Source organism: Arvicanthis niloticus, chromosome 5, assembly GCF_011762505.2.
Source record: "Arvicanthis niloticus isolate mArvNil1 chromosome 5, mArvNil1.pat.X, whole genome shotgun sequence".
NCBI classification, from domain to species: Eukaryota; Metazoa; Chordata; class Mammalia; order Rodentia; family Muridae; genus Arvicanthis; species Arvicanthis niloticus.
The window spans coordinates 1,125,379-1,385,718 of record NC_047662.1 but is presented as its reverse complement, the minus strand read 5'-3'; the positions used below and the strand labels follow the sequence as shown (position 1 = coordinate 1,385,718).

General features: G+C 52.0%; 10 protein-coding genes, 2 long non-coding RNA genes and 1 pseudogene across 27 annotated transcripts in view; 6 read left to right on the top strand and 7 right to left on the bottom strand.

Moving 5' to 3' along the window:
* The window catches only part of Mmel1 (membrane metalloendopeptidase like 1), a 30,414-nt gene extending 26,840 nt beyond the window's left edge, over positions 1–3,574 (top strand). For all 3 annotated transcript variants that reach the window (XM_076933610.1, XM_034502981.3, XM_076933611.1), the window contains 8 exons: positions 120–223; positions 537–595; positions 933–1,052; positions 1,518–1,651; positions 1,762–1,827; positions 2,656–2,751; positions 3,013–3,089; positions 3,178–3,574. In XM_076933610.1, coding sequence (XP_076789725.1) covers positions 120–223; positions 537–595; positions 933–1,052; positions 1,518–1,651; positions 1,762–1,827; positions 2,656–2,751; positions 3,013–3,089; positions 3,178–3,277 — 756 coding nt within the window. In that variant the 3' untranslated portion in view covers positions 3,278–3,574. The remainder of the gene's footprint in view (positions 1–119; positions 224–536; positions 596–932; positions 1,053–1,517; positions 1,652–1,761; positions 1,828–2,655; positions 2,752–3,012; positions 3,090–3,177) is intronic.
* A 938-nt stretch (positions 3,575–4,512) lies between these two features.
* Positions 4,513–7,505, bottom strand: Prxl2b (peroxiredoxin like 2B). The gene is made up of 7 exons (XM_034503027.2): positions 7,364–7,505; positions 6,882–7,086; positions 6,537–6,588; positions 5,924–5,987; positions 5,415–5,490; positions 5,119–5,237; positions 4,513–4,682 (listed from the first exon to the last, which is right to left on the bottom strand). Exons 1-7 carry the CDS (start codon positions 7,424–7,426, stop codon positions 4,656–4,658), a joined length of 606 nt encoding a protein of 201 aa, XP_034358918.1. The 5' UTR covers positions 7,427–7,505; the 3' UTR covers positions 4,513–4,655.
* On the top strand, positions 5,373–21,394 carry LOC143442259 (uncharacterized). The gene is made up of 3 exons (XR_013110284.1): positions 5,373–5,515; positions 5,848–11,523; positions 18,054–21,394. It is a non-coding gene; the product is annotated as an uncharacterized LOC143442259 (long non-coding RNA).
* LOC143442260 (uncharacterized) lies at positions 7,785–11,885 on the bottom strand. Its single transcript, XR_013110285.1, has 3 exons — positions 11,726–11,885; positions 8,534–8,634; positions 7,785–7,928 (listed from the first exon to the last, which is right to left on the bottom strand). It is a non-coding gene; the product is annotated as an uncharacterized LOC143442260 (long non-coding RNA).
* A 7,241-nt stretch (positions 21,395–28,635) lies between the features above and the next one.
* Positions 28,636–36,833, bottom strand: Tnfrsf14 (TNF receptor superfamily member 14). Of its 4 annotated transcripts, none has more exons than XM_076933607.1 (8): positions 36,596–36,833; positions 36,070–36,207; positions 35,250–35,358; positions 34,686–34,811; positions 33,368–33,523; positions 32,504–32,594; positions 31,285–31,439; positions 28,636–30,355 (listed from the first exon to the last, which is right to left on the bottom strand). In XM_076933607.1, exons 2-8 carry the CDS (start codon positions 36,172–36,174, stop codon positions 30,144–30,146), a joined length of 954 nt encoding a protein of 317 aa, XP_076789722.1. In that variant the 5' UTR covers positions 36,175–36,207; positions 36,596–36,833; the 3' UTR covers positions 28,636–30,143. The 4 variants fall into 4 exon arrangements, with proteins under 4 accessions (XP_076789722.1, XP_076789724.1, XP_076789723.1 ...); XM_076933609.1 differs by lacking the exon at positions 36,596–36,833 and adding an exon at positions 30,514–30,545 and having other exon boundaries at positions 28,636–30,352; positions 36,070–36,556; XM_076933608.1 differs by lacking the exon at positions 36,596–36,833 and adding an exon at positions 36,393–36,556.
* A 29,642-nt stretch (positions 36,834–66,475) lies between these two features.
* On the top strand, positions 66,476–67,987 carry Hes5 (hes family bHLH transcription factor 5). Its single transcript, XM_034502255.2, has 3 exons — positions 66,476–66,669; positions 66,756–66,921; positions 67,012–67,987. The coding sequence occupies exons 1-3, from the start codon at positions 66,616–66,618 to the stop codon at positions 67,290–67,292; spliced, it is 501 nt and encodes a 166-aa protein (XP_034358146.1). The 5' UTR covers positions 66,476–66,615; the 3' UTR covers positions 67,293–67,987.
* Positions 67,988–69,642: 1,655 nt separating this feature from the next.
* Pank4 (pantothenate kinase 4 (inactive)) lies at positions 69,643–86,247 on the top strand. Of its 2 annotated transcripts, XM_034502254.2 has the most exons (19): positions 69,643–69,786; positions 74,257–74,339; positions 74,718–74,932; positions 75,165–75,348; positions 75,622–75,714; positions 76,159–76,312; positions 76,693–76,874; positions 77,479–77,560; positions 77,801–77,901; positions 79,996–80,151; positions 81,636–81,748; positions 81,961–82,048; positions 82,538–82,689; positions 83,491–83,546; positions 83,721–83,770; positions 84,236–84,340; positions 84,809–84,909; positions 85,048–85,116; positions 85,813–86,247. In XM_034502254.2, the coding sequence occupies exons 1-19, from the start codon at positions 69,663–69,665 to the stop codon at positions 86,024–86,026; spliced, it is 2,322 nt and encodes a 773-aa protein (XP_034358145.1). In that variant the 5' UTR covers positions 69,643–69,662; the 3' UTR covers positions 86,027–86,247. The 2 variants fall into 2 exon arrangements, with proteins under 2 accessions (XP_034358145.1, XP_076789721.1); XM_076933606.1 differs by lacking the exons at positions 69,643–69,786; positions 74,257–74,339; positions 74,718–74,932; ... (2 more) ...; positions 76,159–76,312; positions 76,693–76,874 and having other exon boundaries at positions 77,762–77,901.
* A 1,977-nt stretch (positions 86,248–88,224) lies between these two features.
* Positions 88,225–114,688, bottom strand: LOC117708368 (1-phosphatidylinositol 4,5-bisphosphate phosphodiesterase eta-2). 3 transcript variants are annotated; one of them, XM_034501963.2, is made up of 20 exons: positions 114,553–114,688; positions 110,213–110,383; positions 108,233–108,326; positions 107,871–108,074; positions 107,519–107,639; positions 106,078–106,249; positions 105,660–105,767; positions 103,254–103,412; positions 99,398–99,496; positions 99,004–99,086; positions 97,655–97,752; positions 97,385–97,567; positions 97,059–97,166; positions 95,857–95,981; positions 95,694–95,778; positions 95,387–95,533; positions 95,091–95,170; positions 91,328–92,129; positions 90,509–90,535; positions 89,915–90,060 (listed from the first exon to the last, which is right to left on the bottom strand). In XM_034501963.2, the coding sequence occupies exons 1-19, from the start codon at positions 114,559–114,561 to the stop codon at positions 90,525–90,527; spliced, it is 2,859 nt and encodes a 952-aa protein (XP_034357854.2). In that variant the 5' UTR covers positions 114,562–114,688; the 3' UTR covers positions 89,915–90,060; positions 90,509–90,524. The 3 variants fall into 3 exon arrangements, 2 of the variants coding, with proteins under 2 accessions (XP_034357853.2, XP_034357854.2); XM_034501962.2 differs by lacking the exon at positions 90,509–90,535 and having other exon boundaries at positions 88,225–90,060; positions 91,832–92,129; XR_004606835.2 differs by having other exon boundaries at positions 90,509–92,129.
* A 159-nt stretch (positions 114,689–114,847) lies between these two features.
* Positions 114,848–171,133, bottom strand: LOC143433752 (1-phosphatidylinositol 4,5-bisphosphate phosphodiesterase eta-2-like). Of its 5 annotated transcripts, XM_076933602.1 has the most exons (5): positions 171,059–171,133; positions 170,441–170,638; positions 160,686–160,952; positions 117,071–117,217; positions 114,848–115,112 (listed from the first exon to the last, which is right to left on the bottom strand). In XM_076933602.1, exons 3-5 carry the CDS (start codon positions 160,792–160,794, stop codon positions 114,859–114,861), a joined length of 510 nt encoding a protein of 169 aa, XP_076789717.1. In that variant the 5' UTR covers positions 160,795–160,952; positions 170,441–170,638; positions 171,059–171,133; the 3' UTR covers positions 114,848–114,858. The 5 variants fall into 5 exon arrangements, with proteins under 5 accessions (XP_076789717.1, XP_076789718.1, XP_076789720.1 ...); XM_076933603.1 differs by lacking the exons at positions 170,441–170,638; positions 171,059–171,133 and adding an exon at positions 162,644–162,778; XM_076933605.1 differs by lacking the exons at positions 160,686–160,952; positions 170,441–170,638; positions 171,059–171,133 and adding an exon at positions 149,951–150,104.
* Positions 171,134–173,898: 2,765 nt separating this feature from the next.
* On the bottom strand, positions 173,899–174,012 carry LOC117709776 (U6 spliceosomal RNA; annotated as a pseudogene).
* Positions 174,013–174,518: 506 nt separating this feature from the next.
* Positions 174,519–180,355, top strand: Pex10 (peroxisomal biogenesis factor 10). Its single transcript, XM_034502037.2, has 6 exons — positions 174,519–174,678; positions 175,229–175,309; positions 176,075–176,481; positions 176,974–177,149; positions 177,232–177,367; positions 178,273–180,355. The coding sequence occupies exons 1-6, from the start codon at positions 174,573–174,575 to the stop codon at positions 178,339–178,341; spliced, it is 975 nt and encodes a 324-aa protein (XP_034357928.1). The 5' UTR covers positions 174,519–174,572; the 3' UTR covers positions 178,342–180,355.
* A 213-nt stretch (positions 180,356–180,568) lies between these two features.
* Rer1 (retention in endoplasmic reticulum sorting receptor 1) lies at positions 180,569–192,605 on the bottom strand. Of its 3 annotated transcripts, none has more exons than XM_034502039.2 (8): positions 192,455–192,596; positions 189,384–189,492; positions 188,918–189,005; positions 187,276–187,380; positions 185,165–185,264; positions 183,439–183,517; positions 181,792–181,927; positions 180,963–181,226 (listed from the first exon to the last, which is right to left on the bottom strand). In XM_034502039.2, the coding sequence occupies exons 3-8, from the start codon at positions 188,996–188,998 to the stop codon at positions 181,137–181,139; spliced, it is 591 nt and encodes a 196-aa protein (XP_034357930.1). In that variant the 5' UTR covers positions 188,999–189,005; positions 189,384–189,492; positions 192,455–192,596; the 3' UTR covers positions 180,963–181,136. The 3 variants fall into 3 exon arrangements, with proteins under 3 accessions (XP_034357929.1, XP_034357930.1, XP_076789715.1); XM_076933600.1 differs by having other exon boundaries at positions 189,384–189,489; positions 192,455–192,593; XM_034502038.2 differs by lacking the exon at positions 189,384–189,492 and having other exon boundaries at positions 180,569–181,226; positions 192,455–192,605.
* A 197-nt stretch (positions 192,606–192,802) lies between these two features.
* Positions 192,803–252,574, top strand: Morn1 (MORN repeat containing 1). 2 transcript variants are annotated; one of them, XM_034504084.2, is made up of 14 exons: positions 192,803–192,934; positions 193,677–193,748; positions 195,711–195,809; positions 197,109–197,219; positions 198,303–198,393; positions 199,097–199,184; positions 207,546–207,642; positions 208,384–208,494; positions 217,162–217,285; positions 217,744–217,916; positions 234,885–235,018; positions 235,103–235,185; positions 248,828–248,871; positions 252,240–252,574. In XM_034504084.2, exons 1-14 carry the CDS (start codon positions 192,859–192,861, stop codon positions 252,386–252,388), a joined length of 1,452 nt encoding a protein of 483 aa, XP_034359975.1. In that variant the 5' UTR covers positions 192,803–192,858; the 3' UTR covers positions 252,389–252,574. The 2 variants fall into 2 exon arrangements, with proteins under 2 accessions (XP_034359975.1, XP_076789714.1); XM_076933599.1 differs by lacking the exon at positions 193,677–193,748.
* The last annotated feature ends 7,766 nt before the right edge of the window (positions 252,575–260,340 follow it).

Below are 260,340 nucleotides of genomic sequence, written 5' to 3'. Positions count from 1 at the left end.
GCCACTTGCCCTGCTGACCTATGTTTCTTGAGACCCTTCCCCAACCCTCAGTCCCTCCTCTAACACTCTCAGGGACTCAGCCTGAGTGCCAGCCACGTGAGACACTTTTCTTCTCATAGTTGACTTTCTCAGAGGACCTGTATTTTGAGAACGGGCTTCAGAACCTAAAAAATAATGCCCAGAGGAGCCTCAAGAAGCTTCGTGAAAAGGTGGACCAGAACCTGTGAGTAGAGTGGCTACGCGGGCTAGCCTGGTACGCAAGACTCAATCTACTGGCTAAGGGTGGCTACATGAATCTATCCTGATGCCAGCCAAAGAGGACACTAGACCTAAGTCCTCCTTCTCCCCAGCATCCTCTGCTTTGGGGGGCTCAGAGAGGAACCAGATTGGCTTGGGATTGGCTTAGGATGCCACAGTAGTAGCTGGCCACTCTGCCACAGACCTCTTCAGGGCAGGATCTGGTCAGCCAGGGCAGAGGGACCATAGGGAGCATCCTGGAAGATGTGGACTCCAAATGACCAGTGTATTTACCACAGCTGGATCATCGGGGCTGCAGTGGTCAATGCATTCTACTCTCCAAACAGAAACCAGATCGGTAAGCCCACCTTGCCTCTCCCGTTCAGCCCCTCACCCTTGCCCAGGAAACTCTGTCTACTCTCAGAAAGGGGAGTGGGGTCCAGGTGATGTCATGTTGCCCTATGGTCCACCTCAAGGGTTGTAGGTCTGGAGGGACACAGTGGAAATGTCAGGGAGCACTTTTCAGAAGGCAGCAGTAGGCAGGAAGAAGTCGGGCATAGATCCTCAAACCAGATTCCTGTTCTGGTATCTGAGTGTTCCCTTGTGTGTACATTGGGCGGGCATCCTAGCTTCAGGTGACAGGGCCCAGTGGAGGCATTCACTCCCAGCTCATTTTTTCCACCCTGCGGGGACAGTCTTTCCAGCAGGGATCCTCCAGCCACCCTTCTTCAGCAAGGACCAACCGCAGTCCTTGAATTTTGGGGGCATTGGGATGGTGATCGGGCACGAGATCACACACGGCTTTGATGATAACGGTAAAGGAACCCTACGACGGCAATGCCCCAACCCACTTAGCAGGTCGGGGGTCCTCCACCCAGTTTCTTAACGGATGAGTTGGTCAGAGGCCTCACCTAGTCTCCATCCCCGAAGGGGCTGCCCCGTTTGACTCCTAGGGCCTGACAACAACGATGTCTTAGCTGTTTCTCCAACATGGTTTAACCAGAGGGATCATAGGAGGATAGCCATGGGATCCTCCAATGGGTTTGGATTAGCTGAATCTGAGACTCCTGGTCCTAACTTCAGGGGCAAGGATGGCGTGGCGTGGAAGCTGTCCTGAGCAGCACCCCAACATGGCTCTATGTGCTTGGAACCCCTAAACCCTGGCTGCTGGACTAAGTTCATAACCAAGCACTGAGCTAGCTGGCCTTGCTAGAGGGTGCAGAGAGGCAGTGAAAACAGGGGCCTTGGGGACAGTGTGCATGTCCTCTGCTCCTGCACAGGTCGTAACTTTGACAAGAACGGCAACATGTTGGACTGGTGGAGTAACTTCTCAGCCCGGCACTTCCAGCAGCAATCGCAGTGCATGATCTACCAGTACGGCAACTTCTCTTGGGACCTAGCAAACAACCAGAATGTAAGCGTGTCACCAGCACTGTGGTGGCTCTGCAACCGTATCCAGCCCTGGCCCCACGGGACAAGAGGGGCCCCGGGCCAGCTGGCCTCCATCCAGTCTTTTTTATGCAGGTGAATGGATTCAGCACCCTCGGGGAGAACATTGCCGACAACGGTGGTGTGCGACAGGCATACAAGGTGGGCCCTAGGGGGCCCTTGGAGGAACTGGTATTAGTCCTAACAAGGCAGGGACATGCCTAACCTGGGGCGGTGTCCTAAAAACCCTCCATTTGAATTGGGGAAGAAGCTGTATCTGATGGTCATATACCTGGAGTCTTCCACATTTCCACATGTGGGCTGCTACAGGAACCATTTTTGTCTCCTAACGAGTATACACAGTAGAGATGACATGACCGTGGGCCTCAGCAGTCCACATCTACTCTACAGCCTCGGGATAGAAAGCCCTGGGGCTGAAGAGACGGCTCAGTGGTTAAGAACACTGACTGCTCTTCCAGAGGCCTTGAGTTCAATTCCCAGCAACCACATGGTGGCTCACAGCCATCTGTAATGGATCTGATGCCCTCTTCTGGTGTGTCTGAAGACAGAGACAGCATACTCACATAAAATAAATAAATAAATCTAGAAAGAAAGAGAGAAAGAGAGAAAGAGAGAAAGAGAGAAAGAGAGAAAGAGAGAAAGAGAGAAAGAGAGAAAGAGAGAAAGAAAGAAAGAAAGAAAGAGAGAAAGAAAGAAAGAAAGAAAGAAAGAAAGAAAGAAAGAAAGCAAACACTGGGTACCAGGATCCCATGTGGGTGGATTCCAAGGGCCAGCTCTCTGGCTGAGGGTCTCACAGAGCCCTGTTGGATAGGCCTTTAGAGGGCTGCAGAGGAAACTACTGGCTTATACACATTTTATTCTAAGCCCTGAAGGTAGGGATCCCACCCAGGGCAGGTCCTGGAACCAGATCATTCTGCATGTGGCTCTCTGGAAGCCTGGCTAGACCCAGCCCCACTTTGGTGTTTGCAGGCTTACCTACAATGGCTGGCTGAAGGCGGCAAAGATCAAAGACTGCCAGGACTGAACCTGACCTATGCCCAGCTTTTCTTCATCAACTATGCCCAGGTGACCCCCCAGTAGCGACCTAGTCTCTGGTCCCCACTCTCACAGCTTTGGAGGGTCCGCTATAGAGTACCTCCAAGGGTAGCATGGGCTTGCCACATCCCCGGCTGGGGAGAAGGCAGCAGAGGTGGAGGGAGGGAAGAGATCTGTTGGCCTCCTGTCCATACCCTATAAACAGCAGTTTAGGGAGGTAAGGACTTCCTGGTGCAAAAGGGTGCTGCTTCGGCCCTCAGACCAGTAACCAGACCACCCGTGAACCTCCAGGTGTGGTGTGGGTCCTACAGGCCAGAGTTTGCCATCCAGTCCATCAAGACAGACGTCCACAGTCCTCTCAAGTACAGGCAAGTGCGCAGTCCCCAAGCTAGCATGTTACCCCACCTCTGCCCTGGGCCCCTCCCCACATCTCAGACCTCCTTTTCTGGTCCACAGGGTGTTGGGCTCACTACAGAACCTGCCAGGCTTCTCTGAGGCATACCACTGTCCACGAGGCAGCCCCATGCATCCCATGAAACGATGTCGCATCTGGTAGCCAAGGCTGAGCTATGCCGCGGCCCACGCCCTGCCACCCAGAGGCTTCCTGAACGGTGTAGCGGGCATAGATATGCAGGTCTTTGCCTGAAGGCCACCGGAGCCACCTGCCAGCCCTCCACGCCCAGCCTAGAGTGCAGCCGCCCGCCGGCACCCGGGATGAGTGGTGTCCGGTCTTGCGCCCCTTCAGGCCAGTGAGGGTCAGCAGCCCAGTAGGAGCGGTCAGCTGTCTTCCACCCTCTCCATAATGTGTGGCTAAATGTCCTGGAGCTTCAGACTTGAGCTAAGTAAACGCTTCAAAGAAGACTTTGCTTTGTACATGTTGGAGTCAGGTGGCTGGGTGGGTGGAAAGCCTGGGTAAGCTGTGGCCAGGGGGAGAATTACAGTTGCTGGGAGAAAGGGTTCAAGACCAGCCTCTGAGAATCCTGGTGCTGGGAACCCTGAAGAGACCAGGATGTCCCTAGAGGCCACCCTCCAGGACCACACTTCAGTGCATTGGTCTTCCAGGGCTGGACTGGATCTACATTCTGGTGACTCATGTCAGTACCTGGCAGGGGCACCTGGAGACCTGGGGAGCAAGGGGTGGAATCTGGAAGCCAGAGATAGTCTAGATTGTAAAGGGGACATCACCGGCTGTTTACAGATGGTGGCTTGATACAAGGAGGACATCGAGGAGGACCCTGTAGTCACCCTGGCTTAGATTTAGAAAGTGCTAATCTGGCCATTACGGCCCACCTCAAGGGAAGATCCCTTGACAAGGGGAGGTCTGAAATGGTAGGGTGTCTGGAGCTCTGCTTGGACCTTAGGACCCTGGAGACAGGCATGCTCAGCCTGACCCAGGCTACTCCCAGGACACACCAGCCATTCAGATCAGGGAAGGGTTCCTCAGTCTTCATCTGCCATCTCTGAACCCAATTAGCCTCCTGCCTTCCACCATAGACATGGGCAGACGCCTGCCTACCCAGTCCCCACAATTGGGCTCCACTGGAGGCTGGGGCCAGAGTCCTACCAAACTCTTACCTCCATATCCTCAGCCTGACTCTATGTCCTCAAACAAAGTGGGCTACAGCGTTAGGTCACCTTGGAAGGAAATGACATGGATATCTCCAGGATCCCATAACCAAGGCCTGAAGTCTGTCCTCTAGGAAGATGACACTATGACACCCCTCCTGCCTATAGGGAGCAGCGATGCTGTCGAACGGCAGGGACGCACTGTGGAAGCATCGAGAGGCTCACTGCCCAGGGCCTGCACTTTAATGGCTCGTTGGTGTTCAAAGATGAACAAGGTCCAACATCCTGGCCAATGGCTCCACGAGGATTCTTTGTATTCCAAATACATTCAAGGTTGCCAATTCCTCCAAGTCCTCCGAGGACACGTGTCACCTCCCACACACCTCTTCATCACACTGTGGGGACAACAGGGGCCGTCAGCCTGATCACACTCCTCAAAGGCCAGTAGTGCCCACCACCCAGAAAGAGAAGGAAGCATGCTGGACATGGGAAGCAGCCTAACCCACGCATTACCCCCTTCCAATGGAGAATGGGGGGCAGGACATCAGGGCCACACTAAGGCCTGACAGACACATCTAGGACATAGCCTAGCCTTTCTCAACCCACAGTGTGGCCCTGCTTTGCCTACCCACTGGCCTCTCTGCTGCTCAGCCTCTATAAGCAGAATCACAGAGACACATCTACCTCCCAAGGCTGCCAACACAGAGAAAATGATGTAAATCCTTAGAGAGTATATAACTCATCTCCTGGCCATGCCAAGCACTGTCCCAGAGTGAGTTATATATATTTAAGGGTTGGTAACAAACAGTGTTCCCCAAGGCCTCTACTCACCTGGGGTGGCTTGCTGGAACAAACCTCTGCAGAGATACCCAAGGCCTGCAGGATGTTCTCCTGGGGAACATAGTCACCTGGGGACTTCTGGATGAAGTGCAGCAGTACCTTGTCACCACCTGTAACCACAGGCAGGGAGTCAGTTGCATGCATCTTGCATCTATGTGCCGGGAAGTGAGAATAATCCACTGACCAAGCCAAGCAGCCCATTCCCTCACCCAAGACCAGAGTGGGAGCGTGAAGACATAGACCCCCAAGATGGGCAAGATGGGGCTCTATGTCTTGCTCTGACCCACCCTTGCTGACCACCAACAGCCCTCCACTTTGCAGCAGGTCACCTGACAGGTTCCCCTGGATGCCAGCAGCCTTAGCCTGGAAAGACAGAAAAAGGACCCAGGTCAGTCTCTGTTGGAGTCAGGTGGGTGGGCGGGTGGAAGGCCTGGGTAAGTTGTGGCCAGGGGGAGAATTACAGTTGCTGGGAGAAAGGGTTCAAGACCAGCCTCTGAGAATCCTGGTGCTGGGAACCCTGAAGAGACCAGGATGTCCCTAGAGGCCACCCTCCAGGACCACACTTCAGTGCATTGGTCTTCCAGGGCTGGACTGGATCTACATTCTGGTGACTCATGTCAGTACCTGGCAGGGGCACCTGGAGACCTGGGGAGCAAGGGGTGGAATCTGGAAGCCAGAGATGGTCTAGATTGTAAAGGGGACATCACCGGCTGTTTACAGATGGTCGCTGGATAGAAGGAGGACATCAAGGAGGGAATGCCCCAGGGATTCCCACCAATGCTCTCAAACCACAAACCTTGGAGGCTACATCACGAACAGGTTTTCCCAGGGCGGCTGGCAGGATGCTTAAACTGTTGTACCTACAAAGACATACGGTGTCCAGACTCTGGTGGAGCACGAGTATCCACACCTGTTCCCAGTGTCCCGCCCCCACCCACGTATCTAACCCGAGGCTCAGTCAGATCAGCAACTAGTCTAATCGGAAGGATCTCCAGAAGCCCTGAGAGCCCCCAGGCTGAATACAGCTGGCCTGGAGACCCTGGAGAGGTGGTATGGAGTATGGGGAATGAGCTCCAAGCTGGGTATGCCCAGGGATCTCGCCTAGCCGGCACTGCCTATCATGATGGGCAGTCTGTGGCAACAGAGGACTGCAATGAGCCATGGCTAAGGCACTGGGCTCCATGGTCCCTCCTGCTTATGAGATAGCACATTGCTGAGAACAGGCCTGGCTTGGAACAACATCCATAGGAAATCCCAAAGAAGGGCTGGCTTAAGCACCAGAGTCAGTTTCCATGAGACAAACCAGACAGCAGAGCAGATGGTGGTAGCAAGAAGATGCATGAGAGAGCAGTAGCCACTCTGTCCTCCTGTCCCTGGCTGGACTCATGCTCCTTAACAATCACACTTACCTCTTGAAGCCCAGCTCCTTATAGATTTGCTTGCTCTCATCAAGGTAGAGTTCTAGAAAGAAAAGACACAGCTGTGTGCCCCAGGCTTCAAACATTCTACCCTCTGTCCCCTCTACTTATTGTATCCAGCTCCGCCTACCCAAGCCAGGAGGAGCAGGATTGAATGTCACCACTGCTTAATCGGGAAGGGCAAGAGTCACTGGGACTTTGCCACTAGGTCTGGGTGCCAGCCAGAGCACAGGCTGAAGGCAGGGCAGGGAAGAGCTTCAGATGCTGACACATGAATATGTTCTTGTTGGACCTGGAAAGGGAGAGCCCAGGCTCTGAGTCTGGGAAGAGTCGCACCTCCTGAGAAGTAACCACCATCCAGAAACTCCTGCAGGCCCAGAGCCTCAGGCCCCACGCCCACTAGGCGCACATCGTGTTGGTCCAGGATGCTCCGGAGGTTGCTGAGGTCCTGGGCGATCCAGCGGCACACCATGCAGCCGAAGCGTCGCAGACCGGCCACCACACAAGCTTTCTCCTGCCATAGGCTCCGCAGCTCCACGGCCTACAGATGGATCAGTGGGGGAACATGGGCTCACCAACCCTCTATGCCCGGCTGCCTCACATGTCCCGCAGCATGCTGCTCCATGCTTCGCAGCGACTGGTCCTCCTGATGGTCCCTCTGTGGGCCATCTGCTGCACCCACGCCCAGTACGCGAATTTATAGGGCCCCTCAGGACCTAGGACACCAGGACACCAGCAGTGTCCAGCCCGTGTGAGCTGCCAGGGCTCTGAGTCAGGTGCTAGGAGGCGTTCTCCGCCCTGCGCCAGCCAGGCCTCACCTCACCAGTCACTGCATGCTTCAAGACACACGCTCCTACGCGACCAAGGTCCACCGCATTCATGGCCTCCTCCGTCCCTTTCTGCTCCGGGATCCCTGCTCAGGCTCTTCAGCCAGCCTATGCCCCGCCCATAATCCCCGCTCCAGTCCTGGGTTGCACCACCTCCAGGGGTTCGGGTTGCAGGGCTACGCGTTTGTCCCGCCCCTGACTCCGCCACACACACCCTCCAAAAGGACAATCACTGCAGATCCCTCCGCCTCCGCCTCCGCCTCCGCCTCCGCCTCCGCCTCCGCCTCCGCCTCCGCCTCCGCCTCCGCCTCCGCCTCCGCCTCCGCCTCCGCCTCCGCCTCCGCCTCCGCGGTTGTTTATTTGCATATGCATAAGCCTATTGGCCAATGGCGCAGCAGAACTTACCGCAAGCGATGCACCTGTGCAGAATGCATTTGCGCGGCTCCAAGCGAACGTTTCTGTGGCTCTCTGCTAGTGTCTGGTGGTCGTTAGTAGTGTTGCAGGGTGGTAGAATTACAGCCAAGAAGTTGAAGCGGCGAATCGAATTCACGAGTCCCTAGTGTGAGACACAGAAGGGTAGCGGCACTTAGAGTAGTGAAAGGACCAGCCTTTCCAAGACTAGGTTCCCGCTTTGAAAATTCCCGTAGTGCTTCATTTTCGCGAAATTCTATTAACTTCCGTCATAAAGTATCATTTCCTGCCACGTTGAAGTCAGCTTTTAAACCACTGGCTCCCGAGTAAAACAACCCAAAGGTGATCAGCTCGCAGCGGTGTGTCCCTAGGAAGAGTAGAGGACTCAGGAATCCGCTTCTCCTGACCTTTTCTCACTAAGCTAGGGCCAAGTTCAAGCATCTGACGGATGGAGAGGCTGGGAGAGAGAGCCACCACAAGATACTCAGCTGAGGCTGAACGGCCAGGCAGGAAGTTAGGATCCATACCACATGTCAGCAGAAGTTAGTGGCTAGAGAGATGGCTCAGTGGTTAAGAGCACTAGCTCCAGAAGGCGTCCCTACAGGTGCCTCACAACCCTCTGCAACTCCAGCTCCAAGGCGTCTGATGCTCCCTTATGGCTTCTTGAGGCACCAGGCATGTACATTGTGTCCAAACATATATGCAGGCAAGAGTAGGGTTGGGGAACTGGCTCAGTAAAGTGGTAGATACCTGTGATCTCAGGGCTGGAGAAGCAAAGACGTGAGAATCCTTGGGGTTCACTCCTCGGTCGGTGTAGCTGAATCAGTGAGCTCCATGTTCAGCGATAGACCCTGTCTCAAGAAATAAGACTGAGAGGCACTGAGTAAAATACTCAACCGCTGGACTCCACCGCCACACACAGGTGCACACAGGTGCACAAACATACATACAGAAAGGAAAGAAAATTGCAGAGCCAAGGGGAGCTGGTCTGTAGAGCCACTGGTTCCAGGGGCATCACCAGAAGAAAGCCAGAGATGGGGCTCCTCACCTCCTGTTAAGTGTTGAGGAGTACAGTGCAGAGGATCCCAGGAACATGGGAAGATGTCTGCAGAAAGTGCTCCATGCTTGTTGCTGCTCTTCAAAAATAGATTCAATAATCTACCCTTTTATCCTATTATTCCTATATCCCCCCTTTTTCTCTTCATCCCTCTCTGCCCTTTCCCCTAACATTTGAGAAGGAACGATTTGAGAGGAAAAAGCAAGAGATGAATTCCTGAATCTAACCTACTATACTTTGTTTCTCCTCTAATCAAGACATTAACAAATTGTAACCAATGCCTCTTAAAGGAGGAAAAACATCCATCACTCATCAAATGACCAAAATCCACCCACCCTGTCTCTTGGGAATGAGGCATCAGTCTCTTAAAATTGTTCCCTGCTGTGTTGAAGTGATGTTCCCTTTGGGGGGCCCTAAGGAAACTGGGATATTGTTCAAGTCCTAAGAAATCTCACCGCAACATTTGCTCCAGCCTCTGTGTGATGTAACCAGGCAAGACTTAACTGAAGTCCTGGTTATAACAGTCTGAGAGGCTGAACCATCCTAGCTAGGTGTTTTCAAGTTGTTCTGGATGCAGATTTTGGGGGAAACAGCATTTGAGGCAGTCAGTGAAGCTGGATTGCCTGGGCTTTTGTCACGTCTGTTTTGGTGTCTGGTCCTTTTGCTCCGTAGATTTATAAACTTTCAAAGATGATATACATTTGTGCACTAACACATGTATGGGATGTGCAGTGTTCACCATTCAGCTAAGGATGCTCTGGTCCCTGTTTGAACAGGTAAGGCATCTGTCCTTTCTTATAAGTTGGTTTGGATTGTATACCCAAACTGTAATATAAATTTCATCTATGCTATTTGAAAGGATGGCATAAGACGTGAGAACTCTGTAGCCAACAGGATTTGTTGGCTTTGCTTAGCTGAAGTCCTGCTGGAGACATTTCCCTGTCCCAGCTGGTCTCAGAGCTGTTCCCACACAGAGGAATTCATGTACCTGTTTTGTTTGTTCTTGGATTTTTCCCCTTCATGTCTGCAGCCAAGATTTTCAGGAGGTCTCCCCTGAAAATCTAATCTATATTAATTTTGATGGAATCCATAGCTTTTCTTCTCCCATTGAAACAAAGACAAAACCTCTTCTCCAGTTCAATCTATTTCCTTCCTTCCATTCTGAAATTAACACATATATGGGCTGATTAAAGTCATCAGTCCTTTCTAAACTCCAGGGCTTTCTGTGTTACCTGTCTCCTTGACATTTAAATTTTTTAAATCAAATAAACCATTATTTAATCTATCTCTGGGAGATCCCATATCCCCTTTCTGTTTCATGAGTATTTTCTTTAAAGTGTAGTTAAAACTTCTTACAATTGCCTGACCTGTAGGATTCAAGATACATTTGTAACATAGTTTATGCCATAATGTCTAAAAAAATGTTGTATCCTAGTGGATACAATGTCAGAGCATCACCAGCTCCAATCTGCAAAGGCATTTTCAACATAGCCATTACCTTTAATAAATGGGCAATCTCAGAATCATCCTCTTCAGAACTTAAGGCAGAAGCCATTTGGAATTCTGAACATGTATCAATAGTATAATGAATCAACATGTTTTAAATTTTCAAATCTACAAAAAAAAACCATGTAAGTTATGGTATGACATTGCTCTAGGATGGCTTTGTATCTCAGAATCTGTATTTTTAGTTTAGTATATTGTATCTCTATGGCTTTCCATTCTAATTTCTCAAGTCTTTATGGATTTTTCTTATCTGGAACTACCTCTTTGTTTTTGCTGTCCTTGTAGGTTCCAGATTAGATTCTTTTGAAGATTCTTTATCCTGATTGAAAAACTCCTCTGATCTGTGTTCTATGACGTCTGTTACAACATCTAATTCTTTAGTCTCCTCTTTTTCTAATTCTTTAGCATCTGTGTGTGTACCTTTTAAAACATTTCTGTTTCTTTTTCTCTCCTTTAAGGGCTTTATTTTTTATGTGTATTCATTTACTTACTGTTTTCTAAACTCAATTATCCTTTTTGTATTTAATTTTTTCTAAACTCTTTCCAGCCTTACACTTTATTAATTTCAAAGTATGTATCTCTGCCTATGATATTTTATAACCAGCCTCCTTTTTTCTCTGGCGTTTAGACATAATTCCAAGCATTTTACCTGATCAGAAGTTCACCTGTGCTCCCTCTGTCTCCCTCTGCTGTTCAGTTCACCACCTAGCTGTGGCTAGTCCCACCCTAGCCCTTCAGCTCACAGAAAAGAGGCGGTTCCGCCCTGCTGCAAGCTATTTGCTGGCTGGGGTCTGTGCTTCCGGGCTACAGGCAAAAGCAAAAGCCCCGCCCCCCATGGCACTGTGGGTCTAGCATGTAGCTGCTTGCTCGTGAGAGACCGTAGAAGCATGCATGCTAAGTAAGCGCCCACACCCACACAGCCTGGCACCCATGTGTCCCCTGGCCACCTAGCTCTCACTAGCACGTGCTCCGACTCTTCTCCAGAACCATGTAGAGCTTGGGAGAAGCTGCCCCTTCTGATCCCTGTTCACGCCAAGCCTCACCTTAGGGCACTGGTTGTTTCCTTGGCCCCTGTGGCCATCCAGACTTGGACTTCGGCTGCTTCACTCACAGAGCACAGACCACCACAGTGTCTGCCTTCCACCCGGAGCATTTCAGGCTCTAAGCCTGGTTCTTTGTAAGTTTGAATTTCTTTTTAAGTTTGGATTCTGTGCCTAGCATGTTGGATACCAATGTAAAAGTACTGGGCTTTTCTATGCCCACCCTAGCTCTGAAATAATGGCAGGGAGACCTGGTATATTTATTAAAAAGCTTCTTGCACTTTTGCTGGGCAGGGTTCTCATCTATGCTAACCCGACCGTAGTAGCCTGATTACTTACCAGCAAATTTCCAGCCACATAGGTTAGCTGCCATCTTAGTCTCTCTCCGGCGGCTCCTGCTCCATCTGTCCTTTCCTCATGGAGACTTCTTCTCTCCTCCTGCCTCCAAGACACCCACACTTTTTAATTACCTTTAACATTTTACAATAATTTAGTGGCTTTTATAAGACTGGGACTTGGCATTCCATCCCTGCTAGGTTTAACCTTAATGATTTTAAACTGAAGCTCTTCTAGTATAAAATTTTAATCCATAAATACAGTTCAAAAAAGAAACTGGGAACTTTCTTGTTCCTTATATGGTGCATCATAGAACACAAGTTTCCTGTATGACTCAATTTACAAAAAAAAAAAAAATGCTAGCAAAAGTAAGGTTAGATATATATCCTTAACAGACTCTGTTAACCTGAAGAGACCTCAGGTAAAGAGAGACATAATTTTTAGCCAGTGATTTTTCACCCTTTTTAATGCTGTAAACCACCAAAAGTTTCTGGAAAAAGTTTAAAATCTCTCAATTGTGTTTTTGACAATGTCAAAATAAAGAAACATTTCTAAGAGCAAAAACACAGCGCATAATAATAATTTTCAGAAGCCAAAACCAACTTCTGACAGCATAAATAATTTAGTGTCTCTAAAATTAATACCAAGTGGGTTACTTTTATGTTGCAAAGTTTTGCTGTGATCCAGGTACACTCTTGTACACGAATGCGTGAAAGTATGGCTTTAATATCTCATTAAACAAACATCTTTCATAAACTTGGTTTTTAGGACAGGACAATCAATATAAACCATGTGATTGCCCTTAGTCAAAATGGCGGTAAGCCATATGCTTTTTTGCCTCTTCCAACCCACAGCAGAGATGGCTGCCAGCCACATGGCTGCCCTTAGTCAAGATGGCAGTGAAACCATGACTCCATCTTCTTTAGCCCAAAGCCAAGATGGTGACCAGTCATGTGTGATTTATGTCTCATGACAAAATTATGCTGTAATTGCCAACTGTAAATTACGAGTTTTAAGTTAGCCCTTTGTCATAGATATTATAGATTTTTTAACCATATCAAATAACTTAGAAACCAATAATCCCTTTAATTCCTAACCCCAGACATAGACTTTAAAACCATGCCTGTGTCTGAAAAAGGGTGAGCCATAACCCAATTTTAGAGCCAGCAATAAAGCAGCACAGCATAAAATAACTTCAATATCATCCATACCCAAATGACATTTCAATTCCTACTATATTAGATCCAGTGGCCAGAAAGCTCAGAGTTCAATTCTGAGCCCAGACACCTGTCAGCAGGAGAAAGAAATGTCATAGTAAGCTCACATAGTCAAGACCAGTCAGAAATAAGCACACAGTGTGGCCACATCCATTGACACACACAAAATAGCAAAACTTACAGGCACATAAGTCACAGATTCTTCCATTTGTTGGAGCTGCAGATGTACAGCAGTACTGTCAGAGGTCAGAGGTCAACACAGATCCCCTGGCTCAGCCTTACCACCAGCTAGACCTGGGCAGGAAGCAGGGTGGCACAGGCAGCATCTGTCTTACAGGGACCATGTGTGTGATGGTGTGATACAGCCCCAAGTCAGAACATGCATAAATATAGACCAGATACATAAGACAAGACATAAAGCCAAAAACAGAAAAGCAAGACAATAACATTTATCAACTGGAATTCTTTGCTTTAGAAGTCTGCCAGTCCTTTTCGTCGATGGGCAAAGTGCTTGGCATCTCAGAGAGTGAAACTTTTGAAAAACATTTGTAACTTCATAATTCAGCTCCTGGTCCCACCACGGGATCCACAGGACTCCAAACTCAATTAACCAGAAATAAAAAATAGCCAGAAATAACTAGGGGGCTGTGGGATGCCTCCCTGTGCCCAAATGGGGGTGACAGGTCCTTCCCCACTCATTAGATATGACTATGTAACTATTGACATCTTTCTGTAACTCCCCCTTTGTGTAATATTTAATCTATGAGATAATTTTCTAAAGAATCTTTGTCTAAGAAAATATAAGAGAAGCTAAGCAAAGGAATAAAGTGTGTGGCATTTGGGGCTCAGCCCCATCCACCAAATGTACGTATGTATATGTCTGTCTATCTATCTGTATGTGCATACATGTGTGTGTAGATATATGTATGTAAATATGCATGAACACTTGTGGATTTGTTGAGATAGGTGGTCGGTGGTCAGGCCTGGCCAAAGTGTGTGTGTGTCTGTGTGTGTCTCTGTGTGTGTGTATGTGTGTGTGTTTGTATGTGTATGTCTGTGTGTATCTGTGTGTGTCTGTGTGTGTTTGTATGTGTGAGTCTGTGTGTGTCTATGTGTCTGTGTATATGTCTGTGTTTGTGTGTGTGTGTGTCTGTGTGTCTCTATGTGTGCTTAATCTCTTTCTTCCTTTTCTCTTCTCTCTGGCTCATGAAAAGTTAACAAACTCCAAGTCCTGCCTCTCCCCAGCAGGGGCCCTTGATCCAGAGAGAAACTACTACAACTTTTTTCTTTAAATCTCCTGCTGTATCAGCATGTAGTCAAATTAGCAGAAGTCAGAGGCTTTTGGCCACAGAATAGCAAAGAGTTAAAGACAGAAAACTGCCACAAAAAAAAAAAAAAGAAAAGAAAAAGAAAAAAAAAGAAAGAAAGAAAGAAAGAAAGAAAGAAAAGAAGAGAAAAGAAGAGAAAAGAAAAGAAAAGAAAAGAAAGTAGCTTTTGGCCATGCAGTCGCTGACAGAAGAATTGCCAAAGGTAAAGCAGCTTTGGCCCCAATTGATCGATTGATCGATCCATACCCCTTCACTGTCTCAGTGAACCGGGTGCCTGGATCAATCAGCCTTGGGCAGTCCTGTTAATCTGATGACCACAGAGCCATTCTCCAAGAGTTTGGATGTGATGGAGTGTTCCAAGGGAGTGTATATGTACAGCAGTAAACAGAGTTCAAGGCAGCTGAGGCCAGGGAGGTTCTCAAAGATAAAGTGAGCACCATGTGAAATCATAATTTTTGCCCACAACGATTACTAATGAGAGGGACACCAGCCTGAGGCTGAACACACAGCTCTGGGCGGGCTTCCCACAGCAGTGTTTTCCATACAAGGCCGTGTGGTTCTGGCCAAGCACTTGTGGTAGTTGCTGAGTGAGGGGTGAGCCACTCCTTCTTAACCTCCTATTGACACTGCTGACTCTGGATTCTGACAACTTCCACACTCAAGAGACTCCCTAAGAAACGGGAAGCAAAGACTGGCAGCTATCAGACACAAGGGTGGCAGAGTTCTTCCTCCACTGGAAGTCCAGGTGACAGGCTGCAGCCCTCTCTCTGTCCCCATGCCTCCCAGCCTCCACATCAAACTTCTCCCTTGTCTGGCTTCCAAATCATGGAGTAAAAGCCTAGGCACTGCTATCTAGAGCTTTCCCGGGCCTTCCTGTACTGCCCTGTCCCTGAAGGAGAAGGGTTTGGAGAAGCCAGCCCCACCCTACCGAGAAGGCCCCGGCAGTAGCCTTCATTCAGAAGCAGTGGTGGTAGCACCATGATGGTTGCAGCTTCTGGCAGGACAAGGGATTGAGCACCTGCACTCCTCTCTGCTGATAAGACTGTTTGTACAGTAGAGATGGAGTTGGGGTGTGGCTGGGTGGGGCTGGGGACAGTGGTATCAATAGTGCAAGCCAGAGTGACATTTCCGTCTGCTGAGGTAGGACTGTAAGAATAAATTGTAAAAATGAAATTTTAGGTCTCAACGTGAGAGTTTCTTAGGTTCAGAGTTTCAATTTACACTCAAGTGTTAGCTGCCCCTGGGGTGCATTCCAAGGGCTTGAATAAACATTTCTAGCTGCCCCTGGGGTGCATTCCAAGGGCTTGAATAAACATTTCAAAGGCACAAAAGACCCAAGATAGAGGCAATAAAACACCTGGGTAAACGGAAGTCACTTGAAAGGAATTCTCCCAGGAGCAAGATACAGATGTAAATTAGGATAATTGGGATGGGGGCTAGATGGAAACCAGGCTTGGGAACGGATGTTTGATATATCCAATCATATGTAACCGCGCCAAACTTTCCCGCTCTCCCCAACCCCTACCTATAAATATCCCAAGTTTCCTGGGCTTGGGGTCGGAATCTCTATCTCTTGCGTGAGATATATTCCGGCCCGAGGGCCCTCGTCATTAAACCTCCTCTGCAGTTGCATCAAGAAGGTTTCTCGTGTGTCCTTGGGTTCGTGCAGGTCCGGACTTGGGTGAGAGTCCCCTTTTGGGGTCTTACATTTTGGTTCCCTGACCGGGAAACGCGCGACCACCCTAGACACACGACGACCCCTTGGAGGTAGGTTTGTGTGAGTGGTGTGTGTGAGAGTGCGGCGCCGCTGTCCTTGTCTCTTTGTTTTGGTTTCTTCTGCTGTCTTTGTTTCTGTGTTTTGATATCGGTTTCTTTGGTGAGGGGAACCTTCCCCATCGGAGACTGAGTGCAGCTGTCATTGTGGACCGTGAGGGCCCAATGACTGTGGATGGACAGACGTGTTGAAACCCACAGGCTGCAGCCCGGGAAGGACGCTTCACGGGTGGTTAGGGAGTCAGAGTGGTCTGGCTGCCCTTGGGGAAAGGCGGTATCCTTTCCCATCTGGGTTAGGGAGTCAGGGAGGTCTGACTACCCTGTTTTGGAACAGGAGATGAGTGCTCCTGCTAGGGGGAAGATGTGGAATCCTTCCCGTCAGAGGTCGCGTTTGGCTGGTTCTATGAGACCAAACTCGGGCAAGTGTGTCTGACTGTGTTAGTTCTGTGTGTTTATATTTTGTGTACAGTCTTTCTGGAACCCCTCCCTGCCGCTACTGTGTGGCAGAGTACCTGAGCCAGGCTCCACAACCACTGGCTGCCCTGGCCCCCTAGTTGGTCCCCTCTTCGCCAGCGCTCGAGCCGCCCTGGTACTGGAAGCCAGAGTACATGCAGGTCTCCCGCCCACCGCAGTTTAAAAGGCGGGAGATGAGTTCCCAGCCTCCCGCCCGTGATGAATTAAGTACGATTGGGAGGCGAGAGGCGGGTGGCGAACACATGCAGGCGGGCGCCTAGCGAGAGATAAGGGCTTTAGTGAGTGTGCGCGACATCCTGAGAACTACGTTTCCCAACAGGCTTTGCAGCTTTGACAATTATATCCAAGATGGCAGCCGGCCTGAGAACTACGTTTCCCAACAGGCCATGCGGTTTCCAGACACTGCTGCGATTGTTGACAATTCTGTGCCACTGATATAGTGATAGGGGCAGTCTACGTGTTGTCTTTCCTTGTCTTTTCTTGATAAACTTCGTTCTGTGTTATTTGTTTCACATGTTCTTGGACTCTGACTGACAATTGATGTTCCTTTTCTTTTTTCTGGACTGATACTGTGTTAACATCCTGAGTTTTAAAAGCAGAAGCAATGAGACAGGCTGGTCCTGTTCCACAGCTTGTGGCCAAGAGAAAGCTCTGTTCCTCTGGAGGAAGAGACAGAGTGTGTCAGGTGCCTGATTTGGTGTGATGAACTACTAAAACTGCTTACTTAATTTAGTTTAAAACTTACTTGTGAGACAGTCTCAATTTACACAAGAAAAACATAATTCGCCCTGCTCTGTGGCCAGGAGAAGGACACCAACAGAAAGAACCTTGAAGAGAACAGACTGTTTTCAAAAGCGGCTCTTAGAAGGGGGCCAGCAGTTTTTTTTTTTGGCTTCTATGATAAGAGAGTTGATAGTGGGTTTTCCTAGTTTAATAAATAAAAGAGCACTTTTTTCCTTTAGTTACAGCTAAAAAGTTACAGGCTGTCCTGAGTCAGAATATATATATATAAGCTTCTATTTTGATAGACTTTCTAGCCATTGCTGTCTGAGATAATTTCATTATGTATATGAGACTTTCATCAAGATTTGGTTCAAAGGTGAGAGTTCAGACAAGAAGAAGTGGTGAGGACTTGTGCTCTTATATTAGATATAAAATGTTTACTTTCCTGTTCTTGTTGTGTATCACTTCTAAAACAATATTCTAATTAGAAATAACTCTTTAAAAGATTTTTATAGAACTATGACTAAAGTTTCTATTTTGTCAAAAGTTAAATTTAAATAAGTATCAAATCATTAATACTATGTGAGCCTTCAACATCTTAATAGTCTTTACTGTGAAATGCTGTAGATAAAGTTATTCATTCTGATTTGATTTCTTTCTTAGAGCTTCAGAGGTGAGCTCACATTACACCTGTAGACAAGGTACTGTTTACAGACTGAACTAGGTTGTGGTCTCTAGTGTGAGGGGAACAACAGTCATGCAGCCTCACAAATACATCAGTCTACACAGAGTTCTAAAAGACTACTGCTTTTACAGGTGATCAAAGCAATGAATAAGATAAGAGCCTTTCTTCCACAAGACCCTTGTAGGTTCTGGTCTTCAGGAGTGAAGAACAAAAGAAGACACTGGAAAAAGAATGCTCCTTCAGGATGGGGACCCCATCAATTGATCAGGCTGTGGTCAACAGCGGGTTATAGAAGGTAAGGGACACCCAAAGGCCCACGCCAGATTCCATTGACAGATCTTGAGAGAGCTACATGAGATCCCACTAATTTTAATCAAGACACATGAGGTTAAGCAAGGGTCAGATAAGTTATCCACAGCCTTTCTAGAATAGCTCATAGAGACATTCTGTCAGTGTAGACAAGGCTTCAGAGGCTAGAGAGACTACAAGATAAGTCATTGAAAGATTTAAGAAGTATCAGGGAAAAAGGAAAAGAAAGATAAGATAGATGAAATCATAGACAGGATTAAAATTATTGATGATAATAGCAAGTGTGAGAAGATTTAGTCTAAAAGAAAGGAGTAGAGAAGGTTTAGTGTAAGTCTAGAAGAAAAGAGTAGAGAAAAAGAATAGAGATAAGTTGCTGTGAAAGTCTAGAGAAAAAGAATGGAGAAGATAGAAAGTCTAGAGAGAGGTGAAGAAAAATAAAGGTGACAGAGAAAGAATTTACAGAAAGCAGAAAAGAGGGACTTCAATCAAAGAGAGATAAAACTCTTTGAAAAAAGACCAGTGTGCGCATTGCAAGTAAAGGAGCCAGCTTCAGGGTCCAAGAGGGCCATAACAAATATAAGCCAGGGCCAGAAAATCCCAGGCCTCGAAAAACACCCCAAGTGGCGAAGATAACAGCTCTGTGTGAAGACGGCTATTGAGATAGATGGGGCAGCTTGGAGCCACCCAACTTTTGATAGACACAGGGGCTTCCTCCAGGCCAATGGGTCAAAACATATTCATGGACTACCTGAAAATGGTGGACTAAGAGATGGGCTGGGTATCCCATTCATTTATGGTCATCCTAGCCTGCTCCTATCCCCTGTCTGGTTGAGGGAATACTCCCTAGGATGGACATCCAGATACAACACTTCCTGGGCTGCAACTAGCTGACAAGAATTCAACGGATAGAAGACTGACTTCAGCCAGGAGCCAAGGTAACCTGCTTTACAGACGGGAGCAATTTTCTCCATGCTGGTCAGAGACAAGCCAGCGCTACTGTGGTGGACACATGCCATCTGGACTGACTCCCCACCCCTGAGATCATCGGTGCAGAGAACTTGGGACTTGGAACTTGGGGCTGACAAAAAAGCCAACATCTGCATGGACAACAGGTATGCTTTTGCCACAGCCCATGTCTGCAGGACTATATACCAAGAAAGGAAACCCTGATGAAGCCAGGAACTGTGAGTATCCGTTGCCCAGGACACCAAAAAGGGAAGAGACTCAGTGGCCTGAGGCAATAACTGGACAAATCAATTGTCTTGATATGAGAGCCTGTTCCAGTTGTGGGCCTAAGAGATGGCCTCACTTAAAGCACAGAATAAGAGAAAGAACTCAGATTGCTAGCCATCCTGCCAGATACTATCTAGAGAAAAAGAGAAAATGGTGCACACAAGAAGAGAGAACTATACTCCCCAAAAAGCAAAAGATTTACCAGGCTAAATACACAGATGGACTCTTAAGATATGAGTGCAACCAAGCAGCCAAGAGATTTAAAAACATATAATAGACCTCAGGTTTTGGGCCAGAGGAATGATAAGACAGTGTAAGATATGCCAACAAGTAAAGGCTTATGAGACTTAGAATAAATAAAAAAAAAAAAAAAAAGTTAAAAGGGAACAGCCTAGAATAGAAGTTGTCCCGAGGTTTTCAAACATCTGAGATAATTAGATCAGATAATAGCCTTGCCTTTGTTTGTAAGATAAGTCAGAAATTGTCAGAAATATTAGAGACTAATTAGAAGCTCCACTGTTTATACTGTCTCCAGAGCTTAAGACAGGTAGAGAGAATAAACAGAACCCTAAAAAACTAAATTACCCCTGAGAACTGGCGCTGGCTAGAGTGTCCCTTTCCTTGTCCCTATTCCAAACCCAGAATGTCCCTCTTGTGTGAGAGATGATTTTTCAGGCCACTAAGAAACTATTCCTGATGCTGTTGAACATAACTCGGGCCGACACCTGCGTTTGATGCCAACTGGAGAGAACAGCTGGACACCTGAACAACCTCCTCAGGCTCAAGATCACCTGCCGTTCTACAAGGCCAAGGACCAGCAGGCCTTGACTCCTGAGATATGCCCATCCTGGAGACACAGGGATAGAGATTGCCCAATTGTCAGAGATAAGAGACATTTGAATCTAAACTGTGTCCCAGACACAGCCTTAAAGAGTGGGACTTAAGCTACATATGTACATCCTCGAGATGAAAAAAAGCCAACAGGCCCATTAGTGTGTGTATGTATATATATATATATATATATATATATGTATATGTATATGTATATGTATATGTATATGTATATGTATATGTATATATATATAGAGAGAGAGAGACAGCTACTTTACCTAAGTACATACTAGAGACCATCCAGGGCGTGAGAAAAAGATAGTTAAAGATTCAATGACAAAGATATAATTAGATGCTTAGACAACAATATCACTCTTTACACCCAGATGATGATTCATAATTCCAAGATTGGAATTTGACCATGAGAGAAAAGGAGGAAATGTAAGAATAAATTGTAAAAATGAAATTTTAGGTCTCAACGTGAGAGTTTCTTAGGTTCAGAGTTTCAATTTACACTCAAGTGTTAGCTGCCCCTGGGGTGCATTCCAAGGGCTTGAATAAACATTTCTAGCTGCCCCTGGGGTGCATTCCAAGGGCTTGAATAAACATTTCAAAGGCACAAAAGACCCAAGATAGAGGCAATAAAACACCTGGGTAAACGGAAGTCACTTGAAAGGAATTCTCCCAGGAGCAAGATACAGATGTAAATTAGGATAATTGGGATGGGGGCTAGATGGAAACCAGGCTTGGGAACGGATGTTTGATATATCCAATCATATGTAACCGCGCCAAACTTTCCCGCTCTCCCCAACCCCTACCTATAAATATCCCAAGTTTCCTGGGCTTGGGGTCGGAATCTCTATCTCTTGCGTGAGATATATTCCGGCCCGAGGGCCCTCGTCATTAAACCTCCTCTGCAGTTGCATCAAGAAGGTTTCTCGTGTGTCCTTGGGTTCGTGCAGGTCCGGACTTGGGTGAGAGTCCCCTTTTGGGGTCTTACAGGACCGTCCAGGTGCTGGGTCTCCTTTCAGGGGTACTCTGCCCCCTCTTCCCATGATGCCTTTCACCCTCGCTGCTTAGCTGGTTCCTCTTCTTGTTCTTGCAGATGACCCCTGGCTGTAACCACCCAACTTGGAGCCTCTGAAACTCCTCATAAGCTTCCATGGGAGATGATCAGAATCTACGTGAAGGTCAACCCTGGTGATATCCCCGCAATACTATAGCATGTCAGGAACACTGCAGCAGTCTCCTTGGGCTCCATACCCTGCTCCTGAGACTTCCAGCCATTCCAGAACAGGCCCGGACAACCCCGGCCCTCTGTCCATCCTAGGTCCTAACATGCTTTGGCCTTCTCATCTGCCAGGCAGGTCTGTGCGCCCTGCCTCACAGAACCAGGCCTGTCTGACTGGATGTGAATGTGGTGCTGGAAGATTGGCTTAGCTATTATTTTTGCCTTTTCTTGGTCTTTTTCCCTATTTAAAAAATTTTAATATGTGCATGTGAGCATGTGTGTCTTTGTGCATGTGAGCATGTGTATCTGTGTACATGTGAGCATGTGTCTGTGTGCAAGTGAGCATGTGTGCCTGTGTGCATGTGAGCATGTGTGTCTTTGTGCATGTGAGCATGTGTGTCTGTGTACATGTGAGCATGTGTCTGTGTGCAAGTGAGCATGTGTGCCTGTGTGCATGTGAGCATGTGAGCATGTGTGCCTGTGTGCATGTGAGCATGTGTGTCTGTGTACATGTGAGCATGTGTGCCTGTGTACATGTGAGCATGTGTGTGCCTGTGTGCATGTGAGCATGTGTGCCTGTGTGCATGTGAGCATGTGTGCATGTGTGCATGTGAGCATGTGTGCCTGTGTGCATGTGAGCATGTGTGTCTGTGTACATGTGAGCATGTGTCTGTGTGCAAGTGAGCATGTGTGTGCCTGTGTGCATGTGAGCATGTGTGTCTGTGTGCAAGTGAGCATGTGTGTCTGTGTGCATATGAGCATGCGTGCCCATGTGCATGTGAGCATGTGTGTCTGTGTGCAAGTGAGCATGTGAGCATGTGTGCATGTGAGCATGTGTGCCTGTGTGCATGTGAGCATGTGTGCCTGTGTGCACGTGAGCATGTGTGCCTGTGTGCATGTGAGCATGTGTGCCTGTGTGCATGTGAGCATGTGTGTCTGTGTGCACGTGAGCATGTGTGTCTGTGAGCATGTGTCTTTGCATGTGAGCATGTGTGCCTGTGTGCATGTGAGCATGTGTGCCTGTGTGCATGTGAGCATGTGTGCATGTGTGCATGTGAGCATGCGTGCCCGTGTGCATGTGAGCATGCATGCCTGTGTGCATGTGAGCATGTGTGCCCGTGTGCATGTGAGCATGTGTGCCCGTGTGCATGTGAGCATGTGTGTCTGTGTACATGTGAGCATGTGTGTCTGTGTACATGTGAGCATGTGTGTGCCTGTGTGCAAGTGAGCATGTGTGCCTGTGTGCATGTGAGCATGTGTGTGCCTGTGTGCATGTGAGCATGTGCCTGTGTGCATGTGAGCATGTGTGCATGTGTGCATGTGAGCATGCGTGCATGTGTGCATGTGAGCATGCATGCCTGTGTGCATGTGAGCATGTGTGCCCGTGTGCATGTGAGCATGTGTGCCCGTGTGCATGTGAGCATGTGTGTCTGTGTGCATGTGAGCATGTGTGCCTGTGTGCATGCGTGCCTGTGTGCCCGTGTGCATGTGAGCATGTGAGCATGTGTGCCTGTGTGCATGTGAGCATGTGTGCATGTGAGCATGGGTCACAGACAGCACATATGCAGAGATCACAGGACAACTTGCAGGAGTTGGTTTTTGCCTTACATTGTGTGGGTTCCAGGGATTAAACTCAGGCAGCCGGGCAGTGGTGGCGCACGCCTTTAATCCCGGCATTTGGGAGGCAGAGGCAGGCGGATTTCTGAGTTTGAGGCCAGCCTGGTCTACAGAGTGAGTTCCAGGACAGCCAGGGCTATACAGAGAAACCCTGTCTCAAACAAACAAACAAACAAACAAACCCTCAGGCCACCAACTTGGCAGCAAGAGTCTTTTCTTCACTGAACCAGGTCACCAGCCCCACCCCTTTTCCCTGTGTTTATGTTAAAATGACACCTCAGGCTGGAAACATCTTCCTTCTCACCTACTTTTACCCTTGTGGTTGTCCAGGTTCTGATTTCTTTATGCCTGGGGAGGAGTAGCAAAGATTCTGGCCTCCTTTTTAGTGAAGCCAGCCATCCACTGCAGCAAAGCACTTTTCTCCTAGTTCCTCGTGCACTGCCTGGGGCTTCTCATTGTACTCAAGTGCTCCGATCCTGGCTGTTATTTATTTATGTCCTGTTGTCTCTGGTTTGTCCAGTGTGAACCGTGTGTGTGTGTGTGTGTGTGTGTGTGTGTGTGTGTGTGTGTGTACACTAGAAGCCCTGCTTCTTGTGCACAGTCTCTCCAGACACCTGACAGGATACCCAAGTCTCATTAACCTACACATTTATCCTATGTAGGTAGGATCTGTCCTCACAGAGGAGGGTGAGGCTGCTTATGGAGGAATTCGAAGGGAAACTCTGGAATGGGATGGGGATCCTGAAATCCACAGCACCACCCCAGGTGTCTCCCCTGCAACCATGGGTACCCCTCCATTTCCACTTTGCTTTATAGGCCCCTAAGCTCTCACGGCTTGTGTTGAGCTACCTCTGCCACAGTAGTTACCATTGGCAGACTGGGCTGAGGTGCTGACTAAACAGCTGAGTTGCTGGGACACAGAGGCTAGGAACAAAACAAGAGTCGGCCCCTTGCACAGGCCCAGTCTCTGGAGCTGATACCCTAGGCCTGGGCCATGGCACTCTGCAGACTCCACTCACTCTGGTGAGTCTTGCCCTTACCCCTTCCCGGGTCTCAGGTGAGCTCCCCACTTTCTTCCCTCCTGCCCCCCTCACCCCATTCCTACCAGCTTCTGTGGACCACACCACACCTCTGAAACGTTTATTTACAAGGCAGCTTTTCAGAGGCCCCACCACAGGAGGACCTGCAGGGCACAGGAAGCAGGGGCTACCTGGAGAGGAAACCTGTTACAGGAGACTTCAGGCTGGCCCCAACTGCTTCATAAACAGCCCTGAGATCCAGGGCCAGAGATCTTGGCAGCTGAGAGCAGGGACTTTCATCTGGTTCTCTAAGCTACGCCTAGGTAGTATCTTTTTTTTTTTTTTTTTTTTTTTTTTTTTTTTTTTTTTTTTTGGTTTGTCTTCAGTGCCCTATCTAGGGTAACTAGACACTCATGTTTTCTAAGCAAAAATCATACAATATGTGAGGAAAAGAAGCTGGGCTGAAGACCCAGTCCTATGGCCTAAGGTTGCTCTGTCTCTCTAGCCATCCACTGTGGCCAAAACAGCATAGTCTTGTCCTATGGCCTGTCTCACAGTGCAGGTATTATCATGGTACAGTCTGGCAAGGCTGCAGATCAGGGGAAACCACCACGGAGAATCAGGCTTGTTACAGCCCTTCCCCCCCCCCCCCCCCCCGTGTCACCAAAGCCACCTGGGGAAGCCCCAGGGATGATCAGCAAGAGAGGAAGCAAGGTCCCTACAGGTGAGAGCCTTTATGTAGTTTCCATGGGAAAGGCCAGACAAGGTCATTGAGCAGACATAGGCTGGGTTTGTACAGATGATGAAGAGGCCAGCTTGGGAACTTTGGAACACTTGTCCCTCCAGAAGGGACAGGCTAATCAACATTTCTCAGACAATGGGTGGGGGCTGAAACACATTCCACAGGATGGATAGCTGGCCACCCACAGACAAGGGAAGTCCTTGCCACCTCATTCCCTAAAGACCTATCAGTTTAAAAGTCACACTGTTCTACCAATCATATTGTACCTAGCTGCTGTTTCTCTGTGCTACCCCTGGAAACTGTATAAAGGTCCAGAGAACGAGCTGCCTGGGGTTGCCACCTCTCCTTTGGGTGCAGGATGACCCCCAACATGTTGGAACAATAAACCTCTTGCTTTTTGCATCAATTCTCGGCTCTGCATGGTTCACTCAGGGGGTCCCTGGTAGGCTAAGGCTTGTCAGAGACTTACAATAGTTTTCCAGACTCTGAGGTACAGGAACCAATCATGGTTGACCATCATGAACTCTGGGGTCACAAGCTGAAGACATGGTGTGGGTTGGTTGATGTAGGTAATTTTATAGACTCTGCCCTGTAGAAGCCAATTTTAGCTCTGGGGTTCTAGGGACCATTGGTCCAGGGTATAAAGGCCTCAGAGGACACTTCTAGGTGGTGTGAGCATAGCTAGCAGAAAAGAAGATATTCAAAAGACTCATTTTTTCCTCTCATTGACTCTCAGACTATTGAAGCAGTGGACCCCAGGGGACTGATATTACCTCAGAGTTCTCAGCCCTTGAGAGAAGAAAGCCTAAAGCATAGACCAGCAAGAAGAGAAGCTGTTCTCCTGAAAAGAGACTTCCAATTTGTCAGGCCACTTCACAGGAGAGGTGGTGATGGGTGGGACCACACCTTACCCAGGACTGCTGAAATATGCATACCCCTGCCTCTGCTTAACTTCACCGTCAGGTCAGGACTAGAAAGATGGACTTGCTGGATATCTGCCCCCTTTCCCAGTGTGGCCATTTGCAGACTCCATTCTAGTGAGTCCAGCCCTCGACACTTCCTAGGCTTCAGATGAACCTTGGCACTTTCCTTCCTACCTGCCACACCGCTTGGCCTATCCCTGCAGCTTCTGTCGACACACCTTATTCCCCCGGACACTTCTGAGGCAGCGCCTCAAAGGCCTCAGGGGTGGGACCTGCAGGGCAAAGGTCTCGGCACCCAATCTGGGGTAATTAGACATTTACTCGCATCTCTCAGGGAAAGTCATATAGTACATAAAACTGGGCTAGAAACCAAGCACGGTGGCCTAATGTTGCCTGGTGGCTCTAGCTATCCACCTGAAGAGACAATGCAGCCTTGTCCTGTGGCTCACAGTGCAAATACTACCCTGATGCAGGCTGGCAATTGAGCTTTTCAAAGATTAAAAATTAAAAAAAAAAAAAAAAAAGTTAAATTGCTTCCTCTGAGGCTGGAGTCCAGACTGAGTTTGTTGGGCACAGGCTCCAACTCTGAGTCCAACAGTGCAATGGTTAACACTGATTATTAACTTGACGGGATTTCGAATCGCCATGGAAATGGACTGGGTTGAGGTGGGTAGACCCAGCCTAAAGTTAGGGAGCATCATCCCACGGCCAGTGGTCTCAGACTGACTACATAAAGCTCAGAAAGGAAGCTGAGCGTCAAGCATCCATTGCTGACACAGGGTGACCGGCCACTTCCTCACTGCAGACACAGGGTGACCGACCAACTCATGCATCTGTCTTTCCCACCATGATGGACGGTACACTGAAACCAGGAGCGAAAATAACCCCTTCTTCCTTACATGGTTTCCTGTCAGGTGTTTGAGCCGAGCACTGAGAAAAGTAACTGGTGAGCTTCAGATTGGCCAATCTGAATGTAAATTGCAAACTCCCAGGTCACCGGTTCCTGAATTTAGGAGTTGGCTCCTCCTGGAAGGATAAGGGAGGCTTCAGATACCAAATTATCAGAATGAAATCATGCTCAGGACAGATGTGGCAAGATTTCCCCTGTCTAATCTATTTAAATATTAGTGCAGCAGGAAGCCTGTGATTGGACAGGAAAAAGGGAGGCGGAGCTAAGAGTTGCCAAGAGAGGGAGGGCCGCAGGGAGAGAGGAGAGAAAAGAATCTAGATGGAAGACAAACAGAATAATTCAGAACCAGCGTGGCTTTAAGTAGCCACAGGTAGTTATGAGTATCTTAGGGTTAGAATAATTGGGATAATTTGTCTAAATTGTGTGGGCATCCTGTGTATTAAGATTTTATTAATATATAAATCTGATTGGTTGACGATAAGCTTTAAAAGTTTTGATTTTACCGGGTTATTGGGTATTGTAATATCTAACCGAGAGGTTGACAGTCTTGCATGGGGCTAGCCCTAGAGCCGTGGATGCAGCTACCACGCTGACATCTCAGGAGCCCCTGGGCCGCAGGGTCTGCAAAATGGAAACACCTGGCTGGGGCCATGTGGCCCACTGGTGTTGGGCTTAGCGCCAAAGTGAACCAGAGCTGGGAACACAGCAATCTAGTGTTGTGTGGGCTAGCTAAAAAAAGTAGCCTGGTAGAGCCACCACACCTGGGCTGAGAGAGTTGACAGCAGTAGTGCAAAAACTAGCTGCACAATTTTTAATATTTCCCGCCACAGACAGACTTCTATTGTGGGCTGCTGGCTACGAAGAACAGGATACCTTCAGGGTCCCACTGCACTTCTCATGTGACTTGAGTAAGTGTGGCTTGAAGGGGAAATTAGTGCTGATCCAGACGGGGCAACCCCAGGGTCCTCTATATCTCGATAGCCAGCTCAGGGAACACAGGGAACACGGGGCCATACAGCTGGCCCCAGGCATCCATTCATTCAGGTGGATGTGAACTCGGCCTGTGCCTGGTTGAGCCTGCATGCCCTGTGCTACTGTAGAACAGAACAAAGAGGATTCTGCAGTCACTGAGAAGGTGGCAGTGTCTCAGGCTCTGCTTGTGTCTCTGCTCCTGAATGTCCACCCACTCTGTCAGCACCAAGAAGAGCTGCTCTCAGGCCCACTGTGCCCAAATCTCATTTAATAACCACTCTGCCACCTCCCAGTAATTCCAGTGTCTAATTGTAAAATCACAGCTCCATTATTTGGTGCTATTCCAGGGCAGCCTGGGCCTTGTGTTTGGGGACCAGGCCCTAGATGTAGTCAGAGCAGAGCCAGAGGCCAACAGATCTAGAACAACACAACGGGCATTTTACTGGGGACACAGGCAAAGTAAGTATGGGCCTAGGTGGCAGAAAACTGACCCCTGAAATTTAGGTCAGAATGAAGGGTTTAGAAAGTGACCAGGAAAAAAAGCAATGTCAGTTAAGACTGGTCTACCTGATTTATCCCAAGGTGACACGGTTCTTGGGAGAAGAACTGAGGCCAGGACGAGGGCAGGGGGACTGGAACACAGCACTCGGCTTGACAGGCAGTCACTCCCATGAAGTGATGGGAGATGTTCAAAGAATCCTATTGGAAAAGATGCCCACAGAAACATGGGGCCCAGAAAATATGGCAGTGATGAAATCAATCACTGAACAGGATGAACAGAAACATCAGCAAGAGTGACCGCATCTCCTGCCAGTGAAGGCCCCTCTCCAAGTGACTATGTGACATGGGAACATAGTCACCTTGGAATAGCCACCATTGTTCTCACAGGACAGATGTTTGGTGAGATACAAGATAGAGACAAGGCATGTAACAAAAATATTTATTCCCTATGACAAGCAGAAAATAACTTAGAAATTTATTCTGAAGCCAGGGGAGTGGTTCTGTCACCATAGTGCATGCTTTATAGCATAAGGACCTACGTTCTTGAAACTGAGTTCATCCCCAGAATCTGCTTTAAAAGTTTGACTTAGTGCTACCCAGAACCTAGTCCCAACACTGAGAAGACAGAGCCAAGGGGGTATCTGGGGCTCAGGGCACAGTGGTAGACCAAGCTAACTGAATTGGTGAGCTCCAGGCTAGCTCGAGATGGTTAGCTACTATGGAACAAGTGCCGAAGACCAGCTTCGACAGGTCAGGTACACTGAGGAGAGCTGTGGAGTTGGGGATTAATCAATCCCGCAGCAGAGTTTTATCTGAAGGAGTAAAGCTTAAGTTCTCTGGAGCCTGCTGAAAACTTTCTGGGGCCGGCGAAACAGCGAAAGAGCAAAACCTGATTTTCTGGGGCCAGCAGAAAAAGAAGATAAAGCATGAGTATGTGTGTTTGTGTGTGTGTACACACACACATACACACACACATACACACACAGATACACATATACACACACATACACACATACACGCACATACACACACATACACACACACAGATACACACACACAGATACACACATACACACATACACACACATACACACATACACGCACATACACGCACATACACATACACACATACATGCACATACATGCATATACACACATACACGCACATACATGCACATACACACATACACGCACATACACGCACATACACACATACACGCACATACACGCACATACACACACACATACACACACAGATACACACACAGATACACACGTACACACACATACACACATACATACACACATACACACACAGATACACACATACACACATACACACACATACACACATACACATACATACACACACATACACGCACATACACGCACATACACACACACACACAGAGGAGAAGAATAGAGAGTATTGGCCCACCCAGTCTGGAGGACCACGCAGGTAATCACAGTGCTATTTGGGAAGCGGAAATAGAAGAGCCAAGTTTAAGGCTTTCCCAAGATACAGAAGGAGTCCAAAGTTGACCCAGACAATTTCGTATGATTTTGCCTCAAAGTAAAAACAGAGTCTTGAGAACATAACTCAGGAATAAAGCACTTGCCTGGTATGGGCTAGATTTCAGCCCCAGAAACTTCAAAATAAAACCCACTAATGTCATATTCCTGTCTCATCACATGCACCCTGGCCCCAGGAGGCAGTGTTCTCCAGCCCTCTGGATAAGCAGGCCTAGGCTTAACATTTCCAGGACAGAGGCCTAAGGTTTAGATAGAGCTACTATGGGCTGACTGGAAAAGCCGGGAAGTAAGACATAGGGGCAGTGGTAGCTGTCATTGATCCAGACTTTGGATCACCACCTCTTAGTGTTGGGATGGAAGCAGATGACCCCATTTAACACTAAGAATGGCAAAGCAACTCCTAGACCCTGAGCCATGAGCACATCTCCACTGCTGTGTGACGCTGAAGCAGCCCAGGGCATCTGCCATGCCTGACATATGGAAGCTTCCCACCTAGGTCTCCTAGGTGTCTTGTCACCCAGGATTCGTGCAGTTGGAGGCTGTCTCGTCCTCGGTCACAGCAAGCCCAACTTCGGTGACTGGAAACCTGATAGTGTTCTCCTGTTGCTCCTGCTGCCAAAGAAACCCAAGGTGAATTCCTGACTCTCAGGCACCAAGCTGGGGACTGCATGGTTCTCGGGGACATGTAAAGCTTAGCTGTAGACAATGGAGTTGGCTCCTTCAACCAGTTGGAACCTCCTCCCCGATCCAAACACCCCTAGCAATGATACCTGGAAAGGCTCCAGCTCCCTGGCCACTGGGCCTGTAACAGAAGGACACTGAGTCATGGGAGAGGCTGAAGCAAGAGGGGAGACAAGCACACAGCAATAAAAAAACCCACATTCTGGGCTTCCAGCTGTGTGATCTACCTCTAGAGTCTGACCCTCACTACCAGAAGAAGAAGTAAGCTTTGGACATGTGTCAAGACCCACAGGAGGCCCACCAGGTAAAAAAAAAAGTAGATCCCTGCCCACCTTCCTGAAGGCCAAAGTCAACCACTCACCTGCTTTGCAGTGTTGGGGAACCTGGAACCTGCTCACTCCTATGAGTGGGGACTTAACTTGGGAAGAAAGGGGAATAGGCTACCTGGCCCATCTGCAGAGCCTAGGGAAGAGGCCTCCTACATGAGGAGCACCCAGGGATGAGCACACAGAGGTATGCTTCCTCACTGACAAGAGAGTGGCCTTCCTGGCCATTGTTTTTTTGTTTTTTTGTTTTCTCTGAAGCATGACCCAGAGCTTCCCAGGCCTGATTTGGTCTGCAAGCTGGTCTCTAGAGCCCAACTCAGCCAGACACAGCTGAGACTGAACAACGAAAGGAAGGAAAGAAATAAGGAAAAGAAGGAGGAGGGAAGAGGGAAGAATGGAGGGTCCTAGAGAGGCCACCTGACAGCTAGGCTCTGAGGAAGGGCTCTACCACTAGCCACTATAGATCCAGACTTTACAAAGACCCTGGGACCACTCCTGGAGCCCTGAGCCCTGGAAGGATGGGTTGTTGCTCACTGGAATGCAGGTGTCTTCGCTTATAAATGAGAAATGCAGCTATCCCAATTCCCACTATCACAAGTCCCAGAAGGATGGACAAGAAGACCCAGGAGGAGCAGGTGGTGTCTGTGCTGCTGGTCCCACGTGTTACTTCCTGTTGAAGTGCACTGCACCTAGGAGAGAGCAGCCATGGGACATGTTGGAAAACCTAAGCCGTGGGGACAGGTCAGCAGACTGGGCAATGTCGGGGAACGAGATGGGGTCTATGCAATTCAGAACCTATCAGCTGGTATAACAGCTCTGAGATAGGACTTAGGTCGGTTACAGTTTTAAAGCCCTTCATGGGGAAACAGAGAAGAGGAGGGAATGGAGGAGCAGGGTAGAAATGGAAGCAAAAAAAAAAGAGGAAGAGGAGGAGGAGGAAGAGGGAAGGAAGGAGGGAGAAAGAGAGGGGTGCTAGGGTCAAAGTTGGAGACTGAACTGACCTCAGTAAAGAGAGGATGAGTTGATGCCCTTCCCTAGGGATCACCCAAGGAAGCCTAGCTATCCTCAGAGATCCTGAGTTCTCAGGTTAGCTCTGGAGTCTGAGACCCACACTGAAGGGATCCTGACTCAGGTGGAGAAGGGGCCTCACCTGAGAACATTGTGGTGGTGCTTTGAATGAAAATGACCCCCATAGGCTCATAGGGAGGGGCGCTATTAGGAACACCTCCTCGTTGGAGTAGGTGTGAGCTTTTGGAGGAAGTGTGTCACTGGGGGGTGGGCTTTGGGGTTTCAGATGCTCAAGCCAAGCCCAGTGTCAGTCTCTCCTCCTGCTGCCGATCCAGATGTATCCAGATATAGAACTCCCAGCTACAACTCTAGAACCATGTCAGCCTGCATACTGCCATGCTTCCCACATGACATGGGCTAAACCTCTGAATTGTAAGCCAGCCTCAATCACGTGTTTTCCTCTATAAGAGTTGCTGTGGTCACGGTGTCTCTTCACAGTCATAGAAACACTGACTAAATCTTACAATCAGCACACCCCCTCACCCCCAACTACAGAAGTACAGAGAATTTCCATATCTTTGACTTCTTGGTCCTAAGATCATACAGTGGGAACTGGCCACAGCCTGTGGAGTCCTTGCTAAGACTCCATATTGCTCTGCCTACCCAGGATGCAGCTCAGCTGGGTGTGGCTACTCATCTCCCAGGGGAACAGAGTAGTTCCTTCCCCAGGGTGCTAGTCACCTACTTGGTCCAGGGCAGGCATTCCTCCTGAGTCCCTCCAAGTGAGAAGGTCCCTGTTAGGCAGTCAGCACACACAGTGTCCTGTCTGTAAGTACCTGGGAAGTGAAGAGGGGCAAGCAGAGGAGCTGGGTTCAGGGTTGCAGGGACCTGGGCTTCCCTGGGGTGGGGCCTGGGAGCTGTCTATTCTGGAACCTTCCAATACATAATACTCTGTGGCTGGTAGAGGGAGCTGTGTTAGTAGATCGCACCGTGAGACTAAGTGAGAAGGGGCTGGGTAGTTTTAGGACATCCTAGACATGGAAAATCCTGCTATAATAACCCAGGGGGGCGTGGCCAGATGCCAGACAGAAGGCAAAGCCAGCCCTCACATCTAGGTGAGTAGTGGGGTTGGGGACAGTTTATGAGTCAGGCTTCCCACAAAGCATCTGAGCTGAGGCAGGATAGCTGAGGTTAGACCCGAGGCTGGATAGATAAGGTTAGACCAGAAGTGGAAGCCAATGGTGCTGCTCCAGCTCTCCTTCCCTCCTCCTCTGCCCTCTGTCCTACTCCTGACTCTCACCAGAAAGCTTTTTTCTTTCTGAATCTTCCAGATTCTGAGTTTGAGTTCGGCCTTTTCCTGTCCCCCTGTGCTCCCCTCTCCTCTCCTTAATCTTCTGCTGTCTCGCCCTCCTCCTGAGAACCTTAAGCACTCTCTCCTCTCTTGCCACCAGGACTGGTTTAGGGTGGGTGTGTGAGTGCCCTAGGGTTGGACAAGATTTCTGTTCTGTTCCTTCTGAAATCCTTAACCTAGAGGTTTTCTAGACCCCAGGCAGCAGGTGCACTGGAACAAGGGTGGCCTCCAAAAAAAACTTTCAGTAGGCCAGCTCACCTCTCTTCTGTACCCTCTGTCCTGGAAGGCAGGCCGTGTGTGGCAAGCATGTGGAACAGTGCTCCCCATTCTGCGTCTCACAGAAGTGGCCTGGGATGCATCTGCACACAGTGTCGTTCCTGCTGGAGCACTCTTGCCAGGTCAGCAGGCCCATGTCTGCCGTCAGAGACAAGGCCATGGGAGCACCAGCAAGGGATTTGGGGGAGCACCCATCCTCCAGCCGCCCCAATGTACCCGGGTCAGATTCTGCACAGCTTCACCTGCCAGAGGCTACCCACCACCTGCCCACTCACAGGAGGCTCAAGGCTGACCACATGTGATACCAGGTTTGTCCTACAGGGGGAGCCAGATAGCACAGTGTCTCTGAGCAGTGTCATAGAGCAGGTATAGGACTGATAGGGTCACAGAGTGGTTCAAGCCCCGGGACCTGGGTTTTGACCAAGTCTGAATCGTCCTTGCCTCTGTTTTCTCCTACTCCAGAAAGCAGGACTCCCAATCTATGTACCCACAGCCATGGAAGTGGATTTGGTAGGCTCTGCCATCCAGTAGGGATGGAATCTCAGTATCTTCTTCGATGGGAATGGCAGCCTTCTGCCTCTAGGTCTGAGCCGACTGTTTATGGGAACTGTGCTAATAGGTACAGAATCTCTCGGTAGGAGTGAGGCTGACCCCATGAGGGCACTGTGTGTGAGCATAGGGGTTCCCCTTCTGTAAGGTTGAGGTCATCTCCGTTTGCACACTGTGATAGGTACGGGGTCATCCTCAGTAGGGGGTGAGGACAACCCTCTGCACACACTATGAGTAAGCACAGGGTCATCCTTGTGGGGAGCGTGATGCCAACAGCATATGGGCACTGCAATAAATCCAGAGTCAACAAAAGCTAGTGTCTGGAGAGTGTGGGGCTGTGGTGGGAGCAGTAGTGCTGGCTACCTTACAGTTTCGAACATTCTAGGACCTGTGTCCTCATCTAAGTCTGCCCAGGCCCAGGCAGCCACCAGTCTGCGAGTGAGCCTTTCCTGGGTTCCTTCATATGAAGAAAATGTGTGTGTGTGTGTGTGTGTGTGTGTGTGTGTGTGTGTGTGACATTAATCCCCACCCCATGTAAGAGCCCCTTCACAGGCAGGGAAACTAAGGCAGGAAAGAGCCTCTCATCACCCACATGAACCAGATAGAAGGGGAGAAAAAGAAGCAGACAGTGGGATCTCAGTGGCCAGAGGGGGCAGACAAACTGAGAACCTGCTCACAAGAGCAGGAAGATCAGGAGCCGATGCCTGAGCTCAAGTGCTCCAGCACACCCCACCTCCTCAGGAGCTCCTACCTGGATCACAGACTCCACAGGGCAGACACTTGCTCAGGCCATTTGGATGGGCGGTATATGTCTGTGGAGGACAGGGGGCACACACTGTGCCTGTGTCCTCACTGCAGGCCTGCTTCACGTGGTAACCTGCGGCCAGGACCCACAGTTCCTCAGCAGGGGTGAGAGGTAACCTACAGAAGCCTTCCCTGTACCCTCATGTGGGTCCAGCAAGTACGGCACCAATGACAACTAAGGCCCCACAGGACTTGCTGGCCCATCCGCCTTCTGTGTGCTCTCTGTGAGCAATTCAGAAGCTCGGAGTGGGGCCTCCAACCACTCAGAACTGGCTCTGACTCCAACCCACTTTCAGTCTCTGCCTCTGGTTATGCTGACACAGAGCCTGCCCTATCCCCCAGGCCCACCCCAGGCAGTGCAGCTTCAAAGGTCCCAGACACTGAGGACTACAGGCTGCTGGGGACTATCCCTGAATTGAACACGGCAGCCATCGGACTGAAGACCCAGAGGCCCAGAGGCTCAGGACAGGAGTTCTTCCCTGGGCCAACACTGCCTCCTGGGAGCTCCTACCTGGGTTGCACATGGGGCAGCACTCATCCCCCACAGAGAACTCCTTCTGTCTGCACAAGGGCTGGGCGGAGATGCGCTGCAGCAAGTTCAAAAGGAAGACACACAGCACCTGGGAATGGGGTGAGTGTTGGAGGGAAAGATTCTTTCCATCCTTATGGCTCCCTCCCCAAGGCTGGCCCAGGCCTCAGTTCATGCTCTCCTTGCAGTAAGAAAGCAGCAGCACAACCACAGTGTCTCTGTAAGAAGGGGTTCTAGTCCAGCCTGCTTAACTTGCCTTCTGCCTACATTGCCTGAGATATAGGACCTGAGAGGCAGCAGGGTCAGCTGGGGCTGGGAATAGGCTTTTCAGAATTCCGAGCCCCCGGGTGGGGGTAGTGGGGCTGACTGATAGTGTATCCTACTTGAGCAAACAGAACAGACACTCTGGCTCCTGCTAGTCTACCCTGATCTCTGTCTCCACTATATGAAGGTGCTTATCCTCAGGAACAGAGCTGCATGTGGTTGGCCTCTTGCTACAGGGGCTGTCCAGGGACAGCCAAGAGTCTGCCGAGGGCTACTATGCCCATGGCACCATCTCTGGCTCTTGAAAGAGAGCCACAGCAGGTGTCTGTGAGTGGAGGCCGGAGGTGGAGGGGCAGAGGCCTGGCCTGCCTGTAGCTCCCCCTCTCCCCCCAGCCTGAATTGTTCTCAATTATCTCCAGGGATTTGGAAAGCCAGCAACAAAGAACTAACTAACTGCCCAGACAGAGTCAAGAGACAGGAAATGTCTGCGGTGATCTGTGGCTGGAGCTTGGAGGCTGTAAAGGGCTCAAGAACTCACCAGCCTGAAGATGTTGTCTGTAGGGGCCTGGCTCCAGGGTGACGACCCCCATCCTGGGAGAGGTTCCATTTTCTTGATCAAGACACTGCAGGACAGGAGCCCCATGGGCTCTGGACCTCCTCACACACTCTCATGAGCCTCGGCAAAAAAAAAGTGAAAATGAAAGAGAAACGTAGTGTTTCTGACTGAGCTCTGTTAGAGGCAGATGGGGCGTACTAAGTACACCGGGGCGTGGTTCTAGAAGGGCCCCAAAGTCCAAACAAAGCCTCTGCTTCAGACACAGTACAGGGACACTAGCAAGTTCTTCCAGCCCGCATATATACCCTCTGGAAGTATGTCTTTCTCCCAGGTCACTGCAAACACCTTGAATTTTCTGACAGACTGAAATAGGAACCTCTCAGCCTCAGGGAACTGGGAACTTGATCTTCTGACCCACCTCCCAACACACCCCTCTGGCACGACCAGGACCCTCCCCTAGAAGCCTCTAGTCACTTCCCAGACACCGCCTCAGGGATATCCCCATTACCAGTGGCTCACTGCCCGGTTCTTCAGCCTATACGCTTCTGAGCATATACGGCCCTAGCAACAGGAGCCAACCTTTTATCTTCTAAGAACATAGCAGGACTTCTTATCATCCTTGAGCAGGCTCTGGGCATCTCTAACTGTCCCCTGAGAGGAACCAGGCAGAGCAGACTAATTTTCCTTTTGGAGATGAGGATGAAGACTTCAAGTAGGACAACAGGGTATAGTATGCTGGGATTCTCTGAGCTCATGGGCCTCAGTGAGCCTGGAGGCGGGGCCTACTATAGACCTAGGCTGTTGAGAGCTTTTGATACTGCTTCTAGGAATTTGGGATTTGTCACTGGGCTCAGACAGGAAGTCAGCTCAGATAAGAATATCAGAAACAGTGACCATGGGGTTTCCTTTACTACTTTGCTGAGTTACCACCATATGTGATCTCTTTGCTTACAACTTTACTTAATTACTACCTTGTGTGACCCTTTTGGTTACTACTTTACTTAATCACTCTCCTGTGTGATCTCCTTGTTTACTACTTCGCTTGATGACTTTGTCTTTGATCTAAGAACTAACCATGTTGGTTTTTCTTTTTTTTTTTTTTTTTTTTGGATATACCTAGAATGATATAAAAGCAGACCAGAAAGAACTAAGGCTGCTTCAGCCTCAGTACAGGCTCGAGTCGTGTTATAATTTTGTCTAATTGTTTTTCTTTTTCAAACCCCACTCCCTCCCTTGAGACCCTGTTGGCATTGAGCTGGCTTGATCTCTAGGCTCCAAAGAGGACTAAGGAACTCCAGAGGAACACAAGAAATCAAACTCCTCAAGATTCTTTGAACTGTGCTACTGCCTCTCTCCCCTCTACTGACAAAACTAACCACATATAATTGCTCCATCCAGCTGAATTGGTCACCACACTCTTAGGTTTGGCTGGCACCCCAGCCCTGGACTGGTTTTCCTCATAATCTAGTCCTGCCCACACCTAGATCACACCCTGTTCCAGTGAACCCTGGGAGCCAGGCTAGAGGACACCTGGCCCTGGCCGCCAACAGCTCTCTTGGATCTTGACTCAAGTTTTAATTACTATTGCAGTGATGAAACACCATGACCAAAAGCAACTTGAGGAGGCGAGGGTTGGTTGGGTTACACTTCCATATTGTAGTCCTTTACCAGAGGAAGTCAGGACAGGAACTCAAGAAGGGCTGGTGCCTAGAGAAAGGAGCTGATGCAGAGGCTATGGAGGGTGCTGCTTACTGACTTGTTATCTATGGCTTGTTCAGCCTGCTTTCTTATAAAATTTAGGACCACCAGCCCAGGGATGGCACTGCCCACAATGAGCTGGGCCCTCTCCCATCAGTCACTAATAAGGAAAATGCCTTACAGCCTGATCTTATGAAGGCATTTTCACAATGGAGATTGCCTCCTTTCAGGTGAGTCTAGCTTGTGTCAAGTTGACATGAAACTAGCCAGTGTTCTAGTCCACAGTCCTCCAGAAACCCACCCCAAAGGGACACGAAAGAATCCACTGTATGTTACAGAGGCTGTCCCACACAGCCATCTGTGTGCCTCTGTAGTAGACAATGCAGAGTGGACAGCCTCTGACAGTCCAACACAGTGATGTGGGGGTCTCTAGTGAAGAGGCAGATCTTGTACCCCATCCTACAGGTAAACACTGGGAATTGGCCAAAGCCCTACAGCTCACAGGTACCTCAGAACACACAGAAGGCTCTGGGCTGCAAGCATGTTTCCATGTCTGTGGGATCTCTGAGACATGCCCCAGGGTGGGAAGCCAGAGGATCCAGATGAACCCGGTACAGCCCCACAAGACCTCCACTGGGCTCCCAAGCCACCATTCCCAGTGATGCACAATCCAAGATCATCATTCCCTTGGGAAAACAGAAGCAAGATACACAGGGCTTATGGGCACCATGTAGTGTCTGGCCGAGTGGGGGAATGCGCGGTTGTCCATCCCTCCACCACCGGACACCAGCATAAAAGCCTTGGGTCTGAGAAAGCCGGTCAGTGTCCCCTAGATGTTATCCGTGGTGAATATGGATGGACCTAAACAGCATGTCTTCACTGAGGTCTTCTCTGAGGCGCATTTCTACTCTTTAATCTCTGAAGGATTACTGTGTAGGACTACCTCATCACCTCCTGAATAAAAACTAAGGGTGACCTACTTGTTCAACCCAGGCTGTCCACTGCCAATCACCAGATGGCTTTGTTCAGGCCCCCAGTGACAATGCCAGACAGCAGAGACTGGCTCCGGGTCTTACCCACCACCAAAGCATTCTCTACTGCCTATTACCTGCTGGCTTCACCCCCTTATTTCTGCCACCTGACAGATGGAGGGATGCCAACATGCCTGGGCGTTTGCCTTCTGTCTCCATCTACTCTATGCCCATCCTGATCCCTTTGGCTGTCCCATCCAGACCCTGAGCCCAGAGGCCCCGAGCCCAATCTCCTTCCAGGTGCCCATCTGGTCCAGGGGTTGTGGAGGGCACCCTGGGTGCAGCTCTTCTGCCAGCTGCAGATGAGAAGCTAAGGCAGAGGAGATCTGATCACAGACACAGATGCCCATGCAAAGCCTCTGACCTCCACAGGGGCAGAAGACCCAAGACACAGCTTCTCCCCAAATCCTATCCCTGTCACTCAGCCGTCCTCTGGAGGACTTCCCCTAGTCCCACCTTGGTCTCTGTAGTGCTGATGTCATCCTGGTGTGCTGACTCTCATCAGGATGGCCTCCAGCATCTGGAATTTCCCCATTATATTTCTTCTTTCTTTTGTAGTGAGTGTGGGTAGCGAATTGGAAGAAACAGATTTGATCACAGTCCTAGATGTAGGTGAGGTCCTAGTGTTCTCCTCACCCTAGGGAGGAAACCCATCCTAAGAGCCAGATGCCATGGTTGGTTGTTCAAGACTCCTATGGGCTGTACATGACACATGGGCTTCTGAAGGATGAAGAAGACGGAAGAGCATTCTCAGTTAAGGGCACAAGTTGAACCATCAGGTCTGCTGTTGGTCAGGCATGCCGGAAGCCATTAGTGCCAGCCATGAACACAGACACTCTGCACTGAGAGCTGTGTATTGTGTGGAGAGTGGATAGAGTAGCTAGCTCTGAGGAACGGACTCTAAGGTCATCCAGGAAGGAATCGTTAAGAGGTAAGAAGGGAGAAGGTTAATCACACCACCAGAGATGTGCTGGGATGGGTAAGATCGGGGGTGGGGGGGAACTCCTGCTCCAGCTGTCCTGGTGGAGGTGGACTGGAAACAGAGGCCAGCATCTACAAAGAAGACAGAGATCTAGGGTCTACCGGATGGTCGGGGAGCCGTGACAGAGATCAGCAGCCAGGGGCTTTCCAGGATTCAGATGCTGAAGCAGAAGTGCGTGTGACAGTGGCTCTTGGTCTTTGGATCAGACTCTAGCTCCAAGCTCTGAGCTGCTGCCTCAGACAGACACCTTGCCACATCCAGTCTGCTGTTCACAGTAGCCCCCTTCTCTACCTTGCCCCTGTTTACTTTTGGCCACTTTCCTCTGGGACCTAGAATGGGGAACCAGGACAGAAGCCAACTGTCCACACCTGACTTTTCTGGCTACTTCCTATGGGCCCTGGGTTCCAGGAACCCACCTCGATAGAAATCCTAGAATCCACTCCCTCCTGCCATGCTGTCCCATCCTGGGCCCATAAATACACCCTCTATCCACACCTGTGTCCAGGCAGTGCTTAAGGGTACATTACAAGCTACAAGAACACCCCAGCCTCCCCTCTCCTTGACCCTTGGGTGCTTCTCCCCAGTGCCTGCTGTTGGCCTAGCCACAGTCTGTGTCCACTTCTCTGTGCCTCTTGGGGTTCAGTTCCATCCCCATATCCCCCTTTTGTCCCTGTTTATCCTGTCTGATTGCTATCCCAGAGACTCCACTTGCCTCTCCAGCTTGTGTATTCCTCCCTGGAGCTTCCCTGGCCCTGTAGTAGCAAGGACACTCACAACCAACCTGTCTGTGTTCTCCAGCCTTCACAATATCACTGGGTTCTTCCAGTCTCTCACCTCACACAGAGCTGTCCTGAGCCAAGACATAACGGGAGAGCTGAGCCTCTGCCCAATCCTACTCCTAGGACAGCTCAAGGAGAAGCCCTAGAAGAGGGACCAGTCAAGAGGGTCCTCCTGTTCATGAATTATCGGACCCCCTGACCTTCTGGGGAGGATTGGACCTAGAAAAGAGGCATGGGTCATTGATACATGGAAGCTTCTGGGAACTGCAAAAGACCCTGAGCTCCAAATCGGGCAGGCATGGGCAGCATCTGCCTTCTGCAGGCAGGGAAAGGCATCTGTGAAGACAGAGAGGGGGAAGAGAAGGGTGCTCATCTTGGGAAGGAGAGGCAGAGCACTCCCTGGAAGGAGCACTCTGAAGATCAATACCAGCCAACCCAGGAAGGCTGAGGACAGTGGATTATAGCTCAATGGTCAGCCCTATCCTGTTGGAACTGCCCTACAAGGAAACCTGGCTGGAAAATTGTTTGTTAAGTAGGTCAGTCATATGTTTAAATCAGCTCCCAGTTTGATCCAAGAATAGATAGCCAAGCATGAGGAGTGCCAGTGTAGTGATGCATTTGGCTGCCCTGAGACCCGTGGGCATGCTAGAAACAACATGGCTGTCCTAAGACCCCTGGGCATGCTGGAAACAACATGGCTGCCCTGAGACCCCTGGGCATGCTGGAAACAACATGGCTGCCCTGAGACCCCTGGGCATGCTGGAAACAACATGGCTGCCCTGAGACCCCTGGGCATGCTGGAAACAACATGGCTGCCCTGAGACCCCTGGGCATGCTGGAAACAACATGGCTGCCCTGAGACCCCTGGGCATGCTGGAAACAACATGGCTGCCCTGAGACCCCTGGGCATGCTGGAAACAACATGGCTGCCCTGAGACCCCTGGGCATGCTGGAAACAACATGGCTGCCCTGAGACCCCTGGGCATGCTGGAAACAACATGGCTGCCCTGAGACCCCTGGGCATGCTGGAAACAGTGCACATGCTCATCAAAAGAGAACTGGTAGAGTCTGGCATGTTGGCACACACCAGTCCCAGTACTCTGGGTGCAGACAGGAGGATTTGGGGTTCGGGGCCAGTCTAGACTACATAGAGAAGCCCACAAGGACATCCTATATCCAAAACGGAAAGGAAGAAAGGGGGAAAAGAAGAAGTGGTTTCTTTGAAACCGAAAATGCATGAGTAAACTGTTTTTAAAAATTGAGCAATATGAAAAAGCGTGAACTTCCAGAGTCTTAAGTCAAGAGTCATGGGTTAGTGTTAGTGGTGCCTCATGCCCTCTGCACAGAGTTAAGTAAAAGGGTCAGGAGTAGTGTTAATGGGGCCTTATGGTCTCTGCACAGAGCCAAGTAAAAGAGTCAGGGTTAGTGTCAGTGGGACCTAGAAGTCTCTGCACAGAGGCTGGGAGCTTGGAAGAGCTAAGCAGGTCATGATGCCTTGCTAGATTGACAAGACAGATCTCAGCAATACTTAAACGATACTCAGAAAGAAGAGAGCAAGAACACACAGGTGGTCAACTGTGTGTGCTGAGCGTATCCCCCAAGCCTAGACAGCAAACCACTGGGAAACTGTGGGATGCAAGTACTCACGGAGCTTCCAAGAGCCAGTCTGGGACTACTTTGGGAGTAACTTGGGAAGCTGGTGAGCCCAGGGGAGGCCAGGGTTCAGTACAGAGTCTCAGAGAAGACCCACCAGAGTGCTGCTTTACCACCACAGAGGGCGCTGGAGGGAGAGCAAGGTGAGTACCAAGCTGCTGGTTGTGCTCCAGCACAAGGTACAGCATGCCTCAGAGGAGGCATCTCCCTACCCCACAAAATCCAGCTCATCAAGTAGTCAAATGGTGTCTAGCATTTGGCTGGAAACTACTAGTCACCTCCAGAGCAGGAAAATGTGACTAGATCCAGGATATTACACCTCATACTGCCTGTCACCATAAAGGCCCATGTGCAGAGACAGGAAATTATACTTTATCCAGAGGGCTGGCTATCTGAGAATGTGGCCATCTAAGACTAGAAAGATGGCTCAGCACTTAAAAGCACGTGCTGCTCTTACAGCAGATCAGAGTTCAGTTCCCAGCTGACACTGTCAGCTTGCCCCACCTGTAACTTCAGCTTCAGGGGTGCTCACTTCTGGCTTCCATGGGCACTTGCACACACGCACAAATAAATGATAAAATAAATGTCTTTTAAAAATAGAAAACTGGGCTGGAGAGATGGATCGGCGGTTAGAATACTGCTGCTCTTCCAGAGGTCCTGAGTTCAATTCCCAGCAACCACATGGTGGCCCACAACTATCTTTAATGGGATCCGAAGCCCTCCTCTGGTCTGAAGACAGCTACTTGTCATATACATAAAATAAATAAATAAAATCTTCTGGTACATCTGAAGACAGTATATATATATATATATATATATATATATATATATATAGGCAAGCCTGGTTTACAATCTCACCATTTTGGGGGAGGGGCACATAAAAGAAGGTTTTAGGCCGGCCTGAGCTACAAATGTAGTAGCGTCATATGAAAAACAATAGCAATAAAATAGCATTAAAAGCATAGAGATCAACAGCGTGTTCTGACATCTGTAGCTACCGAAGTGAAATCCGGTAGGCGGACAGACCATGGCTCTGACTGTAAACGCCCTACAAAACTACAAAAGCCAGAGGAAACACAGGAAAACATGTTTGTGACCTTGAGCAGGTAACGGTGTCTTTGAGTGGGTAGAAACCACAGAAGCAGGGGGGAAACAAGAGCAGCCGTGCTTTGTGAAGACGGAGGATGTCTGCAGTCTGCACTCAAGAGTGTGTTGCTAAGGCAATGAGAGATGAGCCAGACAGCAGGAAAAACCATCACAAAGTGCAGATCTCATAGCTAAAATGCCTTTTAATTCATATAGAGAAGACAAACATGTTATTTTATGTTTTCTGTGATGGTAACAAAATACCTGAGATAATCAACTTTTAAAAGGGGAGGGTAACACTATGTCCCTATAGCTCTCTGAAGCTTTTAGTGAGCCCAAAGGTCAAGGCTGAACTGTGTGATGGAGGAGGCTGCTGACCCAACACAGATGAGAAGCAAAGAGAGAGGGAAAGGCTGGGGTCCCACTCAGTGACCTCACTTCCTCCCACTAGGCTCTACCTTCTCCAGGTTCCACCTCGACCCCAGGACTGTCCTAAGCCGTGCCTTTGGGTGGCATTTAGACTCTAAACTGTAATAACACACAACCTAGTTTTTCTTTTTTGTTGATTTTTAGGTTTTTTTAGATTTTATTTATTTTTATTTTAAGTGTATAGGTGTTTTGCCTGCTTGTATGCATGTGCACCACATGAGGCCTGGATGCCCACAGAGGTAAGAAGAGAGCACCAGTTCCTCTGGGACAGTTACAGATGGTTGTGAGCCATTACATGGGTGCAGGGACTTGAACCCAGTCCTCTGTAAGAGCAGCCAGTAACTCTTAACAGCTGTAGCTGTCTCTTCAGTCCCAATAACCTAGTCTGTTGTCTGCCTTCCTTTCTTTCTTTCCTTCCTTCTTTCCTTCCATCTTTTTTCTCCCTTCCTTTCTTTTCTCTCTCTCTCTCTCTCTCTCTCTCTCTCTCTCTCTCTCTCTCTCTCTTACTTTCTTCCTTACTTTCTTCTCTGTCTTGGAACTTGCTAGACCAGGCTAGCCTCAAACTCAGAGACTACTTGCCTCTGCCTCCCAAGTGCTGGGATTAAAGGCATGCACCATCACCTGGCTCAAGCTAGTTTTTCTTAACATAAGAAAAAAAAATCTGACTTCACCAGAAAATACAAAGGAGACTTTACACATCATTAACCATTAGGAAATTCAAGTTAAAACCACAATAGGGGCCTTTCCACCGTTAGAAGATTGGTCCAATCAAGGACCATAAGGATGTGTAGCAATAGAACTCTCATGAGGCTGTAGATGGTGCAACCATTTTGGACAATGGTGTGGTCAAATCTTATAGTTAGTCACATGCCATCCGTGTAACCCAGCATTCAATCCCCATCTACATAACCAACTTAAACACAGTTCGGTACACAAACATCTACAGACATCAGAAGCCGGGCTGGAGGAGAGATGGCTCACTGGGTGGGTAAAGTGCTGGCTGGATCTGAGCTCAGATCACTGGTACTCATTTTAAAACTGGGCATGGTGGTGTAGGTCTATAATTCTTGTACTGAAGGGGCAGAAATGAACAGATCTTGGGGCTCAATGGCCAGATATCCCAGCTAGAACAGCAACCTCCAGGTTCAGTGAGACTTGTCTCAAAAAAAATAGGGTAAAAAGTGATGAAGGAAAATTTTCAGTGTCAACCCCTTCCACATGCACAGGCATGTGCACACATGTGCATGCTTATAATATTTAGAGAAAAGATGGCAGTGACTCCAATCAGACCCCCTTAGAATGGGAACTAGCTTCAGAATCTTCCTCCCAACAGACAGACAACAAGCTGAGGCCCTGCTTTTCAAAGAGGGCAAGATAAATACATCACATGCGCTCTGATCCCAGGCTTCATGGAGGAGTCAGGCGTGAAGGATGAAATTACATGCTTGCACTTGTCTGAAGCTTAGGTCAAGCAGAAAAATTGAGAGGGACAGAAAGATCCAGAAAGTATGCAGCTGGGGTGTGGGCATCTGAGCTGGTCTGGAGGCCACCAGACAGCACAGATGGGACTTAACAAGTATTATTCAAGCTGGGTTGTGGCTATCCCAACCCTTCTAGGTAGAGATAGAAGAATCAGAATTTCAAGGTCACCCTGGAAGTAAAGACAAGTAAATGTCTTTGATTGAAGCCAGCCTGATCTCTGTATGGCGTTCTAGGATAGCCAGGGCTACACAGTGAGAGCCTGTCTCAACAGAAAAAGAAATTGTTCAAAGTCATCTTTGCCTACATAGCAAGGTTGAGGCCAGTCTGGTCTACATGAGGCTTTGACTCAATTATCTACTGCTATGGCAAAAAAGAAATATTCACACCTTCGTGATTCTAAGGGGTAGGATGGACTTGGCTCTAAGATATGGCGAGGCTGTCCCTCCAAGATATTCTTCCTAGCCACAGATGGCACCTTCTTTATGCCCACTGACATTCCTGGTGCCTCTGAGCATGTCTTCATATCACTCTAACAACCTCACTTAACATTAGTCACCTAAAGTCCTGTCTCCAGTCTGGACACTGGGCTTGGAGTATGAACTCAGAAGCCCTGTCCCCAGGAGCAAGGGAGATAGCTCAGTCACTAGGAGAGACTTGCTCGTTGTATAAGAATGAAGGTCTAAGTTTAATTCACGCAAAATACCCACCCACCCACACACACACACATGCACACACATACACACCACATACAAACACTCACACACACACACACACACATGCACACACATACAAACACTCACATACACACACCACATACAGACACACATGCATTCACACAAATAGACACACAAAAACATACACACACTACACACAAATACACACACCACACACAGACACGTATACACACCCACTCACACACAACACACATACACATACCCTACATACACACTCATATATACACACTCACACATAGTCTTTCTCTCTCTCATACACACATACAAACACATACATGTAGACATAATGTGCTCACACAAATACACACACAAACATACACTCATACACATAGAGAGACACACACCACATATACCCACACACATACAAACACTCACATACAAACACCACACACACACAGACACACCCACTCACACACAACACACATACACATACCCTACACACACACTCATATATACATAGACTCTCTCTGTCTCTCCCACACACACACACATACAAACACATACACACAGACACATGCACTCACACAAATACACACACAAAGAGACACACACACCACATAAACCCACACACATACAAACACTCACATATACACACCATACACACACATACATACATACCCACTCATACCCAGTCACACGCAACACATATACACATACACACACACTCACACACAGTCTCTTTCTCACATACATATACACACACACTCATATATATAGTCTCTCTCTCATACACACACACATATATATATACACACAGTCTCTCTCACATACACATATACACACATACCCTACACACACTCATATATACACACACACAGTCTTTCTCTCTCTTTCTCTCTGATACACACAAACACATACTCTACACACACACTCATATATACTCATATATACAGTCAAACACACACACACAGATGTGACACTCCATGTTTGACATCTGTGAGAGCAAATGTGTGTCTTCTCATCTGTGTCCTGAAAAGTGCTAGACCTGTCCCCCAGGAGTTGATGAAGAGCAACATGGTCCATTGTTCCTACTTTCGTTTCTGCAGAGGGACTGTCTCTGCCATATATTACCCCTTTTACCAGAAAAGTATTTGCAAGCAATGGATGAATGCTCACAGCCCTGTGAATCTTGCACCACCAGGCAGTACCCAGAGGCCATGCTTTTCCCGTGAAGAGTCCAGTCAGACATTAGGACCAGTTATGTAGCCCTCCTCCACAGACAGGCAGACTTTCCCCCTTCCTCCCCCTTTAGCCTAGAACTTGAGGATTTAGGTCTAACCCTTATCTCCAGAGGCCACTCCAGGGCAGGTCCATAGACATTCATATCCCATGATTCCCAGCAGCTGAGAAGTGGAAGCAACCAAGTATCTGTCCTCTGGCGAGTAGAGAACAAAATCCTACTGTGAAATGTTACTCACCCACCAAGAATATGGAGCGTTGACATATGCTTACAACATGGATGTGCTTTGACGATACTGTGCTGAGAGAGAGAAGCCAGACATAGAACGATTGGTACTGTGAGATCCATGCAAAGGAAGACATGGGGGCCCGGAGAAGGGTATCCACGAAGACAATGAAAATGTTCTGGATGTGGACAGTGCTGGTGGCTATACAAAAAAATGGGGGTCTGGAGGGAAGGAAGGCTCAGAGGTTAAGAGCATGCAGTGCTCTTGAAAGGGACCTGAGTGTTTCCCAGACCTGTGTGAGTGTGTCTGTTTGTGTTGGTGTGTGGGCTACTTAGAACTGTAACTCCAGCTCCAGGGGATCCGATGCCCTCTTCCCACCTCTACAGGCACCAGCATGTTCATGCATCTACACAGAGATACACACAAACACACATACATACATGTTCATGAATATACAGAGATACACACAGACACACATGTTCATGCATCTACACAGAGATGCATACAAACACACATACATACATGTTCATGCATCTACACAGAGATGCACATAAACACACATGTTCATGCATCTACACAGACATACATGCAAACACACGGAATTTAAAACAATAAAGACAGGAGCTGAAGAGATGGCTCAGGACCTAGTTTCAGTTTCCAGCACCCACATGGGCTCTCACCACTATCTGTAAGTCCAGTTCCAGGGGAATCAATGCCCTCTTTTGAGTTCTTCAGACACTGCAAGCATATGGTGCACATACATGCATACAAGCAAACATTTATACACAAATTAAAACTAAATAAAATCCCTCTTTTTTTATATTTATTTATTCATTTTAATGCATGATTACACTGTTGCTGTCTTCGGACACACCAGAAGAGGGCATCGGATCCCATTTCAGATGGTTGAGAGCCACCACGTGGCTGCTGGAAATTGAACTCAGGATCTCTGGAAAAGCAGCCAGTGCTCTTAACCGCTGAGCCAGCTCTCCAGCCCATAAAATCTCTTGAAAATAAAATAGTAATAAGTCTTTTTGAAAAGAAAAGGAAGTGTGATTTACATTAGTGAATCAAGAACTTAAGAATGGCTAAAATAGAAGACTTTATATCATGTACATTTTACTATAATTCATTTTGTTTTGTTTGAGATAGGGTCTCTCTGTGCTCTGGAATTCACTATGTAAACCAGGGTGACTTCAGACTCATAGAGATCCACCTGCCTCTGCCTCTCAAATAATGGGATTAAAGGGCATATGCTACCATGCCTGGCTCACTGTATTGCTTTAAAATGCATTTCTATGGTCCCATCCCTCAGGAGTCTGAGGCAGGAGGACAAAGAATTCCAGACCAGGCTGGGCTACATTGTAAGACTCTGTCCCAAAATATAAAAATAAAAGCCCTACATTTCTTAAAGATGTATTATTTTATTTTCAAGTATGTGCATGTATGTGTGTGTGCATGTACGTGTGTGCATGTGTGTGTGTGCACACGCATGTGCATGTGTGCGTGCGTGTGTGCGTGTGTGGGCATGTGTGTATGTGCGTGTGTGTGTGTGTGTGTGCGCGCGCGCGCGCATGTACATGCATGTGCGTGTGTATGTGTGTATGTGTGTGCATGTGTGCGTGAGTGTGCGTGTGTGTAGATATGTACATGTGAGTGTTGTGGCCTTAGAGGTCAGAAGAGGGCCTTAGATCTCTTGGAGCTGGAGTAAAGGTAGTCACAGGCTGCCCAATGTGGTATTGTGAACAGAACTCAGGTCCCCTGCTGTAACAGGTAACAGTACATACTCTTAACAACTGAGCCATCTCACCAGGAGGAGCCCTGGTGTGATGAAAGAGCTTCTGTCTTCACTGCCACCCAGTCAACACTGTCAAGACTTCCAGTGCGAGGGTTCCCGACAGTTCTCCATACAGTCTCAGGATTTACCAGCAAAGATGAAAGGGGGAAAGGGAAGGGTACCAAAGTGAGGGCAGGAGTTTGCAGTCTGCCTACCAAGTTACTGAGCATAGCCCAATTCCTGGGCTTTGGCTTCTGCCTCAGCTTAGGTCACAGGCTAGTTTCTGCAAGCACAGAAGGGAAATCAGGAGGTGTGGTCAAAACCTCCAACGGCTGCACTTCCTGGCGTCTGCTGAGCTAAGGTTTCTTCTTAAAGCAAAACATAAGCTTATTTTCCACTGAGTTATCACAGAGAAAAAAACCAAGAGGCTCTCAAATGACCCCCCCTTTTCATTTTACATAAAAAGGATCATGGAATGTAAATTTACAGAGAAAATATGTAAAGTATTGATGTGTAACAAGCCTCCAGCCTTGACTCCATAAGGGGCTTTCCCGGGCCAGGGGAAAGTATCCCCTCCCTTACTTGTTAAAAGCACCGCCCACCACAACAACTCTTTTGGTCATTCATTCGAACATTTTTTTCATGCATGAATTCACTTTGTCCAATCCCCGCTCATTCCCCCTCCTCTCAAACATTCAGTTAGCATTTATGGGGTAGCCCAGAGGTTCTAGTAACATGCTAGCTGATTCTGACCCTCATGGGGCATACTGTCTAGACCTCCCTGACTTGGGAGCAGCGAAATGTAGGATCAGCACGCTTGTAGAAGAGTCTTGGGGCTAGGGCGATGCAGGGATAGAAGACAACCAGTGACCCAGGAGAGGAGACTCCTAGGGCACAATAGACTGGGTCAGAGGTGGCCAAGGTCCCTCCGGCATGCACACTGAAGCTAAGCATTCAGTCCAGCTTCAGGGCAGCCTCAAGTTCTCTCACCACGCTTCTCTCTGCGGAGTGGGCTCTGGTCTTCGAAACTGTCAAGATAAGCCACGCTGACCCTGTCTCCTGTGGACTGAGGAGGCAGGTCAAGAGAGACCTTGGAGTTCCTGATAGAAGGCTACAGAGTGACAGTTGCTCATCTGGGCCTCCAGCTCTTTCCCCTGTTCACCTGTGCCCTGAGAAAATAAATCCCACGGGTGTGGTCAGCACGTTCAGAACAAAGGACAGCTGCCCCTGGCAGGAGCATCTGAACACAAAGAACCCCATGAGGGTTGGACTTCAGATGAAAGGTCTGGGTGCCAAGCAGATGTGGCCTTCCTTCTTGGCTATCCATCAGTGATCAATGATGGACTCCATTTGGTGAATCCTGTGACACCCAAAAGTCCTCAGATATCAGTCCTCAGATTTTGCCCCAACAAAAAGTGCTGTCAAGCCTTGCCACACACACACACACACACACACACACACACACACACACACACACGTGAATGAGCTCTGGGGACCATGAACCACCCGTTTAACCTGCTGCCACGTTATATAGAGATTGCTTTTCTGTCTACACAGCTAGGAAAGCCCCATCCCCAGAGAGAAGCCTCATCTAGATCAGGGCAAGCCCCTGACTCAGGCATTGTCCCTTGTGAGGAAACGGCAGGTCCCTGAGCCAACTGGGCCTCACCTGAGTCCTGGGCTCCTCGGGTACCAAGAGTCCTCCTCTGTTTAAGAAGCACCTACTACGATATGCTGGGTAATGGGGCACAGGAGGTCCTCTCCCTGAACACAGACATGCTAATAGGTGAAGTAACCAGAATGTAGAAGTGGAGGTACTCCAGGGGAGCAGTTCAGACCACATGGACACAGAACCCTCATTAACAAGATAGCCAGAGACTGTTCAAGGTCTCTATGGGAAGGGACAAAAACTTCTCTCCCCTGCTCAGCCCATGAGCCCCTGCCAGGTCATGCTGGGTGCTGCGGAAGTCTCCACAGGGACAGGAAATTCCCCAGAGAGGTGACTTCCCATCTGAGTCTTTACCAGAACCGGAACCAATTTTACCAGAACTTGGGAAAAAACCATTCAGGTCTCCTCCCTCCTCAGCCTAGTGCTGAAGTGAGACCTCTGACAGCGGCTGAGAACACCAAGATGTCCACTTGGGAGCCAGGAGCCTAGCTCCTGTGTGGGAAACCCTGTTTACGCTCCTTCCTTTGAACCACTAGAGGGCAGCAAAATCCAGGCCTGGCTGCTCCCTGCGCCTCAGCCTTTGGGGCTGTGTTTACTTAAAAATGCCACATCCTTAGCAGAGCGGTGGTAGCACCTAGGAGGCAGAGGATGTCAGACCTCTGAGTTCTAGACCAGTCTGGTCTATAGAGCAAGCTCAAGGACAGTCAGGAGTACACAGAGGAACCCTTTCTAGAAAAAAAATCACACACACATATCTCTCTCTCTCTCACACGCACACACCACACACACCATACACACACACCACACACACACAACACACGTACACACACCACCCACATACACCAACCACACTACACACACACACCACACAGTACACATACACACCACACTACACACACACCACACACCACACACCACACACCACACACCACATACACACACACACACACGAGGAGAAGGGAAAATGCAAGGGCTCTCCACTCAGATACTCAGTTTCCATGGGTCATCAATGCTGGACTGAGTCAGGGACTTGAGAGAAATTTGTGTTTATCAAGGGATAAAAAAGAAAGGGAAGGAGGCTGAGGCAGAGAGCCTATCACCAGCCCCACTCTACTGCCTACTATCACTTGGGCCCATGGATGGATGGATGGATGCTCCTCTCTGCAGTGGGCATGATATGCTTTACCCCTGGGACTGTGCAGAGGGTGACTGCATGAGCAGCTAAACCCATGGCTCCTGGGTGCTGGGTAAGTCAGTCTCCTCAACTCACACCAGGGAGAGGAGCCGACATGGCTAAAAAGCATTCCTGAGGGTCTTACAAGGCATTTAGACCCATAGTGGACTGTGGCTTAACCATAGAACCAGGGACGAAGCCAGCAGGACACACAAGGGCCCAGCCCAGAAAGCCCTAAAATAGGACCAGCCTGGGTGGTACCCAGGACCTCAGGGTTGTAGTCAGCCTCAGGGTGGGTGACAGACTCAGACTCTGGAGATTGACGACCAGTGCCTTTATTCAAAGTCTGTGCTGTTCCCGCTCTGAAGTATGCACTGTGTGCACTCACACACATGCCTACCATTGCCCCAGGGATACACAAGAAGCCCCAGACAGCATTTGCCCACCCAGCCTTATTCTGATATAAAACATGGAGCCCCCTTCCACAGCCTGTGAGAAACAGGATCCAGCTCTGGTCTTGCTAGAAAGGTCATGAAGGTACTCCCTATACATCTGTCCTCCATGGTGTGTTAGTCCAGACCCACCCGCCATGGACAAGCCAGACAGTGTGCGGCCTTTGCAATACACAAATCCTGTGCCTCGTTACCCTTTCTCCAAAATGAAGACTGGCGTGGCTCAGGGAGGATAATCCCTCACCTGTCTACAGCTCGGTCCTGCTCTGGAGCCAGTCGGAAAAGTAGGAGGGGACACAAGAGTCCCAACCGCGGGAAGAGCTATGCCATCAACCCTGGTTTTCACCCCTGTGTACAAGGGCCTGGAACCATGGCCACCAGGTCTCCACCCTGCCCCCTGTGGGCAGGGGCTGCTCCAGCATGCCACACTTGGGTGGCACTATGGATCTTTTGTCACCTAGGTTACCACTTGATACAGAGAGAAGACTGGAGGGGCTCTGAACTCTCCTTCCCAATTCCCTTTGCTATGTTTCTTTGCTGTAGAGAGTAAGAGTAAGAGGCCAGTGGTGTCTGAACCGAGGCAAGGCGATAAGTAAGCCGCCATCTCCCACCAGGCCAAGTTTATCCAGGGATGCTGCCTCTTCGTTTCTAGCTCTGGCAGGGCTATTGCCTGCCCCGCCCCACAAACCTCCAACAGGAGAGTCCAGGCTGCCTCCAGGTCCCTGCTGGACCCACACTGCAAGTGCCAGACTCACTCTTCAACCTAGAGCTGGGGACTCTGTGAACAGCAGCCAGACCAGAGGTCACCGTGCCTTTCTGGCACCGGGGGATGGAGGGGTTGATGTGATCTCTAGTGCTTTCCCACGCCCAGGAGCCAATGGAGAGGCAGGATTGGACAAGAGAGCATGAATCCGCCCACAGAGGGGCTGGGCTAGATCGGCTGCAGCTATAATCTGGGACACACGGAGCTCTGGCTGGTACGCTCCCTGCCCTTGGATCTTAACCTTCCACTCCCAGAGAATGCTCTCATTGCCTTGCACACTGCAGCAAGGATTCAGAAATCAGTGTCATTAGCAGCTTCGGCCCTGGCCCCAGCTTCCTACAGGAAAGGCACAGGACTAGTATCCCCTTGCCTTCCATCTAGCCAATCGACTTATCTGAGGAACTGCGCGCGTGCATGCGGGCACACACACACCTGACTGACCTCTACCTTCCACCTGCAGGATTCAGCCCAGTCCAAGGACACACAGGGACTTGATAGTTTTAGGGAGTGACAAAAGTTTGGTCAGGGTCAGCAAGATGCTGGATAAAGATGCTTGCTGCCAAGCCAAATGATGACCAGAGTTCAATCCCAGAAATCCACATTAGAGAAAAAGAGAGCCCAATCCTACAGGTTGTCCTATGGCCTCCGTGTGTGTGTGTGTGTGTGTGTGTGTGTGTGTGTGTGTGTGTGTACAATTAATCAGGTTTTTTAAAAATAATTTATTTTTACTTTATATACATTGGTAATTTGACTACATGAATAGTCTATGTGAGGGTATCAGATCCCCCAGAACAGGAGTTAAAGACAGTTGAGAGTTGCCATATTGGTGCTGGGAATTGAACCCAGGTCCTCTGGAAGAGCAGCCAGTGCTCTTAACAGCTGAGCCATCTCTCCAGCCCCTAATCAGTTTTCTCAATAACTTCAGGAGCAACCCTGAAATGTCAAGACCATCATTCCCAGAGGTCCCCAGCAGCCTTTAACCCAATACTCAATGCTCCAGTAGTCACCTTCTTCGGGAAGCCCCTACCTCTCCCAGATTAGTCCTTACCTCAGTGCTGGTTCAGGTAGCTAAATCCCAGGGGAAGAAGACTTCCTCCCCCCCCCCCCCCGCCATCCTTCCACCAACATCTTTAAGACTTGATAAATTCCCAGCCTCCCCCCTCTCCCTTTTTTTTGGTTTTGACCACATAAGCCAAGCTAGCTTTGAACTCGCAATGTTGCCAAGAATAACAGCAGACTCCTGATATCCCTGCCTCTTCTGCCTGCCTCCCAAATGCTGAAGTTACAGGTGCATCACTGTATCCAGCCTGGTATGTCTAAACAGCTAAACTTGAGAGTCTCTTCCACTTGCCCAGAGACAGGCACTGCTGCTCCTCACATCAGATAAGGGGACTGAGGTGTGCGGAGAAGGCCTTGTGCTGAGAACTCTTTGTCCTCAGGTTGAGTGGCAGGCTGGGTTGCTGGGAGGGTGGGATGGGAGTGAGTGCTGGGAGAGAGAGCATCGTGGGCAAGCCAGGGAGCAAGGAAGTGTGCCAGCCAGTATGACTCTGGGCAGGACGTGTGGCAGAGGGAAAGAAGACAGAGAAGCCCAACGATGGCAGAGGCAGCAGCGGTGGCACTGTGCCAGGCATAATGGCAAGAGCGTGCAGGGTCTTCCTGGGAGTCCTTTGCCCAGGCGTTGGGGCTGAATGATGGAGCCCAGGAATGGTGCCAGCCTTGGGCAAAGGGGAGGGGTAGCTACCCCAGGGGCAACTTTATAAAACTGCACCTAGGTCTCCAGCTCTGGGGACATCTTGGCCTCTCATTGGTCAACAGGGAGGAACCTCCTTGTGTTCTTGGTCTGGCTTGAGGGTGGCCAGGTAGGCTGTGGTAGCTGCTCTGCTGGCCCCGCCTGCCTGGAGGCCCTGAATGGCCTGGCGTCTTTTGTGGGAGAGCAGCTGGCGCCCGGCCCTTTATGTGGGGCTGTGGGAAAGTCCCTGGGCCAGCCTCTCACAGCCTCTCAAAAGCCGGGATTATCTCTCTGAGCCTGCAGGACAACCTCTCAAGGACCCCCTCCCCAGTAAAGTTGGGGGCAGGGACACCCCTGGAGAGGGTCTGTCCACCAGGCTCTGGCCCCAGGAGCCCTTTGGTCAGGAAATATTCTTAAGTGGAAAGACCCTTGATCACTCTGGCTCCCGCCCTATCAGCCCAGCTGCCCAGACTTAGAGATGCCCGCTACACAAGGCAGAGCTGCCAGAGACAGCAGAAGGCCTTGCACCCACCTGAGTCCTCTCTCTTTTCTCTCCACCCTATGTGCCCTAGGCAGGCCCACAGGCCCAGGCTTGGCAGGGAGATGCAAACTTACTTAACACCTACAACATAGAAGCTGAGTAGAATGTTCTCCTAACTCAGGGCTGGGGGCATGGGAGGGCCACACCTAGCATGGGAACATCCATCACTTTGGACTCCCATGCCTAAGTCCAGAACATATGTATTGATCCCACCAGGAAACCAAATGAAGAGCCTGACAGTGTCTGGGGGCTCAGGAATGTAGACAGCCAGAAGCTTTGAGTCCAAGGCCAAGCTGAAGTCTCCTCTGTCCACTGTGCTCCTCAGCACACACCTGGGCAGGACCACCATCAGCCCCATTCCATAGATGGGAAAACTGAGACCTGGACAGCCCAGCTTCTATGTGGTAGCAGCTCATGGCTTTGAACCCTGTCCTCAGAGCCCTTTTAGAGCCATGGGTAAAGCAGCAGGTAAATCTAACCGAGAGTACCATTCTCACACCTAGTGTAACCTAAGGGGAGATGGCAACTCCTGGGCGCGCACTCAAGGCCAGATGTGCTGACATCCAATGGGGTTACCAGGGAGCTGCTGCTGCTGCCCAGGGCCTCAAAGGCCGCCTAGGGGGAAGCCCCCACCCTGCCCGCCCTGAGGACTGCTCCCCAGATGGCCTCTGGGGCCAGGAGCTTGGCTCACAAAGCACAGGCGGCCCCCGTGGCGAATGAGTTTGTTGCCGCGCACGCGCCTTTTGTGGGGATGAATGTATAAGGCAGGGGTGGGGTGTGGGAACCCACCCGGAGCAGGCCTCCCGCCCAAATTATTCATTCAACCTCTCTCTCTATCTCTCTCTGTCTCTCTGTCTTTCTTCCTTCCTCCTCCTCCTCCTTCTCTCTCCCCTCTTCCTTCTCTCTCTTCCTCCTTCTTCTCTTCCTCCTTCTTCTCTCCTCCTCCTCTTTCTCTTCCTTTCCTCTTCCCTTTTCCACCCCTCTCCCTCTCTGGCCGCTACTGCCTGGAAAGAAGGCAGAGCCGCCTTGACACCCTTAGGCCTCACCAAGTGGCCTCAGGCAGACATATGGGGCTCCATGCAATACAGAAACGTTTGGCTTCCTTCTCTTCATCTCATGAGAAGAAGCAGGAAATGGAAGTGGGTCTGGCAGGGGCTGCTTGCTCTCCTGGGGGAATGGCTGAAGACTGTCCAAGGCACCTATGGAAGGAGCGGGAAACTCTGGAACCTACTGGAGCGTTTCCAAGTAGAGTCTCAGTCCTAGGACAGGGGGAGAAAGCTGAAACTCTAGAAGATACAAGTCACTGCCAGATTTGAGGAACATCTAGAGGCCCCTCTTTTGCTCAGCCCCTTTGTCTACCCAGTCCAGAGCCTGGCACACAGTGGGCACTTATCAAAGCATGCAGGCATTGCCAGGTGGGAGATGGGCAGTTTGATCTGCCTCCTCCTAAGCTGGATGCCATAGGATCTGACAAACCTCCCCGTAGTCTCTCTACCTGTGAAAAGTCCCAGGGGACACCCACTCACCCACTATTGTAGGGAGTGCCAGATGTGGCTGGGACTGTGGGTATGGGTGGGTCTTCCCTGCTGGTCATTGGGAGCCTCTCTGTGAGCCTCCGTGCTGGGCTAGAAGTACCCATTGATCCTGGCTGGCCAAGCATCATGGGAGGATACCATGAGTTGGCAAATGCAATGCATGTCAGGCCCCGAAGAGACAGCTGATGAGATGAACATTCTATGCTGGCATTGGAGTTGGACACCAAGAGGGACCAGGAGCCATCGGTGGCCCACACCTTTAATCCCAGCACTCAGGAGGCAGAGGCAGGTGGATCCTTTGAGTTTGAGGCCAGCCTGGTCTACAGAGCAAGTTCCAGGACAGCCAAGGCTACACAGAGAAACTCTATCTCAGAAAAAAGACAGACAGACAGATAGACAGACAGACAGACCAAACAGGTATTAAGAAGTCACAGTGACATTTTCTCTGAGTTATGGGTCTGAGCTCTATCTGTAATCTCCCTAAATGTTAAGGTCTCCTAGAGACATGGTCTGACTGCACTTGCAGGGTTTGGTTCCTGCCTGTCTCAAACATTACCAGCAGGGTGGAGTGATCAATATTCCGCTAGCTGATGTGGCAAGAGAAGGGACCTCCAATCAGGGTTCCAGGGTCCCCAGTCTCTGGCATCCTGTGGAACTGATCTGCTACAGAGGCCATCCCAGGCATCGCCCAGAGCCCCCAGTCCCTGACAGGGCCCTTGGTCTTCTCCTCATGTTCAGGTGCAACCAGCTGCCATCCCCCAAAGGCTTCCCTGCTCCTTCACAGCTGCCGCTCGCCCCAGATCTGTTCCTTTCAAGAAGCAGGGTGTCTCACGCTTGTTTGGTGGGTCCCTATGACTCTGAAAATCTGAGGAGCTCCTCAGACATGAGCCAAGCCATACTGCAGCTGGAGAAGGGCAACAGGCACTTCAAACTCTGGAGACATCGGCAGACCCTGAGTGAAATGCCTGTGACTCACCAAGGGTTCAGGAATTACCTGTGAGCCCCACTGTCTGCCAGGGCCCAAGGCTTCCATTCCCTGCCTCAACCCCAGGCCCTTTTACTCTAACCTGAGCCACCATTTGCAACTTGGCCTTGAATTTTTTTTCTGTGCCTTAGTTTGTCTACCTGTCCAATGGGTATAATGAGCTGGGTGTCCAGAGGTAATTCTGCTTCATGTAAACCAGCCTGGTTCCCCCAATGGAAGTTCCCATGCCAGCTTCATAAGTGACAAGGGAAAAGTAAGAATCCCTTGGGATGGGAGTGGGGACCACTGTTTTCTGTAAAGGGCTGCATGTAATTATTCTAGTCTGGGTGGATGGCACCTCTCTGACCACCCTCTGGTACTGTATCAAGATAAGCATAGGCAAGGGATGGGTGCACACCAAGATTTCACCAGCTACCCTGACACTTCAATCTCATGCCGTGTCTCACACCATGGAACATTCTTGTTTGGATGTTGGTTGCTTTAGAATGTAAATATCATTCCTGGGGGGCAAGGAGGCCCTGGTACTCCATACTTGCCAGCTACCTGCCTCTGACCCCCTAAACCAATTGAGGGGTCCCTACCATTGCTCCCACTTTGCAGATAAGAAAACTGAGGCAGGAATGGGTTTAAATGTGATGCTACACAGCTGGGAAGACATAAGGGTGTCTCTGGGGACGGCTCTGTATCCCCTTTCAAGATTAAGAGCCAAGGATGCGGACAACCAGCGTCTGACTCAGGCTGGGACAGCCTCCGCTGTCCATGTCACCGTGATCCCTGCTCTAGGACTCGGTTCCCACACTATGGTGGCGGCGGCGGCAGCGCGGGAAGCGTGCCCAGCCCCTCGGCATTAGTGCCGGGGCCTGCTTCTGAATGAATGAGGGCGGCGGTGGGGGGCATGAGGAGGGTAGCTCCCAAAAGACCATCTGGCTCCGTGTTATAATAGAGCAATAAAGGGCTCGTCTGCTTTTCAGGGGTTGGGAAGGGGCTGCTCTCTGACACCACAGAGTTTTTAAGCAGCTTGGGACTGCGACCCCGGCACTACCCTGGCCCACTGGGGGCTGGTGGACAGAGCGTGGCCACGTGGGCTGGATCGACCTAATCCCTTCGCTGCCTTGAGAGCATCCCCGCCCCCAGTTTTCCCACCACCCACCTCTGTTGTCCTGAACCCTCCCCCGCCCTTTCCCCAACTAATGCGGCTTGAAGCAGACGCAGCCTGGAGCCCAGCCCACTGAGGGCTGTAGCGCAGCGCGGGGGAGTTCCAGGACCCTCAGGAGGGTGGCCCCCCACCTCACAACCACCCAAATGCTTTTCAAGCAGAGCGCCCACCCAGTGGGGCCGTGGGACCGTGAAACCTACCTCACCAGACCTGGAGTCTCTGGCCCCAGAGGGAAGAGAGGGCTAGGGGGTGGACTTGTGTCCTCACTGTGTCTCCCAGTCCCAGGCCCCACCTCAATCAGATGAGAAAGGAGGTTTTGGAGATGGGTTATCTCCAGGCCCGCCACCATCACCAGAGCCCTGGGTGGGGGGGGGACCCTAGGTAAGCAAAAGAAGAGGTTGGGGCAGAGAGAGGTGCAAAGTAGAGGGGACATCCATGAGCCTCCTTTAGAAGAGCCTGAGGTCAGGTTGACACGACAGCAAGAGGTGGGTAGGGAGGCGCTGTCCCCTGACTTGGTGGCTCCGGCTTAGTACTATGTGCAGATGCCCAGGCACCTGTTGTTTGAGCACAGGTGGCAGGCAGCCCTGGCTGCAGATGCTCCTTCTGGGCTGGAGCCCAGTAGAGGTACATCAGCCTCAGCAAGGCCCTCCTTGTGTGTGTGTTGGGGGGGGGGGGTGTCTCCCTACAACCTGGAGTCAATTCCTCAAGACCCAGGTAAGCCTTGGCTTGTAAGACAGGTAAACTGAGTCTCTAGAAAGATGATGTGTTCGCATGTGTGAGAAAGTCAAGGGCAGAGCCGGGCCTTGATGTGTCAGTCCTTGTCAGTCCATCCAGTCTGCTCTTTGGAACTCCCCTGAAGTAATCCTGCTGTGGAGAAGGCTGGCAGAATCAGTCTGTAAGGCACGGTTGGTGCAGACCCAGTGAACTATGAACCTCATGATCAGACTGTGGAGCCTAACCTGACAAGCAGTACATGTATCAGACACTCTCGTCCACTGGAACAGGGTGGAACTGCCTGTGGCTCTCAAGGCCCTGCAAGTTCAAGGCAGGCACGGAAAGGAGAAGTAGACACCGTAGAAAGGTAATTTCAGTAGCTGTCTGAGATCCACACGGAAGAACACCTAATAGGGAAGAGACTGCCAGACAGAAGCAGAGGGGGCTGACCCAGTGGGGGCTCCAGGAGTCACCCAGTCCCCAACCCTTAGGAAGGTTTGATCTCCTCCTCTGTGCAGATAGGTCTGAAGCTAACAAACAGCCCGCAGAGCCACTACTGCAGGTGCCTAACCTTTCCCTGTCCTCTGCATTCAGGAACCTCCCAAGCTGCTGACTTTACCTTGGCGGGTATCAAGAGGGTCTGCCCAGTGTCCACTCAGGATAAGGTTGTTCCCACCCACTCTCTCATAGAGAAGACCACTCTGTGTCAGAGGATGGTCCAGCTGTGCCTAGGAAAATCCATCCTCTCCCAAGTCACCCTCTGGGACTGGGGCAGCAGCACCTCAGACAATCAAAGGGACTGGCCCACAGGCAAATTGCTTCCTCCTGAGAGTCCCAGCTTCCTTGCCTGCAACAGAGGCATACACTTTCCTGCTTCTGAGGGTTCCTGAGGATCTGACCCAGCCTCGTGTCACAGGACGGAGGGTGGTGGTGGTCACACAGACCCCCACCCCCCACCCCAATCACAGGACCCAGGTATCTATTCCAAGGAAGGGCAGTAGAGAGAAATGCTTGGCTGACCAGGGCATTCTGAGAGACGAGAGTGGCAGGACCAGGCTGAGGACAGTGGCCCTGAGGACTAGACATGATACACGTTTATAACCACACAGGCATGGGCATTTGTGCATGACACACACAGGCACCAGCATGAACAGAGATGTGCAGATGTACATGCCAGTGTGCTCCCTGAGCCTGCAGGAGCAGGAATGTGGGGCTATATGTGTGTGTGTGTACTTGTGTGCATGTCTCTATGTGTGTGGCTTTGTGGCTTCTGTGACAGGGTGTGTATGTGTGTGCGTGTGTGGTGTGTGACTGTATACTTGCATGCATGTCTCTGTGTGGCTTGTGTGACAGGGTGTGCAGGTGTGTGTGTAGAAACCCTTCATACATTACACAGCAGTAAATGCCTGCATAAGAAAATGTTGACAGAGCTGAAGAGATGGCTCAGTAGGCGAGGGCCTTCGCTGCCAAGCCTGTTGATCCCTAGAAACCATGTATTAGGAAAAAACTGACTTCTGCAAGTTGTCCTCTGACCTCCACACACACACACACACACCATAAATAAATAAACAAATGTAAGATTAAAGTGTCAATAAGAAAACCCATGCTCCCAGCTATACCAACACCTGGGGTTCTCTGCACATGTGTCAGTCACACCATGTCCCGTGGGCCTCCCCGGCCAATAGTTACCTATATTCACTATAACTCCGTTCTAGACCATCCCACAGTCCCCAGGTCACCTCCTGCACGTCAGGGCCTCTTGCTGGACTTTCAGAACTCCTCTACCCACAGTGCAGGGCCAAGCTTGCCCTCTGTTCAGTCCCGTGCACTGGTCTCTGCCGACCACGGGAAGAGATGCAGTGGGCAAGGGGCAAGAACCCTGCTGTCTTGGATACAGTTGCTTAGTCTAGTTCTTGGGAAAGGGGGAGATTCAGGGCGCTGGCTAGGGAGAGTCCTAAGGCTTTCCTCTCAGCCCCATAGAGGACCCATAAGCCAATGTACTGACAAAAGGCATTGATTACGTGCCTTACTGGCAGCCTTTTACAGTATAGCCACCCTTTGACCCAGCACCAGTTATCTGGTTACCTGCCATCCAGAGTGTTGGTTCCGATGGATAGGTTTCTTACTTTCCTCACTCTTAGAGATACACCCAAATGTCAGACTAGGGGACTACAGCATCTCTTCACCCCACCCCCAAGCACCCATCCGTTCCTAGAGACCGTCCCTGACAGCTAACACTCACTTCAGTACCTGATTCTCTCTGCTTTGAACACTTCTTTCCTGGAGCTACCCCCACTTGCCTTGATGACCCAGGAAAGCAAGCAAGCAAATGTTGAGGGTCTTTGAATCCCAACCTTAGCTAGGTGTGATGGCACATGTCTGTGATTTCTACTCTCAGAAGGGTGAGGCAGGAGAATTTCGGATTTGAGATCTGCAGGGATGGTAATTCCCTGACTCAATTAATCAAGAAAAAAGAAATCCCAGCCTGGATGTCTAAATTGCTCTCTGTGCTGGTAAGTGCACACGTAGAAGAGGGTAACGGGGAAGTCATGACAAACTGCCCAGTAAGTGTTTGGCACTTTTGACGCACAGGGTTTACTGACCCACGTTCACAGGTCTTGGCAAGTCTCTTGACTTCCACTGCTGGCCAGTGAACTGAAGACAGAAGCTCTCGCCTCACTGCCTGTCTAGGAAGTCGCTGTCCTGTGTTCCATGCTGCACCCCACTGCAGATTCTGCCTGCAGGACCTAAGAGAGTCCACCCCTCTTATCGTCCAAGGGCAACTCAGCAACCACTAAGTGTTCCTCTCTGCTGATTCCCTCCAGGGTCAGCTGTCCTTCCTGGCGGTCTGTCCAGGGAAAAGTGGGCATCTGCTTACAGCAGAAGACAGGACTGAAGGCTGGTTGGAACCAGGAAAGGGTTCGGCATCAGATAACCCTGCTGTGGTCGTGACTTGGGGAGACTCTGTCCCCACAATCCCAGATAAGGTCACATCCTTGTCACAAGTTCCCAGGAGAGGGGGCAGCAGGCTCCTCCTCCATTTCCCAGGCCCATCCTCATTCCAACCCTCCCTGCCCCTCATCTCATCCACTGTAAATGTTCTGGGACTGGGACAGCGGGTTGGGGATGCTGGCACGTTCCACTCATAGGACCCAACATCTCCCCACAGTCACACAAGCGTAATCGTGTATACGGCTCTTCTCTAGACAACCTCCCAATTGTGACCAAATATACAGAAAAATTCACCCACTTCTGTTCACACTTGTTAAATATACTTACGGTGTGACACAGCTGTCACCACCACCCATGTTCATCTTCCCAAGCCAGAACTGTCCCCGTTAAACACCCGTCACCCATCTTCCTCCCGCCCCAGCTCTTCACAGTCGCTGCTGTTCCACTTTCTGCCCATGGATTTGAGGACCCTAGGTACCTCCCGTAACTGGAGTTATGCAGGGTCTGTCCTTTGGGGGACTGGTTTGTCTCCTCAGCATAACACCCTCAAGGTTCAGCCATGCTGTGTACGAATGAGTGGTCTTTCACTCTGCGGATGCTTCCTCTGTTCTTTATCTGTCTGTTGGTCCGAGAACACTTGGGTGGCCCTGGCTCCTTGGCACCCTGTGTATGGCACAGCTGTGGGTGCCAGTACAGAAAAGCTTGAATCTGCTTATAACTTTTATGAGCACAGACATGGGGGCAGAACTTCTGAGTTATAAAACAATTCCGTTCAATTTTTCCCCCTGCTCTTTAAGCTGTTTATCACAGCACTGTACTCCCATCTGAAATGAGCCTTCCTTCCGAGACTGGGAGCAGAATCCTTTCTCATCCAACACACTCCTCAACCAAGCTCCTCTGACTTTCAGAGTAACCAGGATAGACTCAGTTTACTGGATCCCCCAGCTCCACCCCGATGTACAAAATAGCATGAGCAATCAACATAGGGGCCTTGCCAACTCCAGACCCTGCCCAGCCTCAACTACTGCTCCTTCACCTAGACTTAATGGGCGCTCAGGTGGGTTGCTCTGAAAGGTACAGGAAGAGCAAACTAGAGAAGGACTCCTATCCTGCCCCAGGCGGCTGGGGTGGCAGGAGGAACCCAACGCCCCTCCCCCACCTCACAATGCTTCGGCCGGGCAAAGCCCGCCAGCCAGAGGCAGCCTTTACCCCTCCCCCTTTGCAGCTACTCAAGTCGGATGGTGTGAGCCAGGAGCCCAGAGAGTTTCCCACACTTTGGCCCCATTCACAGTGTTAAACGGCCCACAAAGGCCAGGCGTGTGCCTCAGAGGCCGCCTGGGCTGCCATCTGGCCCGCACTCGGGGAGGCAACCAGCCTTTCATCCGGCTGGGATTTAACACCATTCATTTCATATTTCCCACAACTGAAAATTGGATCAAAGCTGCTAGGGCTGGGGGGGGGAGTGAGGAGGAGCAGGGGAGGGCGGTAGCCCTCCCCGTGGCCCACCCACCACCCTCACCTCTGGAAGGCTGGCCCTCCTAACCCACCGCGGGTGGGCAGGCGATTGGGGTAGGATGGAGGTTGGACCATATCTCCTGGCACGCGTCTCATTTGGGTGAGGAGCTGGCTCTGGGGAGGGTACTGGAAGTATAGAACACAAGCCTTAGCCAACTGTCCCCACCAAAGTCTTGGGGAGCAAGTCTGTGCCTAGATGACCTCCATATCTGGGTACAGTCTTGGGTCCTTGCTGCCAGCAACCAGGAGCAATGGTCAGGGCACACAGAGACTCAGACCCTGTTTCTAGTTGGTGAGTTTCAGGTCCTCCTTGGTCTGTTTGCATTCCCTCAGTCCTCTGAACACCTAATCAGGCTCCTGAGCCCTTCCCACAGGGCACACAGGACAGGCACACAGGTGACTAGGTTTTTCCTGCCCTCCCCACTCCCAGGAATCCGAGATCCATGACATGGCTAAATTTGACTACCATGTGGTGTAAACTTTTTGTTGGCTGCAAACAGGATGCCAGTGAGCACCACCAAGACTCCTCTGCCTTGTAGTCTGAGGGGGCTGCTTGACTACCACACAGTGCCAGCCACCGCTAGTCCTCAGGGCTGCAGAAGCAGAAGCCCAGGCATACAGCCCTGAGCCTCTGTCCTGAACTTACAGGGTACCTCTGCCCTTCTACATCAAATAAGACCCTCAGAGAGGAGCTCAAGGAGAGGTGTGTCGCAGGGGAGGTGAGTTCTGCACCTATATCTTGCATTGGACAGTCTTCCCCTCTGTCTTCCATCCGCGGTAACCCAAAAACCCCTTGTGCTAACAGCTTCTGGAACGAGGCCTGGCGAATAGATCACTTACAGCAGTGGGTCACTACCATAGCAGGAGGGCATTTCCTGAATGGCCATTGTGAAGGCCCTTCGGTTCCTGAGCTCAGACATGGCCGACCTCCATCCAGAGAACCTGGTTTCATTCCACACTGGCTATTGTGCTCTGATGCCAGCCTCCTGTGTGGCTAGGTCTTATGTTGCCCCTAGGAGGAAGCACAGGCCTCAGGCCCTGCAGAGTACTGGGGAAATAGTACAGGTTCCAGGTGGAGGGACATTCCCACATGGCCATACCCCAGGTGTCCAGGGTGGGACTAGTAAGGTCACCTGGCTAGGCACCACAGTTATCGGTTCTTCCAAAGGGGCGCATCCACACTGGCACAGCATCCATATGGGGGCTTGTTCTCAGGTCTCCCACCTTACACCTGCCCATACAAAATGCTGAGTGAAACTGGAACACACACACACACACACACACACACACACACACACACACACACACACACGTGGGTTGGGGCATGAGAGGGGCTAAGGGCAGCCAAGGTTTCCTAGAAGCCCCACCGGAGTAGTGGTCTCAGACGGTATGAAGGAGGCATGGTCTTCCTGTTTCAGAGATGCATTGTGGCACCTGGTGACCCAAGAGCAGTCCGGATGCCCTGAGGGCTTCCTGGCTATGGGGCTTCATGCTAGGCACTATCCAAAGCAAATTCAGCTCCCCTGGAAGTATGCTCGGCAGGCTCCACACTTAGTCATTTCTAGCTGCAGAGAAGTCACTCCTCTCAACTGACAGTTTGGGGAACTGGCACTAAAGCGCCTGAGTCCTAAATGCTAAACACCGGAGTCCCTCTCTCGTCCTCTACCTGCGAATGGCAAGACGGCAGCATCTGTTTGAGGGAGTGTGGCCCACTTTAACCCACTGTGCCTGTGGGCAACAGGTCCCAGCTGGGGAGGGTGCCCACTCCTCTGGAAGCCGCTGTCTGTTCATTGTAAAACTCTCATTTCTCTGCGCCCGTGGCCTCTGCCAGCCAGCGGTGGGGAGTCTCTGGAGACTGGGAGGGAAGAAGGGAGAAGGGGGGGAGCACTCCTTCCTGCCCTCCCCACCTCCCCGCGGCCTGGGAAAAGGCAGCATATTGAGGCGCGGGGCTCTCAGCATCAGGCCCCGGGATGCTAATGAGGGCGAGCGCGTTCCCACAGCCCGGACATTGTGCCGCGCGGCCCACCTGCTCCTCGGGGAGCGACCATTGTGCCCGCGCCAATTCACAGGCAATTTAGCGTGCGCTAATGGGCCGGCGCCTTTGTGCGGCCGGCGCCGTCATTGGCCGCCGAGTGTGGGAACGGCCGCGGCGCCCGGACCCCAGGCGCCGGGCCGCTGCCCGTGCCTATATAAGGCTGGCGTGCGGGGGATCCGGGCTGCGCCAGCTCGGGACGCCTGGCTCTGCCCGCTCCGCTCCGCTCGCCAATCACCTCCAGAGCTCCAGGCATGGCCCCAAGTACCGTGGCGGTGGAGATGCTCAGTCCCAAGGAGAAAAACCGAGTAAGTGCCACTCGCCCGGCGCGCGCCGTCCCGTTCCCCCGGGGCCTCCGGCGTCCGCCGCCCACCTGACGCCTCTCCTCCCGCAGCTGCGGAAGCCAGTGGTGGAGAAGATGCGTCGGGACCGCATCAACAGCAGCATAGAGCAGCTGAAGCTGCTGCTGGAGCAGGAGTTCGCGCGGCACCAGCCCAACTCCAAACTGGAGAAGGCCGACATCCTGGAGATGGCCGTCAGCTACCTGAAGCACAGCAAAGGTGAGCCAGGCGCCTGCGCCCGCCTCCTGCTCCCCACCGGTGTGGCTCCCACCGCGCGCGCCCCACTCATGCCGCTCCGTCTCCCTACAGCCTTCGCCGCGGCCGCCGGCCCCAAGAGCCTGCACCAGGACTACAGCGAGGGCTACTCGTGGTGCCTGCAGGAGGCGGTGCAGTTCCTGACCCTGCATGCAGCCAGCGACACTCAGATGAAGCTGCTTTACCACTTCCAGCGGCCTCCAGCTCCCGCCGCGCCTGCCAAGGAGCCCCAGGCGCCCGGCGCTGCGCCCCAGCCAGCGCGCTCCTCCGCTAAGGCCGCTGCAGCGGTCTCCAACTCGCGCCAACCGGCCTGCGGCCTCTGGCGGCCTTGGTGACCCAGCGGCCGTCGGGTGACTGGAGCGGACCAGAGGACGAGCTCCTTCCTCTGGATGTGGGAAGACATTCCCCAGCCGCAGTTCCGCCCCAGGTTGGCCGCTAACTTCTTCGGAAGGCTCCCTCCCCAGGCTGGCTGGCCAGCCGGAGGGTCATTCTTAGGGAATGTGTGTGCAGAGTTGTCGTTTGGGGATAATCAGGGCCCACCCTCTGCCGCCTGTACGACCCCGTGGGGTTGTTTTGTGTTTGCATTTCAGCAAGTGACTTCTGCGAAGTTCCCGGTCACCACCGGGGGTTCTATGATATTTGTAGAGTCGGGGGTTGGCTCTCCCCAGCCCGTAGAGGACTTTCTTCAGGGCCTGTTGCTGCTGGGCAAGCACCCTGCAGGCGGGCTGTGCCCTGGGCACATTTGCCTTTTGTGAAGGCGGAACTGCAGGTGTTTCCTCATAGGAAAGCACTCAGCCTGCGTGGGCATAGGGCCCATGGGACCTCACCTCAAGGTCCACATGGCCTTAGCTGTCTGATGCGTGCTCACAGTAGGCTGTCTGGGAGGGTGGGGTCTCCACGACGATCCTTAAAGGATTCATTTGTATGGGTGGGTGCATGTGGGCACGATTTTGTACTTAAGAATTTGAACTCTTGGTCTTGTGGGAGAACACAGGCTGTTCTGAAGGCTTCTAATAAAATATCAAGCCCTCGATGTCTGTGCCTCTCGTTTGTCCTTGGCAGCCATAGGGGCAGCCGGCCCCGTGACCGGAGGTAGAACAGTGGGATCCACCATGTTCATAAACTGGGATCGGGAGGGGTGCTTGCTGGTAGTCCTCTGACACAGTGAAAAAGGAAGGGCAGGAGGTGGAGAGGAGAAGGCTGTACAGAGCTGCTGATGAGCAAGGGGTCCGGGCTGGCTCCCAGGACAGGGTGGGGGAAGGGATCCTGACAACTGTAGAGCCTCTGCTCTGTGCACTGAGAGGAAGCCGAAGGCTTCGGTGAATGCCAAACCTGAGGAAGTATCCAGTCCAGCTCCCACCTCCCTTAGTTCACCTGCTTAGCTAACTCATCAACGCCCTCCTTCCCACAAGGTGACCGACCAGGCCCAGGGCTGATCCATTCCATTCAAGCCATGAACCCGGTAGGTACCTTCCACTATCTAGGGCAGGGTGTCCGCTTTAAGGCAGGCTATAGCAGGCTGGCCAAGTTCACAGGGCTCTAGAACCACAGCTTCCAGGTGTCTCAAAGGCAAAACCCATGGAGCAAGGAGTGGGAAGGAGCTGGGTGTGTGTGCATGGTCTTCTGAATGGCAAGTCACAGATGTGGCCCCTGCCAGACTTAGATTCTTGCCATTCAGCGGTTCTCATCAAACACCCTGCTGAGGCCCACATCTAGTAAGCAAGGACAGAGAACCTTGTCTACATTTATTTAGCTTACCTCAGGGGCAGCAGAACATCTATGAATGGGGGAGGAGGGAGGCCTGTCCTTGTGGAGTGTCCTTCTAAACACAGGCGAGGCATAGTTCCACTTAGAGGGACTGAAAGTACCGGGTCATCTCACTCTCGGGAGCCCTGCGACCCTGCAGCAGACTCTTCCATTCAGAGTACGCCCATTCTGTTGGCAGGCACATACAAGGCTGCCTCCCCCCTGAATCAATCCAGATGTCTGGCAGCTGAGCCTGTACATTGCCTCAGCCCCGTGCTCCAGGAGACTGGCAAGTCAGTAAGTGACAGCCTGCAGACAGAACCTGAGAGCAGGATAATAAGTTATGTGGTGGGCCTCTTGAAGGACACAGTGCTCTCTCTCAAGGGACTTAAGTCAACAGGAACTCCAGGTCACCTCCACTTTGGAGCCCTGGCCCCTCTTCCAGGCACCCTCTCCTCTTTCCCCCTATACTTTCTGCAGATTGCCATTAAAGTGCGGGATCTGCCTCAGCTGCAGACACGACTCTATCCCATATTCCTTCCCCAAGGCTGGGCACTCCTCGAGTGTGGGGTCCTTAAAATTACTCCCATTAACACGAGAGTTTTAGCACTGAAGGTCCCTCATCTTTGAGAAACCAGGATGGTGGGTCACCCTAGCAGAAATCACAGCAGTTTTGCAGGGCCAACCTCACAGCAGGAGATCTGAAAGCAGGATCCGCAGGTTTAATCCAAGTTAGCATCTTGCCAGCTCAGCGAAAGAACAATATTTCAGAAGCTTCATATCGGTAGTTTGGAGAATAACGGTCCTCTCTTCCACCGTCCTGGCCTCTTGGACACTTGTCTAGGACGGTCGGAGGGGGCGGGGAACTCATTAGCATAATTTATGCACGCGCTCGTTTAGCAGTCAATTATATGCGCATATATTTCCATGGCTGATGAGGCTGGCCGGGCACTTTCAAAATGGCGGAGCGTGGAGCGAGTGGCGGCGGGAGCGGCGGGGACAGTCTGGACAAGAGCATCACGCTGCCCCCCGACGAGATCTTCCGCAACCTGGAGAACGCCAAGCGCTTCGCCATTGATATAGGTAGACACGGACCGGGTACTCGAGAGGGTGGCCAGAGCAGCGGGCGCGGGCGGCCAGCGGGGGCGGCGGGAAGGACGAAGGGCGGGGGCGCGGGCCATGCGCACAGCCTCACGGGTCGCCGCACAGCCTCTTGGGACTAATAGTGTGTGCAGCGACAAGGTGCGGGATCGAGCCGGCTATCGGACTCCAGCTCCCGGTAGGCGCCGCGCGGTTGGAGCGGGGCACGTCGGGCCTCGTAGTCCGCGCAGCGCCGGTGGATTGTGAGGGCTCGGTAGAGGGGCGGGCGGGGCGGGTGCCCTCGGGGGGTCCTAGTCCGCTCAGAATCCCCCGGGATGTGGTTGGCCTTGGCCCCGCGGCGCAGTCCGCCGGAGCTCCAGCTTCCCAGACAGCTATGGAGACGTGGGGCCTGGACACTTGTCGAGCGCTGGGGTGTAAAGCTACTGCCGCCGCTTCCTGGATGCCTTCCTTCCTGCCAGCCCGCTCCAGGCCCACCTTAAATCCCCTTCTTGTGTTGGGCTGCCTCATGCTCACTCACAAGTCCTCGGGGAGGTTCTGTTATCGCCCGGATGTGCAGATGCAGAGACCAGGCACAGAAGAAGGCTAGCTTTCTCCGGGGTCTTTCGATTCGTAGATAGCAGATCCAGGATGGGTGCCAGCCAACCGCCCCCGACCCCCATGCACTCTGCTCTGCATCCTGTTGTTGGGGAGCTTTGCACCCAACTGCTTGCAGGAGTTTTCCCGTGTATCTCTTGATGCCAGTGGGGTCAATGAGGCCCCACACAGCGGAGCAACATCACTGTCTTGGACTTAACTCTGTGAATGGGTGTGCTGCTGGCTCTTAGCCTCCTTGAAAAGCCTGGGTTGTTAAGAGACTGAAGATTCTCTTTACTTCTGGTATATTGAATATGTTCCCTGCCCTCTTGCTTTTTGGGTTGTCTCTCTGACGTGCTCTTCCTTGGGAGGATGAGGAGTGGATGGGAAAGCAAGGATGGCCTTCTGGCCTGTCCTCTGTTCCAGCTTTATCAAGGGCTCAGGAGGATGATGGGGGAGTAGGCACCAGCCAAGATTCTAGTAACACCTGAGATAGCTTTGTGACTGGCTGTATATTGGGCTAGAAGTGATGAGCTTGCAGCCCCACCAGAGAGGACTGTCCACAGCCAGACCTCTCCAAAGGCCCCAAGGCAGTTGTCCCAGGATTCTGAAACCTTCACTCCAGGGCTAGGTTTTGTGCTTTGCCCTGTCGTCTTACAGTTGTTCGTTGGGAAGGAGGCAGAATTAAATAACTATGTCTGGAAAGCAGTTGAAAATGAATTCAAAACATCATCAGACAGTTGAGAAAATAGGGTTCACCTCGGATAATCTATGTGGCACTCAGAGACTATCTAGCCCCAGCCATAAAGCATAAAGCTGTAGTGGAGTGGTGCCCTCAAGTTGAAGGCCTGAGGCCAGACATGGGATCCCTTGACTGAAGGACATTACGGGGGATGTTTACTGCGGGGGATGTCAGTGTTGGGTTTTGCTTACTTCAGTCTGGGTCCTGGATCTGAGCTTGGGAGGACATGCGTTCCTGAGAACAGATCTTTTTTCTTTTGTTCTTTTTTCCTTCCTTCCTTCCTTTCTTTCTTTTTTTTTTTCCTGCAACTGATGGGATATCACAGCTCAGGATGGGGTTGACAGTTCAGGCACCTACAAAACATGCTTGTCGCCATGTTGTTTAAAAACAGACTTCTCCTGTTTCCTCTTTCCTCACTGTGTCCCTGGATCCAGGACGCCTCAGCTGTTCTGTGTTCTTGGCGAGCCCTTTTCCTTTCTTGGATGGGGACACTGATGTCAGCTGGGTTGATTCACTTCTGGAAACCCAGGCAGGAAGAGACTCCAGGGTAGTAAATTCGAGGCCCTTCCTGGTGCTGTGGCATATGTGTGAAAGTCAGGGGACAACTTGGTGGGATTCTCTCCTTCCACCGTGTGTGTCCTGGGGATCAAACTCCAGACAGCAAGCACCTTTACTCCCTGATCCATCTCAGAGACTTTCCTATGATTTCTGATGAACTGCTTAAAGTACATCTCTGTCCGTTTGCACAGTGTTGTCTTTTAGGAAACAGAGCGTCCTCAGAGTGAGTTTTACACAAGCACTTAGAATCAGACAAGCCTGAGGACAGGCTGGGATTGGGGGCAGGAAAGAGAGATCAAGAGGCTTAGGATTATGGCCAAGGATGAGATTAAGCTCATGATACACTCACTAAACCAAAAATGGGCCTCTCTGTGCTCTGCTTGGACAGGACAGACTGCATTGTGTCAGTTCCACTGAGGGGAGAACCCTGGCCTCCATGCACCCTGGTCCTGCACGCTCTCCTGTATTTCCTCAAAGCCAACACTTGCAGATAACTTAGCCGTTTTACTCTGCCACTGATAAACCTTTGCCTGGTCAGGCCTCTGAGGGAATGCAGCAGCAGTGGGTTACGGGCATTCCCATTTTCCCCATGTGTCACCTGGGGGCCCATGAGTCTGCAATTGCAACTACAAACTGGAAGGTGTCTTTTCTGCCTGCAGAGGCTTGTCTTTGGACCTTCCTTCTGTGGAACTCTGGGCAACTCTCCCTGGAGTGTGTGGCTCAAGTGGACAGAGGGCCTCTGCTTTTTTTGGAGCCCAGAGAAGGCCGCTGTGCAGTATTCCATGGTGACAGGGCTCTGTGAAGATGTTGAGAACCTGTCTGACTCCAGGTGTGGAGTCACCTTTAATCCCAGCACTTGGGAGGCAGAAGCAGATGGAGCTCCAGAGGATCAAGACCAGCTCAGTTTACATAACGAGACCCGAAGGAAATGAATAAGCAGTTAAAACAAACAAACAAAACAAAACACAAAAACACTGACCATTCTTTAAGAGGACTCTCATTCAATTCCTAGCATCTATGTGGTGGCCAACAACCACCTGTAACTCCATTTACAAGGGAAACTGACGCCCTCTTCTGGCCTCCTCAGACACTGCATGGACGTGGTGCTCAGGCATTTATTTAGGCAAGACATCCATACACTTGACATAAAAATAAAACCTCAAAAAAATGTAAAAAAAAGATATAAAAATGAAAAAATTTAGACCAGCAAACAAAAGTGCCTGGGGCCCATGAAGGCCGTTGACTTCCCTCCCTTGCCTACTTGTGGGTCTTGGGGTGCTCCATCAGCTCAAAGTCCTGGAGACTGGGGCCGTTCCTGACCCTCAGTCCCTGTAGGTAAGCCCTCCCTGCTGACCCTGTGCATCTCAAAGACGCCATGTGTTACCCACCCTGGCCTGTTAAGACGAGAGGTCAGGTGTGGACGGGTCTGCTTATCTGGGACCCGCATGGGCAGACACGTGAATACCACTTAGCTACATCTCAGCCTTCTTTTTGTAGTATATTTTTAACTCCTCATACCGGGGATATTTCCCCTCATGTTCCCCGCTTGTGCCCCTTCCTCCCCTCATATTACGTCTCCTCTCTTGTCGCGTGTGCACACACACGTGGCTTTACATGCCTGCATGAAATCCAGGAATCACAAATAAGAGGGATGTGCACTCGTCTTTCTGAGACTGGCTCGGTTCACTGAATCTGATCATCTCCACTTGTTTTCCCCTGTTCTTGTAAATGACACGATGACGTCATTCTTTTTATGACTGGAAGAAAACATTCCACATGAAAGTAGACCACACATCCTCTGCCTTCAGCCCACACTATGTTTTATTGTGAGACAGGGTCTCAATAAGTTGCCTGGGCTGGCCTTGAACTTGTGATCCTCCTGCCTCTGCCTCTTCCTCCGCCTCCCAGTTAGCTGGGGTTACTGGTTGGCTGTTCCTCCAGGCCTGGCTCTGGAGCTGCGTGTGTAGAGAGGGGTGGTTCACTTCAGGCCGTTCCTCAGACCTTCCCAGTTCTTATCTCTAACTGGCCTGGAGCTTTACCAAGTAGGTTAGACTAGCTGGCCAGTGAGCCCTAGGAGTTTGTCTGTTTTGTCCTCCCATTTTGTGATTGCTGGGGTTATACGCACATACTGCCATCCTATGGGTTCTGAGCATCTGAGCCCAGCCCCTCATGGTGGCAGAACTAATGCTTTATCAAGGGAGCCTCTCCTCAGCTCTTGAAAACTATATTTCTTTAAAACTGGAGACAGCTAAGTGCACTCCGAGGCAGGCTGGCTCTGGCTCTGCTTCAGGGCTTTGTGAGCATGGGGAGGGAAGCCTTGAACTCAGATTAATTAAGAACCTGAGGTAGGCACAGGACCTGTGAAGAAAAAAAAGTTCCCATAGTGATTGGTACCCTCTCCTCTCATCTGTGACGTCGAGTTCAGGAAGCACGAAGCACCTGACCCACAGACTCGAGTGTTGAAGGAAGAGGCTGTTGAAACATCAGGGTACCTCCCGAGAGCTTAGAGGAAGGAGGAGGATCTTGGGGTCTCCATTGCATGTTCTGAACTTTGTGTGGTTTTTGTCTTCTCCTTGTAGGAGGGTCATTGACCAAGCTGGCCTACTATTCCACCGTGCAGCACAAAGTGGCCAAAGTGAGGTCCTTTGACCACCCGGGAAAGGTAAGCCCGGCGCGGTAGGTAGGCAGGTACATCAGTGGAGCTAGACAGGGTGGTTGCTTCCTTCCAGCCTTGGACTTTATATTGTCATTTTTGTTTGTTGTCCCCTGCTGTTTACATATGTTAACACTATGATCTTGGAGTTGATTGCTCTTCCCTGACTCCTTATGAGGTGTCCTTTCCTACCCTTTGTGGGAATGTCTCCTCATCCCCTGCTCCTTGTCTGAGGGTACCCAGGCCTCTTTCCTCTCTCTGTTGTCTGTGCTTGGCCCAAGGCAACATCAGGTATTTTGTGTGTCACAGTTGAGTAAATGCCTGATGTGCTGGGGCACGGTGCTTGAGGCTATCCTCGCCTCTTGAAGACTTCTTAACTCTTTCTAGGATGTGGAACAGGACCATGAGCCGCCCTATGAGATCTCGGTTCAGGAGGAGATCACAGCTCGCCTGCATTTCATCAAGTTTGAGAACACCTACATGGAAGCCTGCCTGGACTTTATCAGAGACCACCTAGTCAACACTGAGACTAAGGTCATCCAGGCCACTGGGGGTGGAGCCTACAAGTTCAAGGACCTCATTGAGGAGAAGCTGCGTCTGAAGTGAGTAGGGACCTTACCTGTGGTGCCTGCAGTGTGGTGGGGGGGGGGGCCCTGAACTTCGGTGCTGAGTGTGGGTGCTGCCTTGGTGGCCTTGCTGGCTGCAAACCTGTCAAGAACGGAAGCTGATGCTTCACCATGCTGGAGACCTCGTAGACACAGTCTGGCTGCTCTGTTCCTCCTCCTCGCAAGTGCACCTTGGTTAATTCCTGTGACGAGGTTCCTTCATTTCCAGGGTGGACAAAGAGGATGTAATGACCTGCTTGATTAAGGGGTGCAACTTCGTGCTGAAGAACATCCCACACGAGGCCTTCATGTACCAGAAAGACTCAGACCCAGAGTTTCGATTTCAGACAAATCACCCCAACATCTTCCCCTACCTTCTAGTCAACATTGGCTCTGGCGTCTCCATCGTGAAGGTGAGAGTCCACAGAGTGACAGCTGAATGGTCAGCTCCTGCCAGCTGTGTGCGTGCTGTGTCTCAGCTGTCACTGGGCATGGGCACAGGTGTGACCCTTCATAGAGCTGTCGGTGGCATGATAGTTGAGTGCCTACCCCTTGCATCAGTGCCACCCAGAGTTCACTTGGAAGAGTATGGCAGAAACTCTTGGGGAAGGGCATAGCAGCCCTGACCCCAGCATCCTAGCAGCCTATGTGGTCTGCAGCCCAGTGCATGCCCTCCTCTTCCTCAGGTGGAGACAGAGGACCGATTCGAATGGATTGGTGGAAGCTCCATTGGAGGAGGCACCTTCTGGGGGCTTGGGGCGCTGCTCACCAAAACAAAGGTATTCCCTGCAGAACGTCGACCCTGTGGCCCTTAGAACGTCCTTGGTAATGTCTGCAGAAGCCACTCCTGACTGTAGGGAGAGGTCTTGGATCCCCATGACTGAGTGGTTTACACTCTGAAGGGCAAGGGCTTTGAACTGCCGGAGCTCTGCCAGCCCAGTGGTCTAGCATCCCGCTTGCCAGGCCCTGCTCTTGCCCCGTGTGCTGAGGGAGGGCCAGTCACACCTGACTGGACCTGCTCCTCTCTGCTGTCCAGGGTTGTGAGAATCCCCTGGCTGCAGCCCTCACCGCCCTGCTCTGCCCTGCTCTGCTAAGCCCCTCACCACCCTGCCCTGCTCTGCCCTGCTCTGCTGAGGCCCTCACCACCCTGCCCTGCTCTGCCCTGCTCTGCCCTGCTCTGCTGAGGCCCTCACCGCCCTGCCCTGCTCTGCTCTGCTCCACAGAAGTTTGATGAATTGCTGCAGCTGGCTTCCAGAGGCCGGCATGCCAACGTTGACATGCTGGTCCAGGACATCTATGGTGGCGCCCACCAGACCCTGGGGCTGAGTGGCAATCTCATCGCGAGCAGTTTTGGGAAGTCAGCCACTGCTGACAGAGGTACCTGCTGGGATCTGCCCTTCATGACCCGGCCACAGCCAGCTTCAGTGCCCAGGACATCACTCTGCCCGCCAGTGTGGAGAGACAGATCTCACAGATCCCTTGAGACTGCTGTTGTTGGGCCTCCAGGGCTCACCTTCCCAGAATCCTGCTTTAGCTCATTAGAGTATTGCCAGATGCTACCTTAGCCTCTGTCTCCAAGAAAATACAAGCTAGGAAGAGCAGTTAGGATATTTGTTTTCTCTTGAAAATGGAGCCTCGTTCATTCAGGCTGGAGTCACATCCCAGAGCTCTGCTCCCGCCCCCTCCTACCCTGCAGCTGTCTGTCACCCGGTGACACTGACTGCACACCCTGGGTTCTGTTTTCCTTCCCCTCTCAGAGTTCTCCAAAGAAGACATGGCCAAGAGCCTGCTGCACATGATCAGCAATGACATCGGACAGCTCGCCTGTCTCTACGCCAAGCTTCATGGCTTAGACAGGGTCTACTTTGGGGGCTTCTTCATCCGGGGTCACCCTGTGACCATGCGCACCATCACCTACAGCATCAACTTCTTCTCCAAGGTGACTGCAGCTCATTCCCTGTCCCTGTGCTGGTGTGGGCTCAGCTCATCCTAGTTGCTCCAGTGCACCCCTGAAAGTCTCCCAAAATGGCAGCATGCTGACCAGAACTCACTTCATACCCAAGGGGCACATTGCAAGGCTCTGAGCTAGGGCACAGTCACAATTCCTTGCCAGCAGGCTCCTTGGGAAGCTAAGTCTCCACAGGCCGATGGCCCTGCCACCCACCCAGACCTTCTGGTCAGCTGCACCTTCCTCCTGGCCAGTTTGGTATTCCGTGCATTGACTGTAAGCCTGTTACAATGAAGGGCAATCAGGGACCGTCCTTTAGTGAGGGAACCTCGCGCGGGTCTGTGGTATCTGGGCCAGCAGAGTGCTATAAATTGGCACTCAGGAATAGGCAGTAACAAGCTCAAGGCAGCCTTGTGGAGTTTGTCTTCTTGTCAGGTTCCACAGCCTGTAGGCTAGCCTGTGGCATGCAGGTGCCATCTGTTGGCAGGGTATCTGTCAGGTAGCCTTGAAGAAGCTGGTGCACTAGTGTGGTGGGTCCACAGTGGATCTGACTGGACACTGACCCGTTATCTGTGGGCTTGTTGGGCTGGGACAGGGTGAAGTCCAGGCACTCTTCCTGAGACATGAAGGCTACCTGGGGGCCATCGGGGCGTTTCTAAAAGGAGCGGAGCAAGACAGTGAGTAGAGTCACCGCAGTGAGCGGTGGCTGGCTGTGCAGGACATGGTCTGTGCCCCTGGCTGGGCATCTGGGTGGGAGAGCGGGGAGCAGGGGGTGGGGCGTGAGGCTTGAGGAAGCCACAGAAAGGGGTCATCCGTAGCGTGTAAATAGACCAATGATTTTATCCCTTTTCCTCCTCTACTTTCCCCGTTGAATCAAGGGCGAGGCTGACACGGTGACCGGCTTCTCGTTTTTCCAGATCCTAACCAGTACAGCTGGGGTGAGAACTACGCAGCCAGCTCCGGGCTGATGAGCACGTCGCCCGAGCTGTGCCCGACACAGCGGGCAAGGAGCGGCACAGTGAGTAGCAGGCCCTTCCGGAGCAGCCTGCCCAGCCGTCTCCGCTGTGGCCTCTCACCACACAGGCTGGTTTTGTGTTGACGACAAGTTAGACTTGAGGGCAGGAGGCATGGAGGCTTCCAGAGCCCGAGAGGCCTGGTGTCCGGGCAGAGCACTGAGCTGGCAGCTGCCGCGATGTCTGCGGCAGAAGCGAAGAAGAGTAGGCCTGCCTTTGTCCGAGCTGGCTGCCAGCAGCTTTCTTTGAGTATCTTGGGAAGTCTGCTCTCCCTGAAATGTTCTAGATCCATTCTTCATGTCTCCACGTAGCATGAAATCCATTGTGACTGCAGACATTGGGCTCACCTGGCCAGAGGCAGGCTGATGACTGTGGAGCTGGTAGGTTAGGAGACTCCTTGGTGAGAGCTCCTGCCAGGCATGTGCAGGTCAGATGCCACCATAGTGTAGTAGCCATTGTGTCAGCTGTTTGGCTGTGTGGCAATTGGCTACGGAGCTTTTGTAACTCAGACACCATATACGTCTGGGGAAGAGCAGTTGGAGTAAAAGGCAGGAAGTAAGCCACCACCCTCGGACAAGGTGGCGGCCCCAGCATCCCTTGATGGTGAGCCTGGGCCTCTCCAGCGAGAGTGCTCTGTGCACCCTGTGCATTTGTCTGTGGGCCAGGCCGGGCAGGGAACAGCTGCTCTGAAATGGGCATCTCCCACCCTTGGTTCTTAATTCAAGTGGCCGTGCTGAGGCCCGCCACATGGATCCCGAGATGAGGGGAGACAACAGCAAGCAAAGTTGTCCTTCTGTCCGTCCTGGAAGGTGACTCATGCTTCCCTCAGTAGAACATGGTAGGGTGAGTGGCACTTGCCCAGCTGTGTCCCACACCTTGGGGCCTGCAGAGCCTCTGCTGGGATAGTGTGTCACAGAGACACAGCTGACGTGCAGGTGCTGAGCAGTCACTAGAGGCCTACATGTAGTGCCAAGAGAGACAGAAGTAAGGCTTGAGATCTCTGTCAGGAAAGCCAGTGGCAGGACCTGCAGAGTGAGAAACTTGGTAGCGCAGTAACTAGTGACGTGAAGCTGGGGAGCCATGTGGTCTTGTGCGCAGAGGGCACTGAGGCTGGGGTGCTCAGAATGAGTCAGTGGTTAATGTAGGTAACCCCTGCCCGTTTCTGGTCAGCTTGGGAAGTTCTCAGACCTTTCTCGCTAACCTTGCCACCTGTATGTGTTACCAGGGTTTGCAAGCATTTACCCCTGTAGCTCTGTCCAAGCTCTGAGTCTTGACCCAGAGTTCGTGTTCAGTCATTGTGGTCGAAACCCCCAGGCTGAAGGGGCTTGAGTTCAGGAGTGTGGTGTGGCTGGTCGACACTTGAGGTCAAGAACAGGTGGCCTTGGAGCAGAGGTCACTCGTCTCTGGGCCGGGAGCTGCTGCTGGTCACAGACAGCATGGCTCACCTCACTGCTGTGCACACGCTGTTTCAGCCGCTTTCAACTCAAGATAGAAAGTGCCAGCGGGGCGAGCTGTGGCTCCAGAACACGCGTGGCTTGGCACCAGTGGCTCTGCGGTCCATGGGGCTGCCTAAGTATCTGGTCTTCCTGATCATGTCTCAGGCAGTGTATGAGGAACAGCCCTGCAGTGCTTTGCAGACAGCACATCAGCTGGACAAGACAGGCCAGGGCATGTACCAGCAGCGAGCCTGCCAGAGCCTGCCAGAGCCTGCCAGAGCCTGCCAGAGCCTGCCAGAGCCTGCCAGAGCTCGGGCAGATGAGATTGAGAGCCAGAGGCTGTTAGGACCCAACACCGTTGAGAACCAGAGATAGAACTCAGGCTGAGTGCTGGGAGGGGATCAGCATGAGCTGGTGTCCGAGCAGCCAGGGCCAGCTTAGGAACCGCAGGCTGCCGTGGGATTAAGGGACAGTTAAGGGGCAGTGGTTCACGGAGCAGTGGGAGTTGATCTGAAGCTTTCAAGAGTAGACCCACTCCACAGCCAAGCTGTGGGCTGAATCCGGGAAGTCTGGCTGGTGCTGCAGGAAGGCAGGTAGAGCTTACGTCAGGGTTGTGACCTTTCTGACAGCAGCCTCTTCATTGTCCTCTTCTTGTCCTCCTAGTTTGACCTGCTGGAAATGGACCGACTGGAGAGGCCCCTGGTCAATCTGCCCCTCCTCCTGGACCCATCCTCCTATGTGCCTGACACAGTAGACCTCACTGATGATGCTCTGGCCCGTCAGTACTGGCTCACGTGCTTTGAGGAGGCCTTGGATGGGGTGAGGCTCCAGGACACAGCAAGTGCAGACTGTGTGGTCTCCCAGCGCCTGGGCTGCTCCTGAGCTCAGCTGGCTCCATACATACGAGGGGCAACAGGGAAAAGAAGGCGAGAGGGCAGGGACATTCTCCAGAAGTCACGTGGTCTTAGTAAGGAAAGAGTATGCCTGTCTCTGACAGGGTGTGTAGGGTAAGGGCGTGACGTTGTGACACAGCCTCTTCAGAGCAGCCGAGTCTTTACTGTTTACATCTTTCCAACAGGGAAGCTGTCACACGGGCCTTCTTGCTTTTGGCATTTTTTTTGGAGAAAGTGTTTTACTCTTTAGCCTTGCCTCAAACTCAAGATCCTTCTGCCTCAGCCTGCTGAGTGCTGGGATTATAACAGCCTACACTACCACACCAAGTGTCTGTTGTGATTCTGATGCGAATAGGATTGTGTGTTGCAAAACAGGATTTGTAGCACCGTTTCTTTGTCCGTTTTTTTCTGTCTGTGTGTCAGAATCTGACAAACAGTGGGAAGACCCTGTAGCAATGCAGGGCACACAGCAAAGCTGCCCACTCTGTGGCAACCAGGAGCAGAGAGAGAGAGAGATTGGAAGGGGCCAAAACAAGAGTTACCCTTCAAGGCTGATGTGGTGGCACACGCCTTTGCTCCCAGTACTCAGGAGGCAGAGGTAGGCAGATCTCAGTGAGTCTGAGGCCAGTCTTGTCTACATAGGGAGTTCAAAGCCAACCAGGGCTACATAGTAAGATCCTATCTCAGGACACACACATACACAGAGTCTCTCCCCTCCCTCCCTCGCCCCCACCCCCCTCAAGCAGGGCAAGCCCTAGTGGCTTTTTCCTCAGCCAGGCCCCACCTACTTCACAGTGGTCTTAACAGTTTGAGTCAGTCAGTGAAGAGCTCACCTTCCGAAGGCTGAGTATTCCTTGCATCGGGGACCAAGCCTTCAACACACGGGCTTTTGGGGGAGCACTTCACATTCAAACCATACGCCTCCTTGTGCATTTTCTACCTTTTCCAATGCTAGCACTGTGTGTAGAGTGGTAGTGCCAGCTTCTGGGAGGTGTTGGGGCAGGGCTATATCAGCTAAACCTTGAGCTCGGGCAGGCTCAAAGGTTCTTGCCACAGTAGGAATTCCCAGCCTTCTTTGAGACATCTGGGTATGTGACCAGTAAGGGATACAGCAGCTCCTCTGGAATAAATGAGAGCCGTAGTCCTTGTAGCTGCCGGTGAAGCCCCATGGTCTCTGTCTCCAAAGCAGCAGCAGGATGCTAGGCCAGGGTGGTGTCTTTAAAAGCTGCAGTACTAGACAAACAGCACTGTCACCACTACTGTGGTTCTAGCAGTGCAAGTGTGCCCCAGCACAGCTGGGCAAACCCCACCAGCCCGTGCTGCCCTCGGCTCATGCCTGCCCTCAGTCTGTGCTGCCCTCAGCCCATGCTGCCTCTGGCAGAGCTTACTTGACCTCTCTGCTGTTGGCAGGTGGTGAAGCGAGCTGTGGCCAGCCAGCCAGAATCCATGGACGCAGCTGAGAGGGCAGAGAAGTTCCGTCAGAAGTACTGGGGCAAACTGCAGACCCTGCGACACCAGCCCTTGTGAGTCCTGTGACCCCAGGCCAGCCACTCACTGCCTGTGGCCACTGAGGAAGGGTTCCCTTCTTGGCACAGGGACCTCAACTGGCCTGGTGGGAGCATGAAGCCCATGTAGCATGGTCCTTTCTGGCAGTGTACAGGGGTCTCGCTGGGCTATCCTGGGCTTTGTGAGACCTGTCGTCTTCAGCCATACTCCATCCTGGTTTTGTTCCCAGTGCTTATGGGACGCTGACTGTGCGCAGCCTGTTGGACACAAGAGAACACTGTTTAAATGAGTTCAACTTCCCAGATCCCTACTCCAAGGTGAGCCACACTGGCTAGTTCTTGGTGCACAGCTCTACTCCAGGAGCTGGAGTGCAGCCACTGTAGCCCCATGTGTTAGCACTCCTCCGTCCCTCTGGCCAGGAGCCGTGGGCCCCTTCTTTCCCTGCTGTCAGCCATCTTGTCCCTTCCTCACCTGCCTATACACAGTGGCCTCTAAGGGGTTGTACCCAGTGCCCTCCTGACTCCACTTAATCTTGTGGGCCAAAGGCCTCCCTGTTTCACCCAACACCAGGTAGACCTGAAGACCTCCTGTGTCAGTAAGTAGCCTGGTACTCAGCCCTGAGCGGCACCTCTCAGGAGCATGGCAGCAAGTGTCCCCTTCTCCCTGGTTAGTTAGTGTTTGCAGTCTTCAGTGAGCCTCCTTCATCTGCCACCCTGCAGAGACCTCCTTAGAGGGTCTGAGGAGTGGTGTGGACCCACCTTCAGAGTGAGCTCCAATAAAGCAATGCCTGTGTGTCTTTCCCACAGGTGAAGCAGAAAGAAAATGGCCTTGCGCTGAAGTGCTTTCAGAATGTGACACGCTCGCTGGACTCACTAGGCTGGGAGGAGCGGCAGCTGGCCCTGGTGAAGGGGCTGTTAGCTGGGAATGTCTTTGACTGGGGAGCCAAGGCCGTGTCTGAGTAGGTGTCTGAGGTCTGCACACATGCTCCTTCTCCCTCTGAGATGGCTTAGAACTGGCTGTTCTGTGACAGAAGCATATGCCATTCTGCCACCAGGCTGTCTAGACCCAGAGCCACTTGTTCTGGGTCGGTTGGTCCTACTTTGACCGTGATGGGCAAAAGCACAAAGTCATAGGTCTTTGTGCTGCTGGAGATGTGGCAGGCACATGTCACTATGAGGTTGATTTGTGGTTTAGGGCTGACATTTTCAGGGTAAAAGTCCAAATTCATAGTGTCTAAATACAGCAGGGATTGATGCTATTTGGTGTCTGATATAACCAAGGTGCTTTGCAAAGGCAGCGGCACCTGCTGAACACTGGGACAAGCGTGTTTCTAAGGAGCATTGAGGGTCCTCTCCTGGAGCAACTGTAGAGTCGTTGTCTCCATGGCGACTCACCCGAGGCCCCAGCCTCATTGAGTGACCATGCTACTTGACTAGTGTCCAAGCACATTGCAAAGGAGTCTCCACTCTCCTGCCTTGCCCTCATTCCAGCCACCACTTGAGGTGCAGACCCCAGTGTGTGGTGGCCAGTCATAGAAGGAGCTAGCTCCACCCCCCTGAGCAGGTCTGAGCTTTTACACTATACTGAGAGGGTTTGTTCCTGTCCGCAGTGAGCTCTGCCTTGATTAGTGCTGGGTCTCAGTGGAGGTATGGCCAGTTTAGCACAGTGTAGCTGGGAGATGCCTTGCCATGGGGAGGAATGGGGAGGTTGGACTTCATTTGTGGTTTTTTGCTTTGTTTCAATTTTCTCATTTCTACAGTGTGCTGGAATCGGACCCCCAGTTTGGGTTTGAAGAAGCAAAGAGAAAACTGCAAGGTATGGACACTGTGCTCTTTGGTGCCCTGTCTGGCTCTGTAGAAGTGAAGCAGCAGGACAGGGCAGTTCCTGTTTGTGTGTAACCGTGTGGGCTCAGGATGAGAAAGCCTTGTTGTAACAAGCCCTTGACACTATACCTCAGTGTCCCTGACTAGAGTTCCTGTCTCCTCACAGAACGGCCCTGGCTTGTGGATTCCTACACCGAGTGGCTCCAGAGGTTAAAGGTATGTAAGGTGCTTCGCTTCTGCCCTTAGGGGTTGGAGCACAGAGTCTGGACCTAGCCAGAGAGGGTGGCCACCAAAGGCATTGGGCTTACGGTGGCATGGGTGTGGCCTGGGACACAGGTATAAGCCTATAGCCCACCACTTAGAACTTACAAGCCACCAGCTGAGAATCTAATATCAGAAATTCCCATTCCCAGGGTCAGGTGTGACTCAGTAAAAAGAACAGATGGTCATTTGGTGTGCATGAGGTTCTGGGTTCCATCCCCAGCCCCTGCATGACCTGCAGTGACCACTGGCTGGGTCATCTAGCCATGGGACCAACTGCCCTGTTGCCGTTGCCTCCCACGCTCTGAGAGCCTGTGGCTGGACCCGGCCCCCACAGGGAGTTGGGGTATAGAGTGCAGTGGAGTGTGAAACGCTTGAATGCACCTGTTCCCAACTGAACATCCTGGTTTTGTCTTACAGGGACCCCCTCATAAATGTGCCTTAATTTTCGCAGATAACAGTGGAATAGACATCATTTTGGGAGTCTTCCCCTTTGTCAGGGAGCTACTCTTTAGAGGGACAGAGGTGAGTGAAGAGGCTGGGTGGGCGGGACCCTTCCCCTGGGCTTCTCCGCTGCTGGTGGGGTTGGCGTTGCTGTGGGCTTCTGGCGGTGGTCAGAGCTCCTACATTTGTGGCAGGTGAGTGCAGGTGAGGCCAAGGAGCACCTGGGCCTGTTGGGTGTGGGCTGTAGCTTAAGGCCTGGGTTCTCTGCTTCCTGTTTCCTGGAAAGGCATTTACCAGAAACTTGGGAATACATGAGAGGTTATCCTGACCCAGGAGGCAGGCTGAGGATGGGATGGATGGGAGGCAATAAAGCACCTTCTGAGCACAGCCCTGCCTCTCTCTCAGAAGCCACAGAGCCCTGAGATTGTTTGGGGCCCTGCTGCCCAGCAGTTGGCTGCTGCTTGGAGCTGCTGGGCCAGCTGTGGTGAGCTTGGGCCACATCAGTACCAGCCCAGGTTCTAAAGAGCTGCTGCTCCTCCCCCACCATAGGTCATCTTGGCATGCAACTCAGGCCCTGCCCTGAACGATGTGACCTACAGTGAGTCTCTCATTGTGGCAGAACGCATTGCAGCCATGGACCCCATTATCTGGTAGGTTCTGGCTACCCCTGTTGAGCCAGGCAGGGGGTGGGCCTAACCGGTACTGGGAGACAGATATGCAAAGGATTCCTGAGGAGGGGTCAGTGTCAAAGGGCCTTGACTGGGCCCTGACCACATGCTTTTCTACAGCACTGCGCTCAGAGAAGATAGGCTACTGCTGGTGCAGACCGGTTCCAGCTCCCCATGCCTAGATCTCAGGTAACCAGCCTGCCTTCCTCCTGCTCTTCTAGGCACCAAAACCAGTCATGCTGCTGCTTGCCCTAAGTATGACCCATGTAGCCACGTCTTCCTGTGGCCTGTATGGCTGATGGGCAACTGACCCAGGCTCCCTGCTACAGGACCATCCGGTAGCAAGGAGCTATCCTATTATTCCATGGGCATTGACTCATTTATTTACTCTGTGTGTGTGTTTGTGTGTGTGTGTGTGTGTGTGTACTCTGTGTGTGTGCGTGCACGCGCGCACACTCTCTCGCACCACAGCTTGTTTAGAGCTCAGACAACAACTTGCAGGGGTTGGTTTTGCCTTTTACCCTGTGGGTGCTATGGACCAAACTCAAGTCATCAGCCTGGGTAGGAAAGTGCCTAAGCCCATTGAGCCATCTTGCTGGCCTCCCCTTCATTCAGTGCTTTCTGCAGAGATGCACTGAATGAAGGGGTATGTCCGAAATGAGAGCATCAGGAAAGCAGGTGGTGCTGGAAGTGGAGTTCCTGGCCAGTAGGGGGAAACCACTGCTGGGAGTCTGGGTTTGGGCATGCCTCCTCAGTCAGAGAGGCGCTGGGGAAAGGTCCCCGTTTTCTTGTTGGTCACCACCTCCAAGGGAGCAGGTTGGTGTCCACCAAGGTTTGCTTAGTGCAGTCCCCTGCCCAACCTTGGTGCCACCTTCTTCCCTGAAGCCGCCTAGACAAGGGACTGGCCGTGCTGGTGCGAGAGCGTGGTGCAGACCTGGTGGTCATCGAGGGAATGGGCCGTGCCATACACACCAACTACCACGCCCTGCTGCGCTGCGAGAGCCTGAAGCTGGCAGTGGTGAAGAACGCCTGGCTGGCCGAGCGGCTGGGCGGCCAGCTCTTCAGCGTCATCTTCAAATACGAGGTTCCCACCAAGTGAGACACCCACCCCACCACATGTGTCTGCGTGTGCCTCCTGAGGAATGTGATTACGGAGGAACCTGTGCTCACACCGGAGAATTGACTGACAGTGCGCGTGCCAGGGCCACCCAACCCAGCATTTGTCCTGCGGGACACTAGTGTTGGAATGTATTTAACTGTTAAATAATCTTTTATATATATATATATACATATATATATAAATATATAAATACACATGTATTCACCTGGTGGGAAGCAGTGCCTGGCACAGGAGGTCTCCCAGAGACCAGATCCATTTTCTCTGCGGCCGAGAAGATGCCCACAGCCCCAAGTGGACTATGGCTGCCCCAGCTGACTACCCGAGTCTCCTCTGGAGCTAAGTCAGTGCTAAACTTCCAATACTGTTGCAGCCCCTCCTTGGGTCCCAGTGTTTTCTCTCGGTCCTGCCTCTTGACTTAGAAAGAGCAAACATCAGTCTGTGTGCTGAGCCAGCTCCCACCCCGGTGTAGCACAGGCTACTAAACAGCACTTGTGTCTGGAGCTGGAAGAGAGGAGCTGGACCCTGGAGGACCTTCAAGGGCTCTTGGAGGGTGCTACATGGGTTTTGTTGCTGTGGCTTTGATTCCAGTCCCCAGGGCTTAGCATCTATGTGCTATGTGCTGTGAGCTGCCTCAGGTATACCCAAGGCTCTTAGGCTCCTTCCCTAACTGACATGTCTCCCAGGGATGGATGGGTATATATGTACAGCTGTGCATTGAGAGTGTGTGGTGGAACCACGCGGTTAGGCATGGTTCACAGGACTGCACAGGTACAGGGGTAGGAGCCTTGGGCTCCAGCTCCCAAACAATAGGGCTTTGTTCTTGGTGCCTGGGTCCAACGCCAGCTCCATTGGGTCCCACCTAGTGGGCAGCGAAAAGCACAGCCAGATGCCAGCAGTGTGCCTTTCATACTGTACCAGCCAGTTAGAAGTGCCTATAGACAGAATTGAGGCCTAGCCCTCTCACAGATGGGCACCAGGGGGCGGCAGCACCACACTAAATAACATTCTTGGGTACTGCAGTCTTTGAGTCCAGGGCCCGTTTACCCATCTTCCAGCCCAGCCTAGGGGCCTCAAATCATCACCTTGGGTAGCAGTAGACCCCATGCCAAGGATCTAATATCAGAGGTCCCCATCTGCAGACTGGGTGGAGCATGCTCCCTGGTCTTCAGCTCAGATGAGGAAGCCCTCCCTGCTTGAGTAGGCTTCCTGCCTTTCTGAGATTCCAGGCAGGCAGGCAGGCAGGCAGGCAGGCAGGCAGGCACAGCTGGGTCTTGGAACTGTCCAAACTGGGAAGATGAGCTAGTTTCCACCCCTAGCCCTGGTTTAAGGTGACTACAGGCCCACCCTGGGCAGGGTCACAATGGCCCGAGTCTCCCGTTTGCCTTAGTGGGGCCCTCAGAAGAGAAGAGATAAGCAAAAGGTGGTAAAAGGCTGTGGTCCTAAGTTATGTGTGCCTAGCACATCCTTCCCCGGGGCTGCCTGTGTCCCACCTTAGCTGCCTTTATTCTCAGGAGGGGACCAGCCTACAGCCATTTACCACATCCACCAACAATCCCAACCTGCAACTTCCATCCCTTTCTTAGCCAGAGCAGAAGGATCACTGTTTCCTGAATGAGACCAGGCCCATGACCCTGCCTTTGCCTGCAGTCCTGTCATACACATGGGGTCTACCCCACTGTGAGACGCTGGTCACCCAGCTGGCACAGTGGTTCTTCAGGCTGAGCCCTCTTACTGGCCCCAGGCAGGAAGTCCACCCTCCACGTATTTCTGCTCAAGCCACAGTGGCCACATGCCTGATGTACAACAGGTCGAGCAAGCAAGAGGTCTTGCTGGACTTCAGACAAGCAGCACTCCTCCCTGGCCTTGCCAAGCTCATACCGCTTGACACAAGCCCTGCCCATACCAGAACAGTGAGGGCAGAGGAGTCCTCTTCCCCAGGGCATGCTCTTCCAGGGTTGGGTGGAGCTGCCTCAGTCAACAGAGGGTTTACAGGTGCCAGGAGAACCTAAGGCCTCACCCATAACGGCACCACAGACAGCGTCCTGAGGGATAAGCAGGCTGGGAACCCACAGTGGGGTCTTTGGCTGTGGACTTGAGCATGCTCCCTTCAGGGGGAGTTATCCAGGCCTACCTGCAGAGTGGCTGCAACAGCCACAAAGGAGCGGGTGAGCCACACAGAACAGGCCTGATGCATTTATTGGAGTTGTGTTCCCAAGTTTACACAATTGCTGCGTGGTTTGTTCAAAACAAGGCCGGTGTACAGTGGAGTAGGGGACAGGGACAAACATCCTAGCAGTTGTGGGTGTGTCACAGGCATTCTGGGGAACAAGCACACAGCGGGTGGAAGAAAACACTCAGCACACACCACAGGGCCAGACACCCAGCAGACCAGTGGGAAAGGACGCAGAGTCATTTGACTGTAAATTTTGGTTCTAAAAAGTTAAATAATCTATTTATATATCTTAAAACGTGGAAACTGCCCAGTAGGACAGGTGGACAATGCTGTTCCTCGCTTCCCAGGATCAGAGACAGGAGGACAGCTAAGGTTGAAGGGGAGGCTACTGGGTGCTCCACAGACAGCGAGTGGGGCATAACAGCTTTGGGGACCCAGTGGCTTCATTTCCTGAGCAAAGGTTGGGTTGAGGCCAGCCCCCCCACCCCTCCTGCAGGCAGTCACAGGGAAGGTAGGGAGTTCGAGTCATCAGGCAGTCAGAGCCTGAGCCGCAGCTGGCCGTCAGCAGCACCACACACCTGCTCAGGGGCTCCCTTGGCAGGCATTGGCACATCCACACAGCCCTCGTGGCCTACAGAACAGGCACCCTCAGGGGTGCCCCGCTCCTCCTCTGGGGGACCCCGTGAGTCCAGGCCTCTCAGCCTCTGCTGGCGCTCCTGAGCTTGGCGGGCTCGGCTGGCAATAGCGCGCACGCGGCTCTGGCTGCGAGAGGAGGAGCGCCTCAGGAAGCTGGGGCCCCCTACAGACCCATCCCCAGCCGGGCCCAAGCTGGTGGGCGAGGTGATGTCCCCAGCCTGCTGAAAGCCGGTGAGCCAGCGAAGCTGCTCCGTGAGAGCGTCTCGCCGCACTTCCGGCTCCAGCCCCTGATGCACCACACCCAGGGGGCCCAGGCTGCAGCTCAGGCTGCCGGTGCTGCCCTGAAAGCTGGGAGCAAAGTCGTCAGCCGTCAGGTCTCCCAGACTCTTGGACTTAGCAGACACTGAGCAGTCCTGCAGACCCACCAGGGTGAGGTGATGCCGGGGTGGCCGTGGGTAGAGGCTGGTCAGCCGTGGGGCAAGAGGCCGGGGCTGCAGCTCATCGGGTGCAGGAGGCAGCCCACCTGCAACCCGCAGGTTGGGGTTGGATTTGCTCTTGGTCACAGGAGGCAGGTCAGGACGGGCAGCTGAGGCTAAGCAGGGCCGTGAGGCTAGGCGTCCAAGAGAGACCCCTGGAATGCTTTCTCGGCTGCGGCAGAGGCCGAGGCTGGGCAGTGATAGGTCTATGACAGTGTCGTTGGAGGACATGCTGGAGGATGAGGAGACACTGTCCCTGTGACTCCCAGGCTCCAGCCGCTGCCATAACCTGTCAGTGCCAGTAGCATCCGAGTACACTGCAGGTGTGGGAGAGAGCTCCGAGAGCACCTGGCCCTCACTCTTGGCCCTCCTAACCACTGGCAAGTGGCCCGGAGCCCAGGAGCGGCTCTTGCTGTCTGTCTGTCTTCCAGAGGTCCCCTCACGTGGCCCGCTGGAGATCCCACCATTGTGTGGCCTGAGGGGTGGCTCTTCATTTTCCCTGTCACCCCCAATTCTGAGCTGCAGGGTTCCAGAAGCTCCCAGGGATGTCTGCTGGGGCCTGGTCACTTTGGCTCCCAGTCCTACAGGGCACTGGGGCCCTTCCTGAGATGGACCTGTGGGGACAGCTGCCTGTAACGGGAGGCCAGGGCCCAGGGCTGGTTCCTCAGCAATGGGTTCCAGGCTGCACAGGGGGGAGATGGGCCGCTGCAGGGGGAAGAGGCGAGTATCTGTGGGAAAGAGGGACAGGGGACAAGAGACAGAGAGGGAGATGGGGCAGGAGGGGCAGGGGGTAGGAGGGGCAGGGGGAAGGAGGGGCAGGAGGGGCAGGGGCAGATTAAAGAAGTGGGGAGAATCAAGAAACAGAGAAGGGATGGGAGAGAGAGAGAGAGAGAGAGAGAGAGAGAGAGAGAGAGAGAGAGAGAGAGAGAATTTCATTAGTCAGCACAGATTTCTAACTCCCTGAGCCGAGGGTAGGGACCACCCCACCCCAGGATATCCCAGCAACCAGGCTTCTCCATTTATACAAACGTACTGTGACACTCAAGAGTACCCCACCCCACTAAAGCTGGTGTCGTGCCTGGGCCCCACACAGGGTCCATGGGGCAACAAGCAGGCCAGGCCTAATCCTCCTTGGACTGGGGCATCATGGGGACACATAGGGCTCGGTCCTGTTACCTGGCACTCGCAGGTCTCAATCCCTAACTATGGAAGCAGCACGGTGCAGGGACAGAAAGGAGAACACGGATCAGTGTGTGGAGGGGGCGTTGGCAGATGGACAGATGGACAGATGGACAACGAGGCTGGGCAATGAGCGGGAGGAGTACACAAGAAGCAGGCAGACTCCCTCCCGCCCAGGCTAGAGCTCAGGTAACCAGCTCAGACCAATTCTCTCACACTCCCTCTCTCACACCACCTCAGTTACTGGTATGGGCCAGTAACTGTCAGCCTGGACGGTGGGTGGTCACACAAGGGCTATTCAAGTGCCATTCGGACAATGCAGGTCCCTGGGAGCTACTCTTCTAAGCACTGGGTGCTCTGAGGCCTCCAAGGGGGAATACCCTGTGGTCCCACCACCAATTGGCAGCAGGCTCCTGAAGGACTGCAGGGCAGTCATTCTTGCATCTGGCCCTGGGGGTCGGGCGGGGGGGGGGGGGGAAAGCAAGGCTAAGATCTGGGATCTTTTCAGACCTAGGAAGGTCATCAGAGCAGCCAATCAGGGTAGCCAGCAAGGCACCAGGGAAGCCCTTGCTGAGGGCTGGCTGGATATCCTTGGGTTCCTCAGCAAGCAGCTCACAGAAATACCTTGATGACTCAAGCTCCCCACTTCCTGCATCCCCCCACAAGGTACAGGGCCATCAGAGTGGGGGCAGGGGTTTGAGGCAGGCAAGCCACAGGTTAAGCTGATGGACCGGTGAAGCAGAACGCGGCAGGCACGGAGCTCCCAGGCATGCCATGGGTAGAGAGCATGGGATGCAGCGGAATGGCAGGCCTTACCCGTGGAGAACATGAGGGAATGACTCCTGATCTCCTCCAGCTTTTGAACGAACAAGGCGTTCATCTCTCCCTGCAGCGCCCCCTGCTGCCTGTGAGCACCCTCCGGCTGGCAGGGGGCCACCTTGGGACTGCCTGGGCTGCCTGGGCTGCTGGAGTCCGAAGACACAGAGCCGCCTCCTGGACCCTGCCGCCGAGCCCTAGGACCCTTGGGGGCCTCTCTGCTTCTCCCTGGGGTGGCTCGAGGACTCAGGCTGCAGCAAGGGCCCCCCAGTGAATCTACCCGGGCCCTGGGCTGCTGGCTGATGGCCATGTGGCTGCCTGCAGGCCCAGGGCTAGGTTGCTGCTCCCTTCGAAGGCCCTCAACGTCCATACCGGTGCAGGAGCCCACCACACACTTCATGCATGTGGCGGCCATCCCTGCAGGTCCAGGGCCTTCGGGGGCATGTGGGGACCGCACCTGTGCCGGTGTTCTCTCTTCGGTTGCTTCTCCTGCTGGTGCCTTACCTCGGGGACTGCCGCTGCCTGACCTCTCTTGAGTAGGGGCCTCCAGAGCTGGGTTGGGGCTAGGGGGTGCCACGTCATCAGCTGCCCCCTCAGAGCCTGCGTCCTGTGTGCCCAGGGCCAGCTCTGGGAAGCCCTTGCGACTTGGCTTCTGGCTTTTGGTTGGGGCACTGGCTGTGCGCCTCAGGAGCCTCTGGCTAACGGAGGGCCGGGGCAGGGGCTGCCCAGCAGCATGACTGTCCAGTGAGCCTGGCTTTGGGCCTCGGAGGAAGAGACCTTTTAGACCCAGAGTCTGCTTGACCTGCAAGAAAAGGAGCCCACATAGCCGGTGCCTGGCCCACCTGGCCCAGGTGTGGCTTCAGAGGGGAACTGGCTCTCCAGAGGGTGTTCTGAACCTGTAGTTACCATGGACTGCCATAAGAGGATATTGCAGTGCCATATACAGGAAACAGGGTTTCCTGGCAACTCTACCAAGGATAACAGGACTTCACTCTTCATACTAAACCTAGAACCTTCCCAGTGTTACCTCAAGGGCAGAACTCAATCCCTACACCCTGGCCACCCACTTGTCCCAGCCTTGAGGAACTGAGGACTGTAGCCCCAGATCTGGGAGAAAGAATAGTTGGGTCTGTCATCACCATGGTTACACTCACCCTGCGCTGTGGAGCAGCCTAGAAGGCCTGCTCTCCCTCAGCCTCTGCCTCCTTACTTCCCGGGAGCCTCTCCTCCCTCCTAGAGGGCTGCCTTTCTAGGAAGCCTTGTTGAATTCCCCCCAAGCAGACTCCTCCAGGCCTGCTTACACTCTGGCCCCATGAGTTCCTGGGGCCCTCAACCAGCTCAACATGCGACCAGTGTCAGGCCGCAGCCAGCTTCTTCTTCCCAGTCCCCTCTGCATTCCCCTCACTGCTGGAGAGGATCTGTGGCCACCTCTTAAGAGGACAAAGGCCACAGGGGTCCTCACATGCCATACACCCCTGCATCCCACCAACAACACCCACCGCTCCCCCATGATGGGCCGTGCTCGTGCGCCGGAGCAGCCCAGGGCCTGGCGGCCAGGGGCCCTTCTGCGGAGGCAGTAGAGTGGCCAGCACTTGAATCAGCTTCCTGATTCAAGATCCCAAATCCAGTGCAATTTGGTCAATGAGGTTGGAAAGCCATTTAGAAGGAGATCCAGGATTCCAGCTGAAACACCCGCCCCCACCCTAACTCAGACCCTAGCATAGACTGAGGAGAGAGCTAGAGGGGTCAGTAACTGGCTGGGTAGGAAGGTGGAGGGAAGCAGACAGCAAAGGATCTGCAAGGCCGTGCAGAGAGACCTACAGTCATGCGGAGGGGCAGAAGGTGGGTAGGATTGAAGACAGAATAGGAGGATAGGTCCTTGGCCTTGGTTGAATCCTGGATCTGCCTCATAAATGCCACTCTCTGGCTGAGGATGGCCCAGGGGACCCCAGAAACGTGTCATGATCCATGTCACATGAGCTGGCAAGTCTCCAAAATGCTACCAAGAATCACAGATGCTAATGGGCGCGGCCTGGCATGCAGGTGGGGCGGCGGGCTACACCGCGTCCCGCGGCGCCGGGTACCTTTGAGACTCCTAACAAGGCTGAGCTTCTAAAGGTGGACTTGGGACATAGAGAAGCCCACTGCAAGACCAAAGAGAGAGTGAAGGCAGGTGAGCTGGCCGTGGTGGCCAGAACAGGGCCTACCTAGCTATGGCCCTCAGAGACGGGCAGACGTGGGATAGATGGATGGGTGGTGGCAAATAACAGGACACCTTTAGCACCTCTGGACCCATGGTGCTACTGGAGAGTTAGGGCTGGGCCAAGCAAGACCCATTCACTGTGTGGTTACAGGCCCCAAAGGGTTGGTAGCACCAAGTTGTATCCCAGGGCCTCCCTTAGAGCCCCAGAAGATGGACTCTCCAGACTAAGAACACTTCCTGTTCTGGCCTGGGGTCGGGGTACATGGGATGGGGACCTGAGGCTCCAGGTAAATACATGTAGATCCCTTTTAGGTAGTAGAAGTGCAGAGGGATGTGGCACTCGGGACAAGGAAAGCCACAGGAGGGGTCATGATGCTCTACCCTTGCCAAGAATCCAAGCAGTCAGTGCTCCCGGATGTACAGGACATCAGAGGCTACTGAGAAAAACTAAGACCAGGACTGGCAACAGACGGAGGGCAGGGAGGCAAGCACCAGGGCATCCCATCCCAGGACAGCAGGGAGGCAGGTCCCGGGGCATCCCATCCCAGGACAGCAGGGAAGCGGGTCTCAGGGCATCCCATCCCAGGACAACAGGGAGGTGGGTCCCGGGGCATCCCATCCCAGGACAGCAGGGAGGTGGGTCCCGGGGCATCCCATCCCAGGACAGCAGGGAGGCAGGTCCCGGGGCATCCCATCCCAGGACAGCAGGGAGGCGGGTCCCGGGGCATCCCATCCCAGGACAGCAGGGAGGCGGGTCCCAGGGCATCCCATCCCAGGACAGCAGGGAGGTGGGTCCCGGGGCATCCCATCCCAGGACAGCAGGGAGGTGGGTCCCGGGGCATCCCATCCCAGGACAGCAGGGAAGCGGGTCTCGGGGCATCCCATCCCAGGACAGCAGGGAGGTGGGTCCCGGGGCATCCCATCCCAGGACAGCAGGGAGGTGGGTCCCGGGGCATCCCATCCCAGGACAGCAGGGAGGTGGGTCCCGGGGCATCCCATCCCAGGACAGCAGGGAGGTGGGTCCCGGGGCATCCCATCCCAGGACAGCAGGGAAGCGGGTCTCGGGGCATCCCATCCCAGGACAGCAGGGAAGCGGGTCTCGGGGCATCCCATCCCAGGACAGCAGGGAGGTGGGTCCCGGGGCATCCCATCCCAGGACAGCAGGGAGGCGGGTCTCGGGGCATCCCATCCCAGGACAGCAGGGAGGTGGGTCCCGGGGCATCCCATCCCAGGACAGCAGGGAGGTGGGTCCCAGGGCATCCCATCCCAGGACAGCAGGGAGGTGGGTCCCGGGGCATCCCATCCCAGGACAGCAGGGAGGTGGGTCCCGGGGCATCCCATCCCAGGACAGGGACACGTGGATTCCCAAAGACCCCTGGGACATGGAGGCAGCACTAGGAGGCTCCAGGGTCAACATCCCCTAGTAACCCATATCACAGATTAAGGAAGAGGCCCAGAGAAGTGAATGCCAGGTCCTAATGCCAGAAGGGGATAGGGTGAGAGCGAGGGGCAGGTCCTATCCTTGCTGTGGCTACCTGAGGCCCGGGAGGCAATACTCACCTTACCACTAATGTCACTGACAGCCACATGTACAAAGATAGAGGCCTCTTCCATCCCTTCTAGGTACACATGCCGGTAGCCTGGAGCAATAGGATCATGAGTCATCACATCGCCTCACCCTGCCAACCCACACTTTCCTCAAAAGTCTCTGGGCCTTGAGTAGGACCAAGGAGCCTCCTACTCATAGGAGGGATCGGCTGGGCCCCCTTCCCGTGTCCTAAGCTAGTTAGGAGCTCCTGGGGATCACGGGCAGGGAATGCTGCCAGCAAATGCTGACCCTTGCCCAGACTCCTTACCTGGCATCATGCTGCTGAAAGCCAGGGTTCTCTGACCAATGAAGTCACGTCCAATGGGGTCATGGTCCCAGACCAGAAAGCGCACAAGTGCAATCTCGGGCATGTGAACAGTGAACACCAGTGTCTCCTCCCACATGGGGTTGAATCCTGGAGATAGTGAAGAAAGAATCAGCAGGTCAGGAGACGGAGCTAATGACTGGCACCTAAGGGACCCAGAGTGGACAGGACACTGGGCACCCAGCAGTGCCCGTATCTCACGTGGAGCCTATGGCAGCCTTGGGCACAGGCTGGTGTCTGATGCCCTCACCGTTGTCATCCACCACTCGGGTCTGCTCTTTGTTGCAGTCCACGGGAAGCCCGATGACCTCCACCTCCACAAAGGGGTCGATGATCTAGAGACAGGGTGAGAGGTGGCACCGGGACCCCGAGCCCTCCCACTACCCTCCTCACCCACGTGGGCTTGCCCCTACCTCCCCACGGTCACCCAGCACCGAGTCCCGTGGCTTGGGCAGCTGCTGGCCACTAATGATCCTCAGGGCCAGCTGCTTCTTGAGCTGCCCTGGCAGGGGGTCCTCAGAGTTGGGGTTGAAGACACCTGAGAGGATGTAGGTGTGAGCCAAGCACACAGCCTACACCACACACCCACATTGGTCTGTGGGAATCTGGTGGAAAAGAGCCCTAGGGACGGGTCAGAAAGCTTTGGCCTGGGATGGGATACCTGCACCGGTTTAGGCAGGTGACCCTGCTCACAGGGTGGCTAGGCACTTGCTCAGGCTGCTAATGTCAAGGGAGCACCATGCAAGGAACTACAGCTCAGTGCGTCTGACAGGCGTAATGAAAAGTCTCTGAGCAGACAGAAGCCTGTATAGCATGCTGGGAGAACCCCGTGGGACAGATGGCTCCTGAGCATGTCAATCAGGGTCTGAGGTCCAGCACCTGGGCCTGCATCTCCTGGAGCACACCAGGACCTCAGACAAGCACTGCCCCTGAATCTCACACAGCCTGGAACCCAGGGCCCAACAGAGGAGCTCCCTAACTTCCACCTATGGGTCCTTGGCATAGGGTTCACTGCACACACACACACACACACACACACACACACACAACACACACACACACACACTCACACACACTCTCACACACTCACACACTCTCACACACACACACATACACACACATACACACACACACACTCACACACACTCTCACACACTCTTTCTCACACACTCACACACTCTCACACACACATACTCACACACGCACACACACTCACACACACACATATTCACACACTTACACACACACATACACACACATACACACACTCACACACACACTCTCACACACTCACACACTCTCACACATGCACACACACACTCACACACACTCACACACTCACACACACACACTCTCACACACTCACACACTCTCACACACACACATACTCACACACACACTCACACATGCGCACACACACACACTATCTCACACACACACTCACACACTCTCACACACACACATACACACACACACCAGTAGACAGGTACCCCACTCTAACCCTCCAGTGTCCTGGTAACTCAGTCTCAGACTGACCCTCCCCTCTGCATGTTTACCCACCGCTCCAATATCTAGGGTAGTATCTCAGGAGACCAACCCAGCCTGAATCCCTCACCCTGGCACATGCACTGCGGTTTGAGCACGTAGCCACAGCCACCATTGGCGCTGAACTTGGCCCTGTTCAGCTGCAGCATCCGCCCCTCTGACTGGTAGTTCAGGGCAACTGAAGGGAAGACAGAAGCCTGTGTCGGTCAGTGATGTTCACATGCTCTTCTGTGTGAGTTCTAGGGCTGAAAGCCCAGCATACGTGCTAGGAGTGCAGGGGCAGACGGGGTGTTTCTCATGCAACCCTAGGGTCTGAAAGGCCCCACCCTGGTTGCTAGAGGCCTTCAGAGATGGCCCTCCTCACCATCCCACCCTGAACCACATGCCTGCACGCACCCATCTGGCAACCAGCATTCCAGAAGGGTTGTGGATTGTAGTTGCTGGAGTCCACACGGTAGGAGGAGGGGTATATGCGTGAGAGCTGGTGTTGGTTGAAGCGCAGGTACTGGGTAGGCTTTTGCTGCAGGATCTGGTGGGCCTTGGTCTCGCTGAAGGACGACACCTGCCAGCTAGATACCACTGGAGCACAGACCAGCCAGGCGTGAGCACACACAGCCTGCACCCCACAGCCGGCCTGCCTGGTCCCTCCCTCCACGTGGCCCTCACCCTCCATCTCCACGTCATGGGTGCCCACAGACTTGGTATATTTCACTAGGTCCGAGAGGGCTCGTGACAGCTTCATGGTCTTCTTTTGCCGGGCAGTCCTACGGGGGTGCAGCAGGGCTACTCAGGACCCTGTGGCTACGCCCCTCCCATCCAGTCCCAGCCAGCCTTCCTGTTCTTCGATTCAGGCTCCAGGGCCTGTACAGGTCCATCTGTTCCCCAAATCATATGTCCCAGGCAACCTGGGACTTGCAAACAATAGTTAAGGTACATTGCACCTCCCCTCCAGCAGATAGGTACCCAGCTTTAACCTTCCAGCATCCTGGTAGCCCAGGCTCAGCCTGACCTTCCGTTCTGTTCAGTGTACCTACCACCCTGATATCCAAGGTGGTCTTACAGGAGGCAGGGACAGGTCAACCCTATTAGTGATGAGGTTATAGAGATGTGTCTGCCAGGTGTGGGCTGCTCTGAAGCCATCATAGGATCTTTGGAACAAAGACCCTGGATGCCCCTGAACACGAACAAGATGGGGCCTGGGGACTCCTGCTCAGCTAAGGGATGTTCTGAGGGACATGAGATTCTGAAAGGTTCCGGGCAGGAGGGTAAATTAGAAAGACTAAGTCATGGAGTGAAAGCAAACCAGCGACAAAGAACGTAACGTCTTAGCAGCATGGCAAGGCAGAGCTGGAACTGCAGACGCGTAGGTGGGAGAGACCGGGTGTGACACAGATAGACAGACATGAGCAGGGACTGGGGAGGAAAACGGGAGGGGTAGGACAGGAGTGGGGACTGGGGTCAGTGGGAGCCTCCTGCGGGGAAGATGAGCTCCAAGCTGCACTAGCAGGTACGAGACCCCAGTGAACCCACGAAGGTGCTGTGGAAAGCAAACGTGCCATCCGAGAACAGCTGCCACTCTCATAGGGTATAAGAGGTGGGAAGATAAACAGACGCTACCCCTGGAGGAAATGTAAGGCTGGGGGCCTTTGGAAGAGGAGGTGAGAGCTGAGGTCTGGTTAGTCAGGCAGTGTCTATACCCAGGAGACTCTGAAGGAGTCCTGCTGGCCTAGTATCTGAGCGCTGCTAGGCTTGCCCTGTGCTTTCTGCTGCTGCCTGGACAGCTCCACTTTCTCATTATCTGCTTAAGTGTTCAGGGTAGGAGTGGGGCATGGATTCCCATACCAGCCACCCATCTCTGCTCAACATTCAGGGACAGCCCCCTTGGACTGGGCGAGGCTCATGCACATGCACACATGCACACACACACACACGCATGCACACACGTACACACACACACACACACACACACGCTTATGCACGCACGCATGCACGCACGCACTGGGCAGGGCACTGACCCTCGGCTCTGGCTTCCTGGGGAGTCCAGGTTCTCATCCCCCTCTTCCACGCTGGCCACCTTCTTTGTCTTGCTGCTCTTTTTCTGTGTGGGGAAGTGGAATTGTGACCTCAGATCAAACCAGGACATGTAAAAGGCCAGGAGGTACAGGGTAGGGGCTATTCTTACCCTGAGTTCTTACCCAATTGGCCCACAGAGGTATCTGAAGTGCCCTGGCTCAAGGGGACTCTTGGGACTCTCAGTGTCTGAATCTCAGACGCTGGCCGGTGTGGGTTAAGGGAAGGTAGTAGCCAGAGCTCCTACTTTGGGAACCTGACCCCAACCACAGCTAGCGAATGCTACAGGGATGACGGTAAAAACACATGGGATTCCCCAAGCCCAGGACCTCTACTCACCTTGCGCTTGGAGAAGCTGCTCATGAGGAGACGGTTGTTCCGCCTGCTGGCCCCAGTGTCCTCCCCGGACTCCACATCTTCCTCAACCTTGCTCTGACCCTGAGAGACAGATAGAAGTTGAACCCAACCTCCAACCATGCATGGAAGGCAGGACGGCTCCTTGGTGGCCCCGGAAGGCCTTTCTGGAGGAGGTAGATTTGACCAGGCCTGGAAGCAAGGGGCTGGTTTGGGGCTGGGGGAGGGTCAAGCACAGCTGCCAGGAAGCAGCCTGAAGAGCTGGGCAGAGAGGCATATATTCACATGCCCCCACCAGCCTCCCATGGTGTGTGGTTTTAAACTCAAGTAATCAGTTCCAATTTTCTTTATCATGGATGGAGACTGCATAATATACACAGCATCTGGAATATTCTTCAGCTGAGTCTACTTACGTAATCCTTTTGTGAAGCCCTGATGCCCCAGCCTGTTACTGCAGCACAAATAAAGTGAATAATCCCAGATCCAGCCAGCTGAGTCTGAGAAGCACAGGGCAGGACTACCTATGCACTGGGCACAAGGTAGGCACACTCCAGGTCCTCCCAATGTCCTAGCCAGGACCCCATCCTAGACACTTGTTCACATAAAGGTGCACTGTACTGCACACTGGCTTCTCCCAGGCCGTTATGGTATCACCACCCACTCCACACGACTCCTGAAACCCAGGACAGCTCTAGTCAGGGCTTCCTCACTTCATTTTGTTACCTAGCCTGGGTAGAGCGTGGTTTCTATCAGACACACTAGATTCATGTACCTGTAGCTAGAGGTACCTGCTAGAGACGGGGGTCAGAGAGAAAAGATGCAGCATGTGTTCCTATGCTATACAGGTGAGAGGCTGTTCATACACCATGGTGTGTATCCCTATGTATACACAGGTCATATCTGCACATAGCACTGGTGTTACTGTACACTCCATGGACAGCCCTACACACTAGCCCAAGGACACTCCTAAACAAGCATATGGACACTTCTTCATACATTGTAGGCACCTCCACATACCACAGACATCTCAACACACCCTGGATCCCTGCACATAACGTGGACCCTTGCATATACATGGATTTCTGCACACACCTTGGTCCCTTGCACACACTGTGTACTCCTGCACACACTATGGACTACTGTATATACTGCACACGTAGGTACACACTGCTGCATACACCATGGACACTTATGCACACCCTTGCACATGTGTGTGGGCAATCTAGGGATGCTGTAAAGAGCCTACTTTGTGCTGTAAAGAGCCTACTTTGGTCCCTGACCACAGAGAACTCTCAGTTCTCTACCATGGTCTCGGAAAACAGCTGACGTCTTCCCGTGATCTCTTCTGTCTAAGCCACTCTGCCTTGACATCACCAAGTACCCCTGTTGCAGATCTTGCTGATGTGATGGTGGTCAGAAGCTCCTGCCAGCTGCCTTCACCCTGACTCCCTCCTCTACCCTCTTCAAGGGTCAGGACTAGATGTGCCTGGATTTTCCTGATGCCAGAAGTAGGCATGTTAGCCAGGCCTTTCCAGTCCACAGACTTCCCAGGTCCAGAGCCAGAGGCAGATTCCCAACATCTGAGGTACCAGGCTTATCTGTTGCACATATAAGCCCCCCAGTGATGGTAGTCCATTTTCCTCTTAATCTGGGGACATGTAGTGGGAGAGGCCCTAGACGCTTCACTCACCATGAGGCTGACATGTTTCTAAATTATTTAAGTAATGTCCAAATTGTTGCCATCACCATGACTCAAATGATCAAAATATGCACACAAATTAAAGGAAGTGCAACAACCCATGCGGATGTGGGTTCACCAGGCCCAAGTTCATATGACAAGGTTAGAAGCCACCATCAGTCCAGAAGTACTATGCATGTGCAGCCTGAGCTGGCCCCTCAGTGGCTGTGAACATCTGATCATGAGGTAAGCTTGGGGCAAAGTTGCACCGACAGCGTTTTGGGGGAGAGGCTGTCCTCTCCACAGACAAGGCCAGCAGTTAAGCCTCTGTCCTCAGCAGCAACGATCTTGTTCTGGAACCAACCTGAGGTACAGGGCACTAGTCTGAACCCTCTGGAGCTATGTTTAACGATTAGTAGGGGGTCTCGTCTGTTCTCCCCCCCCCCCCTTGTATTCACATGCTGCTCCCAAGTCCCCCTGCTGTCTCATCAGAACCCCTGAGCGGGGCCTCGTGTCTTCAAAGTTCATACGCAGAGGGAATGGCACCTAGCCTAGAGTGTAGGGGCTGGGGGGAACAGAGTGACGTATGGTAGGACTTGCTATCTCTTTGACAAACCAGCACTGATACTCTCCTGTCTGCCTGGATGTCGCCCCAGGAAGCTCCTTGGCTGACCAGTGCGCTATTCCATAGCTCTTCCCTGTCTACGTGTCTATTGCAGGCTATGCAGACAGCCTGGTCATACTGTCAGGCTGGGGTACAAGCTTCTTCTCCAACCTGGGTATCTCAATACAGGAGCTCTTCCTCCTCCCCTTCCTTTCCCTCCTCCCCTTCCTCCCTCTCTTCCCCCTCCTCCTCTCCTCCTTCCTCCTCTCTCTTCCTCCAAGAAGCTTTCTCTGAGTATAGTTATTCATACATAAGATGGCAAGGACCAAGCTGTGCTCCTGGCCCCAGGTGTCCCTCTTGTTGGCCAAGAAAAGCAGAGATCCTGTTAACCTTCGCCGGGGTTGGACCAGTGACAGGGCCCCACCTCCACTCAGCCCCCTACTAATGGAGGCATCAGGTAGGTTATACTCTCCCGCCCAAATGTCTGGGAGCTAAAAATAAAGAGGGGGCCATGTGCACGGGACTGTGTGAACCACCTGCAGAGCCATCGTATCAGCTACTCTGAGCCCTCTAGGGTTGTGGGTGGAAACAAACACACCTCTAAAAACACAGCAGGAGCAGACCCTGTTTGTCCTCTTCCGGCCCTCCCAAGAGCCTTGGTAACAGCTAAAAGCGAGCCAGTAGCAAGGGAGGGCAGGGGAGTGGAGGGAAAGCTCTCCAGACATCTCACCCTGCAGATGCCTTGCTCAGCTGCGAGGTCAGCTGCCAACCTGTCATAGCCACCACAGCCAGCTGCTGGTCTGTCCTTCAAGCCTGGCTTGCTGCTCCTCGACAGGAACACACTGACTGTACAGTCTGGCCCAGCTTGTCTGGCACCTGTCTTCACCCCATCACACCTGCCAGGACAGTCTCTGAAGGCATTGTCTCTATGTATTTCCTTACATATCTGAGATGCTTCAGATAGTGGGCAGCTCCCAGGAATTGCCTGGGCCCTGAGATGCTGCTTTCTGTCCCTTGGCCATCCATGAAACCCTCATCAAAGGAGGCAATGCTCAAAGCCCCGCCAAGAGAAGCCTTGGGTCCCTAAGAGAATATTTACCCACATACAAATCCTGTGCAAGTGTACATGAGTGTGCACAGGCATCCATGCAGGTGTGTGAATGCATGAATAAGGGTTTGTGTGTTCATAAGATATGTGTGCAGCTATGTGCACATATGTGAGTGTTGTGTAGTACAAGCACATAAGCATGCATATGTACATGTATGCATGCAGGTGTGTGCAGAGGTGTACTTTTATATGGGTGTGCATGAAGGTGTGTATGTGCATATATAAGCATGGTGCACATGTGTGTTTAGGTGCAGGGCTATATGTGTGTACTGGCATGTGCAAAGGTGTGTATGTACTCACAGGTGTGTATATGGATAGCTTTATAGACATACCTCTGCACACCAGTGCCTATATGTGCATAGACATCTATCTAGTCCCACATGTTCTAGGGTCCTCACCCAGCTCACGGACTAGCTGTTGGAAGAACATATGTCAACAACACAGGTCTCACCTTCTTGGACTCTGCTTTGTGCCCAAGCTTTCCAGATGGGGATAGTGTGGAGACAGTGAAGTCATTGGGGTCTTCACAGTCACGGATCTTTGACTCCTTGATCAGAGAATCCAGCTTCTTCTTTGCAATGTTTTCCACACGCTTCCGATTGGTGGAGGCCTGCCACAGGTCAGCCCGTTAGTGTCTGCCCCCATCCCAGAGAGCAGCCATCACAGTCCCTATACCTGCCCTGTGATTCTCAGTGCAGAGGCTGTGATTTGCCCCCGGGCAGCTACGGGCAGCACTAAAACCCAGATACATATGGTCCCTAAAGTAGTGTTCTGCCTGAGGGGCCCCAGAGGAGGAAGTCAGGACATTCAGAAGATAACATAGGATCTGAGACCCACACACAGGCTGCCATAAATGTTGAGAAGCCAGCAGGGACAGGACCCTCTAACCCTGGCTGGGTGCAGTGAGGCTCTGATGTAGTTTGGAGCACCTGAGGGAGGACCTCAGTCTGGGACATCACTCTTTGATAGGACAAGCTCAGTGCAACCCTGATGTACTTAGAACACTTGAGGGAGGATCTCAATCTGGGACATCAGGACCCCTTACCCCGTGTGCTCAGGATGGAGTGGCCCCCATTACAGTTGTCAGTCTTAAGTTCTGCCACCACCCTGGGCCAGCCAGAGACATGTGCAGGCACACCGGAAGCCGGAAGAATCTGCTGTCTCAGGGCTTTCTAAAACAATTAGGCGGCTCTGGCCTGGAGGCCTCCTGCACAATTATTTTCCCATCTGATGACTCCTCAGGGGGAAATAAAGTCTTCACTGCCTCATAGTGGCTGAGAGCAATGGATGAGCAATACCCAGAGGAGAGACGTCAGTTACAAAACCTTCCTTCACTCAGCTCCCCCAGCACCCATCCCGACTAGCAGAGGCTCTAGCAGACTGTTCAGGCTCCCTCCACAGCCCTCAGCCCTGGGCCAGGCCAGCTGCTCTGTGGAATATGAGTGCTGCCATACAGGAGATCTCTGGCCCTTGGAGTTGGTACTGGAGCTGGGCATGAAGTAGCTAGGCAGGAGCATTGGCCGCTGAGAGCAGCCCCACAGTTCCCATACACACCCTGTGATTCTCAGCACAGAGGTTGTGATTTGCCCTGGGCAGCTATGGGCAGCACTGAAACCCAGATACATGTAGAACCCATGTGGTTCTTTGTGAGGGGACCCAGAGGAGGAGATCGGGGTATTCGCAAAATAACATAGGATCTGAGACCCACACACTGGCCGCCATATGTGTTGAGCAGCCAGCAGGGACAGGGCAGACTTTGAAGGAAGATGGCCAAGTAGCTGGGGTGCTCTGAGTTAAAGCATGGCAGGAAGAGGTGTGGGTATGGGTGGGAATGGTGTGGAGACCAAGGTGCACCCCCTCAGTGCTGCCTCCACTCACTGATGGGGCCAAGGAATCTATGTCAGCATCGCAGACAAAATTCAAGAGTCAGCTTAGTAATAGAAACCAGAATGGGATAACAGTAGGTGTGTGGCTGGCCTGTGTAGTAGACATGATGACCCTTTCCCTCTTCCTCTCCCCCTCCCCCTCTCCCTCATTCTCTCTGTTTCCCCTCTCTCTCCTCTATCTCTTCTAAGACAGGGTTTCTCTGGCTATCCTGGAACTCACTTTGTAGACTGGGCTGGCCTTGAACTCAGAGATCCACCTACCTCTACCTCCCTAGTGCCTTAAGTTTTGTACACCACAGCATTTACCCTGTGTCCTCTCTTCCTGCTGCCAGCCTTCCTCACTCATCCTGGCAACCAGGACCTGAGGCTGCTCCTGGGAACCATGGGCTTCCCACCCTTGAAAGGACTCTAGCTAGCCTGAGCACAGCCAGCCTGGGTCTGGCAGGCCTTCCCTTATTCCCAGTTCCTTCTGCCTTGATAAAAACTGTTCGATTACTTTCCTAAGGCCAGTCTCCAAGGTCTGTTCCCTTATTTGGCCACTTCCTCTTCCCGAGGCTGACCACCAAGGTCCAGCTCTCACAATATTGAATTCCAGCAACCAAAAGCTCCCTTTGACTCATCTAATTAACATACCTAATTAAAAAGCAAACATCTCATCCTAACACAGGGTTTCCCACTTTTCTTTTTACATTTATAAACGGCCATTTGCCTATGTGCCATGCCTGTCTTCTCTCTACCCAGAGGCAGTCCTTTGTCCCTGGGGACAAATACCCCTTCCCCCCCTCCCTTATTCCCTTCCCCTTCTCCCTCATCCTCCATCTCCTCTCTTTGTCTCTGATTCCCTGCCCTCTTTCCCTCTGGGGCAAATAAATCTCCTTTGCACTGAGAACTTGGTCTTGGGAGTTTGGGGCAAACTCAGGGATTCCCTACAACCCTCTGGACTCCGTGCAGCGCCTTTGACTCCCACTCACATCCCCATTGAGGAGCTTGCAGTCATCTTCGATCTCATCGGCACTGTCCTCATCAGATACTTCACCTTCTTCCGCATCTTCACTGATATTGGCAGGGAGCTTCTTCCCCTGGGGGAAGAGATAGATAATGGAAGAGCCCCAAGGGGAGACCAGGAGTCCAGTGGCTGGTACCCACCAGGAGTAGCCACCCTAGGGAGGGGAGCTTTGTAAAGTTCTTTTTTGAAATTCCAGGCCACAGGTGGGTTGTAACTGTACAGTGAGTTGATGCTGTAGCAACAGCACACAGGGAAGTGGCTCAAGGTGACACGTCCATCCTGAGATGGAGGGCTCCCCTCCTCTCAATCTGTCTGTAGCTACTATAATTCTCCAGCTTGGCCCCAGGCCAGGGCCATCAAGCTGCTGGTCCCAGAAGACTTACCTTCACCAGGATCTTGCCTTTGAGCATCTGTGGAGAAGGAAGCATGGTAGCATCTTCGCTGCTCACTGAGGAGAGGTCCAGCTTGTCCCCAAGGATGTCAGTCAGATACTGGGCCATCTTCTTCTGCTGAACAACACTACAGTGGTTCTCAATGGACAGGATCACTGGGTACCTGTGGCCCCAAGACAAGAGGAGTGGGAGACGGCCAGGACCCCAGAGACTGACTAGGCCCATAGGTATACAGGCCACCTGTACCATTGAATGTGGTGTAGGTAATTAAGAAATTATGTAAAAGATCTGCCATCTGCTCTAAGAGATAACCCACCAATAATTCTGAAAATTAAATAAATGGGTCGGAAAGAAGCTGAGAAATTTTAGGGACAAGTAAAGAAAGCATGAGGGGAAAAAAAATCAAAGGCGATTACAAACTCCAGGAGAGTAAAAAGTCACTGTTTGGATATGGCATTATGAAATACTATGGAATAATGGGTAAGCTGTAGGAAACATAATCTTTTTAGTCCACACAATGGACAACCCCTGAGTCCTGACCTAAGCCTGGCATGCACCATCAAGAAGAAGCTGCTACCCACTCTATGCAGAATGAAGAACATGGGTGGTACTTTTTAAACACTGGTGCCTTGTTTATTTTTAACTGTGTGTAATACACATTTGACTTTGATTCTTACCAAAAGGCAATCGTGATCTGTTTAGAAAACCTAAGTGTCTGGGACGAGAAATGGGCAGTCATGTGATGTGGAAAGGACAAACGGACACCAGAGCAAAAGTATTTGTCTTCCCATTTCCCAGACAAAAGACAGGTCCTTATGGGGAACGCTGTACCTGGAAAGATGATGCTGGCTCACCTGCTGTCGGCTATAGGACATCTGTATATCCCAGCTGCTCCTGAGCTCCAACTCCCCCTCAGCTGCACCCCCAAGAGCCCTGCTGCTACACTCCTGAAACCACGACAGCTTCCTAAATCCATCTGTCTTTCCATTTCACCACTTCCTTTCCTGCTTCAGAGTCTTGTTTAGCCAAGGTAATGTCTTCTATTTCCAGAAATCAAATTGGATTTTTTTTTTCAACAGTGTCCACAGCCACAGCTGAGTGACAGCAAATTGAGTCTGGACACAGAGTAGCTTCCTGGGGGTAATTAGCAATAGAGCCATCACTTCCATGGTTGGCTGAGACCAGAGATTGCCATGGCACGGATGTGGATACGCTATAGGCACATGATCATCCATTCTTACCTGTACCTTTCCTGGATTCCCTCCCCTGCAGCTCTCCTCAAAGAACAACCTCTAAACAAAACCCGCTGGTTGTATAATATAGTCACCACCCCCTGGGAAACATAAGGGAAAGAGAAGAGAGACCCCCGACCGTGGATGCCTTTCCCCTGCCTGCCTCTGGGGCCAGCCCCTGGAAGATCCCGGTCACTCACTCATTCTTGATGAAGGCATATTTGTTGATGGTTTCTATGACGTCTTTGAAAAGGATCTTGGAGGTCAGAGTGTAGCCGTGGTGGACAATGGGCTCCCCATCAGGACCATCCCAGCAGTCCACTGTAGGCAAGGAGATCCTGGTTAGCCCCAAAGGCTTGGCTGTGTGAGCATGGGGAGGCTTAGCCCCTGGGTTCCAAGCAAGGGGGGGGGGGTCTGTCTTCTCAGTGGTGATCAAAAGGGACACTGTCAGAGGTCCCTATGGCATTAGGCAGAGCCCACTTCCTGAAGCAGGTGCCATCTACAGCGGAGACGGCTCCTTGGTGCCAGAGGGCAGAGTCCAGCCATGCTTACCCTCCACACAGCGGCAGCCGGCTTGCAGAACCCAGGCATACATGTCCACCCGAGACTGGGACATGAGCTGGTCACCCACGAGGTAGGTGTTGTGGGACGAGGTGATGAAGTAGTGACTCAACGGCTGCGTCATGTCTTGGTGCACTCTGTGGTGCTCAGGGTTGAAGATGTCACCGGCAGGGCTCCTCGTGTAGTTGGTAAAGCCTGCAGCATACGCAGGAGAGAGGTGGTATATCTCCGTCTCTGGGCTCGGCTCATGACTACCTGCCCACAGGTAGAGTCTCCTGTGCAAGCATGCAGCTGCCCCAGCAGTCTCCCATCACCCTCCTGGAACAGCAAAACTGAGGGAAGCGCCCACTCACCATCAATCCCCAGCACTCCCTTGCTCTTATTTTCCAGGCAAGGCTCAAACTGTTCGATGATGTTCTGACAGCTCTCGAGCGTCACATCATTCATCTAGGCCAAAGCAGAGGCATGAGCCCAGGCTAGTTTATTCATAGCATGGACTACCGTCAGGTAGCATCCCCTTCCTCCCACCAGAGTCACCATCTCTTGCCCTTGTCTTCGCCATAGGGTGGCATCCAGCCATGACATTAGGGTGGGAAAGTCTGCAGGTGGAGGCCACCTCAGGGTAGCATGGTAAAATGGTGAGCGTTAACGGTCAACTTCACAAAATGTGGAATCACTTAGGAAAGAGGTCTCCGTGAGACCTCTTGTCTAGATCAGGCTGGCCTTTGGGGACAAGAGTTGGGGACTGTCTTGATTATGTTAAATGGGGAGGAAGACCCATCTTGTGGATGGGTTTTGTCATGGTTTAAATGTGCTTGGCCCAGGGAGTGGCACTATTTGGAGGTGTGGCCTTGTTGGAGTGGGCGTGGCCTCGTTGGAGTGGGTGTGTCACTGTGGGTGTGGGCTTTAAGACCCTCATCCAAGCTGCCTGGAAGCCAGTCTTCCACTAGCAGCCTTCAGATGAAGATGTAGAACTCTCAGCTCTGCCTGCACCATGCCTGCCTGGACACTGCCATGCTCTTGCTTTGATGATAATGGACTGAACCTCTGAACCTGTAAGCCAGCCCCAATTAAATGTTGACCTTGTAAGAGTTGCCTTGGTCATGGTGTTTGTTCACAGCAGTTAAACCCTAAGACAGGTCTGTTCCCTCAGGAAGAGCATCCTGGACCATACCATGGAGAATGTCAGCTGAACATGACACACAGTTTTTCCTTGCTCTCTGTTCTCCATGTGGATGTAGAGACCCTGTTCCCTCGGGCTCCTGACTCTGACTTCCCAGCCACAATGCACTGTAACTTGGAACTGTGACCCCAAAAAACCCTTTCTCCCTTAAGTTGCTTTTGCCAGCCTATTTTTACCACAGCAACATAAAAGAAACCAAGACACTTGGATTTGGGCCAGCCTTGTGGAGTGAGGCAAGGTCTAGCAATAACCCTGTGGGCTGTGGTGTTGTGGAGGTAATCCTGGGCAGAGCCGGGACCCAAACCTCAAATCCCAAGCCCACAGCTGCTATTCAGCTACCTAGTCCCCTCCCTGCTATGGTGGGACATGGTCCACTTTTGTAATAGGGACTCTGAGCATGCAGCTGGACAGATCCCAGCTGGTAATTCCCAAAGCATGCTCTCCTCCTGGGAAATGGTCCAGGAAGACCCTGGGAGATAAGCCCAAGAAGCTGTTCCTCAAAGTATCCCCAGGGGAGCCACAGGTTACCCTATTGTCCATGGGACTGCTCTCTCCATAGGGCTGGGCCTCCCATCTCCTGTCATCAGAGTGGGCAGAACCTTGTCCATGCCCAGACCTGTTCTAAGGTGGGGGGTGGTGTGGTCTCTGGGGCTCTAGACATGAGTGGAGTAGGCAGCAGGGCAGTACCTAGGAACATGGTTTTGATGCTGATCCCCTAATGGTGGACTGAGTTCCTGAGGTCAAAGTAAAAAGCTCCAGGGGTATTTAAGTGTTTGCTGAATGGATTGGCAATTGCAGAAAGGCCACATATGGAGTCAGGCAGGACATATGGCTGCACCAACATGCAGAAGAGAGGTTCTCAAAGATCGGGCCATGTAACCCCAGCCCATGAAATGCTCAATATGAAATTTTTGCCAAGGGGAGGGGTAATCCTCTGGAGGCTTCGGGTGGGGGACCCAATGCCAGAATGGAGCTGACCAGAGATCCCCTCTGTCTGTGCAGAACCCGTAAGCTTCCTCACTTACCCGGCAGTGTCAAGGGCCCACCCAATTCTACACTGCTAGGAAGCTCAAAACTCATGGTGGCAGAAGCTGAGGCTGATGCTGAGGTCACACTCACCACCAGCCACACAGCTTCTGGCAGGCCTCACCTTCTGCTCCACCTCCAGAAAGCGCTGCAGGTCGGAGGCATCCAAGTGGTCCTTATGGTCGCTGTAGGTCAGCATGAGCAGGTAGAGGTCTCGGCGAGTGGACATCATCTTGTAGAAGGCGCAGAATTCCTCAAAGCCCAGTGTTCCCTGATGGTCGTCTGTGTCTGCCTCCTGTGACACCCAACCTGAGGTCACCATCCATCCTCCAACCTTACTTCTCCCAGTCTCAAGCCCAGCTTCCCTTCCTCTGCCACTGCCCACAGCAACCCCTCCTCCAATGGCCCCTCTCTCTTCTCCCACCAGAAAAGCACTGTAGCCCTTGAAAGCACAGATGGAGCCACCCCTCCCTTATGCCATGCCTTGCAAGGCCAACCTGTAACCAAACCCGTTGGTCACCTACACTGTAGTCACCAGCATCCTGCGTTGTGACTGAACCCTTCTACCGGATCTCCTTCTACCTCAGGCTCTGTGCCTATACCTGTAGCTACAGCTGGCTACCTGCCCTCTGACAAGAGACACTCAGGGCCCCAAAGGGCCCAGCAGTGTCCTGGCTCAGGTGAAAAAGACTCATAAGATACCCCCCAGGAACCATTCCACAGGATGCCCAAGGAAGCCATGGTGTCTTCCAAATCTTTACAGACATAAGGAATATCTACTGTGGGTGCCAGTACCTAGGATACAGTGCACGGCCCGGGCCCAGGCCAGGGGAAGACTCCAAAAATAAGGGCACCAGGGCTTCATAGTGAACTCAAGAGTCTCAGGAGTGGCCCGGGACTCTGTGGGAGGGATTGCTTCAGTTCTATGAGCTCTAAAGACTGGGCTTTAGTTCTGTAAGGCCCTGCTAGGTAAAGTAGGCCCATATTTGCTTGGAGAGACCAGGCCTGAATTGGAATTCACTGTAAAGCGTTTATCCCAAAGGGACGGATGCTCACTGTTGACAATACTCAGTATTTGGATGCAGGGCTGGGGTGGCCCAGGTAGCTCAGGATCACCATGGGGACCCAAGGGACCTAGGCCACAGCTTACAGTGTAGCTGCTTTGGCTGCTTTGTGGGGTTTGTTTTTCTCTACCCTTTCAACCCCCTAACACTAGAGAGGAGAGAAAGAAGGAGAGAGGGGAAAGGAAAGAGATCCCTGAATAAAGCCGAGGGTTGGAAAGAGAGCAATGTTATCGTTAAACTACTTTCTGCTGATTAGGGGTGTTTGAGTTTATCATTCCTCGGGGCAAGTTAGGTCTTTGCCGCCATGATATCTAATTTCTTCTTTCTTGCTTATGACTGCTTAGCAAACTGTGACCAGCAGCACCCGACCCTGCCTCTCTGGGCCCAGCATTTTCACACCCTCTGAAAAGTCCCCAGAGTTCTAAAGGTCACACAATTTCAGAAACTATCTGCCTCTGGCAAAACCACATCCCTGCTAGAGCATGAGGTAAGTCATAGTCAGGGGCTGTGAAGCAGCCCCACATCCCACACCTGAGATTAAGACAAAAGCATATTCTTGTACGATTTCTGTGTTTTCTTTTTTAAAGAAACCAAAATTCCAGATTTCTCACTATGACACAGGACTCAGCTCTCATCCTTCACTGACCAAGGGCAGAAGTCAGGTTCTATCCCGTGCCTTGTCATCCCAGGCCTGGGCACACAGGTGCCAGCTGGCAGCTGTCACAGACACTGGCTGACTCCTCAGGCCTCTATCTAGATATGTCCTTCTATAGCATTGCAAATGGGTGTCACCAACTCTGTCACACTAAGTTGTAGGGCCTCACAGAGGAGGAAGCCAGAATGGGTATCTGACTGTTTAACACAAGTGAAGCCCAGACAGCAGCAAGGGAAATGCAAACACCAAAAGCAGCTGCCACCAAGTCCCTGCTGAGTAGAGCCCTGATTGGCCCAAGGGTGCTCTTGGGTCATTAAACCTGAAGACCAGTGTGCTGATCAGCCCCACATTCCGATCTTATCTTAGATTTAATGAAATTATGTTAAAGCCACTGCATCTGCTACATATGTCCCTGCTCCAGTTACACAATTCCAGACCACTCTGATACTGGTCAGAGGGGGCTGAGCCTCCCAGAAAGCTACATTTCCATCCTGGGGCTTCAAGTGCCTATAGAGGTTACTGTGAGATCTTGGCCTAAATCGCATCTGCATGGGCCAGGAGATCGGGCTTTTAGGGTCTGGATACTCTGTAAAGACCACTGGGTCTGAACTGTGTGACCTAAGGGGCAAGGCCATGTGTCCAGGATATAACCCACAACTTCTTTCCTATACCAACCTGTGACTACATCCCACCTACACATGCCACCTGCTAGCCTCTCAGTTAGCATGGCCTTTCATCTCTCTCCAGGGCTTCCTATGGGCAATCTGAAGGAGCTAAGCCTGGGACCACCCAGAGGGACCCCAGGAACTGATCAGTATTCAGAAAGCACAAATTCTGAGAACTACCATATGGAGTAGCTCCGGGTCAAGGTCTGGAGCCTAAACCCTCCAGACATGCCCAACACGTCACGAGTGTTTCCTCCTCTTTCCTCTCAGGCTGCTCTGAGCCTTGAGTCCTGTTCTGCTCACTGCCTGGCCCTTAGTGCACCCTCACCCTGAGCAAAGTATGCTGAGTCCAGACCTGTCCTGGAAGATTAGGGGTTAAAGCCCAGTATAGGCAGTAGGGGATGGATTAGATGCAAGCTACCTGCTAGGCCTCTCTGCTCAGCTGCTGACCCAACAGGAGCCTTCAGGAGAGCAACAAACACTCCCATGGTCTTCAGTGGGCAGTCTGGGAATGTCCTGTTCACTGCTGTCACTCACACAGAGACACAGCTAGTACCTGTCATTGTTCCACCTGAGCATGACTGTCTAGCATGAGTGCATACGCAAGAACCTCTGAGGGCCAGACACAGCAGAGCTGTCAGACCATGAGTGTGTATGTGTGTGTGTGTGTGTGTGTGAGAGAGAGAGAGAGAGCTGTCAGGCCATGAGTGTGTGTGTGTGTGTGTGTGTGTGTGTGTGTGTGTGTGTGAGAGAGAGAGAGAGAGAGAGAGAGAGAGAGAGAAAGAAAGAGAGAGAGAGAGAGAGCTGTCAGGCCATGAGCTTTTGTGTGCATGTATGCATGTGTGTACATGTGGAGGTCAGACCATGAATGTGTGTGTGCATGTGTATACATGGGGTGGGGGGAGCAGACACAACAGAGCTGTCAGGCAATGTGCATGTGTGTATGTGCCTGTGTGTGTGATACAGCAGAGCTATCAGGCAATGGGTGTGTGTGCATTTGTGTGGGCTTGTGTGTGTGTGTGTCAGACACAGGAAAGCTGTCAGGCCATAAGTATGTGTGTGTATTCATGTGCGCATGTGTATTCATGCATGTGCATGTGTGTGTGGGGAACAGACACAACAGAGCTGTCAAGCCATAAGCATATGTGTACATGTGTGCCTGTGCATGTATGTGCATGTTTGCATGTGTGTGTGTGTGTATGAGCCAGACACAGGAAAGCTGTCAAGCCATGCATGTGCATGCATATGTGTGTGTGTGTATGTGCATGCGTGGGGAGGCAGACAGAGCAAAGCTGTTAGGTCATGAGCATATGTGTGCATGTGCATGTGTGTGCATGTGTGTGTATTTCTGCATGTGCATGTGCATGCATGTGTATGTGGGAGGACAGAAACAGAAGAGCTGTCAGGCCATGAGCGTGTGTGTGCATGTGTGGATACACGTGCACGTGTTAGGGGCAAGCCTGGTACCATGCTCACAGAAATCCCTTTCCAGGCTACAGCAAGGAAATGAGGTCAGAGATCTGGGTTTGCTGGCTCAGCCCATTCCCGCCCCAAACCGGTACCTGCTAACGTAAGAGTTTCTCTTCCATGGAGGTTCCCAAAAGGCAGAACTAATTACAGACAATAAAGGCCATGTTTGGCTGAAGGATGCATTTTCATATCTCCTAACAGCAGGGTGATTGGGGGTCATGGCAAAGTGGGGTGGCTAATGAGAGCTGCTGCATGTCAGTCCGGCTCCTTTATAGACCATGCGTGTCGTTAAGGCTTGGGATTATAGGAGACCAACAAGTGACAGGCTTTACTTGAGTGCCTACTCTATGTGCCCAGTCTTCGTAGGTACGGCCTATGCTCAGCACTCGGAGCCCTGACCCACAATCAGTAGAGCATACCCAGCACAGTTACCAAGAGAGAGGTGACACCCCAAAGTCCCTGACTACCTACCCTGTGAGGCAACCATGACCCTGTGGTGACCTCCCAAAGCTTGGGCCTGGGTGGCCACTCCCAGCTTCCCGTCTGCAGCCTGCAGTAGCCCAGGAAGGTGTTCCCACGGGGGACACAAGCCGCCATGCTCAGCACTCACCCTGAACATCTGTTTCACCCTCTGCCGGGGCAGGTTCACGTTGAGTTTATGTAGCAGCTGGAGAACCTCACTGATGCTCAGACTGCCGTCCCCGTTCTTGTCAGCCTCATCAAATGTCTGCTTCAGCCACTTTGGGGCTGAGTTAGGGGCCAACACAGTCCATGGGCCTGACCTGGCCTGCTCCTCCCTCCAGTCTAGGAGGCAAGGAGCAAGAGTCCCCAGCCCAAGCACCCCTTCTTATCGTCCCTTCGTTGGGAAACCCTACCCAGGCGGATAGTGGAGGGGGTCTGTCCCCACCCCTGGAGCCTAAGGATATTGGTCCCTGGTACGCTGGCGACGGGCTAGGCTGTCTTCATCGCTGATGCCAGCCATGAGGTAGCGAAGGCCGGTGACCCAGGTACGTGCCTCTTCACCGCTGGGGGAGACCAAGTCCAGCGACTCTCGGTGGCTGCCATGGTAGATGCTGAAACAGCAGTTGGGGTCGAAGCTGCTGTCTGGGTAGCGCTGGAAGATTTCAGACTGCCGGCCCTCACTCACCTCCTGGATGGAGTCGATGGAAACTGCAGGCAAGTCGAAGGATTCCGGGTCACCAGCGACCCAAGTGTCCCCTGACCCTTTAGGCCCAGAGCACCCTGAGTTAAGCAGATTGCAGCCTTGCTCTCAATGGCTGACACCCTGATTTAACACCTCCAAACAGAGCCTATGCTCAGAGGGGCCTCCGATGCCCCTCTGCCCTCTAGTATGCTTGGCTAGGCCCCCATCCCATTCTGCTGACTATAGGCCTTCTCTTCCTCCTTTTGTAAGAAAACACACACGCACGCACACACGCATACACTCATGTGCACCAAGGAAAACAAGAGAGAGGTACTTGTCCCCAACTAGCAGACCAGGCACCTAGCTGTCCCAGGACTGAGCTTCTTTTGGAGGTGCACATTGACACATCAAGATCAACCCACTCTACCTGTTAAACTCTAACCATCTCATCTCTCCATTCAGAAAAGCACCTGCACCAGGTACAGCTAGATCCTGTGGCTGCTTCAGTGACAAGTCCAACGCTACAGGCAAGAAGCCAAGTGTCCGTAGCTGGCAGCTGCAGCTCAACTCGCAGGTGTGCTGGGTGGCAGGTGCATGAGCCCTGCTGAAGTCTCTTCCTCATCCCAGCTCATTGACCCTCTGCTCAGATCAATCTCTAAGATGAGTCGCTTGCTGCCTTTAGATTCTGTGTCTCCGCAGGAGCCCCTCACAGATATGCAGCCCACAGATGGCCAGTGTCCCCTTCTGGGCACCAGATATCCTGTGTTATGTCTTTTTCCTTTCTCAAGCTCCCTGGCATGAGATGGCAGTCAAAGAGATGGGCTCCAGCTTGGTCTGGGGACCAGCATTACTTCTCTCTGCACTGAGTTCCAAGTACCCACTGGGCCTCCGGGGTGGTCAAGATGGAAAGCTGAAAAAGTTTCTGTTCCTCAGTTCATTCTTCCAAATACTTTGGGAAGGGCATGAGTGAGGGGTGCTCCCTAGCTCATCAATGCTCAGCTTCCAGGAAATAGACCGTTTCGCCACCTCCTTGTCAGGGTTTCCCCTGGATGTTCAAATTCTAGGAACACTTCTGGACTTGAGCATCTGGCTAGGCACCAGGCTCTGTAGCCTTGAGGCAACTCCACTGCCCTCAGGCCCAAGGCAGAGCCGGTCTACACTGGCTCCTGGAGCCAGCAGAAGCCACTTGGTCCAGGATTACTTCACCTTGGGGCTCTTTTTCACATGGGCTCTCCAGGGTCCTATCAGAGCAACTGTCTCCTGGGACTCCATAGTGGTAGCCTTGGTAACTGCTGGGCTGAAGCCTGCCCTGGCACATCTGGTGCTGCTGTTGGCAAAGCCAGAGGGACCTTAGAACATCTCTTCTCACAGTGTACAGGACTTCGGTGTCTCTCCCTGAGAGGGGCCCCTGACTCATCGTCTTTAACTCTGACTCCCCACTCCATGAGAGCTGTGTAACTCAAATAACCCCTGCAAACCACATCAAGTGCTTTGACCCATGCTGCCTTGGGCCCCCAGCCTGCCTTCAGTGCTCCTGATCCTGTAGGCTTCTGTGGTTTCGGGATAGACTTGTCCCCCTTGGCTGGTCTAATAGCCCTTTGTTCCTCACTGCCCTCTGCATTTGATACAGGGCAATGCATTAAGCCATCCAGTCTCCATGGAGTCCCAGAGCCTTGCCCAGAGACAGCTAGGCAAAGGCCATCTATCCTTGTACCAGAGCCCACTGCAGAAACCCCAGACCACCAAAGCCTAGGGATGACCAGCACAGCATCTCAGCAGGGTGTTAATCCCATATCACTGTCTTCTCTGAAGGCTTCCCTGTCCCGTGCTCCCCAGGCTCAGCCCTACCCATCCCCTGTCCCATGCTCCCCAGGCTCAGCCCTTCCCATCCCCTGTCCTGTGCTCCCCAGGCTCAGCCCTACCCATCCCCTGTCCTGTGCTCCCCAGGCTCAGCCCTACCCACTTCCCTGGGTTGCTGACTTACTCTTGGCTTTCTCGTTCTTGCGTGAGGGCCGCCATCGGAGACAGGAGCGGTGCTCATCCAGGTAGTAGAAGCGGACCAATCCCTTAGAGCTGCCCCGGAGCTTCACCATCTGGGTCCCCTCCTGCATGGCACTCATGCATCTCTCCACTAGACACAAGTGGTCACACAACAGAGACAGATGACAGACAGAAGCTATGAGATCCCTAGTAATTTCACCTCTCTCTAAAGGGCCTGTGTGGTCCTGTCCAAGCATGAGACAGACTGGTTACCACCTCTTCTCTGCTGGACCCAGACCCATTGGAAGTAGTTTGAGGCACCAGGGGAGGTGGTCTGTCCCCCGACACCTGGGCCAGTCCAAGAAACCACTGAGACCCTAAGTGCAGATTGTCAAGCAGTCAGAGACAGAGACCAAAGGCCAGACTGGTCACCAAATCCACTGCACAGGGAGCTCCCAGACTGTGCCCAAGGTGGACAAAGGTACCATGCACCAAGCCTGGCAGCTAGCCTCTGCCATGGGCCACTACTGCCCCTTCTGTGGCATCGCCAGGAGCATCACCTGTCTCATGAACAGCCAAGTCAGCGGGAAGCCCAGTAGAAAGGCACAAAGCTGGGAGGCTGAGGTACTGGGTTCAAATCCATAACCTACTCTTCTTCCCTTGAGCCACCTGCCTCCTTTGTCAACTAGGCCTCCTGTCTCAGAGAAAGGTCCACATGTTCCAAAGAGTCCAGGCCAGACCCAAGACTATCTATGCATAGGAAACCCAGGAGCCAGAGTGCCAAATCTCCTGAGTGCCAACAATGAAGCATCTGCAGATGGGAGGTGCAGAAAACCACGGGTAGTGCCTGGTCAGATGGCTTTCTGGAGGAAGCCCTTATGGGCCATAGGCAGAGAGGGACTGTAGGCATGGGTGGATAGTCAAGGTAGGTAGGGCTCTCTAGGGGACACAGACAGAGGGGATACAGGTTTGGTTGCTCGGTGCATTTGAGGTAGGGTTTTCAGGACAGAGACGGGACCCTGATATGGTTTGAGAATAAGGCAACTGAACATGCACTGTCTGCTGCTGGAGCAAGGAGCAGTAAGTGAATCAAGTATCCCTGACCAAGGCCTCCTTGGCTCTTGCTACTCATTAGATCCTTCCACTGACCACCCAGCAGCCCTTTCCTTCTGTCCAGTGTCTCTCTGACCATCTAGAGACCATGGTGTCTGCACCTGTATGCCTCTATAGCTACACTGAAGGTAGCGTTGCCCCACAAAATTCCAAGGATCTCCCTCAGAAAGAGCTCTGAAGCCACCTGAGCCAATCCCTGCCCATCCCCCTGCCCCAGCACATATAACCAGAGCTTCTGGCTCCAGCTCTGCCTTGCCTCCTGCCCACTTGTAGTTCAGCCTCCAAGCTGTGGTAAAGAAAGGGAGAAGGTTTCCAGATGGGGCCACAGAGGCAATATTTCTGAGCCTGGAGATCCCAGAGGAAGATGAAAAGGAATTGGGATCTTGGTGTGGAGAAGGAGGGAATCCCAGGACTTTTGCAACCCCAGAGGCAGCCCTAACTTCCCTAGGAAGCTATGCATCTCATGACCCCATAGGGCTTGGCCAATTCCCAGGAGGGACCTGGTTTTTGCCCTTTCTTACCTAGAAGGCTGAACTGCCATCGTGGTGACACTACCACGCTCCCTCCAACCCAGAGGAGCACCTCTGCCAGGCAGGCCACGGCTCCTGTGGTCCGGCTGGCAACAGACAGCTGGGGACCAGACATATCCAAGTGGTAGCTGGAAGCTTGCTCCCCAAAGCCAGGAGGGACCCTCAGCAACAGGTCAAGCTGAGGTGTCAGCTGGCCCAGGGGCTCCTCAGAAATCCCCTTCTCTCTTCTACCTCTTTGTCTTCCTCCTTGGAGCCCACTGAAGCCCCCCAAGGGCTGTTCCCAGGTCTCACTGGCATTGGCCCAACTGCTGCCTGCAGCCCTGGACGGTCCCCAGGCCAGTCCACCCATCCCTAGAACCCAGGCCTATTTGAAGAAGATGAATGCCAGGGGTGGGGGAGCTGCCAAGCCTTGCCCTGCCATCCTTGGCCAATCCGCAGAGTAATCCTGCTGGATTCAGCCCAGCTGGACAAGGGATTTAGGCCAGGGGAGTGCCAGCTGCCAGCTCAGGGCAGGCTGCTCCATGTCTGAGCCACCAGACTCATGTTTGAGGCTGAGGCAAGGTAACAGGTCAGACATGGGGCTCTCCTAGGACATAAAACAGTGGTTGTAAGACCAGGAATGATGCTCTCTGTGAGACACTGCTCCATAGGAGGGTCTGTCTGTCCATAGACCCTCCTATGGTGTGGTCCTACATGGGGCTGTCTTCCTAACCCTGCCCATCCAGAGCTGGTATCTGTGTGTCTCTGTTTAGAGCTCTCACTTCCTCCTGCTTGAAATCCTTGTAGGTATAGGGACCTCCAACTTGATCCCCTCAGTGTGGTAGTGGACTGGTCTGCAGGTGAGACAAAACAGCATGCTGTCCCAAAGTCCAGAGCCAAGAACCCAGTCTCCTTTGGCTGGAGGCCAGAGCTAAGCCAGTGCAGGGCCACTTGCCTAGACCTTTCTACTGACCTCCAGCACGGAAAGCAGAACAACGTAGGTGCCCTGAGCCTTGAACAGATTCCACTGCAAATCGCAGCCCTTTCCTAATCCCATGCCCATGAGAACCAAAGCTGAGGAGATAGCCCATTACCCAGGGCATACTATCACTGTAGTCTGCATCCAGGGCTGGACATATCTGGGCATCCAGAACCCTCATAACAGTCTCCTGACAGGAAAGGGAGCCCAGGACCTGACATCCTGCCAGGACACTGACCACCACTTCACACCAGCCATAAGCAACTGTATGGGGCCATTGAGCATCTAAGACACGCTCATCACTGTATTCAACTTTGCACGGCTTACTTGGGGCAACCAGAGGCGGGAAAGAATGGGTGGTGGGGTTTCATATCAGCTTCACTGCCTCAGGATAATGGGCACCCCGACTTCCTCCGTAACCAGGCTTCTGTTTCTGGCAGGTGACAGCACATCCTGGGAGTCCTTGCCAGGGGTCTCCACACCCCGCAGCCATATCACCCCACTTCACAAAGTAGCCTGGGTGCTCCCAGCCCGCCCTCTTGACCCTGGCTTGCCTGCTCATGTGTCCCGGACAACAGGAAGCTCAGCCACAAGGGATCGGGACCCACTGGGCCAGATCCAATGTAATCAACTCACAGCCAAACCCAGGACCCAATTAGGAGCCTTGGCCAGAGGCCTTGCCTCGTTTGCTGGCTGAAGGTCAACAGGCAGCCTGCCACAAATTAGCTTAAGGAACCATTTACTGCCAGGACAGGAAGAAGCATAGCCCTGGCACTCCCCAGGGAGACAGGCCACAGGAGGTCCTGACAGCATGGTCAACCTATGTAGGTAAAGCCTGGGCAGGATCCCCAGTGAGTGGTGGAACAAAAACTGGAGTTTTAAAAAAAAAAAATCCAAGTATCAGAAAGACCACGGGGGCTGCTAAGGCTAGGCAAGATGATACATGTGTTCTGAATGCTCCAAGACCACCCTGGATGATATTTATGCTGTCCATATACTAATAGCCCTCCCTAGGCCTCCAGTGACTAGGCCACTGCACTTCCCATTTGGTATATACACACACACACACACACACACACACACACACACACACACACACCATTGTATGCCACAATTTCCAGATTTCCTGCGCTCTCTCTAGGTACCCTACCTTTGGACATACCTGCTCTTCCCTTGTCTGGGCCTAGTTCAGTTTAGGGCCACCCATGCTCTCCAAATCTCTCCAGAACTGGCTACCTCTTCCCTCTTCCCTCTCCACTTTTAGCCACCCACCAGATCCCACCATCAGCCAGGAGTTAGGTGCCCAGATGGCTCCAGGAGGGGCACAGATCCAGTGGCACCAGCACCCCCCAGTGGAGGACCCAGACCACTGCACTCCAGACTTCCTGACCCTCCTGATGGCCCCAGGCCATAATCCTCTGCAGACTAGGCTGGCAGAGGCCCAGCTAATCCTCCCTCACACCTGGCTCTGGCAGTAAGGCCTCTTCCACTGTCCCGAGGACCAAGGTAACCCTGCCCACTTCTGATACTGCAAAAGACAGATGGACATGGCACTTTAGCCACTGAGCAAACCAGTACCCTAGCTGACAGAGACTGCAGAGGACAAGGTACCATGGCCAGTTTGTCCACAGTGTGGTCAAGCAGAGCAAGAGCCTGGGTAACTGGAGTCAAGCCAGCTGGACTGAACTTGGCCACCTGGCCACCCAAGCTGGGTGGGAAGCTCAGATGTACACCCCGACCCCTGGCACAGGGAGAAGGGCAGCCATTCCTAGAAGAGTTACCTGTGATGAATGGAAGGAGTATCCTCTCCTCTCCAATGCCCCCAGGACCCCAGATCTATACAGAGCCACTCAGAAGCCCCGAGCCATGCTTAGGACACAGGTCCAGGGATTGGTAAAACTCCCACCTGTTGATTAGGACCACTCTTAGAGGCCAAAGGTAGTCAGCTTATCATATTAAAGTCACAGAGGGACTCTGTGGCCCCAAAGTGCCACTCATAGTTTGGCTATGCTTAGCCGCACATGCTCTGCTTCACAGCCAGGCTCCAGAGCACCCTGATCTCCCAGGAGTTTTGGGGTACCCTAGGGAGCCAAAGATGTGCACCTTCCAGAAAGCTGAAGACATCTACCAGGGTCCTCACCCAGGATGGCTCAAGTAGGAGTTGCCTGTCATCTCCCCAACTTGACACCATGTACCAGCTCCACAAAGTCTTATGTGGAGAAGGAACAGGTGTATTTGGTTGCCTACCAGAAGAGGCATACCTCCCCCAGCTGTCCACCCCAAGGACAGAAAGCTCCTGAACTCTTCTATCCTAACTTCTCCTCCCCCACATTGACCCACACAGCTCCCCCACAGAATGCTACCTGCTCCCAGGGGTCTCTTCTCCGCTCTGTCTCAGCATCACCCAGAACCAAGCAAACAAGTCAAGGAGGGATGGGGGTGACCAAGAAGAGCCATGGCCTCTTTGTCTGCTCTGGGAGCTGTGGGCAACTATACACCCAGGCTATACCAGCACTAGTGGGTTAGTCTCTCTGGAGTCCAGCCAGCTGCAGCCCAGGCCCAAAAGTCCTGGTGCGCAGATACACAGAATAGAAATACAGATAGAGAGGGGAGCCCTGAATATGAGCAAGGCTCCTTGGCCCCACACAGCTGGAAGACAACATGACTCTCCTCAGCTCCCCTCATAGCTGCTGACCCTGGTAGCCTGGCCAGGCAGCTGCTGGGACACAGGCTGACCCTGGTAGCCTGGCCAGGCAGCTGCTGGGACACAGGCTGACCCTGGTAGCCTGGCCAGGTAGCTGCTGGGACACAGATGCTCGCCTAGCTTGGGTGTCCTTGTTGCCTCTCTGCTTCAGTTCCCCTTTCTGATGAAAGGCATGTCCTCAAACCCTAGCTCCTCCTGCCTAGAGCTTATGGACACTGGCATCTGCTGAAGGAGAAAGGTCCCGTGCTGTTCAGAGGCTGGCAGCACTTGTACCATTTCACTTCTGTGAGGGAGATCGATCTTGTCCTCACACAGTAGGTAACACAGCTTGATGACTACTGTGAGCAAGAGACCAACAGCCTCTCCCCGAGGAGAGCCAGAAAAATCAATTTATTCTCCCAATAAACCTACAAATAATACCCATAGGCCTTGCCAAGCATGTACACATGCACCGAGGGCACCTTTGGGTACAATGGTCCTAACCCACAGGCAGGATGGGACTTGCAGCTGCTACCTAGTGAGCGGGGTTCTAAAGATCGGCAGCATGGGATATGAGGGAATGAAGTTCCCTTCCCCCGCAGCTGTGATCCTCCCCAGGCTGCTTCCCAACCTGCAGTCCATCCCAGCCAACACTTAGATGGTGCCTGGGGTGGAGTGGAAGAAGGAAGAAGCTATCCTGCCCCAGCTCCACAGCGCCCACCAGAATGAGCCTGGCCCCTGGTCCCGTGCCACTCGGGAGGGAGGGACAGGCCCACACACATATGGCCAAGCTTATTTAAACGTCTGAGAACAGCAACGCAACCCCCCCCGCACGTCTGGGCGCCTCCTCCCCAACTATTTTTACTGTATCAGGGAGTGTGAGCCGGCTTGTTCCTGCCCTCCCCAGCCAGACCCAAGGGGCCGTGCTTGCTCCTGGGGGCACTTGAGCCAAGTCAGGGCTTAGGGAATCACTCTACAGCAGTAGAAACAATAACCCCTGCCCAGCCTGAGGCTATCTGACCAGGTCTGAGGTTGTCCTGGGGATGGGACAGCAGGCTTGCTCTGCTGGGTGGATATGCCCTCTTCCTCCAGCGGTGCCTGCCCCATCATATGCAGCTTTGGCTTCTAGCAGGAGGAGGCAAGTTCTGTGTGTGTGTGGGGGGGGGGTGCTGACCTATCACGTCCACCTGACCCTGGCTGAGCAGTGGGGCTGGCCAGAGGGGGACTGAGACAGGACACTCAGACACTGTTCTGCCCCATGTTCAGACGCATGGGGCAGCCAGTGGTATGAGCAACCTAGAGGGTAGAAACGGGCTCTGCCTGGCCATCCACTGTCCACTTGCCACGCTAATTAACCAGCAGCTGACCTGAGCTGCCGCCTTCTCTCAGAAGTCCCCACAGCTCGGGGACCTGGCCCTGGATGGCAGAGGCTGGGTAGCAGCCCGTCCCATCCTCTGCTGATGGTACCAGCTTTAAGATCTTAACCCCTACCCAGCCCAGAGGGTGAACTCACAGGGCCTTATTGCTGATCCATTAGCCAAGATGAGTGATGAACCCAGGTTCAAAGCTATTAAGCTGCGTGTGAAGGGGCCGGGGGTCAGGAGCTCACCTTTGCAGCCACAGTAGCAGCAATTAAACAGGGCATTCTCAAAGGTCAGCAGTATCCACTGCCCAGTGCTTCTACTTAGAGATGTCCACACATATTCAGGCCTAAACTTGGTCCCTCCAACCCTGCCTCCAAAGGAATCAGGCCACCTGCAGTGGCCACGGGGCCTTAGTTCCTTTAGCCCACAGAGGTCTCAACATTGGCTTCCCTCTGTCTCTGGCAGAGACGGGGCCTCCTCTGGGCTCCAAGGCCACAATCAGAGTCCCTCCAGAGCAGAGCAGACACCTTTCTACTCCCTCAGTATCCCCGGCCATCACTAGCTGGTAGCAGCTCAGTTCACAGCAGTGGCTTCAATCACATTCGACAGCCCCGCTAGGAAGAGGACTCTATTAATAACTCATGTCTCGGTCTTCCGCTCTCTCATGTGGTCTTCACTCCTGTGTCCCTGAGGCTTCCTGTCTCTGCCACCAGCCGCTCACTCCCTGAGGGCACAGCTGCCCTCTCTTCCTCCAGCAGGGCCTGGTCAGCAACCATGCTAGACTTGGGCTAGGCTCCTGAAGGCAAGTGATCAGACACTGTCTGGGACAGATTCTGACCCCAAGTCACTGCCCAGGACACCTTTGTAGGAGCTGTCACGGGAATCAGGCTGTAGCCATCAGATCTGGGTGGAGATGTCCCTCGAGAGTGCAAGCAATAATGAGAGCCAGGCCTGCCCTGCTGCCTCCCCTGGAGCCCAAACCAAGCAAGGAGAGATAGCAGCAGTTGACAGGGTAGGTGGTCTCTGGGTATAGATTCAAGCAGGGCCAGAGATAACAAGAAACAGGATGTCTGAGCTCCTGAGTAAGTACCCAGCACTGAGCAACAAGGGCCTCACAGTGCCAGAGAACTGGCCAGTGAGCCCCAGAGGAAAGCATTTTTCTGTGCACAGAGCTGACTCTGTTAAGTGTGACCGCCTATAACGTTTGTGTCTCCTGAGGTTGAAGACACCTGTCTCAACCCTTGCTGGACTGGACAGCTCTATACCAGCTGCTTCTTTCCCACCTTGTATTTGTTGAGGCTGGGTGAGGCTCTCCCTGGTTCTGGCCTTCCTGTGATGTTTCCTGTGGTCACCCCTGGTAACTCAAAACAGCATGGGCTGCCTCTGAGAACCGGGCTGCTAAGACCTAAGTCATCTTAATCATAGAGCCAGAAGCTAGAGACCTGAAGAGCTTCAGCAGGGAGTGGAGTCATGGATGATGCAGAGTCTGACCACCCTGGAGTCCAGACGCACCCCAGCCCTCTGGGGACCCTGGGCTGCTGAGTCTGAGCAAGCTGAGGGCCTCCTCCCAGGATAGACTGGCCAGTTGCTTCCCAGTCAGGACTCCATCTCATACCTAAAGGCTTATCTGACTGCCCTCCTGGGGGGGGGGGACTGAAAGGGATCTCAAGGCTAGCCCTTTGAGCTATCCCAGAAGCCTGCCCCATTCACCTAAGGCTATATACCCCACAGCTTAGGGATGTCATCTAGCCCCCCATCCTGGGGCTGCTGCTCACCTCCCCCACCTGTTCCTTCCCTTCCCCACACGGGAAGTCTGTCCAGCCAGCTCTGAACCCACATGTTCTGCAGAAGCACACTCCCAGGACTACGCAGGCTCATTCCTCTCATTACTTACTCGTCACCCAGCCCTCCACCCAGCCAACTCTCTTTGAGATGGAGTCACAGACCCTGGCCCAGGACAAGCCCTTGTACCCACATCTGCTCTGAGGAAGGGGGGGCAGGGGCTTTCTGGCTCTCTAGGGAAGGTGCCAGAAGCTGGGGAACCTTCGTCATCAGCTCATTAGCGGTGCAGATGGAGGCCCAGACCCAGGACAGCGACCCATCTGCTCCTTCCTCAGCTGCATCCTGAAACCGCGAGGACTCTGCCGTTGCACATCTCTCCCGGGGCCACCAGAAGACGAAGATGGCCGTGGAGCCCTCCCAACACCACCTCACTCTTCCTAAGACCAGGACTCTTCTTTCAGCTGAAAACCCTGTGTGTGTCCAGTCACCTAGACCCTGGGGTCTTAAGGTTATGTGGCAGCATCCCCTGTCCCTTCAACAAAGCTAGTCCAGAAACTATTCAGGGTAAACACTCCACGGGCAACCTGAAGGCCAGCCTGGTTTCCCTCAGGTCAACCAAACCTACACGAGAGTAGGGGTGAGGTCAGGAAGGTGTATACCCCAACAATTTTGCTATTGGGCCCCACAAGCACTCAGCAGACTGTGCCCCCATAGCCCTGACCACCCTGACCATGCTGTCCCCAGCTCTTAAAGGGCACCTTAGGCCAGGGAGAAAGAAGGGACAGGAGGGGAGGAACAGGAATTTGTTCATGGGGCAGCCATGCAGGCCAGTTGTGGCATGAGACTCTGCAGAGTTTCTGAGTGCTTGCAAGCTGCCCTGTTAGGCAGCCTCCACATTGTCTCTTCTCTTCCCTGCAGGCTTGGGGGTAGGGGTCCTCAGTGTGGGGGTTACATAGCCATTCAAGTTTAATATCCAAGTCAATCAAATGTAGATAAGGCCAGGCCCAGATAAGCCAGCCAAACAAATCAAGAAGGTACACCCTGCTCCTTGGAACTCGGGGCTTCATCAGGAAGTTATTTCCTGCTGTCTAGCTCAAATCACTCCTGCTGTGGCCATAATATTGGGTCCTTTTCCCCCTCAGTCTCTCCCACCCTGGCCTAAACCAAGCTTTGTGTTGGGGCAGACAGAGACCCAGCCCGGAGAAACTCTCTCCCACACCCACCACTGAAGATGCCTGCTCAGAGAACTCAGAGAATGGCTTCTCCTCACACCCGACCTCCTCGCTCTGCTCTTGCGTTCAGCCTGGAGGACTCGTGTACTCCTGCTGGCCCGTGCTGTCTGCCCAAGGCAATGCCAGTTCCCCACACAGGAAAGTAGGGCAGATCTAAGCAAGGGAGTTTAATCCCAGGGAACCTCCGGCAACCGGGAAGGAAGGCTTTGGTGGTTCTGTCCGTGGTGCTGACCAGACTTCAGGACATTGTCCCCTCTCCTCCGCTAGCCCACAGCCCCTCACAGCTCTGAACCTCTCCTCCAGACACCCCCTAGGTTAGACTGGAAATCAGGGAGTAAGTGGCTTCAAGGCAGGAGCACCTCACCCTGCAGAACAGGACCTCAGAACCTTCCTGCTAGGCAGCATCTACTTGCAAGATGCTAGCCGGGGTGATACACTGTGCTGGCAGGGAATGGGGTCACAGTCTACTCTCCCAGAAACCCTAAGGTGAAGAACAGCATAGCATTTGCCCTGGGGTCTGAGCTGAACAGGGAGAGTCACAACCCTCTTCCAGACACCCTCCTACTTGCCCTTACCTTGGTCCTGGCTAAGCCCACCAGGGGGCCCAGGCTCTTCCATGGCCCACAGGCACCAGACCCACTGTTACCGGCAAGGCCCCAGCGGGCCGGGACCCTGTGCTGGTCCCCAGTGTCCCCAAAGTTGTAGCCTGATCCAAGGCGCCCCGCGCACAGCGCCCATACCGGTTCAAAGCTCGCTGTAGCTAGCTAGCTAGCTGCTACTGCTGCTTGCTAGCAAAGAAAGACAGGAGAGGGAGGGGCAGGATGAGGCCTCGCTGCCACTGGGACCGCCCCTCCCAAGGGAGCCCCGCCTGCCCTTAACTCTTGGCTATCCGGTTCCTGGCCTACCTTGGCTGCTATTCAGAAGCGTCAGTTTGAATCAAGGAGAGAGTTTTGGATGGGCACTGAGCCAGCACTGTTCAGAGGCCAGAAGGGAAGGCAGTCCTGGTCACTTTAAATTCCCACAGTGCCTTCTATGACCACTCAATTTACCCACCTTTCTTTCCAAGCTGGTCCCTCCTACCAGAGGGGTAGCTATATACCTTCAAGGAACAGAAGCCAAATGAGCCTGGCTGTTAGTTCCTGATGACCATAGGGCCTTTGATCACCATGCCCCCAAGACCTCCAAAATGGGATAAGATGCCCTTCTATCAGCTTCCTTGGCTGGAGGTGTCTTGCCTAGGGGAGGCTGAGACCAGGGTTAGTTCTGTAAAAGCTCTGCCCCTTGCTCATCCAGATTTCCTCTGTCTGCCTCCACTTCCACAAGTAGCCCTTGCTACTTGGCTGCACAGATTTGTGGGGTCTGGGGGACAATGGTGGCTGTTGGTATGGCAGGGAGTGGCCCCTGTGTCACCTTCCCTGGTGCATGTCCTGGAGGATACAGAGTGCAGAGGAACTGACATGGTCTGGTCCAGCCTAGGTTCACCTCTCTGGGACCTGCTTGATCTGTATACAGCATCTGGACAAAGCTCCATTCTCCAGCCTGTTCACTCCAGCTCAGAAGTGGTAAAATGTGCGACTTCTGCCCCCAGTACATGTGGCAGGGCTTGAAGACCACACCCCAGAGGGGGCCTGGGATAGTTAGTGAGAATCCAGGAGAACAGGCCATTGACAATCACAGTCCAAGTGGGAAAGACTTGAGCCACCTCTGGGCTCTCTGAACTACCACCTCCAAGGTGTGACAGCCTCCTGCCATGCAGGGCCCCAGGTGTGAAGGAGGAGGAGATCCTCAGTCAGTAGTACCAGCTGAGTCCTGCCAGGAAAGGCCTGTGGCCCTGCTGCCTGGTGCCCTTAAAGGGACAGCCTCCTCCTCTACTGTTACTCAAATGCTCCGGTATTTTGACCAGAGTATCCCTCTCCTAGACTATAGGAGATACCCTTTGGGTAGATACTATGTCTCCCATTGCTGCACAGCCTAGGCACAACTCCAGGGTCTGTGTCTATCCTACTGGCAAATCCAAGGCAAGAAAGGTTCCTTTCCTCTGGATACCCATTGACTGATGAAGTCATATTAAAGCACAGGTGGGCTGCTAGGACAAGAAAAAGGGGCACAGCCAATCAGGGGTATCAGAGGCCGGGGTACCATAAGAAAAGAATCTCAGGGAGGTGCCCACAGCTGGGCTTTATGTATTTCCTCCAGGAACTGGTCATCAGCCTCCTCAGAAAAAGAGAAACTGAGGCAGGGAGAGAGAGAAAAGGACAAGGAGAGAGAAGCCAAAAACCATGAGGGTGGGGTCGGGAGGTTACATTATGAGCCAGGCAGGTGACAAGGTCCCTGGAGAGTGATCCAGATGGGGCTACATCCTCCCTGGTGGACACGAGGCTCCTGTGTCTAGAGAGGCCGTGAAACCCAAGTTCACATCGCAATGAATAATCCATCACACAGCCAGCTTTCCCCCCTCCCCCGATGCAGTCAGGAGATGATTTCCAGCTCTGAGACCGCGATTAAAAGTGGTGATTAAAATCCACCAGGCACATGTTAATTTGCTCAGATTCTGATCTCTTTTCTGGGCATTTAAGCAGAATTCCACTCTGAAAGCATGTGGCCTGGCTGGTCACAAGCAGGGACACTCTTTGGCAAGAAAGAGCCCGTGGCCCCTAACGGAGTTTAGGACACCCAAGGAGTTTAGTTTCCTCCTTTGAGGAGATCAACAAATAGATGGGTAAGGGGCATACACCCAGGGGTCCCTGCTGTGGCCCTTTCTCCAGAGAGAGCTCCACATACTCAGATAAGGTAGGGCTTCTGCCTGCTCACAGGCCACAGGGTTTCTGCTGGGGACTGTAAAGGGACTCTGCTCCCTGGGGACTAGTTCTCACCTTCCAGATCTAAGTGCCTGCTTCTCTGCTTTCCTTGCCTTTAACCTTAGAGGCATTGTTAGAGAGAGGCAGGAAGGTGCTACACCCTGAGACAGACCTTTAGAAGGACAGAATCTGTTCCTTTCTGTGCCTCAGTCTCCCCAGTGGTTAATGAAAATGCCACAAGTATGTGCCCCAGGTCTGTCCCTTGTTCATGAGTGTGTGCTGGGAGGCTCATCCTAGCCCGGGTGTATTACACACACCTCACAGGCCACCCCAGGAACTAAAGGGCCTGCTTCTAGCCTCTCAGCTGGTAAGCATTTTTGCCTTACAGGTTTGACAGAGGTCAGAGAGGCCAGGAGCCTCCCTAGTGTTCCACAGTGGGTGGCAGCAGTCTGGGAAAAGCCAGACCCTGCCCTGCCCCCACCCACCCCGTGCTGCTTTTCACTTAGGTTCATAGTTTACCTGAAGGGTGTGAAGTAGCCCCTCTAAGTCCTGCACAGGGATCCTTCTACTCTCCAGTGCCATAGGAAGCCTGTAAGTGGTTCAAGGCATGACTTAGGCTGGCCAACTTGGTTGTGTGCCGTACAACACTGAGCAGGAAGCCACTCTGAAAGTGGGCCAAATGTAGAGATATGGCAACAGAAGAGGCAGCATAAGAGACAGCTGAGAAGGCCAGCTAAGCACTGAGGAGAGATGCTTGGAGACTCAGAAACAGAGCCCCCAGGCACCTACACAGGGCGTCCCCAGCAACCACGGGCAGCACCTGGGAGCAGAGTCCAGTATCATGAGCCCAGCACTGGGTCCTTGGGCTGAGGGCCATAGGGAGGGTGGAGGCTGGGCATATCCTAGGAAATATCAGAGAGCTGCCAATGCCACCATAGACAGAGTCAAGCAGTTTCTTGGCCAGGAAACATCATGGTTCAAGTCCTAGCTGTTGCCTCTGCGCAATCAATTGGAATGCATCACACCTCCACCCCTCTGCCCTGCTTCTCCATGAAGCACTTAGGGAGGATCAGAAGTCTGGGAAAGCTGAGGGTGGGGAGAGGGGGGGACACCCTGGACCCTTGAGCTGAGGCTCTAGGTGGGCAGCAGGATCCACCCTGTGGCCCACCAGGCCAAAGGCAGAAGGGCCAAGCCCCTCTTAATGACCGCCACTACAAGAAGGGGACCTGGGAGCATTAGCTCCATGGATCTGGGGTCAGAGGTTTTAAGCTCTGCCTGTAGATGGGCGACAGCATCCACTTTCCAACAATCCCCAGAAACAGGCATCCGGGAGAAAGCTGCATCCCCAAACTCGGCAGAGTGATTCACACCTCGGAAGCCTTAGTGGGGCACCTCAGATCTGGACTTCCAACTTCTGTCCTACAGAAATCTCCAAGGAAACGCTTCCAGTGAGCAGCTGCGCTGTGCCCAGTTCAGGGTATCTTGATGGCTACAGCACAGCAGCCTGGCCACAGCATGGGGGGACAGGCACGGTTTAGGGGCCCTAATGTGACCCCAATTCTGCTCCTGTGAGGCCGTCTCAGAATGCCCCAAACAGGAGAGCTCCAGAAGCCACCGACTTCAATATGTTTCCTAGAATGGGAAGCCTCTTGGGTGGACTGGTCCCGGCAGTCACTCTGACCCTAATGAACCCTGAGGTAGGAGCACAAGGGTCCACTGGCTTGGAACACCTTAATCACCTCAGAAGTGCTGGATGATGAAGTGTAGGGTCCTCGGGTGTTGAGTCTGTTCTGACTGCCCATGCTGCCAAGAGGGACAGAGGCCCAGCAGGAACCCCTGCCTAAGATGTTTTATTAACTATTCAATCCCAAATTCAATTTAGTGCAGTGTCTACCCTTGTTTGAGATTTTGGCCAATGTTACCGCCTCTAGCGAAGACCCAAAGCTGCTTCAGAGGATGTGGTAGGAACCCCCCCCCCCCCATCATCTCACAGCCATGGGACATCCTAGATACCAGTGCTTAGATATACAACCTCCTGACCTGGGTGGCAGGTGACAGAATGTGGAACTCTGTCTTTTGGTCTTCAGGTCCCCTCATGGAGTCACACCCAACACTAAGTAGAGTTCAGGTCATCATTCTCAGGATGAACACTTTAGAGGGACATGTGGCCTCCAGAAGACCAGCCAATAAGAAACTAGCCTTACCACAGTTACCCAGTGACCATAGCTGCCCCAAAGTGACCACAGCTGCATTAAAGGGACCACAACAACCCCAATGACCACAGATACCTCAGAGTGACCACAGCTACCTCATGACCACAACTTCTCCAGGCATCACCGCAACTATCCCAGTGACCCTGGCTGTCTAGGCAGACCATACCTGCCCCAGTGACCACGAATGCCCAGGGACCACAGCTGCTTCCGACTAACCAAGAAGGAGACTGCCATTCTAGGTCTGGCATGCCCACCTGCCCTACCTCCAAACCTAGCCGAGTCGGGTTCAAAAGAAACATCACTTGATTCCAAAGCAGACAAAGCAGAAGCCACCAGAGGATGGACAAATGGAGGAGGGAGAGAGCAGAAGGAGATGGAATGCTCTGGCCAGGTTGTCACTGTCCCCACAGCAACCCTGTATTGCCAGGACAGCAGCTAAGACCCTCAGGCTGGCACTCAGTCTCAATCTCAGATCCCATGTGTTGCAGAGAACACAGCACGGTCTGGGTGATAATGGAAAACACTGCAGAGGGTGGAGGCCTGGGCAGCTGGAGGTTCACAAAGGCTTTGGCCTAAATTATCACAGCCACAGGTGCTGACCTCCTGGTGCCCAAAGGCCTGGCCATATAGACAAACAGCATCGTGCCTTCGCCGTGCCATCTTCAGCCACAGCACACACTTTATTGTTTGGCTTCTCACTCCCCAGGAGGGCCTCTCAGCCTGTTCAGGCACCAAAGGGAGGGGTCTGGCCTAGGTCAATGGGTCAGAGTCCTGCCCACAGCTGCGGTAGCCTAGATAGAGGCGAAGTGAGCAGACACTGCCCTGGCAGCTCACCCTGCCTCCCTGCACCAGCCTGACCTAGATTCTGTGCCCGTGTGCAGCAGCTATGCAGAGCTGTGGCCAGCCTGGCACTGAGACAGGTGGGCAGAATCTAACCACATGGCCATTAGCATGGCCCCAAGATACACTTTCTGTGGGGTTCCGTGTGAGCTGCCTACCTTTTCTAATCCCTCACCATATAGGGCCTGGGAAGATCTGAGGGACCTTGGCCTGCACTCTCTGGTCTCGACCCTACCCCAGAGCCTGCTGGAGGGAGAGAAGACAGGAGGAAGTTAAACCTGCCCTGTTACCTCTCTCCCGTTCTAGCAGCTCTGTGGTTAGACCAAGGTGTCCAAGACTCTGTGAAGGCAAAAGGCCTGCTACAGCCACTCCTCAACAAAGCTCCAACAGGCCCAGATGCTGCCCAAAGACCTATAGCCTCTACCCACAGGCAGGTCAGCTGACCTCCACAGAACTGGCAGCCTTCAATCTCCCAACCTGCACCACAGGACCATATGGCCAATCTGGTCTTTATGCCTGCGCACCACCCTCTAACCCCTGGATTCTTATGTGAATGAAAAATCCTTGAAAACCAAGGGGTATGTACCCTGCATGCAAATGCATGCAAATATATTCTTCCTCTCATTCTTGGGCCAGAGGGGTCCTTCAGGCCACACAATGACCTCTCTCAGGGCCAGAATTGGCTAGCTCAGTGTCTCTTCTTGCTCCTCTCCCTCTTGCCTTTTCCTCAGCAGTCAACATTTATTAAGCACCTGCTGTTTTTAGCCATTGCTTGAGGCTAGGAAGACAGTAGCAAGCTCATCGGAAGTAGTGCGTGTCCTAGGGAACCTCTGGTCTGGGAGAGCAGGGCCATAGTAGTGGGCCCAACTTCTTGAGGAAGTTCTGGACAGGGAAAGTATGGTAGTAAAGACATCAGAGACACAGGGGAGAAAAGGACCCCTTCCCTGGAGGTCAGTTGGCACTGGAGGACCCGGTACAGAGAGGATCTGAATACAGACTGAGGTATGGGTTGTGTGCCTCAGAACAGACCTGGAGCCAGAGGTGAGAAAACAGAGGGCGAGGCATTGCCTGAGGGACAAAGTCACTGCCAGTGCTGAACACTTGGTGCAGGACTTAGCCACACTCAGAGCATAAGCAGACCAGAGTAAAGTGCACAGCAAGAATCTGTGGATGGATCAGCCTCACGGGGTTCACCTACCCCTCACGGGGTTCACCTACCCCTCATGGGGTTCACCTGAAAGTATTCTCCAGTGCTTGCCACCCAAGCCTCCCTTGCCATTCTCAGCTCAAACCTCAACAACTTCCTTTGGGAATGCCTCACCAATGTTCAGCAGTAGAGTTTAAAATACTGGGTGGCAACTCACAGACTCAAAACAAAAACAGTGTATAGAAACCGCAGCCTGCCTGTGGTCAGTGTGAAACTGGTTGCCTCATCCTACAATGCTAGAGCTCTGGGTATCGGTACCAGACGGGCTGCGAGGGCTTTGTAAACTGGCTAGCTTCTACAAGTGCTGTCTCGGTCTGCTGCCTACCTGAGTCCCTACCCCAGAGTGATTGCAGAGCGAGATTCACCTTACAAAGGGTGACTGGGTCCTTATGAGCCAGCAGTTTGATAATATTGAGGATGTGTAGTGTCATTGGATCATGCTCTGGGCTGCTGGAGAGGCATCCCTAGTTCAAGGACACAGCCACACATCCTGGCATACACTGTGCCATCCGCACACCCCCACCTGTTTATATGACAGTGGCTTTGGGATGTGAAAGCAGAGACTAAAGGCCCTGGGAGTGCAAGAAGGGAATTAAATCTAGCCCTAGACCCTCTGGAGAGACATCTTTGAAGAAGCTGTGTCCATGTGGTATGAGGGTTTGTTTGGGTCTTCCCTGGAAGGCAGAGCCAGCTCCCATACTACATGTGGCCTGACATGCAACCAGCTCTTTCATATTATTTGTGGAATGACCTCCCCAAGTCCAGACTCACAGGGCAAGTTTTTGCCACTTTGCCAGGAAACGAGCCTACAGATCTTCCAAGAGAAGCCAGAAGGAAGGAAACTGTCTTTACTAGGTGAGCAGAGTTTGCCAACAAACCTGTGTCCAGCACCAACAGTGTGAATGTCCTTGGGAGGTATGAACACACAGCTGAGGGAAGGAGTGTGAACACACAGCTGAGGGAAGGAGTGTGAACACACAGCTGAGGGTAGGAGTGTGAACACACAGCTGAGGGTAAGAGTATGAACACACAGCTGAGTATAGGAGTGTAAACACACAGCTGAAGGTAGGAATGTGAACACACAGCTGAGGAAAAGAGTGTGAACACATAGCTGAGGGTAGGAGTGAGAACACACAGCTGAGGGTAGGAGTGTAAACACACAGCTGAGGGTAAGAGTGTGAACACACAGCTGAGCATAGGAGTATAAGCACACAGCTGAAGGTAGGAATGTGAACACATAGCTGAGGGTAGGAGTGAGAACACACAGCTGAGGGTAGGAGTGTGAACACACAGCTGAGGGTAGGAGTGTGAACACACAGCTGAGGGTAAAAGTATAAACACACAGCTGAGGGTAGGAGTGTGAACACACAGCTCACAGAAAGAGTTTAAGTAAACAGGTTAGGGGAAATGTGAACACAGAGATGAGGAAGGATCTGTGAATGCACAGCTCAGGGAGGGAATGTGAACACATATGAGGAAGGGAGTGTAAATGCACAGCTTGGGGACAGAGTATAAACACATGTCTGGGGAAGAATGTAAGCACACAGCTCAGGGATGGAGTGTGAGCACACACCTGGGGGAGAATCTGCAAATGCACAGCTCAGGGAGAAAGTGTGAACACAGATGAGAAAGAGAGTGTGAGCGCACAGCTCAGGAGGGAGTGTGAACACAGCACAGAGAGCACAAAAGCATAGCTCAAGGAGGGAGTGTGAACACAACTCAGAGAAGATGTGTGAACATAGCTCAGGGAAGGAGTGTGAACACAACTCGTGAAAGGAGTGTAAACACACAGCTTGGGGAGGGAGTGTGAACTTAGATGAGAAAGGGAGTATGAATACAGCTCAGGGGGGAGTGTGAACACAACTCAAGAAGGAGTGTGAACATATCTCAGGGAAGGAGTGTGAACACAACACATGAAAGGAGTGTAAACACACAGCTTGGGGGAAGGGAGTGTGAACACAGATCAAGAAGGGAGTGTGAACACAGATGAAGGAGGGAGGGTGAACACAGCTCAGGGAGGGAGTGTGAACACAGCTCAGGGGGGAGTGTGAACACAGCTCAGGGAGGGAGTGTGAACACAGCTCAGGGAGGGAGTGTGAACACACAGCTCAGGGAGGCAGTGCTCACATTCCCAGCACCTTCCTTGAGGCCTGCACACCATTGCTGAGGTGTTCACCATCCACAGACAACAGGCCCTGATCCTTCCCTCATCCCCCCCCTCCCCCCCCACCCCCCACCCCCCGCAGCCACAGGCCTGGGAGAAGCTGCTGTTTCCCACAAACACATCTGTTCTCAGCCTCACCAGCGCCAGGAATTTAGCAGGTAACAGCAGGACACTCCATTCTGCCTCCTGGAAAGCCTGGTGCCCTGACCTAAGCCCTCAACCATATCATCATTGGCCCTTTCCAGCGTGGGTGGTGGGTCTGGGTGACATGACGGTCACCACACATCCACAGACACTCACCCACAGCCAACAATGACTCCCCACTGGGGCACTCTGACCTTTGTCTTCCTGTCCTAGCTGCCAGCCCCTCTCTTTGCCCTCTGTGCCCCAAGCCATGTGCCACCTGTGGATAGTATGGGTCCAGCAGCCACCCAGTGCAATCGAGGCAAATGTTTATTTTTTTTTCCTTTAGTGCAAAAAAGAAAGACAGAAAGAAAAAAAGAATTCCTATGAGTCACTGAGAGTGTTCAAGTAGAAGACTGAGGCCGGCATCAGCCCCAGCAGTCCCGGCAGCCCCGGCAGCCCCGGCAGCCATGGCAGCCACGGCAGCCACAGGCAGAAGCAGAACTATTCTCACCCCAACTCCACCCCAGGCTGCAGATGTCTGGCTGTGGCAGCCACTCACAGTAAACTTGTCATTCCCCCATGGCTAGACATTCCAAGAAAGCTGCCACCTTTGGGGACACTTGTCTGACTGTCACAGGCTCCCGGAGTATTAGGAGATGGCCGGAAAACCTACATCGATCCAACACGGCATTAGGGGAAGACATTTCTGGGTGGGCTGAGACAGAGGGACTCATACCCTGTTATCACAGACTGTGAAGCTTTGGGCCACTCTCTCTGATCCCACCTCAAGCAGAAGAGCAGGAAGTGCCGCACGATGGGGGTGTCCATGAGGAGGCACCCCACAGTGTCCACGAGGAGGGCCCACAAGAGTCAGACTTCCTTTCTATCCCTGCTGCTGGTGGTGAGGGGGCATCAGCCAGTCTAGCCTGGCTCCCTGGTAGCCCTAGGTACTTCTGATCCCAGATTACCCTAGACCACAGCAGGATCCCTAAGGCCTTGTAGCCACACCTCACTGCCTGAGGCTTGGATGTACCAGGCAGGTTTTAGGCACAGCTCTGTCCTCTAAGAAAGGAAGCAATAGGCTAGGACTCTGACTGGACAGAAGGCCTGACCAAGGGCTATGGGAGAGTTACAGCCATCCCTCATAGCTCTGGAGACACAGGGGTCTCTTCCAAGTGAAGGTCTTTTCGTAGCCTGGAAAGATTGTCACACTCACAGTGGGGGTTAGCCCTACACCAAGACTCCTACAGGAGCACCATTCAGAGGAAAGCCTAGATCTCTGTTTTCAGAGGGGAAGATGGAGTTCCAGAGATGAAGGCTTGCACTAGCTACGGTAAAAAAAAAAAAAAAAAAAAAAAAAAAAGTATAGTATCTAGGTATCCACCCTGGTCCATCACCTTGTCCATATTACCCTTTGACCTGAAGGGGTCAAGTGTCATCTAAGGTCCACAGCTCAGCTTGGCTTGAGCTGCCAGAAGGAACCACCTCTGTGACCTCATGTGTTCCTGGGGCAGAGGCAGCAGTGACGTCTGAGTCACGCCTGCAGCTTTTTAAGGCTCAGCTGACTGCAGGGGTAATTTAGGTTTTTTGAGGAGACGCAGGAACACACGGCAGAGAACATGGTATGGAGACACCAGCCACAGTGTGGTGCTTTTGTGCCCTGCCCCCATCCAGAGTTTCCTCCTGCGGCAGAAGCCTGCCCTTTGATTCTACAGGGGTCACACAGGAGCTGGCCATCAGGAGTGGTGTGCTTGCAGGCTGGCAGTGGACCTTGGTAGCTGTTAGTGTTCTTGAGAAGGGTCTAGCCTCCAGATACTTCCAAAGATGGAAGTCCAGCAACTCCTGCTCTGTTCCTCTATCATCTGGTGGCAGGGAGGAGTGCCTCGAACCAGAAGAAGCCCTGCAAGAGGCATCTGAGGTGGGGCAAAGTGCAGACATAAAAATCTGGTTCTGATCGCCAAGAGGAATATGGGTGGATTCACTCTGGATTCCACTTCCTAACTCCCATCAAGTCCCCGTTTCTCAGCCCGATGATCCCCGAGTTTCATTGTCTCCTTCTTAACAGAATATAATAATTCCCAATAATACCAAGCCCAAAATAACACCCCAGTGTGCAGCCTGCAAAGCTCGAGGGGAGAATGGGACTGACTCAAACACAGCTGCAAGTCACTTTAAAAATACACCGAAACACACACAAACACGGGCGTGTGCGTGAGAGCTGCCTGCGAGGATGTTTGCTTCCACCCACAAGCCCTGTTCAACAGGTATGCAGGGTGAGGCTAGGGACATGGGGGAGGGAGAGAGGGAGGGAGGGAGGGGGGAAGGAAGGAATAGAGGGAGGGGAAGGAGGGGAGGAGAGAGGCAGGGGAGGGAGGGGGACCATATTCTTCACTCCTGGGGACCAGAGGAAGCAAAGAGAGCAGATGGCAGTCTCCTGCTGTCCCAGAGACACCTGGTCAGAATCCGCTCACCTAAGGGCACTCATCCCTACACAGCCAGCATGGAGCAGTGCTCTAAAGGAGATGCTTGCTCCAGGCTGCTCTCAGGCCCAGGGAGGCATCCCTGGGCCTCCACTCTTGGAGTTGGGGGGCAGGCAAAGACCAGCTGATGCATTCTCAGCAGGTATTCCAGGGCCTCCTGGCCTTAGTTCCTATGCCGTGAGGACCTGGGTAGGCTGGTTCCAGGGCGCTGCACACAGTGCTGGTACACAGTCGTGAACAGTAGGAGGGAACACAGTCTGTCTCACAGTTAAACACTTTGGGGCCTGGACCCACAGAAGCTGTGGAAAGGGGCCAGTTTACGACCTCCTGGGTCTCGCCCTTGGTTTCCCCATTTGAAACCCACATAGTGGTGCAGTGCACTCCAGCCTGAAAGCAGGCTCTCGGAGCCCACTCCCTGTTCATCACAAGGACATACAGCTCCCAGGAGCCTAGAGCCACTCTGTCTCACCAACATTGCCAATAAGCACAGATCCAAACTAGGCACAGGGACAGGCCAGCGATCTTTAAAGATGAGCCCCTGCCTAGAATTACTGAGCAAGAGTCAGGATGCTGAGGAGGCTGGGCCAGCACAATAGCCTGCAAGAGACAACAAGCTCACTTCTCCTGAGACCTGGGAACTGTTGGAGAAACTCATTAAAGCCATCCCCCAGACGCAGGGGCCCATCTGCAAGAAAGCAAGGCCCAGCAGGGCCCTATCAGGAAAGTCCAGGGTTAATCATCAGACCACCCCTCCCCAGTAATGGGAGGCGTCCATTCAGGCTGTGTTGTCTCAGCCCTGGGAGATCTATGGCCTTCATTCTTTACAACCAGCTCCAGAGGGCAGCCACCACACCATGCAAGGCCACCCAGCTACCTTCTGAGTAAGTACCTGGGGGGGGGGGGGATAACACAGTTGTCCCCCAGAGGTCTTATATAGGCCACAAGGCTCTCTATTATGGCCACTGGGAGATCCTGAAGCCAACCTTACAACTGATGGGAGAGGTCCAGGCACCAGAGCCTGAGTCTCCTGCTGGGTCTGTTAATAGCCCTGAAAGGTAAGAAGGAACAGAGGAGCAGAGCTGGCCTGTGACAGCTACAGAAGAAGGTCACGGTTGGCTGGGCCTGTGGAGGGGCTCTATAGCTAAGACAGCTCCTTCCACAGCATCATCTGTGACAGTGGCAGTCCAATAACAGGACACCTAGACTGGCGATCAGGTCTATCACTGTTCTCCAAGTCCCCAAAACCCACTGAGAGGCTGGCAGACAGCAGTCTTCACCAGCAGGCACCAGTTAGCCCGTGAGGACCGTTAAGAAAAGGCTATCAGACATAGGTGTACCACTCAGGCCTGGATAGCACAGGCTCTTTACCTTTGGAAAGGCTAATCTTCCAGAATTGTTCCTGCCCCACATGAGGCCAAAGGGCCCTTATGCCAACAGGCCAATTAACACTTGCCCCTCGGCTTCCCAGGCCACAGGAACCTCTGCTGTTGTGAAATTCTGCGGTGACCAGCGATAGCCCCGCCGCTCAAGAGTGAGCCACAGGCCTGACCTGAAAACTGTTGCTCAGAAACTGGCGGATCATGAGATACGCTTCATAGCGGGTGTCTTGTTGGACCTGCAGCCGCAGTGCGCAGTGCGTGAGGCTCAGCCTTTGAGCCTCTGATCACGCAGCTGACGGCCCTCCTGCTGAGGGCTCAGGTACTCCCAGACTCTCTCCTCAAACCTGGAAAATATAACAAGGACTTTGCAGCAGCTGCTGACCTGCTGTTGGCCACAATCTTGAAGCACCAGAAGTCACAGCCACCCACCCCAACATGAGGTATGCAGGGGGCATAGTCCTAAGTCAGGCCCCCTTTGCCTTAACTGAACTACACCAGTTAGGTCAACTGATAGAGTCTGCTGCAGCGAGACACGGTGACCAAGGGCTACTAAACACTTCAAGGACCCTGGAAAAAGGACAGCAAGACCCAGAAGCTGTGTGGGGTTCTTCTCTTCATAAAGAATAGAGCTCTGGGACAGAGGAGCAGACAGAAGAGGTGGTAGAGGAAGGAGGTCCATGTTCCTCCACAGGGGCTGGCTTTGACACTGTTGGAGGGCACCCTTGACAGAGTCCTTGCTTTTCAGCATGCCCAGCCCCCACAGCTCTCCTAGGCACAAAGGGAAGTACCTAGAAAGTACCTCTTCCACACGGTTACCCTTGTCCAACCCTCCACAAGCATCTTGAGACCCCAGCGAGTCCTTCTCCCTTCTGTTTCAAGTTTCTCATCATCAAGGTGGGGATCAAGACAGGACCAGCTGTAAACATATACGTAAGAGGAGGGTCTCTGTCTTCTGTGTCTCATGAGGAAGGGGCGTGTGGCATCAGGGGAGAATGGTGGCCTCAGATCATGCCCTGCGAAGAGGGAGCTCTGGTGCTGTGAAATTTAGGGGTGTTCCTGTCATACTTTGCTTTGACAGATTGTCTCAGCTGTCTTTCAGGAACAGAGACCAGCAGGAGGCTACTGTCATACTGTGTGGTGGGAGTGGGTGTGACCCAAGGCAGGATGGAGTGGTCAGCCATGAAGCACTCACTCAGCTGTGATCTAAGGGAAGGGGAGAAATGAGAAATAATCGGGGTTTTCCTCCTGACTATTTTCCTGGCTCTGCCCTTGGGTAATACAGCTCAAACAGGCCTCCTGAGGGAAGCCCCTCTCAGGACTCTATGGAGCTCCTGGCTGGCCAGGGGACAGTTTTTACTGTGCATTACTATGAATGAGGCTGGGGTCCAAGAAAGACCATCTGAGAAACCCAAGGAGGCTGAGTAAGGGAGCTGCCAAGAACCAATATGGACTAGCAGGCATTGAATGGGTCAAGCACCAACCAAGAAGCTTATGTCTAGCCCCTGTTTGGGGCGCTCCACCCAATGGGTCTTTTGTCCCTATGAATTACTGAAGCAGCTCCCTAAGCTTGCCTGGGGCTCTCCTATACCTCTCAGAGAAGCAAGTGGAGACCTGACCTGATGTAGCCTAGCCTTCTGCAGTAGCCCAAACCCCAGTCCCAGCCTTAGCCTCTCTGGCTTTAGTCTCAGCCCCCCAACTCAGGCTACACCCCAGCCTCCTACCTGCTCACAATACCACTCCTAAAGATCTTCTGGGAGTGTGGGGCAGGCAGGGTGGGCCAGGCAGGAAGAGGCAGGATCAAGGACTTGAAGTCCCCACCACACAGCCCTTTCCCACAGGCTCACTCCAAGACAACAGCTGCTGCCTTTGAAATGAGATGAGATACTTCCGAGCACCCACTGGGCAAGGCACAGCAGAGGGACCAGGCCTCCACAGCTCCCAGGGAGACTCCGGTTTTCTCCCTGAGGGTCCACAGCCCTCAGTCCAGTAGCCTACCTCAGCTCTCCCCCAAGCCTTTTCTTTCTGTAAACTTGAACAGATGTGAGGCCCCTCGTGACTTTTAAGGACAGCAGAGCATACTCAAATTTGGCAGCAGAGTGAGGGCTGCCCACCCCACCCCACCCCCCACCTCCATTCGACAAGAAAACCAGGAGCCTAGGGGAGGCACCCCCTTCATCTGCCACTGTGAGGGGCTTGCCATGGAGTAGGTGAGCAGCCAGGCTGGGTGCCTAGACAGCCGGCTCTGTTCATCTCCCACCCCATCAGTCTGTGGCAGAACACAGCCCTCACTTAATAGGCATGGCATTTCTAAAGATGACAAAGATCCAGGGCTCAGAATGTGTGTGTGTGTGTGTGTGTGTGTGTGTGTGTGTGTGTGTGTGTGTGTGTGTTTAATATGAACAGACATTTCCGCACCAGCATGCGGACGACGGCAGTGCCTCCCCTGCAGTTCGAGGCTGAATCATCAGCCGAGATGAGGCCAAGAGCACATGGTGGTCCAGCCGCAGTGGGACTCTGGGGGATAAGGCCCATCCCCCTTGCCCTTCATCGGGCTGGCATCTGTATGGTCAGCCATGGGTATCAGGTTCCAGGATGGTCCACACCACAATCAGGCCTCGTCCCTTGCAGGGATGTTAACTACCGAGATGAGGTGGGACCAGCAGGGACTTCCTAGGGCTGGGAGAGAGAAGAAGGAACAAGAAGAGAAGAGCCTCACTGTGAAAGCAGGGGTCTATGGCAGTCACCTCCAGCTGCTGGGAGCTAACTAGGCTTCCGAAGGACCAGCATGGGTTGGCACAGCTCTGGAATCCATCTTCATTAGCTATGTTCTTGGCTGCAATTTTTTACCTGTCTCTGCAGGTCTTACCCCTTGAAGAGGAGGATGCATATCCCCCGTATCGGGTGGAGAAGACACAGACAGACAGGATTCCCCCAGCTAGGACCTAGAGCAAAACCCCCAGCAGCTTGTCATCTGGACAGGATGGAGGCAGTTGGATGGTGTCTCAGCACCTTGGCAACATTAAGTTGACCAAAGTCCATCCCAGAACAGGGGCCAGGGGGTTGATAGTATAGCTAAATATCCAAGCAGTGGGCCTCAGAGAGAAGGCTCAAGTGAAGTTTGTCTTTTTAGGGCTAATTTCTCCTCCCCTGGAACCAGGAAGCCCAGAACTGGCAGCAGTCTATTCTAGCAGGTCCCCACCTTCTCCACGGGCAACTGATCCCTCCTCACAGACAGCAACATCCCTTTCTTTACAGATGAAAAAACTGAGTCTTAGGTAACTGGATCCTCCAGTAAGAGCAGAGATTAGGTTGTAGACCTGGCCCCTGGACCACTCCACCTACATTTTCTGCATGGTGTCAGCACTATGGAGCTCCCAGAGGCCCACCAGAGCACATACTTCTGCTGGGATGGCCAAAAGGAACTGGGGGCTAGGCTGGCCTGCACTTTCTTTGCTTCTTGGCAAGTAACAGGTAGCTATAGCCTGGAGCAGTGCTGGAATCAGGCTTCCCAGAGGAAGACAGGTGCAGCCTGTGCCTCTTTAGAAACACTGTGGAGCCCCAGGGGCCTGTCAACACCACTTGGGACAGCCTAGGGAGACAATATGTCCCTGCACCTACTCTGTTAAAGGAGACGGCTACTGAAGGCTTTGCTTATGAACCCACAGCTCGGAGAATGGCAGGCAGTAGCAGATGACTTGAGTCCAGGCTGACAGCTCTGAGCCTTGAACTTGGTCTCAGAAGACCCAGCCAGCCTGAGAGAGTCTGAGAGAGGAACGGTATGGTAGGTCTGGGAACTCTGAAGCAAGAAGAGACATCAGGGGGATCGGCGTGGTAGATGGCCCCTTTCATGTCTACTCTGCATCTTTGCTGCATGCACCAGTGGATCAGAGCTCTCAGAAAAGTGGAACATTTCACAATCTGTTAATTAGGAGCCCGGAGGACTGTTGCCCCACAGGGAAAGGCCACCAGCAAGGAAGAGAACAACTTGAAACATCTTAGGAAGAACTGGAACCTCAGGCCACCACTGCAAACTAAATCCACCCACTCCTCCAGTGTCAGTCACCACAATGGGAAACCACCAGAAGAGCCATCTCCGCTCCAGCCAGTCTACCTGGACAAACCTTGGGGACACAGCTCAGCTGGGTAGGTGCCACTGGCTTTACAGGGTATTTCAAAATAGCCCAGTGGAGCTGCTGAGACACTGTGTGCAAAGCAACAACCCCACTCCTCCCTGTAAGCGGCAGGACATTAGGGCTGGGCTCAAGGGGACCAGGGCCCGGTATACCAGCATCCATCCATATGTTCACAGGCCGCAGACGACTGCAGCAGCTCACCAGTCGTCAAAGGCCACACAGGAAAGATTTAAGTTTGAGGGGCAGGGCATCAAGGACCAGGGGTAGGGCAGGACAGGGTAGGAGGCTCCAGCTCTTCAGCCGTTGCCCTCTCCCGTGCTCAAGGACCACAACGTGGGCAGTTATGTCCGTCGGAGCCCACTACACAAGAGATGGTATCAAGGCTGAGATTACTGAGATCCAGCCTGTCTGTCCAGTCCTGGGTTTGAGGTCTCTACCCTGCTGGTCCCATCCCATCTTCCTGGAAAAGCTACTACCCAGCTTGCATGACCTTGCCCAGGAACAACAGAGACTGTGTTCCTGGCCTTTGGCCCACCACACCTGCACTCCTTCCACAGGGGTGGATTCTGCAGTAGCTGCTCAGCCCGGGGCCAACCAGTCCCCGAGCCTGTCTGTCAAAGCAGACATCTATAGGAAGCCTGGGGCAAAGAACATTTGGGAGGGGCTCAGCCCCCCCCCCCCTTCACTTGTTCTCATGGCCTCTGAAGACAGTGACAGCCCAATCAGAGATAAGATGAGGATGGAGAGGACCCAGACTTCTCCAGCCTTATCCCATCAGCATGTGCCATCCTGTACCGGTCCTGTCCTGCACCTGTGGGACTCAGCAGCAGGAGATCTGTACTCTGATTCTGGTTCAGCAGTGCTGAGGCAGGGGGATACCGGGGTAAACGACGTGACCACTGAGGTGGGATGAAGAATGACAAATATGCACGTGTCCCAAGAACCTACAAGCATGGCTGCATTCAGAAAGCGTCCCTGCAAACGGGGCTAAGCCTGGGGCCTTCAGGATCCTTAGCATCTACACAGCTACTCAGGGGCCAAGGGTATCAGTGGCCATCCCGGCCCAATGATGGGCTCCTGTTCACATGTTGAAGGCAGTAAGGATGGAGTTCTAGGGGCCATCAGGGAGCAGGGATAAGGTAGGACAGGGCAAGAGGCTCGGGAGCCTTGGACATGGTGTGTCCTGTGTAGAGCCACCTGTGTATGGGGAGCACTGCCCACTGTAAGCAATGAGCCTCAGAAGAAAGGGGAAGGTTCCAGACACAGAGCAGGCAAAGCAGAAAGCAGAGGCCACAGAAGAGAGAGGCGATGGAGACGGAAGCTTTGGGTGCTGTAGAAGACCACCGCCAGGAGATGCCAGGTAGGACCTCCCTACAGAGCCTTCAGAAGGAGCATGACTCTACCTACACCTAATGTGTAAGACCTGTGGCCCCTGGGATTGTGTGAAGGTTCATTGCCAAGAGACATCATCAGTGTGTAGCAGTTTGTCCCGGCAACCTAGATAATAACCTTCATGCAGGGATGGACAACAGGGAGTCCAGGGGAGGAGAGTACAGGCCAACTGTCATGAAGGAAAGAGGTCCATCCCAGTGACCACAGGTCCCTGAGACTGCCCTAGTCTAGCACAGAGCCATGTTCTGCCCTAAATAGACTAGATAGTGCTTGTGGCACCTCTGGTGCAGGTAGCTGCAGATGTGACTTTGTAGAAGACAAAGGGACTCACAGGTGATTAAGTGACCTGTCTAGCTCTCGTAGCCTGTTAGAGTGATCCACTCCCCACCCCAACCCCAACCAGAGAATTCCAAAGTTCTATGCACTGCATATACATCCTTAGAGTCACCTCTGGGCACCTCTATGTCAGCTCTGGAGAACACTCCAAGACAGAGCAACTATCAGGTATGGTGGTGACTAGGGAAGGGCCAGATCAGCAACTGACCCCAGTCTAGATCAGGCTGCTCCATGACAAGAGAAGAAGCTAGGCTAGAGGGATTGGTATGGATCTCAGATGGAGCTGGGCCCTCCCTAAGCAAGCAGAGAAACAGCTCATAAGCTTGTCTTTCACCATCCCCCAGGGTTCCCTTCGTACTAGGTTCTCCAAGGTCAGCAAATCATGATCGTGGGTCATGAACAGCTCAGCAGCCTGGGGCTACAGTTCCCCTCTCTAACACCCTTTACACACAGCAGGGTCTCAGGAAAGAAAACAGTTCTCAAGAATGTTAGCCAGCTAGAGCCAGCATGTGTGGTGGTACATGCCTGCAGTCCCTGTACTTAGAAGGCTGAGACAGGAAGACTAGAGTTTGAGGCTAGCCTGAGCTACAGAGTGATACCCTGTCTTGATTTAAAGAACAAAACAAAATCCAGTTCATTTCCTCTCTAGGCAGACAGAGTGCCTCTGCCTTGGAAGTAGGTCTATGTGACTGTGTAGGTTGTGCATGTGTGTGTAGGTTATATATATATTTTTTGTGTATGTGTGTGTGTCCATGTATGTGCATGCATCTCAGAGGATCTAGCAAAGAGGAAAGATGAGGTAATGCAGGTCATAAGCCTACAGGATGTAGATAAACTGGGATCTGTGGGGCCCTCTCCAGCAGTCTCTGGTGGTGTGAAGCATCCTCTCCATGGTCTAATCTGCCTGTCAGTCTCTCCAAAGTCCCTCTTATTTGTCATAAGACATGACTCCTCCTGGCATGCCCTGCCCGCTGGAATCTGTTACCCAGAAGGAGCTCAGAAACCTGGTGTGGAGAGTCTGCTCCAATGTGTTGGGGTGGAGACCCCAGAATTTAGCTTGGAAGCTGCAAGAACAGAACAGATGGGAAAGGAAGATGGGAGCAAGAGCAAGGGGCAGAAAGCTCTGGGCCATGGTGGGCACTGCTACTCCCTCCTCAGACTCCTACTCCAGCACTGGCCTGGGAGAAGGGTATAGGTGTACACACATAAACACACAGACATCCACACACAGACACACTCACACACACAGACACATGCACACACACAGACACACATAGACACACAGACACACGCATATACACAGACATGCATGCATATACACAGACACACACATGCATATACACAGACACACATACATGCATATACACAGACACACACATGCATATACAGACACTCACACACTTGCACATAAAGCTACAGAAGCAGGAGTCTAGGAAAGCTCCTAGTCTGGTTCATGCTCAACCCAGAGAACCCTGAGAGGCTAAGGGGCACTGAAACCCCGTGACTCTGAGCCCCTCTCCACTGCCCAGCATGGCCAGCCCTTGGCAGGACTGGGTGGCAGAACCCGCCTCCTTTGTCCCTTTGTGTTGGGCAGGCAGAAAGGACAAAAGCTCACTCCCGGCTGGCTAGCTGCTGCCACTGGAGACGTCTCCAGGAGCCCTTCCTCCGTCTGCTTGCGATGCTGCCTGTTATACAACAGACCTAAGAATAATCTAAAGGGCGGTCGCAGATGAACGCCTCGCCCTGGGACCCCTCCAGCTGGGGAGGTGGGAGGAACCACTGGAAAAGGGTTGTGTTTCTATTCAAAACTCAGTCTATGTGGAGGCCATGTACCCCCTGCCCAGTGGCTCCCCCATCCCCGGCACCTGGGAGACCTACTGCAGTCCTGGGTCCCTTCCCAATTCACAGCTCAGGGTGAACAGGGAGTCCAGAGGCTCCACAGCCACCTGTGCCTACTAATCTTGGGGTCAACAGTCCTGTCCAAGAGAAGGCAGCTGCAGTTTTGGCTGGACATATTGATGTCTGGGCCCTAGAGGACAAACCCCTCTCCTGGCAGCCAAGGGCAGACAGAACCCATGAAGCTGGGAGCTACAGTGGTACAGGAAGAGGGGTAGGCAGCACTGGTCTGCAGCCCACTCTGAGGTACGGGAGGCGGCCCATTTCCTCAGCAGTTCCTCTGCTGCAGCAGGTGGCAGGCAGCCTTCAGGTTACTGGCACATGCTCTGGGCCAGGCTCACCACCCCTCCCAGGAGCAGGAGGCAGGGTGGGTGCCATGCTTGGCAGATAATGAAGTAGTCCTGTTAGGCTCAGAGTAACTGAATCTATACAAATTGGCCCATAGCTCTTCATCTATTGCAGGCATTAAAAATTAAAATCCAATTACAAGTCATATTGTCAAACCTGGCTGCTGCCGATTACAGCAAGCCGCGTGTGGGGTGGGGGATTATGTAACCTGAACTGTTGGTAGTAGTGCCGAGAACCTCAGGCACCAGGGCTTCCTATCCCTAGGAGGACCTTCAGGAGGGCTCTCTCACTTGTAAGTAGCAAGACCTGCGGGGGTCCCAGGACCCACAGGCCTAGCCTAAGCATCAAGTAAGGGGAATTCCTACCTAGTTACCCAGTGGAGAACCCACCCCTACTACTAAACACTCTCTGGACCCCACACCGGGCTGTTACCTAATGGTAGTGTATCAGTCCTACAGAGGGTGATAGATGGTAGGCTTACTCGGCCTCCTAGGTGGGCAAGGCTGCAGGGCATCAAGGCTACCAAACCAACCCCTGGAGGTCCAGACAGCACACACTGTCCAGCTTCTACCGGCCAACTCCAACCTCTCCTGTTCCAAGAGTGTGAGGGGTCAGCTGTCTTATACTGAACAAGGACCCCAAAAGGCTGGGTCTTAGGAAATTGGACTGCAGGAGTCCCCAGGTAAGTTGATGGTACACACTAGCTGCCACATGTGTCTCTCTCGTTCTACCTAAAATTCAGCCCTTCCCATGGGGACTTGCAGAGAGTGTGGCTGTGGAACGGGTGCAGAACTAATGTGTTCTAGTAACTGGGGGCCTTGGGATGGGAAGGATATACGGGCCAGCTCCTGACCCACTAACAGGTCAGAAGGCAGGCTTGACCTCTACCCCCTCCTGCCCATGGTGCCCAGACTCCCCTCTGCAGCTCTTAACTTGGGACTTCATTTAGGAACCCTGGCAGGACACCAGTGGGCACCTAGATTGGTGCTTTGGGTACTGTGGGCCAGTCATGAGAATAGCTAGGCATTGCCTCTGGGATCCAGGGCATTAAGGAGCCAGAGGGCACGCACTGGTACCTTTCCATGGTAAGCCACCACGAAGATGATGGAAGAAAGGCCTGATTTGGTGTGGAGTCTATGATCGCTACACATGCCTCAAGTATCATCAGCCAGCATAGGAGGGACTGGAAATGAAGGAAGAAGAGAAGGAGGGCAGGGGAGGGCAGGGGAGGGCAGGGGAGGGCAGGGAGAGGCCTCCTATTTCTTTGGCATCTCCCATTTGATAGTTCCATAACTACCCCATCTCCTACAGGATGCCCCATAGGGCTTAGAGGCCCAGAACCCCAGGAATCACCTCACACGGTGGATAGTTGAACTCCTCCCGAACAACACCCTACGGTGCCCGGTGGTCCCCACCTGGCCTCACAGTGTCCAAGGCTGAAGGCTGGGCAGGTGCATCCCAGCCCAGCACAGGCAGATGTGTGATGTGTTCACTGCGCTGCAGCTGTCCACCCAGCACTTCTGGCTCACGTGGTAGTGGTCCTGCTGCACCACCAAAGTAGGGGGCGTCCCCACCCCCACCCCAGCAGGGGTCAGTCTCCACACAGAATTACAGCCCCAGAAGACATCCTGAAACCTGGGGAGGAAAGTTTGCAGGGGGTGGCTCTTTGATCCCTCAGCCAGTACCTGAGGCCACCAAGAAAGCCTTGGACCTCTCTGCCTGTCCTGCTGCGATTCCACATGCGCACCCGTGCCCAAACAGAGAAGAGAAGCAGCTGGGCCCCGCATGCGGCTCTGGAACCGCAGGTGCCCCCTCCCTGGGCACAGCCCCGACCCGGGCCAGGAGCAGCGGCGCCCCCGCGCGTCTACCCGCCCCAGCCCTGCGTCTGCAGCAACAGGAGCGGCACCTACTGTGCTTCTGCGGGGCGGCTCCCGCGTCCATTGTCTCTGCGTTGACAGCAGCGAGGTGGCCACGAGGGCGCGGACTCGGGTGGTCAGTGGCCTGGCTCTGACTGAGGCTAAGGCTCCGAGGACATCGCTTCGCCAGGGCTGGCGGCCCGCGGCGGACTGTGCGCGCAGCGCGTTCGGCGCTGTGACACTGAGCCCCGTGGAGGCGCCGCGCGAGGAGCGCGCTGTCACTCGTGCCGCCCGCACCACACCCCCTGCCCGCCCCGCGCTGGGAGGGGGCCGGGGGCCCCCCGGCTGCGCTGCGCGTAGAGCAGGGCGCGACGTGGAACCGCGGGCAAGCGCAACGCGCAGAGAGTGGGAGCCGGGAGGACAGCGGGGCCAGTACCCGCCCCGCGCCCGCCGCAACCAAAGTACTCTTTCTGCAAAGATGCACCCGCAGCCTCCCCCCTCGCCTCTGCGTGGCCGGAGCCTCGGACCAGGAGGGGGCGGGGCCGAGAGCGCTTCCCACATCTCGAGGCTGCTCCACGCAGCCAAAGCAAAGAGCTGAGCCGGAGGTCATTGCTCTCCGCCCCCAGGTGCTTGAAGAGGAGGGTCTGGGTCACCTATTCCCGGAACCCAGAGGTCAGGGACCACATGAATTAGCGCTGAAAGTCCCAAGATCAGTGAAAAAGGGTAATAACCCAGCCCTAAGAGCTGGATAGGAGCATCCCTTAGCTCCCTTCAGGAGAAGTGTTTCTGGGTCAGAATGGGATGGGGCTTGGTGCTGCTGTCTTGGAAACCACCATTCTAGCCCGGAGAGAGAACCAGGGTAGGAATTGCAAGTAGAGTCCTGGCCCCTCCCTGACTGGGCCCTGGCGTCCCAAAGAGCCCCTTCCTGCTTTTCCAGGTCCCGGAGGGTGTCCACAACTGTTGGCATCAATAGACCCTGGATCCTGGGGACCATCTTGGCACCTCCTTGCCAAGATAGACTTCTCAGCAGCCCCTAGCTCTGCCCCCATCCCCCTGTCTGTAAGCAGGCAGAGTTGGAGAAACAGAGGGGGGAAAGGTAGGAGAAAATGTCCCACTCACGCCCGCGTCTGTAGAGTCCTCTGCCCCCTCCTGGGTATGCTTTGCTTCGGGGCTGAGAAGCAATTTTCTTTTCAGCCCACCTTAGCAACTATGGCCCAGATAGGGTCCCATCGAGCCAGCCGGCCACTTCAGCCCAAGACCACTGAGAAGCTAAGCCCTTACTCTGTACCGTGTATAGTATTCTGTACAGTGTGCTTCCACACCAAATGGGTTCCTGGACTCTATGCTTTGTGGTCTGACCTGGGGAGTTGAGAATGGGATGGGAGATCTTAGCCAGACCAAAGAGGAGACTGGAACTCTGAACACTGCCCAGCAGAAGGAAGACTGAATCCGAGATGAGGCCCATCTCAGCAAACTGGGAGCAGGTTTCTAAGCCAGGATGAGGCAAGATGCCTCATATATGGAAGGGTGTGTCCTTCGAGACCAATACTGCCTGGTCTTTTTGTCCTAGGCAGACTTCTCCACTCACGGCCCTTGTCTAATGACTTAAAAGTTCATTTTTCCAGCTCCTACAAGACCCATGAGACCTCAGCACCTCCTCTTCAGCTCCTGTTGCAGACTCACTGGTCTCTATAGATCCTTGACTCTCCTTGAGCCGCCTATTGATACCTTAGCTCTGCCATAGATCCTGTGACCAAAGCTGATTCATGAGAGATGACACATCACACCTATGGGGCAGCTGAACTCCAAGGCACTCTGCTCTCTAGGTGCGCGTGCGTGCACACACACACACACACACACACACACACATACACACACACACACACAGAGGGGGGGGGGCTGTTGAAGTTCTATTAAACATAACTTCTGGGATGCCTCATCTGGCTAAGGCTGCCTGTACTCAGAGTGCCCAGGGTAAATAGCACCAGGCATTCCTGACAAACTCCATCGTCATCATCATCATCACCACCACCACCACCACCATGAAATAGCCGATCTGATCAACTCCAAGAGCCATGGCTTCCTGAGCCATGCTGTGGAGGCAGTTATCAGAACTCTGTCCCAGGGGCCTGTGGTATCAAGTCTGTACTCCTCTGCTTGCCATGGCCACACAGGCACATTCATTCCCCCAGACTTCACCTGGCTTCCTTTTCTGGAATGCAGCCTCCAGGAATTTCTCTGTGCTCCCACTTTCCAGGCCAGAAGCACACCTTCTGCTCCTACCCTGACAGCATGAGCTTTTCCAGGACACCAGAAGAGTGTAAGAAAGAGACAAAGCATGCATAAAGAACTGGGGAGAGGGCTCAGTGGGTAAGTGTATGTGCTGCTCTTGAAAAGGACCTGAGTTCGATTCCCAGACCCATGTCAGAAATGCCTGTATGGGTACGGGTACCTCCAGGAAATCCTACATCTTCTGTCCCCTTAGGTACTTGCACTCATGTGAACACACACTACTAAAAATAAAATCTTTAAAGTAAAATAGAGTGTGTGTGAGAAGAAACCAGGGGCTCTTGGAGCTGTAAGGCTGCCTGAGTCCCAGCCTCTTGCCCAAGCAGAGCCTTCTGGTACATGCCAGGTGCTAACACGAGCCAAACATAGGCAGGATGAGATTCCTGCAGGGAAACCATGGAACATTCCGTAAGCACACCTGTGGTGCCAATGTTTCTTGGCTTCTGCAACTTTGTAACAAGGCGCTGGCCAAGTAACCACTGGTGCCCAGGTTTACCACTTCTCTTTATGCTTTGTGGAGTATTCCCAGGTGTTACAAGGACTCTTTCAGTGTGGTCCTCCCAAGCACCCATCTCCAAGCTTAGAGACCCCCAGATATGGGTGCAGACCAACTCCCCTTATTTTTGGACACAGAATAGGCAGCACATTCCAGATCATGCCCACTTACATGCCTTTACCCGATAGTGATGGCCTTGTCAGGGGTGGGGCAAGGTCTCTTCTAGACTGAGGTCAGTTGCTAGAAGCAGGATCCCTGCCAGGTACATGCACTTCCAGTGATGGTAAGGTGCTCTGTATGTAATTCTAGCAGCCAGAGTAAATGGACAGCTACCTCTTAGATCACCAGTGTCTAAAACCCAAGAGCCTCCCAAGACACAGTGTCCCAGAAGCCTTCTTGCCTGAGGTCTCTAATGGAGCCCTCACTCTCATCCCCACCAGGCCTGCTGGCCTCTCCAAAATACCCTCTGGGCTGTTGGGACACTGGATCCATCATACACCCTTTCCCTCCAAGCTGTGGCACCGAGACTTCCTGATGCCTCCTGTTTCTTATGCCCCTCCTTTCTGCCTCTTTCCCAAACCTTAGGAAGCCGCTCTGGTTACTTGTCCTTTCACAAAGACCCAGAACATGGCCTTGCCATTACTTTGAGTCACCTTTCCTTATACAAGTGTGAGTTCCTTGTAGGCGGCAAGCCGTATGCCTGTTTTTTTCTATAAGCACCGAGCAGGCCTGGCTTTGCAGGACCTTCAGGTACTATCCCACCTTGGTGGAAAAGAATTTATCTAGGCTTGGCCCCACAACCCCTCACCCTGAGACACTCCCCCACTGATAGCAGAACTCTCAGCTCTAGATAAAGACAGATGGCTAGGGGCAGGAGCAGGAGCACAGCTTAGAGACCTTGATTGCAGCCAGCGGTCACCACCTCGGACACATGGGGCCCTGCGGGGATGCTCACAGAGAGGCAGTAAGAGGCGCAGCCAGGGCACTGCGGAGAGAGCAAGCACACACGCTCGCCAAATCAATACATCTAATTGGGTAAATGTGCAATTCTCAACTGGCTAAATTTAGAAAGTGTGTGTTTCGTTCTTCACCAGCATCTGGTCTTAAGACGTCCCGTTCTCAATCAGAAATCAAGATTACGTGCAGAGTCGGCTCTCTATCCCGCTGGGTTCTGCTTCCCACACACAAGTCCTGAGGTCTGGCACCCAGGAAAGGAAGTCCAGGCCTGGCCAGCACTGTGGAGATGGGGAGGAGACCTGGCCTCTAGTTAAGGGCAAAGCCTCCAGACACTTTTCTGTGTTGACCTGGTGCCAAGGAGGAGGCTTGAGGACACTCTGAGAGGGTCAGAAATATCTCTACGGGTGCTGCTGGCCCTTCTGCACCTCATTGGCTCCTGCATCACCGTTTTCTATAAGAAGGGAAACTGAGGCACCTAAAAAGAAAGTGACTTGCTCAGGGTGCCTGGAACCTGGGGACCTGTCCCAAACAGCCCCTTCCTTTGATAGGCTCAATACTTATATCTAGGTCTTCTGGAACATGGCACTTGTGAGCCTGGGCAGGGTCCTCTGTATGCCAGAGTCTTGCCCATTCTGTGCTATCCTAGACCCCTGACCAGGGCATTCCTGGTAACCAAGCCTAAGCAAGAAACAACCCCAGGCTAGACAGGCAGACAGAATACTATTTTGGGTGTCTCCAAGGCAAACCCACTGAGTTCCTCAAACCCGCGGGGACCTACAGAGAGCTGCTCATGAGGCTAGCACCGTCAGGCCACTCTAGCTCAAGTGGGAGGTGGGAGGGTGGTGGGTAGAGAGATGGACTTCTCCCAACCTGCATGACCCTAGGGCAATTTGGGGGAAAAGTAGTGGGTTGGGGTGCTGTGGTTGATGGTTCGCTACAGTGTTTAATACAATATGGACCACCATGCCAGCGGAGAAGTATGGATCTTGCTGGGGCTACCCTAGGCCCAGAGTGAGGGTGGGTCTTCAGTTGCCCAAACCAAGATGCCTAAGAAAGGATCCCTTTCCTGGACACTGGGTAAGGATATCCTGGGCCCTAGTTGGGACGGGGTGTACCTGAAAGAATCAGCTCCTCCCCCTTCCTGCCTTCCCACTATACCTCTCACCCAGAACTCCAGACCTGCATACATCCCTGCTTGTTTGGATGGAGCTGGGGGCAAGAAGGGGCACAAGAAAAGGTCTCTGGAAAGACCTGCCCCAGGGTCTTACAAGGACTGTTGGTCACCCCCCCCCCCAGCCTCACAGAGCTGTTCATAGGGGCCACCAGTGAGCACAATGTTGGTAACCAGAACATGGTCTATGTCCCTTTTATCTCACCCCAAACCAAGCTCCAGGTCTACTGTATGTACCTCCATCCCTGCTGGGTCAATCACTCATTCACAGGCTCACTCTTCTGTTCTATAACTGGACACAAGTATTCTCTGAGCATGCCCAGGGCACCTGGCTGATGCTCACGGGGACCCTGCCTAGAAGAGGCCTCTGCCCAATGGTCAGTGTAAAATAAGTATGCAACCAAGTCATAGTGGTAAGTTCTAGGGACCTGGAGGCCCAGCAGGGAGGTCTTGAGACAGGCAGGGTATGATTGCTTAGTGCAAACGCTGTAGAGAAGGAGCTGGAAGGAGTCTGGAGAGGCAGGGAGAAGCTAGAGCAGGGAGAGCTTTAGCTACCCAGGTGAGGAAATGTTGGCAGACAAACTCCAAGATGGATGGATGGATGGATGGATGGATGGCTGTGCCCATGTTTGTATATAACATGTTTTGTGTGTGCTCATGTGTAATTTTGTAGGTTTGTCTGTGGATTGGGGGAGGAAGCAGACTGTATGATCACTAGCCCCCGCTTGACCAGGGAGCATGACCTGAGGGTTGTTCAGACGGGGCAGGAGACATGGATGGAGCCTGAGGCACAGAGGAGCACTCCAGGGTTGGGTGAGTATTGTGATTGAACATTTGCTTAGGATTTAGAACTCAAAAACTCTGATGGACTAGGTGCTGTTTGCCGACAGAAAAGGCTGAAGTTGAGCTTGGCATTCAGGTGGAGCTATGGCCACACTCGGTTGGCAATGGGCTCAAATTAAAGCTGGGCAAGTGGGAAAACACTCAGAGAAGGGACAAGCCCTAGTCTCCGAAACAGAACTTCACGTTCGGGAAAGAGGAGGCAGCAATCCAGCGGAGCTCTTAACCAGACACAGTGGTCCCAGCCATGGCCTGACTGCTCCTCAGGAGGCTAGAAAGAACGCAGGACCCATAGGTTCCTGACCCCGAGGTTAAGCTTTACTCTCTGCCCACATTCCCGTCTGCTGGGATCAGCTTATTATATGCTTAAGAGGCCTATGCCGACATCCATTTAGTAGCAACTGTGTACCAGACCCACAGAGCCATCTCAGCAGAAAGAGCAAGAGTCCAGCCAAGCTATGTCCCCGCTCTTGAGAACAGAGCCAGAGTAGGCTAAGCAGGACTTTCATGTCCCCTTGCTCTTTCCCTGCCCAAAGAGTTACTACATCTTCCCCACCAGGAACTCACCACAACACCTTCTGGTGGCAGTCTAGGAAAGTCCTCCTCAGAGATCTCTTGGATCCAGACACTTTAGCCTGACTTGATCACTCTGCCTACACATCTCTCTCTCTGCAGACACCTGCCTCCCTCTGAAAGCCAACCCAGTGCCCTGAGTAGACATCAAGAGAAACTGTGTTGAGAGGAGGGTGTCCCTTGTATCCACTTAGCCTAGTGTCCAAAGACGGGGAGAGAAGACAGAACCAGTACTTGGCCACAGCTCCCAATCTAGCATGCCAGGCATCCTCCTTCTTCCTCCCAAGGACAAGGCTTGGCCCAGGGACAAGCCCTGAGAGAAAGGAGCACCCTGTGTCCAGCCATAGGGAGAAACTCTGAAAGTGCAAGTCTCTGGCAGCAAGCTAATGCTCAACTCACCCCAGTTGAGTCCCTGTCACCCCGGGTTGGAGCCTTGTCAGGATGCCATGGGCTTCCTGGCACACTGGCCTCTGAGCCTCAGCTCCTTAAATGGTTTAGTGTCTCCTCTGCCTCATTCAGCAGCTTCCCCCAAATCCCAGTCTCCCCTCCTTAGAAAGATCCCACAGCAGCTCCACGTTCTCCTGCTGAGAGTTTCCCCCTCTCCCACCCTATCTCACACACACACCTCCAACCTCAGGAAGCCCGAGGAGCAGCTGCTATTGGGCCACTTTTTTAGTCACAGATTTCCCATGGGAGAGTTCATGTTCTGGGGCCAGCGAGATGGTTCAGAGGTTAAAGGTAGTTGCTGCCAAGCCTGACAGCTTGAGTTCAATTCCTAGGACCTACATGGTGGAAGGAGAGACTGACTCCTGGAAAGCCTCCCAGAGATAATGCTGGAAAGGCAATAGGCAGTCCTCAGGCTCCAGGCTGGGCCAGGCTGCCACCTAGCTGCATCAGCACTAACACAGGCAGACCCCTCCCTTGGTTGCCCAGGAAGCTGAAGATGGTAGCTTCAAAGAGCCTGGAGGACATCAAATGCTACCTCACACTCGAAGTCTCCTGGAAATAGAGAGTTTCTGAGCTGCACAAGCTACACAGCCCCACCCCCACCAACCCCTGCAGCAACACTGGCAGCGGCTTTGCTTCAAAATGTGCCAGACACTAGGTGACAACTGCAGTGTCCCACCCATGGGTGCAGTAGGCAGCCCTTAAAACTCAGGGTCCTGGGACTCAGAAGACTAAGGCAGAAGGGTCCAGTGGCCAAGATCTGCTTGGGCCACAGGTAGCATTTAAGGACAGCCTGGGAAACTCAGGGAGACTCTGTTTCATAACAAAAATAATAAAAAGTTAAATTAAATTAGAAAAAAAAACTTGTCTAGTGACTGATTCTTCAATCTGATTCTAAAGCCAATCCCTGGCCTCTACATACATAAACACACATACACAAATGTAAACACACACACACATGCACATATGTGCACACACAAATGCATGTACACAACACAGAAAAACACACAGAATCAGACTCCAGAAGAAAGCTCCAAGATTGAAAAAAAAAAAAAAATGAAGGGCTGTGTCCTGAGCCAGAATAGGTTCACACTGAAAATGCCGTTGGACTGACGTGGGAGAAATAGGTAGCCATAACACTCCACCAGGCCGTAGTCAGAAACCCCGCATGCAAAGACTGAAGGAAGATGTGCATGGTGTCAGCCGGCGGATCTCGCTGGCTTCTCTATAGTTTACATTGCACTTTCCAGAGCAGCTCTTCTGAGCCAGACTTGCTTTCTTGGCCAGGAAAAAAAAAAAAAAAAACATATGCATGGGCGCGCGCACACGCGCGCGCACACACACACATACATGCACATGAATGCATACTCACACGTGCACACTCACACACATGCATGTTCACACACTCACATGTGCATGCACACACACATGCACACACACATACATGCGCGCACGCACACACACATGAGAGGCTAATCTAGCAGTGGAAAAGCTGTGTGGGTGGGGAGGAGCCAGGACCTGAGCACCCTTTGAAGTAGGAGATACATGTATCCTGCCTCTTGTCTCTCACTCCCAGTCCCCTGAGGTACACACCCTGAGTGCAAAAAATTGTGCTTCTCTCTGACCCTAGCCTCACAGCCCAGGCTCAACCAACAATAGGGAGACAGACAGAGGGACACAGAGGTGCATGCTCCAGCTGGCCTGCATCCCCTAAGTCCAGGCTCTCATTCCCCTGGCACCTTCCGATAACAGGATTGAGCTGGCAAGCATTCCTGGAACATATACACACATGCCATCTATCTATCCCTGGAGGGCATCCTGATCTCAACCACTTTGTAAACCAGCTCCTTTTCTGAATCAGATGAGCTTTCTCTCCTCAAACGAAGTAGAGACTTAGCTGTGTGCACCTGAGCTAGCAGCAGACAGACTGTCGCTGTGGGCTCTTCTGCTCCGTCAGCACCTGAGCCATAAACACCTGTGGTTGGGCTCTAGGCAGAAGCAGGAACTCCCACAACATCACTGGCTCTGTACCAGGGGTCACTCCAAATACTCCCTCCCACACCTCAGTCCACAGTGGACCTGCTCATTGAAGGGCTGAAAAGCTGGCCATTGGCAGGTGAGTAGCAGACACTTGACATCTCCCATCTCAACCCCGTCTGCAGTAGGAGAGAAAGGAGACATTTGCCTGAAGCCCAGAAATAAAGGCAGCTGCCACTACAACCTCCACAGTTCAGTCTACAGGATTATTGCAACCGGCTGGCTGCCAAGACAGTTTCTGAGGCAGGTGATCCAGGAGTCTTTCCCCTTTCTAGGAGTGCCTCGGTATCTCTCTTACCAATCACCTCCACGTTCTGATTTTCACCATGACCCCAGTGACATGGGAGGAAGAAGGGGTACAGGAAGCAGATGCCCCAGAACTCCTGGCTGAACCCATGCATGGGAAGCTGGTGCCACACCCCAACACTGCAGCCTCTGACAAGCCAGGGGTTCTTGTGCACCCCTCAGCCTGTGGATTGAATTGCTCTAAATGAAACCTGTTACCACGGATACATCAGAAGTGGGATAGGACAGACTGAATGGGAGAAATGTTAACCATGAAGGGCACCCAATACTGTCCCACTGTTCACAGCCCTGTGCTTGGGTCTTACTCTGTCCCTGGCCCCAGCTCCAGCATTTTAGAGGTCTTACTGCCTTGTCAGAAAATGAGGTCTAATCCCTGTGGGTTGCAAAAGCCAAGAGGTCAAGATGCAGCAAAGAGTGGTAATAGGGACTATGGCTGGGCCTTGTGCAAGCTATGTAAGCCAGGACCAGCCCCAGAGCAGACCTCAAGGAGCACTTAGCTGGTGCAACTGTTTAACTTTGTCTCTGTCTCTCTCTGTCTCTGTCTCTCTCTGTCTCTCTCTCTGTGTCTCTTTCTCTGTCTCTTTCTCTCTCTCTTACACACACACACACACACACACACACACACACACACACACAAACTGAGCTGGCATCAGCCAGAGCAGAGTAGGTGCTAGCCCAAATAACGGAGACCTACTTTAGTTAAACTAAGAACAAACCACACACCCTAATATTCTAAGTACCATTCATGCCGTACCCATTCAGGTTGGCAACTTCCCATTGCTCCATTGGGCTGCTTCAGGAAACTTTCCAAAAAGACCTTCAGGCCAGACTAGGTGCCCCTGCCTCTGGACCCATTCTAGACCCAGCCCAAGATCTGCAAACCAGGCATGGGGAGGGGCTGTGGAGCAGTCAGTGACAAGGAAATTGTAAGCACAAGCATGGGGTGGGGATACAGAAAGCAGGATAATGCTTCCTGGGGATTGCTGCCCTGGATCCACTTGCATCTTCATCTAGGAACCCTGGCTGGAGTTAGGGCCTTGGGGGGTGGCGCTCTTGGGTCTAGAATGACTTCACTCATCTCTCTTCCTCCAACAAGCCACACCCTTTCCTGGTGTCCATTCCAGACAGAGCAGAACTCGGGGCCAAAGCTCATCAGGGACTTTGCACAGCTGAGCAGACAAATCCCAACCCTCGGGTAGGAAGGCCTGTCCAGGCGTATCTGGAGAATGTGGGGTTGACAAGCTAGAGCTGGCACCATGGGCAAAAGGGTGTGTGTGTGGTGTGAACACTCATGGCACTCACAGGGGCACATGCAGGCCCATAGGCAGAGGCAGACCTGGTCTTTGACAGAGCATCCAGCAAATCAGAAACTTGGGAGGAGAGAATCTCCTAAACTCCTTCAGAACCTGACACTTGACCTGGAAGCCTCCCCATGTCAGATACAGTTAACGCTGTCTCTGTTCCAGGCAGGCCATACAATTGATCAGCATATATTAGCTGCCTTTGCACTGTGTGCTGGGATCCCCAGATTAAGAAAGCACCCTATTTGGGGGAAGTTGGCAATCTCTCCTCCCCAGGTGACATCATAGGATATGCATCATCCCTTGGGTCTAGAGAACAGCAGCAGGTCACCCAGCAGGAAAAGTACCAGGCATGAATGAGAATTTACTCACCCACAGGCAAAATGTTGGCACCCAGGAAAAGCCATCTGTTGTCCGGATCCGGCCCTGGGTCCTCGGGCGATGAAGCGGGACCACTGCAGCTATTCATCGGGGGATTCATCCTGGAGGGATGGGTACTCTCTGGGATTTGGGTGCAGACAGCCTGGGTTAGCAGAGGGGTCTAGTCATCAGCAGGAGACTGATGTGAGGTCCCACTGCTCCCAGAGGCCCCAGTGTCCCTTGCTGAGATGAAGTCTAAGCCTGTAGTTCATCACACACCTAGAGAAAGCAAAAGGAGAATGTGTGTTTTGGGGTTGGGGGAAGGGGGAGTTCTGTCCAGCTACCTGCATTGTGGGAAGGCAATATGCACCACAGCTCCCCCTGCTGGAGGATGTTGGATTGTAGCCATAGTAATTTGTAAATAATGGTAGGGCTAGTGCCTAGCTGGGTAGCAGCGGAGCCAAGGATAAGGAGGTGGAGCAAGAAGGGCCCAAGAGGTTCTGCAGAGCCTTCACCTTCAGTGAGGTGCAGGTGGAAGCAAAGTATCATGACCAAGCATCCTTGGGAATGTACAGAATGCTTGCCTGTTGTGAGGACTTTCTGCAAAGCTCCATCAGAGTCAAGAGAGCCACTTCACAAAAACTAGCCAGCCCCATGGGAAAACCCTTTGCAAAGCAAAGTACCTGGGACACCTCAAAACACATAACGTGGCTATGCCAAGCTCCTCATCAGCCCTTGGGCACACTGGGGCCTGGGCAGATGTAAAGAGTCTGTGTGAGCATCCTTCATCCCCGCTCCTCCATCCCTGCTCCTCCATCTCTGTTCCACCCCAGCTCCTCCATACCCACTCCTTCATCTCTGCTCTTCCATCCCTGCTCCTCCATCCCTGCTCCTCCACCCCTGCTCCTCCATCCCTGCTCCTCCACCCCTGCTCCTCCACCCCTGTTCCTCCACCCCTGCTCCTCCACCCCTGCTCCTCCATACCTGCTCCTCCATCCTCACTCATCCATCCCTGTTCCTTCATCCCCACTCCATCCCTGCTCCTCCACCCCTGCTCCTCCATCTCTGCTCCTCCACCCCTGCTCCTCCATCCCTGTTCCTCCATCCTCACTCATCCATCCCTGTTCCTTCATCCCCATTCCATACCTGCTCCTTCATCCTTGCTCCTCCATCCCTGCTTGTCCACTCCTACTCCTCCATACCTGCTCCTCCACCCCTGCTCTGGCCCCTCCCCAAAGCTTCACTCTAGGTCCAGAGTCTCATCACCCACTCTGTGGTGCACTGAATGGAGGCCCCCGTGGTCTCCCCAACAACCATCTGCCCAGGGCAGCCCTGCTTGGCTAAGCTCCAAGCCCCTGATTTTCCAGGCATCTCAGGTTTTGACAAAGCTCCTTGTTCTGTCCTGACACCCATCCCCCAGCCTCTGCTCAGTCCCTTCCTGGACCTCTTCTCTTCTTTCACCACTCATCCAGCATCAACTATCTGGGCCAATGTCTTCTGGAGGCTTTCTGGACACTTCCCGGAGCTTCTGTTTCCTGTAGCATCCCCTTTAGGAGCGACAGAGAGATTGGCAGGACAAGGAAGAAGTTGTCCATGAGGATGGAGCTTCTAGATCTGACTTGTGATGGACATCAGCATGCTTAGACCCTCCTGGCACCAAGAACCAAGCTCTGTCTGGGTAGGAAGACAGGCTGCAAAAGGGAGGCCCCTGGAGTCCTGGCAGGGAAGGCTCTTGCCTTCACTCTAGCCCTTCCTTAAGCCAGAGCTCTTGGTTCCCTCCAGGCCTCTGAGTCTTCTCTCTTCCACATGCCCAGACTCCAGGCCCCCCAGCCTGACCTGCCTCTGATCAGCAAAGATTTGTCTGCCAGGGTTCCTAGGGTCCCAGGCTCATTGCAGTGTGGGCACTGGGCATCAGACAGTTCACTAGCCCTGGGCTCACCCTCAACCTCCCTCTTCCTGGCACTCCTCACCTCTGGCCCCTGCTCCAGGTTCGCCCACAGATATAGGGTCTCCCAGGTCCTCCTAAAGCCGATGGACTGCTACAGCCCCTCAGTCACCAGCCCACGAGGCTAGCGCCGGTTCTAGCTCCTATCCCAGCCGGCGCCCTCTGGGAGTCAGCTTCCTGTTGCAGTGGGAGCTGAGCTGTGCCTCAACACGTCTGCTGGGGCGCAGGCCAGGCGTGGGGCTTCACTAGACTGGCATTGTGGAGCCTAATTAGGCAACAGTACCATGCCGGCTGCCTGAGGCCAAGGCGTAGCCCCAGAGGACCATGAGGCTGGCTACTGGCAGGGGCTCCACTATTCCTGGACCCCTCCCACCTGCCCACCCCTACCCTGTTTGCTATGTCTACCCTCCATGTCACCCCTTCCCTTCCCCCCCCCCCAGCCAGGCAGGCTCTTCAGTTGTGGAGGCAACAGGATAGGAAGGGAACCAGGGCTGGCCGGGTACTTGGCTGATCTTGTTGTAGGACTATCCTGACCAGACTACTCCACCTCATACTGGCAACAGGACCTGGCTAACCCTCAGGCTGAGGCCCCTAGGCTAAGGGTAGAATACTTTCCCCTTCAGGCCCCTGGCCTCTGCTGTGACCCTGGCCTGAATGCCTACCTCAATCCCTTGGGAAACGCCTGCTGCCATGAATGACTGCTCATTGGTGGCCTCATGTAGGCTCAGGCTGCACACAAAGAAGTCTCCACAACCTCATCCCTGCTTAGTCAAGAGGGCAAGCCCTAGAGGCTGTCCAGTACCCAGGGTGGGATGTCCACCCGGGCTGGCAAGTCTTTCTCTGTGAAGTGACCAACCTCTGTTTCCAGAGCCTCCAAGGACCAAGTAGCTCCCACTTGGCAGACTTTCTCAGTACCAGGCTCCCACCTCTGGGAGCATCCAGAGAACCTGCTCAGGGCTGCTCCTCATCTCCTGGGATTGCTGGCTGCTTCTATTTCTGATATCTATGGTAACCCTTGAGAATCCTGAACAGTGCTAACCTGCCTGAGGACATGAGGAAGGCCCACTACAAGCCCCAGCCTGTCCTCTGAATCCTCCACCTTGTGCCTCCCACCTTGTGCCTCCCACCTGTGTCAGAACTCAAGGAATGGAGAGACCACACCCCTGCCTTGTACACTGGCTCAGGAAGCCCCTGTGGGGAAAAGGGACGCTCTTCCCCTGAAACGTCTCTGAGATGAGAAGTCTCTGGGATGTCAGAACGCATCTTTCCAGAACACTAGACATCTTTCCAGTTTCTTAAAGGGGAGATTGAAGCCTGCTCCCTCCCTGTGTGGGAAAGACCCTGAGAAAGAAAGACCTCCCATGTGTTCCTGCCCAACACCCAGTTCACTGTTCACCATGTTCCTGCTGCCCCAACCCCTCCAAGACTGACCATCTCCCAGTTCCTAGACAGTAAAAGGAGTGTCTACCTGCCCCACCCACCCCAGCTTCCCTCCTAACGTCGGCCCTGGTATCCGGCACCCCATGCTACAGCAACTCAAAGGCACTGAGTCTGCTCAGGTAGACCCCTTGACACCTACTCCAACACAGAGCCCGCTCATTCCTGTGTCGCTGTGTCCTGTGTGCATGTTGTTAAGGCCGGGAGTTGGTCTCAAGGTAAGGAGGCAATGGCCCAAAAATGCTGGTGACAAGAGGCAGGTCAGGGCCTTACGGCAGGCATGGCAGGTGAGTCTGAAGCTAAGCCCTTTTGGGAGCCACTAGTCACTAGCACTGAGCCATTCCTGCCCTTTCTGGTCTGAGGCCTCTCTGTGAGTTCCTGCTGCCTACCTCCGGACTCACTTGAGTAGAGAGAGCATGAAACTGGGGCTTGCCACAGTAAAGCCACAGGCCCAGGCAAGCTCAGCTCACAACAGAGCCGGTCTAGCCAGCACAGGGATGGCCAGCAAAGATCTCAGCACCCTGCCCCCGCCCTCAAGTGTTCAGGAAGGGGGCAGGCTCAGGGGTTGGTTCCACACAGAGAGCAGAGCCTTTCTTGCTCAGTAGTACAGCTTCAGAGACAGAGGGAGTACACTAGTCAAGGAAAGCAGGTCCTGGGAGGTTAGGTCACTGGGCTGAACATTTTACAACAGCTCTGCATCCTCTTATAGGAGAGAACCCCCAGGCTCCGTGAGAATATATTAATTGCAGCCCTGGCAAGGGCATACATAGGGTATTGGAAGCAAGAAGGGGGCATTTTGAAACGGGGGGGGGGGGTTAATCTTGAGGGCACAGTTCTGAGTAAACACAGTTTGGAACCAAGTATATCATAGGTGTCAGCTTCAGAGTGCTGCGTTCACAAAAGCCCAGGGTCCCCAGAATCTTTAGGAACCCAAGATCCTGATAAGCCTCTTAAGAGTGTCCTTTACCCTGTAATGAGATTGGTACGGGTGTTGGTGGCACTGTGTGCTTCGCCATCTTGAACTCAGAACGTAAACAAGTAGCTATTGCCCTTAGAAGGTATCTGATAAAGCAGGATTGAGGGCTTGTACTGAATCTCAACCATGGACTCAGGAGTCCCACTGGGCAAAAAGGGGGTGGGGTGTTCCAGAAAAGGATGGAGCTCTGAGATAAAGTACTTGTACTTCTTGGAACATTGCTGTATCTGAAAGGCAGGTGAGCCAAGGCGCGACAGTGGGGGCATCTGACAGATGTTTTCTCAAAAGAGAAGCAAGGGCTGAAAACAGACCTGAGCCAAGCAATTAAGGTCAGCCTGGGCAACATAACAGAACTGCATCTCAAAATAAAGAAACAAAGTGAGCTTGCCACTCAAAAAATGGAATCCGCAGGCTCTCTCACCAATAACAGAATTCAAAATTAAGTGAAAATTAGTGCTTTGTACAGCCTGTATCTACCGCTGTGAGCCAGTCAGCGCCCCAAACACCACCAGGCCAGGAGCGATGCTGTCAAGAGCTTTGTAACATCACGAAATGTGTCAGCAGTGGGGGGAAATCTCCATAATTCAGGGAGCTGGAATCTTTCAGAGGACCGGACATTCATTCCGACACATGTGTGGAAAAAGGCCCATTCAATGTACACAACACCAAGGCAAAGCAAGTCAGAGTAGTGACACAGCCCTAACCCCCGTGTGCTTCAGCTCCACACTGCAGCCACCTTGAAGCCATGGGGTGTTCTGAGTGCAGCATCCAGGCAGAACACTCACAGTTATGAGAGAGGAAGTACATCTCTGTGAGGCCAGGATTCTTCAGCTCCGTCAACCAAAACAACACATTGTGACAGATGGGGTGCAGAAGCGGATAGGCAGATCCAGCCGCCCTTCACATGACAGACAGTGGAGAGATTTACAAAGCTGCAAAACATGTCACTCTCTTGGTGGGTTTTTTTTTTTTTTTTTTTTTTTTTTTTGCCTTAAACAAGTAGAATTTGTCATAAGATGTTATTTATATTACACAGAGTGAGTTTGCCATTGTTATTTTCAGCAAGACTTTATAAATATTCTTAAACGATCATTTTGTGGGTTGTTTCGAGACACGGGGTTTCACTGTGTAGCCCTGGCTGGCTTGGAACTTTTTCTACAGACCAGATTGACTTCCAACCTGTAAATTTCCGCCTGTCTTTGCCTCCTCCTAAGTGCTGGGATTAAAGGATTGTGCCACCATGCTTGACCACTTTGGGGTGTGTGTGTGTTGTGTGTGTGTGTGTGTGTGTGTGTGTGTGTGTGTGTGTGTTGAAATATGGGTACACATGTACCAGTATATACATGTAGATATCAGAGAACAACCTTTGGTAGGTTCTTTCCCTTTTCCATGGGATCTAGAGATAAAACTACATTTTGAAGTTTCTGCATTAAGTGTGTTTACTCTCAGGGCCATGTTGCTAACCCCTTTGAGACAGGGTTAGACATATAGACCAGGCTAGCCTTGAAGTGGAGATTGTCCTGCCTCAGTTTCCCTATTGCTGGGATTAAAGGCATGTGCAACCAGGCCTGAATCACACACACACACACACACACACACACACACACACAAATATATATATTTATATTTAATGTGATTTGTATCAAATGGCAGAACTAGAATATGCTGGCCAATATGAAACAACAAGTCCCAGGAAGTGTGACATCTGACCATTTCCATGATACAAACATTTCTACTGGAGTTGATTTCAAGTTACTGATGGTGCCCTCACTGGACATGGGGTTGGGAGAGACATGGGGACAGACAGACAGACGTGTTGTGGAGTCCTCACTACATTAGACACCATCAAATCCCATCTAGACAAGAGCAGAGATAACAGCAGGGTGTAATTAGGAAGTGATACGCTTTAAGTGTTTATTACCTTTGTGTTTTATGTAATTTATATGTCTTACATATGTAATTAGTTTAATTTGATTTTAATAATGGCTGTGTTCAACATCCGGCTCACAGAGTTGCTGGAGATTTAACAGCTGACTCGTACAAGCTGGTCCTCGCAGGCTCCAACACACTCCTAGGCATTAACCCTCCCTTCAAAGCAAATGCTCTTTGAGATCCTCTGCTTGGGCTGGAGATGGCTCAGCTGTTAAAGGCTAGGCTCACAACTAAAAACATAAGATCGTCAGCAACTGATGCAAAGGAGTCTGAAGATGAAAACCTCTGTACCCCGTTAATATTTATGTAAAATAGTCACCACAGAACAATACCTTGGATTTTGAAAAATTAAAAAAAAAAAAAACTGGGCTGCTGAAATGGCTCAGCGGTTAAGAGCACTGACTGCTCTTCAGGAGGTCATGAGTTCACATCCCAGCAACCACATGGTGGCTCACAACTATCCGTAATGAGATCTGATGCCCTCATATGGGTGTCTGAAGACAGCTACAGTGGACTTTGGGCCAGGGTGAGAGGGCCAGGATATCAAGAGGGAGAAGGGAAAGAGAAAACAAAAACAAAAAAAGACAAAAGATGCCTACTGAAGCCTGGCTCTTCAAACAGGTCCTGAGGAAAGAGGGCAGAGCACCACCAATCTATGCTAAGCGGCTGCAGAGCTCAGTCTACTGGCTGGGTCAGTTAGGAGACGAACCCCAGTAGTGCTTTGGTGGCTCCTACATTCCCCCTACCTGCAGCCTGATGAACAGACTTAGAGAGGTGCAGTCCCTGAGTCAGAGCTCAGTCTGAAGCCTGCTCTGTGAGGCTAAGAAAATCCCAGAGCCTAGGTTTTCCCATCCTCAAAGTAGGGTGCAGAGCATGCCTTCCACCCACAGGAAGCATCCTCCTTCCACCCACAGGAAGCATCATCCTTCCACCCACAGGAAGCATCCTCCTTCCACAGGAAGCATCCTCTCTCCTTGGGACTTCGGTGAAGCCAGGCCTGGTGACTGACACAGAGCCTTTCCACGTAGTCACAGTCTGGAATCTCATTCAGGTCCTTTCCTGGCCCCAGGGCACTTCTTTCAGAATGTGTCAGAAACACAGACAAGGAAGAGGCTATCATGATCTTCTTGTATGTTCTTGAAACAGAAGCCCACACCTCAGGGGCAAATCCAGTCCCTGGCCCTCTCTCTGCCTGGGATGGAGACCTAGAGTCATAAACTAGGTGAGCCTCGTCTCAGAGTTGTAAGACAGATCTAAATAAACCAGATCAAAGATTCCCAGAGGAAGAGCTGAAGAGGCTGCATTCAGACCTTGTGGTTCCTGCTGGACTTTGGCTCCTAAGCTTGCTTTTTGGAAGCCTAGATGAAATCCCACATGTAGAGTCACAAGGGCAGCAAGGACGGAGGCCAGACCCATCCCGTGCACTTAGGACTGGATAAGATCTTCTTTCCCAGTATCCAGAGACTGCCTGCTCCCACCCTGGAACAGTACCTAGGCTTAGTAGAGAGACAGCAGAAGCTCAGGGGAGAGCATGAAGTAATCCTGAGGGAACTTGGGACTTCCAGTGTTTGGCCTTCATCCAAGTAGTCCTTAGGAGAAGGCGTGTTCAAGGTACAGGGGTCAGACCTCAAGATAGGAAGACTGTCGAGTCCATATAACCTGGAGCCATCAGCTGTGTACCCAGGATTCATCTGGAGGAGCTGCAGCACTATGGAGCCCTCTTTCTACCTCTTTCTCTCTTTCCTTTCTTCTTTCTTTCCTTCTTCCCTGTCTTCTTGTCACCAGAGGAAACTAGCTGTGCCACCTTGGACTCCACAACTGGGTGGGCTTCTTAGCCGTTAACGGGAAATCCCATGTCCTGAGGGGCTCAGATGTTAATAAGGGCCTCAGGCAGCTGAGCATGGCAGGACCTGCTGTTCTTAGGAGCAGGGGAGGCAATGCTCCAGAGCCTGTCCCTGGATGCTAATGGCTGATGGTTGATCTTTGCCTGTTTGCCAGGACAATGTCTGAAAAGCCCTACCCCAGAAAACAGGCAGAGCCCCTTGAGACATACACAGTGAGTTACACAGGGGCGTGCCTGCAAAGACATGGCAAGTAAGTTGGTGTTTTAACAGGGTCTAAGGACAATCCTAAGAACACGGAAAGCCCAGCTTGAGGAAAACCCAGCATGAAGAAATGGAGCAAGGTTTATTTTATTGAGAATCCTGCCCTGAGCAACAGCTTCCCAGGTCCTTCGATTGCCCATGGGGCATTGAATACCAGATTCTCAGTAGAGCTGAGGATGCCCTGAAGGCTCCATCACGGAATAGCAGGGTTGACAAGGCCAAGTACCATACAGAACTGCTCCAAGAACTGGGATCATCGGCAAGGGGCTTCGACAGAGACCTGGTGTTGAGGCTGTGACCTCAAAAACCCTCTTTCCCCAGCACACCATGGACATAATGGCCCCAGAGCCACTGTGCCCATCTGAGAGACACAGGGCTCACAGTAAGAAACTCTGCTCATGATTCTGACCTCTAACATACCCAAGGAGACAGCTCCTGCCTACATTGAGTTCAAGCCTCTCTGCTCTCAGAGGAATCCCGGTGGCTAACCTCAACTACACTCTGTGGGCCCAAACCAGAGTCTCTTATCTGTCTCCGTCAAGGCCATCACATCCCAGAGACAGTGCCTGCCCACCAGTTGTGGCCATATCTAAGACCAAGAAAGCCTCCCACAGCATCTCTCTGGAAGTTCAGGGACCGTCAGAGAACTAAGTTCTCTCCCCCTCATCCGACCACAAGCCTCCACACTACCGCAGGGCAGCTTTTTGCTTGTCTTGCTGTCTACATGTGACAAGCTTTCGGATAATCCCTGGCTTGGAGCAGACAGAGGTGGACACGGAGGCGTTCTGGATCCCGACCTTGCCTCGTAAGACTCATGCTAATAAAGGCTGGCAGATCCCTGCCTGCTGTTAAGGCTGTTACTACTCAACCACCATTTCCCAGCAGACCCTGAGCCAGGAGGGGGATCCATGCTTATTCTCCTGAATGGTATATATTACAGTAAAGGTGCTAAAACCTCCATCCTCCTGTTTCACAGGTGATAGAGGTGAGGCTTAGGAAACATGAAGAAGTCACGCCTGAAGTGCAGGTGCCTGGCCCTTCCTGCCCCCCAATGCCTCCTGCTCCACATTCTACTTTCTATATTAGGAGGCTGCTGTGTAAGGGCAATGGAGCTTCATGATAGCCTCTAGCCTCAGGCCTCCAACAGCTACACTGTCCTAACCCTGACCAGGAAGAGCCTAAGAGGCCCCAACCTTCCAGGCACATTCTGCTCCCAGTCTAGATTCCCTCAGGCCTCACTGGGCAGAGATCAACACTCTTTAGAGTGCATCCTATACTGTCTTAGTGTGGCCAACCCTCCTGGTCTCCATCCTATAAGCCGGGTCTAGAAAGCCAGCCTGTATCCTGGCTTAGTCACAACTTGTCCACCAACCTTATGCTACATGCGTTTGTGTCCTCAAGGACAGAGGCTCCTTCCTCCTCTGGAAAGGCTTTTCCAGAGCTCCACTTCCTGGGAACCTTTGTGTCGGACTCTGACTATCCTGCACAGTTCAGGATGATGGCCACAGCGTGAAGACTCCTCGTTCGGCCAGTGAGGTCTTGCTGCCCAATGCTAGACCACCCACTCCATCTGCAGACAAAGAGCTGTATGTGAGTGAAACCAAACAGACCTGGGTTCAATCCTACACCGACCTCCAACCTGAGCTAAGGCCACCAGGACCGAGCTCCTTCTTCCCCATCCCCGGGGCTCTGTTTTGGTCTCTAGGGCCAGCACAGAAACACACCACCTCCTACTCTGGGTGCTGGGTAAGGGCAGTATCCCAGCCACCTGCCTGTGTCCCCAGAACTTCTCAGGGTCCCTTCCCAGGGTACACAGCCTCCAAGAAGGGCTTAGCTTTCCCGCACCAGTCCCACCCTCACTAGTGAGCCTACGGGGGAAGAGGAGGAGGCTCCCAGAGATCTTTGCTTACCAGACAGGGCCTTCCAGGCTCGGTTCTGGGGCCTCACGCTCCCTCCCAGTACCCCCACCCTTTCTTGGTGCCCACAGTACCTCCAGGGCTCCAATCTGCAGCAACCAGAGCAGCTGGCTCTGGGGTGCTCTGAGCCTCCAGCCTGCCTGACCTGGGTGGAGGAACCTGTTTTCCAGGTTTGTGGCTCCTGTAGAGGGGCCTCTTGCCTAGGACAGGCCCCACCCTAACAGTCATGTCCCTGTGCGTGAGCTACTCCCAGGGCGGGTTATTGCCCGGTCCCTCTATCCTTTGCTGTTAAAGGGTGCAATGGAAAGCTTAAGGAAGCCTAGTACTCAGCCCTGCTCTGTGCCCCGAGTGGTGGGGCAGACCTCCCAGAACCCATCAGACTCAGGCTGCAGTCCTCTCCCCATTCCTGCAGAGAAAGCATTGACTTGTCCCTCTTCTGGTTCCCAGGAGACCAGATGACAGTTGAGGTAGGGGTTCTAAAGGATCATCTGATAACGCCCTTGCCTCAAGGCAGGTGTGGACCCTGCAGTACAACCCCAGGGCCACATCGGGTAGAGAAATGGACTTTTCTTGTTTGGCAGCCCTGTAGCAAGCCTCGTCCCAGGTGTGATGTGTACAGCAACCACCAAAGTGGTAAATCCCTGCTAGGGGCAGAGGGAAGAGTCTGCAAGGAATTAAAGACACTCAGGGAAAGGAAAGCCTAAGAGTTACATGTTCATTATCAGTCAGCTAGGTGGTGCTGGAAAGTCTAACCTGGGGGCTGGGGGAGGATACAGAGCAGATGGAATGGAGCCATCTGCTGGACATCCCTGGCCTCCCTATCAACAAAACTATATTAAAATTCTCAGATAGGGCTGGCTATAGAGCTCAGTGGATAAGATGCTTGTTGCACCAGTATGAAGAGCAGAGTTCAGATCCTTAGAGCCATCTGATGGATGAGGTGGCCCACCTGAAATTTCAACCTTGGAAGGCAGAGGATCCCAGAGTAAGTTAGCTAACAGGACTAGCTAGCCATGTGGGTTTAAGTTCTGGGTTTGATTCAAAGACCCTGCTCCAAAGAAGAAGGTGGAAGAGCAATCCAGGATGATGCCAGGTATCATCCTTGCAAGAATCCACACTCGCAAGCGTACACACACACAGTTGTATACACACACAAGCACACATGCACATGTGCACATGCACACACTCACACACACATGCACACACATCCACATATGCCCACACACATACAAACATGCACATATATATACATGCATATAACACAAACACACAATAAACATAATTTAATTTAATAAAATTAGAAAACAGAGTGGCCACAGCTATCACCCCTGGCAAAGGACATCAGACTGGACAACAAAACTCCCAGTGTGTATGACTTTAGAGGCAGTTGTTGAGGGACAAAACTGTAAACACTGCCTCTAGGATCGCCGACCTCTGCTCCAGAAGCTCCTGTGTCGTCAGAGATGCAGGATTCCATCCCTGTCAGAGATGCAGAATTCCATCCAGTCCCAGATCTATCTGCATTTCTATGTGGGCCCATGCAATCCATGTGGTTAGTGCTGGCATAATGGGCTCTCAATAAACACCAGCTAGTTATCGGCATTATTCCTGGTCTCAGAAACCTGAGGCCCACCAAGTGAAGGAATGTGCAGGCCACACCTGGTCCCTCAAAGAGCTAGTGAGGGCCCCAAGGGGGGCAGTCAAAGCCCAGCCCAGAGACTCTTCAGTGCAGTGTCCCCAGGGAACTTCACTACAGTGGACAAAAGGGAATTATGGTTGTCTCACAGATTGGGGTGGCCCTCAAGCAGACCAGGAGGTGGATATGGGAGAGTGTAAGACAGGACTAGAACTGTCAAGCACTCTGACACACCTCTGGTGCCTTCCCTAAAACCGTTAGGAGCCTGACCTTTCTGGCCTCCATCCTTGAAACAGGGGGAAGAGTTTACAAGGAGAAAGTCACAAGGCTCAGGCTCAGGATCCTTATGCTTCAGGCAAGATGGTGGCAAAGGGAGGTGGTAAAGGGCATATGCCCCTTCTGCAAGCAAGAGCTCTACCACCTCAGAGTTCTGGAACCCTGAAACATTGAAGCAAAGGGTGACTCAAGGCCATATAATCATCTGAGAACCTAGAGAACTGATCTACAATGATGTCACTATTCATCTTGCCCTTCCACTTTCTCTCCTCACTGAAAGACCTCTTGATTCCCCCATCTGTGCATGATCTCTTTGGGTTAATAGTCGCTAACTGCCTAAACTAGTAGAAAAAATGGGCTGATGGCTCCACCTGCTGGTTATCCTGGGTCTTACAGCCACAGCCCACAAAGGAGCAACCTGAGGGTCAAGTCACCGGGAACCGAGGTCTGTGCCTGGGATTTGAGCCCACAGAGAGAGATACTTAGGCCGTATCCCTGGGAACAACAGATACTTGAATAACGATTCTGGTCCTGTTCTCCATGACTGAGAGAAGAGAATCCAAAAATTCAGTCACGTGTAAGGAGTAGTCCAGGAGGGGACACTTTGGTTTCCCTACTGCGGCAACTGTTTTGCTATACACTACTCTATTTTGAAATTTCTCTTTTACTTAAAGATTCTGCATGTGTAACTATCCTGGGATTCGTGCTACTATGGCATTCACCATAAAACAGGCTATATACCCGATGGTAATGCTAGAAATGAGCCTCTGAGTTTGAAGAGAAAAAGTCTTCCAGGCACACAAGCAGCCTTGGGCCTTCAAATAATCTGCATTTCTTCTTTTTGTTGTTGTTGTTTGTTTTTCGAGACAGGGTTTCTCTGTGCAGCCCTGGCTGTCCTGGAACTCACTCTGTAGACCAGGCTGGCCTGGAACTCAGAAATCCGCCTGCCTCTGCCTCTGCCTCTGCCTCCCAAGTGCTGGGATTAAAGGCATGCGCCACCACTGCCCGGCTGAACGCTTCATGAATTTGCGTGTCATCCTTGCACAGGGGCCATGCTAATCTTCTCTGTATCGTTCCAATTTTAGTATATGTGCTGCATATACTAAATGCGAGCACGAATCTGAATTTCAAACTGTCATATTTGATTTGGCCAGAAGCTTGTGCCTCTGCATGAGCCACCTGGGAGTGGTCAAAGGTATTCTCTGGGATTGCCCAACCCAAGTTGAGGAAACCCGGGCATGGGCAGCGGGAGGAACTCCAAACGGGAACTCGGGACTTCAGTAGTCCGTTGGATGTGACTATCCTAAAATGTCCACTTCTGCAGTCCAGAGACACGTGCCTCCTGACAGAAAACTGACCTGAATCAGGCCAAAAAACACATCTGAGAGGCTGCGCTCTCTCGGGGTCCCACCCTCTAGGTATCCACCACGTCCCGTCAATATCCGCCACTTTACTGTGCGGCTCCACCCTCCAAGCACAGACCACACCCCTCCCCGCGTAACCCCGCCCACCCATCGTGGCCCCTCCCCGACCTCCGCCTCCACGGATGTCACGCCTAGGCCCCGCCTTCGGCCTCCTGGTGTTTGCGGCCTGCGCCTCACGACAGAGGCACGTCGAGCGTCACAGGCTCCGCCCACGAGGCGCGCCGGCGCGGTGCGAGCTCTCGGATTCGGGCCATGGCGCAGGCGGGTGCCCCTGAAGTGATCCGGGCGGCGCAGAAGGACGAGTACTACCTGGGAGGCCTGCGGAGCGCGGCGGGTGGAGCGCTGCACAGCCTAGCGGGTGAGCGTTCCGGGCACCCAGACAGGCGGCAGCTCCAAAGCTTGTTTGGAAAGCGGGGATCAAAACAGACGCACACACTGCTGAACACATTGCAGGTCTCTGCTTTAAAAGTGTTTCTCAAGCATTTGCCCATTTACTCCCCAAACGCCCCTACAGGTTGGACCTAAAATTATTACTCTCATAGCCAGCTAGACTCGTGGATCTCACAGGCAGGGATTTGGGTTTCAGAGAGCTGAGGTTTGATAGCAAACAGGTCGCCTCTGGCTAATGTTCTTAGCACCACGTAGACTTTCCTGGGCCCCCATGGCTCTAGGACAGTTCCTGACTCAAGACAGTTACAGTTGGGTGTTCTGAGGAGGTGGTCTTCGTCTCGGAGTCATTCAGGTCAACCAGGGCAGCAGAGGAGGCGAAGGGAGTAGTTGTTGAGGGCAAGTTGCCCTAGAAGGGCCTTGATGTGGACTTTACTGGTCCCCCCACCTGCGAGTTGTGGGGAGTGATCTTAAGTAAACCACTCCACCTCTCCAAAGCTAATTTTTTTTTTTTCTCTCAGGTGCGAAGAAATGGCTGGAATGGAGGAAAGAGATCGAGTTGCTCTCAGACATAGCCTACTTTGGCCTCACCACAATTGCAGGTATCCGTGTTTGGCAGGTCCCTGGCACTGAGGGGCCCACAATCCACCCAGGTCTGGAGGGGATGGTGAAGGCTGCCCAACAAACTGAGCAGCTCCTGGAAATCACCTGCATTGGTCTCAGGGAAGAAGATACTGGCCAGACTGGGTACTGACCTAGATACTTTCTGGAGGCCTCTCTCAGTAGGGTGGGCCTTTCCTTTTATGGGGTGTGAGGCATTGCAAGATACCTGTGAGCGACAGAGGCTGCTATGGCCTACCAGCAGGATCATGGTGAGACACATGGAAAGAGCACAAGGTACACCACAGGTCTAGCCTCAGGAATAGGAAGTCAGGCTTCATCTTCTGCAGGGTGGACTAGAAGCTAGCTTCAAGCTGTGGGTAGGCTTGGGGGCTTTTTATCTGACTCCATGTAACAGTGTCAGGTAAGCAGCGGTATGTATGCCTGATACTTAGGACTGAGCCATCGTCTGGAAGAAAGGAAGCCACAAGATTGGATCCCATCACTTGGACAGGGGTTAGAGGTTCAGCAGAGGAAGGACTAGGGAACAGAATAAAGACTGAAGGGAGCAGGAACTGACAGGGGACACAAGCCTATTCCAGAGTAGCAGTCTGTGACATTGTGAAATCATAGCAAGGCCACAGTGGGTTTAACAAGAAGTTGTGCTGGCCTTGGCTAGGTCTCAGGGTGACTGGTGAAGCTGAGGGGGACACAGGCCAGCCTAGGAGCTTGTCCCTGGACCCTCATCATTGTGTGTTAATCCTCAGGCTACCAGACCCTCGGAGAGGAATATGTTGGGATCATTCAAGTGGACCCATCCCAGCAGCGCGTGCCCTCCAGGCTCCGCCGAGGAGTGCTGGTTGCACTACATGCTGTCTTGCCCTACCTGCTAGACAAGGCATTGCTGCCCCTGGAGCAGGAGCTGCAAGCTGATGGTGATGGTTCCCGGGCGTCACAGGGCAGTCTGCTACCTGGAGGACGCAGCCGATCAGGGGCTCGGCGCTGGGTGCGTCACCACGCAGCCACCCTGACTGAACAACAGAGGAAGGCTCTCCAGCGGGCAGTCTTTATCCTGAGACAGGGTTTTGCCTGCCTCCATCGGCTCCATGTGGCTTGGTTTTACATTCATGGTACCTTCTATCACCTGGCCAAGAGACTAGCAGGGATCACTTATGTAAGTAGCCATGCCCAGGGGACTGGTGTACAGGCTGGGATCCTCTGAGCAGCATATTTGGGGACCTGTGCTGACATGATTACAGCCAAGTGTTGCTTCCAAGTTGCAACTGAAACTCTTGGGAACGAGCAGGGTTTGTTCAGTTATATTTTCCTAAAAGGCCCAGGAAGTCCAGTTTCCACAAACTAAAGATGGGGCAGCAGACATGACTGAGTGGGCTCCTTCCCTTCCTCTGTAGTAGTCCAGACAGCTCTAGAATCCTCACCCATTCTCCTGTTCCATCTAGCCTCCTGGTTCTTGTCTGTGCTGCTAATGCCTAAATGTCACCCTATAGCTAGGGTTCCCAGTCACTACTTAAATCCATCTCCCTGTTGCTTCTTGTTCTTGGGACACTGCCAGCGGCCATGAGGAGGCCTGGTTGAACATAAACTCCAGCAGACAAGAGGCCAGGTCCTAAGGGATCCCGATGGCCAAGGTTACCTATCTTAACAGCTCCGCACTCGCTGGCTGCCTGGAGAGGACCAGAGGGCTCGCACTAGCTACCGACTGCTGGGGCTTGTCTCCCTGCTGCATCTGGCATTGTCCATGGGGCTGCAGTTGTACAGCTTCAGGCAGAAACAGCGAGCCAGGAAGGAGTGGAGGCTGCACCGCAATCTGTCCCACCGCAGGTGTGCAGGGACTTGAGGTACTTTGGCACGCCCTGCCCTGACTTTGTGAAAGGTGTACTCACCTGTGTACTCACCTCCATAGGAGTTCCCTTGAGGACAGAGCAGTGTGCAGAACCCCACTCTGCACCCTATGCTTGGAGGAACGAAGACACTCCACGGCTACACCTTGTGGCCATCTCTTCTGCTGGGAGTGCATCACTGAGTGGTGCAACACCAAGGTATGCATGCTCACTCCCAGGCCTGTGATCCGTGGCAGTTATACTGCCCTGACCTCCCAAACCTCTTGAGTTGGGGGTGGAGAGGTGGGCATCTTGTTAAAAGCTCTGTGAGATATGAATCATACTTGGGGTTGAAGTTCCCAGCCTTCCCCTCCTGAGACTAGACTGAGAGCAGATGACTGGCACATGCTGGGTGCACAGATCAGGTCACACTTACCGTCTCCATACATTTAGGATGCGAATACATGTGTACACGCCAAATTATTCCTGTGCACCACTGAACCATTTCCAGAAGGACAGGTGCCCAGAGCACACTGCTTCATATAAGCAGCTGGGCCCTGGTTGGCATGTCTAGCCAGCCAGCTACTTTTACAGCCCTGGCCAGAAGCCTAGCTGCAAGCGAGAAGGAACTTTATGTGGCTGTGTGTCCTGGGTCACAGTACAGAAAACACAAGCATTCACACTGCTAAGTCAGCAGTCTGCATAGTGGGTGCTGTGCACCCTGCTTTCTCGTAGATGGCAGAGCAAGTCTTTTCTCTTGAGAGGAAGCACTAGGAATCGTCTAGCGTTAGACCTTGTGGAAGGTCTACAAGGGACGGAGTAGAGTAGCACACACAGCCTGGTGTCTTACTGGTGGGGTTGCTGGGAAGGTATGGCAGAGGTTCAGTCAAAGGGCAAAGCCCAGGAGAGGCCCTAGGGATCATAAACACTGAGGGAGTGTGGGTGGGCACAGCTATGCCGAGTCAGCACTGTCCCATGCCCAGCCCCTCGAGGACTCAAAACCCTGGGAGGGGCTGTTTTCTGGTTGACTCACAGCTGTGCATGTATGTAGAACAGGAGATGTGCTGGAGATCAGGGCCAGCTACAGTGCACAGCCAACGTGACATATATACCCTGCCCTGCAGACAGAGTGCCCCTTGTGCCGGGAGAAGTTCCCACCCCAGAAGCTGGTCTACCTGAGGCACTACCGCTGACAGCTCCAAGAAGTGGGTGGAAGCTCATGGAAGAGTCTCTCCTCAGAACAGTGGCTGCACAGAAATATAAAGCCTCCACACTGCTCTTTTGTCGCATAAGCTACTACAGTTACCTGGAAAGAAAGGGATCAGGCGCAAGTGGGGAAAACTCAATATGGGGATGGGAGTCTCTGTGGCACGTAATTTATGGCTTCTTCAGTCTCTGGAGACAGTGGGCTCCCCCTCCCTTCCCAAGCCACACAGCTGAGAACTGCTCCAGAAGTTCAGGGTATTTTACTCAGGTCTGTAAAGAAGAGGCCACCATCGGCTATGAGAGGCAGGGCTCAGGTTAGGCTGGAAGCAAAGCATAGCACTCTAGGCTCACCAATGTTAGCACCCCTCCTAAAACACCACACACTTAACCCATATGAAGGTCTGGGCTGGAGAGCTGGCTCAGAGGCTAAGAGCACTGGATGTTCGTCCAGAGGTACCGAGTTCAATTCCCAGCAACCATGTGGTGGCTCACAACCATCTATACTGGAATCTGATGCCCTTTCTAGCAAACAGGCAGAACACTATAATACATAATAAATAAATCTTAAAAATAGAGAATGAAGGTCTTTATCTTGGCCTAGTGGATAGGAAGGGAGTCCCCGAGTTGCAGATTTTTAGAAAGTGCATTAGGTTGCACATGTCACTACACATGTACGGAGATCAGAGAACAACTTGCAGGAGTCAGTTTGTATCATGTATTTCAGGGAGCAGATTCCAGCCGGGCTGAGTGGGCAGCAAACAAGCAGCAACTTTACTTGTTGAACATCTTGCCAACCCAGCAGAGTTGGCTTGAGTGAGTTTTCTCCTATAAACCAATTTCCGTGCACCCTAAGATAGCTGTTCTCTGAGGAAGTGAGCCATGTCTGCTTGGAGGCCAGATAAAGCAAGTGACCTGCCTAGCCGATGTCACTGCCCAATCCAGCTCCCTCACGGCTTGTCCCTAGCTTGTTTCTGGCCTCCATTTGACATTTCCAAGCTTTTAAAAGGAATTCAAGTCAGCGATAGCCTGGCATATCTTTAAGTGACAAATTCCACAGAAAAGGTACATAAAGAACAGAAGCTCTAGCTGGGTGGTGATGGCAGAAAAGGCAGGCAGATCTTGAGGCTAGCCTGGTCTACAGAGTGAGTCCCAGCACAGTCAGGGTCACACAGAGAAACCCTGTCTTAAAAACTAAAAACAAACACAAAAACCCTCAGGAGATGTAGATCTAGATCTCATAAAACAGTGTGAAGACAACGGACAGAACCTTTGGTCTGCAAGCAGTGAGTAGGGCTCAAGCCCAGCCACCAGCAGTGCTGTTTGATGCCACCATGCTCCTTGTGAAGGTCCCCTTACTGAGAGCAGGACCCATCACTCTAGGTGGGGACCAGGACTGACAAAAAGTAGCTTCACGAAGCCTATGAGAAGAGAAAGTCTGTGGGAACCTGGAACATAGCTACAGTTATCTGCAGTACCCTGACTGGAACTCACACTGCTCTGGCCAGGTCGACCCAACTTTCTTTCCAACACACCTGAGTCTAGTCAGTGACGAGGAAAACAGTGTGGGGAATGTAAACAAAAACATCCAGGCTTTGAGCCCCAAGTGCTCACATAGTTAAACAAACTTACTTAGAACATTAGAAAATGACAGGTTAGGTGTACAAAACGTGACATCTAGAAGGAATATCAGAGTGTCCTCAAAGGAGACCCAGGCAGCTGACTTACTCAGTATCTAACACCGTAAGACGGATGGGATGGATAGAAACACCTCTGAGTGGGGTCTGAATAGGTCACAGCCTGGGACTGAAGAGCCTGCTGGTACTTGACAGCCTCTGTCCGTCCTTTACCTGTGGTGTCTGCTGTCCTGGTACTAACTGGCCCAGTGGTTGCCTTGCAATAGCTGTGGCAAGCAAGCTGTGCTTCAGTGGAGTGACAGTGGTGTAGACGAAGGCTGCACAAGCAAGGGACACTTTCTTTAATAAAGTTGGGATTTAAAAGTCACTTAGTAAAAATGTTTAAAGAGTATTATTTTTATCACATCAAAAAGTTTGACACGTGGTAGGTTCTGTTTTCCCCATAGAAAGTAGAAGGCCATGCGATGAACCCCAGGGTTGGTGTGCTCTGGCCCGTTCTGTTTCCTTAAAGAGCTTGTTGCATGAGAACAAATTTAATCAAAAGCAAAATGTTATGTATCAAAGGAAAGTGTCAAAATAGTCTCAATTAAAATATAATATATATTTATAATTCCAGGCCCTCAAAAGCAATCATGGTAGTTAAGAACAGAGTTTTGAGTCATTATGATCGAGGCCAATTTGAGAAACATCTCTAGTGAGATGAGATTCAGACACTGGCATGAGAACCCCACATAGCTCTGTGAAATCACCCTCAAAGCAGTACATTCTTTTTCACAGCAGGAAGCAGGCTGGCTTGTCCCTCTGGCACAGAGGAGTGGCCTCAGCGGGGTCAGGAAGGCAGCTCTCCAGGGCCGCACTCCCGTCCTCCCTCCGGCTCTCTTGGGCTGCCACCCACCTGGCCTCCCAAGCCTATGATTCACTACAATCTGTCCATTTCAAACACATGAACATCACTGAAAAAGAAATCAATGCAATTTGGTTTAAATGCCAGTTTCTTCAAGAACCTGATATTTCAGATACAAATCATTGAGGCTCCTCTTAAAAAGAAAATTCAACTTCCTCATAATCAACTACTTTATGTGAAGAAAAAGGCATTGTTACAATGGCTCAAAACCGTTCTTGAGTCCGTGTGAGAGTCAGTCCAGCTTCTAACTAGCAAATGTCTTGCCCACGTCCTCCTTCCCTTTGTATCTCCTCTTCCCGTGTGTGAATGGTATGTACCGGTATTTAATCATGTGCTGGGAAAACAAACACACAAACAAACTTGAGTTACTTCAAAACAGTTTCCTGCTTAACCCTTTTCCCTAGGCCCGAATAGCCAAAGGCACCCCTCGATTATTTCTGTCTAGCACAATTGAAATCAAGAAGCCAACAATGTGGGTGGCACATTCTAACCCACTAGAGGCCTGTCTGAAACCCCAACACTAGGGAAGCATTTCATGAGCCTCTGTGGACAAAGCGGGGGACAGCAGAAGGGGACGCTACACCACCAATATGGGGGTGTGCCTTACGCTCTAGCAGGGCCACCACAGGTTACCATGCTATGAGCTAGAAGGAGCCACTGAGGCACTGGGGGCCCAAGGCCACCTGGCCCTATGCAGGGCTTTCCTACTTAGCTTCCAGCAACCTTCCAGGAAGGTTCTGTTCTCACAGAGGGCTTGCAGTGTGACTCACGGCCAGAAGCCGAGCACAAGTCAGTCATCACGCAGAGAAGGCGATGCTAGCACTAAATGCGAGCATGCTATTCCAGGGACACTGCAGCCTTGGGCTGGTCAGCTTGCACAGCAGCGCTGCTATCTTTACCTTTATTTGCCTCTTCATTGTGATACAGAAAAGCATGATGAAGTACATCACCAGGATCGGCCAGAACACTGGGACATTAAAAGCCTCGAAGAAGGTGCAGATCATAGCCACAAGAATGCCTTTTGTAGCTGCATGCCTTAAAGCAAAGGGAGAAATCAGTGTGGTCTGCGGGCAGCACCAGGCAACTGTCAAACCGTTCCTCTGGCCTTTACAGCCACCAGAGAGAGTACATCAGCGTAGTGCAGTGTGAGGTCAGTCTGTGTGGACTATACTGAAGCACAACCAAGTCCTCTTAGTCTTTTGAAAACTGTCTTCTTAAGCTTACACAAAGTGTAAAACACCCCAGCTAAAGCCAAATGCACCTCAAGTTTGCTACCTGGAACTGCTATCTTGAGCAATAACCTAGGCCCTGGGGCTGACTCTGAAAGACTGAGTGCAAGGGAGTGCCTCCCACCACAGCACACAGCCTGCCACCACCCCCTCGCTGGTTAGGTTCTGTGCTACTGAAACCCCACAAGCTCTTCTTTTACTACAGAACAAAGTCCAGGTTCCTTGGGGGCTTCTACGTACCTTCTGCTTCCTCTCCTAGATCATACCCCACACTCTTAACACTTTGTGTCCTACACACAGTTCCAGAGCTGCTGAGTGAAAACACTCTCAGAACCCAGTTTGCTCATTAAATTTACTGAGCCAACAAAGACTTTGGCTCCTTTGGGCTCTAAGGGAACATTTGGTCCAAAAGACAAGCCAGCAGGCCACAGCTTCGACCTTTCGACAGAAGGTCCTTGGAGGAGCTACACTACACTGCACCTACCTGTGCTCTCACCACTCTCTCCCTAGTCTATGAACTCCCAGGATGTCTGCTCTGTGCAAGTGCAGGGTGGCCTTGAACCAAAGCAGTGCCCACAGGAGAAAACAGCTATTAGAACCCTTCGTTCTAGAACCAGCCTGATCTGCTACCCAAGACAGAGCACTGTGAAGTGATGACCTCTCTTGGAAAGCCCTGTGACACACCCCCATGGCTGTTCAGCCCAGATGTAACCTTTTAGATTGATGCACACCACATGCAAACAAAGCATAACAAAATTCCCATTTTGTTAAGAAACCATTAACTAGGACAAAAACCAGGTCTGCATCTTCCACAAAAACTTTAAAGAAATAACAGCAAAGAAAGGACTTCCACTGTGTAGACAAGAGAAAGAGCAGTGGGCAACAATGCTGCACTTCCTTCCAAATACCTTAAAGAGGACTTCGAGACAGGTTTCTCTGTGTAGCCCTGGCTGTCCTGGAACTCACTCTGTAGACCAGGCTGGCCTCGAACTCAGAAATCCACCTGCCTCTGCCTCCCAAGGGCTGGGATTAAAGGCGTGTGCCACTGCTGCCTGGCTTAAATAGGACTTTACTGTTCAAACACGAAGCATTCAGTATTGGTGGTGGATGAGCCAAGCACTTGACCTGACTGTATTACATGACCATTACCTAGTGCGTGTTTACCAAAATAGCACCACATTCCCTACACTTGGACAATTACAACATTTGCAAAAGTAAGACATAGACACATACATACATACATACACACACACACACACACACACACACACACACACACACACACATCTTATTATTCGATAAAAAAAATTAACTCACCAAAATTTGAATTCTGGAAGCCTTCGAATGAAGGGACGAAACTCCTCATTTTGTTTGGTTGGTAACGAAGGGCCGTCGTCTGGAAGGCAGAACATCGACTGGAGATAAAGCCTCTGCCTCTCACCTTTGGATTTCTGCCCCCACTTGGAAGTCTTCCCTAAATGCCTCTGACCCAGTACGCCTCACACATGGCAACAGACGTCATTCAACTAAAGTGTGAGGTCCACAGTCAGCTGACAGAGCTGACTTACCTACAAAGTAGTAGCTGCTTTAGAAATCTCAAGTGAGACTTTTTCCCTTATTTACTTATTTATTTATTTGGGGTTTTCCGAGACAGGGTTTCTCTGTGTAGTCCTGACTGTCCTGGAACTCACTCTATAGACCAGGCTGGCCTCGAACTCAGAAATCCACCTGCCTCTGCCTCCCAAGTGCTACAATTAAAGGCGTGCGCCACCACTGCCTGGCTTTTTATCTTTTTAAAGGATTTTCTTTTTATATGAGTGCTTTATTACATGTACACCTTCCTGTCAGAAGAGGGCATCAGATCCCATTATAGGTGGTTTGAGCCACCATATGGTTGCTGGGAATTGAACTCAGGACCTCTGGAAGAGCAACTAGTGTTCTTAACCACTGAGACATCTCTCCAGGCCCGAGAATTTATTTATTTATTTTTAAATAAAAGACTTACACACTTTTAAAGGGCATTAACAAAAGATTTTAGGGCTGGAGCACTCGCTACTCTCTTCCAGAGTACCCAGGTTCAATTCCAAGCACCTACACAGCAGCTCACAACTGTATGTAATACCTGTTCCAGAGGATCCTATACCCTCATACAGACATACATGTAGTCAAAACACTAATGTACATTAAATAATAATTTAAAAACTCGATATCACACAGACTTCCCACTTGTACTATATAGTTGTGTAAATAAGGACAAACTAACATTTACCTAAAACAGGTAGTAGACAATGTTGGCCACGTAACACTCTAACACTGCACTTGAGAGGCAGAAGCAGGATGAGTTTATGACCAGTATGGAATACACAGAAATCCATTATCACAACTAAGTACAAGGTGGCAATGAAACGCCTCAGCAGATCATGACACCTGCTGCCAAGCCAGACGATCTGAGTTTAATCCTGGAACCTATATGGTAGGAGAGACCCAAGACAGGACACAGAGGCAGGTGGATCTCTGAGTCTGAAGCCAGCCTGGTCTACAGAGTGAGTTCCAGTACAGCCAGAGCTACACAGAGAAACCCTGTCTCAACAAAAACCCACACCCAAGAACATTTCAACTCAGAAACCAGGGCACACACCCAATGCCTCAGTTGGTACTAACTCCTGGCAACCAGGATCCTCCTGTCTGAGCTGTATCTCTACTGTTTACTGCTTCTGTATTTTTCTGGTCATATGAGAGTACCCAACAGTGAATCCTGAGGCAGGGAGCAGCGGAGCAGACCCCCGTGCCCTGCTCATTCTCTCATGTGACTCTGGATGTTACTTAAAGCCAGTGCTTCACTTTCTTCCTGAGCAAAGTGGAGACAGAGAGTGGCCCCTCCTACAGCTGCACAGGGTTTAGTGAGTACTCCTGGTCAGATATCACAGTCACAAATAAATACCACAAGCCCAGGTCCACGTGTTCTCAGGACCAAGGACTATCCCAAGGAGGATGTAAAGGCAGCCACAGAACACTCTGACAGCACCCAATGGCCCTGCTGTACCTGAGTCTTCCATCAAGGAAGGATCCACTTTGGGAGAAAGGAACGCTATGAAAAGGTTTAGGTGGTAAATTCCCAAGGCGTAGGTCACAATGTACCAACCCTGGAAGAGAAGGAAAGGCGTCATCCATGAGCAGCCCAGCCAGCTGGAACCAGTTCGCTGAGCCCATACCCATGAAGCTCTGTTGTACCACAAACACGGTTTTTTCGGGGTGAGGTGACAAACAATGACTGCTCCACAGTAACCATTTACCTCAGCTTACCCTGTGAGTCTGACAAGACCAGGACAACCTGGGGCCCAGACAACGAACACCTTTTAGGGTCTAGCCAAATGAGCGTGACAGTCAGCCATAGTCCCTACTAGGACTGGCTGCAGCAGAAAAAAAATCTCTCAACAGACTCACTGCCCTGCCCACAGGCTAATGTGAGATAGACATCTGAATAACATTCAAGTGTACTCCTGGCCTCAAAACTTGCTGTGAGCAAGCATGCTCGCACAAAGTCTACAACAGAAGGTCAGCTGTCACTGTACACATGGCGGCTGGCAGTCCTCTGGAGACAACTGGAGACAACCGCACATTAGAAACACTTCACTCGAAATAGTAACCTCACATGAGAGATCTAGAACCAGAACCAGGAAATCAAGAGAAAAAGGTTTTCTGTCTTTTTTTTTTTTTTTTTCCTTTTCTCTGTTTTGGAGACAAGATCTCTCTGTGTAGCCCTGACTGTCCTGGAACTCACTCTGTAGACCAGGTTAGCCTTGAACTCAGAGATCCACCTTCCTCTGCCCCTGCCTCTGCCTCCATAGTGCTGACATTAAAGGCACGCACCACCACTGTACCCTACCTCTTCCCATCCCATCTCATCCCTGGCAAAAATCTAAAGTTTTCAAAGGCAGCTTTCCAGAGAAGACAAAGAACTGGGAGTCCCTGTAGTCCAGTCTTTAAAAGCTTGTATTTCTCATATAAAGGAAACCTTTCTGCCTAAAAATTTTTCAAGTCAGACAACTAGAAACTAGACATAAAAGTCAATATTATGCACATATGCTATCATGTTGCAAAGCCAAGCCTTAAGGAATGCCAGGTCAGGCACAAATCTGATTCAAAGCAGAGTATAACCATCTTGTGTGCTCTGCTCCACCCACATCCCAAGGCTGCCCGTCCAGTCTTTCCACTAGTGAATCGACCAAGTATCAATGAACTCAACACTAGTTTCAGACATGCAGTACAGATCAAATCCTTCAAGCATAAACTAGAGAGTAGCCTACCACCGTCATGCGAAACCAGCACTGTGTCTACTCCTAGGAATAAATTCATAAATGAAAACCATAAAGAATAAGTGTCTACATTTACTTAAGAATTTCACAGTAGTGAATTCATCAATAAATCCAGTAAATCAATGTGTTGCCTCATGTCCTAATGTCCTCCTAAATATTAGATGGATGGATGGTGGATGGATGGAGGATGAATGGATGGATAGATGGCCAGACTTTAATTTTATGTGAAATACCTTTCATGGATGCAGAGAAAATGTGCCAGCACAAATCTTTAAGCTGCCTTCCTCTGCACTAACAGACATTGAAAAGCCTCCAACCCAGGTGTGCAAAGAATTCTTGGAAACCAAGTGTCTAACAAGGGAGCAACAAGCTCCAAACAGAAGCCTGAGTCAAAGCCACCTGTCCAAGGAGTCCACAGACAGCCTAGGGAGCTGAAGATCTGCCTTAACCCACTCATCTCCAACCCTCCTAAGTATTTCGTCCTCACTCCCCTCTTTAGCCACACAGAAGTAGCTCAGACCCAGGTGAGTGCACAAGTCACTCATGCACCTTAAGTCTGTAACACTCCAGTCAAGAATGCAGGGATCAGCTTGTGACCCCAGAGTCACACAAGGTCTGAGGGATACCACAGGGTCTGTTACCCAAAAGACTAGCCTGGACACACTGGGAGGGAACTCTAGGTAAGGAACATGATAAAGTCAGGACAACTGTTACCAATCCTCTCTAAACAGGTGGTCACACACCTGAAAGTAATGATTACAGACCACGTCCTCTAAGAGATATACAATCAACACCCCAGCTGACAGCACAATATGAAGACAGCTGAGACCACACTTACTTGTAACAGGTAAACTCTAATCATGTACACAAAACTCAGGCCCAGTGTCACGACCCACCGGACAGCTGTGTAGGGGGTAGACTTGTCCAGCCAGGACTGATAAATCTGAAAGGCAGAATAAAAGGTGTACATCAGCACACAGCTCTCATGTACCACTAAGTGCACTTTCTGAAAGAGCAGGCTTCAATTTTAAAGAGACAGTTAAAACATCAAGAGGTTATTTTATATATATATAAAACATATATATATATATATACACACACACATATATAATGTATATTGAACATACACTGGCATGAAACACTGACTACAATTAATCCAAGATTTATCTGCAATAACACCTGAAACAGATCCAATTCTTAAGCAAAAGCTTCATAAAATAATCGGCATAAAAGACTACGCTGCAGCATTAACCAGAAACATCATTACAGGGAAGATCAACTTCACCCAAAGGGAGGACATAGGCTACAGAGGAGCAAGTCGACACCTTAAACCCACTGTCGCATGCTGTAACATGCATACTATAACCCATACTGTGACACACATACTGTAACACGCATACCCTAACTCAAGCTGCAACATACATGCTTTAACATGCATACTGTGGCACATATACTGTAACATGCTGTAACCCATGTTACAGTATGTAACGTGCATACAGTAACACATATACTGTATCCCATGCTGTAATACACATGGGTCAAATCCTACCCAAAGCCTATTTTCCCAAGGGGTCTCTCTGAGCCCCAGATGTGGCTCTTAAGACTCCAGGACCTTGCACTTGCCCAGCCCACTGTCCTTACCTGCCTTCACTGGTAAGTGGCTGGTCACAGCTTGACTGCTGGCAGCCAAACTATGCATTTACACATTCCAAAGCAGCTACAGTCATTACTATGGAAACTCTTGGGTTTTCTATAAACACGCATTTCATGTACACATGGATATGTTTTACATCTTAATTCTGAAATATAAGTTTTAATTACAAGCATTTTTAAATATTCATAATTATGTAAAGTATACCTACCCACCAAGCAGCTTCAATAATTAATCAACAGATTGCCATATGATATTTTCTTTAAAAAGTGGCAAGTTTTTAACTGAACCATAATATCAGCTCACTGAATCAGACTTGTAGACAGTGAGTGTATGAGACAGCCTCAAACACAGCCATACATCGTGACCTACATACATCTCCCTGGGCCAGCATGAAAGGCTGACTCCCAGGGAACAACACCCAACAGACATGTGAGCGTGAAGGAAGGCTGAGGTTTGCCAGAATGCGGGTGGCAGGTTGAGGGAAAGGGTTGGAAAGAGAAGATCAAGGACAATTGTTGTCATCTACGTCACTGAAATATAAGGATTTTAGTATTTTTAAAGGAGGAGGAAGAGAAGCAGCAGCAACAAAACAAAAACAGGAAGTCCCCACTGTCCAGACCCCTCTACCTAACCTTTTTCAGGAACATGTGAACAGGCACTCATGGCAAAGAAAGGCGCCAAATCCTGAAAGCAAAAGCTTCTGCCCAGGGCAAGCTATAGGTTAGCTTCTCTTTGTGAGACAGTAAACTCACCCTTCAGGAGAGTCTGTCAGGAGTCACAGCTTCCCTTCCAAATATTTCTACTAATGATCTACAAATCTACTTACCTGTCCAAGCCGTGAGAAAAATCTGTACACCACTGAGGGCTTCCCATGGACAGAGTCTCCAACACTGTCCCCTTCAGACATTCTGTAACTGAGATAAATACAAAGTACTTTTAAAATAAATAAAAAGCATTCAGGGATATGAAAATGTTCCCCTCCACTGACCAGTCCATCAAGAACTTTTTAAGACTTGACATTTCATCCAAAGCATTTCTTTGGGTTTTCACCAAACATGCAGTCTTCTCCATGTTCTGCCCTGGATGTATACTCCCAGGACCATGTCCTCTCCCAATCAACAGGACTAGCAGGCAGCCCATCTATCCGTGTCCCTGTTTCTTATCTGGCAACTGAAGGCAACCCTATCTGCCTCTGGCCATTTCAAATGCTGCTGGGATCCCAGGCAGAATTCACCGTAAAACCCAGACAGCCAAGAAAACCCTCACTACCATTGATTTCACAGAGGACAGACCTCCAGCAGCCCTACGACTGGCAGCAGCTCAGGCCCAGCTTGATATCCAGCTCTTCAGATGCAGACTCAGGGAAACTGCTAAGTGATGGGGCCTCTGTCATCAGTCCTACTGGAGGGAGGGAAAGCAGGAGGGAAAAATCTTGTAATCCCGGTCCTCTCAAATCTATGAGTAGTGCCTGTCTAAGGTTCCTTTGCTACCCACAGGGTGAAGAGGAGAAACAAACTATAGTTCAAGTATGACTTAAATCTACCTGTGCTGAGCAGCTGAGAGGCCTTCAACACCCTCTGTAGCTTCAGTCAGCCTCAGGTTCACCGTGTGCAAAATGATGCCCTTCTAAAGACTGGACACACAGGCAGACCTCAATCTGCAGCCAAGTCCTGAGCTTGGTCTTAATGCTCCCAAAGCAGGTAAGAAACCAGGCTCGCAAATGCTACTGTAGGGCAGCAGGACGACAGGTCCAACACCTCCAGCCTACTGTGTCAGCCCTGGGGGAGTCCTTTGGAACCAGACATCAGCGGCCACATAATGTGACAGCCTTCTTAGCAGCCCCACAGGCCACAGTCTCAAGTCTGCAGTAAGAGTTGTGATTGTGCTGCCACTTCCTGGATCCACTGAGTTCAGTGCTCAGAGCTGCCCAGGAGACTGAGAACGCCCTTTGGTCTCAGGCGTGTGCATAAATGAAATGCACACAACTGAACTGAAGGACCTAGTTGTGGTTCTCCCTTTCTGGGGGATTCCACGTTTAAGTAGAGGCCACATTAGAATGTACTACCTAGAATGGGCATTCCACTTAAGCCAAAGCCCAGCTTAAAGAAAGCTGTGTTAGTCATATTCTTCACCCTATAGTATATGAAAATGTTCCCTTACTTTACAGTGTTTACCCCGAAAACACTTTTGCTTAAATTGAGACAAGAGTAATATCAAAAAGAAAACATTAAGCCTGGTGGCGCACACCTTTAATCCCAGTTTAGGAGATAGGGGCAGGTGAGCTGAGGTCATTTTAAAGAAAAAAAGACAGAGCTACTCCTTTAAAGTATGTACTCTAAGCTGAGCTAACTGCTTAAAACTCTGGTTCAGATGATGCGTAGAAAACCTACCAAAACCACATTAGTCAAGTTTGGTTATCAGACAGACAAGGCTCTGCATCTTGACTAAACTCACTGCCAATGACAACCTGAGCGAGGCAGCACGGCAAGATTAAGAACGTGAACTTTGGAGTCGCACTGCTGCTTCAAATCCCAGCCCTGTACTTCCTAGCGGTACGACCTGGGACAGCTGCTGAAGAATGCCTTGGGCTTGGACCTGGACAATGGAATGAGCACCTCACTGCCTTCCTCAAAGGGGATCTACTGGCAGCCTGTGGTGAAGCAAGTGCCAGCCCTCAGTGTTTCAGACTTGTTCCTGGATTAGGGCAGTCCTCATACCAGCTGTTCTAGCTGCAATCCTCTTCTCTCCACTCAGACTAAAGGTCAGGGAGGCCCTCCATGCTGTCCACAATGACCACCTCTTCCATGTCACATCACTGACTCTACTTCCTGTAACAACTGTTTTCCAATCCCTTTCTAGTAATCTCTCAATTTCCACTGACCAGACTGCCCGCTCCTTCTTGAGGGTCCTGGTTTGGTTTTAGGATGGACCTCACAACCTACAAGTGCTTGTCACATAGCTACTGAAATCGCTCTATGTTCTGTCTCACACACACACAAAAGCAAGATAAAAACTGTCCTAAGAGCCGGGCGGTGGTGGCACACACCTTTAATCCCAGCACTTGGGAGGCAGAGGCAGGCGGATTTCTGAGTTCGAGGTCAGCCTGGTCTACAGAGTGAGTTCCAGAACAGCCAGGACTACACAAAGAAACCCTGTCTTGAAAAGCCAAAAACTGTTCTAAGAGGGACAAGTACCACACACAGAACATTCTCCACTTTGTCTGGAGCCCGTCGATTGGCTAGCGTCTGCAATCCATCACTTCTAAATTAGGATGCAGCAGAGAGGAGAAAGCTCTCTGCACAGAATCTGAGGGTCACTGCCCTTGGCCAAGGAATAGCATCTGCATGCTTCAAGAGTTGTTCCCTTTCTGACAACCCTTCCAGACCCTGCCTCTCTGAGTCCTTCCCTCCATGGGCCCCTCCCACCTTTGGGGGTGGGGGTGGGGATGATCATCTTGGATCTTCCCAGTCCTTTCTTTACATTCTACTTCCACCCCAACCAGTTCCCCAATATACATCCTGGATCTAAGGGACAGACTATGAGTTTACTGATGCTCTATTGAGCACTTATAAGGGAATTCCACATATTGTGAGTTTAAAAAACTCACATTTAAAAAAAAAAAAAAAAAAAAAAAAAAGCAGTTCCAAGACATATAAATAGTCTCTAGTCTTTTTTTCCCCCCCAGACAGAGTTCCTCCATGTAGTAGCCCTGGCTGTCTTGGAACTCACTCTGTAGACCAGACTGGCCTCAAACTCACAGCCTCTGCCTCACGTAAAGGTGTGCACCAATACCTCCTGGATAGTATCTATTATTAAGACTCAAGAAAGAAAAGCCACTGAAGGGTTCTCAATGTGAAGGTAGGTAGCCCTCTTGCACTGACACCCAGCTAAGAAAGACAATGTAGCCTTATCTGCACGACGCTGGAGGTTAGAGACTGGAAGGCTGGGGATTTTACTGCCTTAATGTCACCATATAATCTAGAACCATTTAATCAGCACCCCTTCAATCCATTCAGTAATGTCTTCGCGCTCAGGCTTAATTTCTACACGTGTGCCCCGAAACCGAAGACGGTAGTGAGGTAGCAAGAGGCCACCTAACACATGCCGCCCGGATCTCTGCGAGCAACAGCAGGCCACCTTCTTCCAAAGCCACGACTGGGGGGACGAGCCGCGGCCGGGACGGGCAGCGCTCAGCAATCCCCTCGCGTACCCCACTCGGAGATCGGCCTGGCAAACCCTCGCCAGTCTCAAAAGCGCTGCCTGGCCCCGCCCGCCCGCCCGCCCGCCCATGGCCTTGACAGTCCAGAAGAAGGCGGTGGTGTGCCGCCCGGCCAGGTCCGCGCCACCAGCCCACCCCCAGCACCTCGCAGCTCCGGTGCAGCCGAGCCGCGGTCTCCCTCACGGCTGCGGAAGGAGGATGGCGGGCAGGGCGGCCGCCAGAGCTCGGCTCCGGATCCGGGAAGCTGCACAGGCACTTCCGTTCCGTCCCGCGGCGCCGCCTCCAGCCGCCAAGATGGCCGCGGGGCGGGGCCCAAGCTCCAACCATTTCCGCTTCCGGTATGGACGCGGAGGCCGTTGGCGGGAGTGCTTCCCGGCGGAAGGATGAGGCTGGCGGAAATGCGCTATGGTGCACAGGCGCATTGGCGTCTTCAGGCTCCGGATCCGACGCCGTTGCTTCGGATGTTGTGTTCTCCTGGCCACGCCCCATGGCAACCGGAGGCCAATGGCGAGCAGCTTTATGGTTGCTAGGGAACCGTTAGCGGCAAGATGGCAGCAGCTGGCGATCCGAACCCGGCTTCGCTCCAGCCGCGCCGGCATTCGCCGAAGCTGCCGCCGCGAAACGGTACGGGCTGCGTCTCCCCGCTGGAGCTCCGTCGCATTCGCGTGCTCCACAGGCGTGGTCCAGGCTGCAAGCTCACAGCCAGTCGGCCCTGTGTTAGAGGGACCGAGGTCAGGCTGGGCTGGGTGAGCACCCCGGGCCTGGGATTGTGAGCCCGCCCAATGTAGTCTGATGAAAAATTGTCCTAAAACCGGAGAAACAGGGTCGATATGAGGCCAGAGTCCACACTAGTGACACTGTCTTCCCGTCCCAGGCTGCGACTTGTTGGCAAAAAAGCAGTGGGGTTGCTTTTTCATCTCAGGAACTGAGAGATGGGTGTTGGGTGTGATGTCTCAGAGCTGCATGATAAAAGACGAGGCCAGGCAGTTCTTAGGAGTAAATGTGGATTTTTGTCCCGTGGGGACAGGAATATGGTGAAGGCCCTAGCAGAGTGGGCTCTTCGCTGTAGCCTCACTGAGCTTCTTCGCTGCTTCCGCGCCCTCACCACCTCCATTTGAATCCTTCCTCTTAAGAGCCTGCAGTCAGCTTTTGTCCTAGCTCTCTTCTGGCCAGGCCTGTCTTCTCCTCTGTACTTATCCATGTAGCACAACCCAAGGAAGGGAGAGGGAGCATACATCTTGAGCAATTAACCGAGGTGGAGCATTTAAAGACACTGATGAGAAATGACCTGCAGACTACTCCAGACCCCATCTGTGTCTATTGATGTCAAACCGTTACTACGTTCATCTTCTTTTCCGTACCACAGGCTATGGTGTATATGTATACCCAAATTCTTTCTTCCGCTATGAAGGAGAATGGAAGGGAGGCAAGAAACATGGTAAGAGGCCTCTGATCATTCCAGAGCCAGATTCCCGAGAAGTGTGAGAGGCAGTTAGTCTTGTACTGAGCATAGCCCAGTACTGTGCCTGCAAACTGGTACCACTTGCCCCTGTCATGGTAGACCCAGTGTAAGACCAATTCATTTAGGCTTGGAGCTCATCACATGCGGTGGGTGGTGGAACTATTGGTGGGAGGGAAAGAGTGGGGCAGTGGACCCAGAGTGACACACACGAACACCATCATGGCGTACTGCATGCTTGTTATTAGATATTCAGGCCTCTAATCTTCAGCCTTAGTGTCTCTGTGTTCCAAAAAAAAAAAAAAAAAAAAAAAATTCAACAAAAATGGTAATCTTCTCTCCATCATGTCTGTGAACATTCCAGTTTATAGAAAACCACCAAAGAGCAGAAGATTTGGAGATTTTGCTGTGAGACATTGAATCTGTTGATTCCTGGGGAGAGACAACTATGTTCTCAGCAGGCTGCCTTCTGTTGCCTCTCTCAGCAGCATGGGGAGTCTGCAATATTTTCCCAAGTTAGAGTTACACAAAGGGAAGCATCATGCTGTGTTTCTATTCAGAAAGAAATGACTGACTGTCAGTCATTAATCCCAGCACTCAGGAGGCAGAGGCAGGTGGGTCTTTTGAGTTCAAGAGTTTCAAGTCAGCCAGAACTACATAGAGAAACCTTGTCTCAGAAAACCAAAAAGAAGAAAGAAAAGGGACCAGATTTTTAGCAAATCTGAGCAATAGAGAAGTAAAAAATGAGCATGCTCTGGAATGGCCCCCATGCAAACACACATGCACAAACGCATTCACGCACCAGAGAAATGCTGAGTGTAGACTTCCTGGCTTTTTTTTTTTTTTTTTTTTTTCATTTGTAGACTCTGCCTGCTCTGTAAGCAAGAAGTCTCACCACATCTGCTACCAGAATCTCCTTCTCATTTTCTTTTGTTTATTTCTTTGTTGTTTTCCTTTTTTGTTTTTTGAAACACAGTCTGCTGTATAGCCCAGGCTGGCCTTGAACCCACGATCCCTTTGCCTCAGCCTTCCAAGTGCACCGCTGCACCCAATCTCTACCAATATTGTCTTTATTATTTACTTTTTGTTTACTTGCAACCCCAGGGTCTACGAATGAGGCCAGTGCCCCACCAGCAGGCTGTATCCTTAGCACCTTTCAGGTTTTGTTTAGTGTTTTTAATCACACAGACGTTTCTCATTTTTTCATCACCACTAAGGATTATCTGACTGTAAGCAGCAGGCACTGTTGTCAAAACCGCTTGAAGAGTCACCCACTTTTTTTTTGTTTGGTTGTTTTTTTGTTTTGTTTTGGTTTGGTTTGGTTTGGTTTGGTTTTTGGTTTTTGGAGACAGGGTTTCTCTGTATAGCCCTGGCTGTCCTGGAACTCACTCTGTAGACCAGGCTGGCCTCGAACTCAGAAATCCACCTGCCTCTGCCTCCCAAGTGCTGGAATTAAAGGCGTGCGCCACCACCGCCTGGTGAGTCACCCACTTTTAAGAATGTGTTCTCCAGGGGTCAGAAAGATGGCTCAGCTTTTTTTTTTGCTGTTCTTGCAGAGGAACAGAGTTCAGTTCCCAGCACCTACATCAGGTAGCTCACAACAGCCCATAACTTCAGGGAACCTGACACCAACTTCCAGTCTCCACAGGCATTGTCATACGTGGACACACACACACACGTCCTTTGTCCTCTTGTGGATGGAGGACAAACAAGGTCTCGTGCACAGCTCATGCCTCTGTGATCATCTCAATGAGAGCTGGCGGTCAGGAATGTGTTGCTTTGTTTATATGAGTTTCCGCTGTGTTGCCCAGATTGGCCCAGCCTCCTGAGTAGCTAGCTTACAGACATGCACCACCATAGCAGCTGAGGTTTTTCACTCTGCATAGGGTGCCCCACCAACCAGCATGGGTTGGGCTGATTGTACTCTGTTTCTCTTACCAGGTCATGGGAAGCTATTGTTTAAAGATGGAAGTTATTATGAAGGCGAATTTGTGGATGGAGAAATCACTGGGGAAGGCTATCAGCACTGGGCCTGGTCAGGTTAGCATTGCACAGAGGTGGGCTGCTGACTCTGTTCCCATAAACCCTCCCAGAGCTTATGGCCACACAAAGTGCTGTGTGTAAACTGGGAGCTTCAGGCTCCAATAATGAGAGGATACCAGCATGCAGGCTGGGGCAAGGGACTGTGTTGCCTACAGCCTGGATGGCCTTTATGCCCAGGGAAGGCCTAGCCTAGTGAAAGGGTGCCCTGAGGCTCCTAGGTAAGGGTTTGCACTCACCTCTATAGACAACTTGGTCTTTTTCTATAACACCTAGTTGAAATAAAGGTTTGTCATCCCAAAGTTACAGTTCTCTCCTACCTTAAAGATACTTTAAGGGCTGGAGAGATGGCTCAGTGGTTAAGAATACTAACTGCTCTTCCAGAGGGCCTGAGTTCAATTCCCAGCAACCACATGGTGGCTCACAACCATCTATATAAATATGATTTGATGCCCTCTTCTGGCATGAAGGTGTATATGCAGATAGAGCACTCATACATAAAATAAATAAATAAATCTTTTTTTTTTTTAAGGTATTTTAGACCAGAGGTGGTCACACGTGCCTTTAATGCCAGCACTTAAACAAAGATATTTCAGTCATACTGCATCCCTGGATGGGCAGACTGCTCCGTGGCTTCCATGCCAGTGGCCAGGGATACTTCCTGGAGCTTTAGGCTTCACAGTGGGTTGTTAGCACTTGGGGGAGCTTTTCTCTTGGATGTAGTGTTCAGTTTTTTTTTTTAAGCCGGGAAAGTCCTTCACTATACCCCACCAGTGCCACAGGCAAGGGCTTCCTAGGCAGTCTGCCACCGCAGCCAGGGTATGGACACAGGTCCAAAGCATGTCTCTTCCTCACTGTCCACACCGAAGAGTAAGGTAAAAAGACAGACAGCAGCCAAGTGTGGTAGCATACACCTCTGATCCCAGCACAGAAGACAAAGGAAGACTCATCTCTGTGATTCTGAGGCCAGCCTAGTCTACATAGAGACAGAGACCTCTGTTTGAAAATACCTCAGGCCAGGAGGTGGTGGCACACACCTGTAGTCCTAACATTTAAAATGCACAAGCAGGTGGATCTCTAAGTCTGAGACCACCTTGTTCTACAGCTCGAGTTTCATGACATCCAGAATTACACAGAGAAACCCTGTCTCAGGAAAAAAAAAAAACTAAAAAAAGAAAAGAAAAGAAACAAAAGGAAAAAGAGAGAAGAAAATGAAACTGGTGTCATCTCCACTACCATTGGCTGAGGCACAGCAGAGAATTGGAAAGTAGTCTGATTCTTCCCTCATATCTATCCCAGGAAACACCTACTCTGGACAGTTTGTTTTAGGAGAGCCTCAAGGACACGGCATCATGAAGTACAAAGCCGGCGGTCACTATGAAGGGGAGCTCTCCCAAGGCCTGAGGGAAGGTCTGGTACCCAGGGGCTTGTGGGCTCTGTGTTTGCTCAGGTGGTAGAACTACTAACCTAACCTGTCTGACTTTGGAGGCTGGAAAGAGGCAGGAATTGGTGCTCCTTTTTCTGTCCACAGTGCAGATAAGCCTATATACAGAGAGCAAGGTGCCTACATGTCCTGGTGCCTGCATGACATGTGTCACGGCTGTATCTGCTATCTGTACCGTCCACCACTTAGAGATTAAGACAGCACATGATTCTGTGATGATAAGCATGGATCCTACAGGTTGGCCTGAGGCAGGTCTGCAGTTTCAGAGTGAGTCATTTCTGCTGCTGCAGACATGCTTTGACCAGATCCACTCTCCCGAGATCCCAGTGACACTGGACTATCAGGCCCTAAGGCCTGAGTCAGTCATCTCCTGTATGGTCTGCAGGCCAAAGAGGATAAGGGGTTGATTGAAAGGATACCTGTCCCTTTGGACACTGGGAAAGACTAACTAATGTTGTAAATGAACCCAGCAGATTGTAGTGTGTATGAATGCAGCGGGAGCTTCCCTTTCTTTCTCCAGGTTTACTTGACCTGGAGAACAGAAATACCCTTGAGTTTCTGAGTTGTCTAGAAGCTGAGGGTACCGACAGCTCAGCAAGGCCCCATCTTTATTCACATTTCCCTGGCCTTCCAGGCTGACTAGCCTTGCAGGGAACTCTGGCACAGAGCACTGCTGTGCTTACTGTATACAGAGTAATTCGGAGACAGAAACATTCGAGTGAACTCTAAGCCTCCCTCCATGCTGTCCACCAAAACCCGGTGGTTGTGGAGGGCCTTCTGTGTAGCCGCATTAGAACCTGTGACAGCTAGTCTGGATCTGACCTAGGCAGTGGCAGCTATCTGGCCCTAAATACATCTGCCATTCTTGTTTGAACGGGGCTAATCAGACCTAGGAGGCCAGCAGGGTCTTGGTTCTCAGCTTTCCAAATCCTCCTCCTTGCCAGAGTTCAATGCAGGCAGATCTCCAGGAGGCTAAGGGAGGAGAGAGGAGGGGTCATCACTAGCAGGAGGTGTAGAGTCAAGTTGGTGTATTTCGGTTCCTTCCCTAGGGCAGGGGTTTTTGGAGGACCAGGATGGGCAGGTGTACCAGGGTTCGTTCCATGACAACAAGAGACATGGCCGTGGGCAAATGACCTTTAAGTGAGTACGGGTCTTGGAGGTGTAAGCTGCTACCTGGGAACAAGGGTGGTCCCCTGCCTCCTGTATGCTGGTGGCCATAGGAGTCTGGGTGGGTAGATTTTGTAGAAAGCACTGACTAGTACCCAAGCCTTAACTATGTTCTGAGCCTTTGCTGCCTTTCTCTGTATATGTTTGTCACTGTATGTCTGTCTCTGTATGTCTGTCTGTCTCCGCCTCTTCCCACACTTGATGAATCTAGGACCTAGCACCCAAGAATGGACCCCAAAGACCTGGGTTTGAGCAAGGATACTGGCCAGTGAAGCTGCTGTCTTTCAGGCAGAGGGTTAGAGACCTTAAGCCTGTGTTCAGATTCCTGGGTGGATTATTACCTGGCACCTGCCCTTGAAACGGGCATTTCCTCCTCTCTGTCATTTCCCATTTTGAGTAGCGGAAGCCAAACATGTCCTGTACAGGGCCCAGCATGCTCTGGAAAATGGGTCCAGCCATGGGGGGTGGGGTTGGGGGCGGGCATGCAGACATGTCCCCTCCTGTCACCAGCCCTCCTGAGCCAGCTCTGGCAAGGCAGGCGCTCACAGACCATCTGTTTAGGGCCTATTTTTGCCTTGGCCCCGGTGTGCTTGCTGTGCCTGGTCAGAGGAGTCGGTCTGAGTCACTGCCACCACCTGGTTCTTAGCCTCATGAGGGTCCTGTGCTGTGCCTTCAGGAATGGTGACAAGTACGAAGGTGACTGGATTCGAGACCAGCGTCAGGGACACGGGGTGCTGTGCTGTGCCGATGGCTCCACATACAAGGTACAGCGGAAAGGCGGGAGGTTGTTAGAGGCCTGGGAGACTTGATGGTGTTTGCCCACACCTCACCTGGCAATGCCCTGGAGAGAATGGACCCACATTCAACTCCTCACATCCCCACTATCCCCTGCAAGGCTCGTCAGCCTGGAAGGCCAGGGAAATGTGAATAAAGATGGGGCCTTACTGAGCTGTTGATACCCTCAGCTTCTAGACAACTCAGAAACTCAAGGGTATTTCTGTTCTCCAGGTCAAGTAAACCTGGAGAAAGAAAGGAAAGCTCCCGCTGCATTCATACACACTACAATCTGCTGGGTTCATTTATACTTATTAAGTCCCCAAGTAGAATGAACCCTGTGCCACAACGGGAACCAAGATCTCCTGTCCAAATGCTTGTTTTTGTCCACATGGGAGGTATGAGAAACCGTGGATTTCGAGGGCAAGAGACAAGACTACACCAATGCTCTTAATGAGAAATGTGAAAGTATTGGCCAGGGAAATTGGCAAGCTACCAGGAGGGGCACAAGAAGAAACAGATTACAGTCTGGGGCTGTCCTGGGACAGGGCTGGGCCTGGTTCCACCTGGGCTGACAACAGGCCAACTCCTAGCAGGAAATAAAAGCTTAAGGCCCTGGAATCAGGGCTTCTTGGCTGTTCCAGTTGTCACAGGTGAGGCCCTGAAGGGGTCCAAGGCTGAACCCCAAGTGTTACTGCTTGCTATAACGCTGATGTGAGTTCTGCTGGGGGTTTCCAGCAGGAAGGAAGGACGGGATTAGGTCTATAGACTCCCGAGAGTCAGACTTCCTCTGCTCTTTCTTTCTTGTTGTATCACAGTAACCAGGATAATGTCCTATTTTTCCAGATTTCTCAAATGGCAGATTAACAACTGGAAGGAGCTGGCCCCTGGAAGCAGGAAGAGCCTAGCCCAGTTCATGCAGAACTGGAAAGAAGGGTAGCCACAGCTCCACTGGGGGGACTTCTGTAGGAAATTTCCCAGGTGCAAGAGTGGTCCCTGTGACCTCAGAGAACAAAACCCTACTTCTCCTGAGCCTTCAGCCCCCTCTGCTGACTGCTGGCATTATATCTACTGAGTAGGGAGAAAGGTCCAGGGTGTGGCTCTTTAATGGAAATGGAGTGTTATATGGCAGCTCCCACAGATCTGTAGGGCCACAGAGAACCCAGCATTGGTGCCCAGACCTGTGTCCAGAGCAGAAGCGTTATGCCTGGGTAGATCTCAGCCCATGCCTGGGTAACGCTCCAATCACCAAAAGCAGCTTGCAAAGGAAAGGTCTGTTTTCCTATTACACTTCCTGGTAAAGGTCCATCACAGGAAAGTCAGGACAGGAGCCCGAGGTAGGAACCTGGAGGAAGGAACTGAATCAAAGGCCTTGGGAAGAACACTATTTACTGGCTTGGTCCCCAAGGCTCACTCAACTTTCCTACAGCACCCAGTACCACCAGCCAAGGGGTGATACTTCCCACACTGAGCTGGGCCCTCCCACATCAGTCAGCCAAGAAAATGCCCTACAGACCTGTCTTCAGGCTAATCCTATGACAGCACTTTCTCAATTAGGATTTGCTTTCTCGGATGATCCTCTGTTGTATCAAGTTGACATGAAAACTAGCCCATAGGACTGCTCTGGTCAGGGCTGTTGGGGTCTGTGTGGACACTGCCCCACTGCTGGCCTAGAAACTGCCTCTGATCTGTGCCTGACACAGTCTGCCTGCCATCTGTACCTGCTGCTGTGACCACTCACAAGTCTGGCTCCTCCCCATCTGGAGGCTGCCTTGACAGCATGTCCACAGCAGGATCAAATCCAAGGTGCAATGGCAGAGTACGAGGTAACAAGTACCCAAAGGAGTCCCTTATTCACTGCCTGTCCTGCACCCTGACAGAGTCTACCATGACCCTCGCCGCATGCCACACAAGTGTCTTTTCTTTTCCAGTAAAGAAGGCCAGGGCTTTCAGTCACCTCTTACCTGCCAGACACTTCCAAACTCTCCACTCGTGGATTCACATGAATTATCCCACACCTCTGTGAAGGGACTGTTTGCCACGTTTTATAAATGGGAAAACTGAGGCCCAAACATGGTTTCCCAGTCCAGAAAGGGGCAGAAAAGCTTGTAGCTTCAGCACCCAAGCTTGATCCATATGTCTGACCCGCTTTCCCTGGGATCTGGGATTTGGGGAAGGCCTTGCCCCACTAGGGCCTCCAGAAGCCATTGCATCAGTGGATGAGCGCCTTGACAGCCCAAAAAGATACCACCACCACCACCGCGTGGGCAGGAGGAATAATGAAAGGTTTTGTCCAGTTCCCGGAGGCAGCTCTGTTCCACATGTCCTCAGACCTCCAGTAGGGCTTCTTCACTGCTGGCCACTAACCGTTGATGGCTGGGGTTTGGGCCTATGCCCAGGCCTTCCTTTCTGAAACCTGAAATTTGTGGTATGCCTCACTTTCACCTGCCACAGCCTACAGTATGTCCACCAGGGGGCAGTCTAGACCTGCTCACCGGCAGCATGCCCAGCCTTGGGTCCTTGTTCCAAGTTTGGGTGGAAATGCACTGGGCTCTAAGGCAGGCAGCAGGGAGGGAGGCCTTGAATGCCTAAGCAGTGCACACAAGCCTTGAGATTGCCACACAGGCTAAAACAGCTCACACTGCTGTGGCTTTTCCTCCTGAAGCCAGAACCTTGAACTCCACAAGCCTCGCAAAGGTTTCCTCCCTCAGAAGTGGGGCTGGGGATTATGTATCCTTCAGCTCAATTCTCAACAGCCTGGACCCCAGCAGCCTGTGGCTGGACAGCAGGGGCAGTGTCCAGAGGAGGGGACATACTGGCCTTCAGCTTAGATGTGCAGGCTGCACCAAAAAAACAACAGTGTGAGCTGAAGCAACCACGGAGGAGTGACGGCCAGAGGACGCACATGTGGACAAAAAGGCCACAGTCCTGCCACTTTTTTTTTTCTAATGGCCTTGGAAAGGCTGAAGAACTTTCCTCCAGGATCTTTTAGACACTGAACATAAAGGGGCACCCAGGGCCAAGAGGACGGGTGTTGCCATCTGAAAATCAGGACTCGGACACCACAGGCGTCCACAGCTGCCAGCCTGGTACAACTCTCACTGACCTGTGCTGCAGAGGCAAGAGGTCTCATTGCCGCACAAGTGAGACAAGATAATCGCCGGGGCTGTCACTCAACCCTCATTAGCCAAGGGACGCAGCTCGTGTCCTGAGGCTCCCTAGCTCAGCTGATGACCGTCTGCACGGAGTTCTCCCACACCTGGACCACTACCTGCGTACAGTGGAGACATCAGCCAAGAGAGGCCATGGTTTGGGAACAGTCGTGAGACCTGCTTCCTCTGGGTACCACTGATCTTTATGTTGCCACTAGTCAAACACAAACTGGAAATGTACCATCTTGTCCAGTTTTAAGTGTCCAGTTTGGTGGCATTAAATGCTTATTGTGTGGCCGTTACCACCGTCTGTCCACAAACTCATCTATGCAAACAGACTCTGGCCCATTCAACTTAAACTTCCTATTCCCCGGAGCCCCTAGCACCCACCTCTCTTCTGTCTTAGTTACTCTGGCTCCTCTAGGGACCCCCATGGGCGGATGTGTTCCTTCGTGACTGGCTGTTCTCACTGAGCATCGTGGCCTCGAGTCCACGCTCACTGAAACACGTGCAGGAGGCTCCCGCTGGCCAAATGGCACATGTGCATACACGTCCCATTTCCCCTGTTCATGCATTGCAGTGGACACTTGGGCTGCTCCTCCTCTGGGCCACTGGGACAGTGCTCTGAGCATACGTGTGCAGGCCTTTGGTTATGGACCCAGCGGTGGACTGGCTACACCATGTGTAATTGCATTTTTAATTTTTTGTGGAGCCATCAAATTTTTCCACAGTGGCTGCACTATTGAAGGAACCAACAGGGTAGCCAACAGGGGTTTTTACTTCTGCACCCCCAACCCACCCTTATTTTCTGTTTTTAAATCCACGATACTAAGGAATGTGAGCCGCTTGCAGTGGGCAGCTGATAGCTGGACCCTGTGCCCGGCCGTTGCTGTCATCACTGGTTGCTGCTCGACACTGTGCAGCAGCACGCAGTGCTCTGTCCCTCCCAGCTTGTACTGCCCCGTCACCTGGGGGCACATGCCTGTTACCACATGTTGATGCAGGAAAATGGCTCACCTTTCCCTTTTGACCCTCAGGCAGATAGATGAGGTAGGTAGCTGTTGCCTCTTCAGTCCTAAGGTGTCTCTAGAGAGCAAGCCTCACCCCCAGAGCAACCCTCATACCCTAGACCCACCAGCATTAGCTTCTTATGCCAGGGCCCATTTTGTATCCTGAGAGGACTGCAGGGTGGTCAGCCTTTGTGTGGTCAGCTTGTGTTTCTGATCTTGGCCCTAGCATCCATCAGAGTTCCACCTGTAACATCAGCCAGTGTTCCCATGTTGTGAGAAGGAAATCCAGACCCTGAGCAGATGTTCTAGGTGAAATCTGCAGCTCCCCAAGGCAGCTGGCATGGCTGGCCTAGTGATTTGGTTCCATCCATGTCTTTGGTGAGCACCTAGAGTGATACATTGAGCAAGTTGGTGTGGTGGAGGCCTCTCCCACAGCAAGGACATGTCTGCCACCCAAAGCTCTGATTTCCTGAAAATCAACATTTCCCATGTTGGTTTTCACAGAGGGCAAGCTGCTGTCTGGCACACCTGTGCACACATGCAACAGGTGGCTAGCCTTATGGGTTCCTTCACCTGCTGCAATTCCCAGCTTCCCCCTTACCTGACATGTTTGGAGAGTCCCTGCATGTCAGCAGGCAGATGAAGATAGGCTGTGTGGCTACCTGCTTCCCACTTGTCTGCCCTCCTTGGGCCAGCAAGGCCCTAGAGCAGGATGGAAAGGCCATCACTGACCTAGACATGCCTCTGCCACTGAAGATCGTGGGACAGTGGAGCACTCGTGTCCAATAGCTGCTCCCCACAATGGCCCCCTCCAGGAACTACCTCAGCAATGGTTAGTGCTACACCAGTGCCTGCATCTCTGTGTCCCTATGAAATATGCCCACTCCACACCCTGAAATCCTAGGAAGATAGTCAAGACCAATCAAACCCAGCACCCCGCAGACCTACTGTCACTGCAATGCAAGCGAAGCTACCTGCCATCCCTGCAAGCTGCCAGTCCAGCCCCATAACAGTTTCAGCCCCAGGAAAACCCCTCACAGGTGGCATCACCCAAGGGGACCTGAGAAGTCAAGGCTTAGCTGCAGTCTGTGATAATTGCCTCCTCCACACCATAACACCCTGGAGGCCAACTCAGAAAGGGCCTGACATCATGGCAGCCGACTCAGAAGTGGCCCGGGTCTTGTTCACCCCAGGAAGGACCAAGCTTTGCAAGAGCAAAGAGGTGAACTTGTGCTTGGGATGGACTTGCACCCAAACCCGCATCTATGGCGTGGCCACCACAGAGCCACTACTAATCCAAGTACAGGGAAGAAAACAGCATGGGTTAACTGGGGAATGCTTCCCACAATGAGGGGAGCCGAGGGCTTCTTTCCTGCAGCTTATCACACTTAGCGCACTCACTGTCATAAATGTGAGGTGCAGCTGTGGCAGAGCAGGGTGGGAATGAGCCTGAGCTTCACTCTCTGGGGTCACTGTAGCAATCATAGAGCAGATGCCACCCCCTTATCCTGGGTGTCCTTTTCCTGATACTGGCTCCTTGTTTGCTATGTTTGCTTGGTTTGGGGTGCACATCTGAGCCCTAAGTGACTCTTATCTGGCTGGCTATGTCATCATCATCATCTTCATTACCCTCTTCTGTCCTGTGAGACACATCCATCCTCCCGTGGGTGTCGGGCAGCAGCTGGGCAGAGGAGGAGAGCAGGTGTCTCTATACCCTGGGGCTTTGTGGTGGTAGTGTGGTGCGCTGCTCCACCTCCTTGTGACTGAGACTCCCAGGCTGGTTCCATACTGCAGTATTGCCCGGACAGCCCTCAAGTTTCTCTGGAGATTCAGAGTGGGAGGCCCAGGTGGAAGCTAGCAGACCAGGACCTGTCCGGCCACCTCCTCAGGCTGTTTGACAAGGACACCATGAGAGGGTGTCGTTATCTACAAGACTCTGCCTGACACTCCAGGAGTTAAGATGTTTTAACAGTATGTATCGCCAAGTATAGAATTTATGATATCATTCAGGCAAGACCATGGGTTAGTGTGGTAAGTCTGTTGCACACATCTGTATGTCCAAGCACTGTCCTGAAGCCAGGAGGAACACCAAGCTCCAGCTCTTATCATTTGGGCTCTGATTCTAGCATGCAGTCCACTGGCCACCTACCTCAGGGACTCTGGCAGATGTTAATAGGTTGTGAGTGCGGCTGGCTGGGCTGAGAGGCTCCTGCAGCAGCCGAGTACTGCCTTCACCCACCACTGCCCAGGCCAGCAGGCACCTCTACAACACTGCTTGTCACTGTCAGTGCCTAGGCACTCCTTTCTGGTCACATGCCTTATCCTGCCCATGTCTCTTCCTCCCTCCTTTTTAAAAGCCCACACTGGCACTTTACAGAAGCCCAAGTAAGCACAATGAGGAAAGAGAAAAGACAAACTGCCGTTCTTTATCCTACAGACTCAGAGCCCAGGACACATTTGAGAGTTCACCAACCAAAGCCGAGGCGGCCCCTCCCGTAGTATTCACTCAGAATGTTCACCACCAGCTGGCTGTGTGCTGCTGTCATCCTTGAGAGAGTTGGAACAGAAAAAGAAGAGACTGGATTCAGGGAGCACAGCAGTCACAGGAGGGGGTGGCAATGCTCCTAGGGAGAAGCCAGCAAACTAGAGACTGGCCTGCTAGGTGGAGCACCCGAATTCTCATCAGAGGGAAAGCCTATGCTAGGAGAGAGTCACCTCCCAAACTTCCGAGCAGGGGTACCAAGGCCTCACTGTATTTTGGTGTAGCCTGTGATCTCTAGAGCCAGCCTGGGAGCTACCCTCCTAACCAGCTCCATCCACATCTGCAGTGACAAGAAAGGCCAAGTGGATACTCCAGGCACAAGACTGAGGGATCAAGCAAGTGGTGGGGTGGATAACGTCTGCTGGGATGGCACCCTGTCAACCGAGCGCACCATCCAGGAATGCAGCTGGCCTTGGGAATATAGGTCTTCCTACACTGAGTTTGGGATTTGAGTGCTAGAGGGATGGATCCACGCCCGAGGCACCTTGGGATGCCTTGGGATAACTTGGCAATTCTCAGGATGAAAACCCCTTCGACATCCCAGAGGGGCTTGAACCTGGGTGAGCGAGCATGCCCCTGCTCACATGCTCCACAGCTGGCTGCTGACCTCTCTTGAATGAAGAGGGTTCCCTAGGGCTCCCTGTTGTTTGTGAATGAGCTTTAGAGACATGAGATTTTCAGGGCCAGCCTCTATGAGCACCTACTCACCTGGCCAGAGGCCTCTCTTCACACTCATTTCTTGAGATCCAGCCATTCACCATGTGGTGGCTGAGTGCTCAGCAGCCCATGAGACACTTCCTCCCAGGTTGTGGGACTCAACCCTCTAGGTAGGGCTTTGACCTTCTCTCCATCTTTGAGGCTACAGCCCCTCAGCTCACCCACTTTCCTACCTTGTTTACATTCTCAGAAACTGGGCAGTGTTCCCCTCCCATCACTGACTGTGTGGGAGCCCAGGATCCGTGCAGAGGGGGGTCCTGGACAGGGTAGGTCAGCTGGTGCCCAATTAACTTCAGCAGGAGATTGAACTGAACCAAGGCTGTTGTTGGCTCGTTTCCCCCAATACAAGCAATTCATAATCAAATAAAACACCATTTGATCTTGAAGTTTTCTATGGAACCAACCCTCCCGCTGTTTCACACAATTGCTTGTGGATCCAGGAGTACTACGAAGGAGGCAGAGCGGTGGGGTGGGGTGGGGTGGGGGGAACAAGCGGCACCCTACCCCCACCCCGAGGTGTATGTGTATGCTCAGGTTGTGTATTTTAATTGCCTTTTCATTTTTAAATTGCTTTTTCATTTTTAAAGCTCTGGGCATCAAAACAACCCCCCTCGGTCCTACCCCACTGTAGTCACAGGTTCAGGTCCCCTCATGATCAGCTAAACGCCACATCTTTGTACTTGGAGGCCTTTGTGCAGAGCGTGGTGCTTTGTTGGCACGGTGTGTGCCGCACGGTGTGTGCTGTGCCTTTGATCCCCTCTTTGCTGGTGTCATTAAAATCAAGAGAAAGCACTCAGCAAAGTGACCTGGACCCTTCCTAACAAAATGCAGTGCCCCACCCCCAAAGGAAGGTGCGGTAACCTCACAGACCGGGTTCCTTAGCAAAGGGTCCTGGAGCCGCCCTCTGAGGCCACCTCATTCTCCCTGCAGGGACAGTGGCACAATGATGTCTTCAGTGGGCTCGGCAGCTTGATCCACTGCTCAGGAGTCACCTACTGTGGGATGTTCATTAATGGCCACCCAGCAGGTAGGTGTCCCCAGGCTTCCCCATCTCCTTTCCCTTTGGGCAGGCTGTGTTTGAACCTGGCCTCACTGTATCTCAGGTGGCCTTGGGCAGCCACATGGGAGGTGTTGGACCAAGCTGGGATGGAGCAGAACACAACGCCCAGCCCTTTTCAGGGAAAGCATATTCTAGTTGATTCCAAAAGGGCCTATGGTTCTGCAGACCTTGGACCCAAGGGGTTCTCCCCAAGCAGGGTCTCAGACCTTTGGGCTCTCCTAGCTACAGCACGGGCACCACAGCTTCCCCCCAAACCCAGTACCTCTCAGCCATAGATATCTCCTAGTCATGGAACCCCTCAGCCATAGGATTCTGGGGTTACTGAACAAACTATTCTGACCCAACAACCCCACCCCACAGCCGCCACAGCTCTCTCTCTGTGGCCTCTGTGAGGCTCTGTTGAGATCTCTGCACTCAGACATGACTGAAAAGTGATCCATGTCTACCCTGGCTTAGAACATGCCCAGCCAGTCCCTGCCCCCTGCTTTCCTAGTGGCCTCCCCTCATACTTAGGACAGAGGTACCATCCCAGGGGTGGGCATAGCCAGGGACATGAGTCCTTCAGCCGATGGATCACACTGCCTAACAGGTTCCATGGGGTCTTGGTCCCACCAGTGTCATCTTGGTAGCCCCTCTCACAGAGTTTGAAAGGACTAAGACCCTCAATGGCAGCTGCTGCATCCACTAAACCTCATGTTATGCCCCCAGCACAAGCTAAGAAAATTGTGGTTCTGGGTCCAGACATACTGGAAGTGGTCCAAGGAGCTCCCTTCACGTTGAGTGTACAGCTGCAGCAAGATGATGGGGAAGTTGCCAAAAGTAAGTGTCTTCAGGGTGGTGACCCTGTTCTTGCAGAAGAAATGGGCTGCAGGCTCTCAAGTAGAGCAAACTGGGAAAGGTGGTTGGTTCGCTTCGGAGATAATTTCATAGAAGTCCCTGCAGTCTGGTGACTACAGAAGGCTTGGGAGGTGTGCATGCGCGCATGAACATGTGTTTTGACACATGCAAACCCTCACTCAGTGACTAATGTGTCTTGTACAGAGCACAGAAGATAATAAGATGCAGTCAACCAGTGGTGACACACACATTTATCGTAGTACTCGGGAGCCTGAGGCAGAGGGATCTCTGAGTTTGAGATCAGCCTGGTCTACTGAGTTCCAGGACAGCCAAGACTACATAGAGACTCAAATAGACAGACAGACAGAGAGACAGAGAGACAGACAGACAGCTTGGATGAGCAAGTCAGCTAGACCAAGAGCAGTCTCTCACTTCTCTTTGGAACAGTCGTTTCTTTTTAGATAAATGACCCTCATACCAAGACAAGGTATGGACCACCAACTTCCTAAAGCCCTGCCCACCATATCAATTTCTAATATTTGTTAATTTGTTCAGTGCTTCTATGAGAGAGTCATAGCATACACGTGGACTGGAGAGGCACCTCACGAGTTAATACAGACTGCTCAGCAAAGGACCCAGTTCAGTTCCAAGTACCCACACCAGGTGACTCAGAACCATCTATAACCTAGCTTGGGGGTAGGGGTGGGAGGGAGTCTGACCTCTGACCTCTGTCCTACGGGGCACTTGTACTCATGTGCACACAGACACACATATGTGCACAAAATTAAAAATAAAATCTTTGCCGGGCAGTGGTGGTGCACGCCTTTAATTCCAGCACTTAGGAGGCAGAAACAGGTGGATTTCTGAGTTCGGGGCCAGCCTGGTCTACAGAGTGAGTTCCAGGACAGCCAGGGATATACAGAGAAACCCTGTCTCGAAAAACCAAAAAACTAAAATAAAATAAAATCTTTAATATATGTATTAAGTTGGCTTAGTAACTTTATTAAGGTATCATTTACATACCATTAATCTCAGTATTAAATGATTCCGTAATCTCTTTTTTAAAAAATGATGAGTGTTTGTGTGTAGTTCATGTCTTTGTGTGGTATGTATGCATGAGTGCAGGTGCCCACAGAGGCCACAAGAGACTGTCAGGTCCCTTGAAGCCCTACACTGGAGTTCCAGACAGTTATGAACCACCCAGGGTAGGTACTGTGAGCCAAACTCAGGTCCTCTGTGAGAGCAGCATGGGCCCTTAACCATTGAGCAGTCTCTCCAGCCCTTCACTTTTGTTTTTTTTTTTTTTTTTTTTTTTTTTTTTTTTTTGAGACAGGGTCTCATTTAGTCTAGCTGGCCTCAAACTCAGTATGTAGCTGGGGCAGTTCTTGAGCTGCTCCTCCTGTCTCTGCCTCCCCAGAGTTGAGATGACAGGCATGTGCCATCATGTCCACCCAGACCCCATACATGATCCTTTGTAAATCTGCAGATATGGGCGGCCACCACCCCTTCCCAGTTCCCTCACAGAACAATTGCAGAGCTCTAGAAAGACACTTGGTCCTGTTTCCAGCCTTGTATCCCCCTCCCAGTCTCTAACTGACTTCCTACCTCTAGAAATTTGGCTCTTGAACATTTCGTGCAGGGGGAGTTATATCTCATATGGGCTTCTGCTTGCTTCCCATTTGCATGACGTCTGGAGAGTCCTCTGCACTGCAGCATATAGTGACCCGCATGCGCACGCACATGTGCAATAAATACACAAGTAAATAAATAAAAAATAAATAAATATTGAAAATACATAAAATAAGCTACTGCTTTCCCAAATAGCAGCACCATTTGGAGTCCCCAGCCGACTACACAGTCCTGGCTGTCCTTCTCCTGACCATGTGTGATGATGGTCTCTCTAGGACCCTCACCATGCTGTGTGGGAGCAGTGCTGTTATTTTGTAGTTAAAGCAGGTTTGTTTGTTTTGTTTCTCTTCAAGGGTTTTGCTGTAGCCCCGGCTGTCCTGGAACTAACTAACTCTCTCTCTCTCTCTCTCTCTCTGAAAACTAGGCTGGTCTCAAACTCAGAGATCCCCCACCTCTGCCTCCCGAGTGCATTAAAGCTGCAGCCCTCGGCTCCCCGGCTAGCTTTCCATTGCTCACCAACCAGCCACTTATACATCTTCCTTAGAAAGATGCCCAGCCCCATGTCCACCCATTTTTAAAAAGTGGGCTACTGGTTTTTTGTTTTTGTTTTTGTTTTTTTTTTTACTTTTGTATTATGAGAGTTATTTGTGTGTTCTGGCTACAAATCTTAATCAGATTAAAAATATTTTTTTCTTTAGGTCAGGTATACTGGTACCTGCTACACCTTTTAATCCCAGCACTCAGGAGTCAGAGACAAGTGGATCTCTGAGTTCAAGGCCAGCCTGGTCTACAGAGTGAGTTCAAGGCCAGCCAGGGCTACCTAGAGAGATCTTGTCTCCAAAACAAAACACCCCATAGTACATATTTTCTTCTTTAGTCCAGTTTCTTTTGGTTTCTTTAAACATTTTAAGAGTTTATTTACTTGTTCGTTTATTTGTATAGATATCTGCATGTCTGTATATGTATCACGTGAATACTTGATGCCTATAGAGTTCAGAAGAGGGCCTTGGAGAGTCATAGAAGGTTATGAACTGCCGCATGGGTGCTGGGGGCCAAACTCTAGTCCTCTGTAAGAGCAGCACTCCCAACTGCTGGCCTTCTCTGCAGCACATGCTTTTGTTCATTTTTTAATGCTTTTATGAATTTTAAGTTGTAAATGTTGACAAAGTTCATCTTGCTGACTGTTCAATGGGTTATAGTTCATTGGGTCGTAGCTCAATAGGTCATAGTTCAATGGGTCATACATAGTTCAGTGGGTCATAGTTTTGGTTCTGTATGTAAGAATTCCCTGCCCAACTGAAGTCCACATAGACCATTTTCTTGTAGAAGTTTTATGTTATTTTAGCTTTCATATTTAAGTTGGTGTTCCATTTTGAGGTAAGTTTTGTTTTTTGGTTTTTTGGTTTTTTTTTTTTTTTTTGCTTTTTTTTTTTGTTGTTGTTGTTTTGGTTTTTTGAGACAGGGTTTCTCTGTGTAGCCCTGGCTGTCCTGGAACTCACTCTGTAGACCAGGCTGGCCTCGAATTCGGAAATCCGCCTGCCTCTGCCTCCCAAGTGCTGGGATTAAAGGCGTGCGCCAACACCGCCCGGCCTTGAGGTAAATTTTGAGGATAAGTCAAATGTCTAATCCATTCCCTTCAGCTATGGTTATTGAAAAGACACATCCTTTCTCCATTGAGCGTCCTCCCTTGTCATTATCCATCATCCCCGAGTCAAGGCTTCTGTCTGGTCTCTCAGTTCTGCCCCCTGGCCTGACCATTTTATCAGGTAAATTTCATCTATGCCAAATCATGCCATCTTAATCGCAGCCTTCAGTATGCCTTGAAAATGGAGCACCTATGGCCGTGCTCTGTCTGACTCTTTGGGGTCTTTTACATTTCCTCATAAATTTAGAATTAGCTTGTCAATTTTTCCAACAACAAAAACCTACTGGGGTTTTGATGTGATCACAGTGAGTCTTTGGGAGAGGCTAGCCATCACTTAGCATGGAGCCTGTAGTTCTTAGACATAAAGCTGTTTAATTAACACTTTGATCCCTCCCACCTCACCAAAGTACATTTCCCATATACATACATTGCAGTGTTTTTTAAAAATCTATTAATAAATTACTGTTTCCCAGGATGTATTTGATTACAGTTGTTTTATTAATATGATTAATGATTACTGCTGATTTTGTTATATCTTTTGGAGGTGTTTGGGGGAAATTAATATAGTGTCATGTAGCCTAGGCTGTCCCCAAATTTGATGTGTAACTGAGGGTGACCTTGAGCCCCTGAAACCCTCCTTTCTCTACCTCCTGGTACTGCAGCCGAGCAGCGCACTGACCACATCCATGTATGAGATGCTGGGTAAAGAGTTTTACATTTGCAGCTCCTGATGTTTCGTCTGTGGCCTATTTGAAGTTACCCTCTGTGAAACAGAAATCCATGAATGTGGCTTCTAGTTGTCCCAGTACCCATTGCTTAAAAACTTTTTTTTATCTAATGAATTGTCTTGGGATTTAATTTGCTGCAATTTTTAAAATAATTTCCCCTCCATGTCTATGAAGGATATTGGTCTGGGATTTTATTTTCTCTGCCCACTTTGATTCTTAGAAGAATTTGTATTGGACTGATGTCTTTTATTTTAAACTCAGAGCTTCACACATGCTGGGTAATTATTCTACCGACTGAGTAGTGTCCCAGCCCTTTGGTCTGGGCATTTTGTTTTGGGCAGGGGGTGGTGGTGGTGTGGTTTGGTTTGGTTTGGTGTGGTTTGGTTTGGTTTGGTTTGGTTTGGTTTAGTTTAGTTTGGTTTGGTTTGGTTTTTTGAGACAGGTTTTCTCTGTATAGCCCTGGCTGCCTTGGAACTTGCTTTGTAGACCAGGCTGGCCTCAAACTCACAGAAATCCATCTGTCTCTGCCTCCCAAGTGCTGGGATTAAAGACATGAGCCATCACACCTGGCTGATCATATATTCTTTTTTTGTTTGTTTGTTTTTGTTTTTTGTTTTTTGTTTTTTGTTTTTCGAGACAGGGTTTCTCTGTGTAGCCCTGGCTGTCCTGGAACTCACTCTGTAGACCAGGCTGGCCTCAAACACAGAAATCTGCCTGCCTCTGCCTCCCAAGTGCTGGGATTAAAGGCGTGCGCCACCACTGCACAGCTCATATATTCTTTACTTGAATTATTACTTCTCATATTTTCCCTGCAGTTTCTTAGAACTTCCTATTTACATAGCTTCGTGTTATCTGTAAATAAGTTGAATTTTACATCTTCCCTTTCAATCCCAGTGCACTGTCTTCCTCTCAGTTGCTTTATTTTACATTTTCCACGAGCAATGTGGTAAGTTCTAGTTGCTCTGCATTGTCTCCAATGCTTATTCTCTTATACAACTGCCTGCAGTGGCCCCTCACTGGGTCCAGGTTGCATTTCCCGGAAGGCTAATGGCATTGCACACCTGCATCCTGTGCCATCCACCAAGTGCGTTTCTACCGTGGAGAACTGTCTCTTCAGACTCCCTGCTTATTTTTAAAATGGGATAGTCTTGGCCAGGCACAGTAGCCCATGCCTTTAGTCCCAGCCCTTAGGAGGCAGAGACAGATGGACCTCTGAGTTCAAGGTCAGCCTGGTCTAAGTAGTGAGTTCCAGGACAGCCAGAGCTGCATATTGAGATCCTGTCTCAAAAAGGCAAGCGTGCAGTCTTAAATATGAGCCATAAGACTGTTCTGTAAGTCTAGAGTCGGGCGCCAAATCAGCCTTGCAAGTTTCCCAGCTTGCGGCCTGTCTTGTAGCTTCTCAGGACTCAAAGGTCCATGCTGATGAAACCCACTTCATCAAAGCGACAGAGCATCAAAGGAAAGGTTCTAGTACTGTACTGGCCATATCTGAGAACTTTGAGTAACCAGAGTGTCTTAGTCAATGTCCTAATGCTATAAAGTGATCCCATGGCCACAGCAACTCTTATAGAGGAAAACATTTAATTGGGAAGATCTTACAGTTGAGAGGCTTAGTCCATTATCATCGTGTCGGGGATGCCGACATGGCCAGGAGCATCTAAGTTGCACGAGAGTAGCTAAGAGCTCAATATCCCAATCTACAGGCAACAGGCAGGGAGAGAGACAGAGAGACAGACAGAGACAGAGAGACAGACAGAGACAAGACAGAGCCATTGGACCTGGCTTAGGCATTTGAAACCCCAAAGCCCACCCCCAGTGACACTCTTCCTCCAGCAAGGCCACACAAACCTAATACCACTCCCTAAGCATTCAAGTATGAGTCTATGGTGGCCATTCTTACTCAAACCACCACCCAGGGCCATAAAGATTCATAGCCCTGCAGCTCAGGCTGGACTCAGACTCTCCTCCTCGCAAGTATTGGGTTCTAGTTGTGCTTGAACTTCCCCTTTCTAACTGATTCACATTAAGCACAATTATTATTACAGTAGATGAAGACTTTTTTTGGTCCCAGCAGTTTCCTTTCATCAGGCTGTGCAGCAAGCCCCTTTACCTGCTGAGCCATCTTGCTGGCTCCTTGCCTCATTACTTAGGACTCCATCTACTCTCTTCTGGCTTTCCTTCCCTCCTATAGCAGATGAGGTCTCATCTCGTTTCATCCCTCCTGGCCACCGCTTGTAATGGAAACTGGTTGTTGATGTCTGGAGGCACCTTGAACCTTGATTTGCTTTCCCTTTGAGGGATGCCTTGAGGTGGCCTCTGTAGGCTCCTGGTTCTTCCTCAGTGATGGACAGTTGCTGCCCTGTCATTGCCTGAGCCTGAGCCTCTTGCATCCATGGACTTGCAGTTGCAGCACATTAGGAAAAATGTCAGCCGTTATTTCTCCCAGTCGTCTGTTTTATTTCATGTGTGTGAGATTGCTAGAAACGTCTCGCTGCTGGCAGAAGCCCCTTCTCTCTGTTCTTTTCTTTCTTCCTCCCTTCCCTCCTTGTTTGGTTTGTTTGGATGACTTCTCCAGCTCTATTCTCAGGCTCACGAATCTTTTCTTTTGCATCCGTTTATTTGCTGTGGATCCTATCCACTGCACTTTTTAACTTCACTCGTAATTTGCAGAATCTCTCTTTGCATGCCTGGCTGGCCCTGACTCCGCAGCAGCCCCTCCTGCCTCAGCCTCGTGGGTGCTAGGGTTGCAGAAGTGGAGCCACCATGTCCTGCAGCCCTGCAGTTTCCCACCTCTGGTTCCTTTCTTACCTCCTGTGCTTCTGCTTTCTCTGCTGAGCGAGCCGAGTGTAAGAACACGGCTATCGTGCTGGATCCTCTGCTCTCGGTTTTGAGACAGGGTCTCAAACTCACTCTGTGGGTAAGGGTGTCGCTAAGCTCCTGCTCATCCCCACCTACCACTCTAAGTGCTGGGATTCCAGCCTGGATCCCAATAAATTTCCTTTTGTCCCTGATTGTTAATTCCAGCACCCTGGGTCAGTTGCAACCAATTTATTTTTTCCTCATTACACACCATACTTTCCTGCATTCTTTGCATGCCCGGTAATCTTTGATTTAACGCCAGACATTGTAAATTTTACTTTGTTGGACGCCAGATATTTTTGTATTCCTATAAATATTCTTGAGCTTTTGTCCTGAAGCAGAGTGAAGTCATGTAGAGAAGGCGTAATCCTTTTGGCCTTGCTTTCATGACTAGTCCAGCAGGTCTGAAGGACAGAGCATCCAGTACCAGCTTTTCGCCAGGACAGAAGCAAGGCCCTCAGAGCACCTAACCAGTTCCCTGGGACTTGTGAGTCTCTCCATCTAGGCTAGTAGAGACAGGCGTCCCCAGCCCTGTGAGTCCCATGCCTGAGTGTCCATTAGTTCTTAGCCCGGTGGAGTCTTCTTTCCTCTGTGCCCTAAGCTGTGCTCTGATACCCCTGGACCCTACGTAACTCCTTCTCTGTATTTGCAGCTCTTTCTCTTCAGCTGAGAGAGTCTATTGGGAAGCACCAGAGATCTGAGCTGACCCCCTCACTGCTACCTCAAGTCAGAGCAGTGGGGTCTGTCACTTTGTCTAAGCTTTCCCTCAGTTTGTGGGGCCTGGCCACTCCCTAAGACCCCTGTGAGTCTGGAGACTCACCTCAAGAGCTGTGTCAGGTCTGGGAGCTCAGGACGGTTGCTCCCCCTCATCACACTCCTGCCCATCACTGCCACAGCCATTCTGCTCCACCCACAACAGTCAAGATGTTCCCTTATGTTAGCCAACTCGTCTCTCTGCTGGGTCCTCCAGGTGTGGACATGTGCCTGGCTCCACCACCTCTCCACCACCCCAGAAGGGCATGGTGATCTGTGGCTCAGAAAAGACAGCGCTTTCTGCTCCTCAGGCCCTGTGCTCTGGAGAGCATGTGTGCTCAGTCAGACATTGCTTTTAGGGATCCGCTGTACTAGTATCTGGCCCTGTATTAGTGACCAGAGAGGAGGAGGATTGAGGCTGAGCCTGTAGCCTATGGTCAAGCTGGTAGATGAGCAGAAAGAGCACCTGACCAACTGAGGGCAAGTTGTAGCACATCAACCCATGTGCTGGTTAGGAAGAGACCTGCCCAGAGCATGAAGGCAATTGGCCAGTACAGATGGCCTTCAGGGACCCAAGGCCCAGAGCCGAAGAGCCAGTGTCCAGGATCCAAGGTGAAGGAACAAAGTTGCGAAGGGAAAGATAACACTGGCTGGGCGGTGGTGGCGCACGCCTTTAATCTCAGCACTTGGGAGGCAGAGGCAGGCGGATTTCTGAGTTCGAGGCCAGCCTGGTCCACAGAGTGAGTTCCAGGACAGCCAGGGCTACACAGAGAAACCCTGTCTCAAAAAACCAAAAAAAAAAAAAGAAAAGAAAAGAAAAGAAAGAAAGAAAGAAAGAAAGAAAGAAAGAAAGGTAACACTGCAGGAGGAGACTTCTGCCAGGCATGCATCCACGGAAGGCACAAACAGTTATCAGTGGACAGCACAGATGCCTTTTACCTTAAACCACTGTGGAGCCCATCCACCCACCCCCGGCGGGCTCTTCCATCCCTCACACAGTGTAAGGACATGTCTCTTGATTTCTTCCTTTGGAAGGTGAGAGTGGTCGGATCCTGAAGATCTCAGCAGGAGTCAGATATGTGCAACTCCCAGAGTACTCTGAAGTCAGCTTTTTCAAGATGGATGAAGATCACATGGAGACACCCATCCAGACTCCGTTGTAAGGATGACACACCCTCCCTGGGGCACTGAGGATACTGGGCTGCAGAGAGGTCCCTATGTCCTCCTCCCCCGTATATCCCATGCACTACAACTAGGGCAGGCCTGAGACACAGTGCCAACCAGCCAGACTTTGAAAGGTAGAAACAGAAGTAGGTGGACTGACAGGGAGTGGGGGGCTTGAGGAAGCCGTACACCTCGTAATCAACAGGCACAGGACATAGAAGGGAAGCTACTCACTGGTTCTTCTTTGGCCTTGGTTGGACCCAGCTCGGCAAGCATTTCAGAATGAGCCACACAACCATCCAAGGATGACTTAATACTGTTCTTCAACTAACCTAAGTCCTAGGGTCAGGGCTAGGGCATATACAGAGTGTGGGTTGCCTTATCCCTGTCCCCCTGCCTGCCCCAGCCCTGCTCCCTTGACCCACACTGTGGTATTTGATGTCTCCTTCCTAGTGGGTTCCAGTGCGTTTCCTACCCCCTGTCTGTGCCCATGTCCTGGGGGCTGGAGTCCGGGTCTGCTGTGGAAAGTGCCAGAGTTGACCTGCTACTCTCCAAGAGAGACTCAGAGCCTGTGCTGGACTCAGGAGCCTTCCATGGCCAGGGAGACACCCTCAGCATCCTGCCAGGTGAGTGGATCATAGCAGCAATCAAGGGTATCCAAAGTAACAGAGCCATCAGAACCTGAGTATGTCGGTGACAAGGCACAGTGGACCTGGTGAAACATGAAGCTCAGGGCCTGAGCTGCCATCAGCAGAGAGCAAGTACAGCTGCCTTTACAGGGCCAGGGGGAGATGGGGCTTCCCATCTTGGGCGATCCTGTGGCCCACATTCTTACCATACAAACCCTGCAGCTATGAAGGACAACATGTGTCCTAGGCTGGTCAAACCTGTGGGACCCAACCTATGCTCAGCAGTACAGATGGTTGTGTGTCCATGGCCCTGTCTGGTCACAGGCTGCCAGGATTCCCAGTTCATGTCACTGCATGTGCGTTGGTTCACGTTTCACTGAGATGTGTTTCCTGCTTCCAGGCGGGACAGGACCTGCACCCTGGCCAGGTCCACCAGCTCAAAGCCAGATTTCCTTTGAGTTGTTTGAGAATTATTCATGCAATTGAAGTTTAATCACTACAGTCTGTTGTGCCTGATGGCATTAAGTTCTCTTATATTCTGATACATCACAAATATTGTTTGTATCTTTTTTTCCTTTGTTTTGGTTGTTTTGAGATGGGATCTCTCTACATAGCCCTGGTTGTCCTGGTACTCGCCGTGTAGACAGACCAGGCTGGCTAAAACCTTACAGGAATCTACCACCTCCGCCTCCTAGATGATGGGATTAAAGGTGTGAGCCACCTCTCTCTGGCCTCTTCTGGACATTTAACAGGACTGAGAAGGTTCTGTAAGAAGGTGTTCCAGGCAAAATCACATACCTTGTGTTTAGAACCCTTCGTGGACTCTCTTACTCCGCATTGGCAGCCAGGATCCCTAGCCCCCAGCACTGGGATCCTAGCTCTCTGGCTCTCAGGCACAGAGTGCAGGCTACAGGTCAGTGGTTCTCAACCTTCCTAACACTGCCTGTGACCCTTTACTACAGTTTCTCACGTAGTGGTGATCCCCAACCATAAAGTTATTTTTATTGCATCTTCATAACTGTAATCTTGTCACTTATAAATCATAATGTAATATCTGGATATGTAATAATATGTAGTATTAGATATGCAGAATATCTAATATGTGACCCCTGTGAAAGGATCGTTTAAGCCTCACAGGGGTCACAAGCCACATGTTAAGAACTGCTTCCCTAGGTGATTAGAAAGACAAAACCGGTTATTAGAAAACTGTAGCATGTCCCAGACCTGAAACCAAGAGTAGATGTGACATGGAGCTTCATAATTCCCCAGCACTTATATAAGCCTGGAATAGTTAGTGGTGGTTGGTTGGTTGGTTGGTTAGTTAATTTTTGAGACCTGTTCTTGCTATATAGACCACACAGACATCTTCCTCCTGCCTCACCTTTGCCAGTGCTAGAATTATGGGTATATGCCACCCATAATTCCTGGCAAAAGGCAGGGTTTGACAGAACATTTCTGATCATCGCAAGCATGCCTCAGACGTGTCTTTCCCACCTGCCTATTGCTGCACTGTGGCTGTCAGTGGGGGCCAGAGTCCTACCTTGACCCCCTTTAGTCCTTGCAAACTACACACAGCCCAAAGTCGAGTCCCTCTCTTTGGGGCTAGTACATGAATGCAATCACCAGGTGGCTGCCCAGTCATGTGAACACCCTGAAGCTTCCATTTAGGCATACGCCTGACACAGCTCCCTTACAGAGCCCTTCTGCCCCCAAGTCTGTTCTTGCCTTTTGCTTGCCTCAGCCTTTCAGCCCAGGAACCTTCATGCTGGCATTGGGCAGGGATGATCCCTCCCTCCCTCGATTGCTCCTCTCTTCTGATAGCTTAGTCTCTTCACAGGCTGGAGCTTCCTGTCCCCCAACTCTGCCTCATCTGCTCTCCTGGCTGTGTTACATTACAGCCTGTGGCCCCCAGCAAGCCTCACTCATCCTCTTGCCAGGTCTTTCCTGACCCCAGCTCCGGCTTGTCACAGGCTGTCCTACCTATTGTGGTACCTAAGCTCTCCTGAGCCTCCTCAGGTTCATCCCGAGGCTCCTGGGCTCCATGGCCCTCTACAGCCCTTCTATCAAAATTGCTGGTGGCTTGTGTTCCCTGCAGTTTTGTTTCTCACAGGGCAGAAGAGGGACAAAAAGCAGAGTGGTAAGGCAGAAGGCCGAAGTCTTGGCAGCACAGAAATCCTGCCAGTGGTCAGAGGTTTTTGCCAGGGCAGCAACATCTCTGACAAGAGGATTGTCCAGACAGCCATGTTGAGAAGCAGAAAAAGCTGCAGCTCCTCTCACAGAAACACAAAGGCTGGGGTGGGAACTCGTATTCTTTCCTTATGAGCAAGCTCCAGGCTCCAGAGGCCAAGCAGACCCATGAACAGAAGCCATGCTGATTTGGCCTGCGGGGACCGGCAGATCCAGTGAACCCCAGGAGGCAGCTTGGTCTATCTCCCCTCGTCTGTCTCCACCTCAGTCACAGGAGCAATTTCATGCTGCATTGGCAGAATAGTTCTCATATTTCTGCATAAAAATACTCACTGGGCGCCACGCCTTCTGCTCTGAGGGATTTTCAGAGCCAAGCACTGCTGTCTCAATGAAAACCAGGCCCCAGAATCCAGAGCTCATTCTATGCTGCTGAATGCGCCTGCCCTGTCTCCTGCAGGCAGTTCCCCAGTGTCTGTGTGCTGAGTCTGTGTGCTTTTGTCATAGGACAACCTAAGAAGAGGCTACCCAGGGGTCCCCAGCACATTCAGGGATAACACGGGAGCCAAAGTCACCAAGGGGCACAGGGATCCAGAGACCCCAGCACACTCAGGGTTAACACAGGAACCAAGCCCAAGTTCAATGTGAGACCTGTGAGGTGTTTATCACCCTGGGGTCTCAGTCACCCGGGAAATCACAAAGAGCATGAGTCTCCTTTCAGAAGAACCACAGTGCTTTGGATCTGATGCTTGAAGTCTGATATTGACCTTGGTCATTCTAGGCAAACTCTCTTGACTACAACCCTGGTCACTGTTCCCTGTAGGGAGCTCCTTGAGAGCTGACCAGCACCCCTGGACCTGGATGCCTTTTCTCTGTTTTCCTAACCAGACTCTGCTTATTCTGTAAAATGAGGTCACCAACCTCCACAGGCCATGTGTACAACCACCCCACCCCCCACCATGTGTAGGAGGGCTAGGTGAGGCAGACCCACCTAATCCAGACTGAACCAAGGTGGCAGACCAAGGGTCCAGGAAATGGCTTTCTATCTATTTCTACCTTTCTTCAAACTTTCTTGCCCAAGAGTCTCATGGAATGGGTAAATCTTTGCTCTTTGCTCTGTCTGCCCATCTGTCACAACAGGTGGGGTAAAGGGTCCGGGAGTGGCCTGTGGTAGACAGTTTCAGGCCCTTGGATCCCACTGGGAATTGAGCTCTTCTCCAAACAAGGGCCACATGAATTCCCACCCTTCTCCAGGAGTCTGTCAGGCCCCGGGGGCTCCAGTGCCCAGCAGGGACCGTGCTCCTTGCAGCTTCTTCCATTCTTCTGTTGCCATTTGCTGCATGGAAAACCCAGGTCTCTGGCAGGAAAAGGCAAAGGCCCAAGCCAAGAGGGATAGCAAGAGCCCAGGAGAGGCGATTCTGTTCCCCGGCCAGTGGTGACAACGGAGAGCATACCCTTCTCGCTCCATCCTTCAGGCTTACCCTTCTTTTCTGTGATCCATTTAGACAGATTTATTGTGTCACTAATTTTCAGACTATGATCTAGTTAAGCTAGTTTTCCTGCTATCAACGTAACATCCAAGACTGCCTTTTCTTTCCAGGTACTCTCTCCTGTTAATCTGCCTTATACCCAGTGACAAAGATGCACAACTGCTCTGCCCCAGTGATCCCAGCGATACTTTCAGGGTCCCCACCTAGCACCTCCAGTTTCCTTCTCTGGCCTGGAGCTCGTTGGAGAATGGAGGAGCCCTCTGACCATTGTGTCTCCTCCCTAGGCATTCTGCAAAGCCTTTAAGTCACTCCAGAAGTTTAACTGTCCTGGGCAAGAGCAAGAAACCCTCCCCACTGTGTGATAAGTGCCCCGTGGCCGGGAAGCCTGAATGTCACAGCTTAGAACAGAGCCTGTGCTGCCCGGGTCCTGGTGCAGGCTTCTCCCACATCTGGGGCTGCTCCTAGAGCCCTTCTCTGGGTTGGCAGGAAGGAGGCATCCAGAGAGGCACGCCTCGACCTGTGACAAGGAGCTAGAAGGCAAGCCCTACAACAGAAGTGCCAAGCTGTGCTTAGAGTCCAGCCAAAGCAGTCTTATTGTGTAAGGGGAAAGTGGACCGGGAACTGTGTCCTTAGAGTGGACTTCAGTATTTAAGAACTAACAAACAAACTGATTATCTTGCTCTTGTCCCTGGCATGGTCCCTTTGCTTTCTCACTGGGTCCCTGGTGCCAATATTCTCCCTTCTAGGCAGATCCTTGCCAAGGGCCTATGAGGTCACCTCAGGCCCTGTGGTTCTGAATGCTCTGTGAAGAGCTGAGGGACAGCTTTGCAGCAGAAGCTTAGAGCTGCTTCCTACGCTGGACTGGAAGGAGCCAGGTACCACACACGGGCCCTGTGGGTAGGATGTCCTGACTGTGTTTGGTCAACTCAGAAAGTGTCTGCTTACCTCACCAGCCACCTAGACAAGTCACTAAGGAGCAAGGCAGAGACAAGAGCTCACAGAGCTCAGTCAGTAGACACTAACTCAGCAGAAGGCCTGAGTGAAGAGGACTAGGAGCTGCGTGGTTCTCATTCTTGCTGAGACATCTTAGGCTGATGCTTCTGTGTGGGGCACATAAGACACCACTAGAAGCCACGTGTGTGTGTGTGGGGGGGGGGCACATAAGACACCACTGGAAGCCGTGTGCACAGCCAGAGACAAGGATGATTCTCATCCCTCCCCTCCATGCTCTAGCCGATGGGCAGATATAGGGGACTGACCTGTGTTCCCGACAAATATGGCTTCACTGAGTAGCGCTCAGGGTGAGTCCACTGGTGTTTGCTTCTTCCTCAGACAGCAGGCAGGGGCAGGGCAGGCCCATCACCAGCCCTGGAGCCCCCACTTTTGTCTTTTGTTCTGCTCTGTGTCATTTTTGTTTACCATGGCATGATCCTAAACACCTCTGACATCATGCTAAATCTTACTAAGCAGGAAGGAGAGCATATGGGGCAGAACTCGATCATACAGCCACGCATCTGTCCCATGGAGATAAGCATAGCGTGCCAGCAAAGATTAGGCTCCATTGTTAGAGAAGAAGGAGAGACTGGACACTGGGCATCTTTGCCAAGTAGAAATTCCATCGAGGCACACCATCCATGCTGTGTGCATAGACGGATATCTGAGAGGCTCCCCAGTACCACCTGAGGCACAGACCGTGGGTCCACTCTGCATCTGTGACAAAGGCTGCCCCATTTCCCTGCAGCCCAGCCTCTAATATCCCAGACCACGGGGCTGTGACGATTGGTGGTGAGCAGGCCAGGCAGTTGCTTCTGCCAATGCAGCAGGGAGTGTGGAGAGGGCCACAGTGGCCTCAGCTGACTTCACATTGCAGGCGTTTTCCAGGTTGACCAGCAGCCTCTGCTCAGGGTCATTCATGTGACAGTGACTAGGACAAGCCACCTAGCCCACTCCCACCATCTACTCCCTAGAGGACAGTGTGTTCACCCGGTCTACTGTTTCGCACCTTTGGATGCCGAGGGGTTTCCGTTTGGAGGTCAGGCTGCCCTGGGGATGAGGGGGAAGGCGGCTGTGGGTGAACTATAGAGCACACGTGAGTCAGACCTGAATTAAAGAAGAGCAGGAGGCAGACACGCTTTAAAGCAATCACAGTGTTTCAACGTGTTCCCAAAGCCCAAGGCCAACAGCCATTGGTAGAGGGAATCCCGTCTCCCAAGGTTGAAACAACCCTGCCCCTCTGCACCCCCAACCTACCCTCAATTCCTCTGGACTGAAAGATAACGGGCTTGCATGTGACACAGTGGCCTAGTGAGAGGGAATAGGGCTCCTGAGCTTCCTTGGTCTGGGATTCCAGACAATTCAGGAAACAAACCCTCTAAAAACTTGTGTTTCCACTTTCACAAATAATCAAACGAAGAGAGACAGCATGCTCTGCATCGGGAGCCCTAAAGTCAGTAATAGGTAATTGCAAAATGTGATATTTCATTATTCTGTTGGTATGAAATATTTCAGTTGTTTTAATTGTTTGTTTTTTTTTTTAAGTTTCCAGTAGACTATTTGCATTTCGATGAGCAGAACCGACAATTCCTAGGCGTGGATTATTGCCAGATATTGCAAGTCCTATTTTGGATAAATTACAGCACCCAGATTTTAGCAACAAAGCACATTGATTTTATATTCAAAGGGCTTTTTATATTTAGTCTCTTAACCTTTTGTAATTCCCACCCACAGCTTGAAGCGCAGAGCCCTTTGTGTTCCTTGTTCTCGGTGGGGCGTCTGCCGCGCCCCGCAATTTGGGCCCATTGACTCATGCGGCAGGTGCGGATGATTGCGGGTGGACTCTGTGGGTGCAGGCTGCTGATTGCAGGACGGATGAGGTGGGCTCTGGGCCCTGTGGCTCAGACAATCCCTTACAAATTAGCTTTGGGAACTTAGAAGAACCATTGCAGTAAGAGGTCACATTTCTCTCTCTCTCTCTCTCTCTCTCTCTCTCTCTCTCTCTCTCTCTCTCTCTCTCGTCTCTCTCTCCCCTCTCTCTCTCCTCTCTCTCTCTGATGCACAAAACAATCCTGCTGCATGTTTCCAGTTGGTCTGAATGGTCTCTCTTTTTAGTGTGTTGGATAAATGATTTTGAGTATTCATTGAATTTGATCTATGAAGAATCAGCTGTTACCGTATGGCAATTTTAAAAACCAAGGTGCCCTTTGCAGCTAATTCAGTCTTGCCAATAAAGTGGCAGAATGTTTAGCAGAGAATTTCTGGAAATTTTCACCACCTCGCAGGGTGACACGGCATTTTAATATTAATTGTCTGTGGTTAATTACGGCAGGATAGCCCGAGAGAGCCATATTTCTAAAGTGGAGTTTGTACTATAAATTCTTTTGTAAGGAATTATTATATAGAGGGAAGGCCCCAGAAAGATGTAGCATGAAAAGATGTATTACTTCCCATACCAAGGTCGCAATGGGAGTGGAAGTTTGCTCAGATGTCAGTCTGTGCAGACACACAGAGGGCTTGTGGGGTGTGCGGGGTCCCCACATGCTAACCCTGAACACACTCGGCCTGCAGTTGACATGCAGGCGGGCTGGAGGGGGAGGACAGACACACACACACACACCAGGACTCAGCTGTCTCTTCAGCATAACTGTGCTCTGTTTCTCTCTTGAGTAAAGCTGAATCTCTCTCACTGCCTCCTTCCCCTGGGGCTTCTTAATTCTCACAGGTTCTCTCTCTTCACATATAAAAAAGGGTTTAATTCTATTTTTGTCCTTATCTATGGGGGGAAGACGTGTTCATGCCGTGGTATATATATGGAAGTCAGAGCCCAGTTATCCTGAGTCGGTTCTCTCCTTCCACTCTGTGGTTCCAGGGGATCAAACTCAGGTCAGGCTTAGCAGCAAGCCTCTCTACCTGCTGAGCTATCTCATCAACCCCTGAGGTTCTCTCTTGATGTTTTTTTTTTTTTCCCTCTCTCTTCCTATCCTAAGCAAATCAATCCTAAAATTATTAAGTCTTAATAATGAGGACATATCTGGGGCCCATGTGACCACAGAAGACATAGCCTAAGTGGCAAAAAGAAGACTCACTGCACAATGTGATCTGAGCCTGAGGTTGGGGGAGGCTCTGTGAGGATCATGGTAGTTACAGAGTCAGGATACCAGAGTAGCTCCAGGGAGCCCCTGCCTCGAAAGCCCTGAGACAAGAGGTCAGAGGGCGTTTGAGTGAGCATCTGTATTACATAGGCAGATGTAAAGGTGGACATAGCTGTGGACCTGTGGACCTCTGGACAAACAGCTGGGCCTGTGAGCAGCTCCACCCCCAGCAGCAGAGAGCAGGCACAGCACCTGGTGCTGGAGGCTCACACACTGCCTTCATGAGAGCCAGTGCAGAGGTGAGTGCCCCCCCCCCACCTCTGCAGAGCTGGATGAAGCCAGAGGTGGAGGCAGACACTGCAGGCCAACCTCAGACAACTGGGCATTTAAATGCAGAGCGACCCTGAATCAGAGGCCACTAAGTAGTGTGAACCTGAGCCTCAAAGAAGCATGTCTGGGATGTCACATAAGGCTAATGCCATGTGATGTTTTTCATGGCCTTGAAACCCCATAAAACCCTGTCAGGAAGAGATGGTGCCCAGTGGAGCCTGGAAGCTGTCACTGTAACCAAGCCCCAGAGAGGACCCTTAGTAATTTCACAGAACGTCCGTTCCACCCAGAGATGGGAGCAGACACGAGGCCATGTTTGCCAAAAATGCAATCTGCATCTAACTATAGTAGGACCTGTGACAGACAGACTTTCCCCAGAGGGCGTAGCCTGGAACTTTCGTAAGTTCCAGGGTCACATTGGTCAGGAAAAGGCCACGGTCTCTGGCCTTGAGCTCCTGTCATGGACAGGTGCTTTGTGAGTTGCCGTGGGAGAGAGACTAAGTCGGGAAGCCTTAGGGGTGATTGCAGGCCCTGATATCTGCTGTGTCTACAGCTGTCTGTAGAACTGAGACATTTTATCTTGATGGACTTTTGCTGTACTAGGGATGGAAGCCAGGGCCTTGCAAATACCAGCACACAAATACCACTGAGCCACACCCCTCGCGTTCCCCAATAGCTTTTATGAGTAAAGAAAGAAAAGACCTTCCTCCCCTCCTACCTACAGTTTCCTAAGAGTTTGCAGTTGCTGGACAGGTTTGAGCAGCACCTTGATGTCAAGATGGAGCCTGCAGCCCTTGCAGCCTTTTGTGCCCATCCTTCCAAGCATGAGGAACCCTGCTGGCCCCTGTAGCTGTGGTCCACAGTAGGACCGTGGGTAGCCTTAGCAGCCTTAAAGGAGCCTGGTTCTCCCCACGTACCTTTGGCCCCACTGTTCTGTTTTGAGCTGGACATGAATCCCCCTAGCTCTGAGAACCAGGAGGCCTCCCCACCGCTACCAGAAAGGAGGTGGTGACACGCTCTACCATGCACGGGCTTCCTGGGGCAGCAAGTCACGGCATATGGCATGGGGCAGTGGCCCACTGGAAGCATTGCGTCTTAAATGGTAGATGGTTACAAGCACTGTCACTGCACAGGTGGCTCGGCCTACTCCACTGTCATCTTCTACCGACAGTGCCAACGCAGGAGCCGTTCCGGGACAGAGAGACAGAGACAGAGAGAGAGAGAGAGAGAGAGAGAGAGAGAGAGAGAGAGAAAGGAAGTGTGGCCCACTCTATGGAGGACCCTGGTAGAGGTGCAGGGACAAGCAGATCTCCAGACCAGGCTCTGTCTCCATGGGAGCATTAGCTCCCTACTGCCCCAGGCTGGAAAGGCTCATGCCTGCTGTCTCAGGTGGTCCTCAGGGCTGAGATCACCCTCTTCTGTTACTCTGGGCCATTCTAAAGACCTCCCACAGATGAGTAGCAAGGTTGCCTGCATCCTTGTCAGCCTTGAGGACAGTTTTGTTGTGCGTTTCTTTTTTTTTTTTTTTTTGGTTTTGTTTTGTTTTTAAACTAGAGTCTATGAGCCAGGTGGTGGTGGTGCATGCCTTTAATCCCAGCACTCAAGAGGCAGAGGCAGGTGAGTCTCTGAGTTCAAAGCCACCCTGGTCTATGGAGCAAGTTCCAGGACAGGCAGAGCTACACAGAGAAACCTTGTCTCAAAAAAAAAAAAAAAAAAAAAAAAAAAAAAAAAAAAAAAAAAAAGCCAAAACAAAACAGGGTCTGTGAAGTCCTGGCTGCCCTGTGTCCTGACTGAACTCACTCATGTAGATCAGGCTAGCCTTAAATACACAAGAAATTCCCCTGCCTCAGCCTCCTAAGGTGTGTGTGCTATCTCACCTGGCTTCAGGAGCAGTGATGAGGGAATTGAGAGAGAGGCCAAGTCAGCAAGAGGCACCTTTGGGAGCTGCAACACTGACCTAGTAGCCCCCTCTTGCCTGCCACTCCCCTGCACCCAGGACCCCTAGCTCTCCCTGCTCTGTGAGTGCTGGCATGAGGTTGGCCAGAGTAGGAACCCCAACCATTCCTAATCCTGTGATCAGAGCCCTGTTCATCTGTGGCCTTGACCTGGGGCCCTCTAGTCAGTTTCTGATCATTCAGGGTGCCCTAATATTGAGAACTGTGGGTATCTATCCTGCCCAGGGACATAAGGTCCCATACTCCAGGCTACAGCCACTTAGGGTGGGGCAGAGTTTCAGGAGTACTACAGGCATGGTGGACACCCAGACTCCTATCTGGGCTGACTTTGCTGTCTGTTTTTCTGTTCTTGCTACCTACCCAGCTGTCCGGCAGCTGCCGCTTCTGAGCAGAGCTGCCTGCAGATGAAATGCGATCAGGAACCCCACATAAGCAGGCACCTGAGAACCCCATACTAGCTCCTCCTGGCCTGGGGCTCTTCCAGCATCCCCACAGGGCCTGCTGCTGTCCCAGTGGCCCAGCCTTGCTGTGTCGCTATATACAAACAGCTTGGCTGGGGAGAGCCTCCTGAAGGGGAGGAGTGGGCAGGGCTGTCAGAAGCAGACTCAGAAAGAACCTCGAATTAGCCCAAGTCTTGGAAGCTTGCCAGCAGCAGCACGATGGCTTCCCTGTTCCAAGGCAGTTCTGACACAGAGCTCCAGAGGCAGGCATGGAGCAGCCGCGTGCCTGAGGCTGCGAGTTTCACAAAGGAGTTTCCAACTGGCTTAGGCGTGGCACAGAGCGTGGGCTCTTCAGAAAGAAAGAAAGAAAAAAAAAAAAAGTCACATGGGCAGCCAGGGGCTCATGCCAGTTTACCTCAGCACTTGGGAGGCTGAACTAGGATTGTTGTGAGTTCAAGGCTGGCTGGGGCTCCATAGCTCTAAACCAGCCTGGGCTACATGATGAAACCCTGCGTTAATTTTTTTTTTTTTTTTTTTTTTTTTTTTTGAAGCTACCATGTCGAACCCAAGCAGGAAAGTCACTCCAGTGTTCACACTCTGGGTCCGAAGACAAGCTCTTGTAAAACACTCAGTGTGAGAAACAGGGCCATAACTAAGGATAATTTTCACTTTCCATGCTTCAGGAAAGCAGGGAAGACTACACTGAGCCCCTCCGGGCAAATATGTGTTGGGTGGAGTAAGGATGGGTTTCTGCACAGCCTTGGTGCCTCGTGCTTCTCATGGCTCTGCTGAGCAGACACAGTGCTGCATCTGCCTGGGGCCCCAGAGCCACCACTGACCACCAAGAGCCTAGCTCAGAAAACAGATAGAGGGCAGTCACCATTGTCACCAGGCTGTGCACCACCCCGTCCAGAGTTCTAGAGATCAACATTTGGAATTTTATTTATTTATTTATTTATTTAGTTTTTTAGTTTTTATAGAGTCTCTTGTAGCTCCCGGGCTGGCTTCATGTTATGTAGTCAGGGGCAATCCTAAGCCTCTGATCCCCTACCTGCACTTCCCCAGTGCTGTGAGCATAGGCATGTACCGCCCCCATGCCCAATCTGAAGTTTTTGATAAAAGAATAAATCAAAACTGTCCAGTCAGGAAAGAAGAACTGTCTGGAGGAATAGCTCAGCAGTTTAGAGCCATGGCTGCTTTTCCCAAGGACTCAGGTTCAAGACCCAGGGCAGCCCACAACTATCTCTGACTTTAGTTCCAGGGAATCAGATGCCCTCTCCTGCCTTCCTCGAGCACCAGGCATGCATGTGGTGCACAGACATGCATGCAGGCAAACACCATAACTCATAAAATAATAAAATCTCAAAGAGAAAAAACAAAAACCAAAAGCTGGCCTGTGGGGAGAGGAGACAGGGCAGGGGTGAAGCTAGAGACTGGAGGGTATTTCCCTGCATGAAAAATATTCATTACACAGCTGATTCTCCATCTAGGCCCCCTGGCCCCTAATCAAATAGTGTAGCCACAGGAGGGTCCATGCAGCATACAGACAACAGACTGTCCTCCAAAACTGAGACAGTTCCACCTTCGTGACCAGGCAGATGACCTATAGTAGTAACTCAGGGGTCATTCTGACACAGGCATCTCAGAGGAGCAAGGGTTTACTTCGGCTCATGGTTTTCAGAGTTTCCATCCATGGCCACTTGGCCCCATGCACTTAGGCAAGATGCCTTAGCAGCAAGAACATGTAATGGAGAAGGGTTGTCTTTACATACGCTGGTGTGTGTGGTGGCAGGTGGACCCAGAGGCTTTTGTACACAGGGGATCCAAACTCAGGTCCTCAGGCTTGTTCAGCAAGTACTTTACCCACTGATCCAGCTCACCCACCTCCCTCTTCACTTCCCAGTGGACAGAAACCACCGAGAGTACATTAGAGGCCTGATATAACCTTCAAATCTATGCCCCAGTGACCTGATATAGCCTTCAAATCTATGCCCCAGTGACCTGATTCCCTTCAGAGTTTCTTCAACCTCCCAAAACAGTGCCACCAGCTGGAGACCAAGAACTGAGCACATGAGAGACATATCAAACCATTCCTCTGCCCAACAGGAAGCAGGAACAGCCCACAGGGCAGGTCACCTGAGAACGGTGGGGCACTCGCCCTCCACCCCACATGCCTGGGCCTGTTCCCCCACTTACAAAGGAGGCAGTGGGTGATCTCTGGGTGGGTGCAGGCTGCGTGAGCAGTGTTTAGTCGGGCTCTGGTCCTGGAAGCCTCAGGGTGCTGCACGTGATTGCTGGCCCCAGGGAAAGCTGAGTAATCTGAAAGCTGGAGGGCTACCTGCAGAGACTGGGTAGAAATCAGGCACTGCTTGATGCCCAAAGCTTGAGGTGTGGAACCTCTGTCAGCAGACAGCAGGCCCTCCAAGTTAGCCCCAGCCACAGTAGGGCCCAAAGAGTAAGAACATCCTTAGATGATCAGGGCAACCATACTGACAGTACAGAATCCCTCACCTGGACACCTGAGCAGTTGTGGAAACCCAGGCTACGTGGCTGGCCCTTGGCAGCATGCGGAACAACCTCCTAAGGCGCCCTTTTCATGGGAACCCCACCACTAACCTAGGCCCTGTGCTGTTCCTTGGCTAATGGAGTGCACACTGAAGACTAATACCCTGCATCTGGTCACCTCCAGGCGAGTCCATTCTGTTCCCTCAGGGCTAGTAACATTTGAGTTTTTGAATTCACTTAAACAAAAAAAAAAATATTTCAGTCTCCAGCTTGTGCTGCTCCTGGGCCCAGAGCGGCTGTTTCACGGTGAGGCCTGTCCTCTCAGTCTTGTTTATTCCTGCAGTTTCTCTGCCTCCTGCCTCCATGTCCTACACAGGTGATTAGGGAGTCTAATTGGTTTGCCTGTAAAAAGATAATTAATTGGTATTTCCTTCACGGAGAGGTCAGGCTGCCCGTAGCAGAGCCTCTTCACAACTCCAGAGCCCCCTCCCTTGAGGTGGCCGAGCAACCTTTATCTTGCTGATAAGGTCATAATTGCCACTAGCCCTGGCAGGCCTTAGGGTTGGTTCCCTGGGCTCCTTGGTTGGGAGAGGTAGCAGATGTAGCTCCAGGGCAGGAGACCCTCCAAAAAAAATGTAGCAGAAACATCCGTAGAGCACTTGTTAGTTACAGTACAAAGTATCTGATGCAAAAACCCAGAACTGCTGAAAAATGAGAACCCCACCCCCACTCCCCACCCCACCCCCAGAGTCAAGGGTGGTCTCCCTGCTGTAGAGATGGGACAGAGTAATGAGCAGTGTTGGAATACCTCTCCCTGGTGTCTCTTCAAGCACTGGAAGTGACTGACTCCGTACCCCCCACCCCCACCAGCAGCTGTCCCTGGCTGGAAGTTCTACACTCCCATTGACAGCACTGTTCCCCTATCTGATAGCAGCTCTGTGGCTTATCGCTCCTCGGCAGTAAGATCTTAAGCCTTTAGGAGGCTCTGGAAGTCTTTAGCCTTGTCTCTCTTATGGTTCTGCCTGATAGGACCACGTTTGCAGACAGGGTGGACACAGGTGAAGTGGTTGCCCCGGGGTGAACTGAGCAAGAAGTCAGACTCTCTACAACCAGCAAGATTCCCGGCAGAAGGAGCAAAACTGGTCAGGACATCCCCCAGGTGTTACCTGAAACAGTCCGTGCAGCATCATGGGAAGGGAACAACCAGCCCTGGGGACACAAGAGGCAGCTGGCAAGAGAGGCTCTAGGGCTATCTGAAGAATGGGTAGCCTCAGGGTGCAGAGAGGAAGGGTTCAGTAGAGGGATGGATGAGGGAGTTGCCCTCTGGCACCCAACAGGTCTGAACCAGTCTTATGCTTGGGGGGGGAGGGGAAGAAGTGAAGTGAATTACAGGGCAGCCTGGGACAGAGAGCCCAGGTGGGACTATCACAGTCTGGGCTCAAGCAAGCGGCTACAGAGTTGCCCAGGGAAAGGAATAGTGAGAAGAATGAGGAAACGGCTGGAGAAAGGCGGTCTGTCTGTTAAGGGGGAGGATGGGAGTTATATCTGGGGGACCAAGTGCTTGTGGCTGCACTATATGGAGATCCTGAGACAGCATATGGCTATTGCAGGAAGCTGTGTATCTGTTCTCCCAGGAGTCAGGAGTTGGGGCTCTGCTGGATCAATGTGACACTTACCTACCTCCAGAAGTGAGAGGGGGTCTGCTCAGAAGAACAGAGACCAACTTATGTGAGGGGCACCCCCAGCAGGGCCTGGTGTGGTGCGGGCTTGGGCAGTAACTGGTGATGATGGGGTAGAACAGGTGACAGTCCCCTCAAAGCCTGGGTGCAGAGGGTACTGACTTTGTTCACGTGAAACCTGGGTCTTCATCTGCCGTGGGCAAGCCATATTATGGACAGAAACGCGCCTGCTCCTGGGCGGTGGAGAATTGTCAGCTTCACCTCAGGTTTCTAAGAGCAGTCAGCAAGGCCTCCCACTGGCAAGAGTGCCAAGTGGCCCCTTTCCTCGGCCATGAGTCTCCCCTCCCCTAAGAGCTCCGACCAGATACGCACAGCGTTAGTATAGGGGTAGCCGCTGAGGACCTTGGGTGGCCTGTCTGGACATCATCCCTGCAGCAATGGCCTGCTGAGTGAGTCTGTTTGATCCCCAGGGATCAAAGAGTCAAAGGCAAAGGGAAGTGAAGGCCTCCCTCACTTGCAACCAAGCAGCCTCCTCCTTGGGGTAGGGGGAGATCTGCCACACACCCAGATGGTCTCAAGTGCCAACCTTGTGTAGACTGAGGAGCTGGGCTCCCAAGGCCCCCACTGCTCTCTGTCATCTCCCTGTGAAGCAGCATGGTTAGCGTTAGTAATGTGAATGCCACGTTGTTGTCATGGCTCTCGTTCACCTTCTGAACCTCTAGTGTCCAGCAACAACACGGCAGCAGGGAAGTCATCAGATATGAGCGCAGATGAACGGCACTGAGCAGATGCTACGGAGGTGCCAGCCTCAGCGACTTCTGGAGAAGTCCTTTAGCGGTGCAGCCTGAAGCTCCCAGCCCAAGGGAGGCAGACACTTAGAGCCTTGATCCAGATATACTTATTTGCCTTTGAAGAGATACCTGCTGGGTCTGTAGCCTGCTCCACTCCTAGAACCGGTACATGGCCAGAGTCTGACATACTGTTAAAGAGCTGGCCTACAGTCAGTGTTCCCACAGGGCTACCCAGCAGTCACCCTAACTGGGCATAAGCCTCTGAGATTTGAAGACGGAGCTGACATCTTAATGCCAAAAGTTGTTCCTGTTGTCGTTTTTCTTTGTTATTTTCGAGAAACGGTTTCTCTGTGTAATCCTGGCTGTCCTGGAACTCTCTCTGAAGGAGGTGGCAGAGCACAGCCCACATGGTCTTCCAGTGTGCAGAGAGCTGGAAACCATGTTGTCAGCATTGCGGTTCTCAGTCATTGCCTAGGACATCAGCGGTGCACAGCACAGAGCTTCGGGGAAGGACATTAACTAAGGAATGTCCTTGCATAAGAAAAAGGTTTTTATTAATGCACCATAAGACAAAATTAATATACCTCTGAGAGAAATAATTCTCCCACCTGTAAATTTGAAGGTATTTCAGAGTCCCAGCTCCTGCAAACCTGGTCTCTGGGGAAAGGACATTAATGTCTCTGGCCCCAGGGCCCTGTCTAATACAGAGATGAAACATGCTCCCCTACTCAGCCTAGTCCCACCTAGGAGCCAACCAGAGCATGAGGGTCCTACCTGAAGAACCCCTTTCCTTAAAGAGACATGGTCCTGGAGCATCTCAGCACCCCTAATGATGCTGGCCCAAACTGTACCCCCTCTTCCAGGACTCCACCCAGGAACTGCCCTCTGCTCTTGTCTTCTTGCCTTTGCTGTGTTAAGTCTTTCATAAAACACCTCACCTCCTCTGTAGCTCATGATCTGAGGTTCCTGATCTAGCCAGAACCACTCCCCCCAACCCCCAGCATCTTGGACCTCTGGCTCTTAGGGGAATATGTCTCTTCCCCAATAAGGAACCCTCAGGAAAAGGGCTATTAGAAGGACCCTGGATCTTGGTCCTATAGGAAAGTGGGCTGTGGTGTGCACATGTGTTTGGGAGGGACCACCTGTCCACTCTGACCTGGCCGCACCACTGTGCTGCCCCACCCACACTGCCTGCACTATATCCCTCTTCCCAGACTCCCTCCCACATACTGTCCTATCACTCTGCCTGGCCCATGCTTCTGATCCAAACGCCTCCTGTCTACTCTGCATGTCCACAGTTATCTCCTTGTCTCCACACTTCCCTTTCCACACTGCTCTCTCTCGGGATGGCTCAGAGAAATACCCAGGACAAAGGCTCATCCCCAACCAGGCTCCACTTTGTGCCCCCATGCCCACTCACCCGATGACGGTGAAACTCTTCCTCCACTCAGGGTTCACAGGACCTCTCTCTGCTTTATTTTTCTGGGCAAACCTTCTACTTAGTCAAGAGACATGAACCCTGCTGTCCTGCTGGCTGTCAGCGAGTGGACCAAGGCTGTGCTGAGTTTGTGGACATCCTCCTCGGAGCCCCTCCGCCTGGGATGCAGCCCTATCTGTTCCTGCCCAGCATGCATGAGGTAGGCCCTGAGGCCATAGAGGGATTCTGCTTTACCACAACCATGCTCCTCTGAACCATTTCTCTCCTTCTGTCTGACCCATAGAAGGCTGGCGACAGGCCTAAAGGTGGCCAGAGTCCCCCAGAGGTGCTGCCTACTGCCCAGGAACCTCTAAAAGTCACCAGCAGGTAAGATGTGCACTAGCTGGGGTCTGCCACAGCCAAGCCCTGGCCTTTGTCACATATGTGCCTTAGCTGCCTCTAGGCCTGCGTCTCCAAGGGCACCATGATGAGGGAGGCTGAGAGGTGATGGCCAGGAGGAGTTATAGGGCATCTAGGAAGACAGACCACGTGCCCAGAGCCTGTCACCAGAGGATGAGCCTCTGAGCCCAGCACCCGTGTCTCTATGGCTGACGGCCACTCTCTTTACTCACCCAGTAAAGGCCCAAGGAGAATAAGAAGGTATGCTACCGCCCTCTTGCTGCAACACCCCAACATCAAGTGGAGCCCCAGGAGGCCTGGTAGCAAGGTCAGGGGAAAGGCTGCAGTCTCCTCAGAGGTAGATAGCTGTCAACAGTGGTTACACAGGGGGGTGTTCCATGTTAGGTAGGGATCACTGGAGCTGGTGGGGCACTCATAGAATGGACATGTTTTCCCAACTTTCCATGCCAGGGTATGCTGTGGGCACACCCAGTCAGGTGTTGTAACTAGCCCTGTCTCACAGGAGAGGAAACTGAGGTCGGAGGACTCCTAAATCAAGTCTGGATTTCTGTTTGATAAATCAGAGGGCCGCTTGTCACAGTGAGAGGTAAAGAGACAGCATGTCTGCTGACTCAGGAGGATGTGGCAGCCAGCTCCACCCTCACTCCTCTAGCACCCATGAGCCATGGCATGGTAGGTACCTTGTAGAAGAGCCAGCACCCACATGCCAGGTGCTCGGCTAGTAGAACATGTGGGGTGTAGGCCTTATTGGACCTAGTGGAGCAGGAAGTCCTGGCAATTCTTGAGAGACTGGCCAGCAGGGCAGGCAAGGGCCAGGGAAGCCTGCGGACTGGGGAGCATTACTCCTGAGATAGCCAGGAGAGAGCTTAAGAGAGAAGCAAAGGGTGCCTACAGTTACCAGCCAGATCTCTCGGGAGATTGTGGCAGCCTTCTGCCCCTATGCAGAGGGCAGGAGCCCAGGAGTGTACTGCCTCAGTGTGGGGCTCCCATGAAATGCCCAGCGCAGGGCCAGAGCAGACTGACCCAACAGCAAGGCTACAAGAGAAGAGATGTATGTGGTGGGGCTGGAAGGGGGCCCTGTGGCCTGCCAGAGCTGAGCTGCCTGCTGGCGCGCCTGCAGCAGGATTGCTCATCGGTGACGCAGTGGGTGTAGGACGAGCCAGGAACACTGGAGGCTGGTGAAGGGCTGGCGAGCTGACAAGCCTTTGATGCCCCTTACAAGGCGGCACCAGGACAGAGCCTCGTACAGCAGGAGACGTGTCCCGTGCTGCTCTGAGTCAGGGTCTGTGAATCGGCCACGGAGCGTGTTCATACAACTGCCAAAGCTGATTTTAAAAATACAGCCACGATCTGGCTAGTGTAGAGCTGCCATCGGCCCAGCGTTTCCTCCCAGAGAGGATATGAGAGCTGACAGTGAGCACCAGGGTCATCTACGCTGGCTACCTCAAGGCCCAGGATGCTCTGTCTGACCCTGTGGAGACTGCCAAGGCTGTCAAGAACACGTTTTCCCCTTCAACCAAAGGCTTTTGCTGCCTCCAACAGAAAAGATGGACGGTAGCCAGTCCATTTTCCCACCCTCTGCCCACTGAGCAACTCTGAAGGTGTCTGCAATTAAATGACCACAGAATAAGATTCCTGGATCCCAAGAAGCGGCTGAGATAGTGTGCAAACTCAAAATGGCCCACGCATTCAGTGTGTGCTTTGTGACCCTGCTTTGCCTGCTTTCTGCATTTCCCCCGGCATCAGAGTGTTCCTGGCTACGGGCAGTCATCAGACTCCACCTTCCACTACTGAGATTAAGGTCATTCTCCTGGGAGCCTTGCCTCTGAGCAGCTGGTCTCCTGTTTCCAGAACACAGAAACACCAGGGAGAACTTTAAAAATTTTTTATTAGTTCATTTTTGAGATAGGATCTAATGTAGCCCAGGCTGGCTGATGGTGACCTTGAACTTCTAATCCTCCTGCCTCCCACTGCTAAGTGATAGTATTACAGGCCTATCCTTCCACACCTGGTTTATATAGTGTTGGCCATAGAATAGAACCTCATATTTATGCACACTAGGCAAGCAGTCTACCAACAGAGCTACATCCCAGAGAGGCCGTGTGGTTAGGGCAACTGTCGCCTAGACACAATCCCTCGAGAAGCTCCCCAGCCTCCTCAGCACCACGTTCTTGGGGCCGTGAGATCTCTTGTCTCTTCTGACTTGCTGTCCTCCAGGAATGCTCACCTCAAGGCACTGTCTCAGTTCTGCCCTCCCCCCCCCAAAGACCTCCAAATCTCCCATGAGAGTTTAACTCTTTCCCTAGGAAAGAATATGCGGGGCCTTGGGCAGGGTCTGTCTCCACTTTGTCCCCAGCACCTGTGGCAATCAAAGGGTTCTGTCATCCGCCTGCTGCTTGGCTGTCAGATCCTTAAGTCTCTTGACCAACAGAGCTGACCTTCCAGGATTCTAGGACACTTGTCTTTTCCAGAAGCACTGCCCAGCCCTGCAGGGCAGGGGTGCTTCAGTATCTTGGATTGCACTTAAGAGCCCAATAGCATCATGGGAGTGTACTTCTGGCCTGAATGCCTCACCTAAGCAGGGTATCCTTGAGAGGCTCAGGACAGGTAAGGGGAAGAAGAGTGAAGGCCACTAGCTGCCAGTCTGGGTGAGGAGCCTGGCTGTTGAGCGTTTATGGACCAGAGAAGAAGGTAGGACTCTTAAGATCTGAGCTTGGAGTCATAAAGACTCAGACCTTGCCTACAAAGACCAGGTCTGGAGTGTTTCTCTGCCCCCAGGCTCAGAGAGCGCTAATTCAAGTGATCCTCAGCCCCCAAGTCTTCTGTCAGTTGGTACCGTATCACCTCTGACCTCAGAGTATGGGTCATACAATAGACTTCTCGGACCCAACCCCACCTGGTTCTGCCTGTTGGCCTACTACTACCCAGCTACCGGGAATAACTTGAAGACCTGTGACCTAGCATTTGCCACACATTGTGCCAGAAAGTTCTTACCACTCCCAACCACACAGAGACACAGCCACTGAGTCACAGCTGTCTTGAACAAACAAACCCTTGGTCTGGCTCTTCCGGGGGACTCCAAGAGGGTCTAGCTGTGATCATTTGGGTCCCTAGCTTTCTAGTTAGTCTCCAGAGAGATAGGACCTCAGGGCTACATCCCCTGTCCCTGCCTAACCCAGCTGGACTGGCTGCCACACCTGGGTCATAGTTCATAACCTTCCCTCCCTCCTGGCAAAGACTGGGGTCAGAGGCCAAGATGCGAAGGAGGGAACAGTTTTAGTCAGCTCAGGTAAATACATAAGATCACTACAGCTTTCAGACATCACCACCACAGCACACTACCTCAGCCTGCCAGGCATGAGGAGAAAGAAGCCCCGCACACTTCCTGGAAAATGATGACTGAACTGGAAGCCACTATGGCTCCCTGGGAACCCTTCCACCACCCACCCCACCCCCACTCCCAGCATAGAAACATGGATTCCAGTGGCTCAACTGAGGATATTACCTAGCTGCTCAGGGCTTGTCATACCTTGTGTATCAGTTAGTGCTAGACAGAAGTTGCAGGGGAATGACTGATCGTAGCCTCTGGGTGTTTAGCAGAAGCTGAGAAGTTCAGGTAGCTGCCATCCCACCAAGAGTAACCCAAGAGTGATCGTGTTGGTGGCATCAGGGGTGGGCCCAGGACACACCTGTCCCTCAAACTACAGTCTTGGAGTTAGGGTTTCTGTTGCTGTGCTGAAACATCGTGACCCTGGGGAGGAAAGGGTTTATTCAGCTTACACTTCCACACCACATCACTGTTCATCATTGAAGAAAGTCAGGACAGGAGCCCAAACAGGGCAGGAACCTGGAGGCAGGAGCTGATGTAGGCGGACTGCTTACTGGCTTGCTCATGGTGGTTCGCTCACCCTACTTTGTTTGTTTTGTTCTTGTTCTTGTTCTTTTGTTTTGTTTTGTTTTGTTTTGTTTTGTTTTGTAAGACAGAGATTCTTTGTGTACCCCCGGCTAACCTGAAACTCTATAGACCAGGCTGGCCTCAAACTCATGTAAATCTACCTGCTGAGTGCTTGGGACTAAAGGTGTATGCCACCATGCCCGGCCTCAGCCTGCTTTCTTATAGAACCCAGGACCATCAGCTCAGGGATGGTACCACCTACAGTGAGCTGGGCCCTTCCCAGCCAATCACCAATTAGGAAAATGCCCTACATCTGGGTCTCATGGAGGCATTTTCTCAGTTGAGGTTCCCTCCTTTCAGATGACTCTAGCTCATGTCAAGTTGACATAAAACCAGCCAGCTTGTACCCTTATCCCTTTGGCCTGCACAGAATACTCCGGGCTTCTGGGTGCTGGGGAGAGACTGACCCTGACCACCAGCTGGTGACTCTTGAAGCCTCAGTCTCATTGATTGGATCTGCCTGAGTCAGACTCAGCAGTCACTGCTGTCATCTGGAGGCTTCAGACAAAAGGAAGGAGTGAGGAAGGAGCTCTCCCTCTTTGCAGAGATTGAGAGTGACACGCCACCCTGTAATTTCAGCACAGGGCAGGGGAGCCAGGGGTCTGATTTCCATAAGATACAGAGCTCAGAGAGCCTGCTTGCCTCTTACAACTCACAGGCATCCTTCTGGAACATCTCATCTGAATACAGAAATGTCCCTTTGTGCTTCCTACACTTAGGTAGGGAACAGGGAGGCATAAGATCTCAACAGTACCAACCTGAACATGATCAGGGTCCTGTGGTCACAGGTTGGTACCTGCCTCACTCCTCTGGCCTCCAGTAATCATAGTGCCTGTGGGAAGCTCAACATGCCCAGTCACCTGTGTACATAGCAGTGAAGGAGACCAGCAAGTACAGAGCCTGGTCCCTGAGTGCAAGGAGCTCTTGACCTCCAGACTCCACTGATGGTGATGTCACTGCTGAGGTTGGCACTAGGCCTGGAAGGGCTGGATGACAGGGAGAGGGTCCTAGGTAGAGTTCCTGGGTTCTGGGAAAAGTAGGTTTTTCATGTTCTGAAAGTCTGGTCTCTGCCTTAACACATGGCCACCCAAATCCAGGCCAACACTATTAAAAGGAAGGAAAAGGATTGTAGGTGGGTCCACCCCAGCACCAGGGTCAGGCAGGCAGTAGGTGCCAGTCCTGCAGGCACCTTCTGCAAGCTTTCCTCGGAGTAAGCGTGTTTCCGTCCAGGGCCCCTTGCTGCATTCCTGCAGAGACATTCCAGGCATGTTTTGGAATTTCACTACATGACAAAGGGCCCTGTCAGTCCCTGCACGATATGAAGTCGTGTCAGCTGCAAAGGATGGACTTGATTTAATAAGTGTGGCTACGAATTTGTCCAGCCACACATGAGCATTCCACAGAATCGGGGAAGGGCTCTGGTTACACTTCCCCCCAGAAACTCTAATTGCATGCCTTGTGATGGAAAGAATGCATCTGCCTGTAACCCCACCAGTGAGGGGGCTGAGACGCATCCAGCCACTCAGTAATGTATACGGAAAGTCCTGGCAGACGACCTTGGGTCTGATTGCACATTGGGCCTCTCACCCGCTCACCCAATGCCTGACACATGGTGGGGACCGTCAGAGCCCCTCCTCCCTCCTCAGCTCTGAGGGAAATGGTTCTAATTAAGACTTCCATGATTAGTCATTTAATCAGTCATTAGGCCAACACAGATGGAGTCAATTAATTTTTTTTATATACTTGAAAAGATAGTTGATGACAGGCAGCTCTCTGAGCGAGCTGTAGGCGGCCACTGTGTGTACCTAACACTGGACTCTTGTCCCCCTTAAAGAATCAGCAAACACTCATGGTGGGGAGATGCTGGAATCCTAGGCTCCCACCTGCCCTGAACCTGGGGCTTCTGATGTGCCCCGGGGCAAGGCAGCCTCACAGCAAGCCTGTGAGTAGCCTCCAGCCATAGCACAAACAGCACCAGGACCTTTTGGGCAAGAACCCACTGGCTTGGAGGCTGACACAGAACAGTATAGAGGTGGCACTGAGCCCTGGACATATTCTGACATGCTAAGGCAGCCGTGCATCCTACAGCCAACAGAGACATAGCACATCCCAGGACCATAGCCCATTGGGCCACAGCCCAGAGGTCAGTGCTCTTGCACCCAGCCAGTGTATATGAGACCCAGTGAAGGAGGCTGCCAGGCTGTTGGGTGGGGAGGAAACACAGGGAAGTGGTCTTATAGCTCCTCACCACCACCCTTTAGTCCCTACTCTCCAGATCACCCAGCCTCTTGATGCTGTGATGCTGTAGGCCTGGCTCACTCTGGGGCTTATTCTGAATGCACTTTTGGGCATCTTGCTCCCCTCCGCTTAACTCTGGGGAAAATGCTTTTTAATGATCTCTGATAGACCCGGACATTCACAAGACGTAATGTGACAACACAGGCACCCTCCTGGTCCCTTCCCCAGCCCTTCTGTCTGCAGGGCATATGCTTCATGGCTGGTGCAGGGCAGTGGACCTCACATTAGCCCTGGATTGAGGTCCCCATGGCATAGCTGCAGGGAACATGGGGATGCTATGACCAGGTCTGTCCCAGGAGGAAGATCAGCACCCCAGAGATGAGGAGCAGGGCAGCCCTGTGTGGTGAGGCCCTTGTGAAAGCACCGGGGTGAAAGCACAAGATGAAGTAGGAGTTACGTCCTGTGACTCTGAGGCTCTTGCTGCCTGGGCCCATATGGCCCTACCTGAGCAGTGGGAGCCTGAGAAAGCCCTGGGGAAGCAAGGGGAGAGGAAGGGATTCCTAAGTCCCTCCTTCCTCCAGGATGTTTATTTATTTATTTTTTTAAAAGTGTGTGCGGGCATGCATGTAAACATGAAGTTGCTGGCACAGCCCAAAAGAGGGTGTCAGATCCCCTAGAGCTGGAGTTAGTAGATGGCTGGAGGGTGAAGTAGATATGGTTAGTGATGTGGGTGCTGGGAACCCAAAATCCGGTCCTCTGCAAGAGCAGCAGGTGCATTTAACTGTTGAGCCATCTTTCCAGCTTCCTCTAAAAAGTTTTAAGGACTGAAAAATGAGCCCTGTGCTGTCTAAGGAGTAACAAACTGAAACAGGTGTGAGGACTGCCCAGGAGCAGCTGGCCCTCGGATGTGCCTTCGTCTCTGGCTCCTGGCACCCTAATCTCCCCCACACAGCAGGCTGTTTCCTGCCAGTGCTGGTCCTGGGATAATGATCCAGGCAGAATGAGACACAGGACAGCAACCTTAACCCCTCATGTGCCACTGTCCAGGGCCTCTTCCCCAATTGAACAGGTATCCCCCTCCAAACAAAGTGAACAAACTTGGTTTCCCGCCTGGGACACGGCTTAGGAGGGTGAGGTCATTAAGCCCCTGTTCTATGGCCTGGGAAACAGGCACAACCATCCCTGGCTATCCAGAATCTTGGATGAGCCCTCTGGACTGCTAAGGACCCTAGGACAGAAGCATCCCCTCACGATCCTGGCCTTGACCCGGAAGTTCAGATGGGTTATTGAGAGACCCAGGAACCTGCACCTTTCACCCCTGTGGCAACCTTTCCTCTAGCCTGGAACCTCGGGCTCACTGGGCTCAGTCCCTACTTCAGGTCCCCTACCCAGGCCAGACTAGGCACAAGGAGGGTGATGGGTATCTGTTTTTATAAACTGGACTATGAGGAGCAAACCGGCCAAGGCAAGACCCACTTTAGCACCCCAAAGCTCCTGCAGGGCTTGTGAAACCTGATCTGTAGCCACTGAGGGCCAAGCCCATGCGGCTGTGGGCAGAAAGGCACAGCCTCTGTGTCAAGGCTCTGGCTGAAGCTCTATCACCTACACCTCATTTTGCTGGTTCCACTCCTTTGTGAGATCTGACCATATAGGCCCACTGCACAAGGCCACAGCTCTTTAGCTCTCCAGTGAGCCACAGAGCCCCACAATGCCCATCACAGATACACCCTGGTATTAAGGAAGCAGGGCTGTGTGTTCCTGCCAACCCTACAGTAGCTAGGACCAAGAACCCATGTGAGGCCCCCACTGTACCTCAGGCTGCTGGGACAGGTGACAGTGTAGGTACGGAGGAGGCTCTGCCATGCATCTAGTCAGCTTGGGATCAGCCTCCTGCCATGCCTCAGGTCAACAGCCTCCACATGCCTCTGATGCCTGTGTTCTCCAGCAGGGCCCACATGGTCTTGAAGGGAAAGACAGAGACCTCTTGCCCAAAGGAATAACACTAGTCACCCTGCTCCATTGAGGCCCCATGGCCCCTGGGTCTGTGACCTTCTGTAGCTTGGAACAGGCTTCTCTGAAGCAGAGCCTCTCTGGCTGATAGTAGAATTCTAGGCAAGCATGAGCATGCCCATTCAGTGACCTCTGGGGGTGAGCATCAGAGCTTTCCTCTTTGCCGAGAAGCATCTGCCCTCAGACTTGTACCCTTGGACCACATCAGGTGATGGGGCAGTGCCCCTGCCTGGACTTCACTGAGAGCTGGCACCTGTCCCATCTGCTGGACTCTCAGAAGGTGAATTGGGCTCCCTCATCTGGTGTCCGGCTGTAGTGATGGGAACAGATTTTTGCTTCCAGCAAAGACAGAGTATGTGGGATTAGACATGTCTCCTCAAAAATAAAGAAGAAGCAGTTAAAAACCAGAGAGAGAGAGAGAGAAAGAGAGAGAGAGAGAGAGAGAGAGAGAGAGAGAGAGAGAGAGAGAGAGAGAAGCACCGGTCAGTCAGGGAAGGGTAGGGAGCCCCAAGGGACAAAAACAATCAAGGAGAGTCAATGAGCTTCAGGGCTGGGAAGAGACTCCAGGCAAGTTTGGGAGTCTCCTGAGGGAAGGGGATGGAGCTGGGAGTCAGTAAAGAAGCAGAGAGTGAGCCCCATGGCCAAGCATAGTGGTGCCCACCTTTAATCCCAGTACAAGGGAGGCAGTGGCAGACAGATCTCTGAGTTTGAGGCCAGCCTGGCCTACAGAGAGAGTTCGGAGACAGCCAGGGCTACACAGAGAAACCCTGTCTGGAAAAACTGAAAAGGAAAGATGAGCCTTGGTCAGGCAGTCGAGCCGAGGTCAGTGTGCACAGGCTCCAGGACAGAGCGACTTGTGTACATGGTGGAAAACACCCAGCTGGAGACCTGGAAATGACACAGGGTACTGGCAAAGTTCCCTTAGTATTTCAGAATGTAACCTGAACTTAAACGACACCCAGCAAGCCCTGAAAGCAAAACCGAGAAGGAAGGCACCATCTCGAGGCAACCAACTGTCAAGAACATTTCAGTGAGCACAGAAGGACCTCAATCTGTACTGTGTGTAATCTGAAGAAAGACTGGAAAGGGCTGAGGGGGCGGCTCAGCAAGGAGCATTAGCTTAGCACCCTGGAGGCCCTGGGCTCTGCCACCACACCACATGTAAGTCAGCAAGCAAGCAAAGGATACAGAGAAATACAGCCCATAATGAGTCCATCAAAACCAAAGAAATGACATGGAGGAGAGAGGGAGAGGGGGAGGGGGAGGGAGGAGAGGGAGGGGGAGGGGAGGGGGAGGGAGAGAGAGAAGGAGGGAGAGAGAGGGAGAGAGGGAGGGAGAGGGAGAGAGGGAGGGAGAGGGAGAAAGAGAGAGGGAGAGAGAGAGGGAGAGGGAGAAGGAGAGGAGGGAGAGAGAGGAGGGAGAGGGGGACAGGGAGGGAGAGAGAGAGAGAGAGAGGGAGAGGGAGAAGGAGAAGGAGAGGAGGGAGAGAGGGAGGAGAGAGGGAGAGAGGGACAAGGAGGGGGAGGGGGAGGGAGGGGGAGGGGGAGAGGGAGAGAGGGAGGGGGGTGAGAGGGAGGGAGAGGGAGAGAGGGAGGGGGGAGAGAGGGAGAGGAGGGAGAGGGAGAGGGAGAGAGGGAGGGAGAGGGAGAGAGGGAGGGGGGAGAGAGGGAGAGGAGGGAGAGGGAGAGGGAGAGGGAGAGAGGGAGAGGAGGAAGAGGGAGAGGGAGAGAGGGAGGGAGAGAGAGAGAGGGGGTGAGGGAGAGAGGGAGAGGGAGAGAGAGAAGGAGAGGGAGAGAGGGAGGGGGGAGAGAGGGAGAGGAGGGAGAGGGAGAGGGAGAGAGGGAGGGAGAGGGAGAGAGGGAGGGGGAGAGAGGGAGAGGAGGGAGAGGGAGAGGGAGAGAGGGAGAGGGAGAGGGAGAGAGGGAGAGGAGGAAGAGGGAGAGGGAGAGAGGGAGGGAGGGAGAGAGAGGGGGTGAGGGAGAGAGGGAGAGGGAGAGAGAGAAGGAGAGGGAGAGGGGAGGGAGAGGGGGAGGGAGAGGGGGAGGGAGGTGGAAGGAGGAGGGGGAGGGAGGAGAGAGGAGAAGGGGGAGAGGGAAGAGGGGGAGGGAGGAGGGGGAGAGGGGGGAGAGAGGGGAAGAGGGGGAGGGAGGGGGAGAGAGGGGAGAGGGGGGAGGGGGAGGGAGGAGGGGGAGGGAAGGGGAGAGGAGAGGAGGAGGAGAGGAGAGGAGGGGGAGAGGAGAGGAGGGGGAGAGGGGGAGAGGGGGAGAGGGAGGTGAGGAAGGTGAGGGAGAGGGAGAGAGGGGCCACTAAGGAGCATAGGGATGGCTGCAGCTGGACACCAGGAAAGCTGAGGGGCAGGCAGAAGCCCCAAGTCAAACTAGCAGGAGCCTGTGGAGCTCCATTCAGTCAAGAAACATGGACCCAACACGTGCAAAGTCCTGAATACCATGCTTCACAAAATAATCCAGAAGCTGGCAGGGATGAAACAGACCCATTCAGAGTGAGGCCCTTCCTGAGGAATGGCTGGTGCTGACCTGGAGATGGTCTCCAAATCACCCTAGGAGCTGAGAGGGAGATGAGACCAGACAAGCAGAACACACGGGGACTAAAGACTCCAGAAGGGAGAGAACAGGAAAATGCCCAGGAGGAACGATGGCCAAGTTTGTGTTGTTGGCCTACTTTTAAAATTTCTATATCCTATTCTTTATATTTTACTTTGTATGTCCATATGACAGTGAGAATGTGAGCACACACCACAGCCAGAGCGAGGAGGCCAAAGGACAAGTTTGAGGAGTCAGCCTTCTCTTTCATCATGGGGTCAAAGGGTCACCAGGCCTATGCAGCAAATGCCTTCACCCATTACCAGCCTTGCTTCTTTCTTTGAGGTTCAGGTTGCCCAGGCTGGCTTTGAACTCCTAATCCTCCTGCCTTCACCTCACAAATGCTGGGTTTCAAACTTTTGAATTAGCGCAAACTTCTAAAAATTTTCGATGGAAATAAAATTTCATGCCACGAGTCCCAGTCATAACAAAGCATGACAGAGGGAGCATTCCTGAGGTCCCTGCTCTCAGCATTCCAGGCCAGGGTGGGCGACACAGACCTCATTTCAAAACAGCATTGGAAACATCAGCGCCTTTGGCAGCAGGCACATGGGTTCAATGCTCGGCACCCCACAAACTGGCCATGCTGGTGGGCACTTGTATCTCAGCACTCTGGAGGTGGGAGCAGGGGGGCAGGAGTTCAGAACCATCCTTGGTATATAGGGTTCAAAGCCAGCCTGTCCAGGGTATATAAGACCCTGCCCCCTGTCTCAAAAAGAATGAGGGAAAAATTTTATATATATATATATATATATATATATATATATATATATATATATATATATATATATAGAGAGAGAGAGAGAGAGAGAGAGAGAGAGAGAGAGAAGAGTTGGAGAAACTCTTAGAAAAGGGCATGTAGCATTCTAAGCTTACTCAAGGATACCAGCCCAGTTTATGGGCCCCTCCCTGCCCAGTGCTGGCAACTGTCTCCTCAGCTGGACTGCAAGAAATCTCTCCCAGGATCTCTGTTCTGATCCCTTGGCCAAGCCCATGATGTGTATAGTGTTCCTACCTGAAGCTCTCCCTCACACCACTACCAGGCTCCACAGAACGGCCCTCTTCTCTCAAACTATATCTCAGGGCTCCTGGAGACCTGGCCTGAGGCCTGACCACATGCCTCCCTCCACTGCCCAGTTAACCACCGGCTCTGAGGGCCCCTCACTCAAGACGCCAGCTCCTGCCTGCCTCTGTCTGGCCTCCTCAAAGCCCGGGGGGTCTCTAAAATCTCTCAGAACCCTCAGGGTTCTTGTAACCCCCTTTATTTCTCTTAAAGCTGGCAGCCTGACAGACTGTAGTTATTCCTGCTGCTAAATTATTTATCTCTTCCCCTTTAAGGTGACTCTTGGGGCCCACCCAAGGCCCGATTTCCCGGCTTAAAGTGAAGTCATTTAAAAAGCTTTTGTCTTTAACTTTTTATCATCCAAACCAGGCATGTGGTCTTTTTAAGTTTGTCAAGGGATCAGAACCTGCTGGTACTTAAACCCCACCTGGACAGGGACCCTCTGCACTGTCCCTAGCTCTGCACTGGCTGTTGGCCACCTTGAGCCACTAGTGACAGGAAATCAGCTGTCCCGGATGGAGGACCAGGGTCAGGGATGAGGCCCAACGGCTCTAGTTCTGAGGCTCCTCCCCGTCCATAGAGACCCATCGTTCAGCACACAGCTCAGCTCAACCATCTGGGATTGAGGCCAGGTGTCTACATGGAGCCAGCACCCTCACCCCCCACCCCATCCCCGCTCCCTTCCCAGTCAGGAAACAGGAGAGGCCCCACAAACTTGATTCAGAGACCTAAGCCCGGGATGTGCCAGAGGGCCCCACGTTGCCACGTGTACTGGCCACATTCAGCAGGGCCTTGCCAGGTCCTCCTCAGATGACCCACTCGGGCAGCTGGTCCTTCTTTGGGGTGTGTCTCCAAAGCTGGACCAGCCCTCACTGGCTGTTTTCAAAGCCCAAGGGTGTGTGGGGCTCGGGCTTTAGTCTGAAGAATATGTCAGACAGGGTTTGCACCTACCTTGGGAATCCTGCAGGGTTCTCATGAATCCTGCGGGCAGCAGTGAGGGTCTGTCTTTTCAGACACAGGAGCCAGAGGAGAGCCTCTGGATAGGGGTTCCAGAGTCAGGCCTCTCTCCTCCCTCCACCTTCATTTGTCCCCCTACTTCTCCTAGTCAGAAGTCTCCCAGGTGACACTTGCCTTTTGTTTATTGGAGGGGTCACTTGGGTGCCTCAGCGTCAAGTTATGTCTCTTTTAGTGTGTGTGTGTGTGTGTGTGTGTGTGTGTGTGTGTGTTTATGTGTGCATATGTGTGTGTGAATCAAAGGACAGCCTTGAATGCCATCCTCAGGAATATTACCCACTTCCTCTGAGACACGGTTTCTCATTGGCCAGACTGGTTGGCCAGCAAGCCCCAGAGATGCTCTTGTCTCTTCCTCACCAGTGCTGGAGTTACGGACACATGCCACCATGTCTGGCATTTTTACATGGGGATTTAACTCAGGTCTTCTTGTTTGCAAAGCAACAGCTTTACTGTCTGAGCCATCTCCCCAGCCCCTTGAGTCACTTCTTTCTGAAAGATAATGTATTACTCGAGGTGGGGCCTAGAGGGCAGGGAACCAGGAGTGGGTTGCTTGTAGGGAGCGCTCCAAGAGGGGACACAGAGAAGACATGACACGCACGTGTAGACCCTACAGCCTCTGCTATTCTGGGGCCCAGCATTTACCCCAGAACTGTTGGCCTTGGTTTGGGTGGCATCAAAACCCAAAGAGGATTACCAGAATACTCAGGTGCCCACCTTTGCTCCCCACAGGCCTGATAGGACCACGGCAGAGCCATCGGCAGCTGCATATCTAGGTGGGTTTTTGGATGTGGACCATGAAGAAGCTCATCATTGCAGAGGCAAACAGTGTCTGGGGGATGGGCCTGTGGGTGGTGATGGTGGTCCAGGGAAGGCATGTGCTCGGGTATCCCAGAGGTAGATCACGGTGTGTGAGTTGTGGGTAGGGGGAATATCACAAGCCACTTTCAGTCCTACATGAAAGGGGGCTGAGGCCATGAGGCCTCCAGGAAGATTCACAGATAAGAATGTTCCAGAAAGGATAGAGCTGAGTGGGGTAGTGACAGGAGGCTTGGGTAGCTAAGTGTGTGTGAGGAGGTATGGGCTCTCCTTACCTGAGGTAGCTAAGTGTGTGTGAGGAGGTATGGGCTCTCCTTACCTGAGGTAGCTAAGTGTGTGTGAGGAGGTATGGGCTCTCCTTACCTGAGGTAGCTAAGTGTGTGTGAGGAGGTATGGGCTCTCCTTACCTGAGGTAGCTAAGTGTGTGTGAGGAGGTATGGGCTCTCCTTACCTGAGGTAGCTAAGTGTGTGTGAGGAGGTATGGGCTCTCCTTACCTGAGGTAGCTAAGTGTGTGTGAGGAGGTATGGCCTCTCCTTATCTGAGGTAGCTAAGTGTGTGTGAGGAGGTATGGGCTCTCCTTACCTGAGGTAGCTAAGTGTGTGTGAGGAGGTATGGGCTCTCCTTACCTGAGGTAGCTAAGTGTGTGTGAGGAGGTATGGGCTCTCCTTATCTGAGGTAGCTAAGTGTGTGTGAGGAGGTATGGGCTCTCCTTACCTGAGGTAGCTAAGTGTGTGTGAGGAGGTATGGGCTCTCCTTACCTGAGGTAGCTAAGTGTGTGTGAGGAGGTATGGGCTCTCCTTACCTGAGGTAACTAAGTGTGTATGAGGAGGTATGGGCTCTCCTTACCTGAGGTAGCTAAGTGTGTGTGAGGAGGTATGGGCTCTCCTTACCTGAGGTAACTAAGTGTGTATGAGGAGGTATGGGCTCTCCTTACCGTCTCAGGAGAGTAGCCTGCCAAGGTGAATTAACAAAGGACCAGATGAGATGACAGCGAGGCCATCAGCAGCTGGACCTGAAGGGTGTGGGAAACACAGAGTGGTCACGAGTCTCAGATCCTCAGACCCTCATATGCCCCAGCACAGAATCCCTGCATACTGGTATACCCGACCCTCCTGTGGACAGCAAGAGCAATCTATGGGCTCCAAGGTTGGGCTGAGCCAGCAGAGCCCAATGTTGGGGAAAAGGATCATTGCTCCAGGGCCTTTTCAGAGCTGTTGTTGTCCTAGGGACTGAGCAGTGCCCAAGCTGGGCCTGTGCGGGAGGCCTTTGGGCCAAAGGCCCTATTGTGAACTTATCCTCAGTCTTGGGGAAGCCGTCAAGCCTGGGTCCTCCCACCATGCTAGAGAGGCCCAGTCCCAGAGAGCCAGGGAGGCCAGGCTTTGACTTCATCTGAGCATAAGACAGAAATGACTTCTCTAGACAAGGTTCCCTCCTCTAGAAGGGCCCAGGCCTGGGCAGCTGATACAGGTCCAAAGAAGGGTAGATGTTTGTCTGCCTGGCCCCCCCCAAAAAAAAAAAAAAAAAAAATCAGCCTTTTTCCATCATCTCTAGGATCCTGGTGGGAGGCCATTAGGTCATGAGACACATCTCACATAGGGACATGGGAAGCCTATGAAATCAGCCACTCACAGCTCTGGCTTTGAGTCAGAGCCTTGAGATCAGGGTGAGCCTGGGCCTGCAGCTCTGCTGGTGGGCTCTGCTAGAAAGAACCTGGAATGGGGACGTGGGGGGGGGGGGCAGGGGTGGATGGAACATTCCCACCCACACCTACTGCTGAGTCTGTAGATTGGCCCCCGGTGAAGCCCCTGTCACCTCTGGACAGTGAGAAGAATCTTTCAGCTCCAGGACTGAGGGTGCCACACAGGGTAAAGTTAGGTGACAGCCAAACCCTTCAGCAAGAGCTGGCCTGGGGGACAGGATTGGAGCCCACGACTGAACAGTGTGGTCACCACCGCACCAGCCACCAGCCAGCCATTCTCATACCAGTCTTGTGCATCTGATGAGGGACAGGCCCAGGAACAGGGTCAGATGAGGCCTGTGGCCTGGTTCAGCAGCTATGGCCGTGAGCTCACACTGGCTCCCCAGGCCAGCACCCTTGGCCCAGCATGGTGCAGCTGCATGTTCCTGGGAACGCCTAGCGATGGGCTGCTTGGGAACACTGTGGCTGCGTCGCTATGCAGGGCTTTCCTCCAGCTGCCAGAGAGGCTGGCCTGCTGCCGGTGCTTTACTGATACAATGTACGTCCCCCACCCCAAGTACCCCAGTCCCAGTTCATGGGCCTCCTAGAGCCAGTTTCTCTGAAGAAACTGACCCAAGGCCAAGCAAATTCCTTCAGCCCCTAGGCCCTCTCTCATCCTGTCCAGGAAGGTGCAGCCCTTAGCTCAGCCAGAATGGAGGGTAACTACTTGCTCAGTGGCTGGGCTCTGCTGTGCTTGCTGGTGGGAGCCTGCCCCAACCCAGTTTCAGCTGCGGCCACATTCCTGGTGTGAGCCTAGGCCAGCCAAGGAGCTTTTTCCACACTCTGGTGCCAGCCCCAGCGGGCTCAGGGGAGGGAGAGAGGGCTGTTTCTATGGCAACTTCCCTTTTTGTTATTTCTTATTTTCTTTTTTATGGTTTCTCCAACTTTGAAGCTCTCCAGACAGTTTACAGACTGTGGAAAGGAAAAGTGCTTTCCCTCCTCTGCTCCCCCCAGGCCTTCCCTCCCCCTGCCCCCAGGCTTTCCCCTCCCCAGCCCCCCAGGCCTTCCCTCCCCCTGCCCCCAGGCTTTCCCCTCCCCAGCCCTCCAGGCCTTCCCTCTCCCCAGCCCCCCTAGGCCTTCCTTCCCTGGGAGACCCCCCCCAGGCTTTCACTCCCCCCCAGACCCCCAGACTCTCCATCCCCCCCAGTCTCCTATGGCTTTCCCTTTCCCAAGGCCCCTCCAGGGCCTCAGGACCCCACCAGACACTTCAAGCCTTCAGAGGCCCAGCTATTTCTTAAATATTTAGAGAAAATGAATGTATTTTCTCTAAAAACAATGTAGTCAAGTATTTACAAAAAGACTCAGCCACGTGGCCTAATTAGCAGTTGGGAGCAGGGGTCTCTGTAGCTTGACCCTGAGGGCCGTCCATACATCTGTCCTCTCCCCACACCACTGCTTACTTCAGATCCAGGCTGGATTTGGTTGCTTTGCCCAAACACTTGCTAACCCAACACCCATCCTCAGGATGGCAGTCTGTGGCAGGCAGACAGAGATGACAGGGCTGAGATACCCAAGAGAAGGTGAAGAACCTGGGCTCTAGTTGGTCACACTAGCCTGAGCATCCCCTGCCTGTCTGCCCCTCACAGGAGAGTATGTGCTTATGGTCTGTGATGTGACCAGCCCTCCATTCCTGGGCCACAGGCTGCCCACTGCCTTCAAACACCTGCGGATCTTGGCAAAGGGGGACACCCACTGGCCCCATGTCCCTGAAGATCACACAGAAGCTCTAAGCTAGAGGCTATTCCTGGCCATTGGATATAAAGGAGCCAGCCATACCCTCCAGGGAAGGCCACCCTTCCCTGAATGGAGGTTCATGCTGCTCCCCCAGGGACCACATCGTCTATTCCTAAACAGTCTCAGAGTTGGGGCTGGCCCATGTGAGCCCCACAGCTACTAACTTCAATAAAACTCTAAATACCAACCCTGAGTAGCACCTTCGTGGGGCTTCTTCTAGCAGGCCCCTGGCCTTAGCACTGAACTGGGTTGGAGTCTTATGGGACACAGTTAGGGGCTCAGTGTCCCAGTGCTCTCTGGGAACCCTCATATCTGCCCCACCAACACTATTCCCAGGCCCATGGAGGTCTACATTAGATTTCTGTGACGGTAAGGACTGGGGGCAACTAGCTGTCCAGCATGAGCAACCTCAAATTCAGGCTCCCTGGCACTGCAGAGTGAAGAGGGCCTTCTTACCTGGTCATCCCCAGCAATGGCAAGGTAGGGTCATTGGGGGGGAATCTCATAACTGCCACTGAGGGAGCACACTACTGGATGCTGAGGAGGCCCAACTCCCTGGGTCAGCCACAAGCATCTTTTCACCAGGTCACAGGAGGCCTCTGGATCTGCCCTTTCCCGTTAGCTCCTAAACTACTTGTGAGCATCACTTCCCAAGTCTGCCCTTCCTTCAGACACAGTACATACAGCATTCCTCCTCCTCCTCCTCCTCCTCCTCCTCCTCCTCCTCATCCTCCTCCTCCTCCTCCTCCTCCTCCTCCTCCTCCTCCTCCTTCTCCTCCTCCTCCTCCTCCTCTTCCTCCTCAAGATGAAACCACATTTCTGTCAAAAGAAAAACAAAGAAAATGATGTTTCAATTTAGGAAGGAGAATGGCTGGGAGCGAGCGGCCTCAGCTACCATTTTCCAGTCCATCGTCAGGCAGCCTCTGGTATTTAAGTCCCCCAAAGCATGCTGAGCTTTTAAAGTCAGGAAAGTTGTAGTCACTATTCCGTGTGGATATGGCAGGCAGGGCTTGTGCCACAATGGCTCCTCGCCTGACATCAGGTCTGCCCTGGCAAGTGAGGCTAGGTGGGGCTGCTTTCCATCCCAGAACCTCTGCAAACAGCTCCAACCTAGCCAACTACACAGTCATCAGCAAACCCACCAGCCGATCAGGGTATAGTGGTCCAGGCAAGACCCCTGGCTTCCTGCTCCGCCTTCTCCACACAGCCACTGAGATTCTGAGATGACACTGGCTTCTTATCCTGGTCGCAGGACATTAGGGGTAGCCACGACACCCAGACAGACACTGCCTCTTCTGGCCAAGCATGTCTGCACCAGTAACTGCTGGTCTTCTGAGAACTGTGGTCACTGGGATTGGCCTGGCCCTCCATATGGCCAGGACAGGAACAGGTGCAGATAACTCTTGTCTGTAACTCCTCCCCCACCCAATGCCCTGCTGCCAAGTGGTCCAAGCATATGAAATTTGAACATCCAAGCAGAGTTCTAGAGCCAGGTCTGGTAATGTATAATCCCAGCACTTGAGAGGAGTATTGTCCATTCAAGTCCAGCCTTGGCTGTATAGACAGATCCTATCTTAAAACAAGAAGAGCAGAGACTAAATTCAGGATGAAAGAGATAGCTCTGTTGGTAATGCACTTGTCTTGCAAGCAGGAGGACCTGAGTCCATCCTCCAGAGCTCACATGAAAAATAAAGAGCCCCTACTGGGCTGTGGTGCAGCACTCAGGAGGCAGAGGCAGGTGGAGCTCTGAGTTTGGCCAGCATGGTCTACAGAGTAAGTTCCATGACAGCCAGGACTACACAGAGAAACCCTGTCTCAATAAATAAATAAATAAATAAATACCCCCCCCCCAAGGAAAATAAATGGCTGCCAAGGTGGTGCACACACTTGTAATCCCAGTCAGCTCTGGGAGGTGGAGGTGGAGGGATCTCTGGGGCTCCCTGGCAAGTCAGGCTAGCCTATTCGGCACATTCCAGGCCTGTGAGAGATTATGCCCATAAATGAATGAATCAATAAGTAAAACGTGGTAGAGGGCAACTGAGGAATAGCACCTTAGGAATGACCCTCAAGAATTATCCTCTCACCTCCACACATACATGCACATATGTATAGCCACACATACATGCACATATGTATAGCCACATATACATATGTATACCCACACATACATGCACATATGTATAGCCACACATACATGCACATATGTATACCCACATATACATGCACATATGTATACCCACATATACATGCACATATGTATACCCACACATACATGCACATATGTATACCCACATATACATGCACATATGTATACCCACATATACATATGTATACCCACACATACATGCACATATATATACCCACATATACATATGTATACCCACACATACATGCACATATGCATACCCACATATACATATGTATACCCACACATACATGCACATATGCATACCCACACATACATGCACATATGCATACCCACACATACATGCACATATGCATACCCACACATACATGCACATATGTATACCCACACATACATGCACATATGTATACCCACACATACATGCACATATGTATACCCACACATACATGCACATATGTATACCCACACATACATGCACATATGTATACCCACACATACATGCACATATGTATACCCACATATACATATGTATACCCACACATACATGCACATATGTATACCCACATATACATATGTATACCCACACATACATGCACATATGCATACCCACACATACATGCACATATGTATACCCACACATACATGTACACATGTATACAGACATATACATGCATATATGTAGAGCCACACATACAGGCATATATGCATACACACACATACATGCACACATGTATAGCCATGCAAACTGCACTTATGTATAGCCATACATACCTGCCCTTAGGTATACATGCATGTAAGTATGCACACATATGTATACTCACACATACATGTACATATGTATACCTGCACACGCCGGGCAGTGGTGGCGCACGCCTTTAATCCCAGCACTTGGGAGGCAGAGGCAGGCGGATTTCTGAGTTCGAGGCCAGCCTGGTCTACCGAGTGAGTTCCAGGACAGCCAGGGCTACACAGAGAAACCCTGTCTCGAAAAACCAAAAAAAAAAAAAAAAAAAAAAAAATGTATACCTGCACACATACAAAGTTCAGGGAGGCAGGTCTTGGGTGTAATTTGCTTGAGGTAAATCCTCGGTGAGGAGATTGGGCATCCAGCCTAGCCCAGTGCATTACAGAGTGCATAGCCTGTAACCACAGAAGTGATTGGCCTCCAGTCCACAGGCCATTTATGCCCCAGGGCCTCACTAGGCAGCAACATGGTCAGGCTGAGCTCTTGGGCAGTACTGAAGCCTGGGGATCCCAACCTGAGGGTCCCTCACTATCCTGGGATTGGGAAGGCTCATTTCCAAAGGTGATTAGAAGTACAGTTCCCAGGGCTCAGGCTTTGTCAGGCAGGAACCCCCACTCCAGGTTTGTCAATCTCCTCTCCTATGAAGGTCAGAACTAGGATGGAGACCCAACAGGAGCACATGTCCAGGGGGTAACTTCACCCCAGCTACCCTCTGTCTTGATCTGGGTACCAAGTTTCCACCGGGAAACTTCAGCCTGTGGCCAAGATGAATGAATACAGGTCTGGCCACAGCTCCCAGAATGAGGTGGCCTCACTTCTATCCAGAGGCCTGGTGCCTAGCACAATAACAACCATAGCTTCTGTCCTGCCTGGGTAGCCTTCCTTCTGTGGGCGGGAGGGACTAGGTGGTTGGACACCGTGGCTTTGGCTCGCCAGCACTGCCTGACAGGAACTGTGTGGCGTCAGCCTCTTTGGCTGATGCAGGTGAGCATAGCAGAAATCTCTGGACTGCCCCAGACCTGATAGGAGTATGACAGAGCCTCCGGGTACCTCCTCTGGGAACTAGTAGTCCTCGCTTCTCAAACTATCACTCTGAACATGCTGACCCCACTTAGGGGCAGGGGCCAGTGAGAGAACGAGGTTGGACAAGTTAGAGGGCGTGGACCACCCAGCCCAGAGGGAAGGAAGCTGCAACTCTAGACACAGCTCTTCTCTCTAACCTCTAACCCCTCCAGGGAGGAGACTACTGGCCTGCCCGGCACTCACTTAACAGATAATAAGATACTGAGCATCAAGGCAGGGCACTATCACCTGTGATTGTGTGAGATCCAAAGATATACTGGGTTGGGAGGTGGGAGAGACATTCAAGGAAGGAAGACAGGATGAGGCAAGGAGACAGAAACCAAGAGAAAGGAAGGAGAAAGACTCAAAGGAAGACCTGTCTGCCCGTCAAGGTCCAGGCATCCAGAGGTGCCTCAGAGAGCTAGCTCACCAGGGCACCTGGGACACATCTAGGGTCAGCAGAGGACAGCATGACCAGAACACAGCCTGGAACTAGGCTGGACTGCCTGGTCCATGCTACCCTCTCCCTGGGCCTGTATGGCACAGCTGGCCATAGCTCCTCCCAGCTGGGCCTGTATGGCACAGCTGGCCATAGCTCCTCCCAGCTTCTACCACTGGTCAGGCAGGTCACTCAGGATACTCCGGGGTGTGTGGGGGGGAGGTCTCCCCAAGCCCTGTCTACACCCCGGGCAGGTTGCCTGGTCTTGGTGCCAGGCGGGTGTGAGGCCAGCTGTGCTCTGCCTGGGCTCCTCCCAGCCAGGGCTTCCTGGAGGTTCCAGGGCCAAGCCTGCCAGACCGGTTCCTACAGCCTGGCCAGCCCTGCCAGTTCCCTGGGAGCCCTGGATCCTGGATAGTGTTAGGGCAGCCCACAGGCCTATCCCAGCAAGACCACTATGGAGGAGACACTTTTCAGTGGTGGCTGGCAGGCCTGCCCCTTTCTGCTCAGGTTTCCTGGGGGGGAGGGGGGAGGAAGAACAGCCTCAAATGGCCTCTTGAAGCCAGTGGGAAGCGGGGAGGTTCAGGTGGAGTCTGGAGGCCAGGTGAGGAAGGGACTGCCCATGGCTGAGGAACTGCTGGTCCTGTGTAGGTCTTCAGGAGCCAGACAAAAGAACAGCAGAGTGTATGGGTGACTCACACACATACACAGTGGCTTCGCCCAGGCTCCTCTTGGCATAAAATGAAACCTAAGGAGCAGACTGGCTGCCCTGTTGCAATTTCCAGACACATGAAGACTCACCAGGGCTGATCACGCCTACCAAAGCTGTGTTAGAACCTCAGTCAGCCACAGGCTCTGTTGCCTCTTGTATTCATCCCCATGGCATTGGGATGGTGCCACTCTCCCACCTTTGTCCTGTAGACAATCAGGACACAGAGGCCTCAGGTTTGCAGCAGGAGCCCCAGTAGAACAGGGGCCTCCCTCCTTGACTTAGTACAATGCAGGCTAGGAGACACAGGAGGGCAGACCCACCCCAAAACCTAAACCATGGCCTCCGAGTCAAGTACACCATTGAGGAGCCCAAGATTAGAGTTGCAGCACCCCCCTACTGGAAGGGGATCCTGAGCTATGGCCTAAGGGCCCAGTATCTTGGTGTTGGGGTGAGGGTGGGGTGAGAGTGGGGCTGGACCACTCGGGGCATCCAGAATAGAACACTTCAGCCATTAGTGTTCCTAGGGTACACTTCAGTAATCACACCCTAGCGCGTGTCCAAGGACCCAGGACCCCCAGCAAACCTCCCTAGGGACCTCAGCAACTGGAGGCACATCTGGTCCTCCGAGAGTTTCATGATTCATGAGACAATTATTTGTGAGTACCTGTAGAGGACCAGTTTCTGTGGGGTTAGTCAGGTGCTGAGAAAACTAAGCCCTGCAGGCTTGGCCTCAGGGCTCAGAGCCTGCTTCCAACAACTGGTCTCTGGCCCTGGGGTGGGGACAGGGACCGGGCTATGGGTTGCGTGGAGCTCCATACACTCGGATCCCAGTGTGGGGTGTTATACACACTGCTCAGGTGACACGTGGAGCTTCATAGTCACCGGTCTGGTGGGTTGTGCTTGGTGGATTACGATGGCAGAGGCAACAGCCTCTGAGATTGCCAGTTCCAGTCGCGGGATCCTGTTGGCTTGGACTGGAGGCTTTGGGAAGGACTTTCACTGGGGCAGCAGTGAAGTGACTAGGGACGGCAGCAGAGAGTTGCTTAAGGCGACCAGATCCCATTTTAGATAACATATAGGCTGCACCCCGAGGCAGGGCTGGCGGGAACCTTTCAAAAAGGGTGCGACCCTTCTACGCAGATCACGAACACACACTCTGAGGCCGATCCCGAGGACTCAGGCTCGAGGTCCCTGGGGCCCGACGCCGCAGGAAGTCGGGTTGCACGCGGGGCGGCGCCGGGCTGGTCCCGCAGGGCCGAGCTCCTTCCTCGCAGCCGGAAACCCTGGGCCCAGCCCGTCGGAATCCGCGGCGGGTGGGGGAAGGGAAGCGCACGCGGGCAGTAGGGCGGGGCATCCCTGTTGGAGGCGGGGCCCCAGGCTTTGGGAGCCGCCTGGACTTGGGGTCCAGCAATGATCCCGCAGGCTGGGACCGCGGTCCGGCCGCAAGAAGGCCTGCGCGGTCGCGCTTCCCTCTAGCAGTAGCCTCCGGGGTCTTCTCATCCCGGGCCAGCAGGAGCCCAACAGAGCTGCGGACCACGGCCGCCCCCGCCCGTCGGAAGGAGCGGGAATGTGGGAAGTTGAAGGGCGCGGCGGTTCCAGGGCGTCTCTGTGCCGCGCCCTTCCCTCCTCCTGGAGCAGTGTTGCGGGTGGCCGCCCGAAGCCAGAAGCCTGTTTGGTGGGTGAACACCGCACTGGAGAGGCCGTGGATCCAACAGGGCTTTCCGTCCTTGATGCCCGGGTGGAGGACAACCCCTTGTCTGTCGGACCTTGGGCTGCCAGCTCTGGCCTTAGTGCGGGCTGTATCCTGACCCGAGGCCACCAAACACTATTAATAGGAGATTCTGGCGGGCCTCGGTAACCTGGGCCACAGGGGAAACGTGGGGAAGACCGATGGTGGGCAGTCTCTCAGTACAGCAGATCTCCACCTCCTTTACTTGATGGGGCAACTTCCTCAACAACCACCAGAATCTCTCACTGAAGGAGGCAGCAGCATGAAGTTGGACCCCAAGGTCTTTCTTGCCGCAGTGATCCATGAACCCTGGCTCTGCCAGGGGGCCCCATCCATGTGTCTAAGGCCAGAGTGGAGCACAGCACACAGGACCTCTGAGTCCCATGCCCTGGTCTTCCCTGATGTGCTACGCCCTGTTGCCCTGCCTGACGCGGGTCAAATTCATCTGGCTCTCAGCCTCTTCCCAAGGGTAGGGGATGGGTACAAAGAACTGCCCCAGGGCCTGCACATGCCCTCGGTCCTGTCTCCGATATACACTTCTTCACATGCACACATGTACATGTGCTAGAACACATATAGAGATGTCGCAAGGTCAAGAGACCTGAGTATCACCATAGATAAGGTACCTAGATTTGGCTGTCTCCACAGCCGTGTCCCTGGTCCATCTCATTTGGTAGTATCAGTGGTAGGCAGGACTAGGGTGATGGTGCCCCTTTTCACCCCTCTCTGGTGGCAGTCACCTCTTCCTCTCCTTCCTCAAGACAGCTCCCTTCCAGCTCACCAGCCATCTGAGGACATACATTTTCCTTTGAGTAGCCAGTGTGAACGAACCAGTCCCCTCTGAGGAGCAGCTGCTGCATCAGGGACCACCAGTTGCAGGGGAAGCCAGAAGTCTCTATGGGAGATAGCTGTGAGATGGGGAGGGGTTGTCAGCTGGCCATGGTTACCTGAAATCCTCTGAGGTTCAGGACTGGGTTGACAGAAAGTGAACAATGAACCACTGAGCAGTTTACAAGGGCCAGCACAGGACACAGGAAGCATGGGAAACCTGGCTTGCCTATGAGCGGGATTGGGCTAGCAGCTTGGGTCTAGCTAAGCTAGCCAGTTCTTTAGCTATAGAGCC

What these genes read in the sequence shown, in the direction of transcription:
- Hes5 (XM_034502255.2), top strand. Translation starts at nt 66,616, where the DNA reads ATGGCCCCAAGTACCGTGGCGGTGGAGATGCTCAGTCCCAAGGAGAAA. An exon ending in GTCCCAAGGAGAAAAACCGA is followed by an intron (nt 66,670 to 66,755) that starts GTAAGTGCCACT and finishes CTCCTCCCGCAG; the next exon opens with CTGCGGAAGCCAGTGGTGGA. An exon ending in CTACCTGAAGCACAGCAAAG is followed by an intron (nt 66,922 to 67,011) that starts GTGAGCCAGGCG and finishes GTCTCCCTACAG; the next exon opens with CCTTCGCCGCGGCCGCCGGC.
- Pank4 (XM_034502254.2), top strand. Translation starts at nt 69,663, where the DNA reads ATGGCGGAGCGTGGAGCGAGTGGCGGCGGGAGCGGCGGGGACAGTCTG. An exon ending in CTGGCGTCTCCATCGTGAAG is followed by an intron (nt 75,349 to 75,621) that starts GTGAGAGTCCAC and finishes CCTCTTCCTCAG; the next exon opens with GTGGAGACAGAGGACCGATT. An exon ending in AGCGGGCAAGGAGCGGCACA is followed by an intron (nt 77,902 to 79,995) that starts GTGAGTAGCAGG and finishes TTGTCCTCCTAG; the next exon opens with TTTGACCTGCTGGAAATGGA.
- Rer1 (XM_034502038.2), bottom strand. Translation starts at nt 188,998, where the DNA reads ATGTCTGAAGGGGACAGTGTTGGAGACTCTGTCCATGGGAAGCCCTCA. An exon ending in TTCCTTGATGGAAGACTCAG is followed by an intron (nt 183,518 to 185,164) that starts GTACAGCAGGGC and finishes TCTGCCTTCCAG; the next exon opens with ACGACGGCCCTTCGTTACCA. An exon ending in CTTCCAGAATTCAAATTTTG is followed by an intron (nt 181,928 to 183,438) that starts GTGAGTTAATTT and finishes CTTTGCTTTAAG; the next exon opens with GCATGCAGCTACAAAAGGCA.
- Pex10 (XM_034502037.2), top strand. Translation starts at nt 174,573, where the DNA reads ATGGCGCAGGCGGGTGCCCCTGAAGTGATCCGGGCGGCGCAGAAGGAC. An exon ending in TGGCCTCACCACAATTGCAG is followed by an intron (nt 175,310 to 176,074) that starts GTATCCGTGTTT and finishes GTTAATCCTCAG; the next exon opens with GCTACCAGACCCTCGGAGAG. An exon ending in CTGAGTGGTGCAACACCAAG is followed by an intron (nt 177,368 to 178,272) that starts GTATGCATGCTC and finishes CCTGCCCTGCAG; the next exon opens with ACAGAGTGCCCCTTGTGCCG.
- Tnfrsf14 (XM_076933607.1), bottom strand. Translation starts at nt 36,174, where the DNA reads ATGGGGCTCCTGTCCTGCAGTGTCTTGATCAAGAAAATGGAACCTCTC. An exon ending in CAGACAACATCTTCAGGCTG is followed by an intron (nt 35,359 to 36,069) that starts GTGAGTTCTTGA and finishes CCCCATTCCCAG; the next exon opens with GTGCTGTGTGTCTTCCTTTT. An exon ending in CTGTGGAGTCTGTGATCCAG is followed by an intron (nt 33,524 to 34,685) that starts GTAGGAGCTCCT and finishes CTCTGACGGCAG; the next exon opens with ACATGGGCCTGCTGACCTGG.
- LOC117708368 (XM_034501962.2), bottom strand. An exon ending in GCAAGCTCCTCAATGGGGAT is followed by an intron (nt 103,413 to 105,659) that starts GTGAGTGGGAGT and finishes GACCTGTGGCAG; the next exon opens with GCCTCCACCAATCGGAAGCG. An exon ending in CCAGGAAGCCAGAGCCGAGG is followed by an intron (nt 97,753 to 99,003) that starts GTCAGTGCCCTG and finishes GCACCCCCGTAG; the next exon opens with GACTGCCCGGCAAAAGAAGA.
- Prxl2b (XM_034503027.2), bottom strand. Translation starts at nt 7,426, where the DNA reads ATGAATGCGGTGGACCTTGGTCGCGTAGGAGCGTGTGTCTTGAAGCAT. An exon ending in TTCGTGATGTAGCCTCCAAG is followed by an intron (nt 5,491 to 5,923) that starts GTTTGTGGTTTG and finishes CTGTCTTTCCAG; the next exon opens with GCTAAGGCTGCTGGCATCCA. An exon ending in GCTGTTGGTGGTCAGCAAGG is followed by an intron (nt 5,238 to 5,414) that starts GTGGGTCAGAGC and finishes CTGTGGTTACAG; the next exon opens with GTGGTGACAAGGTACTGCTG.
- Morn1 (XM_034504084.2), top strand. Translation starts at nt 192,859, where the DNA reads ATGGCAGCAGCTGGCGATCCGAACCCGGCTTCGCTCCAGCCGCGCCGG. An exon ending in TCAGCACTGGGCCTGGTCAG is followed by an intron (nt 195,810 to 197,108) that starts GTTAGCATTGCA and finishes TATCTATCCCAG; the next exon opens with GAAACACCTACTCTGGACAG. An exon ending in TGATGGGGAAGTTGCCAAAA is followed by an intron (nt 208,495 to 217,161) that starts GTAAGTGTCTTC and finishes TTCCTTTGGAAG; the next exon opens with GTGAGAGTGGTCGGATCCTG.
- LOC143433752 (XM_076933601.1), bottom strand. Translation starts at nt 119,058, where the DNA reads ATGGGTGGACTGGCCTGGGGACCGTCCAGGGCTGCAGGCAGCAGTTGG. An exon ending in ATGGCAGTTCAGCCTTCTAG is followed by an intron (nt 117,218 to 118,700) that starts GTAAGAAAGGGC and finishes ACTTGTGTCTAG; the next exon opens with TGGAGAGATGCATGAGTGCC. An exon ending in CAAGAACGAGAAAGCCAAGA is followed by an intron (nt 115,113 to 117,070) that starts GTAAGTCAGCAA and finishes ACTTGCCTGCAG; the next exon opens with TTTCCATCGACTCCATCCAG.